Below are 248,939 nucleotides of genomic sequence, written 5' to 3'. Positions count from 1 at the left end.
AGATAGTGTCAGCCTCTGACGTCCCTGGAGAGGATTGGGGTGGCCCTTCGATGTGTGTTTAATAAGCAGCCTGCCCCTCAGGCTGCAGCTGTGAAGATGAGCTGATGCATGGCTTTCACAGAAAGACTGGGCACCACAGTCTCCTGTCTCTCACTAAGCCCAGGGGCTGGAGTTCGTTAAGAACTCTTTCTGTTGGTGACAGTCCTGGGGGAACTGTTTCAGCCCCACTGGCACCAGAGCCAGGCCTTCTAGAGGTGTCCTTGGGCAGCAGCTGCAAAAGTTGGGGCACCAGATGAAAGTCCTTTCCAGGAGATACATATGACCTGGAGCAAGGCGGAGGGGCCTACTGTCCTCTGTCTCTGGAGAGTGTTCAGTGGGCCCTAGATGTGTTATATTAGATGCCCGCCTCTCGGGCCCATGCTATGGGATAAACAGGTAAGCCTCTTTCACAGAGTTGGGTGCTTTTCAGTTGGCTGCCTCTTTGCCGGTCCCTGGCATGGCTGGCTTCATTCCTCTGAGAAGTGGTTCTGTTTGCTGTAATCTTGAGAGTCTCCTGGACATGAGCCTGCTAGCTTTCAAAGCCAAATGTTTGGGGTGCTCATCCCTTAGGTGCAGGCCTTAAGAGCTGGGGTGTCCAAGGTGGGGTTCAAACTCTTTCCTCCCCAAGGGGAAGTGGGCGTTTTGAGTTCTTGCGTGATTTTGAGTTGCTGTGCCGGTGGTGGGTTTTATGATGAGATTGTGTTCAGTCTCTTACCTGCTTCGATGTGGCTTTTCTCATTTGCCCAGTGCAGAGGAGTTGCTCAGCTAGTTTTTGGTCTTTCTTCAGAAGCAGTTGTTCCACCTATAGCTGTAAATGCAGTATGTCTGGGAGGAGGTGAGTTTAGGGTCTTTTTCTATATCACCCTTTTGAACCACAACCCACTATGATTTCATTCGATGAAAATGAAAGACAGAATTGTTTAGAAGTAGCTTTGACTTTACTCATTTTTTTATTTTTAAAAGTAAGGAAAGGATCAAAGCTGAAATTATTTTCAAAGAAAATAATGAAAAGTCAAGAAGACATAACAGAAAATTCCAGGTAATATCCAATCTTCACTTGGCTTATTTGTAAGACCAGCTTCACAAAGAAATTGTACAAATATATCAATTAAGTTAAAAATGCAAAATTGTACATCTCTCTTGGAAAAGGAATTTGGGTCCTTAGGTTCTCAAGAGTCCCCATGTGTTTTTGGTGAGGCATTGTGCAATTCAGAAGGATACGGTACCTTCTTTTGCTAAAAGTGGCACTACTTTCTAAAGTAGTATTTAGTAGTTAAGATCTGCTTTATCGTCTCTGCATGGTTTGCTAATACCAGTGTCTAGTTTTTAATCATTTGCAATGCATTCTTACTTTGAACAACTATCCTTTGGCAATGGCAATGTTTCCATTCAGTATGGAAACCCAGGAAGATGGCCAGTAAATCAAAGTTAGAGATATTTGAACTTGGATATGGTGCTCGAGAGTTATAATATGGTAGGAAGGGATAGGATATCCACTCCAGTATTCTTGGGCTTCCCTAGTGATGTAGGTGGTAAAGAATTTGCGTGCAATGTGGGAGACCTGGTTTCCATCCCTGGTTTGGGAAGATTCCCTGGAGGGAGGGCATGGCAACTCACTCCAGTATTCTTGCCTGGAGAATCCCCATGGACAGAGGAGCCAGGCGGGCTTCAGTCCGTGGGGTCGCAGAGTCAGACACAACTGAACGACTGAGCACACAGAGCAGAGGACTGTCCTAGGTCAGGCCTCCTCAGCCCTGGTCTGCATGATTACAACAGATTCCTGCCTGTGCATATTTGGCTGTTTCTGGACTTGATGAACTGTGTTTCATAACTTTTAAAGTAACTGAAAAATACAAGTAAATAATAGAACACATCACAACAGACACCAAAGCAAAGCAGTTACTGGTTGAGGGAAAAATGCCCAGGAAACAGGCCAATGGAGTGGTAAAATATAAAACTCTTGATACAAAGACATTTTAATGATTAAGATGTAGGTTTCCAGAAGCAATTACAAGAGAAAATTTCCCAAAGTTTAAAATAACATAAATGTCCATATTTTTGGTTACATTAAATAATGTAATAATAAAGAATAAAAATAACAGAAGTGTCCTGAAAATGAGGAAATGCATTTTCTTCTGACATTTCCCAATATCATCATCAATGTGAGACACTCAGAAGTTTCATCTATAAAGATGAACTATGATACTTGTTTTGTATCAACAACTATTATTTAAGCGCTGAGTAGGGTTTTAAAGGCACCCCCAAATTAAAGTCTTTATAGTCAAGTAGCAGTACAACTTATCAAATGCTTACCACAGGCCAGACTCACTTCCAAGTGTGTAACATGCATTGTGAATTTAATGGCCTGATTATTTAATCTCTATTTTTTTTCCAGGTAAAAAGGAGACGGAGTAAAATTAAATAACTTGCCCCAGTTTATCCAAATAAGGGACAGTCAGGATCTGAACTCAGATAACATCAGTGCCTAGGCCACCGCCACTTTCAACTTTTCTCTAAAATCACACACTGAGCAATGACAATGCTAACATCTATAATACAGATTACATTATTAAATTCCTTTACACAAGGCACCATGGGTAAGTCTGTTAACAATAAATGATGTAAAGATGTCCATAACTGTTTGTGTCCTTAAGAATCTTCACATCTAATGGGTATTATCATAAATAGCTTTGATACAAGATATAAGTATACGTATTTTTAAGCTTTTATGCATTTTTGAGATATATTTGACATTTAACATTTTGTGTGTACACTAATGAGTTTATATATATAGTCAAAATAAGTCTAGTTAACATCCATCACCACACAGTTAATTTTTTTTTCTTGTAATGAGAACTTTAAAAACTTACTCTTTGTAACTCCCAAATATGCTACACTGTTATTAACTATACTCACCATGGTGTACATTATATCCCCATGACTTATTTCATAGCTGGAATTTTTTATTATTGACTCTTTCCACTCATTTCATCCACCACCCACACACCACCTCTGGCAACCACCAATCTGCTCTCTGCATCTATGAGCTGAATTTTCTTGATTGTACATATAGGTGATACCCCATATTTGGCAGTCTCAGACTTACTTCATCTAGCGTAAAGTCCTCCTCAGGGTCCATCCATGCTGTTAAAAATGGCAAGATCTTGTTTGTTTTATGGCTGATGTTCATGCGTGTGTGTGTTGCATTTTCTTTATCATCTGTGCATAGACACTTAGGGTGTTTCCCTGTCTTGGCTATTGTAAATAGTGCTGCCATGAAAATGAGGGTGCATGTCTTTTTGAGTCAGTGTTTTCACTCTCTTTTGGATAAATACCCTGCAAGTAGAATTTCTGAATCATATGGTCATTCCACTTTTATGTCTTGGGGAACCTTCATCCTTTTTGCCATAGTGACAGCCCCAGTGTACATCCTGACCAACGGGGCACAAGGGTTCCTGGTTCAGCACATCCTTACAATGTTTGTTACTTCTTGTCTTTTAATAATAGTCATCCTAACAAGTGAAGTGATAGCTCACTGTGATTTTGATTTGTAATTCCCTGATACTTAATAATGCTGGGCAACTTACTGTGAGCCTATTGGCTATCCATGTCTTTTTTGGAAAAAAAAAAAAAAAGATATTCTCAGGCCATTTTAAAATCAGTTTTTTTTTTTTTTTTTTTTTGAGTTGTATATTTTGGATTTTAACTACTGGATTATATTTGCATTATAAGATATGATTTGCAGTTTTTTCTCCCATCCCACAGGGTTGCTGTTTCAGTTTGTTGATGGATTCCTTTGCTGTGCAGAAGCAGCTTCTTAGTTTGATATAGTCCCACTTTTTCTGTCAAATCTAAAAGATTATCACCAAGACCAGTGTAGAGGAGCTTATTACTGCCTCTGTCTTCTGGGAGTTTCATGGTTTCAGGTCTTAATCCATTCAGGCCCTTCCATTTTGGGTTTATTTTTGTGTGTGGTATAAGATAATGATCCAGTTCCATTCTCTTGCATACTGTCCAGTTCTCCCAAAATCATTTATTGAAGACACTCTTCTTTCCCTGTTGTATATACTTGGCTCTGTCTCATAAGTTGACCATATATGTCTGGGTTTATTTTTAGGCTCTCTATTCTTTTTCTCAGCTCTATGGGCATGTTTTTATGCCAATAGAACACTACTCTACTATAGTTTTCTAGTATAGTTCGTACAAAGCGGGACACATGCTCCATAATCTCTATCTTATGTATTTTTATTCTAAAAATATGATTCTGATAAACTCAGAAGGTGACAATGGGGGTGGTTAAAAGAATACTTAAGACATTTTCTGGAAATAAGGTAGCATTAAACAGATATGAAGTCAGAAGTCACAGGTTTGAAATGTTGATCTTGGTTGTTGATTAACCTGAGACTTTTTTGATCTCACAGTTGCTGCTGGCATTTAGTAAGAACTTGTGCATTTTAGTCAGCATTTTTTTGGCAGAAGTCTGAACCTGAATGAATGACATGAAGTGTTATTTTTTAAAAGGATACTGAAATAAATGAAAGGGACTTTAGCAGCCAGAAGAGCTTTAGGAAATTGAGAAATGAGAATTGGCACTATGACTGGCTTAGCTGAGCTGCTTCCCAGTGAGGGGGATGAGGGCTGATCAGACCTGAGCCTCTGGCCAGGGAGGTGAGAACTGTGATTGGCAGCCCTATGAGAACCATGCAGTTTCACGTAGGGCAGATGGAAGACAAGATGCCAGCTGATCTAAAAAAGAGACCACCAAAAAAAGTGCTAATAAATAAAAATAACATTAACAGACATAAAGGAACACTTCCCTTGTCCCAGGCATTGTTTTAAGCATTTGCAGGTAGTATAGTGCTTGAAGGAAAGCCCGGGCTATGCACAAAGCGCTGTTAGAATGTGTGGAAGGTGGCAGGGGGAGGGGACGTAGTGAAGTGGGCTCGTATGATGAAGAGCATGAATGGAAGGCTAAGTAGATTTCATTTTACTGACAAGTCAGAGCTAATGCACAGAAAGTAACACAGGCACAGTTCTAGATTAGGGTAAGTAAGCTGCATTGAAGAAAGGAGAAACTGGAAGTGGGGAATTTAATTACTAATCCATTTTAATTGGAAGTTAAACAAAGACCTGAATTCAGTAGATGGTAGTGGGAATGGGAAAGAGAAATAAAACAAAAACCACATGTAAGGCACTGGGAAGGAGACCTGTGTGCAAACAGTGGCTTATCAGAGATGGAGATGAGGGCTAAGAAGAGTTCCCAATGGCTGACAAATTCCCCACTGAGGGATTACGTGAATGGCGGTTCAGTGGCCAAGACAGGGTGAGAAGTGGTTGACGGGGAAGATGATGATGAATTTGGTTTGGGCGTGCGGAGTTGGAGCAGGAAATTCCAAATGTGGCACCACATCTTGTGAGAAAATTTAGGGCAGGGAAAACTCAAGCTTCGGGAATAGATGAAATTGCAAACACAAAAGTAAAGAAGAAATGAACTACAGACTGATAAATGCGAATACAAAAACGTGTATTAGCCAAGAGGTTTGTAAAATTTTAAAAATCCGAATTTATTAGATTTTTATTAGTAACACAATTACACAGAGTAAAGTTCAGGAATTCATCAATGGTGGTCACCAATATGTGCTTCTTTGTGGCTTTTTAAGCTGTTATTTCTCATGATTCAAATTGATTCACAGGACAGTTGAATTTCATACATAGCTTCATAAGATGAATACAACAGGTCTTCTATCCATAAAATTAATGAAAACATTTCTTTCATGAAAGGCACATAAAGAATCTAAACTAACACATTTATTTAAAGAATTCTGATAACTTTGAACTTCTTTACATTACAAAAAAGAAAAATCCCCCAAATGAAACAGATGTAAATGTAGTTTCTGGTTACATACACACACACAAACACACACACACTGCAACAAATAGACCTCAACAAAATGATAACACACAACTAAATTTAGAAACTACTTACCCACAAAGTTTATTGAAACACTACATAATGTTTTTAAGATGAGTAAAAAAAGAGAAATAAGGTATGGAATGCTGTTCACTTTGCTGAAAACAAGGTCATAGAGAGATACTGTGAATAATTAAAACAAAAGTGACTATCAAAATTTTAATATCTAGCAAAAATGTAATACTTACTTGAGAATACATACAATTGCTGACTTAATTAAATACGATTACTCATTTTCCTAAGTGTAATTGCCCATTTCATTCTCAGAGATAATAGCACAGTTTAAAGAAATAATACAAACTCAAGCAAGTGGAGGAAATTTGAATAATCTCAGGGAAAAAAGTAATTTTAATATAGTGTGATAATTAAATTTGAAACTAGTTACTTACATATGTGAATTTAAAGGCTGCATTTTATCGGTAGCAGAATCTTCGAGGTCTTTCCTGTTACCTTCCGAACAAAGAGCTGTCATTATGGTACGTACAAGGGATTTCCCAAAGGAAATACACAAATGAATGTCTCAAAATTCATTATGCTAACTTATTTTTTACCCACAAAAATGCTCTTGCACCCACCTAAACTTACTTATAAATAAAAATGTAGTTATTTGAAGTGTATAAAAATTAACTTGGCATCACCTTTAAGGCAATGCATGAATACCATCCAAATATTAAAATTCAAAGTGAAAACAAACCAACTGAATAAAAATTAAGTGTTTATAAGTCTATATGTATATCCTCAGAAACCTGCATTTTACAGTTTTTAAACCAAATCTAATGTAGAATCAGATTAGCATGCACCCTTAAAAGAAAAACTGAAATGCATACAGTGTTTAACTGATCCAAAGGCAGGTATAGTCATCTTCTTCAAGAACATTTCAATAAAACACATAAATTTAAAGAACAAATCATGTTATTAAAATAGTCTGTGCAATGTTTGTACAAATAACATTTATGATTACAAGTATACTACATATAATCAAGACAAGAGCTGCAATGTGTCCTAATATTAATCATTGTACTTAAAAATTTACAGGACAGAAACATAAATAAAGCTGTTTAGAACTGGCAAACATGACAATAGTCTGTCATTCAGTACAAAGTACTTAATATTTCTGTTATTTCCAAAGCCACCACGCTAAAATTATAAGTTGCCGCTTACTGAATGTCTAAAAGTAATGTGGAAAACTAAAGTCATAAATACATGTATACATACATTTGCATATTTACATGTATGTAGAAGTCATCCGTACACTAGAGCCCAGCTTTAACACTGCCCTTAGTTTCACACTGCAGGACCACCTCTCACACTTACGAAAGGTCCTTCCATTACTTTCAGTTAAAAAAAAAACAAATAGAACAGCTTTGGTCAGGTCCCAGATGCACTCGCCATATACTACATTCTGTGTTGCTGCAAGACTCTAGTCTAGAGAGATCCACATGTAAGTACTCATTTGGTTTGAAAATGCATTTTACCATTTGCCGCCAACACTCAGAAGAGACCACAGTCTTTTAGGTTATTTTTTATGATGACGTCTGTTACGGCATCAAAGACGAACTGCACGTTCTTGGTGTCCGTGGCGCACGTGAAGTGGGTGTATATTTCCTTTGTGTCCTTTCTCTTATTGAGGTCTTCAAACTGACACTGAATGTACGCAGCTGCCTCTTCATATGTGTTTGAGCCTGAGAAGGGAAATGGAAAGAAATGTAAGGTGAAGTTAAAAGGGGTATACTGCTAAGCAACATGGACCTTAAAATACAGAAATAGGTTTCATATGTATAAAATATGTAGATTCCATCATAATTGTCTTTATGCCATTTGAGAATAAGATAAACTTTAAGTGAAAAATACCCAATGTTAATCACCCTTTAATGACTGTAAGTTACCCTTAAAGAAAAAAAAAAAACATGGTATTCCATGTTCCCCATGATCTTTGTTCCTGCCTCAAACTCCAAGTGTCAGAGCCTCTTTTTGCTTTTACCCCTTACACTCTACATCCTAACATGGAAACAACTTACACAAATAACGGATGTGGCTTGCTATAACACTTCTAGCCTATAGTGGCTGATCAGGAAATGCTGACTGAGTACTGACTGGTATATTTTTATTCAAAGTGTTGTGTTAGTTCCTCAGTCTTGTCTGACTCCTTGCAACTTCATGGACTGTAGCCTGCCAGGCTCCTCTCTGTTCATGGAATTCTCCAGGCAAAAATACTGGAGTGGGTTGCCATTTCCTTCTCCAGGGGATTTTTCCCATCCCAGGGACTGAACCCAGGCCTCCCACATTGCAGGTGGATTCTTTACTGTCTGAGCCACAAAGGAAGCCATTTTTATTCAACTTCCTATATATATTCATTAACTAGCATTTATCTCTCAGTTTTTTATTCAAAAACTGTACAGTGCTCTACAATGTGGTATATGGCTATGAGGTTACAAAAAGTGAATGACAGAATGACTGCTACTTTCATCAGATGACTGAAGACTATCACCTCCACTGGCTTTGTTCATACTGATGCTTCCTAAGGCCCACATGACTTCACATTCCAGGCTGTCTGGCTCTAGGTCAGTGATCACACCACTGTGATTATCTGGGTCGTGACAATCTTTTTTGTATACTTCTTCTGTGTACTTTTGCCACCCTTCTTAGTATCTTCTGCTTCTGTTAGGTCCACACCACTTCTGTCCTTTATAGAAATGAGCGCACTGCGCTACAGAAACGGCTGTGCGGCGCTGGAGTGGCGAGAGGCCATGAGGAGATATCCCACGTCCAAGGTCAGAAAAACCCCAGTAAGATGGTAGGCGCTGGAGCGGCTGTGAGGAGATACCCCATATCCAAGGGCAAAGTAGAAGACCCAGCAACAAGTAGAGGGAGCAAATTTGTGTTTAGAATTAAATCCCATTCCCACCAGAGATGCTAAGAGGGCTCAAACTTTGTGGACACCAGGACCCAGGGACCCCACAGACTGAGACAGAACTGTGTTTGAGCATCTCCTGTGGAGGTACGGGTCAGCAGTGGACTGCCACAGGGACAGGGGCTCTGGGAACAGCAGACTTGGGTATGGCATAAGCCCTCTTGGAGGAGGTCACCATTAACCCCACCATAGAGCTGCCAGAACTTACACAGGACTGGGAAACAGACTCTTGGAGGGCACAAACAGAACCTTGTGCACCAGGACCCAGGAGAAAGGAGCAGTGACTCCACAAGAGAGTGTGGGCAGACCCAGAATTGCCTTTGAGTGTCCAGGAGTCTCCAGAGGAAGCATGGGTTGGTGGTGGCCTGCTGCAGGGTTGGGGGCACTGAGTGCAGCTGTGCATGCATGGGACCTTTTGAAGGGGGTCACCGTTAGCTTCATTATCTCCACCAAGTTCGGCCCCAGGTAAATAGCAGGGAGGGAACACAGCACCAGGCATCAATAGAAAATTGGATTAAAGATTTACTGAGCGTGGCCCCGCCCATCAGAACAAGACCCAGTTTCCCCCTCAGTCAGTCTCTCCCATCATGAAGTTTCCATAAGCCTCTTATCCTTCTCCATCAGAGGACAGACAGACTGAAAATCACAATCACAGAAAATTAACCACTCTAATCACATAGACCAGAGCCTTGTCTAACTCAGTGAAACTATGAGCCATGCCCTGTAGGGCCACCCAAGACGGACAAGTCATGGTGGAGAAATCTGACAGAATGTGGTCCACTGGAGAAGGGAATGGCAAACCACTTCAGTTTTCTTGCGTTGAGAACCTCATGAACAGTATGAAAAGGCAAAAAGATAGGACACTGAAAGATTAACTCCCCAGGTCAGTAGGTGCCCAGTATGCTACTGGAGATCAGGGAAGAAATAACTCCAGAAAGAATGAAGACAATGGAGCCAAAGCAAAAACCCAGTTGTGGGTTTGCCTGGTGATGTAAGCAAGATTAATGCTGTAAAGAGCAATACTGCATAGGAACGTGGAATGTCAGGTCCATGAATCAAGGCAAATTGGAAGTGGTCAAACAGGAGAGGGCAAGACTGAATGTCAACATTTTAGGAATAAGTGAACTAAAATGGACTGGAATGGGTGAATTTAACTCAGATGACCATTATATCTACTACTGTGGGCAAGAAACCCTTAGAAGAAATGGAGTAGCCATCATAGTTAACAGAAGAGTCCGAAATGCAGTACTTGGATGCAATCTCTAAAACGACAGAATGATCTCTGTTCGTTTCCAAGGCAAACCATTCAATATCACAGTAATCCAATATGCCCCAACCAGTAATGCTGAAGAAGTTGAACAGTTTTATGAAGATCTACAAGACCTTTTAGAGCTAACACCCAAAAAAGATGTCCTTTTCATTACAGGGGACTGGAATGCAAAAGTAGGAAGTCAAGAAACACCTGGAGTAACAGACAATTTGGGCCTTGGAGTACGGAATGAAGCAGGGCAAAGGCTAATAGAGTTCTGCCAAGAGAATGCATTGGTCTAGCAAACACCCTCTTCCAACACAAAAGAAGACTCTACCATAGACATCACCAGATGGGCAACACCGAAATTCGACTGATTATATTCTTTGCAGCCAAAGATGGAGAAGCTCTATACAGTCAGCAAAAACAAGACCAGGAGCTAACTGTGGTTCAGATCATGAACTCCTTATTGCCAAATTCAGACTAAAATTGAAGAAAGTAGGGAAAACCACTAGACCATTCAAGTATGACCTAAATCAAATCCCTTACAATTATACAGTGAAAGTGAGAGATAGATTTAAAGGACTAGATCTGATAGAGTGCCTGATGAACTATGGACGGAGGTTCGTGACATTGTACAGGAGACAGAGATCAAAACCACCCCCAAGAAAAAGAAATGCAAAAAAGCAAAATGGCTGTCTGAGGAGGCCTTACAAACAGCTGTGAAAAGAAGAGAACTGAAAAGCAAAGGAGAAAAGGAAAAATATACTCATTTGAATGCAGAGTTCCAAAGAACAGCAAGGAGAGATAAGAAAGCCCTCCTCAGTGATCAGTGCAAAGAAATAGAGGAAAACAATAGAATGGGAAAGACTAGAGATCTCTTCAAGAAAATTAGAGATACCAACGGACTATTTCATGCAAAGATGGGCTCAATAAAGGACATTTTGAATGTTAACCCCTAAGCAGATAAATAGTTTGCAAATATTTTCTCCCATTCCTTTGGCTACAGTTTTATTTTGTTGATGATATCCTTGACCATGCAGAAGCTTTTTAGTTTGATGTAGTCCCATTTGTCTATTTTTGCTTTTGGTGTCAAACCTAAAAATTTACAGTCAAGACGGATTTCCAGCTTAGTGCCTATGTTTTCTTCTAGGAGTTCTCTCATTTCTTACACTCAAATCTTTATTTGGGTTTATTTTTGTGTATGGTGGAGACAGCAGTCCAGTTTCATTTTAGCATGTGGCTGTCCAGTTTTCCTAACATTTATTAACGAGACTGCTCTTTCCCCATTGTGTATTCTTGAGTCCTCTGTCATAAATTACTTGATCATGTACGCATGGTTTACTTCTGGGCTCTCTATTCTGTTCCTCAGTTCTGTTTCTATGCCAACACCACACTCGTTTTGATTACTCTAGCTGTTGGAAACCAGGGAGCACGGTGCTTCCACCTTTGTTGTTCCTTTTAAAGACTGCTTTAGTTTTTGGACTCTCTTATGACTTAAAATTGTTAGGATTATTTATTCTTTCTGTGAAAACTGCAATTAGAATTTTGATATGGATTACACTCTTTTAGACAACTGTAGGTAGCATGGACCGTTCTAACAGTATTCTTCTAATCGGGTGTGGAATACCAGACCACCTGACCTGCCTCTTGAGAAATCTGTATGCAGGTCAGGAAGCAACAGTTAAAACTGCACATGGAACAACAGACTGGTTCCAAATAGGAAAAGGAGTACGTCAAGGCTGTATATTGTCACTCTGCTTATTTAACTTATACACAGAGTACATCATGAGAAACGCTGGGCTGGAAGAAGCACAAACTGGAATCAAGATTGCCGGGAGAAATATCAATAACCTCATATATGCAGATGACACCATCCTTATGGCAGAAAGTGAAGAAAAACTAAAGAGCCTCTTGATGAAAGTGAAAGAGGAGAGTGAAAAAGTGGGCTTAAAGCTCAACATTCAGAAAACAAAGATTATGGCATCTGGTCCCGTTACTTCATGGCAAAGAGATGGGAGAAACAGTGGAAACAGTGGCTGACTTTATTTTATTGGGCTCCAAAATCACTGCAGATAGTGACTGCAGCCATGAAATTAAAAGATGCTTACTCCTCGGAAGGAAAGTTATGACCAACCTAGACAGCATGGTAAACAGCAGAGACATTACTTTGTCAACAAAGGTCCATCTAGTCAAGGCTATGGTTTTTCCAGTAGTCATGTATGGATGTGAGAGTTGGATTGTAAAGAAAGCTCAGCACTGAAGTACTGATGCTTTTGAACTATGGTGTTGGATAAGACTCTTGAGAGTCCCTTGGACTGCAAGGAGATCCAACCAGTCCATCCTAAAGGAGATCAGTCCTAAGTGTTCATTGGAAAGAACAATGTGAAGAGCTGACTCATTGGAAAAGACCCTGATGCTGGGAGAGACTGAAGGCAGGAGGAGAAGGGGACGACAGAGGATGAGATGGTTGGATGGCATCACTGACTCAATGGAGGTGAGTCTGAGCAGACTCCAGGAGTTGGTGATGGACAGGGAGGCCTTGTGTGCTGTGGTCCATGGGGTCACGAAGAGTCGGACATGACTGAGTGACTGAACTGAATTTTCTTGTGACATATTTGCCTGGTTTAGGTAACAGGTAATGCTGGCCTGGTAAAACGAGTGATGGAAGAGTTAGAGAAGAATTACTGGCAGTGTTTCTCAGAGTGTTTTGCAGAATTCACCAGTAAGGCCATCTGGTTATGAACTTTTGTTGACTGGAAGGTTTTTGATTGAACTCTTTAGTAATCAGTCTATTCAGATTTTCTATTTCTTAATGATTCAAACTTGGTTGATTGTTTCTAGGAAATTTTCTCCAGGTTGTCAAAATAAGTTTACATTTTATCTCATCAATAGCAGAGAGCCATATACTCTACAAATTAAGTTTTAGTTTATTAAATCATAATAAGGTTGGTACACTGAAATATAAAGGAATAAATAATGTCCTGTTGACTCACAGAAGCTAATGCAACCTCTAAATTCAAAATATATTTTGAGAAAACAGCTTGCCCTGTGTGCATTCCTCAATCTGCTATATATATTCCAGGTAACTAGTTACATTACTTAATCCCCAGAACTACAAGATACATGAATGAACTAGTAAGTACTGCATTAAACCTGATTTTAAGTTTTGGCAAAGAATGACTGAGGGCAGGGGTGGTGGAAGATGACATTAGTTTCTAACATAATAGAACTGTCTTGACTAAAGGTTTATTACAGATGATATAGCCTGGCTCAAGACTGGAGAATGGGAGGCTGGTGATATAATTCAAAGGGAGATAAAGGTGATTTGAAAAGAAAAAAAATAGCGTGAGTTCAATTTGAGTCTCAGGTGCTAAAAAACACAGATATGCTCAGCAAGCAGTTGGAAATGCAAGCCTGAGTCTCTACAGAGAAATAAGAGTTGACAACAGAATGTATCATGCTGAGAATAAATATGCCTATGAAAGAATAGAATGCTGGAAGATTATAAGACTGCAGACAATTTGGTGAAATGCCACCATACAGATAAAAAGAAGAGAAGACAGGAGCAGAGAGAGGTAGGAGATAAACCAAGTGAGGAGTTTGCAGGCTACATTTCTTCTATAGCAAACAGTATAGAACAGGAATTAAGAATTGAAGGTGCATCAGAGAATCTGAATCAGGTGAATCAAGAATTCTATAATACTCTTTGCTAAAAGAATCTTAGATCAGTGATTATTACTAACTTTAAAAAATGTATACCTGGCCTGGCAAAAAAAAAAAAAAAAGAGAGCTAACAAGTATGCTCTTGGTGGCTCTAAAATCTCTGCAGGTATGTAATATTTGAGGAGTGATTTGGGTTCTCTGGGACTTTCCCTGGTGGCTAAGACAGTAAAGAATCTGCTTGTGATGCAGAAGACCTGGTTCAACCTCTGGGTCAGGAAGATCCCCTGGAGAACGGACTGGCTCTCCACTCCAGTATTCTCGTCTGGAGAATCCCATGGACAGAGAAGCCTGGTGGGCTATAGTCCATGGGATCACAAAAGAGACACAGCTGAGTGACTAACACTTACTTTTTTACTTGGGTCCTCTGACATTAACACAAAAGGGCTACTTTACAATGTTGTTGTTTAGTCCATAGTCCTGTCTGACTCCCCCAACCCCACGGACTGTATTCTGCCAGGCTCCTCTGTCCATGGGATTTCCCCGGTGAGAATACTGGAGTGGCTTGCCACTTTCTTCTCCAGGTGATCTTCCCAACCCAGGGATCAAACCCACATCTCCTGGATTTGCAGGCAGATTCTTTACTGCTGAGCCAGCAGGGAAGCCTTTATTTCACTTTAGAAAATGAATAGACCTTAAAGATAAAGTAAAGGCAAAACTGAATTGCCTTGATTCTAGATATCTTCAATCTTGGAATCAGAACTATTAATAATTCTATCCCCAATAAAGCACTAAAAATATCTGAGTAAGGTGACTTAGGATACTAAGACTTTCAAAAATTAAACTAAAAACAAGTTAATTCTGTGAAATTAGTTTGAACTGAAGTATAACTCTGTGGGCTTCCCTTGTGGCTTAGCTGGTAAAGAATCCACCTGCAAGGTGGGAATCCTGGGGTTTGATCCCTGGGTTGGGAAGATTCCCTGCAGAAGGGAAAGGCTACCCTGCCTCTTGAGAAATCCGTATGCAGGTCAGGAAGCAACAGTTAGAACTGGACATGGAACACCAGACTGGTTCCAAATAGGAAAAGGAGTACGTCAAGTCTGTATATTGTCACCCTGCTTATTTAACCTGTATGCAGAGTACATCATGAGAAAGGCTGGGCTGGAAGAAGCACAAGCTGGAATCAAGATTGCCGGGAGAAATATCAATAACTTCAGATATGCAGATGACACCACCCTTATGGCAGAAAGTGAAGAGGAACTAAAGAGCCTCTTGATGAAAGTGAAAGAGGAGAGTGAAAAAGTTGGCTTTAAAGCTCAACATTCAGAAAACTAAGATCATAGCATCTGGTCCCATCACTTCATGGGAAATAGATGGGGAAATAGTGGCTGACTTTATTTTTTGGGGCTTCAAAATCACTGCAGATGGTGACTGCAGCCATGAAATTAAAAGACGCTTACTCCTTGGAAGAAAAGTTATGACCAATCTAGACAGCATATTAAAAAGCAGGGACATTACTTTGGCAACAAAGGTCCATCTAGTCAAGGCTATGGTTTTTTCAGTGGTCATGTATGGATGTGAAAGTTGGACTCTAAAGAAAGCTGAGTGCTGAAGAATTGATGCTTTTGAACTGTGGTGTTGGAGAAGACTTTTGAGAGTCCCCTAAACTGCAAGAAGATCCAACCAGTCCATCCTAAAGGAAATCAGTCCTGAATATGCATGGGAAGGACTGTTGTTGAAGCTGAAGCTCCCATACTTTGGCCACCTGATGCAAAGAACTGACTCATTTGAAAAGACCCTAATGGTGGTTGGATGCCTTCACCGACTCAATGGACATGAGTTTAAGTAAAATCCGGGAGTTGGTGATGGATAGGGAGACTTGGCATGCTGCAGTCCATGGGTGCAAAGAGTCGGACACGACTGAGCAACTGAACTGAACTGAACTGATAACTCTGTGATTTACAAAAAGGGCTGTAGTAAAGAGCAGTAGGGTCACACTGATTGAAGAAGCCTCTGTTTTGCCTCCAGTGCGAATATAATGAAATGTATTCTGACTGCTGATGTTCTGGATGCAGCGGGTGCAGTGGACTTGGGTCTGGACTGGGACTCTCTTGCTTCATTCCTCCCAGTGCTCTCACCTGTGTTAGTGGGATATAAAAGCATCCATAGCACACGGTTGTTTTAACACTGCCCATGGAAAGGAAGTAAATATTTGTATAATTTACTCAATACAAAACTAAAATTTTGTTTATAAGAAAAAAGTTCTTAAAATAATTAGGATGGAGCGAGGGTTATTTTTACGTCATGTTCGACTCTTTGCGGAGGGGACCTGGGGGGCGAGGGTGGGATATCTGTGTTCCTTGTGCCCACTTCCAGTAGGAGCCAGGGAAGTGTTCCAAAGAACTAAAGCAGTGTTTTTGCCTAACTTTTGATTTCACAGATGGAGTACTGAGACAGGGAAATTAACTGCCTCATTCAAGATCAAAGAGCAAATTATGGGAAAGCCAGGACTGCAACTCAGCTTTCCTTTTCTCAAAGCAGACCGTTTTCCACAGCAGTAAAACTGAAGTAGCTTTAAGGTCTCATTACCAAAGCCTGGGTTTCTTGTGAACCCTTCCCCCATTCCCCTGAGCAGTTAGCTACCTAGGACTCCTTTCTAATCTTTCCCCCTTACAATTACTTACTGTTCGTTTTCCTCTGTGGTCACATGCTGCACTGGTGGTGTTTTATCTGCTTCCTTAGGAGTACCTCTGTCTTAGAGATTAGTCAGTGAACAGAGACACATCTTATTTATTGTACATCACACAATAGCTAAGATCTGTTCACTGCATGAACAAATCAGGATCTTACGTTTACAAAGACTTGGGGTCACCACAGAAAATTATCTAACAGCTTTCCCAAAAAATGAATGTTATTTTTAATCCTCCACACCTCAAGGAGCTAGCCCAAGCAAGCTGGGCTTGAATGCAGTTTGCTAAGTAATTTTGCTTTTACAGGTTAAGAACTACTAAGCCAAGAGATTCAAATCAACAACTGAAATCTTGGCTTAGGGGAACTTTCACTTAAAAATGTATGAGTTGACAGAGAAAGTAAAATACCTGCATATTCTGGATAGCATATAGTGAGAGGGCTCTTCTTGATTTTTTCTTCAAAGAGATCCTTCTTGTTCAGAAAAAGTATAATAGATGTATCTGTAAACCATTTGTTGTTACATATGCTGTCGAATAACTTCATGCTTTCATGCATTCGGTTCTGTAATAGAAAACACAGCCAGTGTGTCATAAGGGCAAAGATTCTGAGAAATATTACTTTTAAAAAATAATGAGTGTCTGGGAAAAAAGTGTGGCAGTACAATAGAGCTTAGCCAGCTGAAAAATACATAACCTATCAGAAAAATACACCTGCCATTTAAGAACAAGCACACGTGATGATTTTAGGCGAGATGAATATCTGCATCACTGATCACCCTTCTGCGTCCATCCAGCACTTGCTGAGTGCCCGTGGTGTGTCACTCTACTGCAGGAGCTTGTGATCTATAAATGCCAAGAGCAGACATCTCAGAGGAGACCTCATCATTACAGAGTGAACTGAAGTTTCCATTAAAAGGTAAGTAGAGGTTTTTAAAGATTAATAAACTGAAAAAGCTGAAATACAATTAGACCAATACCCTATATAATAGTGTATGAGGGAAGGAAACCTCCAATTCCTGTTTCCTGCTCTTCTGGTATTTGTGGTTTCAAAAAGGGCACTGATATATTATAGAGCGCCAGAAGGACAGAAATGAATGTTGTATGTTACACCTACTGAATGGTAACTGTATATACCTTATCCTAAAAAAAAAGAAACTGACATTTATAGCTCTATTTAAAAATATTTCCCCTAGATTAATGGTACAGTGAAACACATGTGACAATTATATGACAGCAGCGAAGTACAATATAGCTCAGGGATTACTAAGCTGGCAGAAGTAGGATATATAAGCCTTGGACTATAATGGAGCTAACTTTATTTTTATTCAGTATGTAGATACCAGATCTCAGAAATGCCTAGTTAAGCATCTAGGGTTCAACTCTTTGTCTTCTCCTTTTTATGAGGATCCATCATAAAAAGTATGCTTCTTTGCATACTAAGAGGGAAATGTACTAAATAGAAAAGTTAAGAGAAAGTGCCTGAACTTTCACATTAATCAGGCATTAGCAAGAATTTCTCAAGACTTTTTCTTAGAAAAATTCTTGGCAACAACTCCAACTCTTCCTATTCCATGTTCAATCTTTAAAAGAGGTTCTACTTGCCATTTCTTCATCTTCAGCTAGAACCAGGTCATAGTCACTCAGCGCCACACAGAAGATGATGGCAGTCACTCCTTCGAAGCAATGAATCCATTTCTTCCGCTCAGATCTCTGTCCTCCCACATCAAACATTCTGTAAGAGGAGAAATGAGTTTGACATCACCCTGAATGCTCAGACACACCAAGGAGTTCTATTAAAAAAAATCAACAAAAAAGCTCCAAATCGCATGGAGAATGTGGGATGGAAGGTAAGGAGAAAAGGACTTTAAGGGAGAAAAAGTCTGCTAGAAGGGACGGTGTCTCACAATAAAACACAAAAAACCCAAAATAGCTTAAAAAAAAATACCCAAATTCATTAACATATGAGACCACATTAGAACAAGAACATTAAAACACACAAATGAAGGGGCTGAACTATGTGTAAACCGAGAAGTCACAGGGAACATCTAGAGAATGCAGAGAGAATAGAATATATTCAATTCACCAGTCACAGAACATTAGAGGCAGAGAACACGGTCCCCTCGTCCAACTACAAAATGTTTCTCTCTGAAGCAATATAGCAGGACTTAAATGTAAAGGAGAAAGCATTAGAGGTAAGAAAAGTGTCATATTTAAACAGGGGCAAACAGCCTGCCTAAGTCAAAAAATAAAACCAAGGTACAGAAAAAAAGAGAGATGAGATAAATGGGTGGCCTACTGAATAGTGTGAATACTAGGAGTGAAAAAACTACGTTTTTCCATGATATGCAATAGGAGACCATTCTAAGTTGCTGCACAAGGTGGTAACACAAACAATAGAAAGATGATGATGCTTTCTGCTTTCTCCTCTAAGAGCATAAGTTAAGCAAAAGTTGAAATTCACATAGATTGTTATGCAATCTAGAAATAGCCGCTTACATAATGGAAACACTATGCAAACTGGTCCACTTTAAAAGACTCCATTTATCTAGATACTGCACTAATTAAAATAGTCCCTATTTAATTCTCAGGCAAAACGAATTTTCCCAGTAGAGTAGCATTGGCCTATAAACCAAATCCAAGTGCATCAGATTTGTACTCAATATAAAAGTAACAATAGTAGTTAGTTTTATCATCATTTAAGTGGTATTCTATTAGTCTACCTAGTAAATTGTTCATTAAGTTTAAGTATGCTATATAACAAAATGATTCTACTACACACTAAATTAAAATGGGTAAGATGCAAAAAGGACAGCTGGGAATGAAGATCAAACAAAATAAAAGAAATTAAAATGATTACCCATCTGCTAAACTGCCAACGAACACAATTTGAAGACTACGTTACCAAAAAAATAATATATTTTAGCTAACTTCTCTGATCATAGGTCATATATCACTCCATGTAAAATAACAACTGAACCCTCCCTCTCCCACATTTTCCCTCTGTTGATGGTTGGTTTATCTATCAATTTGGCTAGGCTATCATATGCAGTCACTTAATCAAGCACTAATTTGGGTGCTGCTGTGAAGGTATTTTATTGTTATCGTTAGTACCTATAATCAGTTGATTTTCACTAAAGGAGTTTATCCTTGATAATGTGGGCAGACATCATCTATTGAGTTGAAAGGCCTTAAAGGCAAAAGCTGAAGTTTCTCAGAAGAAAAAAATTCTGCGTCAATACTGCAAAATGAATATCTACCTGAGCCTGCTGTCCTGCACTGCAAACCAACACCCCTGTCAGGTAAGCCAGGTCCTTGACAGCAAGGAGAGGTAAGAAAGCCTTCCTCAGCCATCAATGTAAAGAAACAGAGGAAAACAACAGAATAGGAAAGACTAGAGATGTCTTCAAGAAAATTAGAGATACCAAGGGAACATTTCATGCAAAGATGGGCTCAATAAAGGACAGAAATGGTAGGGACCTAACAGAAGCAGAAGATACTAAGAAGAGGTGGCAAGAATACACAGAAGAACTGTACAAAAAAGATCTTCATGACCCAAATAATCACGATGGTGTGATCACTCACCTAGAGCCAGACATCCTGGAAGGTGAAGTCAAGTGGGCCTTAGGAAGCATCACTACAAACAAAGCTGGTGGAGGTGATGGAATTCCAGTTGAGCTATTTCTACCCTGAAAGATGACGCTGTGAAAGTGATGCACTCAATATGCCAGCAAATATGGAAAAGTCAGCAGTGGCCACAGGACTGGAGAAGGTCAGTTTTCATTCCAATCCCAAAGAAAGGCAATGCTGAGGAATGCTCAAACTACCGCACAATTGCACTCATCTCACATGCTAGTAAAGTAATGCTTAAATTGTCCAAGCCAGGCTTCAGCAATACATGAACCGTGAACTTCCAGATGTGCAAGCTGGTTTTAGAAAAGGCAGAGGAACCAGAGACCAAATTGCCAACATCCGCTGGATCATCGAAAAAGCAAGAGAGTTCCAGAAAAACATCCTTTCCAGCTTTACTGACTATGCTAAAGCCTTTGACTGTGTGGATCACAATAAACTGAGGAAAATTCTGAAAGAGATAGGCATACCAGACCACCTGACCTGCCTCTTGAGAAACCTGTATGCAGGTCAGGAAGCAACAGTTAGAACAACATGGAACAACAGACTGGTTCCAAATAGGAAAAGGAGTACGTCAAGGCTGTATATTGTCACCCTGCTTATTTAACTTATATGCAGAGTACATCATGAGAAATGCTGGGCTGGAGGCAGCACAAGCTGGAATCAAGATTGCCAGGAGAAATATCAATAACCTCAGACGTGCAGATGACACCACCCTTATGGCAGAAAGTGAAGAGGAACTAAAGAGCCTCTTGATGAAAGTGAAAAAGGAGAGTGAAAAAGTTGGCTTAAAGCTCAACATTCAGAAAACTAAGATCATGGCATTCGGTCCCATCACTTCATGGCAGATAGATGGGGAAACAGTGGCTGACTTTATTTTTCTGGGCTCCAGAATCACTGCAGATGGTGACTGCAGCCATGAAATTAAAAGACACTTACTCCTTGGAAGGAATGTTATGACTAACCTAGACGACATATTAAAAAGCAGCGACATTACTTTGTCAACAAAGGTCCGTCTAGTCAAGGCTATGGTTTTTCCAGTAGTCATGTATGGATGTGAGAGTTGGACTATAAACAAAGCTGAGTGCCGCTAAGAATTGATGCTTTTGAACTGTGGTGTTGGAGAAGACTCTTGAGAGTCCCTTGGACTGCAAGGAGATCCAAACAGTCCATCCTAAAGGAGACCAGTCCTGGGTGTTCATTGGAAGGACTGATGTTGAAGCTAAAGCTCCAATCCTTTGGCCACCTGATGGGAAGAGCTGACTCACTGGAAAAGACCCTCATGCTGGGAAAGATTGAGGGTGGGAGGAGAAGGGAACAACAGACGATGAGATGGTTGGTTTGCATGATCGACTTGATGGACATGGTTTCGGGTGGACTCTGGGAGTTGGTGATGGACAGGGAGGCCTGGCATGCTGCGGTTCATGGGGTTGCAAAGAGTTGAACAGTTGAGCAGAACTGAACTGAACAGGTTGTTTCCTCCAAGAACCCTAAGTGACACATGTTTAGTACCCAGATTTGGGTAATGCAGTAAATCAAATACTCCTGTGGATGTGGCTTTGGATGTGGGTAGTAGAGAAAGGTTGGAAGAATTTTGAATAATTTGATAGAAAAAGTCCAAAATACCTTGAAATACGGTTGGTTAGAAATACAGATATTAAAAATGATTTTGATGAAAATTAGATTCTTTTTTGGCCTTCAGGAAGAGGATAATCCTGCTAACAAACTAATTTCTAACTTCAAGTGCTATCAGAGAATAAATTTCTGTTGTTTTATGCCCCAAATTTGTGGTAATTTGTTACAGAAGCTTTAGGGAGCTAGCTAGTATATGCCATCTTGCTTTTCTCATCATAGCAGTCACCACCCCCACAATACTAAATATGTATTTCATTTCCTCTCGTACCCCAACCCTACAATGATGTAAAGACAAAGACTTTGTTTTGGCCTCCACTGGACAAACAAATGTACTGCATAAGTACTTCTTGAATGAAATAATGGACTGTGTCTACAGAGCATTTTAAAACACTTTTAAGCAGTAATAGACTAGTTTTTACCAATGCTATTTTTCACAGAACTAGAGCTAAAAAAACCTAAAATTTATATGGAAACACAAAAAGACCCCAAATAGCCAAAGTAATCTTGAGAAATAAAAATGAGGCTGGAGGAGTCAGACTCCCTGACTTCAGACGATACTACAAAGCTTCAGTAATCAAAATACCATGATAGCATGATACTGGGACAAGAACAGAAATACAGATCAAGGGACTAGGTCAGAAAGCCCAGCAATAAACACACACCTACAGTCAGTTAATCTAAGACAAGGGAGGCAAGAAAATACAATGGAGAAAGTGGTGCTGGGAAAACTGGACAGCTACATGTAAAAAGAGTGAAATTAGAGCATTCTCTAATATCATATACAAAATTAACCTCAAAATGGATCAATAATAGACTAATTTTACCATGTTAAAGATACAGACCTTCCAGTTATGTTCTGGGAATGTTAAATATAAAAGAGCTTTAAGTTGATAAGTAGTATGAATACAGAAACAATCTCTTCAATTTAACTTATGAATGAATGAGGGTCATTCATTATTGATCATAAGTGACTCTATGGACTATATAGCCTGTCAGGCTTCTCTGTCCATGGGATTCTCCAGGCAAGAATACTGAAGTGGGTAGACATTCCGTTCCTCGGAGGATCTTCCCAACCCAGGGATCAAACCTGGATTCCCTGCATTGCAGGTGGATTCTTTACCATCTGAGCCACCAGTGAAGCCTAGCATAAACAAAGAACCTTTAAGCCAGTGCTTCTCAAACGTTATGTGTGATGTTGATGGTGCTGATTTGCAGACTGGACTTTGAGAATCACTGGCCTAACTCGAGCAAAAATGACTAAGAACTAATACAATGAAGGATCAGACTGTACACAGAGCATTATTCATTGTTTCATATGTATATTAAAATTATCTTCAAATTCTGAATTTCTATTTAACCCAAAACAAAAAATGATTATAATATGTTCTCCTTCATATGAAGAGACTGTTGACTAGTATTAAACAGGGAGTGAAATTGAGCTTTCTTAGATTTCTTTCTTTAGAGGAGCAGGGGGAGGGAGGGAAGAGGGAAGGGAATGTACTGAAGATCCTGAACTGTGCTGACTTACTCTCAAGACTGTTACCTGCTGTCACTGTGACCAAGACTGGGGCAATGCTAATTGACTATACATGAATACTACCCCATAAATGACTTTCCACCCCAAAACCAACTGCACATTTACATTACTAAAGAAAAGGAACAGAAACATTACAATCATAAAGTATCCCTTCTATTGGAAAATTCGATTTTCAACAAAAATATAACAAAATACCAATAAGACTGTTGATTCTTTAAAGCAAAATAATCCTCATAGACACTGTCCATAAATGCCTGGTCACAGAGGTGATAGTATATATTCCTAAATTATAATGCTTTGTTGCCTCATTCTAAATTTGGTAATTCCCATACCACAAAACAAGTGAAACTAAAATTTTATATCAGCAGTTAAAAACCTGGACAATGAATTTATACCACACAACACACAAAATAATAAAACACACTCAGGAGTTTCCAGTAGAATTGTTCTAAGCACATTTTTGTCTTCATTTTTCTGAGACTCTCAAATATATAAAAAGCATACTTGGAACCATATGTTAGCAATGATAGTAATTTAACAATTCAAATCCAAAATAAGACAAAGTTTATTTGAGGTTCCTGACAGACCTATGTTTAAGTCAGCAAGTGAAAACAGTAACTGAAAACATCCTGTGAAACTTTACGTCACCCAAGAAGACTAAACAGAGCAAGGAAAGTGGACTTCCTGGAAGGATCATGATAACAGACAACCTACCTGATGCTGAAATGACCACTTCGGGAAATCTAGGCTGGCAGTGATGAGTATGGTCTGGAAGTAAATGTTTATAGTGCATCGATCCAAGAACGTGACTGAATTTGACACAGATTGCCTGAAGCACCAAACAACTCGTGTAATATTTACCTTTGCCATTTCCCATCATTTACAGAGCTGAGGCCTCTATGTTTTCCTTTCACAGATAATAACCCATTTTATGTATAAACCTCTGACACTGGGCAAGATTGGAACAATCTACTAAGAATCTTAAACACGTTTGCCTTTACCTAGCAAGGGCAAGTCCAGAATCCTTATTTGGTAACCTAAACCCCATGTACTTTTTCCTCAAATTTCATGGTTAGAATAAAGTGATGATCTGAACATACTTTAAGATTGCTACCAAATATGATCGTAAAGCAAGATTAAAAAAATTTTTTTTTTAAATCAGAATTTAAGGTGAACTAGGATTTAAAAAAAAAAAACGCAATAAACCTTACAAGTCAAGCACTGAATTTCCTTACATTTAAAATCATTTCATAATTTTTAAATAAATCCAGCAGTAGTAATCAAGTAAGGCAAATCAGATGATTTAAAATAATGCTATTTTAATATTCCTGAGTTTGGTTATGTAATATTCTACAGAATAGTAAGCAAACTAAAAGAAGGCAAATGATTTCAGTACATAAAAGATAATACCAGCAGGGAGAGGAGGAAAAAATTACAAGCAAATACAAAACAGTACCATATTATAGTACCAAAAGTTACATGCTCAGATAAACTCATTATGATCTGTATCTCTGTTTAAGAAAGCAAGGCAGTGTTTGTTTCTGAGAGGGAAGCTGCCATGAAAAACTGAAATTAAATTTTAATTTCTTGGAAAACTCAATTACATGAATCCCTGAATGTGGGATAATGTAGTGATGAATGCTAGTAACAGATGTATTATATTTAAAATACTTATGGAGAGACTCAGGGGTATAGGTGCATATCTAGCTGTGCTCCCCACAATGTGTAATACTGAGCTTCTTTGAGGTGAGCTGACAAATATTTGTTTTTAATCTCTGACTAGAAACCTCTTTTTAAGATAGTTTCAGAAATTCTGATTTGTTATCATACTGTTTCAGAGCACTGGAATTAACTGGAGCAAAATTCAGCAGTTTTTCTCACATTTTATTTTTCTTTTTTCAATAAGTAACAATTTTCAATGTTTAACTGAAGTTCCCTGAAATTGGTTCATTATAAAATGAGCAAACAAGACAAAATGAACTTCAGGATCCCTTTCATTCTATAGGCTACCAATCAATGCTTCTCTGTTCAGACCTCAATAAGTTATAGTACACTGTAAGTTAAATGAACATTTTTAATCATGAAATAGTAGAAACGTAAGTGTGCGTAAAAATCTTGGTGAAAAATTTTAAAAAGGTAGCTTTTAAAAACATTTCCATAAATCAGCATATATTCTATCAGTAAAACCTAGAAATAGATGGCAACACTTTTCCAAAATATACATTATTAGAGCAGTAGTTTCTATTTAAAAATAAAAACCAAAATCTATTTTTATTTAAGCCACTGTGAAAAATACAGGCAAAAGAAATCTGAATGGTTACTTTTTCTTAAATAAAAATATCCCCCTTTGGATCTGAAAAACATTTTTTGTAATTTCCAACTCTAAAAAATTATAAACTTTTTTATACCTTTTCCCTTAAACATTTTATTCTGTATTATATATCTGAATTCATATATTATCTGCCTTGAAGCTACTCACTTAAAATGAAGATCTTTGAAAGTAAAATGGGTCTCAACAATTCCTGTGGTTTTCACTCGAGTTCTGAGAACATCTTGTTGAGTTGGAATATAATTTGGTTGTGCAATTCTGTCCAAATCATTCAAATAGCTGAAAAATAAGCAATATGCTAATAGTTAACATTATCAATAAAGATCATCTAAATCAAAGAGCAAAACATTTTGATGCATGAAGTACTACAGATTACTGCAAGTTTTTACATTTCTGTGTAATGATGTAGTTTGACCAATTTAAATCTGAATCTTACACAACTCTCTGAAATGAAAATGTTTATACTTCTCCAGCCACAAAATTCCATAAGCACCCAAACTCACTGCAAGCCACGAATTTGTCTCTAAAAACTCTTTATTACATTTTTTTGATGTACCACTGTGTTTATTTTCTAGACATTTCTTTTTTGTTGAGGAGTTATTGTAGAAAGCCTTCCTTTTGGCTGGCCAAAGGCTGAATTCAGTATTGTTCCTTTTCAACTCGCCTTAAGTTATACACAGAAAATCACTACACATGCTCCTGTACTCTACATTTTACTGGCTCTATGAATCAACATTCGTATTTTATTTCTGGTTTCAGCCACTCATTCAACTCTCTCTGCCAATAATGCAAAATATGTTGTGTTATAAAAATGTAGTGGTATCATACTATGCAATTCTTTTGTGTCCAATTATGCAGTAGAATCAATACTGTTACATATAGTGCAGGTACAGAAGGATTAAGGTGAACCTGAGTGGTTAAGAGGAGGGCTTATTGGAGAGTGAGGTGAGGAGTGTAACAGAAATCTGAAAGGTGCATGGATGAAGCGAATGTTATTCACATCAGAAAAAGCATAGTAAGGAGGTAGGAACAGTCACATCTTGTATCTTAGAACATAAGTCCACTAGTAGGCTATGCATAAATTCTAAGGTCACCTGAATGTGGGGAGCATGACTGCAGTGTTTTCTAATACTAGAGCGACACAGTTCAAGATAATTTAGCAAATACATCGGGGTTCATTACAGAAGCACCAACTTTTGCAACTTTAATTGATGTGTCCTCTCAAAGTGTTCTTTAGCCATTTAGAATGGGGTCTTACCCACAAAGGGAGCTCAGTAAGTATATGATTTGTGGAGATGGAATTGGAAAGCCATTCGCTGAATTAGTAATCAAAATGTTATAGACAAGTATACGTATGTGATGTTGATACTAGAATACACAGAGATGATAGTTTATCTGTATTTTAAAATAATGTATTACTGCATTGTTGATAATCTCCTACTATTTTATGTTTTTAGTTCCACATATATTAAAGCTCAATTTACTATAATAAAATCTGACTTAAAACAGGCCATGACAAGAGTTTACTAACTGTCCCTTTGAAATAATGAGCTGTTCTTATTTAAGATGTGTTCTGATTACTCATATTAACATTTATAGCATAAAACTGCTATAGTTCTATTAGCCTGTAAAAATAATGCACATTTATATTTCGACAAGACAAAAAAGAAAAATGGGCACTGTGAAAAACTCCGGTTGTTTTAAAAGATCACAAATTTTTCATAGATTGATGGTTAGATGGTCTTACTGGGCAGCTTGGCAGCACCTTCTATCTCCAGTCAAGAATTCAGAAATCAAGATGCCTTGTAACTACCAAGGAGAATAATGAGTTTCATGACTTCCTTCATTCTTGAAAAGTGGCTCCATTTTTGCCATCTTAAGATCGGAACTATTAGTAATGAAATAACAGAGAGCCAAAGTGACTCCAAGTACTGTGCACAGGACAAGGGGTCTGGGCAAATATACTTGGTGGGAAGTGGGACGTCCATCCAGGAGGATACGGGGAAATGAACTTTAATCTACTGTCCCTGACAAGCACCCCTTAATTATTCAAATAGCTCCTCTTGCTGGGCTCAGCTCAGAGCAACTTACTCACCATAAGTAATTTCCGCTTTGATCTTTCTGCAGGTTCTGGTGGTGCCAAAGCAAGTATTGTGGACCAAGAGCTGTATTTTGCAATAAGACAAATTTTTTCTAATTTTTTCCTCTAGCTTCTGGAGTTTGGTTTATTAATATAAGGGCATATTGTGTGATGACCATGTATCAGGTAATGGAGATAGAATACTGGACAAAAACAGACCTTACTGAGTTTACAGTTTAGTGGCAGAGATTTAAAAAAGAAAATCAAATAGTCCTCAATGTTAAGTATAAATAATATTACCTCAAAATACATGTAAATCTGTAAGTGCTAGGGAAAAAAAAAAAACAACAAACTCTCAGATCATGAGTACACAACACGAAGACAAAGGCCTACCCACTGAGTCAAAGAATATTTCCTTGTAAAAAGTAAGGACACCAGATGGAAAGATGAAGCTACATGTCAATAAGATGTTATACCCTTGTAATAATACATATGGCTTATATACTTGTAAAACACTAAAAATACATGTTAAAAAATATAGCGTTATAAAAATTATGACAGGTTATACAATATCTTGTATTACTTCTTCATTCACACTAAATCATTAACGTAATGCCGAGTACACTGACGTGCAACACATGACAATTCTATAATTAGGTTCTCAGCAGCCACACCCATTTGTTTTTCACTGTGGCAAAGTATACGTGTTTACCTAGACCTTCTAATACTTGGCAGTTTCTATTTAATCCTCACTTGTATCCCTGAGAGCCAAGAGCTCTGTCAAGAAAACTAACTTTGGAAAATAAAATAAGCGTAAGGCACTTGTTTCTACTCAGAGTATCATCTCTGACATTGCTGAGTATGTGTGCCAAATAATGGAAATAAATTCTTGATATTTTTTTCCCTATGCAGATTACCAAACAGAAAACTCCCTGACTAGGTTTTATCAAAACTTACTTTATAGACTTTCTGAGGCCACCACCTAGAAAACTGGGACAAATTATTCTTCTAAAAACTGCAGTTCGATATCTATTAATATAAACAATGTCTAATGCAACACAGCATATATACTTGACAACTGTCAAGTTTACAGATCCTTTATTTTCATCAGTAAGAATATCTTGATGTTATCATCGTACACCCCTTCAAACAGGGTGCCTGTGACTCAAGATGCCTGTCACTGGACAAGTGACTTCTCAGGCACGTTAGTAAATGAGGAGCACTCACATTAGTTACCCTCCCCTTTGGCTGGTCCAAACTAGAGGTCCACCCAAGTTAACAGTAAGCTTTGGGAAATCCCAAATACTTTCTTGGAAGTATACTGGAAACAGTTCCATGCTGCATGATTAGAGTTGCATAAGCATGAGTCCCATGAGACAATTTTTGAACACAAAAGGAATATGAGCCTTGCTACCTGCAAACACACACACACACAGACAGAAAAAGTATTCAAATATTGTCATCCTGAATACCTTGAGTTGTACAAGAATGTGTCAGCCAATTCTGCATTAAAACTGACTTGGAAGTATATTTGACTTGCAAGTAACTATTCATGATCATGAAGTTATGATTACTTACTATGCTGCAGAATCATTAAGCTGGTACTCTCGGGATCTGTTGAAGCAGGCTTGTACACCACTGTCTTTCCACAGTCTCTTTATAACTCCAGCAAGTTCTGCAGTCATAAAACCTTCCTCTGCAGCGCCAGCAAGCACAAAGAGTTGGCGGGCATCATCCTGAACATTCAAAGGCCATTTTTATTTAAAAAGTAAAAAGACACTACAGATAAAATACATTGTTGATTACAAAAGGTACAATCTTGAGTTTCCTTTATGCTGTCTACTGGTGTCATAACTTGGATTTCCCTAAAATACCACTTTAAAAATTGGCTTAATCAAAAAAGCACAATCTTAAGTCATGTGTCCATGTTTGGTGATATTAGTAACAGCTATCAGGGCACCAGAAAGCTGAAACAATGACGAGACAGCTCATGAGGGAATATATTAACCAACTACCCACTGATAGTCAGCTGTGCATGGAAGATGATCACTTGTGACCAAACAGAAGATTGTATTCTTTGCCTCCCATCACCAAAATGTTTTCTAATCTAAAAAAACACATTGACACCATTAGAAGTTATTTTCAGAATTGAATTGTCAGCTCTGTGATATACTTTGTAGAGGCATAATAAACTCAAATAAGGAAGAAGTCAATGTGGAATAAAGCAAGAATAGTTCCACAGAATAGTCTGAGGTTTCAGAATACCTTAAAGTGTGTATCCATTAACATCAGTGGGTCCAGAAGTGGGAATAGGTGTTTGCTAATCCAAGCACAGGAAACAAACACAGCTCTGAAGTAGAAATAACTCAGGATGCATATAAAAGATAGCATGCAAAAGTTTTTAAAAGGAGGAATACTGCACATAAAATTAAATCCTGCTTAAGTGTTGAGCCTACAATGCATGTGTGCTAAGTCACTTCAGTCATGTCCAATTCTGCGACACCATGGACCGTAGCCCACGAGGTTCCTCTGTCCATGAGATTCTCCAGGCAAGAATACTGGAGTGGGTGGCCATGCCGTCCTCCAGGGGATCTTCCCAACCCAAGGATCAAACCCCCATCTCTTATCTGTTCTACATTGACAGGCGGGTTCTCTACCCCTAGTGCCACCTGGGAAGCCCAGCGTCTACAACAGTTACAGTTATTCTGATCTATAGGTAATAAAACCCACTAAGTCAGTATTGTCCAAGAGATTTAAGCCACTGACGGAATTCTAAATTTTCTAACAGCACATTTTAAAAAGTGTAACCAAAAAAAAGTAAAATTCATTTCCATAATATTTTCTATCACCTGTATATAAAATATATTTCAACATTTAACCAATATAAACTTAGATATTTACTCTTTGAAACTTGGTATTTCTTTTATACAGACAGCACATCCCAATTCGGATCAGGCACATTTCACGTACTCAATAGCCACATACAGGTAGTAGCAACAGCGCTCTACCACACAACTCTAGTCTTCGGGTAATAACATGGTTAATACAAAATAAGGGAGATGTGAGGATACCATCGTCACACAGATTCTTGGGCTGGGATTTGCAGCTCATGTTAACTGGGTAGACCGTTCCTAACTTTTCTCTAGGGGCATCTTTCCAGCCTGGTGTAGTAGCTCTTTACAAAGTGATGGCACATCTCAGGATACGGTGTACAGAAGGGAAGCATTTGGTGACACAGGCTAGCAGCGGGTACCAGCTGACAATATAAATTCATTCTACTGCCAATTTGTGAAACATTTTCTTTTCAGATGGAACCCATCATGAGAAATAATTAAGTCACTCAGCATGGGAACATATTATTCAAGCATATGTTTCCCTTTTTAGTAAATCACAAGAGAAATGCATGCAAGCAAGTAACACGTGTACAAGATCCTTAATAAACTCCAACAAAACATGATTTCAAGTTGTTCTTAGCACCATTTGCCTTATTCCAGTAAACAGTTACTCAGTTTTCCAAATAATGACTTACATATAAGAAATTCTAAACTTGGTCATTTTTACTTTTAACTAAGTATCATCAAACATACTTTTATTTTTAACTAAGTACCAAACATACTTTTCTCTATCCATTTTAGAAAAGTGCTTTTCACTTAAGTGAGATTTCATTATGATGTATTTGTTCAATTTCCATAAAATTTTTTTATAGAAAAGACTAATGCCCAATGGTATGGGTCATAAGATCACATTCTCTTCAAACTTAGCAGGCAAGAAGCCTGAAGAAAAGACTTGGGAAACTGTGGAAACTCTATTTATAAACTGTATTCTCTCTGTAGCATTCAAAAATGTCTCCTCTTCACAAAAGTGTTAAGAAGTCTCTTTTCCTTAATAAATACATTGGAATACTCCCACGTCATTAGCAGGATATTCAGATGTCTATAAATGAGCTTTAAGGAATAAATATAAGCTGGAAGGTACTTTTAAAATTATTCTACCTAACTTTAGGTTTTATATAAGAAGAATCTGATGCACAGAAAGATTGTGAAATTTATTTGGAGTTCCACAGGTAATTAGTCACCTCACCCAATCACACATATTAGTCAACAGTTACTAAGTAGCCACTGCCTAAGACACATTTGAAAATTGCAGAATGATGACAAGAGTCCTATCTTATCATCAACTGTAGTCTTTTCAAGATTCATGTAAAATGTTATTTAAGAACATTTAGGGCTTCCCTGTAGCTCAGATGGTAAAGAATCTGTCTGCAATGCAGGAGACCAGGTTCAAGCCCCAGGTAGGGAAGATCCCCTGGAGAAAGCCTTGGCAGCCCACTCCAGCATTCTTGCCTGGAGAATTCCATGGACAGAGGAGCCTGGTGGGCTACAGTCCACGGTGTTGCAAAGAGTCAGACACGACTAAGGTAGTGACACTACGATGACTAAGAACATTTAAGAAAGAAAAACTCAAGTGCACCAAAACAGTGTGATGCAGTGTAGAAAACTGACAGGTATTACTAAAGGGCTACAGGGAAGTGAAACAGCTGATAAGGACTCTTGTTTGTGACGTTAAGAAGAAATGTACTTATCAGGCAATTACTTCCAAGTATCAAGAAAAAAATCTGTGAATGTAGCCAAGTTAGTATGTTTTTAAATGACTAAGAACTAAATGAAAATAAGATGGTTTGAAGAATGGAAGTTCTAGTTCATACAAACTGGGTGTTTGGGGAACTCAGAAAAGACATAAGAAATGCTATCTGCTATCATGTCAAGAGACACATAATAGCCTCTTTTCCCACACTGACGATGAGTGAGCACCTATTACTCAGTGACAATATATACAGCTGTCTTCTGATTTCTGATATATTAAGGTTCATTAAAGGGAAGAAGGAGTAGACTTTGTGCTTAGACACAGAGCAGAAAAAGAATTCTTAGGGTAAAAGAGAGCAGATTTCAATTCAATAAAAACACTTTTTAACAACCAAAGCTGCCTAAAAAACAAAAAATGGAGGGAGAGTGAGAGACTTCAATTTTAAGCAAAGGCTACATGATTATTTATCGTGATCTAGCAGACAGAATTTATGAATCAGATGAAGAGTTTAAACAGAAATCATCAGAAAGTCCTTTACATTAATAGAGGCTAAATAATACGCTCAAGGAGTGTTAAAAAATTGTGACACCTTCAAATTTTTGGCTGCAGGGAAAGTATCAATATATTGATGTCATGATGGATATACACATGGAAATCCTTTGTTTCAATGGTTTTGAATAATTATTTTCATTAATAGTATTAGTTGACAATACTGAATACCATATACAATGAGAAATGCTCCTATATTTAATCTACCACATTTCTATAGCATACAATCACTCCTATAAATTTAAACGACTATACAGCTTTTATCAAAGTTAGTGTACTCAACAGGAAATACTGAGAACATTAGTGAAGTCACCTCTCCACGGCTCCTGGTGCTAATCCGAGACATTAAAGAATTGCTTTGATTAAAAAATAAACATAAAACTTCTTTTTTCTCTAAAAACAGAACTATAACTAAAGTAAAAATGACTGAGACAAGGAAATGGGGGTGTGCTAAAAATAAAATAATCTAATTTTAAATTGCAGATGGCAAAACTTGACTAAATTGCAGTAAGCGTGAGCTTCATTATGTCAAAAAAAGAAATTACAATATATTACACAAATATAACATGTGTTTATTAATCTTATAAATGTATGTGTTTTAAAATATCAAATCAATAAAAAATATTTAAGTGTTCTTTGTATGGACAATAGGACCTATTGTCAAAAGACAGTTAAATATGTAATGAATGATACATGAATTGAGTAAAGCAGAAACATACTGTGCTGGAGGGACATAATATATTTCAAATTAAGGTAAGTATCACTTTCCACATATATAAATCATTATTTCTCAGAATCAAAAACAATGTAACTTCATCTTAGTTCTCAAATATAAACCAGACTACTACTATAAATAATTCAAATACTGATCTGGGAAAATAACAAGTAGAAATAACTAGAAACATTTTGAAAAAGAATACTGGCGACAGAGGGCTGAAATTATCAGATATTAAAAGTCTACAATATGTAGAACATCTGGTATAAAGATCAATGGGGGTGGGGAGCCCCAAATCTGAACTTATATGGTAAAGGTGGAAAGATAAATCAGGAAAGAATGCAATTACTTAAAAAACACTTGTGAATACTTAGATAGCCATCTGAAGAGGAAAAAAAAAAATAGTGTAGATCCTTATTCCATGCATACAGCAAAGTTTCAGAGGGATTTGAGGATCTAGCATAGAAACAATGCTGAAATTCACTCCCTAAAAAAACTCTTAAAATATCATAAATATTCAGTAAATCTTTGGTTGAGAAGACTATCTAAATTTAAACATAATGGAATAAATAATAGGGGATTTTTTTTAATGAAAACCTAAGATGAAAGGCAGTAAGCCAAATGTGAGAGAAGTATGAATTAGTGCACAAAGAGTTACTATATATGTACATTTGTTGTTGTTTACTGGCTAAGTTGTGTCCATTCTTTTGTGACCCCATGGACTGTAGCCCACCAGGCCCCTCTGTTCATGGGATTTCCCAGGCAAGAATACTGGAGTAAGTTGCCATTTCCTTCTCCATGGAACCTTTCAGATCCAGGGTCTGAACCCACATCTTCTGCTTGGCAAGGGCAGAGTCTTTACCAATGAGCCACCTGGGAAGCCCATATACATACAAACAAGCAAAGAGATTAATTAAAACACCAAGACTCTAATCAATAAATGAATACAGGATAAAATAGGTGACAAATGTAGAGAAAAAGAGTCAATGAAGACATGGAAAAATGCATAGTTGTATTAAAAAACTGAAAATGTAAATTGGAGTAAGACTTAAATTAGCCAATATTTTTAAAATTTAAGACTGCAAGATTTTGGCTACTGAGACTGCTAAGAAACAGCACTACTGCTAGGAAAGTACATTGATACAGCCTTTCTCAGAAGCAATCTGGCAAATTTGGCAGACAGATATAATTTAACTAACTAATGAAATAAATTTAAAAATCAGAGGAAGAGGAAAGTGGCCATAGGGCAGGAGCCCACTCCAGTATTCTTGTTGCAAAACCCCAGGGACAGAGAAGCCTGGCGGGCTGCTGTCTACGGGGTTGCACAGAGTTGGACACGACTGAAGCGACTTAGCAGCAGCACCAGCAGCGCAGGAGCAAACTGAGGTTTGGGGGAGAAAGGGAGCTTAAGTCCATTCAAGGCAAGGTTTTCTGTTCCTTACAGCCCAGCTTACTCTAAGGAAGTACTTCTCAAGCTTTCTTGGATGAAAGATCAGCCCTGTGTTTTACCTTCTTTTGTTTCTAAACTTTTAATACTAATACTATTGGAAATTAATGAAATGACATAATACATTTTTATTAACTATGAGTTAACATATAAATTACTATGTCAATTGCTGCAAGTCTGTCTAATTACTTCCCCTACCTCTGTGCTCACCTGTGTACATGCTTGTGTGCAGTGCCTAAGACATGTTTACAGGCCCTGATTCAAGGCTTCCTTAACTGCACATTATTAAAAACAAAATAATCTAATTTATCAGTATTGTCACCCACAGATTAACTACACTTATTATGAGAGTTCTGAAAGTATATTAGGCACAAAATTTGATTGCTCTATGCCAGCCTTGAAAACAATTTTGCTTCCTCTCATTTTAAATAACTAATATGTAATCTGCTTTGCAAATTCACTAGCTGCCAAATATGAAGCAAACCACAGCAAATGAGTCACCATCTCTTAAAATTTAAAATACATTTTGTCATCAGTTCTCACTCACTCAGTTACCTGACATATTAAAATATAATTCCAGTTAAGATACTGATAGGCTTTTTCGTTTGTTTCGTTTCAATAGGGATGTGGGGAATTACAATGATTCCTGAGTTCATATGGAAGAGAAATGGATAGTAGCCTTGATATTTTGGTTAAAAAATAGTGGAATGGATGCACTCACCCTAGCAGATACCAATGTCCTATAAATCAAGAGAAACTAAATGTTACTCTGACAAAAATTATAATAGTAGCATAGTCATTACAAATGACAGTAGCAGCAATAAACACGTATTGAAATCTCTTACGAGCAAGGCATGTGGTAAAGTCTTGTCATTATTCCTTACAACCCTAAAAGGTAGATGTTATTATTATTTCCATCTTATGATGAAAATAAGTGACTGAGCCGGGGAAAAAAGAATACATCGGTAAGAAAAAGAACTGGAGTCTAAAAACACTCAGTATAATGCTAAGGGTAGCATTTTCAAGTCACTCAGGAATGGAGTACTTAAACATGGTTTGTAACGCAAGAGACGATCAAATTATAAAACATACTTAGATTCCACCTAGCAGGAGACACAAATAACGTTTCCAGGTAAACGGACATGTTATTCTAGAAAAAGATATGTTTTTAAAAATAATTTTAAGATGAAGAACATCTAAAGGTACAAAACTCAGAAGTCAGAATTGACTGAAGAAAACAAGGACTTCTAACGTAAGAAAAATACTGTTTTAAAACAATAAAAGAAATATCCTGGATAAAACTATTTGCAAAGCATAAAGAAGTAACATCCCTAATATTCTAAGAGACTCAATGTGAAAAAGGACAAGGTATTAAACAGAACTGAGTAAAGACTACTAAGATGAGTCCAAATACTAAGTTCAATACTAAGAAGAGATACAAAAAGAAAGATTCTCAACCTCAGTAAAAATCAAGAAAATAAAAGCTAGTAAAGAAAAAAAGAGTAATTTTTCACTAAGATATTAGCAAATTCGGGACAATCCCTGGTGGTCATTCCAGTGGCTAAGATTCCTTGGCTCCTAAAGCAGGGGGCTTGCGTTTGATCCCTAGTCAGGGAGCTAGATCCCACATGCTACAACTAACAACCCAGTAAAGCCAAATAAACTTACCAAAAGAGGTATTAAATAATTCAATGTTGACGTATCTAAGTTAATGAGACTGAGTTCACACTGATGCACAGTTGCTACAAGAGATTATTCAGTTTTTTTTCCCCCAAAACAGAAAAAACGATAGTACCTTCACACTTAAGTATCTGGTTATCCTTCAACTTAAGGCTGACTTCCAAGAATTGATACCTTAGAAAAAGAAATATATTCAGCCTTTCACTATACAGTTTCTTCTTTCTAGAATGCTTTTTTCCCTTCTTTAGGTCTAGAAAACTCGTAACACATGCTCCAATTATCAAGCTCAAAGTCCAAGCCGTCTTTAATTCGTCTGTGTATTCCTGAGTACAACTTCCAGAGCCTCATAGTATTTTAAAATTTGCATAGAGGCAAGGCTGCAAAGACACGGAGTAGACCAATCAAAACCAATGAGACAGCCTGAAGACATTTGTGTGCAAGAGTAACAATGGCTAACATTAGCAGAGGTAACAGTCAGAAGGAAGGAAGAAAATAAGTTACTAGGATACAGCTAGAGAGTCTAGAAAGAGTGGGTGAAACTAGCAACGATGAAACAAAACTGACCACTGCAGGCCTCCATGTAGATTCCAAAGCATCAGCTGTTAAGTTGCTAAGTCACCTCAGTCATGTCCGACTCTGTGCGACCCCATAGACGTCAGCTCACCAGGCTCCCCTGTCTCTGAGATTCTTCAGGCAAGAACACTGGAGTGGGTTGCCATTTCCTTCTCCAATGCATGAAAGTGAAAAGTGAAAGGGAAGTCGCTCAGTAGTGTCCGACTCCTAGCGACCCCATGAACTACAGCCCACCAGGCTCCTCTGTCCATGGGATTTGCCAGGCAAGAGTACTGGAGTGGGGTCCAATTACCTTCTCCACCAAAGCATCAGAAAACCAGTTAAAAAAAAAAAAAACAAAAAAAAAACCTTGTGTGAGGGAGCAGTTATTCCCAGTCAGTCCTGAAACAAAGTCTCTGAAAGTTGCTCAGTTCAGTTCAGTTGCTCAGTTGTGTCCGACTCTTCGAGACCCAATGAATCGCAGCACGCCAGGCCTCCCTGTCCATCACCAACTCCCGGAGTTCACTCAGACTCACGTCTGTCGAGTCAGTGATGCCATCCAGCCATCTCATCCTCTGTCGTCCCCTTCTCCTCCCGCCCCCAATCCCTTCCAGGATCAGAGTCTTTTCCAATGAGTCAACTCTTCACATGAGGTGGCCAAAGGACTGGAGTTTCAGCTTTAGCATCATTCCCTCCAAAGAAATCCCAGGGCTGATCTCCTTCAGAATGGACTGGTTGGATCTCCTTGCAGTCCAAGGGACTCTCAAGAGTCTTCTCCAACACCACAGTTCAAAAGCATCAATTCTTCGGCGCTCAGCCTTCTTCACAGTCCAACTCTCACATCCATACATGACCACAGGAAAAACCACAGCCTTGACTAGACGGACCTTTGCCATCCCATGGACTATATATATAGTCCATTGAATCGTCCAGGCCAGAATACTGGAGTGGGTAGCCCTTCCCGGATCTTCCCAACCCAGGGATCGAACCCAGGTCTCCCGCACTACAGGCCGATTTTTTTTATCAGCTGAGTCACCAGGGAAGCCCAATCAGTCCTGAAATTAAGCCCAAATCTGCCCCCAAAGGACAGAAAATGAAAATATTTCTTGAGAAAAATATGAAAATAAAAAGACCTCATAAAAAAGCAGCTTGCATTGACCCTTCATTACCTCACACAATGGAGGCTACAAAATCTTTCTCTTTAATAATCGCATGTAAGATCTGAATGCATAATACTGTACACGTGAATTGGAATTAATGTAAAGTACAATTTATTCAATTCCTTATCTTAGGGTAGCTCTCTTGGTTATGACTAAGAGCTCAAAAACATTTCCTGAATGAATAATGATAAATGAATAAGTTACAGCCTGAATGGATAGGAGATAAGGCAAAAATTGTCTGGATATGATCAGATGCTGTTTCAGAAAAGATAAGTTAGAAGAATGCTATGAATTATTATTAAAAATGATCTTGAAGTCTTTGAAAATATTCTTTATTTAAAAAGAAAAGTTTAGTAAATTAATATGCCTCACAGCTTATAAAGAAATTTTAGTGACTTATTATACAAAATAAACAAATTTTTACAGATTTCCCCAATATATGTTTTCTAATGCAGCTTTCATTCTTTTTTTTTCCTATTAAGTACAAATTGAGCCTGTATATAAAATTAAAAACCTGGCAGACCTAAGAAGACTAAAAGTTATGGTCTCTAAACAGAAAAGTCTTTATAGTATTATTAGGGAGATAACACACATATTGAACACATAAAAATAAAAAGGAACTATATAAAAGGGAGTAGTAGTAATAACAGTAGTAATAATATACATCTACTTTGTACCAAAATATTAAAAACTAATCTAGAGACTCACTTAAAGGTTTCTGGAAACATCAAGTTTTACCATGTTATTTTAAAAAAAGAATCAGTGAAGAATAAACCATACACAAATTAAAAAAAACTTGAAACAGATTAAGCAAGCAACCCAGGACCGGGGAGAAAAGAGGAAAACATAATATATGGGCCAGGCTGGGGCTGTTTCCAATCAAACTGCAAACAAGTTCCATACCGGGTCACATAAGGAAGCACAGGCCCACTGCCTTGTCACCACCGTGCGGCAATCTTCCCTATCACGTGACGTCCTGGGTTCCAGTTCCTTTACTGCTAAAACGAAGGGGTGGAACTAGCCTGTCTCCTAAGGTCCTTGTCCTTCTAGCTCTGAAATTCTGAAAGATGTTTTCTAATAGCAAGTATTTTCTGATTCCAAAGATAAGCAAACTTTATACTTGTTTTCATCATCTGAGACCAGACTGCTTTGTAGTCTGGGCATGAACACAAATATTTAGATCATTTCAGCATTCCAAATCATATAAACAAATTCTGAAGAATGCCAGTGTAGGCAGTTTACTGAACTCGGTAGTAACTACTCAAAACCATGATGGAGATTCAGAGGTAGTCAGTATACTATGTTATATAGAAAACACGGTAATGGTTACTGAGCGGTCCAAACCATCTGATGGATAAGGAAAGCATTCTGGCTCTAATGGGAAGATTATGCAAATCTGTGTATTCTTACTCTACTCACTTCTAAAGCTTCTGACCTACTTCACTCACTACTATTCTTCTGGTGCTGAGACAGTTGATAAATACAGTATGGTGTTATCATGTAAGGTTTTTTTTTAAATTTTTTTTTTTTTAAACTCTTCTGGTCTGCTCCAAGGACTTTAGTAACTTACCGCCCGGGCTGAGTCACCGAAGTCAATCTTCAATCTCCCCATGGCCCTAATGATAGCGATAATTGACTGGATGGTGTTACTGTAGACCACTGCTTTGTACTGCTTACATTCCTCTTCTGAATAACCAGCTTCATGGATAATTCTAAGGAGACAAGGGAAAAAAAGAATACTTACTTCCTTTGAGGGAATGGTACACTTAAACAACATCAAAAAAAAAATTATGTTTTAAATCTACTTACTTCATTTGCTTCACAATTGTACTTTTCCCAGATTCACCAGCACCTAAAAAATGTGAAATAAAATAATTAAGGGATTTCTAATTTTATCACATGTATATCCAACTCCCAAACACACACATTCTCTCTCACAGTTGAATTTTTTTTTAACATTTTTTTAAAATTGGAGTATAGTGCAAACTGGGAGAAGGCAATGGCAACCCACTCCAGTACTCATGCCTGGAAAATCCCATGGATGGAAGGGCCTGGTGGGCTGCAGTCCATGGGGTCACTAGGAGTCGGACACAACTGAGCGACTTCACTTTCACTTTTCACTTTCCTGCATTGGAGAAGGAAATGGCAACCCACTCCAGTGTTCTTGCCTGGAGAATCCCAAGGACGGGGGAGCCTGGTGGGCTGCCGTCTATGGGGTCGCACAGAGTTGGACACGACTGAAGCGATTTAGCAGCAGCAGCAGCATAGTGCAAACTACTGCACAATTGCACTCATCTCACATGCTAGTAAAGTAATGCTCAAAATCTCCAAGCCAGGCTTCAGCAATACGTGAACCATGAACTTCCAGATGTTCAAGCTGGTTTTAGAAAAGGCAGAGGAACCAGAGATCAAATTGCCAACATCCGCTGGATCATCGAAAAGGCAAGAAGTTCCAGAAAAACATCTATTTCTGCTTTATTGACTATGCCAAAGCCTTTGACTGTGTGGATCACAATAAACTGTGGACAATTCTGAAAGAGATGTGAATACCAGACCACCTGACCTGCCTCTTGAGAAACCTGTATGCAGGTCAGGAAGCAACAGTTAGAACTGAACATGGAACAACAGACTGGTTCCAAATAGGAAAAGGAGTCCATCAAGGCTGTATATTGTCACCCTGTTTATTTAACTTATATGCAGAGTACATCATGAGAAACGCTGGGCTGGAGGAAGCACAAGCTGGAATCAAGATTGCCGGGAAAAATATCAATAACCTCAAATACGCAGATGACACCACCCTTATGGCAGAAAGTGAAGAGGAACAAAAAAGCCTCTTGATAAAAGTGAAAGAGGAGAGTGAAAAAGTTGGCTTAAAGCTCAACATTCAGAAAACGAAGATCATGGCATCTGGTCCCATCACTTCATGGGAAATAGATGGGGAAACAGTGGAAAGTGTCAGATTTTGTTTTTTTGAGCTCCAAAATCACTGCAGATGGTGACTGCAGCCATGAAATTAAAAGATGCTTACTCCTTGGAAGGAAAGTTATGACCAACCTGCTGCTGCTGCTAAGTCACTTGAGTCGTGTTCGACTCTGTGCAACCCCATAGACGGCAGCCCCCCAGGCTCCCCCATCCCTGGGATTCTCCAGGCAAGAAAACTGGAGTGGGTTGCCATTTCCTTCTCCAATGCAGGAAAGTGAAAAGTGAAAGTGAAGTCACTCGGTCGTACCCGACCCTTAGTGACCCCATGGACTGCAGCTTTCCAGGCTCCTCTGTCCATGGGATTTTCCAGGCAAGAAATTGGGGTGCCATTGCCTTCTCTGATGACCAACCTAGATAGCATATTAAAAAGCAGAGATATTGCTTTGCCAACAAAAGTCCATCTTCTCAAGGCTATGGTTTTTCCGGTGGTCATGTATGGATGTGAGAGTTTGACTGTGAAGAAAGCTAAGTGCCGAAGAATTGATGCTTTTGAACTGTGGTGCTGGAGAAGACTCTTTCGAGTCCCTTGGACTGCAAGGAGATCCAACCAATCCATCCTAAAGGAGATCAGTCCTGGGTGTTCTTTGAAAGGAATGATGCTAAAGCTGAAACTCCAGTACTCTGGCCACCTCATGTGAAGAGCTGACTCACTGGAAAAGACCCTGATGCTTGGCCACCTCATGCGAAGAGTTGACTCATTGGAAAAGACCCTGATGCTGGGAGGGATTGAGGGCAGGAGGAGAAGGGGACGACAGAGGATGAGATGGCTGGATGGCATCACCGACTCGATGCACATGAGTCTGGGTGAACTCCGGGAGTTGGTGATGGACAGGGAGGCCTGGCGTGCTATGATTCACGGGGTCGCAGAGTTGGACATGACTGAACGACTGAAATGAACTGATCTGATAGTTCAATTTACCTTGCTGTATTACTTTCTGCTATACAGCAAAGTAAATCAGTTATACACACACATATATGAAAAATGTACTTTCCCATATAGGATCATTGCACAGTATTGAGTATAGTTTCCTGTGCTATATAGTAGGCCCTTATCAGTTATCAATTATATATATAGTAGTGTGTGTGTGTGTGTGTGTGTGTGTGTGTGTGTATATATATATATATATATATCTATATCAATCCCAGTCTACCCCCTTTTACCCTGGTAACCATTTTTTTTTAACATCTGTGACTAAATTTTATTTTATATCAAAATGATCTTTACTGGTTTCCAAAATACCAAAAATTTCTTAAAAATAAGTCCAAATATTTATTACATCATAATACTTAAAACTCAACTGAAAAAAAATGCTTTCATCATTGTTTTTATGTATTCCCTAAAGCACTTAAAAAAACTTCTTCTTCTATGACTTATACTGAAGCAGTATAAATTAATTTTACTCAAGATTTTGCCCCTCATTGGAAGACATTTAACTGTTTGGCCAATTATCATAATTTTAACCTTTGCCTCTTGTGAAACAGATAGCCAGCAGTACCAAGAAACCATGAAAATTATTTTTAAATATTACGTTAAAATAACAATGTCTCATGCATTATATATAGTCGACCACCATTATTAAACAAGCAACATAGGGCCAACACACTTTGCCAGCAGTGAGGATGCAAAGGTATGCAGAAGGAAGTATCTCCGCCCATGTTTTTCTATATTCCCTATCACCCGAGTCATAAACCCAGTCTCAAAACTATCCCTTTAAAAAAAAAACAACTCTCCCTGACCCTCTATACTCATGCATGATCTCACCATTTGAGTCTCTAGAATTATGCCATCACAACATGAAAATATTAATCACAAAATGGCCCTTTACAAAACTAGATCCCTCTACATACTGAGAACATGTGAGCATAGCACACAGAACAAGGAAGGTGTGAGAGCTTCATGCTGTCTTCAGCCAGAGCTACACGTCATGGAGCTGTCACTCCTGTTAGAGAGACGGGGCTCAGGATTTTCATTATCTGGGCCTCATATTCCCATTTTCCCAGGGCCATTCCTACAGTGCTTTATGCTCCAGTATCACTGAACTTACAGTTCCCAGAACGCCTACTGCTGATGACGCCACAAGTCTTCAAACATACTGTTTCTCCTGCCGAGTGTAATTTGCTCTGTTCCTCGTGCCACACCAGTGATGCTGTATCAACCATCAAACCCACCTCCTTCATCAGCCTTTCCCAACCCACTCCCACTGTGATCCCTGCTGCCTGTCCCTTTGCACATTTTCCACTTGAAAGCTCAGCAGCTAACCTGTGCTAGACACACCATCAACCAGAAATGCACGTGAATTTATTAAAGCTATCTGTGATGGATCTGGTAGATGGCAAACTTCTGGGCCTCATTCCCTTGCCCTTCCCCCTCAGCCACATGCACACAACCAGATCATCAGAGCATCTGAGAATAAGTCACAGTTAAATGGCCTATTTGGAAATATGGGGGAAAAAACTGCTTACATTTTACTTGTGATTTGATATTCAAGAAATTTCTCCAAGATAGCTGCATATTAAATAGAAAAGCAGGCGCTGAATAAACAATGAGGGCATTATTAGTTTACAGACAGCCTTTGAATCTTAGAGGGCATCTGCCAATACAAACAACTCCAAGATAAACAACCCATTATTTATTAATCAGCAACAGTATACTTGGCTCTGTGAAAAGCACAATTGTAGGCATCATGGCTCACACATTGGGCGAGGTCTGCCCAAGTCACACACCATCAACAGTTTTCAGCAGAGCTATCTCCACGGGACCTCTGAGCTTCCAGGGCCCTGCACGTGGACTCAGCAGCAGGCATGCTGTGGTGACACCCCCATTCTGTTAGTGAAACAACTCAGAGGCTCAGAGAAAGGCTTATATGACACAAGTCCATGAGGTCTGAGAACCACACAAGGTGAAAAAATCAGAAACAGTAAGAATAAGATGAAACAGTAAAGAACAGAAAAGTTACTAGCTAAACTATGTGTGTAGGGATGAAAATTTTAAAATCTTAATGAGAAAAAAGCAAGTTTGCCTAATGTTAGATATTATTTTTACATTCAAATTCACTTCCCATGTCATCAATTGTTGTATGAGCAATAGAGAATTTAGTCAATGGTTTGCGGTTCAAAAAAATCCTGAAACATGTTTAACATTTAAGAGTGAGCGGTGGCAGTGTTATTGGTTGAATGTTTAACTGATTGTTTTGCTAGATACAAGGTACCCTCTGTGGAACAGATATCCCAGAGGCAGAAACACTTGGGGGCGGGGGATCTTTCAAAATTTAAAGATTTGTGTAATTAGTTTTCAATTCTTAGTTCCACACAGACTCTTAATAGGAAACTTAGAAATGCTGCCTTGTTACAGTTCCAAAATTCTAAACACTGCTATTCTTTCCATACAGCATATAGGAGACTAGCTCTCTACAAATCTCAGCACAGGCTTGTTTGAGAGATGGACAAGAAGCAATTGTTTATATATTAAAAAAACAAACAAAACAAAAACAAACCTCAGAGCTCATGGAGGCAGGATAAAGGAGAAAAGGGTAAATTTTCCTAGCAGGACTCAGCTCGGCAGCTATCACTTTTCAATTCAATCCATAGGTGAGATTAAGAGTGAGAGAAGAAACAAGGAATATGTAGCACCAATCGTCAGGAGAGCTCCTAGTCACAGACCCCTGCAGTCACAAACTGACCCAGCCAAGGTGACTAGGTGGCCTCTGAAGTAACTCTCGACAAGCTGGTCGGTGTGAAATGAGAGACTTCAGGACAGTGGGCAAGAATGTGTGCAACGTGGCCACAGGAACCATAAGGCCACTGAAGGGGATCCCCCAGGCCCCTCTTTAAAGAGGAAGTGGCAGATGGAAAACTGCAAGTCTGAGAGCAAACACTGCGCCCAGCAGTTGCGTGAAGTGGAGCTCGGCATGTGATAACACACCACACAGATGATGGGAGAAAAAGGGCACGCCACCACAGTGACGCGGACAGGGACTCACCTGCGGGCTCGGCCACAAGTGCACGCCTGCTCATTAACAGCGCATCAAGTGCTGACAAGGAGAGGCAGGAGGAGGGGAAAGACTAAAATCATATAAAAGTCCATATAAAATCATATAAAAGTCCATATAAAATCATATAAAAGTCCATATAAAAATCATTCTAAGTCCATGAATAGAATTATGTAAGTTACAGCTATAAAAATGATAAGCAAATAGTGCCTACTCCCGATGTTTGTTAAGGGGCTGTCTAGGGAAACTCTGAATCTTAACTGTAGTGAAGTATAAAAGAAAAAAGACCTCCAACTTCAGAACACAAACTTGTCTTTTTCCCAATATTCTTTGTCCAGAACATCCCTGGTGCCTGAGTGGTAAAGAATTGCCTGTCCGTGAAAAGATGTGGGTTCTGTCCCTGGGTTGGGAAGATCCCCTGGAGAAGGAAATGGCAAGCCACTCCATATTTTTACCCAGGAAATCCCATGGACAGAGGATCCTGACAGGCTACAGTCCCTGGGATCGCAAAAGAAGCGGACACACTTAGCAGCTAACCAACAGTTCTTTGTCCGATTCTCTGCTTAGGCGCACATTTATACAAGTTACCAGTTTCAGGTACCCAACATCACAGGCTGTTCAGCATGAAAATAGTGATTTACCAAGGTCATCTTATGCTGAGCTCCTGACAAACTCAGTTCAGTTCAGTAGCTCAGTCATGTCCAACTCTTTGTGACCCCATGGACTTCAGCATGCCAGGCGTCCCTGTCCATCGCCAACTCCTGAAGCTTACTCAAACTCATGTCCACTGAGTCGGTGATGCCATCCAACCATCTTATCCTCTGTCGTCACCTTCTCCTCCCGCCTTCAATCCTTCCCAGCACCAGGGTCTTTTCAAATGAGTCAGTTATTGCATCACGTGGCCAAAGGACTGGAGTTTCAGCTTCAGAATCAGTCCTTCCAATGAATATTCAGGACTGATTTCCTTTAGGATGGACTGGTTGGATCTCCTCACAATCCAAGGGACTCCCAAGAGTCTTCCCCAATACCACAGTTCAAAAGCATCAATTCTTCGGCACTCAGCTTTCTTTATAGTCCAACTCTCACATCCATACATGACCACTGGAAAAACCATAGCTTTGACTAGATGGACCTATGTTGACAAAGTGATGTCTCTGCTTTTTAATATGCTATCTAGGTTGGTCATAACTTTTCTTCCAAGGAGCAAGCATCTTTTAATTTCATGGCAGCAGTCACCATCTGCAGTGATATGGAGCCCAAAAAATAAAGTCTGTCACTGTTTCCATTGTTTCCCCATTTATTTGTCATGAAGTGATGGGACCAGATACCATGACCTTAGTTTTCTGAATGTTGAGTTTTAAGTGAACTTTTTCACTCTCCTTTTTCAACTTTCATCAAGAGGCTCTTTAGTTCCTCTTCACTTTCTGCCATAAGGGTGGTGTCATCTGCATATCTGAGGTTATTGATATTTCTCCCAGCAATCTTGATTCCGGCTTGTGCTTCATCCAGCCCAGCGTTTCTCATGATGTACTCTGCATATAAGTTAAATAAGCAGGGTGACAATATACAGCCTTGACATATTCCTTTTCCTATTTGGAACCAGTCTGTTGTTCCATGTCCAGTTCTAACTGCTGGTTCCTGACCTGCATACATATTTCTCAAGAGGCAGGTCAGGTGGTCTGGTATTCCCATCTCTCTCAGAATTTTCCACAGTTTGTGGTCCACACAGTCAAAGGCTTTGGCATAGGCAAGAAAGTAGGAGTCCATGTTTTCCTGGAACTCTCTTGCTTTTTTGAATGATCCAACGGATGTTGGCAATTTGATCTCTGGTTCCTCTACCTTTTCTAAATCCAGCTTGAACATCTGGAAGTTCACAGTTCATGTACTGTTGACGCCTGGCTTGGAGAATTTTGAGCATTACTTTACTAGCGTGTGAAATGAGTGCAATTGGGCGGGTAGTTTGAGCATTCCTCAGCATTGCCTTTCTTTGGGATTGGAATGAAAACTGACCTTTTCCAGTCCTGTGGCCACTGCTGAGTTTTCCAAATTGCTGGCATATTGAGTGCAACACTCTCACAGCATCATCTTTTATGATTTGAAATAGCTCAACTGGAATTCCATCACCTCCACTAGCTTTGTTCATGGTGATGATGCTTCCTAAGGCCCACTTGACTTTGCATTCCAGAATGTCTAGCTCTAGGTGAGTGATCATACCATCGTGATTATCTGGGTAATGAAGATTTTTTTGGTATCGTTCTTTTGTGTATTTTTGCCACCTCTTAATATCTTCTGCTTCTGTTAGGTCCATACCATTTCTGTCCTTTATCAAGCCCATCTTTGCATGAAATGGTCCCTTGGCATCTCTAATTTTCTTGAAGGGATCTCTAGTCTTTCCCTTTCTATTGTTTTGCTCTATTTCTTTGCACTGATCACTGAGGAAGGCTTTCTTATCTCCCCTTACTATTCTTATCTTTCCTTTTCTCCTTTGCTTTTTGCTTCTCTTCTATTTACAGCTATTTTTAAGGCCTCCTCAGACAACCATTTTGCCTTTTTGCTTTTCTTTTTCTTGGGGATGGTCTTAATTCCTGCCTCCTGTACAATGTCACGAACCTCCATCCATAGTTCTTCAGGCACTCTGTCTATCAGATCTAATGCCCTGAATCTATTTGTCACTTCCACTGTATAATTGTAAGGCATTTGATTTAGGTCATACCTGAATGGGCTAGTGGTTTTCCCTACTTTCTTCAATTTTAGTCTGAATTTGGCAATAAGGAGTTCATGGCCTGTGCCACAGTCAGCTCCCAGTCTTGATTTGCTGACTGTATAGAGCTTCTCCATCTTTGGCTGCCACGAATGTAATCAATCTGATTTCAGTATTGACCATCTGGTGACGTCCATGTGTAGTCTTGTCTTGTGTTGTTGGAAGACAGTGTTTGCTATGACCTGTGTGTCTCTTGGTAAAACTCTATTAGCCTCTGCCCTGCTTCATTCCGTATTCCAAGGCCAAATCTGCCTGTTACTCCAGGTATTTCTTGACTTCCTACTTTTGCATTCCACTCCCCTATAATGAAAAGGACATCTTTTTGGGGTATTAGTTGTAGAAGGTCTTGTAGGTTTTCATTGAACTGTTCAACTTCAGCTTCTTCAGCATTACTGGTCAAGACATAGATTTGGATTATTGTGATACTGGTTTGCCTTGGAAATGAACAGAGATCATTCTGTTGTTTTTGAGATTGCATCCAAGTACTGCATTTTGGACTCTTTTGTTGACTATGATGACAATACTACTCCACTTAAAAAAATCCCAATTAAACCATTTTATACTGAATAAGATGAAATAATAATTTAACCTGTAATAAAACCAAATTTACAAATGCATTTAAAGTCACTTCTGTTTAATCATAAAGCTACTGTAAGATGAATAAGATCAAGGTCCTTATTTTTAAGATAGAAGCAAATAAAGAGGATGCAAGGGCAAATATGCAAATCTAGACAATATATTAAAAAGCAGACCTTACTTTGCCAACAAAGGTCCACACAGTTACAGCTACGGTTTTTCCAGTAGTCATGTACAGATGTCAGAGGTGGACCATAAAGAAGACTGAGCGCTGAAGAACTGATGCTTTCAAACTGTCGTGTTGGAGAAGACTCTTCAGAGTCCCTTGGACTGCAAGGAGATCAAACCAGTCAAACCTAAAGGAAATCAACCCAGTATATTCACTGGAAGGACTGATGCGGAAGCTAAAGCTCCAATACTTTGGCCACCTGATGTGAAGAACTGACTCACTGGAAAAGATCCTGATGCCTGGAAAGACTGAAGGAGAAGGGAGTGACAATGGATGAGATGGGTGGATGGCATCGTTGACTCAATGGACATGAGTTTGTGCAAACTCTGGGAGATCATGAAGGACAGGGAAGCCTGCCACACTTCAGTCCATAGGGTTGCAAAGAGTTGGACATGATTTAGCAACTGAACAACAGCAAAGGGTAAATATAAATTAAAGAGGCTTTAATTATCCCTGATGGGAGTAAAGAAAAATTTCTCTCCCTTCTTTTTAGGACATTTACTTAGAATAGTTTTACATGTAAGTAAAACTTTCCCCTCTCCTTGAAATGTATGTACAGTTGACCCTTGAACAACCTGGGTTTGAATTGAATGGGTTCACTTATACATGTTTTGTTTTGTTTTGTTTTTTCCAGTAAATTCACATAGTACTACACACAGACTGTCAGGTTGGTTGAATCTGTGGCAGGTCTTGGAACCAATCACCTGCAGATACCCAGGAACAACTGTATTCCCTTTGGAAAACTAAATAGACATTTTTGGTCAGCTTTATGAGGGAGAATGTTTTTCTCAAGGACCTGAGAATCATCTCTTTGAAAGGTAAACATCAGGGAGATAGCACCCCTAACTGCCCATTTCTGCAGGTGGGCAGAAGTCTAACTTGGTTGAATATCTTGCTCCAAGTTGCAAAACTACCTCATCACAAGATAAGCTTGTTTCTCTTCTGGACAAGTCTAATTAGCTAAATGATGATTATTTCAATTACCCAGTAAAGTTATGATGAACTGTGTATTATATAAGGTGTTGTAAAGCCTGTCATTTAGGAACTAGTTGTTTATCTTGAAAATATATACGTAATAGGTTGTATCAGCTTGTCTACGTAAGTGGGTGAGATACCTTTCTGTCTCTGCAGTCTCTTAATGGAATGCCTGTGAAGCAATCCATTCAATTAAAAAAAGAAAAGTTTTCTTTCTCCACTACTGTTGTGAAGATGATTTCTGGGTTGAGAGAAGACTTTGTTTTTAATTATAAGTCCCCAACATAGGTAATAATCTAGAAACCTTTCTTATTTAGCTGTAAGCTGGACTTACATTTATATGAATAAATACATTTTATGAGATTACCTGACATTCTGGGAAATAAAAATAGTGACTGTAAACATCAGAATCTATAGATTCCCCCCAAATGATCCTCTTCTCTAAATATTAATTCCCCATAAAATCACTACCCAAGCCATTCATGACTGAAATAGGGATCACACTGTAACACTGAGCAAGAATGATTACACATGCAAGGCTACCCTAGAAAGGGAGGACAAGAGAAAGGAGAATTGTGGGCAACACAGGAAACTTTTTCCTGGCAGCCTAGTCAGAGACACCACAAAGTAGCTAACTGAACTGAGGGATCAATGTTTCGGAGAGTCAAGTCTGCAGAGTCCAAGGTGAGGAAGGATAAAGGCCTGGTGCTGCAAGCAAGCTCCTGAGAGTTTACAAGTTTTCTGCAAAAATTAATTCAGCGTTTTGTTTTGTTTTTGTGTAACAAGAGTATTTTTAGAAATCCTGAGTCATTTGAATGCCTCTATATGGCTGAATTTCAGGATCTGTATTTGAGCTTGTGTTTATAGGTTCTAAGATACTCAAGCAAGTGCCAAACACTGTACCTTGCTTGAGAAGGTGTCTAAGCATGACTCTATCCGGTTTGGCTGTCAATCACTAGACCCCCTTATGCAAAGAAAGGACCACGTGTTTCCAGCAGGCTAATCACAGTTGTGTCTGAGGGTAAAACTCCCTATTCTTATAGATCTTTTACAAACCATCAAAAAAATCTTAGAAATATATGTAAATATATCCATGTATGATATACATCAGATCAGATCAGATCAGTCACTCAGTCGTGTCTGACTCTTTGCGACCCCATGAATCGCAGCACGCCAGGCCCCCGTCATCACCAACTCCCGGAGTTCACTGAGACTCATGTCCATCGAGTCAGTGATGCCATCCAGCCATCTCATCCTCTGTCGTCCCCTTCTCCTCCTGCCCCCAATCCCTCCCAGCATCAGAGCCTTTTCCAATGAGTCAACTCTTCGCATGAGGTGGCCAAAGTACTGGAGTTTCAGCTTTAGCATCATTCCTTCCAAAGAAATCCCAGGGCTGATCTCCTTCAGAATGGACTGGTTGGATCTCCTTGCAGTCCAAGGGACTCTCAAGAGTCTTCTCCAGCACCACAGTTCAAAAGCATCAATTCTTTGGTGCTCAGCCTTCTTCACAGTCCAACTCTCACATCCATACATGACCACTGGAAAAACCATAGCCTTAACTAGACGAACCTTTGTTGGCAAAGTAATGTCTCTGCTTTTCAATATGCTCTCTACGTTGGTCATAACTTTCCTTCCAAGGAGTAAGTGTCTTTTAATTTCATGGCTGAAATCACCAACTGCAGTGATTTTGGAGCCCAGAAAAATAAAGTCGGACACTGTTTCCACTGTTTCCCCATCTATTTCCCATGAAGTGATGGGACCGGATGCCATGATCTTCGTTTTCTGAATGTTGAGCTTTAAGCCAACTTTTTCACTCTCCTCTTTCACTTTCATCAAGAGGCTTTTTAGTTCCTCTTCACTTGCCGCCATAACGGTGCTGTCATCGGCATATCTGAGGTTATTGATATTTCTCCCAGCAATCTTGATTTCAGCTTGTGCTTCTTCCAGTCCAGCGTTTCTCATCATGTACTCTGCATATAAGTTAAATAAGCAGGGTGACAATATACAGCTTTGACGTACTCCTTTTCCTATTTGGAACCAGTCTGTTGTTCCATGTCCAATTCTAACTGTTGCTTCCTGACCTGACCTGACCACAATATATATATTATGATATACATAATATATACTAAAAGCTTAACAAAGAATCAGTTTGGATGCAGTGATTTTTTTTCCCCCTGCTCCAAGGAAGGAATGAGATCTAAGTGCCAGAGATCTTTCCTGGCCTTTTACGTTAAAGTTAAAGAAAGAAATCACAGGAAAGGAGAATTTGAAATCTGGTCCATAGAAGTCATTTCCGATGATCATATCATGGAAAACACTAGGAAAGAATGGGGTCAGAACAGAGGGAAGCAGCACTAAGAGAGAGCTAGGATGAGAAAAGCCTGAAGCATCCCTGAGCCTTTAGTCACATTTAGGGAATCACATTACAAATGACCATAGGAAGTGGGGCACTGCTGAGAGTTAAAGGGGGCAGAAGCACAAACCAGGATGACCTGGGAGAAGGAGAAAAGACACCACTCTAGTCAGAACTGAAGACAATTTCAACTCAATTTCCAAGCTATGAGTCAGTTATGAGTTTGTGTTCTGTCACAAGGACCTGAAAAGAGTTTTAGACTAACCCTGTGCCAAACAATATTACTTTAATTATCTTTAGCTAATGAGGGGAAAACAAAGGAGGTTAATGATGCATTTGCAGCAAGTAAAGGTCAAATGATAATTACTGGATCCTTTAAAAAAGAAAAGTTACAGAAGTTAAGAGAGAGCAAAGATTTGGGAAAATTAGTCATCATAGAGCCCATGTAGAAGAGGTATGCCTTAATCCAAGAGTCACACTGTAACTGCAATTTACTGTGACTAATGTATCACTATTTGTCTGACTAAATTCATATTTACCTTTTAAATGTTCATATACACTTCATAAAACTGTTTGACTTTATAGTTCATAGAAGACCTGTAAAGCATGAGAACTTTGTTCCCAATGACAATTACACACATTTGTGAAAATGATTTGGTACCACACAGAAGGGGAAGGCTTCCTTTATTAGGGAGTCAGAGATCGCATTTTCTAAAACTCAAGTCTAAGTGCTCTCAGGTTTTTGCTTAGCTGTTTACTAGTAAGGACCATTGAGTAATATAATACACAAACTTGCAACTCTTCCTATGTTGCCATGCAACTCTCCATGGGTCTCCCTCACATTTCTGAACGCACATGAGCCTCTGTCCTCAAACATTTTTTCAAGGATGTTTATGTAGAGAACAGTCTTTGAAGTCAGAGATAAGGCTGTCCTCTGGAACCAAGAGCACGTCTCTTTGCTGTCCAGTATAATAAAGATAACATATCCTCTGGGATAAATTCCCAGGAACTGCACATTATGAAAAAAAATACTAAGGATCCCTAATTTCAAGGCTCCTCTATTGCAACATAACTCAGACTGTGTAGCCATGGCTCTCTTCCTGTTGCCTTAGGGAATCAGGGCTTGGTAAATTGCCATAATGGCAACTGCAATTGCTGCAATATAGTCATTTTTGTCTCTGAACCAAGACTCTTATGTCTTCTGCCAGTAACCATGAAGCTGAGGTGGGAATTTTCTGGTGGTCCAGTGGTTAGGGCTGCCATGAGCCTGTATTCCATCCTTGGTCAGGGAACTAAGATCCTACAAGCATCAAGGTTGGCCAAAAAAAAAAAAAACAAAGAAAAACAAAACTGGGGTAAGCTAATTAGTGTGTTATAGGGTAAAGTCTCAGGTACTGAATCATTCTGGACATGCTCTTCTGCTTAATTTTTAGTTAATTCCCAAATTTCTGACAACTAAGGACACTTCTGACCATTATCTTTACACCTGTACTATTTATCTTTTTTTTCCTTTCCTCAAATGGCAGCTCAATCAGCTTTGTCCAATAAAGAGCGAGAACAGTGGTTCTAAAACTACAATCTAAAGACCAGCAGTATCAGCAACACTTAGGAAATATCCATTCTCTGCTTACAATAGCCGAGACATGGAAGCAACCTAAATGCCCACTGACAGGAACGTCCTGTGGTAGCCTGGGTGGGAGGGGAGTTTAGGAGAGAATGGATACTCCTGTTATGCACAGCTGAGTCCCTCTGCTGTCCACCTGAAACTATCACAACATTTTTAATCAGCTATGCTGCAATGTAAAATAAAAAGTTAAAAAAAAAGAAAGAAGTATGCATTTTCAGGTCCCACCCAGAACTTAGTGATTCAAACTCTGGGAGTGGGGCCCAGGAATCTATGTTTTAACAACCTCTCCAAGTGATTCTAATACAAGCTAGGGACTGAGAACCAGTTAGGTAGAAAGGTCACCTCTTTTTTCTTGTGATCAGTCATTATAGTGATTAAGTTGCTGATCAGTTATAAAAAGCTTATTATTTTTATGAAATATTTCTATTTCCCTCCTCCTCCTATAAGTGAAACAAGTAATATTCTTTTACTTTTCTGCAAATTCTGGATTGTTATATCTATGTCTGCATTTAATGTGATACAATATATTACTTTGGTTAAGTGAAGAAAATCCATTTTCACATAATAATGAAGTTAGAAAATGAAAGAGCATTTTAATAACATTTGCAGATAACTGGATAGTTTTCATTGATTCTATAGCAAAATTTGAAAAGGGTAGCTTAAAGTTTGATTATAATGTATTTCTCTGGACTTTTTATACTTTGGTAGCTTAAAGTCCATTGGTCTATCTTGTACTTGGAATGGATCTTCTATGTCTGATGTGGAAATTAGTTCACTAACTTACAGAGAACTGAATGTTGACATATTTTCAATATTTTTTAAAAAAGCATTTATGTTTATATTGCCTTTACTGTAATATTACACATAATTTCACCAGAAAAAGCTTTAGGTGAAATGGTATCAAGCTCCCAGTGGTAGGGACAAGGTTATAAAATTTCAATTTATTTATTTATTTATTTTTGTTTGAAAGCTCACATTTTATTATTGCCAACAAATACTGTTTGCTGTTTTCCTAGAAGTGAAAACTGACTAACTGCCAAATCCCAAGTCGGATTAACCATAATTTTTCTGTCTTTCAAGTAAAAATGGAATGGTATTCCAGGAAAACTGTATCTAGTTCAATTCACAATTCACCACACAACTGCTCTTTCTCAAGACACCACGTGCAACAGCAGTCTGGTCACACAGAATAGTAAAGAGGTATTTACTCAATGGTCAAGATTTAATAAAAATAATGTTTATGACTTCAACATTTTAAAATCACAAGTGCATAGTAGTGAAGAATACAATGACCGTTGGTACAACCCAGTGCTACTGACATGATTCAGCAGTTTGACCGATTATTACTTTGGTACCATCAGAGCAAATGACACAATAGAAAAGGCAAATAATATCTTAGTATTATGAAAATGGTCTCAGGGGCCTCCAGAGTCCACTGATCCCTCCTAAAACCACAGATTTAATGTCTTTCTCACCCGTTAGACTGTGAACTATGAGGGAAGAGAGCACTTGGTTTTTGTCGTCATGACATCCCTAATAACAGGAAAACATTTATTCACTGGCTGGATGACAGAAAGGGAGTGAGTAGAGAGAAGGGAAGAATACACAACATGAAGCAGCATAAGAGAATGTAACTGAATATTTATATGAACCATGGAAAGGGAGAACAGAATTCTGTTGGAAGACAAAATAAATGAATGGGAAGCCTGTGACTGACCATTAAAAACAGGTTCATAAAGGGAAAAAAAGCAGGTTCTCTTCTTCTATTACAATAAGAGTAGTGGCTGAGAGCACGGCAGCTAGAAGCTATCTTGCTCATCCTTACTTGCTGCTGGGTGTAGCCATATCCCCACATTTCTCATCAAATCACTATGTATCTAAAAGGAAAATGCAGGCTTTGATTCTATCATTTAGGTTCCTACGTATAAGCCAGAAAATAGGCTTCCCTGTGGTCTTGTTCCAACTGGGTGAATTAAGACAATGTCCAAGGACAGTAGGGCAGTAAGAAGGCAGGAATGTGGGTGATGAATCGTCATGCGAGGCAGAGCACCCCAGCACTACTTAACCTTAAATCCCATTATATGAGAGAACTAAACACCTATCTTCTTTAGGCCATTTTCAGGTTAGGTTTCTCTGATTCTGAAACAGCCTTCTATACTAATTCTTAAAAGCTGTCTGCTGCTGCTGCTGCTAAGTCACTTCAGTCGTGTCCAACTCTGTGCGACCCCATAGACGGCAGCCGACCAGGCTCCTCCATCCCTGGGACTCTCCAGGCAAGGACACAGGAGTGTGTTGCCATTTCCTTCCCCAATGTATGGAAGTGAAAACGAAGTGAAGTCACTCAGTTGTGTCCGACCTTTTGAGACCCCATGGACTGCAGCCTACCAGGCTGCTCCATCCATGGGATTTTCCAGGCAAGAATACTAGAGTAGGTTGCCACTGTCTTCTAAAAGCTGTCTAGGTGTAAATATATGAGCAAATAATGCCCACAAAAGTCCGTCTAGTCAAGGCTATGGTTTTTCCAGTGGTCATGTATGGATGTGAGAGTTGGACTGTGAAAAACTGATGCTTTTGAACTGTGGTGTTGAAGACTCTTGAGAGTCCCTTGGATTGCAAGGAGATCCAACCAGTCCATCCTGAAGGAGATCAGCCCTAGGGTTTCTTTGGAAGGAATGATGCTAAAGCTGAAACTCCAGTACTTTGGCCACCTCATGCGAAGAGTTGACTCACTGGAAAAGACTCTGATGCTGGGAGGGATCGGGGGCAGGAGGAGAAGGGGACGACAGAGGATGAGATGGTTGGATGGCATCACTGACTCGATGGAGGTGAGTCTGAGTGAACTCCGGGAGTTGATGGACAGGGAGGCCTGGAGTGCTGCGATTCATGGGGTCACAAAGAACCGGACATGACTGAGCGGCTGAACTGACTGATATATATTAATATATAGATAAATAAAAAAAACTAAAAAGTCCCCAAATCTATAAATGTTTTAAAAAATTACCATCAGTTCAGTCAGTCAGTTGGTCAGTCATGTCTGACTCTTTGCAACCCCATGAATCACAGCATGCCAGGCCTCCTGGTCCATCACCAACTCCCAGAGTTCACCCAAACTCATGTCCATCAAGTTGGTGATGCCATCCAGCCATCTCATCCTCTTTCGTCCCCTTCTCCTCCTGCCTCCAACCCCTCCCAGCATCAGAGTCTTTTCCAGTGAGTCAACTCTTCTCATGAGGTGGCCAAAGTACTGGAGTTTCAGCTTCAGCATCAGTCCCTCCAAAGAACATCCAGGACTGGTCTCCTTTAGGATGGACGAGCTCCTTGCAGTCCAAGGGACTCTCAAGAGTCTTCTCTAGCACCACAGTTCAAAAGCATCAATTCTTCGGCGCTCAGTTTTCTTCACAGTCCAACTCTCACATCCATACATGACCACAGGAAAAACCATAGCCTTGACTAGACGGACCTTTGTTGGCAAAGTAATGTCTCTGCTTTTGAATATGCTATCTAGGTTGGTCATAACTTTCCTTCCAAGGAGTAAGCGTCTTTTAATTTCATGGCTGCAGTCACCATCTGCAGTGATTTTGGAGCCCAGAAAAATAAAGTCTGACACTGTTTCCACTGTTTCCCCATCTATCTGTCATGAAGTGATGGGACCAGATGCCATGATCTTCGTTTTCTGAATGTTGAGCTTTAAGCCAACTTTTTCACTCTCCACTTTCATCAAGAGGCTTTTTAGTTCCTCTTCACTTTCTGCCATAAGGGTGGTGTCATCTGCATATCTGAGGTTATGATACTTCTCCCAGCAATCTTGATTCCAGCTTGTGCTTCTTCCAGCCCAGCGTTTCTCATGATGGACTCTGCATATAACTTCAATAAGCAGGGTGACAATATACAGACTTGACGTACTCCTTTTCCTATCTGGAACCAGTCTGTTGTTCCATGTCCAGTTCTAACCGTTGCTTCCTGATCTGCATATAGTTTCTCAAGAAGCAGGGCAGGTGGTCTGGTATTTCCATCTCTTTCAGAATTTTCCACAGTTTTTGTGATCCACAAAGTCAAAGGCTTTGGCATAGTCAATAAAGCAGAAATAGATGTTTTTCTGGAATTCTCTTGCTTTTTTGATGATCCAGCAGATGCTGGCAATTTGATCTCTTATTCTTCTGCCTTTTCTAAAACCAGCTTGAACATTTGGAAGTTCACAGTTCACATATTGCTGAAGCCTGGCTTGGAGGATTTTGAGCATTACTTTACTAGCGTGTGAGATGAGTGCAATTGTGCATTAGTTTGAGCAGTCTTTGGCATTGCTTTTCTTAAATTACCATAAATTAAGTCAAAAGGCAAACTATAGAATAGGGAAAACTATCAGTAGTTAATGAATATCAAATGTAGATTTATTTCTTTTCCCCCCAGACACACAGCAACATGACTCAGTCACACAAACACACACACAAAATTTTTTTAATTGAACTTTTTTTGACCACATTATTTGGCATACTGGATCTTAGTCCCCAGTCAAGGATTGAACCCATATCCCCTGCATTGAGAGCTTAGAGTCTTAATCAATGGAACACAAGGGAAGTCCGAACACATATTCTTTTTCAGAGTCTTTTCCATTATAGATTATTATGGATATTGAATATAGTTCCCTATGCTATACAATAAGTAGGTCCTTGCTGTTTATCTGTTATCTATACAGTAGTTTATATATGTTAACTCCAACTACTAATTTAGCTCCTTCTCTCCCTCTCCCCACACTATCCCCTCTTTGGTTAGTATTTGGTAACCATAAGTTTGTTTTCTATATCTGAGTCTATTACTACTTTGCTAATAGGTTCATATGTATTCTTTTAGATTTCACATATAAGTGATATCATATGATATCTGTATTCCTCTGACTTACTTTACTTAACATGATAATCTCTGGGCCCATCCATGTTGCTGCAAATGGCATCATTTCATTCTTTTTTATGACTGAGTTATAACACCATGTCTTTTGTTCACCTATCAATGGACATTTATGCTGCTTTCATTTTTTGGCTATTACCCGTAGTGTTACTATGAACACTGGGGTACATGTATCCTTTTGAGTTCTGTTTTCCATGGCGGTTATACCAATTTACATTCCTACCAACAGTGTAGGACAGCTCCTTTTTCTCCCCACCTTCTCAAGCCTCTACTGTTTGTAGGCTGATGCCCATTATGACTAGCGTGTAGCTTGTCCAGCACAACTTACTGAGAAGACTCTCTTTCCTCCACTGTGTTGACAAATTCTTGCCTAATTTATCATAGATTAACTGATCATAAATGCATGGGTTTATTTCTGGGCTTTCTATCCTATTCCACTGATGAATATATCTGTTTTTGTGCCAGCACCACACTGCTTTAATTACTGTAACTTTGTAGTACAACCTGATACAGAAAAACAGGACCTGTATACTTGCTGCTTACAAGCAATCCACTTCAGATCTAGAGACACATGCAAACTGAAATCAGGTGTAGAAAAAGGTATTCCACACACATGAAAATCAAAAGTCAGAATAGCAGTATTTAATATCAGACAAAACAGACTTTAAAATAAAAGACTGTCAAAAGAAACAAAGAAAGTTATAGTACATATACACGATGGAATATTACTCAGCTATTAAAAAGAATGCATGTGAATCAGTTCTAATGAGGTGAATGAAACTGGAGCCTATTATACAGAGTGAAGCAAGTCAGAAAGAAAAAAACACCAATACAGTATATTAACACATATATATGAAATTTAGAAAGATGGTAATGATGACCCTATATGCGAGACAACAAAAGAGACACAGATATAAAGAACAGACTTTTGGACCTATGGGAGAAGGCGAGGGTGGCATGATTTGAGAGAACAGCATTGAAACATGTATATTACCGTATGTGAAATAGCTTGCCAATCCAAGTTTGATGCATGAAACAGGGCACTCAAAGCTGGTGCGCTGTAAGAACCCAGAGGGATGGGATGGGGAGGGAGGTGGCAGGGTGGTTCAGGATGGGGGACACATGTACACCTGTGGCTGATTCATGTCAATGGATGGCAAAACTACCACAATATTGTAATTAGCCTCCATTAAAATAATTTTAAAAAAGAGACAAAGAAGGACACTACTTAATAATCAAAGGATCAACCAAAAGGCAGATATAACAATTGTGTGTTTGTGTGTGTATCTCCAATCCAACAAAGGAGAAACCTCAATATATAAAGTAAATGTTAATAGACATAAAATGAGAAATTAACAGTAATAAAATAATAGTAGGGGTCTTCAACACTCTCCACTTACATCAATGGACAGATACCCAGATAGAAAATCAATAAGGAAAAACACATACCTTAAATGACAAATTACATCAGATGGACTTAATTGATATTTATAGAGTATCTCATCCACATTCCTTTCACGTGCACATGGAACATTCTGCAGGACAGACCATATGCTGGGCCACAAAGCAAACCTTGGCAAATACTGGGTTGGCCAAAGAGTTCATCTGGGAAACATTTTACAAAAAAACCTGAACAAACTTTTTGGCCAACCCAATATAAGAATACTAGAATCATATGAAGTATCTTTTATGAGCCTAATACTATGAGGCTAAAAACCAAATACAAGAAAAAAAAAACTGCACAAGTACAAACATATGGAGATTAAACAATATGTTACTAAACAAGCAATGAACCACTGAAAAACTCAAAGAGAAAATCAAAAAATACCTACAGACATATGAAAATGAAATCACAATCATCCAAAACCTATAGGATGTAGGAAAAGCAGTTCTAAGAAATTTACACCATACAAGCTTGCCCTCAGACAACAAGAAAAATCTCAAATAAGCAACCTAACCTTACACCTAAAACTGCCAAGGAAAGAACTACAAACAAAAATCCAAAGTTAATAGGAGAGAAATCATAAAGATGAGAACAAAAATAAACGAAACAGAGACCACAAAAACAGTAGAAAAGGTCAATGAAGCTAACAGTTGGTCCTTTAAAAAAATTAACAAAATCAATAAACCTTTAGCTAGAATCATCAAGAAAAAAGAGAGAGGGCCCAAATGAAATAAGAAACGAAAAAGGAAAAGTTACAAATGACACACAGAAGAGACGACTTCCCTTCAGCAAAAACAGTAAAGAATCTGCCTGCAATGAAGGAGACCTGGGTTCAATCCCTGGGTCAGGAACATCTTCTGGAGACGGGAATGGAAACCCACTTCAGTGTTCTTGCCTGGAGAATCCCATGGACAGAGGAGCCTGGTGGGCTACAATCTGTGGGGTCACAGAGAGTTGTACACAACTTAGTGACTAATACCACCATGTGGGCAACTATATGCTAATAAAATAGACAACAGAAGCGGAAAAATTCTTAGAAAGGTTCAATTTCTCTGAAATTGAAAAATGAACCAGGAAGAAACAGAAAATATGAACAAGACAATTACCATAACTGAAATGGAATCGGTAATTTTAAAACTCCCAATAAACAAAAATCCAGGACCAGATGGCTTAACAGGTGAATTCTACCAAATATTTAGTGAAGAGTTAACAGCTATCCTTCTGAAACTATTCCAAAAATTGCAGATGAAGGAGCATTTCTGAACTCATTCTATGAGGCCACTATCACCGTGATAGTAAAACCAGACAAAGACATCAGAGAAAAAGAAACTGTATATTTTTAAAATTCATAATAGATTAACATTAAATGACAAGAAAAATACCAATATTCTAAAAACAAAGGACACAAACACAACTTACAGAGAAAAAACAAACATATGTAATAGTTTTAAACTCCAGATATATGTACATTCATAACAAACAAAGAAGGAAAAGGCAACCCACTTCAGTATTCTTGCCTGGAAAATTTCACTGATAGAGAAGCCTGGTGGGCTACAGTCCATGGGGTTGCAAAAAGTCAGACACAACTGAGCATGCACACCAAAAAAAAAGTACCTTGAAAGAAATATACTGAAAAGTGTTTGTATCTGAATAATGCAATTTTATCCCTCAAATATCTGTATAATTCCAAATTTTTTACACTGTAAGAATCAAAATGAATCAATTTATTTAGAAAAATTTGGTCATATCTCTATGATTAAAGCTGAATAACATCATCTTCTTTAATCTCCTTTGCTTCAACCCACGTTCCAATCTCATCACTCATGCACATAAATCTCACATTCTAATCACAGCAAATCACTTTTACTTCCAAAAGTTTCATGATCATGCCTGCTCCATTCCTCCCCCAGACTTTCTCCCAAGTGGAGCCCTTTATTAACATCGGCAATAAAAAGGACCACACCATATTTAGGCAGGGAGCAACTGGGGTTGAACTTTTCCAACCAAAACACAGCTGATTCCCAGGGAGTGTGAAACTGAACAGAGATATGCTCCATGGCCCAATATGGCAGGCGAGAAAACGATCAAGACCATGGCCCTACAAAGACCCAGGAGAGAGACTCTGAGGGCTGCACGAAGAGGCGTCTAGAGCAGGCAGGGTCTAAACAGGCTGAGTTATAGCACCAGAGACTTCAATTATGATGCCAGGAGCACCAAGGTGAAAACTATCACCTCCATGACCAGAGGAAGTAAAGCAGAGTATATTAAATCCAAGGGACCAGAACCCTGTCTGCACTTCAGTGAGTCCAAGGAAGTCACTCTTCCCTCCCAGCCCACTCACTGCCCCGCTACCAATTAGGGAGAACAGCAGGAAGGAAGGACGGCAAAGGATGAAACATTTTTATCTGAACACTACATAAATGATTGTTCAAATAACCATATTGGACTAAAGCTTAAGCAACATTGAACATTTTATCATTTTCTCTACTAATCAGCAGGAAGTAAGTTGATTTTAGATTAAAATAAACTACTGTGAATTTTGTTACTCAATTTATAGGCAATAATCTTTAAGCATATTTTTTAAAAGACATGGATATTATACTTTCCCCTATCAAACATCCCAAATTTTATACAGTATCTTCACAGCCTTCAGAGGAATCATAAATCTGACTAGGATGACATGTCTCATACCTGATGTGGACTGACTCCATCCTTTCACCACTTCAAACACTTCCCTTCAGTACATAATCCAACGCACACACTACCTTTTCTACTTTTATTGATTCAGATTAAATCAATTCCGTGGGGCACCAAGCGTTTGGCATGTACACATGTACCTTAAAGTTTTGATGAGGATTCTGGTTCAGGCAATGGAAGTGGTTTAAACAAGACAGAAAGAATTCCATCACTCTTTCACCCGGCAGTCCATATGTGAGTCATCCAGGCCCTGAACTGAGAGGCCCAAGCACCTTCTGCCTTACTGCTCTGCCACCTTCATGACAAGGCTTCCTACTCAGGTACAGGGATCTGTTCAGGAACTCACTGGTACACGAACTTGCAGTCACTGGGGGTGACAACAAGTAGAGGAAGTGGAGGGAATGTGCTTTCCCTCTAAGGGGACAACCCCAAAGCTGTAGCTTATTTTCCTTCATATCCCCACGAGCAGAATTTATCTTTCTAGTTTCATGCTAGTAAAGCTGGGAAATACAGTCACTATCTGTGTGGCAATGTGTCCTATCAAAGGATAGTGGCTAATGGAGAATAACCAGAAATCTTTGCTTATCCCATAGGCCTATTCTTTTCTTTCCCGTGCTGTTTATTTCATATTTGAATTAAAAAAAAATTTTTAATGAAACATTATGCCAGTCAATATATTAACATACAAAATAAAAGGGTCTGTGTTTTGTTTTTTATCTGCTTTGATTTCCTTTAAAAAATAAGTTGGGTGCCTTGGAAAAACGCAATAAAGCAAGCTGCTAAAAATGGCCACTGAATTAGATCAATGTGAGAAACTCTTCAACAGAGAGGAGGAAAAAAAAAATATAAGAGGATTCTTCACTCAGATTCCTTTGCAAGTATCTTTAGTTGGAAAAAAAAAGAAACTGGAAATAAGGGGTTGATTTTAACTATGCAAAAAAGACAACTATAAACTATATAATCAGTGAATCATACTCCCCCCAAAAAGGGATCAAAACTGTATACCAAAAGATTGCTAAACAGAACTATACTTATGTTTTCAACTAAAATAGAAATTCAAGTTATATTTACAAAAGTAATATTTTTTTTTACCCTTAAGATCGGTAAATTTTGATCCTGTCAGTACAGAGAACTTCTACAAAGGAAAATTTCCCCTGCGTGTCAACAAATTCAGAACTTAATTACCTTTATCTTCTAATTTTTATAATCCTCCCACAACCATTTTTCTAAAATGTTTAAAAGTGTATCAGTTCTTTAACACAAACTTCTGAGCATGACATTCCAAGGATACTAGAATTTCAACCCACAGGTATTCCAGCCTCACTTCCTTCATATACCTCCAAGCATTCTCTAGCCATGGAAGTCTTCAAAATAATCTATCTAATCTATTCAGCCAGAATTCCAGCATCTGTGTGTCAAGGATCACATTACACAACCAAGTCAAAGTTGAATAAATCAGAGGTCCTGACTCTATAAAAGTTGTATCTAGAATCAAAGGAGACAGTCAAGAAAATGAACAATTTCAGCATACTTTCTTTCATTCGAAAGTATGAAGTAGTTGCTGTCTGGCAGGTACAACTCTGGGTATTGAGAACAGAATGGTTGGGAATAACAGTTGTATGTCCTCATCTCATGAGGGGGAGGAACAGGCTGCAGGAAACACTTCAGATCGTGTGGGGAGGAAGGGCTACATAGAGGGCTGATTAATAAATACATGCAGATGGTTTACTTAAAATATAACTGCTACTAATGGATCTTAACAAGCTAATGTACCTAGTACGTCAGTGGAAGAACTAAATTAATAAGAGGAAGAAAACGATAGTAGAAACTTACAGACAGTTACTATAAAACAAAACATGTACAAGTATATAATTCCTAAGAAGTACAACCCTAATCTACTTTTCACTGGTCCAATAATGTCTAAAATATCCTTTCTAGCCACAGTTCTAGGAAGAACACGGATAAAACACAATTATGTCCAGAGAGGAGGTCTAGAGGACTCTAAACTACTTCATTTGAGGAATGGCTGAGGGATGGAGGAATGTTTAGAAAAAAGACTAGGAGAAAGCAGGGTGTATGGTAAACGGCTTGAGGCCCTACATAGGAAGGGAAGTTACACTGTGTGACACTCAGGAAGGCTGAATTGGGATCAATAACTGAAATGACACAGAAGCAAACCTCAGTAAAAGGAATAAGCTATTAACAAACTGATGCCAGAATCTGTCAATAAGATTGTTATTCTCCTCAGTTGTTTAGGCTATGGTTTAGTCACTAAGTTGTGTCTGACTCTTGCGACCCCATGGATTGTAGCCCTCCAGGCTCCTCTCTTCATGGGATTTTCCAGGCAAGAATACTAGAGTGGGTTGCCATTTCCTTCTCCAGGGGATCTTCCTGACCCAGAGATCCAACCTGCGTCTCCTGCATTGCAGGCAGATTCTTTATTGACTGAGCTATGACAGTTCATTTTAGCAGGAGTCATAGTTTTGTTAGACGTCATTTTACATCATTAAGATACGTTAAAAAGAAATGAGGCAACCTTCTGATTTTCCATGGTTAACAATACTGTACACTTAACATTTCGTTAAGACAGCAGATCTCATTTTAGGTACTCTTACCACAATAAAAGGGGTGGTGGAAGGAATGGGGCAGTACAGAACTCTAGACAACACTACTCAAAATCATCAAAACTACTTGTACTACCTTGGTTTATACAGTCATGTTAAACTGTAGGTTTCATACAAACAATAATAAAAAAAGACTCTGCTGAATTCATACATTCTGGCCATAGCCAGTTTCTGTACAGGGTCAAAGTCCTATAGGGATCAATGAAACACAAGCCTTTGCTTTTTTTCATCAGCTCTCTTCACCAAACCAAAGTGAATCTAAAACTGACCAGTGATGAAACAGCTTTAACTAAATTCCTATACTCCATGCAAACTGAAACACAGAGACTTAAATTTATAAGTAATAAACAAAAATTCTTCAGTAAATAGCCAATAATTTTATAGGGAAATAAGGGAAACAATCTATTAAAAATGAGGATAAATAATGCATCAAATCCCTCATGACTGGCAGGGACATGATAAAATAGGTTGGCAAGTATCAGTACACTAACCAGAAAAGAATTGTGGAGGCAAAGAGACCTCACATCCTGAGTTACTTAAAAATTTAGTCTGGTGATCTGTAAGAGAAGGAATTATTAGTACTAAGTCCTAATCTGAGAACCCTTTAATTTTTAGATGAATCGGTTGCTCTAGGACTATGGTACCAGAAACAGTAAACTTCTTAAATGCCAACTGGGCTTTCTTTTTCAAGTTGCCTTTACTATAAGCCATATTATATTTACTGTAAGATGTGCATGTGCTGATTTCAGTATGTTAAATGTGAAAAATGTGTGAAGTGAAAGTCGCTCGGTCATGTCCAACTCTTTGTGACCCCATGAACTATACAGTCCATGGAATTCTCCAGGCCAGAATACTGGAGTGGGTAGCCTTTCCCTTCTCCAGGGGATCTCCCCAACCCAGGGATCGAACCCAGGTCTCCCGCATTGCAGGCAGATTCTTTACCAGCTGAGCCACAAGGGAAGTCCAAAGATACTGGAGTGGGTCGCCTCTCCCTTCTCCGGCAATCTTCCAAAATATGTGTATCGGACAATTAATGAAATACATGTCTTGATTCATTCTCTCTAATGGAGTAAATGCCAGATTAGAGTTTCCATTAGGGGTTTAGTATATTTAAATTTTAAAAGTTAAATAGGAGTTAATAAACATGTAAAGATACTCAACATCAGTTAGTCATCTGGGAAATGCAAATCAAAACCATAAGATGATACTGCTTCACATATACCAGGAGGGCTAGAACCAAAAGGTCAGATAGTAACAAGTGTTGCTAAGTGTGTGAATAAACTGGAATCCTCAGAAGTTCAAAAAGTTAAATGGAAGTTACCATTTGATTCAATATTTCCACTCCTAAGTACTTAACCAAGAGAAATGAAACACGTCCATGCAAAAAGTTGTAATCAGTGGCCAAAGCTGCATTATTCATAATAGCCCCCAAATGGAAACAACCCAAGTATCCATCAACTACTGAAGAGATCAACAAAATGTGGCATACGAATACAATGGAATATTATTTGGCCATTTAAGCAATGAAGTACTGATAGATGCTACAAACATCATGTGAAGTGATAGAGGTCAACAAAAAGACCACACAGTGTTTGATTCTACTCATATTAAATGGCCAGAAATGTCAAATCTATAGAGACAGAAGTAGATTAGTGGTTGTTTAAGGCCAGGGATGGGGGCATGGGGTTTAGAGGAAATAGGAGGTAACTGGTCAAGGATACAGGGTTTTTTTGGAGGTTATGAAAATGTTCTAAAATTCATTACAGTAATGGCTGCACTACAATGTGAATATACTAAAAACACTGAATTGTACCCTTTAAGGGCAAATTGTATGGTTGGGGAATTATATCTCAACAAAGGTGTTTTAAAAGTTAGTGAAAATTTGATAGACTATAATTAAAAAGATAGTTTTAAGAATATTTTAGTAGCAACTTATGGCTACTCAGGGGAAAGCAAGGAAGGAGGTAAATTGGAAGACTGATTGACATACACACTACTATAAAATAGATAACTAATAAGGACCTACTGTATAGCACAGGGAACTCTACTCAATACTCTGTTATAGTCTATATGGGAAAGAATCTAAAAAACAGTGAATGTGTGTATATGTATGACTGACTGTGCTAGTTACTGCACAGCAGTAACTAACAATGCTGTAAATAAACTATAGTCCAATAAAGATTTTTTAAATAGATTATTTAAAAAGTAGATTATAAACATTCCATTTACCTCCTTCCTATGAAACTGTCTTGAACCTCGACTAATGCTTGCTTCTTTGCTCCCAGAACACCAAACTTTTTCTAAATGGCACCTCTGTTCTACCTCCTCTTCTGTCATGTAGACTTTCCGACTACACAATTTGCTGAAAGACTAATGATTTTACCTAAAGGAGAAGTCCAAAGATTTCATACCTAGCAGACTAGTGGTGTTTGTTATGAGAGAATGACGTATTTCTACGACTTTAGTCTTAATGTAGAACTAGCAAAATATTCCGAGGAAGAAAATTTAACCTTTAGGTCTCCAGATTTGGAAAAGTTAAAAGCTTTTAGGCCACTCAAACAGTCATTTTATTTTATTTTATTTTATTTTTTTTTAAGTTAGAGAAAGTCTTTCTATTTTTTTTTTTTTTTTTTTGTTTTTTTTTTTTTCCCTCTAATTTTATTTTATTTTTAAACTTTACATAATTGTATTAGTTTTGCCAAATATCAAAATGAATCCGCCAGAGGTATACATGTGTTCCCCATCCCGAACCCTCCTCCCTCCTCCCTCCCCATACCATCCCTCTGGGCCGTCCCAGTGCACCAGCCCCAAGCATCCAGCATCATGCATCGAATCTGGACTGGCAACTCGTTTCCTACATGATATTTTACATGTTTCATTGCCATTCTCCCAAATCTTCCCACCCTCTCCCTCTCCCACAGAGTCCATAAGACTGTTCTATACATCAGTGTCTCTTTTGCTGTCTCGTACACCGGGTTATTGTTACCATCTTTCTAAATTCCATATATATGCGTTAGTATACTGTATTTATGTTTTTCCTTCTGGCTTACTTCACTCTGTATAATAGGCTCCAGTTTCATCCACCTCATTAGAACTGATTCAAATGTATTCTTTTTAATGGCTGAGTAATACTCCATTATGTATATGTACCACAGCTTTCTTATCCATTCATCTGCTGATGGACATCTAGGTTGCTTCCATGTCTTGGCTATTATAAACAGTGCTGCGATGAACATTGGGGTACACGTGTCTCTTTCCCTTCTGGTTTTCTCAGTGTGTATGCCCAGCAGTGGGACTATAAAACTCCTAGAGGAGAACATAGGCAAAACACTCTCCGACATACATCACAGCAGGATCCTCTATGACCCACCTCCCAGAATAATGGAAATAAAAGCAAAAATAAACAAATGGGACCTAATTAACCTTAAAAGCTTCTGCACATCAAAGGAAACTATTAGCAAGGTGAAAAGACAGCCTTCAGAATGGGAGAAAATAATAGCAAATGAAGCAACCGACAAACAACTAATCTCAAAAATATACAAGCAACTCCTACAGCTCAACTCCAGAAAAATAAACGACCCAATCAAAAAATGGGCCAAAGAACTAAATAGACATTTCTCCAAAAAAGACATACAGATGGCTAACAAACACATGAAAAGATGCTCAACATCACTCATTATCAGAGAAATGCAAATCAAAACCACTATGAGGTACCATTTCACACCAGTCAGAATGGCTGCGATCCAAAAGTCTACAAATAATAAATGCTGGAGAGGGTGTGGAGAAAAGGGAACCCTCTTACACTGTTGGTGGGAATGCAAACTAGTACAGCCACTATGGAGAACAGTGTGGAGATTCCTTAAAAAACTGGAAATAGAACTGCCTTATGATCAAACAGTCATTTTAGAACTTCGTTAAGGAGAGCTCTTCAGAGAGCTCCTACAGGGGGAAGGGGATGGAAAAAGCCACTCCTAGTGCCAGATGTAGGGCAGGATGTGGAATCGTCCTAAAATTACCATTGTTAAGTCATGATTCTTGCTCCTCCTTTTAAATCCAGGAATACTTAAAAAGAGGAAAATCATAATTTTAAAAATTCTGACAGACAACAAAATAGTCAAAACTATAAGAATCAGGAAAAGGACTACAGAAAAAGGGTAATGAGAAAACTACTATTTAAAATACTTAAACTAGATAAGATGAAACCAATAAACTAATACAAAGTAAGCAACAATAAACAAAAAATAAAGCACAAGAACTGGCAACAAAGGAAATATACAAGCCCTATAAACATAAAGAGACAGCCAACCTCACTGATCACTAAAAAGAAAAGTAATGAAATATTTTTAGCTAAATCAATATGGTATAAGAAATGGTGTGCAAGTGAATACACTCTTATACTACTCCTGAAAGTAGAACAGTTACCACCTTTCAGAGGGCAACAGATAACACATTTCAAAAACCTTAATAAATACCCTAGTCCAAACCAGACAATCCTTTTTAGAGATCTGTCTTAAGCATATTTGTACATTTTTAAACAATATGAAGAGTATAGTCAACCTAAGCGTCCAGTAATAGGAAGTTGATTTAACAAATCATGATAGACATACAAAAGTATTTTTATAAAAGCATTAAAATGTGATAGCTTTATGTGAGTCAACATAGAAAAATGTTCAGGATATGTTATGTGGGAAAAAACAGGCTATAAGAGTGTATAAATAGATTAAATATGTGTGTTGGAATATATACATATACAATCAGTATCTAGAAGAATATACATGGAATTGTTATTAACCCTTGAGGCTAGGATTATGAAATGAAATGCTTTTTCATTTTATAATTTATATATTTTTCTAAATTACTTTCTAATAATCAAATATCACTTTATAATAAAAATGGAAAAATAGCATTTAAACCATATAAGTAATGTATTAAGCAGGCAAGTGCAAAAAGAGACTAAGGCATATCAGGAGTAAAAATAATAAAGATTGAAAAGAGGACAAAGCTAAATAATTTCAATAACTGAAGAAACAAAACATGCTCATATTTAAGAATAAAAATAACTGTATAACATAAATTGGAAAATAAAGATTGTTTTAAAAAATGCAAAAAAGTTTTATGTGAAAGAAGATAAAGATTGTATAATGGTAAGACAGCTAAGACTATAAACAACAATTTTGAAAGTAAAAAGTTGAAAATCTAGTAAATTAGAAATCCACACATAAAAGAATGAAGTTGGACCCTTACCTTGCACCATACCAAAAAAATTAACTCAAAATAGATAAAAGGTCTAAACATAAGTGATAAAACCATAAAGCTCTTAGAAGAAAACATAGGAGAAAACTTTATGATATTGAATTTGACAATGATTTCTTGGATATGACACCAAAAGTTCAAGTAACAAAAGAAGAAACAGCTAAATGGGACTTCATCAAACTTTAAAATTTGTGCATTAAAAGACACTAAAAAGAAAATGAAAAGGCAACTCACAGAATAGGAGAAAAAATATTTTCAAATTAAATATCTGATAAATGATGAACATCCAGAATACATACAGGACTCCTATGACTTAACAAGATATTTATCTTGTTATTAACCCAATTAAAAAATGGAAAAAGGAATTGAATAGACTTTTCTCCAAAGAAGATATACAAATGGCCAAAAAGCACATGAAAACACACTCAACCTCACTAATCTTTAGGAAAAGGCAAATCAAAACAGCTATAAGATACCACCCATTAGGAGACTACTTGTCATAAAACAAAAACAAAAACCTATAAATAACAAGTTTTGGGAAGGATGTGGGGAAATCAGAACCCTTGAACACAGTCGATGGTCATGTGAAATGGTGTACCCACTATGGAAAATCGTATGGTAGTTGAAACTTTAAAAACAGAATTTTTATTCTAAAAAATGAAAATTAAAAAACCATAATTACCATATGATCCAGCAATTTCCATTTCTGAGTATACACCCAAAAGAATTATAAGTAGCAACTCAAAGAGGTATTTATACAGCCATGTTCACAGCAGTATTATTTATAATAGTTCAAAGGTATCAACAGCTGAAATGTGTATTAATGAATGAATAAACTGTAGTATATACAAACAATGGAATATTATTCAGTCTTAAAAAGGGAGGAAATTTTGTGCGTGCAACGAAGTAGGTGGACCTTGAAGACATTATGCTAAGCCAGAAATAAGCCAGAAAGAGAATACAACTATTCCATGATTCCATTATACAAGGTATACAGAACAGTCAAAACTCATAGAGATGGAAAGCAGAACAATTATTGCTAAGGGCTAAGAATGTGGAGCTATTGTTTAATAAGCACAGAGTGTCAGCTTGGGATGATGTAAAAAAAGAAAAGGCTAAGAGCTGAAGAACTGACGCTTTTGAAATCTGGTGTTGGAGAAGACTCTTGAGAGTCCCTTGGACAGCAAGGAGATCCAACCAGTCCATCCTAAAGGAAATCAGTCCTGAATATTCACTGGAAGGACTAATGTTGAAGCTGAAACTCCAATACTTTGGCCACCTGATGCGAAGAGCTGACTCATTTGAAAAGACCCCGGTGCTGGGAAAGATTGAGGGCAGGAGGAGAGGGGATGACAAAGGATGAGATGGTTGGATGGCATCACTGATTCAATGGACATGAGTTTGGGTGGACTCCGGGAGTTGGTGATGGACAGGGAGGCCTGGCGTGCTGCAGTCCATGCTGTCGCAACGAGTTGGACATGACTGAGCAACTGAACTGAACTGATGATGTTCTAGGTATGGCTTTAGTATGCATGGGGTGGGGGGGCTTGTTTATAATAAATTTCACAGTAATTTAAAAATAAAATCTAGCAAGTTAGTGAAAAGGGGTTAAATATACGACTAAAGATTTCTATAAGACATTTCACATGCACAGGTTTATATAACTTTTTGACCTAAGGAAGTTCCCTGGGCTTCAAGGTGCTGGTAAAGTTCTACTGGAATCAGCACAGGGCAGTGATTCTCAAAAGGGATGGTACAGCCTCATGGGCAGGGTAAAGGACATTTATGAGAGCATTTTTGGTTGTTGGAGTGGTTGGGTGGTTTATTGCAATATACAAAACAATCTTATCAATGAGGCACTGGTCTTGTGTTCTGTAGAATTTTCAAATGATCCTTTGGACATCCCTATCATTCAAAAAAAAAAAAAAAAAAGTTCATGATCTGAGTCTAGAACCTAACCCCATTTCTCATATAAACACAAAGATCTTTTTGCACAGTTTTAGTATATGCTGGATTTTTCCAGGAATGCAACTGCTGCATAAATGGGGAAAATACGTTCTTATCATTTAGAAATTTTAGGAAAGCTGAGCTCCATTTCTGACAATCTTATTCTCAGTAGCACACATACTGTAGTCTGCATGTGTAGCAAACTACATAGATTCCATACATAGAACAAGCATCTGAGTTTTATAATGACCTATAGTTATGGCCGGAGAAGGCACTGGCACCCCACTCCAGTACTCTTGCCTGGAAAATCCCGTGGACAGAAGAGCCTGGTAGGCTGTGGTCCATGGGGTTGCAAAGAGTCAGACATGACTGAGCGACTTAGCAGTAGCAGTAGCAGGAAGGAGCCTGGTAGGCTTCAGTCCATTGGGTCGCTAGGACTCGGACACGACTGAGCAACTTCACTTTGACTTTTCACTTTCATGCATTGGAGAAGGAAATGGCAACCCACTCCAGTGTTCTTGCCTGGAGAATCCCAAGGATGGGGGAGCCTGGTGGGCCGCTGTCTATGGGGTTGCACAGAGTCGGACACGACTGAAGCGACTTAGCAGTACAGTTGTGGCTGAGTCATAAATGGAAAAATATAAATTACTTTATTTCTTATAATACATTGTAGTTAAATTGTTATAGTGTGAAAGTCACTCAGTCATGTTTGAGTCTTCAAGGCATCATGGACTATATAGTCCATGGAATTCTCCAGGCCAGAATACTGGAGTGGGTAGCCTTTCCCTTCTCCAGGGGATCTTCCCAATCAGGGATTGAACCCAGGTCTCCTGCACTGCAGGTGGATTCTTTACCAGCTGAATCACAAGGGAAGCCCAAAGTGTTATACTGATTGCTTTTTAATATGTCTATAATTATAGGTTATTTTTATCTACCAATCTTGTTTTGAAATATTACAGGGCACATTAAAAATTTTTCTTCTACAAAAGGGGGCAGTGGGCCTGATACGGATGAGAAGTGTTGATCTAGAACAAGTAAAATATGGACCACTTTTCCTTTCTTAGACACTTTCACTTCAGTTCAGAACACTAACCTCCACTCTGAAGTACAGAAAAGAAAAGCTAAGTCCACATGAGTCTTGCTGTCCATTATTGACATTGTAAATGTCTGTTTTCCACAGAACGCCAAGCACTGCAAGAAAGACCTTCTTATTTTGTTCCCTCCATCCAGGAGCAGTGCTCAAACGCGGGATGCCCATCAGTCAGGGATGTAGAATGATAACAGGTCATTCTTACATTAGCTGAAGGCTGGACAAGAGTTAGCCCCAAGTTTCTTTCTAACTTCAAAAAGTCTATGATACTATCAATAGTTCTAAGGTGAGTTTAAATTACCAAACCCCAGGAAACAGCAAGTCATTAACCCACTCATTCTCATGGTTGTTGTTTATAATGATGTTAACCAACCACCTCATCAAGCTCTCAGGACTAGCAGACATCTGGTCCTGTCTAAAAGGTCCATGAGACATTTTACCCACACCAAAACGTCCTTGATATTTGGCTCTGTCCAAAACTACTTGGCATGGGCCAAATATGCTCATGGATGTTTTAAACAGGACCAAATGTCCTAGAAAGGCTTTCACAGGCAACACAATGCCCCAGGTGATAGACCTCAATGATGACAACTGTACCAAATCACTTTTAAAAACCACAGGTATATACTTTACAGAGCACTATGTGTAGAAGAAGATCCATTTATATCCCCAACCACTGACATTAAAAATAGGGGGAGGAAAAATGAGACTGAAAATAATTATATAAATATATATATATATCATCATTCAAAACTCCCATATAGATTGAAAAGACTAAAACTAAATTATAATAGGTAAAGCAACAATATTAAAATGGGCACTCAATCAGAGTAATCGTAAAGACAACTCAGAGTACTAAATTAATATCAATATGCAAATATTCACAATAGAATTAACTGTGAGACTTCACTTCCTTCAACAGTGCTCTACAAGCAATCACTTAGAGTCAAGCAAATGCCAAATGTATTACTACTACTAACTTTATGATTATTTATAAGAGCAATGTATTGATCTTATTTTGCACACAGGAAAATGATCTAAATAGCACCCTTTTAAAAAATATTTTCATTCTTACCTGTTCAGTACCCAGCATAATGCCTAATGAAAAGAAGCAAACTGCATTTGTTTCTGTTAATGTATGAAAATAGCTACCTTTATAATTGTTACTATGTGATAAGCACTATACTAAGCATTTCACATTAATTTTTCCTCAGTCCTAATAAGCACTGCCATTACTAAGTCATAACTATATTATATTATAAATGCTAAAACTGAAGCTTAACCTGGATTACACTAACTGCCCAAGGTTACACTCCTTGCAAGTAGAGATCCAAAAGTCAAAGGTTCTATGTTTATCTACCTTCTCTGATATGATAAACCAAGACAGAATATTAAAAAGCAGGGACATCATTCTGCCGACAAAGGTCTATATGGTCAAAGCTATGGTTTTTCCAGTAGTCATGTGGAGGTGAGAGTTGGACCATAAAGAAGGCTGAGCACTAAAGAACTGATGCTTTCAAACTGGTTGGAAAAGACTCTTGAGGGTCCCTTGGACAGCAAGATCAAACCAGTCCATCCTAAAGGAAATCAACTCTGAATATTCACTGGAAGGACTGATGCTGAAGTTGAAGCTGCAATACTTGGGTCACCTGATGCAAAGAACTGACTCATTGGAAAAGACCCTGAGGCTGGAAAAGACTGAAGGTGGGAGGAGAAGGGGACGACAGAGGATGAGATGGTTAGATGGCATCACCGACTCAATGGACACTGAGCCTGAGCAAGCTCCAGGAGATGGTGAAGGACAGGGAAGCCTGGCATGCTGCAGTTCATGGGGTCACAAAGGCTCTGACATGACTGAGTGACTGAACAACAACCTTCTCTGCCTTTAATTCTCAATGAAGGACAAAGTAATGAAGGTCAAATAGGATGACACCTCCTGTAAAAAGGATGCACTAACTGTTATGGAAATACCTTACAGATTGAACTTTGTTATTTTGATTATATCTATAATTAACTTTATTTCCAAAACAGAGAAAATTAAGAACTGATGTTCCCAAACAGCATTTGTTCTTCTGAGATAGATAACACGACCAGCTTAAGAGTAATCTAGTTTCTAAGAAGTACTACAGTGAAAAACACCCCCAGTTATAAAATAGTTTAGCTAAAAGAACTACCTAGTAATGAAATATCTGAAATATCAAGTAAAAATAAATGCTAGAATATTCAGTTTCACAACAGACAGAAAACATCTTCAGCCAAAACTCTTAGGGTGAACTGAAAAGTAAAGACCATCATTAAAAACAATTAAGCATATCACCTGCCATTTAAATTACCAAAACATTATAGGAAGCATTTATATTTTACATAAACACATTGACTTTTATTTTTATACAGAAGAGCACACTAAACTGCCCAGTCACTTTTCCATCAGCAGCTTCATGAAGGAATGTTCACAGCATTTTAAATGACAGAAAGAGAAAGAACTGGAGTGACTCTAAGGCATCAGATCTGTAGATGTGAGGTGAGATTTGTGAAAAGACAGAATCACTGGACCAGAAAGGATTTGTAAAGGTCACCTAGTATCTCTGTTAGCCTTGGGGAGCACTACAAGGCTACACCATTACTGAGAGACGAAAATCTGTTATTTTTAGACATTAGAAGGGAGGGAAAATATCCTACTTCCTTTAAAAAGTCACCCAGAGATGAACAATATTTAGAGTCAAACCTCTATTTATACTCAATATAAATCCTTGAATAATCCTGCTTAAGTCCATTTCCTTTCGTATGGTCTTCGTGGAATGTGCAAAACAGCTGGCCATCACACTACATGTAAAGTCTTTAGCTTTCTCTTTTGGGGCGGGGCCGGGGTGGGGACACAAATATGCCATCTTTAGCTTTTTCTCATTAGACTTTATTTTCTAATCTGTTATAAATCCTTCTCTCTGATCTCTCTCCGTTCCTCTTAAAAGGCCAAGGGAGGAAGTAGGTGGTTTCTCATGCTCTAAAACGTCAACCCACTGTTATTAAGCCATCCTTCTTGCTTCTCCAATTGCTAGTGTCTTTGTAAAGTCATCAAATGAAAGTTGAGACATCGTGAAGGCTAGAGAAGAGAAATAGACAAAGAGGAGTGGAGAAATTAGGTAAGCCTAGAACAAACTGCGGACAACTTTGAAGACAACTTACAAAAAGTAAATTCTAAGCATTTAGAACAGAAATCCCTGGCATGAGGAAGTAGCTACAGGTTCACTAAAAAAGGTCAGTACTATTTTGATGAGATTATTAGACAGAGAAAAAGGCATGACTACACAAGCCCAAAAGTAGCTTAGTTTCAGAAAGGCTTTAACAGATATCCCAGAATATCCTTGTGCTCAATACAAGAAAACAATGCTAAGCTCTAGTTTAGGTGGGTGTGCATCTGGTACCTATTTAAATAATGGGATTAATGAATTACTATTTGTGAATAATTAGTTATAAAACTTATTCTTTAATCATGAAGTAGGAGGAAAAAAGTAGAAGGAATACCAGCATCTCTTAGTATCTCAAAATTCAGTAATAAAGGGCAAGGACAAATTGTCTTCACATATGTTAAAATGGATGTAGGAAACAGAACGCAGACTCAAAATTTCAATTTTTCAAATATATGTTACTGGTTTGAGCTAAGCAGTTACGTAATGAATTTCAGTGGGATATAATTAACATGCCAAGAGTAAAGAGCGGTTTGCTAAACACCGAACAGAGTGACGGAGAATCTACTCTCAACAGAGCATACTACTAGAGGACGTGCAGAGATCAAGCAGTGTCTAAGTCCTTGCTATTGTATAAACATATGTGGAGTCTGCAAACAGGTGTGGGCCCACCTACAGCAGGGCTACTGATGCTAAGGTGTCTGAGAATAATGCTTACAGAATAATTACAGAACTTATACAAAAGAGTGGGAGGTTTCAGGGAAGGGGCCATTCTCTCCTTTAATCATCTAAAACCCTTTCAGATGCTACATAAAAGAGAAGTGACACATATACTGCCAGAGGGAAGTATATACAGGGACCTCAGACAAGCATGGAACTTAGATGTGTCAGCCTCCCTTGGGTCATCTCAGCAAGTCAGCTCTGAGTCTCCCCACGAAACTGCAGTTAGTACTTGGACTAAAAAACAAACCCAGGTCAACACATTATTTTTAACCCCTTTCAATAAAGATTCTGTGGGGAGACTAGGGATAAAATTTGTATCACACAATGCATTCCAGAACCTAACAATATTGCCCCCACACACCCATTCTTCCTTCCCCTGTTTCTCCTCACTGGAAGTCACCCCGACCTCTTCCATTCTCCTCTCACATGCTTTCTCAAAACCCAGCCATCATGCACAGCCACATGTAATGTCTGTGGCTGAACGAGGACCATTTATTATTTCTCCCAGGCATCTTAAACATCTCCCCCCTAAACTCAAGGAACTGTTCAAAGCACCCCTTCAACCCAAGAAGGGTTTCTTTTCAAGAGGAGAGATTTGCTGTTGCTACTGACATGGGAGATCCAAGAGCAAATCCTCCTGGAAAACATGAAACTAATGAGAATTCTGCTGATTCTGCTTGGGTATCAAAAAAGCCAATTTCAGAAGAGGTAGCAGAGTTCTTTTCCTGTCTTTGGTATTAACCTTGGTATTCAGGTGTGTAGTCTCAATTTGAGATGCATGAGAAGAGTATCTGTCTCATCTATAAAATGTATATAATAATACAAACTTTCACAGTCAGCTGCTGTAGGATTTAATAAAATAACTCAAAAAACCAAGCAAACTACCTGGGATATTAGCAGACACTCGGTAACAATTAATGAAATAAGCTGATATTTACAGATCCCTTGGGACACTGTCTGGAAAATGCTAAGCAATATATAAGCATCTGCTAATAAATAAAACAACTAAGCATCTTTCCAGCGATTATCAATCGTGCTATACAATTCCATGATCCAGTAGGAATGTTGCAGGGATAATTTTAGCTTTTAGAAGAGAAGAATGGATTAAGGGACACAGAAAATCTTTCAACACAACTTCCTATCAGTCTATGATCCAATGGTTTCGATTGTGGGGCTCCCACTTTAGAAACAAACACAGGCTGCCTTAGCGAACAATAACATTACAGATGAACATGTACTTTAAATTTTAAGTTAATAAGAATCCAAGGAGTTTATATTACAGAGCCACTGCTGTTCTGTTGCTCAGTCATGTCTGATGCTTTGCGATCACATGGTCTGCAGCACACCAGGCTTTCCTGACCTTCGCCATCTCCCAGAATTTGCCCAAGTTCACACCCATTGAATTGATTATGCCATCCAACCATCTCATCCTCTGCCATCCCCTTCTCTTCTTGCCTTTAATCTTTTCCAGCATCAGGGATAATGTACTTTTAAAAACATACAACATTCAAAGAAATTCTTTCTTATTAACACAAACATAATTAAGGAGTGGAAAATTTCACTCGCACGCCCAGTGGTAAATAGTTGACATTCCCAAACTCTCATTCCCTAAATCAATGTCTTCTAGTATATTTCCCTTTAATCACCAAAGCTGTACTGAATTAACTTCTCAAATACTTCTTAAAACAACACACCATTGCTGAGTTAAGATCAAATTTCCTTCTCAATATAAAATCTCCAGCTAAGTAAACATGTGCCTTTGTAACATAGCCATAGTTTCTTCAATACTCATACATCTGACTAGTAAAACAATACCTAACAGAGTCATGAAAATCAAAGGAGATAATAATGTAACAGTACTTCATAAACTGCTAAGAATTATATATGACTGAATTTCTCACAAACTATCCTTGGAACACTAATATGAAGATATGCCAATAGGTGTTCTGTGAATACCAAGCTGTACAGTATAATAAGGTGCTTACCATCCCTACTTTAAGGATATACACAGTGAACATAAGCATATTAAAGACTAAGAAGTGTCCTACTTTTAACTTTAACTCAGTACTTCTTAGAGGTAATGAGAACTAAGAAACCATTCTACTTGATTTATGGAAATTCAGAAAACTGTTACAAAATAAACCATACAATATCAACTATGATGTTAGCTATCAAAATTTTTTTCCTGAAAAACAGTATTACTAAACGGAAGGAGATATGAACTTGAGCGAACTCCAGGAGATGGTGAGGGGCAGGGAAGCCTGGTGTGCTACAGTCCATGGGTGGCAAAGAGCTGGACATGACTTGGCGACTAAACAACAACAAAATGGAAGGAATATAAACAATATTAATTACTGCCTTCTTTAGAAAACACTCAAGTTGTTTTATCAAAATATCCTCTTTAACAGATTTTCACTGTTAAAATTATATTTTTGCTCTCAAGAATATAATATGCTATAACAATTCAAGGTAATATTCTTCTTTAACTGGTAAAATCACTCCAAATAATATATTGGCAAATAACTTGAAATTAAGTCTCTGATTTGCAAATGGATATCATAAGCACTATTTTTAAAACTTAATGAAAATCATCAAAGGCCACAACCAAAAGGGCTGGAAGCTATTGGATCTATTTCCAAACTCTGACTTGTATTAGGTTTATCCTGGATATCTACTTATTCCAGGATAGGAACATCAGAATACATCTTACTTATGTGGAAACCTCTAGCCTAAAATACAAAGTTGAGCATAACAGATCTTGTCTTAGAGAGTAACAGATTTTTTTAACATGGAGAAGCTCTTCAAAGGTCACCTGGTTGCTTCCTCCCATCTGTAAAAATAACCAGACTGTGGTCCAGGGAACTGCAGAAATACCAGGCTCTGAGAGCTGTTGCGTTTTAATCTAGACTCTGCTGACTGTCACATGCTTACATCATGTGCAAACAATTCCAATATTTCCCCTCACATTTTAAAGGAAAACTGTCTGCAGTGAGCTACCAATAAACAACATATAAGTCACTTCTGGGGTGACTGGTGGGATCATTTTAAAAAGAAGCAGTCATTTTCCAGAGAAGCTGTAGAGAACTGATTTGCAGTAGAGCTGCCTGTTAAGCACAGATCTATGAAGCAAAGTAACAGGAAAGATTCATTTATTTACTGATGGTTAATGAGTGATCCAACGAAGCCAGGAAGGTCAACATTACCTACCACATAATAAGCATTCAGCATGTGCACAGCCCCTGATATATATCTAAACTTCACAACAAACCCTGTAAGACAGATATTTTCTTATAAATTCACAGATGATGAGATGAAGGTTCCCAGAAATGTAGAAATGCATCATGGTCACCCCCACCAGTTAAAGTGTTGATGTTAAGATGGAAACTGAATTCTGCCTGCTTGAAAACTAGGATCTTTCAGCATAGAAAAGTGAAGTGGAAAAAATCGACCTGGAGACAACTATGGCTAAAGATTCTCTGCCACCCAAACGGGAAGCAAAGCGTAATTCAAAACGTGAAAACAGTTTGCTGAAAAAGAAGACAGTAAATAGAAACGTCTCAAGTGTCTGCTAAGAACCACCCACCTTGTGTATTTCTTGAACTTGAGCTGCGGTCACTTAGGATTTAAGGCTTTTCTAGACACTAGAAGACACTATATCGAAAGAAATTGGGGGCTGGGAGTGGTGAGGAGTCAGTCCACACACACTAGCTCAAGAACAAAGAGGGATGGAGCCTCAGAGCTATGGTTCTTAGCATGATGTCAGACGGCTATGCCTGGACAAGGGCGCTGCAATCAACAAGCAAGTCCAACCTAAACAGAACTGTTTCACAAAACTCTCCATGGGACTGTGAGAACACAAGGCTCCGGAACCTGTGCCAGCAGCTGGGGCCAAGGACAGTGCTCAAAACCTGGCATGGGAACCACCACAAGAGACCTGGAGAGACCACGAGACAGACACAGCAAGCTCAAGCTGGGGCACCAAGAGTCCCAGTGTGTCTGCATGGGCAATGAGACACGGCGAAAGCTAGGATACCTCTGATCTCAACAGCCTTAGAAGACATCACCACTGTGAGCTGTAGCCAGAGCACTGGAAAACAAGAGAGTTCATGAGGAAGCCAAAAAAAAAGACACGAGGGATTTGAGTCTCCTTCACAAATCTCACAGAGAAAGCAATGGCACCCCACTCCAGTACTCTTGCCTGGAAAATCCCATGGACGGAGGAGCCTGGTGGGCTGCAGTCCATGGGGTCACGAAGAGTTGGACATGACTGAGCGACTTCACTTTCACGCATTGGAGCAGGAAATGCCAACCCACTCCAGTGTTCTTGCCTGGAGAATCCCAGGGATGGGGGAGCCTGGTGGGCTGCCATCTATGGGGTCACACAGAGTCGGACACGACTGAAGCGACTTAGCAGCAGCAGCAGCAGCACAAATCTCAGGGTGGACTTGGAGAAATTTGAAAAGGATGGATATCCTGAGGCTGGCAAGAGTAGCTTGGAACCTCCTGAGAATACAGTGCTTTGCCCTTTGCACTGTGACTTTTTATCTGAAGGTCGCTTTTTGGGAAAGAAAAGTTCAATGAAATGTCTAGAAACACTGTTAAGTATTAGTATGCTTATTCAGCATGTGAACCTCATTAAAAGCTTTGCCATTTGAAAGAAATGATTTCATTTCTGTACTCAAAAGCCCTCCTTTTAAAAAAGTATACTTATACTTGGGGGCTTGTTTCACCTAAAAGGGTATCTTAAATCTCTCACCTCTAGATCCAGTCTTAAATCTCTTACCACTAAATCCAGGGAACAAGAGCCTTCTCTTGCCTTATTTTCTTTTACTTCTTCTAACATGCATCCAACAGGATGCATGGTAAGCCCACAGTAAGTGCTTAGTAATTACAGCATATTTAAGACAGGGGGAAAGTGTTCGGAAGAATTATGCAAAGAAGCATGGTGCCCTCCACAACTCAGGCCTGCTCCAACAGCGCTGATCTTAACGTCATCTGGAAGACAGGCAAACTTGCCTGCTCATCTGTACATTCACTTTCTAATAGTCTGCTCAGTGACACACTGGATTTCATTCTCTTAAACATCTAGCTGAATAGCTCTGTTATCATTCTTTCTGGAATGCCATTGCTACTTAAAATTTCAAAACCTCAATTATAATCACTGATCTTTAATAATAAAGACACCAGCCTACTCACTGACTTTGACACCTTAATGACTAAGAGTGCAAAGTCTTGAACACTAGACTACATAAAATATATTTAAGGAAGGTAAGCACATATGAGTTTTTGTTTAACCTTGACAAAATCATTTTGTTTCAGAACAAAAAAAACACTCCAAAAAATACATTCTGAAATCAATGAAGTCTAACTATTATAGATCTGGTATATACCAAAAGAACATCATTCTTATGCTGTATACATGTATTATCTGTTAGAAATATAGACTTAGAAATTATCTGAAATTCATAATACTAGCAAAGAAAATTTTATTTCCTTTTTTATGCAGGAGAAAGCAATTCAATTATGATTTTAATATTAAAAACACAAAACAATCCATGTATTTGTTTAATATCAACTCTCAGAATCATTTGTCCTTATTCAAGTTAATGAGATTCTACTAAAAACATTAAACTTTTCCTTGTACTAAGAAAAGCTCAATAAAACCAAAGTTGTATAATCCCACTGACTGAGTCAGTAATTTTAAAAAATCTCTACACTTAGTTAGAAATACAATATTTATAGACAATGCACTTAAAAATGAATTGAAATGCAGGCTAAGACAAAATAAAGAATAACCAGCATATTATTTAATTTTCCCCATAATATATAAGAGGTATTTCTTCTGTAGCAGTATATCTAATTAAAGATGAAACAATACTTTATCAAAATAATCTATTTTAAAAATATTATATCTATAACCTAATAAACAAGTCCAAGTTGTTCACATTTAGACTCCATGTATAATTTTGGAACACGGCCTAGAAAGCTATTCTGAAAGCCAAAGTTCTAGTTACAATAACTGAAATCTTTCTAAGTTCTTCCAACTTGCAGAAAACACCATTTTCAAGAGATATTTTACAGTTTTATCTTAAATATAAAATGTACCAACGATTTGCTTTACTATAACAAAGAAAATAACCTTAAAAATTATATAACTGAAATGTGTTGTCAACCATGAAAGTGCTGCACTCAATATGCCAGCAAATTGGAAAACTCAGCAGTGGCCACAGGACTGGAAAAGGTCAGTTTTCATTCCAATCCCAAAGAAAGGCAATGCCAAAGAATGCTCAAACTACCACACAATTGCATTCATCTCACACACTAGTAAAGTAATGCTTAAAATTCTCCAAGCCAGGCTTCAGCAATACATGAACTGTGAATTTCCAGATGTTCAAGCTGGTTTTAGAAAAGGCAGAAGAACCAGAGATCAAATTGCCAACATCCACTGGATCATCGAAAAAGCAAGTGAGTTCCAGAAAAACATCTACTTCTGCTTTATTGACTATGCCAAAGCCTTTGACTAAGTGGATCACAATAAACTGTGGAGAATTCTGAAAGAGATGGGAATACCAGACCACCTGACCTGCCTCTTGAGAAACCTGTATGCAGGTCAGGAAGCAACAGTAAAAACTGGACATGGAACAACAGACTGGTTCCAAACAGGAAAAGGAGTACGTCAAGGCTATATATTGTCACCCTGCTTATTTAACTTCTCTGCAGAGTACATCATGAGAAATGCTGGGCTGCAAGAAGCACAAGCTGGAATCAAGATTGCTGGGAAAAACATCAATAACCTCAGATATGCAGGTAACACCACCCTTATGGCAGAAAGTGAAGAGGAACTAAAAAGTCCCTTGATGAAAGTGCAAGAGGAGAGTGAAAAAGTTGGCTTAAAGCTCAACATTCAGAAAATGAAGATGGCATCTGGTCCCATCACTTCTTGGGAAATAGATGGGGAAACAGTGGAAACAGTGTCAGACTTTATTTTGGGGGGCTCCAAAACCACTGCAGATGGTGACTGCAGCCATGAAATTAAAAGACGCTTACTCCTTGGAAGGAAAGTTATATCCAATCTAGATAGCATATTAAAAAGCAGAAACATTACTTTGCCAACAAAGGCCCATCTAGTCAAGGCTATGGTTCTTCCTGTGGTCATGTACGGATGTGAGAATTGGACTATAAAGAAAGCTGAGTGCCAAAGAATTGATGCTTTTGAACTGTTGTGTTGGATAAGACTCTTGAGAGTCCCTTGGACTGCAAGGAGATCCAACCAGTCCATCCTAAAGGAGATCAGTCCTGGGTGTTCATTGGATAGACTGATTCTGAAGCTAAAACTCCAATCCTTTGGCCACCTGATGTGAAGAGCTGACTCATTGGAAAAGACCCTGATGCTGGGAAAGACTGAGGGCAGGAGAAGGGGATAACAGGGGATGAGATGGTTGGATGGCATCATCGACTCAATGGACATGAGTTTGGGTAAACTCCGGGAGTTGGTGATGAACAGGGAGGCCTGGTGTGCTGCGGTTCATGGGGTCATAAAGAGTCAGACACAACTGAGCGACTGAACTGAACTGAACTGAGTAAAGTATCTATAGCCATATTTCAGACAATTAAAATGACCCCTCAAAGCAGCTCACCAGAAACACTTCTTTATATATTTATAGTATTTTAGCATTCCTGAAGGAATAAGCACCCTATCTTATTAATAGGATAACTTTCTAATCTCTGACTTATTAATCTCACATTTTTCCTATGGCGAATCAGAGCAAAAACACCCCCAATATATTCCTTATTGACCTGTAGAAATGGAAATGTTTTAATTCCAATTTGATAATTAGACATACCAGTGTTCAAATATATTTACAAAGTTAGAAAAATATAAGCATTAATTATGTTTACCAATTTTAAGACATACATTTTATAACCAAACCCTTAAACCAAAAATGTAAAACTCTGTTATTATGCCTATGCCAAAGAAAAAAATAATTCAAAGTTAAAGAAAATATTTTGATTTTTCTTGAAGTGTATATTAGACCTGACAAGCTTGATTAATTTAATCTGTCCTCAGTTTCCATCATTATCAGTTTGTCATTGAGAGGGTTATTTTTACACTGTGGCATTATCTTTAAAATTTAGTATTTTAGTTACCTTGGCTAATGGGAAAGTCACTGATATAGAAAGCAGCTGTTCTAAAATCACATAGTCCATAATTTTTTCCTATGGTAAATATAGTGTAAAGTGAAGTCGCTCAATTGTGTCCGACTCTTTGTGACCCCATGGACTGTAGCCTACCAGGCTCCTCCATCCATGGGATTTTCCAGGCAAGAATACTGGAGAGGTTGCCATTTCCTTCTCCAAGGGATCTTCCCAACCCAGGAATCGAACCCAGGTGTCCCTCATTGTGGGTAGACGCTTTACCATCTGAGCCACACTGAGGGCCAAATATAGTGTCGTAAGTATAATTAACTCTTTCTTCAAAGATTCAGGATATTCAATTTTACTATTTTTTTAAACAATAAATTTCATGTCTCATTTGAAATACTTCAGCCCTAGATCTGGAGATGGAAGAGATGGTATTCAATTTATACTAACCTCAGATTTGATTCTGAGGTTGATTTCTCAAACCTAACATTGAACTATTTTAATGTACATGTATCATTCAGTATTCCCTTTAAAAAACATCTAGCTAAAACATCTCATTATGTATATCAGTTAATATTGGTATTTTAAATTATTGCTCTTTCAACAGAAGACACAACTGTTAATTTATTCAATCAATATTTAGGAAATGTCTATTCTTTACCAAACCCTTTCACCCTAATACACCCTTTAATTTCACAAATGCAAAAAAAAAACCTACATGAAACAACAGAAAAGTAGATTACTTCAGATTTAAGCTTAAGAAAGTACTGATCAGGCAGTATACCAAGAGAGTTAAGAACCTAGAATTTAATCAAGAGATGCATATAAAAGACCCAGCCTGGCCACTCAGCAGCTGTATATCCTTGGGCAAATTACATACAAGTCTAAGCCTCCATTTCCTACTTTGTAACATGACATTATCATCACCTTCCTTAGTTCTAGAAAACTGAAGGGAATAAGTCTGTGAAAAAGAAGAGAGGCAATGGAAGTACCTTTCATGTAAAAAAAAAAAAAAAAGTTCCTGTGAAAGATTTAATATTTAAATTTTAGATACTCTTAAACCTTCCAATGGGAGAAGGAAATGGCAACCCACTCCAGTATTCTTGCCAGGAAAAACCTGTGGACAGAGGAGCCTGGAGGACTGCTGTCCATAGGGTCGCACAGAGTTGGACATGACTGAAGCAACTTAGCATGCATGCATGCACTGAAGAAGGAAATGGCAACCCACTCCAGTATTCTTGCTTGGAAAATCCCAGGGACAGAGGAGCCTGGTAGGCTGCCGTCTATGGGGTCGCACAGAGTCAGACACGACTGAAGCAACTTAGCAGCAGCAGCAATGGAAATAGAATGAAGAAAATAAATATGAAACTAGAGAAATCAATTCAAAATGAATCACATTGACCGAATTTTTTTGCTTGTATCCTTTAATAGCTTAAGGACTGAATAGTGAACAGCTCCGAATTTGAAATTCTGGTGCCTCCCTGTATATGTTCAAATACCACCTCCAGCATTTACTCCTCCTATAATGTTTCCTTTTGATTTATGTTACCACTAAACTCCTTGAATTTTGATGCTTTTGAACTGTGGTGTTGGAGAAGACTATTGAGAGTCCCTTGGACTGCAAGGAGACCCAACCAGTCAATCCTAAAGCAAATCAGTCCTGAATATTCATTGGAACGAATGATGCTGAAGCTCCAATACTTTAGCCATCTGATGTGAAGAACTGAGTCACTGGAAAAGACCCTGATGCTGGGAAAGATTGAAGGCAGGAAGAGAAGTGGGCAACAGAGGATGAGATGGCCAGATGGCATCATCGACTCAACGGACATGAGTTTGGACAAGATCTGGGAGTTGGTGATGGACAGGGAAGTCTGGCATGCTGCAGTCCATGGGGCTGCAAAGAGTCGGACATGACTGAGCAACTGAATTGAAACTCCTTGAGAGTAACACCTATGTTTGATATGTGTTGGCATCTGCTATGGAAGTCAATTTAATATTTATTAGTGAATCTGCATTTACCTCCAAATATACCTTGTTTCCCCCATATACAAAATCAGGTTACTTGGTGGGTATAGTACTGAGCCTTATGATTCATGTTATCACAGATGATGCCTCAATGGGCATTTATTCCAATGATAGTGAGACCATAGGAGTGAGGGGTTTGAATAACTCAATTAGAGAAAGGGGGGAGAGAATTGGGGCATTTTGCCTAATAGTAAAAGGCAATGTATACCTGACTCATACCACAACCAGCACAGAATAAACGTTAGTGGGAATTGTATACGTAGTTTTGTTTGTAATTTTTTTGGCTTTGTAGCTGATTAGGAGTAAGAAATGTATGACTTTTTTAAACCTAATTACATGTTTGCACAACTGTATATAATTGTGATACTGCAATACATTTAAAACAGTATTAGAAATCTGTAAGAATTATTTTCTCTTTATTAAGGATCCAGATATTATTCAATTTGGACGAAGGCTGTTCCAAACTCTCTGTACTCATGAACATATATGGGCAGGACTGGAAATCGGGAAGGATGGAAGGGTGTTCCTAGAAAGAGGAACAGCATGAGGAAGGGTATCCATGGGGGAAGCATGTGCAGTGTGCAGAGAGAGACAAGGGATCATCACGGGAAACACAGAAAGGCAGGGCAGACGCCAAACCACAGAGGTTGTTGATTACAAAAGTAATAAACATGGTAATTTTCTGTAAGTAATCACAACTACTACATACTTCTGAGTAGTTACTGCTAAGATCAAGGCTGTCACTCAGAAGCATTAAGTTAGAATGAAGGGCAGAAAGTGTGTAGGTAGGAAGTCCTGGTAGGAAGAAATTACTACAGTTCAACCTAAGATGAAAACAAAAAAAAAGGATGATGAACAAGACAATGTAAATTATTAGCAAACAAGTCTTGGGAAGTAACAGATGTGAAACACACACACAAAAAGAGGGTGCCAAAACTGACAAGAATTAGCGAAGAGTAACAATACTTCAGTGTTCTTATGTAATATTTCAGTCAAACAGAAATATCTGGAAAATAAGAGAATCACACCTGTGTGGTGTATCCAGCACACTGCTTGAGACATAAAGCAGTAGCACCCTGGATAGCCCTCCCTCGTTCATCCCCTCTCTCTCTCCTCAGGAATCACCTGCACTTTGAATTTGATGTTTATCCTCTCCATGCATTTCTTTATACTTTTGCTATATACATTTGTACCTATAAACATATGGTATAGTTCTTAAGATTTTTTTTTAACTTTACTTGATTGTGCCATAGACTAGAAAGTTGCTCAGTCGTGTCCGACTCTTTGCGACTCCATGGACTATACAGTCCACAGAACCCTCCAGGCCAGGATACTAGAGTGGGTAGCCGTTCCATTCTCCAGGGGATCTTCCCAACCCAGGGATCGAACCCAGGTCTCCCTCCTTGCAGGTGGATTCTTTACCAGTTGAGCCACCAGGGAAGCCCTGATGTGCCATAGAGCATTTACATTTACAAAATGCATACGTAACTTAACATTGTCAGTGAAATTTATCATATATGCACTTTCTCTTTGAGTATTTCATTCATAGAGTTGTTTATAGTACTCCATTTTTAATATAAACTCTTATTTATTCCTGCTCATTTACTCCTGAATATGAATAATTCTAGTATTTCCAAATTTTGCTTTTACTACTAACAATATTGCAGGAAATATTTTTTTTGGTATAAGTGTTAACACTTTCTCTGGAGTCCATACCTAGGAGTAGGATTCCTTGGTCTGAGGGATATACATCTTTACTAGATATGGACAAAACATTACCCCAAATGGTTCTGCCCTGATGCTCCCACCAACAGTGTATGAAAGTTGTCCAGATCAGTATTTGGTGTTGTCTGATTCTAATAAGTGTGAAATGGCGTCTCGTTTTAATTTGCACTTCCACGAAACATATGCTACATTTCCCCCCCACTTTGTTTAGAGTGCATATGTCATCAATGTTAATACGAATGAATTAATCAATCTTGCCTACTACAATCTGCAATGTTTTTTCTTCTTGTATAAGAAAGTCTTCTCTACTTCTGTTAAAAGTTCTTAAGTTGTGTATCCTAAAGGCACATATAACTAAGTGAATACAAAAATATCAAGTCATAGTTACATGGTCTAACAATTTAAACGATTCTAAACCATAACGAAGGCTGAAAGCGCAAGTGGCTCAGTCGTGTCCAACTCTTTGAGAAACCATGGACTATACAGTCCATGGAATTCTCTAGGCGACAATACTGGAGTGGGTAGCCCTTCCCTTCCCCAGGGGATCTTCTCAACTCAGGGATCAAAGCCAGGTCTCCCAGACTGCAGGAGGATTCTTTACTAGCTGAGCCACAAGGTAAGAGCAAGTTCTGAGAGATGGTGCAGGAAAGGGAGGCCTGGCGTGCTGCAGTTCATGGGGGTCGCAAACAGTCGGACACGACTGAGCGACTGAACTGAACTGTATCAACCTCAAGACTGAACAGCTCAGAACATAGGAGACAATGAATAGGACTGATAGAAAAGCTTAACAGAAAGCAATTTTGTTGTCTGAAACACAACAAATAAATTATTTTCTTATACTGGATATATATAAAGGATTCAGAAGCAATGCCATATATTTTTTAAACAGTCTGACAGCCCTTCTCTTGGCTTTACTGAGAAGCAGGCTCAGTGACCCTGCACTCCTCTCACACCACAGCTGCCTGGACCAGAAAAGAGTGAGCACTGGATCAACAGGAGGCCCATTCTTCACCTTCCAAAGACCTGTGACTTCAGAGCTTGGGGTAAAAGCTGTGATAGGCAGATTAGATCTGTCTAGTTTTAGAAAACTAATTAAGAGTTTGACAGAATGTGGTCCACTGGAGAAGGGAATGGCAAACCACTTCAGTATTCTCGCCCTGAGAACCACATGAACAGTATGAAAAGGCAAATGACAGGATACTGAAAGAGAAATTCCCCAGGTCGGTAGGTGCCCAGTATGCTACTGGAGATCAGCAGAGAAATAACTCCAGAAAGAATGAAGGGATGGAGCTAAAGCAAAAACAATACCCAGTTGTGGATGTGACTGGTGATAGAAGCAAGGTCCGATGCTGTAAAGAGCAATATTGCATAGGAACCTGGAATGTTAGGTCCATGAATCAAGGCAAATTGGAAGTGGTCAAACAGATGGCAAGAGTGAACGTCGACATTCTAGGAATCAGTGAACTAAAATGGACTGGAATGGGTGAATTTAACTCAGATGACCATTATATCTACTACTGTGGGCAAGAATCCCTTAGAAGAAATGGAGTAGCCATCATGGTTAACAAAAGTCTGAAATTCAGTACTTGGATGCAATCTCAAAAACAACAGAATGATCTCAGTTCGTTTCCAACACAAACCATTCAATATCATAGTAATCCAAGCCTATGCCCCAACCAGGAATGCTGAAGAACCTGATATGAACGGTTCTATGAAGACCTACAAGACCTTTTAGAACTAACACCCAAAAAAGATGTCCTTTTCATTACAGGGGACTGGAATGCAAAAGTAGGAAGTCAAGAAACACCTGAAGTAACAGGCAATTTGGGCCTTGGGGCACATAATGAAGTGGGGCAAAGGCTAATATAGAGTTTTGCCAAGAGAATACACTGGTCATAGCAAACACCCTCTTCTAACAACACAAGAGAGGACTCTACACATGGACATCACCAGATGGTCAACACCTAAATCAGATTGATTATATTCTTTGCAGCCAAAGATGAAGAAGCTCTATACAGTCAGCAAAAACATGACCGGGAGATGACTGTGGCTCAGATCATGAATTCCTTATTGCCAACTTCAGACTTAAATTGAAGACAGTAGGGAAAACCACTAGATCATTCAGGTATGACCTAAATCAAATCCCTTATGATTATACAGTGGAAGTGAGAAATAGATTTAAGGGGCTAGATCTGATAGAGTGCCTGATGAGCTATGCACCGAGTTTCGAGATACTGTAGAGGAGACAGGGATCAAGACCATCCCCATGGAAAAGAAATGCAAAAAAGCAAAATGGCTGTCTGGGGAGGCCTTACAAATAGCTGTGAAAAGAAGAGAAGCAAAAAGCAAAGGAGAAAGGAAAATATATAAGCATCTGAATGCAGAGTTCCAAAGAATAGCAAGGAGAGATAAGAAGGCCTTCCTCAGTGATCAATGCAAAGAAATAGAGGAAAACAACAGAAAGGAAGACTAGAAATCTCTTCAAGAAAATCAGAGATACCAAGGGAACATTTCATGCAAAGATGAGCTCGATAAAGGACAGAAATGGTACGGACCTAACAGAAGTAGAAGATACTAAGAGGTGGCAAGAATACAAAGAAGAACTGTACAAAAAAGATCTTCATGACCCAGATAATCACAATGGTGTGATCACTCACCTAGAGCCAGACATCCTGGAAGGTGAAGTCAAGTGGGCCTTAGAAAGCATCACTATGAACAAAGTTAGTGGAGGTGATGGAATTCCAGGTGAGCTATTTCAAATCCTGAAAGATGATGTTGTGAAAGTGCTACTGCACTCAATATGCCAGCAAATTTGGAAAACTCAGCAGTGGCCACAGAACTGGAAAAGGTCAGTTTTCATTCCAATCCCAAAGAAAGGCAATGCCAAAGAATGCTCAAACTACCCCACAATTGCACTCATCTCACACGCTAGTAAAGTAATGCTCAAAATTCTCCAAGCCAGGCTTCAGCAATATGTGAAATGTGAAATTCCAGATGTTCAAGCTGGTTTTAGAAAAGGCAGAGGAACCAGAGATCAAATTGCCAACATCCGCTAGATCATCGAAAAAACAAGAGAGTTCCAGAAAAACATCTATTTCTGCTTTATTGACTATGCCAAAGCCTTTGACTGTGTGGATCACAATAAACTGTGGAGAATTCTGAAAGAGATGGGAATACCAGACCACCTGACCTGCCTCTTGAGAAACCTGTATGCAGGTCATGAAGCAACAGTTAGAAATGGACATGGAACAACAGACTGGTTCCAAATAGAAAAAGGAGTACATCAAAGCTGTATATTGTCACCCTGCTTATTTAACTTATATGCAGAGTACATCATGAGAAACGCTGGGCTGGAAGAAGCATAAGCTGGAATCAAGATTGCCGGGGAAAATATCAATAACCTCAGATATGCAGATGACACCACCCTTATGGCAGAAAGTGAAGAGGAACTAAAAAGCCTCTTGATGAAAGTGAAAGAGGAGAATGAAAAAGTTGGCTTAAAGCTCAACATTCAGAAAACTAAGATCATGGCATCTGGTCCCATCACTTCATGGCAAATAGATGAGGAAACAGTGGAAACAGTGGATGACTTTATTTTGGGGGGCTCCAAAATCACTGCAGATGGTGACTGCAGCCATGAAATTAAAAGACGCTTACTCCTTGGAAGGAAAGTTATGACCAACCTAGATAGCATATTAAAAAGCAGAGACATTACTTTGCCAACAAAGGTTTGTCTAGTCAAGGCTATGGTTTTTCCAGTGGTCATGTATGGATGTGAGAGCTGGACTGTGACGAACGCTAAGCCTGGAAAAATTGATGCTTTTGAACTGTGGTGCTGGAGAAGACTCTTGAGAGTCCCTTGGAATGCAAGGAGATCCAAACAGTCCATTCTAAAGATCAGGCCTGGGTGTTCTTTGGAAGGACTGATTCTGAAGCTGAAACTCCAATACTTTGGCCACCTCAAGCGAAGAGTTGACTCATCGGAAAAGATCCTGATGCTGGGAGGGATTGGGGGCAGGAGGAGATGGGGACGACAAAGGATGAGATGGCTGGATGGCATCACCGACTCGATGGACATGAGTCTGAGTGAACTCCGGGAGTTGGTGATGGACAGGGAGGCCTGGCTTGCTGCGATTCATGGGGTTGCAAAGAGTCAGACACGACTGAGCAACTGAACTGAACTGAACTGAATTAAGGGTTTGAGGCTGTGAGTGGTGCAAGGTGAACTTTAAGTTCATGGAATGTGGAAACCAGCGGCTGGATGGAAATCATGGAGGCAGTGCTGTACACAAGCCAGAACCAAAGGTCCCAGCCCTGATTCCTCACCTGCCAATTTAAAGAGTTTCAGCCTTGGGCTTCCTCTGAGCCTCTTGTAATAACGCCCTCTGTGTCAGAGCCAGCTTGAGGAGCATCTCTTCCTAGCCAATAAAGAGCCCCACCTAACAACAGAAATGTTCTTCACACACTTATCCTGTCAGATATTTACTGTATCTATCAGCACAGATGCCAGTTTACATTTAAGAGAATGAGATCTATCATTAAATATAAAATTAAGAGAAGTAGAGAGCTAGAAAGGAAGAAAAAACTTTGTGAATATGTTATGTCCAAGAAAGTTGAACAATGTGTCTTTTATAAAGTCTCTTTACTGATGCTGTAACAGCAGACTGCATTAAAGTATGAAACTACCATGGATCTATATCATATAATCCATTATTAATAGAAGAAATGCATTCAAAAGACTAATAACACAAAGGCTCTGGCTAAATGCTTCCTTAAGGCCACACATCAAGTTTTAGAAAATTATAGTAAACTGAAGCTTGAAATGACAACAAATGTAAATGATACTTATACATAATTAAAAACCAACTTCTCTTCAATCATACTATCTATATGGGAAACACGTGACAAACAATTACTTCCCTATATATGCACTTGAAATGTTCTAGCAAATAAGCTGATTATATTGATTGCAACCTTACCCACATAATATTTAATAGTTAGAAATATCAAAAAATCTAAACACCTAATCTTAACTTAGATTTTCTTAATTTAAGATGTCTTCCCGGGTGGCTCAGCCGGTAAAGAGTCTGCCTGCAATGCGGGAGACCTGTGTTCAAATCCTGGGTTGGGAAGATTCCCCTAGAGAAGAAAATGGCAATCCACTCCAGTATTCTTGCCTGGAGAATTCCACAGACAGAGGAGCCTGGTGGGCTACAGTCAATGGGGTCACAAAGAGTTGGACACAACTGAGTCATCACACACACACACAATCTTAACTTTCAGAATCCAGACAAAATCATTATGACAAATTATGTTTTAAGAATATAATTCTTAAATTAATAAAGTTCAACTCTCAACTTATTCCCCCATGTATAGGAACTCATTCTAGAAATTCTTCATGGCTATGTTTATTCAGAAAAAATAAGTTGCGTACCTGACAGACTCATTCTGATGTTTGAATTTTCTAACATTTTTGTTTTTTAAAATAACATTTGCCCACTAATGAACAAAAACATCCACACACACCCAAACGTAATTCAAACTCTACACAAGTCTATAAATCACACAAAGCTTAAGTCCTGCTGACTGACTGTCAAAAGCTAGCCACTATGAAGAGTCTGTTGGAGAAGGCAATGGCACCCCACTCCAGTACTCTTGCCTGGAAAATCCCATGGGCGGAGGAGCCTTGAAGGCTGCAGTCCATGGGGTCGCTAAGAGTCAGACATGACTGAATGACCTCACTTTCACTTTTCACTTTCATGCATTGGAGAAGGAAATGGCAACCCACTCCAGTGTTCTTGCCAGGAGAATCCCAGGGACGGCGGAGCCTGATGGGCTGCCATCTATGGGGTCGCACAGAGTCGGACATGACTGAAGCAACTTAGCAGCAGCAGCAGCAGCATGAAGAATCTGTTAAGAGTTTCATATTTTTCAGAATCATTCTTTATATACTGCTTACTTCTTAGATTAGAGCTTCAGTTACTTTGGATGTGACTGCAAGAACTACAATGGGCCATGTTTGTAGACTGACAACCTTCCTGGAAATTAGTTCTGAAATACCATGTGCACAGTATAAGTCACTGTGGAGCTCATTACATATTTTCTGCTCTGAAAGTTTTTGAACAGCTTTTGGCAAAAAGCAGTAAAATTCAACTTGACGTATAAAGTGCAATCATCCAGAGCAAAGTTAAAATGATCTCTACTACAAAGGGTAAGACAAATGTCAGAGTGGAAGAAACCCAGAATCCAGTTTTTAATACTTAAACTTATAACATGCCAAAAATAACCATATTGTTCTTATCTAATGGTAAAATGCTTAAAGAATGCTTTCTCTACTTTAATTAATACCAGCTTCCCAGAGATTTTTCCATTCCCAGATACCTAAATGCAGGCCATAGGGTTGGCATTCTATAAATATTCGTTGAATGAATTTACATATGTTTCATAAGAACCAGATGTCATAGCTAACTTAAAGTAAGCCCGGCCAGCTAATGATACTATAATGAAAACAGAAGTCATTGAACATTTATGCTATATTTAATCACATTTTGTAAGTGCAAGTCAGTAAACATTAATGTGACAGATAAGTTTTCTAAGACCAGAACTCCCTTCAAGGGCAGGGGAAATGTGTTATATGTGCACATAGATTAGGAAAGCTGAGGTTATAAAAGTGGCAATGGCTATAAACTTCCTCAGACTTTATAACCATCTTTTCTTTACTTCTAACAAAGGAATTTCATCATGAACTTTACCAGATGAAAATGTTCATAAAAAATTATAAGGTCACATGCAACCTGACCTGAACAATTATATCATCAAAAGAAGAAATCCACTTAAAAATTCTTGCTAAACACACAGAAGATTCATTATCACTAATTATAGTTTTTGATCACTTTCCAGGAAGTGCATGCTTCCATGCAAGATAGTATCAAGTAGTTTCTTTCAAAATGCACTACTAAAACAAGACTCCAGATTAACATTAAAAGTTGACAACAAAATGGTAAGTGGTAAGAATTATACAGAACTCCCTTAGTGGCTCATAGATAAAGAATTCACCTGCCAATGAAGGAGACACAAGAGACATGGGTTCAATCCCTGGGTCGGAAAGATTCCCTGAAGAAGGAAATGGCAACCCAGTCCAGTGTTCGTGCCTGGGAAATCCCATGGATAGAGAAGCCTAGTGGGCTACAGTCCATGGGGCTGCAAAAGAGTCAGACATGACTTAGCAATAAAACAACAACAAGCATTATACATGCATGTACATATATGTGAATGCATAAAACATAATGAGTGCTTACTCTGAACAAAGTACTCTTTTAAATACTTTATTGAGAAGGTTATGGGAGGCTTCAAGAATGTGGCAAAGACAGGATAAGTCTTGCAAAATGTGTACAAATGGATAAATGGGAACAATCCAGGAGGATCACCTACTCAAGGAATTTGCTTCTCCAAGTATGGCCTGGGCTGTGGATCAGCAGCCAAGGGATCCCCTCTGAGCTTGTGAGAAATGCAGAAACTCAGATACCATCCCAGACCTACTGAATGAGAACCTGCATTTTAAAAGATTACGACTTACCTTTTTGTGTTTAAGAAGAACTGCTTTAGGAAAATAAAGGTGAGCACACATGGAGCAGCAAGAACTCACAATTAGGACAGTAGCGGAAAAAAACCAGCTTCAGAGCAGGAAGGTAAAGGACAATAGAGAATGTAATGTGAGAAATCTTTTAAAATTTTTTTGTTTTTTTTTTCTCTTTCACATTTACATGAATAATGGGAAAGAGGCAGAAAAGGGTTCATCAGTGTCATCAAGACAGAAATGGGTGAAGACACATGGCGTACTTTCCAGGTATCACACGGCAGAGACTGCAACCCTGGCAGCCACAGGGCACTCAGTGGTCTGAGAGCAACCTCAAAAGGCACACGGGGACAAGGGAGGTACGGAGTCATCTCTAGGCTCATCTTTTTGAGCCCACGTTTCAGGCATGAATGGGATGTCAGAGAAGAGACTGCTAAAGAAAGAGGGGCCTATTTGGGATCCTGGGGGAAGAAAGTCGCCTAAGGCAGCAACACCTTCAGGAAGCCTGGTGATGTGACTCTGCAGAGAGAACACGCAAGTTCGTCTCCCTCCAGCACCTTGGCATCACCACAGCATCGATGCCACACAGAACCTTCCACAGGCTTGAGGTGACTAGACAAGGCAGAGCTCTCAGGGGGCTCACAGCTTGGCTACCACATTCTGGCTCTGCAAGAAAGGGCTGTCTGGAAAGGGGGAGACCAGGAGGCCCACAGCACCAGTAGAGACAGAGGACAGCCACGGCAGTGAGACAGATGGTCCTGGCTGTGATTAAAACGAGACACAATGGACCAGCACGGATATCCCCACTTCAGCAGTGGGTGCCAGTAGATGGGGAACCAGCTGTCTGCCAGGCTCACGGGCACAGTGGGAGTGAATGAGGATCCCCAGAAGACCCTCCCCACGGGGCTCACACACACAGGCGCACGTGAACACACACACACACACACCCCACACACACACACCCACACCTCTCAACCTAAGCAGAGATCTCGTAAGTGAAGGGTAGAGGGAAGCAAAAGAAAAAAAAGAGCACAGGAATGAAAGGAACCATAAACATTCAAATTCAAGGTTGCTGGATGGTAAAAAAAAAAAAAAAAGTAAGGCAGGAAAATACTTAGAAAATAAAGTCAATGGTGATTTTGACTAATTAGGTGAGAGAACAAATAAAAAGCGAAGGATTGGTGATGACAGGAAGTAAGAAGAAGGAAACAGGAAGAAGAAGAAAGTGGTTTAGTGAGTGGAGGAGCGATGATGCTTCCAGTTTTAGAACACCATGTTAGGTAAATGAGAAATAAACCTGTCCTCTGCCCTCAGTTCGCAAGACTGAGAGGAAAACTGCAGCAATACAGGGTGCCCAGGATTCACACAGGCCATGTATTGGTTAATATACACTCACACAAAAAAAACTGCAAGAGAGTACAATCTACTTACCATGAGATACAGTCAAGACACTATAAGTAGCTGCAAAGAGACTATGAAGTTAGTATTAATAAAAGTGATTTTTTAAGACAAAAAATACAGTAATAAACTATTTTTTTAAAGATTAAAAAGTTTCTAGAAATAAAATTGTCACCATTAGAAGTAAAAAATAACACTTATGTTACAAGGCACATTAATTTATTACTGAATTGAGAAAGTAAACTAGAAGATTATCTAAGTAGCACGCAACAAAGGATGAAAAAAAAAAAAACCCAAAAAACAGGAGAGAGGTTAAGAGATGTGGAAGTTAGAATGCGACGCCCAAACTAATTATAAAAGAAACTTCAGTGAACAAAGCAAAGTCACACGACATTATCTCTTTAAAAAAGATATTGGTGTGCATTCCATGAGCATTTGTATAGTTTTCAATAATTTGGTATCACTAGAAAAGTCCACAATTTTAAAACATAAAGCAGCTTAAATACTGAATTAAAAGTGGAAATGATGGGAATATAGCCTAGTATTTTGAGAAGTTTAATGATAAAATATGGAATGAAACATTATAAAGGAGTATATGATTTTATTACTTTTAATTTTTATCTGGATTTTATTACTTTTAATGCCAGGCATGACTAGAGAATATTTATGGAACAAGACACAGGAGACTTTAAGGAAGTGTGAAGATGACAGAATCAGAGAGGATGGGACCGTCCTGTATGCCAAGAGAGGATGAAGGAGTTGAAGCCCGTGCAGAGCACTGGCCTTGAGTTGGGGAGCACCATCTCATCATTTCCAGCAACTCCACTGACCAGCATCAGCACTTTGTACTGTCACAACACATCTCTGGCAGGTATGCCTTGATCTGGTTGTTAGGGACACTGATGTGCTCAGTTTGTAAAAACTCAAGGGATCAAATTTTTCATAGAAATCTGTTATTCTTCAAAAGATTAACTTCAACACTACTAATCAGAAGGCAGTTTTCTTCTCCCACTACATTATATTGATCTTGTATGGTTTACTTACAGGTTCTGCTTTAAATAAATAAAAGGCATGTGCCCAAACAAGAAAAAATATATTGTAGATTAGATAAGTACAGGATTTAAAAAAAAAATCTGGTAGAAACCTTAAATAGGTTAAATAGGCATGGTAAACAGAACAATTCCAGGTAATTCAAGGTTAAGTCTTAAGGGACTTCTTTGAAAAATTATTAAAATGCGTAAGTACTGTAACAAATTCAATGCTTCATTGTTTTTATGTCAAGGTTATGACCACTTTTCAAGAGATACTGCTTCTCTCTTAAAAGTAAATTCATTTTAATTCTGGAGTTTTATTAGGAATCTATTTGAGTTAGCAATACAGGAAGTTTCAGAAGTTCTAAAATTTGTGGGAAATAATCATAAATTTCTGTAATAAATGGGATATTCATTTGAATCAACTCAAATTATGTTTCATAATTTATATTAACAGCTACGTTTTATTTTTAAGAAAGATAAAAGGAAAGTTTGCAGGAAACTGCTGCATTTATTCTATGAATGGGTAATAAAATGGTGAGAAAATTACCTCTAAATCATTTGTAAAATTTTCTATTTACTCAAAACTCACTCTCTACAGAATTCTCACCCTAGCACAGGTATTTAGCTGGTCTATTCCCAGTGGGGAGTCTGTTAACAGAAATCCAAGTCCCAGAAGAAAGCTGAGGTGGCACTGGAAACTAGTAATTACAACTGATTTTATACTTCTTCAGCTATGTACACACCCTTTGCTAAGAAGAGTCAACAAAAAGATTTAATATTTGTGACCATAAATGGATCAAACTGCAAGGAGGCAGGGAGGGAGGGCTGATTCCACGGAGTCTCTGAAGTATTTCTAATAACAGTTTATATCAATACTTATTAAGATGTGTGTGCCATGAACAACTGGTCTAAGTACTGCACATACATTACCTGACTTTCTCTCCCAGCCCTATAGGATAGCAATACTTATCGTCTGGAATTTATAGAAAACTGAGACTTACAGAACTGGTTAACTTGCCCAAGGTCTTAAAGAAAACATTTTACTGCCCAAGTTCCGGGTCAACCACCTTTCCCAAGTGGAGAGTCTCCCTACAGAACAAGAACAACAACAACAAAGCCTTGGAGGAACAGAAGTCCTTGTACATGGAAAAAGGACTGTAAACCACAGATGGCAAAGTCTCTTCTAGATTGTAGGTTTAGGTTCAATACAAAGCTTACAGCTGACAGAATCCACAAGTCCCTCAGAAGTACATGAAGGCAATGGGCAGACTTGTAACCACTTGATTTCTGAGATGCATGCCGCATCCACCCTCATCTCACAAGATCAACAAGCAGTCCCCACCCCCGATGTCTCTTCTGCCACTTCTCCCCCATTTTCCATTGTGAGGCGTTACCTTTATATATACATCTTCTTTCCCTAAGTAGACTGTAAATTCTCCCAAGGATTTAGCAAACCTAAGGAAAAATACCAAAAATATGAACCACACTTAACAAATGCCACCAATAACAATTCTCACCAGACGAAGGTCAGCAAGGCATAAAGAACACACTGATGAACTTCTGAGCACCCCTGCTGGCTCCTGCAAGCCAGAGTTACCCAGAGTCGCATCATCCTGTAGGACAGATATGGTTGTGAGAGTATATTTAATGTCTTGTTGCATGACTGTATGCATTTTGAGAAAGCATTCAAATAGTATGTGAAGAATCCTGTTAAAAACAATGTGTTTACAACAAGGACCTACTGTGTAGCACAGGGAGCTCTGCTCATTGTTATGTGACAGCCTGGACCTGAGGGGACTTTGGGGAGAATGGATACATGTATATGTATGGCTGAGTCCCTGTGCTGCCCACCTAAAACTATCACAACACTGTAAATTGGTTATACTTCAATATAAAATACACAGTTAAAAAAATGTATTCAGAATATACAAATAAAAAATCACATTTCACTCCAACCACTTACCAAGAGTCAAAATATTCTTCTGATCATGTAACAAGAATTTGGTCCTCTGTTATTTTTTGGAACTCTGTTAGATATAACATAGTAGGTTCTATCTAGTTACTCTTAACTAGCAATGTATTCGGAGAAAGCAATGGCACCCCACTCCAGTACTCTTGCCTGGAAAATTCCATGGGCAGAGGAGCCTGGTGGGCTGCAGTCCATGGGGCCGCTAAGAGTTGGACACAACTGAACAAATTCACTTTCACTTTTCACTTTCATGCATTGGAGAAGGAAATGGCAACCCACTCCAGTGTTCTTGCCTGGAGAATCCCAGGAATGGGGGAGCCTGGTGGGCTGTCGTTTATGGGGTTGCACAGAGTCGGACACGACTGAAGTGACTTAGCAGCAGCAGCAAGGTATTGGAGAAGGCAATGGCAACCCACTCCAGTACTCTTGCCTGGAAAATCCCATGGACGGAGGAGCCTGCTAGGCTGCAGTCCACGGGGTCGCAGACAGTCAGGCACAACTGAGCAAATTCACTTTCACTTTTCACTTTCATGCATGGGAGAAGGAAACGGCAACCCACTCCAGTGTTCTTGCCTGGAGAATCCCAGGGACAGAGGAGCCCAGAGGGCTGCCATCTATGGGGTCGCACAGAGTCAGACACAACTGAAGCAACGCAGCAGCAGCAGCAAGGTATTAAACATAAATAGGCACACAATGGGCCAAAATTCACTAATTTACCCAAAGTACAAGGATAATATATTGACTTTTTCCCTTTAAAAGACTATTACTCAAAATGAATCATTTAACTAGTTACTCATTTAATTAATGCTTATGAAAAGACTAGTATGTGTCACCTCAGTAGGTGATAAGTCGTACAGGGTTCGGGCTCTGATGAAACCGCTCCGCATGTAGAGACGCAGCAAACACAAAAGCAAAAGGACAAGATGATTTCAAAGTGGTGTAACCTTGGAAGGGAGAGGAAAGAAGACTAATTTAGATTGAATGGTCCGGAAAAACTTCACTGAAGAGGCGGCAAACAAAGGAAAAGTCTTATTCATTCACACTACGCCTCAAGTGAAATACCGCAAGTTCAATATGAAGCACCAGAAATTGGTGGTTTCGCTGTTATCCTAACAGTTAAGTAACTTACAAGGGACCAAAGGATATAGTCCCAGGGACGGGGGAGCCTGGTGGCTGCCGTCTATGGGTCGCACAGAGTCGGACACGACTGAAGTGACTTCGCAGCAGCAAAGGATATAAAATTACCAACATTATGCATTCCCCAAGTTAAACACGAGACATCAGTGAGGGTATCTGGAAGTAGAGCATTGCTACAACAAATACTAAAAATGTGGAAATGGCTTTAGAATTAAGCAATGGGTAGAAGCTGAAAGAATTCTGAGAAGCAGGGAAAAAAAGCCAAGATTTGCCTGGACATGCTTTTTAAAATACAGATATTAATGGCTCCCCTGGTGAGACTCAGAAGAAAGTGAGGAAGATGGTAGAGAAAACTAAATACCATCACGAACAGACTGTCAATAAACAGGTGAACTTAACATGTGCTGCTGCTGAGGATTTGGATGGAAAGGAGGAACGTATTATTAGAAACTAGAGGAAAGGGAACCCTTGTTATTTCATGGCCAAGCATAAGTGAATTATGTCCTGCAGTTATGTGGAAAGCAGAACTTGTGAACTATAAACTTGGATATTTAGACAAGGAGATTGGCAAGCAAACTGTTGAAGGTGCAACCTGTTTTTCTCTTACTGGTTATAGGAAAATGGGAGAGGAAAAAAGTACCAAATGAAAGAATGCTGTCAGATCACCATCATACAGACAAGAAACAGGCTGATAAAAAGGTGCTGCCTTTCCTTGAAAAGAAAGGATGAAAATTGAAGGGCGGAGTCCAGAGGCCACAAAGTAAAGCATAGTCACCAAGAGTGTTCGTAGGCCTTGAAACCTAACGTAGTTTGCAAAGTGTATGGGACCGAATACGCAGGCCTTTTTCTTTCCACTTTATCCCTTTTTGAATGAGAATGACTATTACTGATATCCTGATATTTCTGAACTGTGGTGTTGGAGAAGACTCTTAAGAGGCCCTTGGACTGCAGAGAGATCAAACCAGTCAATCCTAAAGCAAATCAGTCCTGAATACTCACTGAAAGGACTGATGTTGAAGCTGAAGCTCCAATACTTTGGCCACCTGATAAGAAGAACTGACTTACTGGAAAAGACCCTGATGCTGGGAAAGACTGAGGGCAGGAGGAGAAGGGGACGACAGAGGATGAGATAGTTGGATGGCATCACCTACGCGATGCACATGAGTTTGAGAAAGCTCTGGGAGTTGGTGATGGACAGGGGAGCCTGCCGTGCTGAGGTTGATGGGATTGCAAATAGTCAGACACGACTGAGTGACTGAACTGAACTGATGCCTGTTTTATAAGCTGTGCATTCTTACTATATTCTGGGAGCAGATAATGTGTTTTATAGTTTCACAGATAAAAAGAAATTTGGTTCCAGTATAAATTATATGAAGATTCTCACCCATACCAGAAGTAGATTCTGAGATCTGGATGAGATTTCAGGTGTTCAGTTGATGCCATAAGGCGCTGAGACTTTAAGGAGATCAAACCAGTCTGATTTGATTTCCTAAGGAAACCAAACCTGAATATTCACTGGAAGGACTGATGCTGAAGCTGAAGCTCCAATACTTTGGTCACCTGATGCGAAGAGCCGACTCATTGGAAAAGACCTTCCTTCATGCTGGGAAAGATTGAGGGCAAGAGAAGAAGAGGGCAACAGAGGATAAGATGGTTGGATGGCATCACCACCTCAATGGACATGAGTTTGAGCAAACTCCGGGAGACACTGGAGGACACCAAAGCCTGGCGTGTTGCGGTTCACGAGGGTGTAGAGTTGGACACGACTTCGTAACTGAATAGCAACAACTGTTTTTGCACGTGGGACGGACATGAATCTTTGGGAGCCAGAGGGCAGATTACAGTAGACAGAATAACAGTCCCCAAAGATGCCCATGCCCCCAGTCCCTGGAATCTATTAGCATGTTATCCTGCAAAACAAGGAACTTTGCAGATGTGATTCAAGACTCAGCTTCAGATAAGTCTGTTATCCTGGATTATTGGGGTGGGCCCAAAGTGATCACAAAGGTCCTTACAGGTGAAGGAGGGAGACAAGAGAGTCACGCTACATGAGAAAGCCTCCACTAGCCACTGCTGGCTTTGAAGATGAAGACGAGGCCATAAGCCAAAGAAAGCAGGTAGTCTCTCTAGACAGAGGTTGGATTCTCTCCCACAACCTCCAAAAAAAAGCAGCCCTAACAACATCTTGACTTGAGTTTGGTATAAGGCTCTGACCTACAGAAATGTAAAGGTAACAAACTGTGCATTGTTTTAAGCCACTAATTTTGTGGTAATGAACGTTCATTTTAAAATTATTTTTGTCTCATTTCTGTTAGGATTTTTAGCCCCACTTCTGTTAAAGTTTTAAAGTAGCATTTAACAAATTATAACAGAATGCAGCCTAAGCATTACAAAATCAGGTGCTGTTGACTTCAGCTTATTCAACTCAAATGCCATCTGGGATCCAGTTTCACCAGTGTCACACTCTAGGATGTCAGACACTGGGTCACTACAAGCCAGAACATGTGACCAAAAAATACATGACTTAGAAATATGACAAATACATCAGGTCCTCCCATGTAAATTTGTGGTATACTGAATTTTCCAAGGCAGAGAGAAGTGCATAACAAAATACAAATTAAGATTGTGGTTGGACACTCAATTGTTGTCTTAAAAATCATAGCACTCTTTTCAAGGTTTAAATAACATCTTCCACCACATCCTATAATTTGGGTATCATATTTGAATACAGAGTTCCAAAGAATAGCAAGGAGAGATAAGAAGGCCTTCTTCAGTGATCAGTGCAAAGAAATAGAGAAAAATAATAGAATGGGAAATACTACAGAGATCTCTTCAAGAAAATGAGAGATACTAAGGGAACATTTCATGCAAACATGGGCTCAATAAAGGACAGAAATGGTATGGACCTAACAGAAGCAGAAGATATTAAGAAGAGGTGGCAAAAATACACAGAACTATACAAAAAAGATCTTCATGACCCAGATAACCATGATGGTGTGATCATTCACCTAGAGCCAGACATTCTGGAATGTGAAGACAAGTGGGCCTTAGGAAGCATCATTATGAACAAAGCTAGTGGAGGTGATGGAATTCCAGTTGAGCTATTTCAAATCCTGAAAGATGATGCTGTGAAAGTGCTGCACTCAATATGCCAGCAAATTTGGAAAACTCAGCAGTGGCCACAGAACTGGAAAAAGTCAGTTTTCATTCCAATTCCAAAGAAAGGCAATGCCAAAGAATGCTCAAACTACTACACAATTGCACTCATCTCACACACTAGCAAACTAATCCTCACAATTCTTCTAGATAGGCTTCAACAGTATGTGAACTGTGAATGTCCAGATGTTCAAGCTGGATTTAGAAAAGGTAGAGGAACAAGAGATCAAATTGCCAACATCTGCTGGTAGAGGAACAAGAGATCAAATTGCCAACATCTGCTGGATCATGGAAAAAGCAAGAGAGGTCCAGAAAAACATCTACTTCTGCTTTATTGACTACGCCAAAGCCTTTGACTGTGTGGATCACAACAAACTGTGAAAAATTCTTCTACAGATGGGAATACCAGACCTGCCTCCTGAGAAATCCGTATGCAGGTCAGGAAGCAACAGTTGGAACTGGACATAGAACAGACTGGTTCCAAATAGGGAGAGGAGTGTGTCAAGGCTGTATATTGTCACCCTGCTTATTCAACTTATATGCAGAGTACATCATGTGAAATGCCAGGGTAGATGAAGCACAAGCTGGAATCAAGATTGCTGGGAGAAATACCAATAACCTCAGATATGCAGATGATGCCACCCTTATGACAGAAAGCAAAGAGGAACTAAATGGCCTCATGATGAAAAGTGAAAGAGGAGAATGAAATAGTTGGCTTAAAACTGAACATTCAGAAAATTAAGATCATGGCATCTGTTCCCATCACTTCATGGTAAATAATTGGGGAAACAATGGAAACAGTGACAGACTTTATTTTGGGGGGCTCCAAAATCACTGCAGATGGTGACTGCAGCCATGAAATTAAAAGCAGCTTGCTCCTTGGAAGCAAAGCTATGACCAACCTGGACAGCATATTAAAAAGCAGAGACTTTACTTTGCCAACAAAGGTCTGTCCAGTCAAAGCTATGGTTTTTCCAGTAGTTATGTATGGATGTGAGAGTTGGACTGTGAAGAAAGCTGAGTGCCAAAGAATTGATGCTTTTGAACTGTGGTGTTGGAGAAGACCCTTGAGAGTTCCTTGGAGATCCAACCAGTCAATGCTAAAGGAAATCAGTCCTGAATATTCACTGGAAGGACTGCATGGAGATCCAACTGCATGGAGATCCAACCAGTCAATGCTAAAGGAAATCAGTCCTGAATATTCACTGGAAGGACTGATGCTGAAGCTCCAATACTTTGGCCACCTGATGCAAAGAACTGACTCTCTGAAAAGACCCTGATGCTGAGAAAGATTGAGGGCGGGAGGAGAAGGGGATGACAGAGGACCAGACGGTTGGATGGTTTTGCCAACTCAATGGACATGAGTTTGAGGAGGCTCCGGGAGTTGGTTATGGACAGGGAGGCCTGGCATGCTGCAGTCCATGGGGTCGCAGAGTCAGACACGACTGAGTGACTGAACTGAACTAATTTTCTATCACTGATAAATTAATTTCATGTTCTTTATAGCTAAGAGTCCAAAAATAAAGAGTAAAAAAATGAGATCTAGGTTTAATAAAAGAAAATTCTTTAAGGAATAATACTACACTATAACAACATAAAAGACCCTCCTCAGGTATCCATTGTCATTTTCTTGAATTTACCTAACGTGTCAAATAAACATAATGACTGTGAAAAGTTCTTATTAAAAAAAAATTATTAAACCAATCAACTTGCTTTTAGGTACCATGCACTTATTTGGTTGTCATTTACTTTTACTGTTTCCTTTCTGTTTACATTCCCATCAATACTAAAAATGGCAAAGTATAAGGTTTATATTCCAGGTGAATTCTAGTCCTACACAAGATATTAACATAATTAAGAACTAAATATGGACTTGACAAAATAAAAGGGTTGTCAGGACGACTTACAAAGATCCTGTTCCTGAAGTCTCACAATAGTTTGGGAAGCGGACAGGGCATAAAGCGAAATCATGCTGGAAGCCAGAGTGCAAATATGCTTCACCATATGCCAAGCATTCCTCTTTGGAGAAGAATGGTGCCCTGAGGAAAAGAGCGCAAGGACAGGGGGAAGCTAGGTCTACAAGAAAGCTTCTATTTTACAGGCAAAGGAGACGTCAAGAATGGTTTTCTGGAGTTAGCATGATACCTACTGTAGGCTAGAGGTGAATGAAGAGCAAAGGCAGGAAAGTCTACTGCAACTGGGCTGCCAGAGGCAGAGCAGAACCTGAACTATAAAAAATGAGAATGAAAAAGAGAAGATACAGAAACATCAGCACTTTCAAAACACACATCACCACCACCTGTGGCTTCTATTACAGTAACTGCTAATATAAAGCAGGTGAGGAAGAGAGAAACAACCTCTGTTGAAATACCAGATCCACTCACTCACTCAAGGAACTTTCTGACATCTGAGATCCTGAGCCAACTCTAAGGAAATAGCTAAAGCAATGCAAAATCAGAAGTCCTGCAATGCCATAATTTCTCAACTAGAGGAGTCACGGGAAAGTTTAAAGAAAGCAAAGCGATGAACAGTATAGTTTCTCAAATAGCTCGTGGGTGGCAGGAATGGAAAAATATTCACCAAGTAGAAGAAATGCAGTTCCTCACCTCATTTTAAGAAGCTAAAGGAGATAAAAGGTGTGGATTTGTATTTGTTTGTTTGTGGGGATGACTCTGGTGGAGGGAAGGATAATGGGTGGAGTGAGAATAACAGCTCAAAGTTTCAGAATCAAATAATTTTAAAACAATTTGTACAAATTTTATTGGCATATTTTCTACCCTCATATATCATTGAAAATTATCATAAAATATGTAATAAGTACCCATATGTACAATATAGTCTCACTGAAACAGGTTTAATGATGATGGTAAGTCATAACATCCTCAAAGATACAACAATAAGATTTTCCCTTGAGACAGTCACATATAATGGAAAGAAAACTTTCATTATTAAAATAAGTTTCTTTAGGATTACCACTCTAATACTAAAGCCTGAAAGCTAAATCTAAAAGGTCGAACCACTTAAACCCTGACCTAATTTTCTTTAGGTCAATTAGACTAGGTCCTCTGTTTTGTAAGGCCTAATTCACTGCTCCTAGTAAGGACAGTGAAATACCTCCGAGTTTAAAATACACACATTTGTTCCCAATAACATAGACATCCAGTACCAAAATCTTTTTACTGATGTGTCTTATACCTGAATCTCTCAACCACATGTCTAAAATATAATTCTTGCCTTAACAAAAAATGAAATATAATGGACTATTTACTACACCATCTTAAAGGTACCTTAGGTGCTTTATGCCTTAAAAAAAAAAAAATCATTTGATGAGAAAAAGAAATAGAAAGAAAGCCTGATGTAAATGGAATTGACATTGGTTATAGGTTACCTAGACACCATTTTACATTTCTAGATGATTCAGTTGCTGCGTTTTACATGGAATGATTTAATTGAGCTCTTTACACACTAAGAACTAAAAAAAAAAAAAAAATCCCCAAAAGAACCAAAGGTCAACACTTTACTGCTAAAGTCAAACTAGGAAAAAGAAATATTTTTTCAAACATTCCAAGAATAAGCCAACATTCTGTTTAAAGGAACTAGAATGTTGGAATTCTGGGCAAAAGGGTAGAGGGTAGGATGGGAGTAAGACAGACAAGGAGGAATGTTGGGCCAATAATATGATGCTGTGATGGGATTTCTACAGAGAAAGGGTGTGGGAACAGCACAAGACTAAAGCTAGAAAAGAGAGCTGAAAAAATTTAGCTACCTAAAGATTTTAAGTCATTCTGAAAGCTTTCTAATGTTATTGGTATGGAGAAACAAAACTCCTTAATTTCTTCTGAAAATCATAACTCTGCTACACCTCCCTCAGAGCTCTCACTACAGTTCATGGTAGAGATCCAAATTCAGGTTCTACCCTACAAATTCAGTATATATTTTTCAGTCTAGAAGAGCCACTCTCAGCTGAGATTAAACTTGCCCCTAGGGCATGTTTGGGAGATACCTGAGACATTAGTTGGAGGCCAAAGATTCTGCTAAGCTTCCTGTAAGGCACAACACAGCTTGCACAACAAAGAGATACTCCATCCAAAATGCCAATAGTGCTAAGTTTGAGAAATACTGATCTCTTCTGAATATAAGCAAACACCAACTCCTTGGGCCCTTATCCTTGTCCATTTCTAACAGACATCTATTTAAAGCATATTACCATACCAGAGGACTCATTTTTCAAGCCTTTAAACAAACATGGTGGATGGCTGACTCAAACTGAGCGTCACACAATACACTGAAATAATACATCAGAGCAGGAGTGCACAAACTGCTGGAAGAGAACTTTTCAATCCTTTTTCCATTTTTGTCTCAAGCACATTCCATTTGAAAGAGGAGCACCTATATGTTTCCATACCAAGGTATGTTCCTTCTGTGTTCAAGATACTAAAAATATATTGCCTTCCTAAAAAGACTATTTCTTTTTAATGTAAAAACTTAGGTAAACAGTATGAACTGAGAAAGATTTACTTTGGGTAGGGGGAGGTGTGGAAAAACCACCAGGTCTCTAAAATGCAAAGTTATTTCACAGTTTACTTGTAGAATGACTCGGATCATTATTACTTTTAGTCATGCCAAGTTTGCAGCTTCTAAGCCTACTAGTAATGGAGAAAAAACCCCACCATTTTTCCTGCAGTCATTAAACCAATGAAACAGAAGCTTACTGAAAATAGGCTTGTGCAATAGTATTTATTTTATTATAACTGTTACAAAAATAAAAGCAGTCGCTGCAGTGCAAATAAAGATTCTAAGAAATCTTTCACCTACTTCGCTACCTATAGGTAGGGTGGTGTGGTGTGTTTGCGGGGCGGGGCAAACAAAAGAAAATCCTAACTCACACATCAAAAATCTTAAACTGTGAATATTTTCCAAATGTATCCCTCAATCAAAATCCTGGATTACTGTTTTCACGTTCCCTTCCTTCAAACAACTGGAAAAGACCTCCGCAGAGCGTTTCACCACCAGAACAATACTAAGAACAAATAAAAGCCTTGCGTCGACCTGGCAAATCTCATTCATCAGAAGCCTTGGCAGCAGAGGAGAATCCTGTTGTCCCGTGTGACCCATTCACACCTTTCACATCGGTTTTACTGAAGCCAATGTTACCCAACTTTGGTGGTTCCCATGTCCCCACAGTATTAAAAAAATCCAGCATCCAGCATAGCCTACTTCCCCTGTAATCAGTGCTTCTTTAACCCTTACTGAGTCGCCATAAGAAGTTCACCAAAAAGACATAATTCAACCCTAAGGAGGCCCCACAAAAGGTGCACTGATTTCACAAAACGTGGCACTCTTGACATCCTCGAGGAAACCACAACCGCGATACGATGCCTTGTACGCAGGGTTTTAGCGCGGGGGGGGTGCTTTTCTTTATTTTTCGTGAATGCCCTTTCATTTTCATAAAGCTGAGCTAACTTAAAAGAAGGGGGCTTCCCTGCGAACCGCTCCTGGGCTCCTGGTGAAATTTCACACCAGGCACGCGAGTGAAGTCTTGCCGCGCCACCGGCGAGTTCTCCGCGGCCAAGGGAGCAAAGAGAAAGGGAGGAGAGGGGCCCCCGCCTCAGCTCTGCGCCGCACAAGCTCGCGCTCCGAAACCATCCTCGGACCCTACACGATGCGCCCTCCGCCGCTTTGGCACTTCCCCTCCGGGTTTCCCAACCCCAAAGAGCCCAGCACAGCCGCGCACGGCTCTGCCGCCCGACCCCCGGGTTCCAGGCCCACCAGGCTCCCAACCGGGCCCGGCCGCTCTTACCGAGCAGCAGCAGCTTGACCTCGCGCGCCGCCTTCTCGCCATCCTCGCGGAGGTTCCGGTCGATCATCTTACTCCGCTCCACCGCCGCCTTGTCCTCGGCGCTCAGCGTACAGCCCATTGTGCCAGGAGCGAAAGCTGGCTGCCGCTCCCTCGAAGTCCGGCGCGCTGCCTCGAAACACAGGTGAATTCTTTCTTTCTGGATGCAGGCGTTCGAATTCCTCCTGACGCCGGCCACGCCACCCCTACCTCCTTCCGAAACTGAGCGAGGGCAGCGCTCTCTGCCGAAGGGCGAGCAGCAGCGCGCAGCTCTTTTCTACAGTCAGGCTCTACTCCTCGCCTCCCTAGGCGCCCCCTAAGACCAGGTTCCTAGGCTCTGGGAACAGCTACCAGCGGCCTCCTACTGGTGGCCGCGCTGCAGCCTCTAAGAAGCCCAGCTCGGCGAGGCGTCCGCGCGCCGCCGCGTCCCCGCCCCGCCCGCCGCCCCGCGACCACTCCCAGAGCGCGCGCCCGCGCACGAGCCCTCGGACCTCGCCCCCTCGGATGAGCGCGCGCGCCCGCGCTGCCGCGGACCCCGGCGCCGCACAGCCCGCGAGGGCCGGCCACCCGCGCGCGCGCCCCTGGGAAGCGCCCCCGGAGCCCCAAACCTCTCGGAGAATTCCCCTACCTGGCTTCCTACTCGAGAGTGTGATAATTTCTTCCCGTTTACTCACACCCAGGGATGTGTGCGGACCTGCCCCTTGGGGTGCGGGTGGGAGAGCTGCCAAAGTTGGAAACCGAAAAAAAACCAGTCCTGGGCGTTTGAGCATGCCCAGCTCGGGCGGGCGCGCGAGGGTTTTCAAAATGCAAACCCGTGTCAGCTGGCCTTCATGGCGGTGGGAGATAGAGCGAGCTGGTTCGGGAATGGAGCCATGGAGAAAGCAGAACAGGTCAACTGCGGAACAGAAAAGTCCGGGGAGGACAAGAGGTCAACTTTCTTCCTTTTTTTTTTTTCCTTCTCTCCTCCCTCCTACCATCCATTTTCACGTTCCTTTCCACAAGCAGAAAACATTTTGAAGGATTTCCTCAAACCTGAGAAAATGTGAGACAAAGAATCAAAGAGTATATTTTTAAAATAAGAACCAACACACCCACACAAACCTGCTCCTCACCGTAACTGACCTCCTCTGGGACTACATAGAAGCTTCCAAGCCAAGTTCTGCACCAATATTCATGACCATGTTAGTAAATAAGAAGCCAGTGGGCATGTCATTCCTTATTGCAGGCTTTGGCTTCCTCACCCATAAAATGAGATGGAATTGATCCACACTATCCTCCATCCTTCCAGCTTTACCTGGTCTGGGGGAATCTGTGGGCATTGGAGGCATCTCACCATTGATGAATTCCATGTCATCAATGAGCATAGGTTTAAGATCTGGTCTCTGTCACTTGCACTACTACACTTTTCCTTACAGATATCACAGGAAATGTTGGTTGATTATAAGATTGGGTTGGTAGCAAAGAAAAACGTCTTCTTTGATGTGTTATATTAGGAAATTGCTCTAAACCAAAGAGCAACCATCTATAAGTCTTGTTTTCTAAAAATAAAAAGTTTGTTAAAAAAACTGGGCTTGAATTTTCCAAGAAGGTAAGGCTGAGCTGATGCTACAGGAAGGATAGCCTTAGAGTGGGTCTCCTAAGGAAGGCCTGGGGCCTGGGAGAGATTGCCAGTTTCCTCCTAATTGGACATGCCCTTTCCTGTTCTGCAGTAGTCAAACATGCCAGGCTCAAGAACTGCCATTTCAAGAACTGCCTCAACTTTTCCTATGGTCTTTTGTAAGATATCAGCAAAAAGGAGCAAGCTTTGAATTATAATGAATCATCTTTACCCTCTTTGTATTTCTTGGCAGTCTAAATGTTGATGTTCATCAGAAACTCTGGAATTAAAGTTGACAGAGTGAGTTTTCAACATAGTGTTTGCATATTTCCATTTTGTATTATCTGTGAGTCTTTCGATTGAAGCATCTTAGCACACATCAGTGTGTGCTAACAATAGGAATTTATTTCTCACAGCTCTGGAGGCTGGGAAGTCCAGGATCAAAGTACCAGCCAATTTAGTTTCCTGTTGAGGACTCTGCTTCTAGATTTCAGATGGCTACCTTCTTGCTGTGCTCTCACCTGTAGAGAGAAAGAGCTCTAATCTCTCTAACTCTTCTTATAAGGACATTAATCCCATCATGGGACCCCCTCACCCATAACCTGCCAAAGACCCCGCCTCCAAATTCTGTCATACTGGAGTGAGGGCTTCAACATGTGAATGGCAGGGGCAGGGACACAAACTTTCACTTCATAACAGGGTATGTTTTGTTTAAGAGGAATAACCAGTTAAAAGAGTTAAGTGCAAAGTATATGATGGAAATAAAGGATTTTACTTAACAAAACAAATGGGCTTCCCTGGTAGCTCAGAGGGTAAAGTGTCTGACTGCAATGCGGGAGACCCGGGTTCAATCCCTGGGGCGGGAATATCCCCTGGAGGAAGAAATGGCAGCCCACTCCAGTACTCTTGCCTGGAGAATTCTATGGACAGAGGAGCTTGGTGGGCTACAGTCCATGGGGTGGCAAAGAGTTGGACACGACTGAGCTACTTCACTTCATTTCACCTAACAAATCGTGTTACCAGCAAGAGGATTTTGTTAGTAGTCCAGATATAAGGTGATAAAAATCATTCAAATTAATAATTTACATAATTATGACATTGAAAAACATGATTCAACAACCTCATCAAGCAGGTGGGACAGATAGTATCAACTCATTTATTTTATAGAGAGTGAAACTGAAATACAGAGGTTAAAGCAATCTACTTCAGAGTACTGTTTTACCTTCTGGCCATCATGTTTTAAACAACTATACTAAGATATAATTCACACTGCATTTATTTTATCTGCTAAAAGTATATAATTCAATGGCTCTAGTATTCTTGCAGAGTTGTGTGGCCATCACAACAATCAATTCTAATAGAACATTTTCATAACCCCCAAAAGAAACCCCATGCCCTAAAGCCATTATTCCCCCAATCTTTCCACTGTTCTTCCTACCCCCAGTCCTAGGCAACCAATAATCTACTTTCTGTCCCTATAGATTACCCATTCAGGACATTTTATATAAAAGGAATCATATACATGGTCTTTTGTCACTGCCTTCTTTCACTTAGTATAAAATTTTCAAGGATCATCCATGTTGTAGCATGTTTCATACTTCATACTTTTTTTTACTGCTGAATAACAACTTATGATCACATGTTAAGAGAATTAGAGACAATGTTAAAAGACGAAATGGGATACATTCAGCTGAGAGCACCTAGGTCTTAAAGTAACTCCAAACTGTGTCATAAGGAATAATCAAAGAAACTGGGGATATTTAATGCAGCAATGAGAAGATACAAAATGGCATGATAGTTTTTTATGAATGACTGAAGAAATGTCATAAACCAGAGGCAACAGACATTTTCTGTCTGGATTCAAGGTGGTAGATTTAAGAACTATTGGAAGAAAGCCAATAAATTGTACCTTGAAGTGGAAAAAAAAAAAAAAGTGGATAATTTCCCCCAAAGGAAATAAGGAACCTCAGAAATTCATTTATATTCAACTAAGATGTAAAAGCGACTTCACTTTCACTTTTCACTTTCCTGCATTGGAGAAGGAAATGGCAACCCACTCCAATATTCTTGCCTGGAGAATCCCAGGGACGGGGGAGCCAGGTGGGCTGCCGTCTATGGGGTCGCACAGAGTCAGACACGACTGAAGCGACTTAGCAGCAGCAGCAGCAAAATGTAAAAATCTAGACTGGGTGATCTAGAAGATCTAGAGAGTGATGCTTTCGAAATCCCTTACAGCCTTGTGATTCCATATCACTCAGAAGTTGAATTAGTGTGAGAACTGATATTAAAATTTAGAAACTCCTCTGGCCTCCAACTTCCTTTCTTACTCATCCTGCCATCAATACACAAGCAAAGGTGGGAAAGGAGAGTTTGTGTGAGACATGTTGGCTTAGTGTGTGGATGGATTAGTGTGAGGATATGGAGGAACCAAAGAAGGAGAGAGTCAGGACAATCTGATGTGTATACACACACACACACACTCACACACACGGCACCAGGGTAAGAGGAGACAAAAAGAGACAATAGAAAAGGCAGTGTGTATCTTTGTCTAACTAAGTTGGAAGCAGATGTGACATGTGGACACATTTCCATTGTTTACATTGAGAGTTCTGCTAAGAAGAGTCTGGTTTGGGGACAGGTTATACACACAGAATAGAGGGGTTAGCATGGCATCCATACCTGTCTATAGTTAGAGATAGAAAAACCCCAAAACAAAACCATTTTTATTAGAGATGTGAGAATCTGGGCAAATATTGAAATATGAGAGCTCATGGAATAATTACTGAAAGACTCTAAAAGACAAGCAGCACCCTTTGGTTTGCAACTTACAGCACCGTGGGGCAGAGAAAATGATAACGTAAGGCCATCGTCTCTGCGTAGAACATACTGCTGCTCAGGCACCAGCGCGCTGATGAACTGAAAGCTTACAGAGACAGCACTTGGGTATGGATGTTCACATGCTGCCAACGGGCACTGCGCTACTGGCAACACTCAGGCTCCCCCGCTTAGCTTCACAGACAGTGGCCATGACAGAAAGGAACGGGAAAAGAAGAGGGAAAACATGAGAGAAAAGAGGCAGTGACTTCAACCAACAGACTGATTTGTGAGCACATGTGAACATGATGCCAATTAGGACACTTAATTTCTTACTGAAGAGGGTACATCTTGAGTCATTGTCCATGAGGCCAAGGGCATTGAGGAATATAACAGTACATAAGTAAAGGTGGAAGATGTTTAAGAAAAAAAAAGAGAGAGGTAATAGAGTATTTCAAATGCATCGAAAATACTCCCAGGGACAAGAATAAAGAAAAGAGAATTGGAAATAGTATTATGGTAGAAGACACTCTAAGCAGGTAATCAAATAACCTTGGAGCAATTCAAAGCTCTATTATCAACTAGGTATCTGTCTTTGAAAGTCCCTTAACTAATATGCTTTAAAATATCCCTACCTATAAAAGTGAGTATGTTGAATCTGATCATCAGCAAGATCCCAATAATCCTGGGTTCCTATGAGCCTGTCATTCCAACAGGAGATGGTTGGCAAATGAACTAAAGCACTTTGATGTACTGCAGTGAGTAAGCCATACCATGTAAAATCAAGAAGGAGGAAAATACTGAGAATGCAGAGATTAATGAGGACATTTTCCAGAATGTTTAACCACGAAGAATGGTAGACACATGGGATAGTAGACGGAGAGGTAGGTTTGGGATATGCTATTGTTTCCTTTAAGCCATGACTCTTCTTCCCAAATATTAGGCAGGGATAGAAAAGGAAATTGTTACCACCGCAAGGAAGGAACGTGGCTGTCCCACTTTCTGATCTCTACCTCTGATTTTTCCATCTTATGCTCTCTGAAATGTCATCACCATCAATTCTTCAATCCACCCACCTTCCATCCATTGCCCATATGCTTTATCCCTGTCCCTTATGTCTTGTCGTGTGATCATTTCTCTCCTTAAGCAACTTATGCAACTTGTACCAGGATAATCATTGCTTTGCAGATACCTCCCAGAAAACCACACCATTGAATTCAACAGAAAAACCTCAAATTTCGTTAAATCAACTCCTAGCTTATCTGTGTCTGTACCTGCACAGCAGATTGACTGGAGGAAAACAGAGTGATCAGCAATTCTGCCTTTCCATTTACTCAGGCCACAAAGCTGGCACCATCTTTGATTCCTCCCTTCCTCTCAGCCCCCTGAGGAAATCCTGTATACTCTGCCTTCATACACTTTTGGCCAAATATCACCATCCATTGATATATCCCAGTTTGAGAGATCGATACAATTTCACAATAGCCTGCTTTCTTGTCCCTCTGTCTCTGCCCCTTATCCCCGCCTATTTTCTACCCAGCAAACAGTCATCCTTTCAGAATGATCATTCTTTACATGGAACTAGCCATCCATTCACTTTCCACCTTACTTAGAGAAAACTCCCACCTCAAGTTCTTATGACGACAAAGATTTGCTGGTTTATCAGGCTCACTTTTTTACACTCAATATTACTTCCTACCATTCTCCTTGCCTTCAGTGATTCAGCCTCACTAACATGCAGGCTACTCTTTGAACTTGCCAAACACACTTGTCATGGGACTTTTGTACTTCTGTTCACCCTGCCTGGAACACTCTTCCTCTAGATATCTGCTTGGCTCATACATCAGTCCAGTCTCAGTTAAGTGGCATCTTAAAAGGGAGATATATTGCTTACCCACCCACCTGTCACTCTTCATTCCTTGACTATGCACTGCCATTTCTTTATAACTTATCACATCACACGCATATTTTTGTGACTTGTTTACTCCCTGCCTTCTCTCACTAGCACATAAATTCAAAAGAGCAGAGAATTTATCTCTTTAGTTTACTGTTTTATCTCCAATCACTAGCACATAAATGCCCATAGTAAACAAATAAAGAGGAAGAGCTGGATTTAGAGTATAAATCTAACCTTCTGAACCACTGATTCTTTCACTCAACTATTAAAGACCTGTCATGAACCAGATAATGCTCTTAGCACTGGGAGTGAAGTGGTAAACAAGATTTACTATGTTGGGTTAGGGGCAGTGGTAGAAGAGAGATGTTAAATAAGTAGGTAAGCGGAGCAATTAAACATGATACAATTAAAAATAGTTGTAAGTGCTCTGAAGATAAAGAAACAAAGTGTTTTACAAGAGAATACACCAGTTCAGGTCTTCTGAGAAGCAAACTCCAAAACAGGGTTAGGCACAAGAGATTTATTGGGGGAAATGCCTGTGAAGGATAAAGGTGAGATGGGAACAGGAAGAGATGGGGTGAACTTTCAAAAGGGATGCAACTCTGACACCTGGGGAAGGAGAGAGAATTGTGTAGGAAGAGTCTCAGACTATGGTGTGACTCTGAGAAAGTCTTAACCAGGCCTATGGGGCTCCCTTTCCCTACTCCCCAGTAAATACTGCTCATTAGACAAATCCTGCCTTGGGCAGAAACAGCCAGGTCTAGGACCCCCACCTTGCTCTGTCATGGACTTTGGGCAGCCTCAGATGGGAATACTGCAGTGGACCTAAAGATGGGGCAGTTGGAGGTGGCCAGCCAACTACACTCCCCTAAAGTGGGATCCGAGTGTAATGCTCTCACGGCCATAATAGGGAGTTACTCTGACTATTGTAACTAGCAACCAGAAAGTAATTGTTCCTCCAACCAAGGGTTCAGGGGGAATTACTTTCAACTGAGGGTTCAGGGATATCAATCTGAGGAGGTGACCCTTTTGAACAGAGAACTGGAGGCGAAGAGGGAACCCGATTTGGGGGAAGAGGATTCCAGTCTCATTGTAAAGTGCCAGTACTAAGTCCCCAGGATAGAACTGAGGTTGGCCTAATCAAGGAACCCAAAGACTGGTTTGACTGAACCATAAGAGTGAAGGCGGGGGGCGGGGGTGAGAGAGATGGGGGCTGAGAGGGAGATGGGGTCAGATCCTGCAGAGTGGGGCAGACCATGCTTAGGTGGTCAGAATTTACTCTAACTTTATTCTAAATTGGAATTTGTGAGCCTCTGCTAAACTGGATATATCAGCAGATGTGTCTTGATGATTAAATAACATCAAGGATAACACAGTTCCTGGCACATCATATGCTCCTAATTATTGTACTTTTTCTTTCTGCTTTGTCAGACCCAAGAGTTTAAGTATTTCACTCTTATATGAAACAAAAGATTAGGTGGAGAGAACAATTGAGGATGCTGAGGGCCAAGATGAGGGTTTGAGTAAGATCTAGAGAGAAGAAATTACAGAATAGTAAAATTCATGATATAGTGTCTATTTGTATTTTGGTGGACAATGCTAAATGATTTGGTTTTTGTGCTTCCTATTTGCCTTGTCTTCTCCTGCTTCTTAAATTGCATGCTTCTGTTCGTGAGAATAAGCCTAAGAATGAGGTCATGTCTTTTTTTGTTTTTTCCCCTCACATTTATTTGTTTGACCTGACCAAAATTTCAACATGCTATTCTAAAAAAGGATCGAGCAAACCTTGGGCCAAGCTTGAAGCATAAGCGAGCTTCTTCTTAAAGAAAGCCACCTGGCTTTATTAAAGTCTACGTGTTTATTTACTACATTACATTAAAAAAACAGTTGTATTGATACCTCCCCTGCAGCATTTGCTTCCTGCTTGCTCAGCTGTTTTTCTTCCCGGTAGCTCTCTCTTTAAACTGTGAAACCCGCATGTGTGTGTCTTATTCAGCTCAGCAGGAACTGCAACAGAAGGGTTGATCAGGACTGGAATTAGGAGCCAGGCCAAGGGGATTCAGGGAAGCACTGAGTGCTTTTCTGTCCCAATTACTGGTAACAGCAATATTATTTCAAATCATGGTAATAAAGAGGTTAGCAAACATTTGTTGAATATACCAACATGTTATTAGGCTATATATGGATTAGGGGCTAAAAAGGACAAAATATGATTTATATTAACATATTAAGAAATGAGTTCTTTGTAAGAGTTCAGGGTCACTGAATGGGGGAGGGGGCGGGAAAAAAAACATGTATGAAGAACTTTAAGGCATGAAATTTTCAAGGTTTTCCATACATACAACCACAGTAAAACAGAGTCAATTAGTTAGTGCTAAAGATCAGACTTTGTCTCCTGTCTGAATAGTGACTGGTATAAAATATATGTATTGGCAGAAAATCTCTGGTCACTGTTTCCTGCGCCTGGCCTATCCTTACCCCCTTTATTCCCAGCTCACTGTTGCTATAACCCTAACATCCAGGAAGAAAAATTCAATCACTCAGGAACACAGCATGAGGGCTGGTACACTGGTTTCCTCCTAGGGACTCATGCTCCCCTTGCATGACCTGTTTCTAATCTTCGTGGGGTGGGCAGATGCAGTCCTGGCCTCAGCAAAGCTTTTCTCTGTCCTTTGATGCACTCTGGGTGGGTACGTGGGCTCAAGGTCTGCCTGGGGTACACCGTTTTGCCCAAGCAAGCTAAGTGTGTTGGCCCACAAATATTTAATATCTGTTGACGGAGAAGTGCTGCTTAGTTCTCAGGCTTCCATCACAAGTTCACCCTCATCCTTTAACCAAAGCTCTCCTTGGGTCACCCAGGGCTACACAGCTGCTTGCAGAGTGGCGCTTTGATTCACAAAATGCTTGTGTTCTTTTCCTAAACAGCTCCTTCTGGACACCTGGCTGAGGAAGAGTGTTTATGTTGGTGGAACACCTTCAAAGCATTTCTTAGTCCTTGAAAGTAAAATTCAAAACTTCTTTTTCAGGGCTTTCCTGGTGGTCCAGTGGTTAAGATTCTGCCTTGCAATAAACGCAGGGGACACCGCTTGGATCCCTGGTCTGGGAGGATCTCACATGCTGCAGAGCAGCTAAGTCCGTGCACCACAACTATGAAGCCTGTGCTCTAGAGCCCATGAGCTGCAACTGCAGCCAGAGAAGCCACCACAATGAGAAGCCTGCACATAGCAACAGAGTAGCTCCCACGACTGCAACTAGAAAAAGCCTGCATGAAGCAACAAAGACCACTACAACCAAAAGCTTCTGCACAACAGAGGAAACTATAAGCAAGGTGAAATGACAGCCTTCAGAATGGGAGAAAATAATAGCAAACGAAGCAATGGACAAAGAATTAATCTCAAAAATATACAAGCAACTCCTGCAGCTCAATTCCAGAAAAATAAAAGACCCAATCAAAAAATGGGCCAAAGAACTAAATAGACAATTCTCCAAAGAAGACATACAGATGGCTAACAAACACATGAAAAGATGCTCAACATCACTCATTATCAGAGAAATGCAAATCAAAACCACAATGAGGTACCATCTCACGCCAGTCAGAATGGCTGCAATCCAAAAGTCTACAAGCAATAAATGCTGGAGAGGGTGTGGAGAAAAGGGAGCCCTCTTACACTGTTGGTGGGAATGCAAACTAATACAGCCACTATGGAGAACAGTGTGGAGATTCCTTAAAAAACTGAAAATAGAACTGCCATATGACCCGGCAATCCCACTGCTGGGCATACACACTGAGGAAACCAGAATTGAAAGAGACACATGTACCCCAATGTTCATTGCAGCACTGTTTATAATAGCCAGGACATGGAAGCAACCTAGATGTCCATCAGCAGATGAATGGATAAGAAAGCTGTGGTACATATACACAATGGAGTATTACTCAGCCATTAAAAAGAATACATTTGAATCAGTTCTAATGAGGTGGATGAAACTGGAGCCTGTTATACAGAGTGAAGTAAGCCAGAAAGAAAAACACCAGTACAGTATACTAACGCATATATATGGAATTTAGAAAGAAGGTAACGGTAACCCTGTATGCGAGACAGCAAAAGAGACACAGATGTATTGAACATCTTTTGGACTCTGTGGGAGAGGGCAAGGGCACGATGATATGTGAGAATGGCATTGAAACATGTATAATATCACATGTGAAATGAATCGCCAGTCCAGGTTTGATGCATGACAGGGTGCTCGGGGCTGGTGCATTGGGATGACCCAGAGGGATGGGATGGGGAGGGAAGTGGAAGGGGGGTTCAGGATGGGGAACACATGTACACTCATGGTGGATTCAAGTCAATGTATAGCAAAACCAATACAATATTGTAAAGTAAAATAAATTAATTAAATTAATTTAAAAAAGTAAAAAAATATAATAAATCTTAAAAAAAATTTTTTTTCAGAAGTTCATCAGATTATTAAGAATCCTTTTACTTAACATAAAGTAGCTGACAGGAAATTTTGGAGAGCATAGGAAAACACCGAGAAGGACAATGTAGCAATGGAAGCAGTGACTGCAGCGGTTAGTGCTCATTTTGAGAGCGATTTTATTATCACATTATTTATTACACACAACTAGAAATGTGATGTGGTTGGGATATAATCTACATATAAAAATCAGCATTTTAAAGTGTACCATTCAATAGTTTTTAATTTATAAAATTGTACACCCATTACCACTAATTTCAATACACTTTTATGATGCCAAAAAAAAGAGTCCTCACACCCGTTAGTAGTCATTCCCAATTCCCTACCCACCCCAGCCCTTGTTGTTGTTATTTAGTTGTTAAGTTGTGTCTGACTCTTTTGCCACTCCATGGACTCTAGTCCACCAGGCTCCTCTGTCCATGGGATTTTCCAGGTAAGAATACTGGAGGGTGTTGCCAGGGATCAAACCCTTATCTCCTGTGTCTCCTCCATTGGAAAGTGGATTCTTTACCACTGAGCCACCAGGGAAACCCCAGCTCTTGGCAACTACTAATCTAATTTCTGACTCTGTATTTGCCTATTTTAGACATTTCATAAAAATGGAATCATAAACATATGATCCTTTGTGGCTGGTTTTTTTATTTAGTATAATGTTTTTAAGTTTCACCCATGGTATAGCCTGTATTAATCTTCATTTCCTTTTTTGTTGATAATATTATTCCATTGTATGGGTATGTCATGTTTCCATTCATCAGTTTTCATCATTTATCATGTTTCCATTCATCAGTTGGTAGACATTTGGGTTGTTTCCACTTTGGGGTTATTGTGAATATTGTTGCTATGAATATTTGTTCATAAGTATTTGTTTGAATACATGTTTTCATCTATCTTCAGCATTCCACTTCACCTAGGAGTGGAATTGCTGGGTCATATGATAACTCTGGACTTCCCTGGTGGCTCAGACAGTAAAGAATCTGTCTGCAATGCAGGAGACCAGGGTCTGATCCCTGGGTCAGGAAGATCCCTGGAGAAGGGAATGGCTACCCACTCCAGTATTCTTGCCTAGAGAATTCCATGGATAGAGGAGCCTGATGGGCTACAGTCCATGGGGTTGCAAAGAGTCAGATATGACTGAGCAGCTAACACTTCATATGATAATTCTATGTTTAACTTGTTGAGCACCTGCCAAGCTGTTTTCCAGAGGGCTTGTACCATTATATTCCTGCCAGCAGTGTGTGACGGTTGATGTGGTTAGTTTTGAAATTTTAACTATCCAGTTCTGCTGCTGACACCAAATCAGGCTTTGTGTGACACTGCAATTTCAAAGAGAACTTAAAAAAAAGGGGGGGGGGGGTAGAAATTGAGAACATTGTGAACTGCATGGTCTTCCATTACTATTTAGTCTTTTCCTTTCATAATTTTAAGATTCACTTTGTCAAAATATTCTTACTTATAGGCAAAGGGCCATCCTATCACCTACTGTAGTGCTGGTCACAGATTAGGAATTCAACCAGTATATATAAACGAGTAGACAAATGAATAAGAGGTAATCTTGGTGATTTCATTAAAAGCATTAAAAAACATGAAAAGCAGTGTCTTCTTGATTCTTGCCACTAAGGTATACTCACCCCTGTTCTGTTGGTGTCATAACAGTTAAGTTCAGTGCAGTAATATGAGCCTAGGAGTGAAGAAACATACAGGCTTCAATCCTGTCTTAAGACTAATTTGCTATAAGACACTGGATAAATGATTTTTAGCTTCCTCATCAGTTACAGAAATGATATGTTTTAATTACTCAACAAGTTGTTTGGCAGGTCACAGGAAATAACACACTTATAACCTTGACTCAGCTGCTGCCTCCCTGCTCTGGAGATCCGAGGCAGTGTGTGCTCTGCCTCTGCTTCTGCATACATTTCTTCTGTTTCTTACTGATTCCATCCAGACATATTTAATTTACACCACCCCCCCGACACACACACACATACACACACTCTTACATCATTTACATAATGTCTATAGAACAGACATAGAAACCAAATTACACAGAGTCAATTAAAAACCACATTAGGTTATTTTTTTTTTCTTAAAGGACTTTTTTGGGTTAGATGGAGGCTGAAGCTTATCCTACCACACAGGAGATTTTTACAAGTTCTTTACTCCATGCAGCTTTGATGCACAGCATGTCTTGGTCTCTTGGCCTCCCTGTGCTCAGACACTTCAGTAGTTTCCAACTCTTTGCGACCCTGTAGCCCGCTAGGCTGCTCTGTCCATGGGATTCTCCCGGCAAGAATACTGGAGTGGGATGCCATGCTCTCCTCCAGGGCATCTTCCCGACTCAGGGATCGAACCCACGTCTCCTGTGTCTTCTTGTCTCCTGCATTGCAGGCGGATTCTTTACCCACTGAGCCACCTGGAAAGCCCTTAACAACGCCTAGATACCACTTATTATCTATTTAAGTCAAATGAGATTGCAATAAAATTCCAATGTGGGACACAGGACACAAAACCCTTCCTGAAATAAGATGATTGAAAAAATGTAACTGTACTGCTCTTAACTAATAGTCTTATGTTTTTATTTATGGAGTAAGTAGCATAACGGATTCAAATTTTAAAAGACTTTTTCTAGCAATGCTAAATATGGTATTATAATTTATTCCCATATAATACCATAAAAGTCTATAATTTTCTCTATATTAGGTTTTAATCTTTTGTTGTCTAGGAACCTGTCAGTGGCCTAAGAACTCTGGAATTTGTAATTCATACAATACTGAATCACTGAACATATATATGGGTTGAGTGGACTCAAAGCTCTTGGAAAACAAGACAGTCCTACTCCATTTATCTTCTCTAATGTGAAGTGTATTAGAAGTTCTCTGGAGACAATGTTGTTACTGATTCTGGACACCTGGAGCAGATCTAACAAGTTGGAACACAAAGGATAAAGACCTCCTTGAACTGGTCTGAGAACCATTCCATTCCACATCCTTCCCTGGGCAAACCCCTGAGGCTGCCCTAGGTGGGTAAATTCTGATGTGTTATCAGAAAAGAGATAACACACACTTTCTCCAGAGGGCTGGTTCAGTATACCTGTCCATGCAGGCTCTTTGTCTTCTTACGTGCTCATAGCATCTTCTAGAGTGAGGCAAAAATAACATATGTAGGCCACAGCTTTTAGCCTCTTAAATCCATGAACTTGTATTCTATTTTTAAAAATAGAAGGGGCTTTCCTGGGGGTTCTCCAGTTAAAGACTCCAAACTTCCAATGCAGGGGGCCCAGGTTCAATCCTTGGTCAGGGAACTGGATCCCACATGCCACAACTAAAGATTTGGCATGCAACTAAAAAGACCCCACATGCTACAACTAAGACCCAGTGTAGCCAAAATAAATTTTTAAAAAAACTAGAAAAATAATTATCATTACTCAAAAAAATAAATAAAAAGACAGTGCTTCATTTATCTAAAATTATTTTTAAAGTGTTCTCGGAGACATGAAATCATCATATAACATATTTTCCGAGAAAATTAGAACCATCTTAAATAGAATTTTAAAACATAATTTATTATTGATATCAATCTTCACAATATGTTATTTACTTTCTGCCTTAATAAACAGAAGGTATGAAACTTAAACTCTCTTTTATTATTCTTAGGAGCATCTTCTATTAGAACAATATGTGGAGGAGTTGGGTAAGGTCATTTGGACCAAATGTCTTCAGACAGCCCTGATGCCCCAGCTTCTAGTCGCTTCTGTCTTGTCTTTGTTCCTGTTCTCATTGTCATGAAAACACTTCTTGTCACTACTTGTGTTCCTCCTGGAACCCCTTGTGACTGATTCTCAATCCATTCTTTCACCCTTAGGTATAATAATCCACTATTACTTTTGCTTTCTGTTATTTTCATTACTTCAATGATTTTTCTAAAAATTTCTCCTTGCCTTCTTTAACTGCTTTAGAATTTAGCATTGAAGGTATTTGGTCTTTATAACCATGTCTCATATATAAACATTGCTTAAATTATGCCCCTAGCATTGGAGAAGGAAATGGCAGCCCACTCCAGTGTTCTTGCCTGGAAAATCCCAGGGATGGGGGAGCCTGGTGGGCTGCTGTCTCTGGGGTCGCACAGAGTCGGACACGACTGAAGTGACTTAGCAGCAGCAGCATTGTATATAAGAGTGAAAATTTAGAAATCATCTAAATGTTTAGTAATAAAAAAATATATCTAATATTCCACATAGTGAAATACTAAGCACTCAGTCAAATAAACAAAATATAGATCTATATTCACTGACTTCAGAGGATGTTTGTACAATATCACTAATTCAAGGAAGTAGTTTTTAGAAGGATATGTTTTATAAAACCCTACATATGTCTATATGTGTATATATATATATATATATATAGATGTATGTGTATAAAGTAATATTAAATAGAAGTATAACATAAGCCATGAATGTAATTTAAATTTTTGCCAATTTAAAAAATAAAAATATCCAAAAAATAAAAATAGATTATATTAAAAAAATTCTACTTAATCCATTAGATCCTAAATATTAATATTTTTTCCTCCATCTTTATTTATTTTTTAAATTTTATTTTATTTTTAAACTTTACAATATTGTATTAGTTTTGCCAAATATCGAAATGAATCCGTCACAGGTATACCTGTGTTCCCCATCCTGAACCCTCCTCCCTCCTCCCTCCCCATACCCTCCCTCTGGGTCGTCCCAGTGCACCAGCCCCAAGCATCCAGCATCGTGCATTGAACCTGGACTGGCGACTCGTTTCATACATGATATTATACATGTTTCAATGGCATAATCCATAAGAGTTATTACTAAATTTTTTTGCATGTTTTTATGTTGGCTTTAAAAATACAGCATATATTTTACATTTACAGCACATCTCAATTCAGACACTGTATTTTCAATTAAGCAAAACACAGTCACACCAAACAATAAAGTGGTTTTTGAGAAAAATATTTTATACTGTCTCAATTTTAAGCTGAAGCTCTAATACTTTGGCTACCTGATGTGAAGAACCAACCCACTGGAAAAGACCCTCATGCCAGGAAAGATTGAGGGCAGGAGGAGAAGGGGCGACAGAGGATGAAATGGTTGGATGATATCACCGATTCAATGGATTTGAGTCTGAGAAAATTCCAGGAGATACTGAAGGGCAGGGAAGCCTGGCATGCTGCAGTTCATGGGGTTGCAAAGATTCAGACATGACTGAGCAACTAAACAACAACACAAATAAATAAGTAAACTAAAAATTCAGTTCCTCGTTTGCACTAACCATGTTTCAAGTGCTCAATGACCGTATGTAGATATCCTGGGAAAATACAGAAGTTATGTAATAAAATATTAGTTGAGGTTTTTACATGTTGATGGGATAGCAGGTATACTTAGATTATTTTTCCTTATATATTTTTCTAAGATTTCTGCAATTATATATACATTTCTTTCTAAGTTTTCAAAAGAGAAAAAATGTGTCTCTCTAAACTTAGTACACTATTTGTTTTGTTTTTATTCTCTCAGCTGTGCTGTTGCTCCAGATATTCTTGGATTACTTATATTTTTTGAATTTTCTAGACAATTGAGCATATTGACCATTGAGTTTGGCTTAGATTGTCATGTCATCCAATTTCATGCTCTGACCTTTTTAATATAACAAACATACTTTATAAATAATCTATTCATTTAATTCTACATTTATTCAACAGTTAGCTATCAATCGCTATACAGGGCAAACACTGACCTAGGCTTAAAAAAAAAAAATGAAATTCATTCAGAGTGTTAGTGTCCCTGTTCTCCAGGAGCACCCATTCAAATGAATATTCAAATGGATAAAGAGTGAAGAAGAAACCAAATCAGGACACTTGTCTGGTGGTCCAGTGGTTAAGGAAGATTTCACATTCCTAACGCAAGGTATATGGGTTTGATCCTTGGTTGGGAGAACTAAGATCCCACATGCCAAAAAAAGAGGAAGGAAACCAAATTGGATGTTTTCAGGTGGTGATAGACAGGTGTAGGGCTAAATAAGCAGAGTGAGAAGATAAAGAGTGGTAGGCAGAGGCTACCGTAAATGGTTTGGGGGAGGAGAGGACTCTGCAAAACAGACAATATTTGAGTTGAAATATGAAGGATGAGAATAAGCCAATGGAAGGCTAGGAGTGGAAGGAAGGTCTTTTCCTTCCATAGAAAGGCAATGTGGATACTGGAAGAGCAGCTGACTGAAGAATAGGCTGTTAACTGAGAAGTAATACAGGGGATCTGTATTTGCAGAGGTAAATAGGAGCTTGATCGTATTTGGAAAGATGCTATGGGGAACAATTGGAGAATAAACCAGGCACGAATAATGGAGTGGTTTGCCATTTCCTTTTCCAGGGATCAAACCCACATCTCCTGTGTCTCCTGAGTTGACAGGCAGATTCTTCACCACTAGTACCACCTGGGAAGCAAACAGAGCTCAGAGGTAAAGAATCTGCCTGTCCATGCGGGATACGCAGGTTCAATCCTGGGTCGGGAAGATCCCCTGGAGAAGGAAATGGCAACCCACTCCAGTATTCGTGCCTGGAAAACCCCATGGACAGGGGAGCGTGGTGGGCTATAGTCTCTAAGAGTTGGACACAACTTACAGACTGAACAACAACAAAACAGAGAAGAGCAGGGATTGTAAGAAGTTTCTGTGATATTTTAGGCAACACAATGAAGATGATTTAGGACTGGTGAAGTTCAGAAAGACAACTGACATCTTTTAGATAAATTCAAGACATATTTTACAATTAATTAGACCAACAGGACTTGGTGATCAATTGGATTTATGGATGATGGTATGGAACAGAAAGGAATCAAGTATGATTTTTAGTTTTAAGTTTTTTTTTTTTTCTTGACTTGAATAACTGGCAGAGTCATTGCATAAAGTAGGAGTGTAAAATGATATAGCCTCTGTGGAAAACAAAGTGGCAGTTACTCAAAAAATTAAAAAATGGAACTACTATGAATAGAGGAAGAAATAGGTTAGGGGAGAGAATCATCAGCTACCTTTTGAACATTTCCTACCACTTAGGTGTCTAGGAGATGTCAGATAGGCAGGTGAATACATGAGTCTAGACTTCATGAGCCAGGATTCAGACCTAGAGGACATATTTGACGTGGAGAAATAGACCTGCAATGTGGGAAAGCAGGAATACTATCTAAAGCTATGAGGGAAAAAAAAAAAAAAAAGACAACCTGACACAAAGATGTAGATAATAAAGAGTAAGAGGCACACCAGGACGGCATTTAGTAAGATCTACATCAGAAACAGACCTTGAGGAGATAGTGACGTATGAGGAAAAACTGAAACTCTTAGGTCAAGGAGTCCAGGAGGGAAGGCTTCCATAATAACAGTGTTCCTGTCATGTTGAACATACTGCCAAGGGGCCACGTAGGTTAAATATAGAGAAATTTCTGTTGGAATTGGCAACTCTGAGGTAGCTGGTGACCTTCAAAAGAAGAGTCAGTGGAAGGGAGAATAAAGTCATATATGTGTTGTCTGATGGATGAATTGGAGAAATGAAGTTGGAGAGAGTACATAAAGCCACTAACTAAATATCATTTTCTGGAAAGAGGAGTAGAAAAATAGGACAGTAACTGGAGGAAATGATGAGGTTAGGGAAGGGATTTAAAAATGGAAATAGCAGGGAATTCCCTGGCATTCCAGTGGTTAGGGCTCCATGCTTTCACTGCTGAGGGCATGGATCCAATCCCTGGTCAGGGAACTAAGATCTTGCAAACCTCATGATACAGCCTTTTTATCTTTAAGGAACTAGTAGAGAATATCTGTATGCTAATGGAATTACACCAGTACAGAGGAAGAGACTAATGACAGATGAACAGATTGAGGAGGTAGTAGGGAGGAGGCATGGCTGAGGAACTGAAGTCCTTGATAAGCCAAGAGGGGAAGGAGGCCGGTGCCTGCAAGAACAGACTTGATTGGACACTCCGTTCCTACTCCAAGTAGGAGTGCAGAGAAAATGAATAGATTATCTGCTGGGAATATGAGGGAGCCCCCCTGCAGTAACTTTTTTCAGTGAGCAATAAGGTAGAGTGTACCTCAGCTGAGAGTTAAAGACTGTGGGAGAGAAAAGGCAAGTATCACGTGAATGGATGATATGAGCAACAGTGAACTAACTGGGGGCGAACAGGGAACTAACTGGGGAGTGACATTCTCACTAGGAGAAGGAGGGGATGTTTCACAACAGATGCACAACATCTGTTGTACTTTGATGTCATAATGAATGGGTTACTTTTCAAGACCTGAGGATAAGAGTATCAAGTAATATGACTCACATATTTTTAAAGGTTTAGGAAAATAAAGTCCTATGATCAGTCCTGGGTGTTCACTGGAAGGACTGATGTTGAAGCTGAAATTCCAATACTTTGGCCACCTGATGTGAAGAGATGACTCATTTGAAAGACCCTGATGCTGGGAAAGATTGAGGGTGGGAGGAGAACGGGACGACAGCGGATGAGATGGCTGGATGGCATCACCAACACAATGGACATGGGTTTGGGTGGACTCTGGGAGTTGGTGATGGACAGGGAGGCCTGGCGTGCTGAGGTTCATGGGGTCACAAAGAGTCAGACACAACTAAGTGACTGAACTGAACTGAATGTAAACTTTAGAATTTGCTTTCTAATTATTTGTTAGAATCTAATTGATTCTGTTTTCATTTCATTTGCCTAGTTTCTGTTTCATTTTTAGTGATCTGGGAAGCACTTGATTATCTACATTTGCTGACACCCGGCCAGACTAAATGTCTTCAATAGAGTGATGTTTAAATAGAGTTCCTGAGATGGAATGTCTTAAAACTACCATTTACTGTAGTATTAATGGAAGATTCTACATCATATTTTATAATGTTGAAGGGTTCTACATCATATTTTCCACAGGATTTTCTAAAATACATACATTTGCATGAGCATGGAAATTTCTTTTAAAATATTCAAATAAGTGAATAAGATAAACTATAAAATAATCTGAGATCCTGAAGGACAGAAACCACAAAAACATAGACTTTGATAACCATAACAAGATTACAAAAATAAAAAATCTAATGCATACTAAAGCAACAGCTGGTGTCTTAATAAATCAGATGAAGAAAATTAACCAGATTAAAATTTAAAAGTCTTTTTCACCCTCTAAAATGCCAAACTGTTCCATATTTTTATGTTTATATTTATCTTTTTTAATGCTATACCTGTACATTATCAACTAGTACAGTAAAAGGGCTGTGATTTCAGTATATGATTGTGTGTCCACTTGTATATAACAAAACTATTTTTTTCAAGAGTAATCAAATAAAGCAATAGAGAATGCAAATATATTAATTTTTAATTTCCTTAGTGCACTGAATTTCAATAGATTTATTTTTAGTTGAATTATGCATTATGTTTACTGGGTAAATGAAAATATGTAATCACTTTCCCTTTTTTATTCCCTTTATTACTTTATTCCCTTTATTACTGCACTCTTAATTGATTTGACTAGGTCTCACACAAAATTAATATATAACAGTATTATTTTTCTTGTGTTAGTAGTCTGTCATACCAACATAAACACAGAAAATGTATTATTTATTCTAATACTGTTTCAAAACACATAAAATACGTTCAAAGGCTTCAAATGAACAAAACTCAGTACATTTGTTAGGACACATGACTTTGACATGGTCACTTAGCAATAATTGTCCCTTCAATGTATCAAAACCTCATCTCTGAGGCGTCAGCCAACCATCAAGACCCACTATCTCTTGATCCTCCTCCTTGGAAACAGTTTCCTATCAAACTGTATCTGTCTTTTCTAATACCATGAAGGCCAGCACCAACTATTAACAGGTGACTTTCACTAACCAACTAACTATACTAACCAGATCCACTAATCAAAATATAAAATCTAGATATGTCTATTTCACTTCTAATTAATTTTAATTAAATATAATTAAACTCTATCCACATTTCTGACAACTAGCATCTGCTCAGTTCAGACTATCATGTCAGGCCTATACTACTAAAATGTAGGTTTGACCATTTATTTTAAATTTCAGTTTTGGAAAATTTAAACTCAATTTGGAGAATGAAAGAATCAAATTAAATTACACAGTTTTAAAATGAAAGGACAACTCACTGAATGGAGGAAAATATTTGCAAATGAAGCAAGTAACAAAGGATTGATCTCCAAGATATATAAACAGCTCATACAGCTCTATGTCAAAAAACCAAATAATCCAACCAAAAAATGGGCAGAAGATAAGACATTTCTTCAAAGAAGACATGCAGATGGGCAAAAAGCACATGAAAAGATGCTTAACATCCCTAATTATCAGATAAATGCAAATCAAAACTATAATGAGGTGCTCACACTGGACAGAATGGCCATCGTCAAAAAGAGTACAAACAATAAGTGCTGGAGAGGCTGTGAAGAAAAGAGAACCCTCCTACACTGTTGGGGGAAATGTAAATTGGTAAAGTCACTATGGAAAACAGTATGGATGTCCCCTAAAACACTAAGAATATAGCTACCGTATAATCCAACAATCTCACCTCTAGGCATTTATCCAGAGAAAACCATAATCCAAAAAATACATGCACTCCAGTGTTTATAGCAGCACTATTTACAACAGCCAGGATATGGAAGCAACCTAAATGTCCATTGACAGAGGAATGGACAAAGGAGATGTGGTACCTATATACGATGGAATATTACTCAGCCATTAAAAAGAATGAAATAATGCCTTGGCAGCAACATGGATGGACCTAGAGATGATCATACTAAGTGAAGTAAGTCAGAGAAAGACAAATATCATGTGATATCACTCATGTGTGGAATCTAATTTTTAAAAATGATACAAATGAACTTATTTACAAAACAGAAGCAGACTCACAGATATAAAAAACAAATTTATGGTTACCAAATGGGAAACGTGGCAGGGAGGAATAAATCAGGAGTTTGGGATTAACATACAATGTACTACTATATATAAAAAAAATATATAGTATATATTTAGTACAGTATATGTATAATATAGTATGTAGTATATAGCCAACAAGGACATACTGTAGAGTACAGGACTCTCTACTTAGTACACTATATGGGAAAAAATTTGAAAGAGAATTAATATATAAGTGTGTGTGTGTGTGTGTGTGCATGTGTATTTATAAAATTGAATCACTTTGCTTTACACCTAAAACTAATGCAGCATTGTAAATCAATTATACTTCAATAAAATTTTTTTAAAAAGGAATTTAATTAAGGATATAAAAATTACATAGTTTTTTAAAATGTTTATCTCTTTATTCCCACAATTATTTGTTATAATGCTGAAACTACACAAAGATTTCTAAAGTAAATGTAATTGTTAAAGCAAAAATTTCAATAATTATGTACATTGATTATATAAACATTAAAAATTATAAGCACAAAAATTAATCTTGCCACATATTCATGTTCTTTAATCAGTTTGTTATATAATGTCACTAGTATTTTTAAGAATATATTTTTTTCAGCAGATTTTCTTAAAAAATGTCTTAACTATTTTGTTTTTATACAGTTACCTACAATATTCTTCAAGTTTGTATTCTATGTTTACTAAACTTGAGATTGTTGATAATTTATAGTAATATTTCTTTGTGGACCATTGTGTTTTTAATTAAACATGTAATCTCTTACAGACATTAAGATGCCTGGTAAGATCTGAACGAATTTTGCTAACTGGAGGATATTGTCAGTTCTTCTTTTTTACTTTTGCCATTCAGATATGCAAGTATTTGACCTAAATATTTTGACAGGTTTTCTTTTTGTTTCCATTCAGAAAATCTTTATTTAATGTACGTTTTATAAAAAAAAAACTTGTCAGTTACTTCTGTTATTGTTTTGATGTTTCAACATAGCATAGGTCTTTTTTTCAATTTTTCTAAAAATTTATAAATTTATTAAGAATAAGGCCTCTGTCAAAAGGTTCATCTCAAATTGAGATATTCCAAAGTGCAATTTTACTCTTCAAAAATTGTGTTCTCTGTTTGAGTTTTCAACCTTAATTTATTCAGTTTCTCCTTTGCTTTTAAACAAATATATTTTAATGTCTTCTGGATTTTAGCTTTGTTTTAAATACTTTTTCTTCCCTAAATGGAAGTTTTTTATTGTTTTGTTTGCAGAACATTTTGGTTAAATATTTCAACTTTAATTTTGAATAAAATGCAACCCAAACTCAGACACTTTTAGTTTTTTTAAAGAAGTTTAATTCCACTGTAGGCCTTCTAGGTTGTTTTACAAATTATGTCTCCCAAGTCTCAGATGTTTTTAAAAATCAAATTGATGATGAGCAGCAAAGAGAAAAACCACATACGTCAATGCTGAAGTGCCTTTATGTTTATTTAACATTAGCTTTATTCGCCCAAATTTTGTAGTTTAATTACTCTGTGAACATACTAAAAAGCATAAATTTTGACATCTACATCCTCTGTTTTGACTATGGAGCACTGTACTTTATGTGATGCAGTCAATTATGCATGACCACAGCCAATTCCAAATTTATTTGTTTAAGTGTTTATTGCTTTCAAAAGGGTTTGGAGGGACTTCCCTGGTGGTCTGGTGGTTAAGACTCCATGCTCCCAAAGTAGGGAACATGGGTTCAATCCTTGAGGGGAACTAAGATTCTGCATGCCACAAGGCAATGTTTAAAAACAAAAAAAAAAGGGATTGTAGATTGAAAGATGGGCCCAAAGCTTTTCATCCATACGCTTGTCATCCTGAGCAGAATCTACTTCCCCAGCCCTTGGCTTATTTTGGCCAGTGGCGTATGGATAGATTTGATAGTGTGCTAGTTCTGACCTTAGGCTTTAAGAAGTCTGCAGCATTTCTGCTTGCTCTCCAGAGCCTTTCCCATAACCTGTTCTGAGAAGAACAGGTCCTTGTTTATTCCACTGGGACCACAGGAAGGATGAGAGAGATATATAATAAAGTAGCAACCTAACATAGCCCAAGTCATTGACGCAAAGCTGACCATGTATAACATTTAAATTCAGTCACTTCTTACCTCTCCCTGAGTCCTCACTCCTATCATCCTAGCTTGAGCCACCATCATCTCACTCTTGATTACTGCATTCATCTATTACCTGGCCTTCTTACTGCCAACTAATCATATATTCACACAAATAAGTAATTTTTTAAGCCACTGAATTTGGGGATGATTTATTAAGTAGCATTAATGTGACAATAACTAATTGATAAAATAGGTTTCTTAAATTAGCCACATTGTTTCTACCACAAAGCTTGCCCAATCAAAATTTGCATTCATCTTATCGGTGTAAAAATAACTGTATCTTACATGGTGAACCTTTCAATTGAATTTACAACTTTTATGTAATGTTGTAAATGTCAGATGTATCACCTCCAAAATTTTACTTTGCTTCCTTGAGCTGGTAGAAAAAAACCTGAAGCATTATTGGAATTAATTCAAATGAAATCTTATTTAAAGCATCTAAAGACACATATAAAACTGACATCAGAGATACTGGTTCACTTTCCATATGTGCCCAAGAAAAATTGGGATTGAAAATAAATACAGCTATCTAGAAAGACGTTCATTTGATCTAAATGAAAACTCAGGCTTCTCTGAACAAAGTGTATCAACTGCATGTACTACTTGTTGTCTTAGACAATGTTTCTTCAGAGAATGTGTTTTCTCGCTTAGTATTAGCTTTACTCTGGCTCCTGTGGTGAATGGTATCCATTGATAAGCTTTCTGTGCAAGTTCACATTATATCCACTTGTTTAAAAAGTAGATGTTTAATACTAAAGTTTTCATTAAATGGGCTTTTCATTATTTTGAGTTCACTGAGGCCCAGAACATGAAAATGTTAGTCACTCAGTCTGACTCTGCAACTGAACGGACTGTAGCCCACCAGGCTTCTGTGTCCATGGAATTCTCCAGACAAGAATATTGGAGTTGGTAACCATTTCCTTTTCCAGGGATCTTCCCAACCCAGGGATCGAACCCAGGTCTCCTGCATTGCAGGCAAATGCTTTACCATCTTAGCCACCAGGGAAGCCCCAGGAAAAGGTTGGTGGTTATCAAAGGTTATTTTAAAAGATACAACCGTGTTCCCGACAGATGATGACAGACCTGGGAATACAAAGAGTAGATCTAACAACTCAGCACGCTAAGTCGCTTCAGTTGTGTCCGACTCTTTGTGACCCTATGGACTGTAGCCAACCAGGTTCCTCTGTTCATGGGATTCTCCAGGCAAGAATACTGGAGTGGGTTGCCATGCCCTCCTCCAGTGGATCTTCCCGACCCAGGGATCAAACCCACATTTCTTATGTCTTATGTCTCCTGCACTGGCAGGCAGGTTCTTTACCACTACTGCCACCTGTGAAGCCCATATAAATACTAATTCTTTAATAAAAATAAAAAATCATGGACAAATGTTCAGTTTCAGTTCCGTTCAATCACTTAGTTGTGTACAACTCTTTGTGACCCCATGGATGGCAGCACGCCAGGCCTCCCTGTCTTATCACCAACTCCAGGAGTTTACTCAAACTCATGTCTATCAAGTCGGTGACGCCATCCAACCATCTCATCCTCTGTTGTCCCCTTCTCCTCCTGCCCTCAATTTTTCCCAGCATCAGGATCTTTTCCAATGAGTCAGTTCTTCACATCAGGTGGACAAAACATTGGAGTTTCAGCTTCAGAATCAGTCCTTCCAAAGAATATTCAGGACTGATTTCCTTTAGCATTGACTGGTTGGATCTCCCTGCAGTCCCAGGGATTCTCAAGAGTCTTCTTCAACACCACAGTTCAAAAGCATCAATTCTTCGGCGCTCAGCTTTCTTTATAGTCCGACTCTAACAGCCATACATGACTACTGGAAAAACCATAGCTTTGACTAGATGGACCTTTGTTGGCAAAGTAATGTCTCTGCTTTTTAATATGCTGTCTAGGTTGGTCATAGCTTTGCTTCCAAGGAGCAAGCGTCTTTTGATTTCATGGCTGCAGTCACCATCTGCAGTGATTTTGGAGCCCCCCCAAAATACAGTCTGCCACTGTTTCCATTGTTTCCCCATCTATTTGCCATGAAGTGATGGGACCAGATGCCATGATCTTAGTTTTCTGAATGTTGAGTTTTAAGCCAACTTTTTCACTCTCCTCTTTCACTTTCATCAAGAGGCTCTTTAGTTCTTCTTCACTTTCTGCTATAAGGGTGGTGTCATCTGCATATCTGAGGTTATTGATATTTTTCCCGGCAATCTTGATTCCAGCTTGTGCTTCATCCAGCCTGGCATTTCGCATGATATACTCTGCATATAAGTTAAATAAGTAGGGTGACAAGATGTTAAACAGGTGTAAATGAGACCTGTTCCTGCTAAACTGGGACACAGATAAACATAAGCACACACACAGTAGAACAATAGGCTCCTAACTGGATTGGCTTCCCTCAATCCATTCTTTCTGCCATCTAAGCATTTTTCCAAAAGAAAGAAAAAGAAAAGGAAGAATATGTAGAGCAAACAGTAATAAAATGTCTCTTGTACTAATCAGATGAAGATTGACCCTGAACCCAGTAAATCACATATCCATTCTGTGGCTTTAATATGGTGGAGGAGTCTGGTGTGCTGCAGTCCATGGGATTGCAAAGTTAGACAGGACTTAGTGACTGAACAACAATGGTAAAAACCTATGTATCAGTTCTTCAGGCTTGATGGCAATAGCATTTATAATCACCCATCAAATGTCTTTGACTCACAGTAACTGTCTGATTATAATATTGCTTCCCACACATAGTTGTACCAGAAAGAGAAAGTGCTGATCAGCAAACATGAGTTTCCTTTCCTCTTGATAACGTAATTCATATCTTTAAATAATAAATTGCCTTTCTGGTTTTATAAATAATCAAACAAAAACATTAAATGTATCTTCCTTTTGGATACTGCCCTATATCTTTTCCTGGTACAACAGATTTTTGAAAGAACAGTCTTTGTCTCCAATTCAACAATGATTCATTTACTCAATAAATGTTTGTAGAGGACTCCATGTGAAGGGAGAAAACCTTCCAGCATACACATTCAATGAATTGCCAAAATAAGACCAACTCATGTGCACTTTCCCTATTGTAGCTTCTTTAGATTTGGAAATCTTTTCAAGTCATGCAAAGAAAGTGAATAGAATACTCAATCACTTGAATATTTAAGGATTTTTATATTTAGTTCAGGGGCATATTGAGTATCATTGAAGTTATGATTTAAAATAATGAGGAAATTAACCAGAAAAATACGTCACTAATAATTACTTGATATACTTTTTTATTTTAAAAAAGTTTCCAAGTTAGAGTACTATGCAAATAAAATCTCTTATTTCTACTCAATTCTGAATTATGCCCATTCATTCAAAATGACTCACTCAAATGATCCACTTATAATTTACAGATTCTAAAGAAAACCCAAGATGTGAAAAAGTAAAGTTGAATATAATTTGAGCTAAAGTTCTTTGGAATGAATTTTCTTTCCACACCAGCTGGGACCTTTAAACCTTCTATCATACTAGGTTTTTACTCCCTCAAGCATTTCTGCTCAAAATCTAATGTGCATGCAGAACATACGAGAGTCTTATTAAACTAAAATTCTACTTCAGCAGGTCAGGGGTAGAGCCTGAGATTCTACAATTCTGACAAGCTTCCAGATGTGGATACCACATTTGAATAATATGGCCCTAAAAGACAGACCTAGATACAAATAACTCAGAGTGTTTTATAAAGACAGTTCTTATAAATAAGAACATATGCAAATTGCAATAAATAATCTTAGTAATACTGATGTGTCCTGAGGGTCTAAGCATTAGGCCCAGCAATATCCAGAGATGCAGAACCATGGAAATCAGACTTTTGTTTTAAAGACTGAGACTTTACCCAAATTACTGCAAATCAGTATGTTAATCATTCTACGTATTATCAGATATTTAGGTATGTACAATTTACGTTAATATTTAGTTATGTACTGATTTAGGCTAATCAGTAAAACTGACAATTTCATAGCTTATCTCGATTTCTTAACTGAAAATGCAAAACTCAGTTTGCACACCATGCTTGTGGAAACTTTTTAAAATATAAAAAGTAATCAAGAATTTGAGAACAATAGCATGATTCATATCCTATGTATCTGCTGTTATTCTATTACAAACTATTTCACATATTTTTATTAATATCTGTTACTTTTCCCCTAGTTGAATTATTCTATATTTACGATAAAATTTCTATTGTATAACATACATTTTTTAAAATAAGTTTCATCCTTTCATAGGAAAATAAAAGTATGAAAGTGTCAAATATAAAATTTCATGAATGTAATGCTTTATCAATTAATTATATGTTGAATGAAGATCTTTCCAACCACAAAGTGTTTCTTCTACCTCTCAATAAACCTCGAAATGGGTTGTTATATTAAGAAAAGAAGCATTAAACAAACTCAGTTATTCTATTTCTGTGGTACTAAGAACCCTCATTTTCTGATTTTTGAGTTAAAGCAGTCTCATTTACATGAGTACGATAAATGTTTTTAAGTGTGGCTAGGATCATTTCCATATTTTTTCTCTTTCCTTAGTCTTCTTGAACCTGACAATGTCCTACCATTTGCAAAACTAAAATCCATTCTGAAGGAAAATCTTTGGTATAAAAGGAAAAAACCAAGAAGACAGGCACCACATTCAAAGCTGCTCTGCTCTTTCATCATTAACCCAGCATGCAGGAAGAAAAGCATCACAAAGTCGTTCACAGTAAAGGCAGTGTTGAATAATTTGTTAGAAATAGAGATCATTTTCATACAAGTTAGGATTTGCTCATATCAAATGCTGTGTGATTTCACTTGGAAATGGATTCAGCTACAAGTAACCATGTGCCCAAGCTGAACACAGAAAGTACACCTGCACTATTACTCTCCTTTTCGGTCTAGATTACTTTCATAAACAGAAATGATAAGAGCAAAGAGCAAAGGCATGACTACGAACAGCAATACTAAAATACAATTTTTCCTTGAGCTGTGTGCTTCACAAAAATCTCTATACAACTTTTTTCAAACAAGAGTCTTTTTTCTGGGTGCCTCTTGGCATTCTAGCAAACATTTGTGTCATGTTTAATTATGAATGTGCTCATTTAATTGAGAAGATTGAATAAATTATATGCTTAGCTGATGAAAGTGCTTTCTTTTCTAAATAAGCAGACTGACATAAAGTACTTCAGTCAGTCACTTATCTATATTTGACTGATTTTGAAATTTGTGTCAGGAACTTACAGTTTATCTATAGGAACTACAAATTTAATGAACAGTTTTATTCTTTTTTTTCCTGAAATAGGCAGTGTTACCAGATGAAGTCAAGTAAAATTTCCATGCAGCTTTTCCTTACACCCTGTGAAGAGAGCACTTAGGCAAATAAAGTAAAAGTATGTCTCATAAAACCACATCCTCCTTCCAGAGGAAGCACTATTTTTTTTTTTTTTTTTCTTAAATCGAAACAGGATACTTAGAGCCTTCAGATAAAATAGCAGAACCTACCAGTCTCTTAGCATCTGAAACCACAGTCTATACCTGTCATTTATTGTTTTGTAAATGAGCTAAATACACAAGGTTGACGGGCTGTGTGAAATTATAATTTCTGTTAATGGCCTAAGAAGCCCTGTGTTTAGGACACTTGATGTTACTCAGTGATCCTCCTTCTCTGTTGTTTTAAAGAGAGTTCTCAAAACACTTGTGTAGTCATTCTTTTCTTTTTACTATTTTGACTTTGAAATAAAAGAATAATTTCAGCTTATTCAATTTAGTTTCTTTCTATAAATATATTCAGTGTATGATTTTGCTTTCTAACTTCACAGAAAATCAAGAGTTATTATTTCCTGTCCCCTCCACACTTAACTCCCTGAAATCACATTAGTCATTTTTCTACGTTCAAAGCTAGTGCTAATATATGCCATCGTTTAGATATTAGTGTCCCCTTCATTCAAGAAAACATCATAACTAATTATCTTCTCTCCCACCTCTCATTATCTCTGTTTCTCTCTCCTCCCTCCCCAACCTTTCCCTCCTTATTCCTATCTCACCTCCATCTTTCCTTCTCTCTTGTATTTCAACTTCAGTTCCACCTGGTTTTCCTTTCAAACTCTTTCCCCTCTAAATATAAACACTTGGAATCTCTTATTCTAAAATTAACATTCTGTAACTGCCCCTCTTTTTCCTTCCTTGCAAACCAGACTTCTCCATAAAAAAGAGCATTCCCTACTCTGTTTCTTCACCTCTGGTTCAATCACAGTCTTATTGGAATTTAGTCTCTGCTTGAGAACCCCTCAAGGCACCAAAAATGTCAGTAACTTCCCCGTGCTGGAGTCTGTGGCATCTGATAGAATCAACTCTTCTCTTCCTTAACACATACCTTTCTTGGCTTGCATTTTTTGTTTATACATTTCCCTCTATCTCTCATTAGTCTTGAACTAAAATATATTTAAATAAAACTATGCATAGAGCTGAAAAAATTCTTAGGTATAAAAGAAAAAAAAAAAAAAGTCAATCTCATTGTATAGAAAAAGGCATCTAATTGCCCAGACCGTAAAATTATATATAAAAAGCAGTCATCACCTCCCCTTCTAATTAGCTAAATGTATAAAAGTATAATTTTACCTGCAGTTATCAGCATGGGAAAAACTGTTTTATTCTAGGCACTTACCACTGGGTGCTTGAATTGACCTGACCAGGAGAAACCACCAAGAAGGAAAAGACAACACTAATTCTTTCAACATTGTATGATTACAGGGAAGAGGTTTAGATTTTTAACTGTCTGCATTTTGTATTTCTTGAAAAGGAAGCTTAGAATGAACTAGTCTGAGACAAGTTTTGCAAAAGTAACTTAATCTTTCTGTTTTTGCTAAAATATAAATCCATCTTAATGGGGAAAGATGTATTAGTTTCCTAGGGCTGCTGTAACAAAGTACTGGGTGACTTAAAACAACAGAAATTTATTCTCTCGTGATTCTGAAGGCTAGTGGTTCAAAATCAAGGGGTCAGCAAGGCATACTTCCTCTGAAGACTCCAGGGTAGAATCCTTTCTTATCTCCTCCAGCTTCTTATCTCTGCCAGCAATCCTTGGTGGCCTCTGGCTTGTACATGTATCACTCTAACATCTGCCTCTGTCTTCAGGTCCCTTCTCCCCTGAGTGAGCCTCTGTGGCCAAATTTTTTTCTTTCACATATAGACATCAGATATATTGGATTTAGAACACATCCTACACAGTATGACCTCATCTTAGGCTGATTACATCTGCAAAGATCTATTTCCAAATAAGGCCACATTCACCGGTTCAACATTTGTTTTGGAGAGACACTATTCAACTCAGTACAAATAGAAAACCAAAAATCAGTATTCTGGAAAATTAAAAAGAGATGTCTTTCTTTAACCAAATTATTTATCACATGTTATTTTTCTTTCTTTTCAAACCTTACTAAAACAGTAGTAAAGGAATGAATAAAGCAATAAAAAAAAAACCATACCATACCAGAAAAAAAACCACTGAAAATAGAGATAACATATGGGATAATATTTTTCAATGTGAAAATATTCTAATATTGTCTAATAGATATATGAATAGGATGCTATGAAAAAAAAACAATTGGAGGACAAAAATGATAGAAATAAATAGCATTATAAAAATAATTGAAAGATAAATCCAAGGACCAAAAGTAAAACAAAACACAGAGGGGGGAAAACAGGAAGTATAGAAATAAAATTAGTAGATAAGTCTATGAGGATTCAGAGTCCACTTACTAAGGCATTTTGGAGCAATGTCTTCAAAAGTTTTAACAAAAGTGATATTTAGTGAATAATTTTATATTCAAGACAAGCTCATGTTTAAGAATGAGAGTAAAGGGTGGTCCAGTGTGGCTAGTACTCTGCACTCTCACTGCCAAGGGCCTGGGTTTAAGCCCTGCTTGGAGCACTAAGATCCTGCAAGCCATATGGTACGACAGAAATAAAAAACAAAGAGAGAAAGAGTAAAATGAGGACATTTTTAGGTATGTGAGGATATATCTATGTACATACACACACATATACACACACTGTTCAGTCACTCATTAATGGAAGCTACTACTAGAGTATATCTTTGAACAAAGATGAATGCAAATTAAGAAAAGAGACAGATATAGTATACAGTACACAGTGGATCAGCTCTCAAGAAATGACAGAATTTTTGAGGATGACAATGAAGGGAAGCACCAGTAGCAGTACAGCCAGCCTGGAGGGCAACCCATCCACACTGGATGAAGAGAAAGGGCAGTTACTATCAGGGGTTCTTGGTTCAAAGGAGAAGTCAGAACAGCATAAATTATTATGGAAAAGAGGAATATTCAGATGAATTGCAAATGGCAACAAAATTAGTTTTTCATAGAGAGGAGGAAGTCAATTAAACCACTATCAGACAGAATTATTTCTTTCTTAGTTATCTACCACCTATAACGTTACAAATTAGCTCAAAGAAAAGTAACAGGGCTAGAATATGATAACCGAGAAGGGTACACCTACCCCACTCCAGTACTCTTGCCTGGAAAATCCCATGGGCGGAGGAGCCTGGTAGGCTGCAGTCCATGGGGTCGCTAAGAGTCGGACACGACTAAGCGACTTCACTTTCACTTTTCACTTTCATGCATTGGAGAAGGAAATGGCAACCCACTCCAGTGTTCTTGCCTGGAGAATCCCAGGGACGGGGGAGCCTGGTGGGCTGCCGTCTCTGGGGTCGCACAGAGTCGGACACGACTGTAGTGACTTAGCAGTAGCAGCAGTAGAAGACTGTGGAAACTCACAAAAATATTATACAATGTATACAAAATAAAATATGAAACAATATATAAGGTAACTGTGAGGCAAGTGTTCTTTGTAGAGGAAGAAACTGAGCTTACAAATTCTTTATATAATTTATATTCCCATAGTCAGCAACAGCACAATTAGAACTATAAATTATATTTGTATGTGTGTGTTTTCAAGAATCACCCTTGATACAGATAATCATGTTTTTTTCTTTTTTTAATTTTAAAAAAATAATGAAGGGACTTCCCTGGTGGTCCAGCAGTTAAGAATACACCTTGCAATGCAGGGGATGCAGGGTTTGATCCCTGGTCAAGGTATTAAGATCCCATATGCTGCAACTAAGACCCACCATAACCAAATAAATAAATGATAAGTAAATAAATATATTTTTAAATGAAGATAATTATATCAGTTTCTGCAGTGGCATCTTTAATTTTCAAAGCTGATAATGCCAGTTTACCACCTGGGACCCAGTCAAATTAAAATACTTTTACTTTTGAGGGTCTTTACCCACAGTGAGTAGTGATACAATCTTTTTCTAGCTGCTTCTGTGAAGAGAAGGCAACTTCAGGATGGCTGGAGAAGGGGCATTTACCTCTGTCAGTCCATGAAGTGGCTGTGAAATGACACAAATATTCCACCTCCTCCCTGGAGAGGCAGGAACATGCAGGGACTTTCTCCAGGGACAGAAAGGTTAGTGGGCATTATTTTTGGAGTCTTCCCTTTAGCCTGGTAGCACCAGTGGGCATTCTCTGCACACCACCCACCCCACACAGCTGCCGAGAACCCGCTCTTTAAAGGGCTCAACCACAAACTGACTTGACCTGAGATCCATCAAAAAGCAAGAGCTTGAAAAACACCCAGACAGTATGTGAGGGAAATCCAGTTACTAATCCTAATGTGGCTGACAGAGGAGAGGGAGAATACTGAAATGACTTTCTCCAGGGATGAAAAAGCTGATGGGTACCATTTGTGCACTCTCATTCTAACTTGCTGTTGACAGAGCTGGTGGGAGCCATTTTTGGTGCCTCCCTCTAGCTTGCTAGCATGGTAGATGTGCCCCAGGTCTCACCCACCCCACAAAGCAGCTCTGCCACGACCAAAGTTCTGGCAAGTGCACTGAGCCTTGCCTTCCCCACACACTAGCACAGCTGCAGCTGGGCAAGCTCCCTGCATCCAGCCCACTCTGCATCAGCAGCTGCACCACATGGATACCAGGTGTATGGCCTGTATGCTTAACTTCCCTGTGCCACAGCCATGCCACATTTGCACAGGGGGACTGCATCACACCCCAACTCCCTGTGCAGGAACTGAGGTTCCACCATCGCCAACGGGGACCTGCAGTCCACACAAGGGATGACCTTTAAGCACCTGACTCTAGGGGGTGAGAAGGACAGCACTCTAGACCCCATGGTTCATCGTCTACACTCCTACCCTTCAAGACCACTTCTTCAAGACTGCAAAAGGCCGATGTTTTATCTAATACATATAGACAAATTCACAGAGTCAGACAAAATGAGGAGATGGAGGAATATGACAAATCCCAGAAAAGAGGCCTTGATGATATGGAAAAACAACCCATCTGATAAAGAGTTCAAAGTAATGCCATAAAGATGCTCAGCAATCATAGGAGAAGAACAGATGAATGAGAACTTCAACAAAGAGATGGAAAATATAATTAGGTACCAAGCAAAGAACATAACGGAACTGAAAAATGCACTATAGAGGGTTCAACAGCAGAAAGGATGAAGTGGGAAGACAAATCAGCAAACTGGAAGACAAACAAATAGACCTCACCTAGTCAGATAGAAGAAGACAAATACCGTATGATTTCACTTATATGTGGAATCAAACAAAACAAAGGAACAGATCATAAACAACAAACTCATAGATACAGAGAACAGGTTAGTAGTTACCAGAGGGGAAGGGGGTTGAAGGTGAGCAAAATGGATAAAGGCTGACTCTGTGGTGATGGATGGTAACCAGACTTGTAGTGTGGATCACTCTGTAGTGTATACAGATGTTGATCTGTAAAGCTATACCTGAAACTGACACACACACGCAAGTATGGCAGCCCTCTGTGTGTGTATGTTTCTCCTGTGTATACAGTATAGCTTTATTCACATTCCCCCACTCCTTTTTAAAACTTTGTCTTTATAAATTCTGTCTCCTCCACTGCATTTTACCCCACTGATTTTGATATCCTTTAGGCCTAGGCCTATACCTTTTCCTAGGAGACCACAGAACTGCCCTTATACCTCCCATATTCATACTGTGTACTACAGGGGCTAGTGGGAAAACTAGATGTTTAAAGTTAAGATATCCTCTAAAACTATAGCAACTCTTAAATAAACAAAAAGCATAGAGGATGTTCTAAAAGGATGTTAAAGGTCCTTTAAGAGATGGGGAAGCAGGGTGTGTACAGTCAAATCGGTTCTCCGGTTTGCATGTTTAGTCAGTCCTTCCACAGAGCTGTGTGTAGACCATAGTCCTCCAGGCTCCTCTGTCCATGGGATTCTCCAGGCAAGAATATTGGAGTGGGTTGCCGTGCCCTTCTCCAGGGGATCTTCCTGATCCAGGGACTGAAGCCGCGTCTCTTATGTCTCCTACACTGGCAGGTGGGTTCGTTACTACTAATGCTACCTGGGAAGGCCTCCACACAGCTATTATACCTAATATATGTCAAAGTCATAATTTTATCAGGTTACTCAGAGATTATTAGGATCTTGGGAAATTATTTCATATGAATACCCAGAGATGAATAAAATAAAAGTTTTAATAGGCACTTTCTAGACATATAATCTGCTTCCATCCAGGTCATGGCTTAGGAAGGAAGGCACCCACCCAAATGGTGAAAAACATTCCAATCAATGGAGTAAATCAACAAAAAATAACACAGCCAAATCTCCCTCACATTCTAGTCTACTAAGAAATAAAGCTGATCAACATTCATTTTAAGAGTTCTTGTCAGGAATTATAACATTATTCAGAAAAATGCATATATTTGAATAGGCTTGAAATAGATCATCACTTTGCCAAGATTATTATTTGCATGTAATAAAGAGTCATGGTAGGGAAAGAATTCATCAATCTATTATATCCTAAGTCACTTATTTACTCCTTTTAGTAAAGGAAACTGCCTAGATAGTATAAAGGTATGACAGAGTCAACTCACTGTTTCTCTTTTCAGACTCCATGAAATCAGTATCTTTGTACTATTACCAACATTACTTTGAATATTCAAAAATTAAACTAGTTGTCTAATAATCAGATGATAGCTTAATAGTCATCATCAGTTTTGAAAAACATTTTAATCACTTTGAGAGACATGATACATATCCTAGACTGGACTACAGAGTTATTTGGAAAATATAAAAACTCATCCACTTGTAACTTTCTACTAGACTTCCATAGACATCAAAACACCATGTTTTATGCCATAGCAAAAGGGTAGCAACTCTACCTGACACTAAGGGATTGCAGTAGCCATTTTATTTAGTTTTATTTTGGGGACCAAATAGAGTCAGCCCTTATAATTTAGCATATTTATAATAAAAGAGTCTTCCATGTTTGACTATCCATGAGTTGGTTACTTCTGAAGTTAATTTCAATCGCTTTAGTTTTGATGTGGGCCTATTTATATTCAATTTTAGGTCAATACCAATTAACAGATTAAGGAGAATTGCTTTGAAGATAATTTTCTTACATTAACTTATATGTGATCCCATTTTTTAATTTTCTAAAAGCAATCATGTAGGAAAAGAAAATATTTTGGAACCAAGCCATATACCACAGTTTAAAAATGCTTATGCAGCTATCTTACTACATATATCCAAATTATGTAAGTTTTCAGTTCATAAACCCTTTGATTATTGATCAATGATGATTCAACTCTAACAGTCAAGATTTATATTGATAATGGTAATTGTTTCACTTTATCACTTCTTTCAAATACTGCATTATTTATTTTGGTGTGAGATTAAGCAATCCAAGACAAAGAATACACTCATTTTAGAACTATGAGATGCCAATATCCCAATTCAATGTATGACTTTAAAAAGAGAAATAAATTGGAGATCAGTTACATCATTTAATGAGTTTTTCACAAAACAGTGGCATGTAGTGCCTTCACAAATGCTCCTCACAGCTGTTTCTAACCTGGTTTTGCTCTTAGTTTACATCTGGCTCTAGCTGCCTAGAGCTGGTTCAATTGCCATTGAGGTTTACTGATATTACCTGCTTTACAGATTCAAACTTTGGCAATATTAAATTAATCTTTTATTTTCCAGTTGAGTGCTTGCCTAATGTTTACAGTGCTATTTTTCTTACTAAAGAAGTTATTCTAATGTAGAACCTTATATGTAAATGGTGGTAATGATTTACTGCTACTGAAATAGATAAATTATTTTTGAAACATCTAAAAGCCCCAAATTAGAACAAAGACCTACAAAAAGTGATTCACCTTTGGAAGTTATAACTTAGGCGTTTTTATTTGTATAGGAGGAAAGAGTAATGTAAGCTATTTTATTACCACTTTACATTAATTATATAACAAATATTTTTTTTTACATATTATTGCCTAGCAGTCTGTAAACCTGACCACAGCATGTCTATGTTTTGAACTTTCTTGAATTTCAATATCAGAAGAAAGATGCTGATATTATCTTTTATTTATTATGACCAAGTAAAGTATACACCAGGGCTTTTCTGGTGGCTCAGATGGTAAAGAATCTGCCCAAAATGCTGGAGACCCAGCTTCGATTCCTGGGTTGAGAAGATCCCCTGGAGAAGGGAATGGCAGTCCACTCCACTGTTCTAGCCTGGAGAATTCCACGGACAGAGGAGCCTGGCAGGCTACAGTCATGGGGTCACAAAGAGTCGGACACTACTGAGCAACTAACACACATAACGTACACAAAGTCTGTTTAGAAAAGACAAATAAAATACTATCTTCTTTACATAAATAAATTGGTGAGTAACAATAGAATATTTTTCTCTGTCAAAGTCACACACACACACACACAGACACATGCTTTCAAATACAGTGGTTTTATTTCTGTTTGAGAACATCTGTTCATACATATGACCATTACATGTGGAACTCAGATTTCACTGCCACTGTGCTCTAATGATAAAAATGATTTTAAATTATCCTGACTGGAAATAACTTCAGCCATGTTGGATGTCAATTTAAGCAAATCCATATTTGCACCTAGTTTCACGTTTACTTAAAAAAACCCAAAAAAACAGAGACCTTTTAATAGTCTTTTTCATGATCTGAAGGCTAGTTACACTTGGTATAAATTCACTGAGCTCCATACTTATGATTTGTATATGAAGATATGTATATGTGTAACATGTATTATTGTTGTTGTTCAGCCACCCAATCTTTGCCACCCCAAGGAATGCAGCACGCCAGGCCTCCCTGTCCATCACCATCTCCCAGAATTTGCCCAAGTTCAGGTTCACTGCATCCGTGATGCCATCCAGCCATCTCATCTTCTGATGCCCTCTTCTCCTTCTGTCCTCTATCTTCCCCAGCATCAGGGACTTTTCCAATGAGTTGTCCGCATCAGTCAGTCAGTCAGTCAGTTCAGTTGTTGTGTCTGACTCTTTGTGACCCCATGGACTGCAGCACGCCAGGCCTCCCTGTCCATCACCAACTCTCGGAGTCTATTCAAACTCATGTCCATTGAGTCGGTGATGCCATCCAACCATCTCATCCTCTGTCATCCCCTTCTCCTCCCACCTTCAATCTTTCCCAGCATCAGGGTCTTTTCCAATGAGTCAGTTCTTCGTATCAGGTGGCCGAAGTATTGGAGTTTCAGCTACAGCATCAGTCCTTTCAATGAATATTCAGGACTGATTTCCTTTAGGATGGACTGGTTTGGATCTCCTTGCAGTCCAAGGGACTCTCAAGAGTCTTCTCCAGCACCACAGTTCAAAAGCATCAATTCTTCGGTGCTCAACTTTTGTTATAGTCCAACTCTCACATACATACATACAAAAATACTAGAGCTTCAGCTTCAGCATCAGTCCTTCCAGTGAATATTCAGAGTTGATCTCCCTTAAGATTGACTGGTTTGATCTCCTTGCTGTCCAAGGGACATTCAGGAGTCTTCTCCAGAACCACAGTTCGAAGGCATCAATTCTTTGGCATTTTGCCTTCTCTATGGTCCAGCTCTTAAAACCGTATATGACCACTGGGAAGACCACAGCCTTGACTATACAGACCTTCATTGGCAGAGTAATGTCTCTGCTTTTCAACACTCTCTAGTTTCTTTTAATGTAAAATTTATACATTAATACATTTATACATGAATAAAATTTACATTAAAAAACCCGGGGGAGGTGAAAATTGATCATTTTTTTTTAAGAAAGTTCTTGACTGTGTAAGCACTATTTGAAACTTGCAGGCCTAAAGGAGGTCTATGTTTTTAATTGAAAGAATTATTACATGAGACTTCCCTGGTGGTCCAGTAATTAAGACACCATGCTTTCACTGCAGAGGACATGGGTCTGATCCCTGATCAGGGAGCTACGATTCCACATGATGTGTGACATGACAAGAGGGAAAAAAGAAGGAAAAAAAAATTGGGGTTGGTGTCCGTGAATTTAAAGTGATACAGGTAAGTATGACTATATGTTTTTCTCTAGTTATGGTCAGCGATGGAGTTACATGCAGTTGATTTTAACTAAGGGTATCAATAAGATCATGGCAGCCAGTCCCATCACTTCATGGCAAATAGATGGGAAAAAGTAGACACAGTGACAGATTTCATTTTCTTAGCTTCCAAAATCATTGTGAATGGTGACTGCAGCCATGAAATTAAAAGATGCTTGCTCCTTGAAAGGAAAGCTTTGACAAACCTAGACAGTGTATTAAAAAGCAAAGACATCACTTTGCCAACAAAGGCCTGTACAGTCAAACCTATGGTTTTTCCAGTAGTCCTGTATACATGTGACAGCAGCACCATAAAGAAGGCTGAGCACTGAAGAACTGATGCTTTCAAGTTGTGGTGCTAGAGAAAACTCTTGAGGGTCCCTTGGACAGCAAGGAAATCAAGCCAGTCAATCTTAAAGGAAATCAACCATGAGTATTCATTGGAAGGACCAATTCTGAAGCTGAAGCTCCAATACTTTGGCCACTTGATGCAAAGAAGCTGACTCGTTGGAAAAGACCTTGATTCTGGGAAAGATTGAAGGCAGCAGAAGAAGTGGGTGACAGAATATGAGATGGTTGGATAGCATCACCGACTCAATAAACAGGAGTTTGAGCCAACTCTGGGAGATAGCAAAGGACAAGGAAGCCTGGAGTGCTGCAGTCCATGAGGTCGCAAAGAGTCAGACACAAACAACAACCTGTTGTTTAGCAACTAAACAGCAACATGTACTAGTCATGCAAACAAAACAAGTGGGAAAGGGATACAGAATGAATATAGTCAAGGCAGGAATTATAGTGGCCAAACATAACATTTAAGCTAGGTTGGTGGTGGTTTAGTTACTAAGTTGTGTCCGACTCTTTGCAACCGCATGGACTGTAGCCTGCCAGGCTCCTCTGTTCATGGGATTCTCCAGGCAAGAATACTGGTGTGGGTTGCCATGCCCTTCTCCAGGGGATCTTCCCAACCCAGGGATCAGACTCATGTCTCTTATATCTTTTGCGTTGGCAGGCAGGTTCTTTACCACTAGTGCCACCGTAGAATTCCCACTGTGTACTATTTAGCTGCTGCTGCTGCTAAGTCACTTCAGTCATGTCCGACTCTGTGCGACCCCACAGATGAAAGCCCACTAGGCTCCTCTGTCCCTGGGATTCTCCAGGCAAGAATACTGGAGTGGGTTGCCATTTCCTTCTACAATTCATGAAAGTGAAAAGTGAAAGTGAAGTCGCTCAGTCGTTTCCGACTCTTCGAGACCCCATGGACTGCAGCCTACCAGGCTCCTCTGTCCATGGGATTTTCCAGGCAAGAGGGGAGTGGGATGCCATTGCCTTCTCCGACTATTTAGCTACTGTATGCTATTTAAAACTGCTATAATTAGAGTGTCATCATTTTAAAATGCCGATATATTAATAGATGTAGGCACTGATCATCAATGGCTGACAATATCAGAAAGAGACAATACAATTTTATGTATCATGTGGAGCAGCACATCATACCACCTATGAGATATTACTGCCAAAACATGGAAACTGAGTCTGAACAAACCTTAGATCTAAGTATTTATTTACAGTTGATAAAGGAACATGTTAAGTGTTACCATGATAATGTAATCAGCAAAATCCAAGACACGAGAAATACTATAGACCCATTCACCTAGTTTTAATTTGCCTCTTTTCCTTCAAAAAATAAATTGCAAGAGAATAAAAAGAAATGGAGAGGAATCTGCTGATTAAAAGAGACTTACTGATTATTTGCTGTGTATGGATCTTATTTAGATGTTGATGTGAACAATTTGGAGAGAGGGAAGGAAGGTGAAGAAGAGGAGAGGAGGGCGGGATCAGAACAGGCAGTGAGGGAGAATATCAAGGATATTTGAACATCACTTGGATATTTGACATTTGATGATATGAAAGGATTACTTCAAATTTTTTGAGGTGTGATAATCCTATTGTGTTTATGCTTTAAAAAGGAAAAGGGTCCTGTCTTTTAAAGATAGACTGGGGAATGAGTGAGGGTATAGATGAAATAAGACTGACCATGAGCTGATAATTACTGAAGGTGGGTCGCGAGTATGTGGTTCATTACATCAATCGTGCTAAAAATAACAAACAACCCTAAATGTTTAACAACGTGGCTTTGATAAAATAATGTATAGTATTTCCATGAGATGAAATAATACTCACCCACTAAAATATTCTATTATATATTATGTAGAATGCTTAAGAATATTCAGATATTAAGAATGCTCACAAATGAATAAATGTAAAAAGTTTACAAAGTAGCATGGAGACAATTATCTCATTCAAATGTATAAAATGGAAATAAGGTCCCCTCCTCCCAAATTAGGAGTAATTATCGCTGACAAAAAAGAAAAAAAAAAGCTTGATTTTAAAGGGAAATATAGGGTTGGGTACATTTTATATTTTTAGATAAGAGAATCTGGAATATTATTTTAGTTGTAACTTTTATCAAAGATGTACTATTTATCAGACATTGTGCCAACACTTCACAAACAATGAGATAACTGTCTTTGTTATTGAGAGAGGCCACGGAAAGTACAGAAAGTTTAAGACACTTGCCTAAATTAACTAGAAAAAGTTAGAACTGGATTCAAACCCAGGCATTTTGACTCAGAACCTTTATGTTAAGCCTTTAACTATTGAGGAAGTCAGGAGAGGCAGAGTCTGAAAGTTCTAGGGGAAGAAAATAAAATGGAAAAAGTGAAAACCCTGAGTGTGTGGAGAGGGAGGAGCCTGACCCAGGGCAGAAGAAAGTCATTTCTGCAGTCAAAGGAAGGAAGTGCAACACAGTGGCAGATCAGAAGTTTGTTGAGTGGGGATTCCTATCTAATTAGAAAAAAAAAATTTTTTTAAGCACAAAAATGTTTAATGTAAATATATATATATTCAAATAGTTTACATTCTTCTCAGTTTTATTTATCTTATAGATAACCTGTCTCATTCATAGAAAACATTATATTTCTATATATTAAATACTGATGAATATGACAGGAATTCTGCATTTTCTATTCTGTTCAATTGATCCATCTGTTTATATATAATATCACACACTCTATTTACTAGTTATGGTAGCTTTATTCTGCAGTTTGATACTTATCCATAAAACAAATATTATATTATTGTTCAGTCACTCAATCGGGTCCAAGCATGCCACCCCATGACACCAGGCTTCCCTGTCCTTCATCATCTCCTGAAATTTGCTCAAACTCATTTCCATTGAGTCGGTGATGCCATCCAACCATCTCAGCCTCTGTTGTCCCCTTCTCCTCCTGCCTTCAGTCTTTCCCAGCATCAGGGTCTTTTCTATCAGGTGGTCAGCTCTTCACATCAGGTGGTCAAAGTATTGGAGCTTTAGATTCAGCATCAGTCCTTCCAGTGAATATTCAGGGTTGATTTCCTTTAGGACAGACTGGTTTATCTCCTTGCTGTCTAAGGGACACTCAAGAGTCTGCTCCAGCACCACAGTTGGAAGGCATCAACTATTTGGCACTCCGCCTTTTTTATTGTCAGCTGTCACATCCATACTTGACTACTGGAAAAATCATAGCTTTGGCCATATGGACCTTTGTAGGCAAAGTATCGTTTCTGCTTTTTAATACCCCATCTAGGTTTGTCATTGCTTTTCTTCCAAGGAGCAAGGTCTTTTAATTTCAGAGCCTCTTACAAGGGTACTAACCCCCTTCAGAAGGGCTCCACTCTCATGACCTAATCAACTCCAAAGGTCCCAGCTCCAAATACTCTCATATTGAGGATTAGATTTCAAGGTACAAATTTTGGGGATGACACAAACATTCAGTTTGTAATAAATGGTATATATTATGAAAGAAGGAAATACATGAAGAACGGGAAGTAAAGAAGCAAGATCAGGAAAGGAAAGAGAGTCTGGGAGAGGAATCAATTTCTCTGGTCAACATTACAAAGAGAACATTATTGATAAATTGTGTCTCCTTTAAAAGAAAAAAAAAAGTTGACCTACTCACGGCCTCATCCTTCCTGTGATGCAAAGCAAGTGTTCTTCAGGCAAAAGTTCACAGGGGAAGTAATAATCTAATTAAAGAGTCTATTCTCAGAATGTTTACATTCCTATTTGTTAAACATAGTTGGTTTTCAGAAAGCAGCTAGTTAGATAAACATTCAAACTCAGAATGTTTATTCATGCCAGATATTTAAAGCTACACCCATTATAAGTGTTTCCTGGTGATTTTTAAGACCAATATTTTTCTCCACCTGCTCTCTCCTCTCTGCCTGCAAGATCAAATATCTCCTTGGTAAAGTTTTCCTCTTATTCCCTCAGACAGGTTTAGTACTCTGTCTTCAGTGCTTTCATATGACACTGCATACACACACTTAGAAATAGATTGGCTGTGACGAGAATGATGCTTAAGTTGCTTAAGCCATAGGGAGGATACTACCACATGTCCACGTGTTAAATGTTTCTGTGAAACTGGCAAACATAAGATTTAGTTGCATAAGTCATATTTCTCTCCTCTTTACTTTCTACTTTGTACTTTTCCAGTGTCTATGGTCTGGGGGAAGTTGCAGGCATTTCTAGAATCTGGCTAAGAGGATACAGTGAAAGGATTAGTGGCCTGTATTTACATGTTTCATAGTCACTTCCAAGTGCAGCTGTGCTGTTGTTCACTACCAGTTTCGTATAGAAGTGGCTTCCAGCTACCTCTTATGCAGATTCACCCAGCCTTGTAAAACACCCCAGAAAAGCAGATCAGAAGTTGTATGGTGATATGTAGGTGCCTTTGGGTCAAGTCTATGCATGTGGAAGAAGAAGGATTGATGCAGGGTCTACCTTAGTGGCAAAGAGTCTCCTTGGTTGACACCCTCCTTAGGACAGCCTGCGCCCAGTGACTGAAGCCCAGGAGGTAGGGGGCCTCTGCGGGGCTCTTTAAAGGGCGACATAATAAAGCAGAGGCAATCAGGCTTGCTTTGCAATTCTACTTGTTCTTTGGCCCCATTCTACTTCCTTTCTTTCCCTTTTGGTTATTAATCTCTAACAAACATCTAATACCCCAATCTTTGCCTCAGCATTGGCTTCTGTCAACTTGTGGCATTCATCTTGGTTTGAAAAACTGTCAAAAGATTATTTCCAGAAAATGGTAAAATCATGACCCTGATACAGATGTAAAAGTGATTTTATATTAAAGGACCTGTTTTACTTATGATATGAGGCAGAGGCTACAACTGATTTCTGATTCAAAGTAGAAGTCAAGACAGTACAAAACAATGAGGGAAAAGGTATGTCGATAAATTGCAAATGGAGACAAAACCAGCTTTTCCACATGGTGGAGGGAATCAATTAAAATCACTCCTAGAGAAGATGGCACATATACTTGTCAGCTACACAATTTATAAAGAATTGAAAAATATCTCAAAGATAATGAACAGAGGTGGAATCTAACAGCCTGGGGGAATATCCTGTAGAAGACACATAGTTTGCCTCTGAAGCACACCTTTTTAGAGTACATGTCTTATTTGCAAAAGTGCTTTCTGTGGACTTTCCTGGTGGCAGAGTGGATATGAATCTGCCTGCCAATGCAGGGGACATGAGTTCGATTCCTGGTCTGAGAAGATTCAACATGTTGTGGAGCAACTAAGTCCGTGAACACAACTACTGCACCTGTGCTCTAGAGTTTGCAAGCTGCAGCTACTGAAACCCGTGCTCCTGGAGCCCATGCTCTGCAACAAGAGAAGCCGCTTGATGCAAATAGAGAAGCCCACGCACAACAACGAAGACCCAGCACAGCCAAAAATAAGTAAATAAATAAAAACTTTTTTATAGAAGTGCTTTCTCTCTCACCTCCCTTTTGCTTTCAAAAGAAATGTTTAGTCAGCAAATTCTGTTGGGCTTTTAGCACACACATAGAGAGCTAAAAATGCTTCTTACAAACTTTCAAACAGTTACGGATTAAATAAGAAAAATTTAATAACCTTAAATGACTGTAAATGAGTCCCTATAATTGAATATCAAACACGATCAATATTTGGTCTAATATTTATGAATAAATAAACACAAGCTTTTTACCAACAGAAATATTAATATAAACCTAAGCAGGCTCATTTGAACAAATAAATACAAAACTATTATGATCAAACTTAGTGTCTTCTATATATACATACTGAATTACATATTGACTGAAACAGAAAATATGGAATATAGATTCACAATCTATAATAATATTGTCAGTATGTGGGCAACCTAGGAAGGAGGTTTAGAAATATAAAAAATTACGTCTGCCTAGACATCTCTTCAGGCCCCATTTCATTTGTTTCTTGCAATATTATTACAAATTCACAAATGAAGTCAGGTTCTGATAAGTTTCCATTTTCAAGTTTAATTTTTAAAGTATAAATTTTTTCATAATTAAAGCATTTAGAGAAAAATTTAAAGACTTCTGGAAATGTGTGGACTTGAATAGTAAATTTTATAAGGTGGTAAATAGTTCATTTGGATATTTCATTAATATTTTGTAATGTTAATGCTTACATTTTCTAATTTGAATGTTTTAAGTGTAACAATAGATTGTAAATGATTGATGTGAGTAATTTTAAATGATGTGTTTGATATTTTAAGAGTGCTATTTATTCCTCACAATCCAGTGATATGTATGGGTGGTTATTTGTACAATTCTTTCACATTGAATGAAAGAATAGAGTTCTTTGTATTAAAGTAGATATTTGGAATCTTGTTCTAAAGATACAAAATTGCTCTCGGAAAACACTAAGAGAAAACAGGCTGTATTGTTCTTTCTCAAAGAGCATAAAAGGCAATCAAACAAGTAAGTAGAATGTGGTAATTACTGAGAATGTTGATGGCACCCTTAAGATTAAGCCACAGAAGAGATATGCTTTTTGGGGGATGACTTTTTTGAAAAATCTATTAAGTGGGGATGGGAGGAGGCTGGCAAACTTCTACAATCCATTTGGGTAATCTACCAAATTATATTTCTTGATTTGGCTTATATACCCTGAAAGGCACAACTGATTACTGGAGAGATGACAAATAGGTATGAGAAAAAAAAAAGAGAGAGAGAGACAGATAAAATGAAGATAATAAAGATGCTATTTCCAGAAGATCTCAGACATGTCAAGACTTGAAGAAGCAGAAACCTGTGCATTCCATTTAGTTTACAAGATAGCCTCCAACAATGAAGATGAATTAAAGACTCCAGAAATAAATGTCTTGGATATTAATTCCCTCACAGTTATCTTTCTCTCAGAAACTCCTTGGAGATCAGAGTACAAGACCTGATCTTTATATTCATGTTTTTTTTTAACTTCAAAATGAATTTCTCACTGCTGCTCCTCAGACACTGACAACTAAATCCACAATGGAAATACTCAAAATGCTAGATGTTGAAACACAAGACACAAAGCAAAAAACTTTATTCTAGATTAATATGTATTTGTTAAATCAGTAACTTTCATGGCTAAACAATCTCATTAGGAGTTGTCATTGTAGTTTCAGAGTGAGGGATAACATGCTGGTATGTGACGCATCCTTGCACTGACCTCAGATGACGCATTTTTGTTGACTGACTCTATTACTGATGAAACATCAAGAAGGCTCTTAACTGGGTTGTGAAATATTGTTGACTATTTTAAATTGCTCTGATTCTTTTTGCTTTTGCAACCCTCCTATTTGACAGCACCAAGTGCTATAGTGTGAATGCTTGTGTCCAGCCCCAAATTTTTATGTTGAAATCTTAACCCCCAAGGTGATGGTATCTGGAGATATTTTGGGGAGATTATTAAGTCATAAGGGTGGAATCCTCATGAAGGGGACTATGCTCTTTCTTATAAAAGAGTCCCTAGAGAGTTTACTGCCCACTTCCCCAGGTGAAGATACAAGAGAAGTCAGCAGTCTGCAACCCAGAAGAAGGCCCCCATCAGAACCCCATCATGCTGGCACCTTGATCTTGGACTTCCAACCTTCAGAAATGTAAGAAATAAATATCTATTATTTATAAGCCACCCAGTGTCCATTTTTATTTTGTTTTATTATAGCAGCCAGAAATAAATAAGGCTGCAAAGTATTTCCAATTTGCTTTTAAGTACAGAAATAGCTACAATATAACTTCAGTCTTCAAAACCGTGGAATAATGAATTTTAGTAATTATCTCATACTTAGAGTGGAAAGCCTCCTGAAAGTCCTTTCCTTTTTTTAATTGTTTTATTGAAATATAGTTGATTTACAATGCTAATTTCTGCTGTATAGCAAAGTGATTCATTTAAACATTATGTATATACATATATATATACACACACACACATATATATACACACTTTTTAAAATATTCTTTTCCATTATTCTTTATTGTAGCATACTGAACACAGTTCTCTGTGCTACACAGTAGGACCTTGTTGTTTATCCATTGTGTATATAAAAACTTACATCTGGCAAACCCCAACCTCCCACTCCACCCCTTTCTCCCTTTGGCAATCACAAGTCTGTTCTCAATGTCCCTCTGTGAGTATGTTTCTGTTTCATAGATAGGTTTATTTGTGTCATATTTTAGATTCCACATATAAGTGATATCATATGGTGTTTGTCTTTCTGGACAAGTCTCTCCCTTTAAACCTAAAATTACATGTATTATCTTAAATCACCAAGTTCATAATATGTACTAATTATGATGATTAACATGGCCCATGACTTAAGAATAAGTATATATTATGAGGAATAAGAACTTTTTTGGCTTACACATATGCATGTTTATCATAAGCACAATGAACTGTCCTATTTCAAGCAATGTAATCATAAAGCAACTTTATCACTGGAACTCCCACCACCCCTTTTAATCTACTCAGTGCAACTATGCCCTTCCTTGCACGTGCCTGTGAACTTATACTGATCTGTGACTTGATTTCAGTTTGCTTTTGGTAATTGAAATCCCTATGGGCATTTTTCCATTTCAGTTCCAAAATTAAACAAACTTGATTTTAAATTGAGATTTCTTCTCTCCCTCTAGCTGATTTCTTGTCATCTTACTGCCATCTCTGCTGTAAATAAAACTGCTTCACTCATTTAAGATTTTTTCTTTTTTTTTAAGCATCTCTTCTGTACTGGTCACTGTGCTAGGCAAACCAGACATGAATGGTTCCTTCTTTCAAGGACCTTACAGTCTGGTCAGGGGAGAATGGTAATAAAGATTTAAATAGACAAGCATAAGTGAATAACTGTCACAAAATATACAAATGAAAGAAGCACATAAAAGCTGTGATTGACTTCTCTGCAGGGACAGCCAAAATTTGATGGTGGTCTCTGTAGACATTCCTATTCTGTCTTTCTGAAAAGAAGCACCTTTGTTTGCTCCCCATAATACAAATAAAACTGGACTCTGAAATTTAACCAAGTTTTATAGAAGACTTAGTAATAGCCTGAGTACATCAGCTGGAATCAACACTCTTTAGCAATACTAGTGAGTCTTAGAACTCAAGGGACAAAAGCTACATGCAGAGTCCCTACACAGAGTGAGGGTCAGTTCCCACCCACATGAAGCTGCTGGCATTTCTACATGGTACAAACTTAGGCCCAAATGCCCTTTGGACTAGAGTCCAGGGCATAGGATGCCCTGGGGTGAGTAGCAGTAGGTCTGTTCTCTTCCTTCCAGGTATGTACTCCCACCATTGTGAACTGATCAAGACACATAAAACAACATGCATTACACATCCAAAACTGAGGTTATCAAGTCTTTAACGACACTAATCTTACAACTTAAGATAGCATATTAAAAAGCAACCAACAAAGGTTCAACAAAGGTTGGACTTTTTACCAAAAAAGGTCCATCTAGTCAAAGCTATGGTTTTTCCAGTAGTCATGTATGGATGTGAGAGTTGGACTATAAAGAAAGCTGAGTGCTGAAGAATTGATGGTTTTGAACTGTGGTGTTGGAGAAGACTCTTGAGAGTCCTTTGGACTGCAAGGAGATCCAACCAGTCCATTCTAAAGGAATTCAGTCCTGAATGTTCATTGGAAGGACTGATGCTGAAGCTGAAACTCCAATGTCTGGCCACTTGATATGAAGAACTGACTCATTTGAAAGACCCTGATACTGGGAGAGATTGAAGGTGGGAGGAGAAGAGGATGACAGAGGATCAGATGGTTGAATGGCATCACTGACTCAATGGACGTGAGTTTGAGTGAACTCCGGGAGCTGGTGATGGACAGGGAGGCCTGGCGTGCTGCAGTCCATGCGGTCGCAAAGAGTCAGACTGAGCAACTGAACTGAACTGAAAGATATTTAAGCATCAGGACTTTCCTGGCAGACCAGTGGTTAAGACTCTGCGCTTCTACTGCTGGGGGTATGGGTTTGATCCCTGGTCAGGGAACTAAGGTCCTGAATGCTGAGCACCGAAAAAAAAAAAAGAAGAAGAAGAAGATATTTAAGTATCTATGGTGAAGGGCAAAAACTGCTTATAAAATTCTCAAACTACAATTTTCCTAGTCCAGATCCATCAGGTACCTGACTAAACATGTTAGATTCTACACATAACTGAGCTACCTAAGGCCTGAACTCTTAAATTTTATTTCTGGGTTCTCACATCTAATCAGTGTCCACCTGCAATATTTTATAAAAGCCAGAGTGAAGAAACAAAAACATTTTAATCAGATAAAATTCAAACCCTTAACAGCTTCATGACAAATGTTGATTATTTAACCAATCCAGGGGTCAACTTCATCATCTATACATTATTAATATAATGCATGCTCAATAAGTTGTGAGACTGTTTAGCATATTAAGTAAGAGTTAGTATTATTATTAGTTGTTTTAAAAGAATTTTATGAATCCAATTATAAGTGGCTTCATAAGTAGTGGGCTCCAATAAGGTAACAGAGAATTAAACTGGGGAAATCACCTAGGAACTGGTAAAATGATTTACTCATATTGAAGAAACTGTAAGTAGGAAACCCCATAGGCATGATGTCAGGTCCTAACTGTGATTCTGCTTAGGTTTGTAGGAAATGGCACTAAGGCTGATGTTATACACAGACAGTCTCTTCTGTTATGGAGTCTTAGCTACTTTTTGTTATTGTATAGTAATATGCTCATCCTCTTACATTAATTGGGTTTCCCTGATAGCTCAGTTGGTAAAGAATCTGCCTGCAATGCAGGAGATTCCAGTTTGATTCCTGGGTCAGGAAGATCCACTGGAGAAGGGACAGGCTACCCACTCTAGTATTCTTGGGCTTCCCTGTGGCTCAGCTGGTAAAGAATCCGCCTGCAATGTGGGAGACCTGGGTTTGATCCCTGAGTTGGGAAGATCTCCTAAAAAGGGAATGGCTACCCACTCAAGTATTTTGGCCTAGAGAATTCCATGGACGTCCATGGAGTCCCAAAGAGTCTGACATGACTGAGCACCTTTCACTTCACTTCCATTAGTAGACCAAAGACATGTTGGCGTGTCTTTTAAAAGGTGGCAGAAGTTTTATGGAGGAAGTTTTATGGAGGCAGTTTCACTTGCACACAAGTCTCAGATCTCAGGTCTGTCATAATTCTTCAAAGTTTCAGATTTGTAGGGGGTCAATTTTAGTGGATATAGAAAATTTCATGGATATAATTATTAATGTATAAATGATGGATTTTTAAAATATACATGTTGACAAGGAGAAGATTTCTTTATGTCAATCATATTATAGCTCCTTCCTCTTCCCTACCTTGTTTCCTCTGAGAAGCGGTCCACAGGCATCTAGGATGAAAATGCGTGACTGGGCGAGGGCTGCACAGCAATGGTAACGTGTTTAGTGCCACTGAGTTGTATAGTCAAAAATGACTGAAGTGGTAAATTGTTATTCTGTGCTGTGCTTAGTCGCTCAGTTGTGTCCAACTCTTTGTGACCCCAGGGACTGTAGCCCGCCAGGCTCCTCTCTCTATGGGGTTCTCCAGCCAAGAATACTGGAGTGGATTGCCATGCCCTCTTTTAGAAATCATTAAGCATATTTTACCACAATTAAAAAGAAATTATAGACTACTGAGTACAGAAGTAATAGATTCTTATAGGAATATAATTGTGCTAAATAATGAAGCCCTTATTTATTTTTTTAATTTTTAGAATACTGAATTCATTTACGAGCTAAGGAAATGATAAAGTACCATCATCTCCCTCCCTTCTGTTTGTCTGCAACCAGTTCTCATCAGATACCCCTACCCTTTCTACAAGTCCAACCTCACGAGAGATTATCCCCTTTCTTGCTTTCTTTTTTCTTTTTTTTCTCTTTCTTTTTACACTTATTCCGAGTCTTTAAACTGCTGCACTCCTCAGGCTGAAACGGATGAATGAGACTTTAGACGAGGGGTTCCTCTGAAGCTCTGTGAAATTCCTGATTGGTATGTCGAAACAATCAAAACAGATTTAAATGTCAAGAGCTTTGCTCATCAACAGCTATGGGCAGCATGGTAAGTTTACACTTTTGAATGTAAAGAAAAGTGTATGCTTTAGTGGAAAACGATGGATTGTCCAGATCCTAGAGGGTAGCTTTTTGGGTTATTTCATTTTGATTCTATGGAAGCTATTTTGCAACTGTGTAAATATTAGCTGACAATGATGCAAAATAATTCTTGTTTTGCATGCACATTCTTTCCTCTCTGGTAGACGTTCAGCTGAACTTTCTCTTTTCCCTTTCGTAGAAAACTAGTTTTACATTTTTCTGCATATTCACTTCAGCATTCCTGATGTATAAATGTGTCTAAGCTTTGGATTCTCATCAAAATGAGTTGTAACATCTGCCTGGTTCTATCATCGGCTATGAATAAAATAACATCCTTCATAGAGGTATTAAGGTATTAATGTATCATACAGGTATTAATGTATCATACAGTTTTACACCTGTATGACAATCATGATTTTAGTTTTCTTGAAAATTACTTGTTAATAAAGACAAATAGACATTTATTTGTTTTCCTTAAACATAAGGGAAATAAACAATTTATTTTTTAAGTTTGTCATTTATCCAGTCCTATTAGAGGATTCACATCAGGAAGTTAATTCTATAATAAAGATTGTATTATTTTTTGAATCCTATATGTATAATAATGCACAGTTGTCTTAATTTATTTTGCTTCTAGAGCTCATTTGTTGCTAAAACTCCACAATATTGTGCAAAATGAACCACAGAAAGAATTTTATTCTCTTTCTATAGAAAATAAGAATTCAACAGAAAATAAGCTACCTGGACAAAAAAAGTGTGCAGATTTTGACAGCAGGTGGTTGACTAAAATTCAAACTATTTTCAATAAAATCTGATTAATATATGTTAATTCTAAATAAAATATGATGGTCTTTTTTTCATCTAAGCATTTACAGAAGGTACAAGTATTGTGAGCCCAGGTGTGCAGAGAGTAAGAGAACTTGGAAAGACATTTCAAAAATCACTGAATTTCAAAAAGCATGCATTAGTTTCTACAGTGTCTTTAATAAATACTCTCAGGATGGATTAAACATTTCTTTAAAAATGTAAAAAGAAAAGAATCAAGTTACTACTAAATATGTTAAGAAGAAAAACATCTGCAATATATATTTTTGCAGAAACAATTCAGAAATCTGTTTACGTGAGTATCTCAGAACATATTCAGAACCTGTTCAAGGCTTCTAAATATTTATAGCAAGTGTATACTTTTTACCATGCTACACCAATCAAGATAGCTGGAGACATTGAGAACAGTAGATATTGAAGATAACCTACAGTAAGATTGATCATATAGCTGTACTAAAGGGAAAACCCTCGCCAGGATCTTTCTCCCAGTTTCTCTAAGATAGGTGTGTTAGGGTTGTCCAAAGAAACAAAACCAGGAGGACCTATTTGTAGATTTAGATATACATAAGCAAACATATACATATATCCTATGTGTATCTATCTATGCATATAGAGATTTGTTATAAGGAATTGGTTTACATGATTATAGAGACTGACAAGTTCCAAGATCTACAGTTAGCAAGCTGGAGACCCAGAAAAGAAAGCTGCAGGACAGAGACTTAGGGAGAGTTAATGTTTCAGGTTGAGTCTGAAGGTGGGAAAAGACTGCTGTTCCAGCTTAAGGGCCCTGACGGCTCAGATGTTGTTCTATTCAGGCTCTCAGACGACTAACTGAGACACACCCACATTAAGGAGGGCAAGGTCCTTTACTCACTCCTACCAATTCAAATGTTAATCTCGTCAGAAACACCCTCAGGATGTCTGATCAACTGTCTGAAAATCCAGTGGCCCAGTCAGTTTTACACAAAAAATTAAACATCACAGTAGGTGAGTAAAACTCAGAGCCTAAGAGACTCATGTTAATATATCTTCTAAAAAAAAAAAATATATATATATATATATCTTCTATAACCATATGCTCCCCAATTCTGCCTCTCTATGTAAAAAGAGTCTAGAATATTGATTTGCATACATAGTTTTCTCACCCAGAGTTGACCTCTGAATATTCTAACATGCTTTGATGATCTGGGCTTCCCTCATAACTCAGTTGGTAAAGAATCTGCCTGAAATGCAGGAGACCCCGGTTTGATTCCTGGGACACGAAGATCCGCTGGAGAAGGGATAGGCCACTCCAGTATACTTGGGCTTCTGTTATGGCTCAATAGGTAAAGAATCCACCTGCAATGCAGAGACCTAGATTTGATCCCAGGGTTGGGAAGATACCCTGGAGAAGGGAGTGGCTACGGCAGCTGCGGGGGCACAGGAGGGCTGAGAGGAGCTACTTCACATTCAAGCTCAGGAGCGGCAGCCATGAGGAGATACCCTTCATCCAACGTAAGGAGCAGCGGCTGCACTTTGCTGAAGCAGCCATGAAGAGATATCCCACGTCCAAGGTAAGAGAAACCCAAGTAAGACGGCAGATGTTGAGAGAGGGCATCAGAGAGCAGACACACTGAAACCATAATCACAGAAAATTAGTCAATCTGATCACATGGACCACCAAGTGAAGTAAAGTTGCTCGGTCATGTCCGACTCTGCGACCCCATGGACTGTAGCCTACCACTCTCCTCCATCCATGGGATTTTTCCAGACAAGAGTACTAGAGTGGATTGCCATTTCCTTCTCCAGAGGACCTTCCCGACCCAGGGATTGAACCTGGGTCTCCTGGATTGTAGGCAGACGCTTTACCGTCCGAGCCATAAGGGACCACAGCCTTGTCCAACTCAATGAAACTAAGCCATGCCGTGTGGGGCCATCCAAGACGGGCGGCTCATGGTGGAGAGGTCTGACAGAATGTGGTCCACTGGAGAAGCGAACGGCAAACCACTTCAGTATTCTTCCCTTGAGAACCCCATGAACAGTCTGAAAAGGCAAAATGACAGGATACTGAAAGAGGAACTCCTCAGGTCGGTAGGTGCCCAACATGCTACTGGAGATCAGTGGAGAAATAACTCCAGAAAGAATGAAGGGATGGAGCCAAAGCAAAAACAATACCCACTTGGGATGTAACTGGTGATAAAAACAAGGTGCGATGCTGTAAAGAGCAATATTGCATCACTTCAGTTCAGTCGCTAAGTCGTGTCCGACTCTTTGCGACCCCATGAATCACAGCATGCCAGGCCTCCCTGGCCATCACCAACTCCTGGAGTTCACTCAAACTCATGTCCATCAAGTCAGTGATGCCATCCAGCCATCTCATCCTGTCGTCCCCTTTTCCTCCTGCCCCCAATCCCTCCCAGCACCAGAGTCTTTTCCGATGAGTCAGCACTTAGCATGAGGTGGCCAAATTACTGGAGTTTCAGCTTTAGCGTCATTCCTTCAAAAGAACACCCAGGGCTGATCTCCTTTAGAATGGACTAGTTGGATCTCCTTGCAGTCCAAGGGATTCTCAAGAGTCTTCTCCAACACCACAGTTCAAAAGCATCAAATCTTTGGAGCTCAGCTTTCTTCACAGTCCAACTTTCACATCCATACATGACCACTGGAAAAACCATAGCCTTGACTAGATGGACCTTTGTTGGCAAAGTAACGGCAAAGTAATTTTGCCAACATTTTGGCAAAGTAATGGCAAAGTAATTTTGCTAACACTTTGCCAACATTTTGGCAACTTTTTGGCAAAGTAATGGCAAAATATGCTATCTAGGTTGGTCGTAACTTTTCTTCCAAGGAGTAAGTGTCTTTTAATTTCATGGCACAGGAACCTTGAATGTTAGGTCCATGAATCAAGGCAAATTGGAAGTGGTCAAACAGGAGATGGCAAGAGGGAACGTCGACATTCTAGGAATCAGCGAACTAAAATGGACTGGAATGGGGAATTTAACTCAGATGACAATTATACCTACTACTGTGGAATGGAGTAGCCATCATGGTCAACAAAAGAGTCCAAAATTCAGTACTTGGATGCAATCTCAAAAACAATAGAATGATCTCTGTTCATTTCCAAGGCAATCCATTCAATATCACAGTAATCCAAGCCTATGCCCCAACCAGGAATGCTGAAGAAGCTGAAGTTGAATGGTTCTATGAAGACCTACAAGACCTTTTAGAACTAACACCCCAAAAAGATGTCCTTTTCATTATAGGGTACTGGAATGCAAAAGTAGGAAGTCAAGAAACACCTGGGGTAACAGGCAAATTTGGCCTTGGAATATGGAATGAAGCAGGGCAAAGGCTAATAGAGTTTTGCCAAGAGAACACACTGGTCATGGCAAACACCCTCTTCCAACAACACAAGAATAGACTATACATGGACATCACCAGATGGTCAACACCGAAATCAGACTGATTATATTCTTTGCAGCCAAAGATGAAGAAGTTCTATACAGTCAGCAAAAAAAAAAAAAAGACCAGGAGCTGACTGTGGATCAAATCATGAACTCCTTATTGCCAAGTTCAGACTTAAATTGAAGAAAGTAGGGAAAACCACTAGACCATTCAGGTATGACCTAAATCAAATCCCTTATGATTATACAGTGGAAGTGAGAAATAGATTTAAGGGACTAGATCTGATAGACAGAGTGCCTGATGAACTACGGATGGAGGTTCGTGACATTGTACAGGAGACAGGGATCACGACCATCCCCATGGAAAAGAAATGCAAAAAAGCAAAATGGCTGTCTGGGAGGCCTTACAAATAGCTGTGAAAAGAAGAGAAGTGAAAAGCAAAGGAGAAAAGGAAAGATATAAGCATCTGAATACAGAGTTCCAAAGAATAGCAAGGAGAGATAAGAAAGCCTTTCTCACGGACCAATGCAAAGAAATAGAGGAAAACAACAGAATGGAAAAGACTAGAGATCTCTTCAATAAAATTAGAGATACCAAGGGAACATTTCATGCAAAGATGGGCACGATAAAGGACAGAAATGGTATGGACCTAAAAGAAGCAGAAGATATTAAGAAGAGGTGGCAAGAATACAAAGAGGAATTGTACAAAAAAGATCTTCACAACCAAGATAATCATGATGGTGTGATCACTCACCCAGAGCCAGACATCCTGTAATGTGAAGTCAGGTGGGCCTTAGGAAGCATCACTACGAACAAAGCTAGTGGAGGTGACAGAATTCCAGTTGAGCCATTCCAAATCCTAAAAGATGATGCTGTGAAAGCGCTGCACTCAAAATGCCAGCAAATTTGGAAAACTCAGCAGTGGCCACAGGACTGGAAAAGGTCAGTTTTCATTCCAAGCCCAAAGAAAGGCAATGCCAAAGAATGCTCAAACTACCGCACAATTGTACTCATCTCACACGCTAGTAAAGTAACGCTCAAAATTTTCCAAGCCAGGCTTCAGCAATACGTGAACGGTGAACTTCCTGATGTTCAAGCTGGTTTTAGAAAAGGCAGAGGAACCATAGATCAAATTGCCAACATCCGCTGGATCATGGAAAAAGCAAGAGAGTTCCAGAAAAACATCTATTTCTGCTTTACTGACTATGTGAAAGCCTTTGACTGTGTGGATCACAATAAACTGTGGAAAATTCTGAAAGAGATGGGAATATCAGACCACCTGACCTGCCTCTTGAGAAATCTGTATGCAGGTCAGGAAGCAACAGTTAGAAATGGACACAGAACAAGACACTGGTTCCAAAGAGGAAAAGGAGGACGTCAAGGCTGGATATTGTCTCCCTGCTTATTCAACTTCTATGCAGAGTACATCATGAGAAACACTGGGCCGGAAGAAGCACAAGCTGGAATCAAGATTGCCGAGAGAAATATCAATAACCTCAGATATGCAGATGACACCACCCTTATGGCAGAAAGTGAAGAGGAACTCAAAAGCCTCTTGATGAAAGTGAAAGAGGAGAGTGAAAAAGTTGGCTTAAAGCTCAACATTCAGAAAACTAAGATCATGGCGTCTGGTCCCCTCACTTCATGGGAAATAGATGGGGAAACAGTGGAAACAGTATCAGAGTTTATTTTTTTAGGCTCCCAAATCACTGCAGATGGTAATTGCAGCCATGAAATTAAAAGACACTTACTCCTTAGAAGGAAATTTATGACCAATCTTTATAGCATATTCAAAAGCAGAGACATTACTTTGCCAACAAAGGTCCGTCTAGTCAAGGCTATGGTTTTTCCTGTGGCCATGTATGGATGTGAGAGTTGGACTTGAAGAAAGCTGAGCACCGAAGAATTGATGCTTTTGAACTGTGGTGTTGGAGAAGACTCTTGAGAGTCCCTTGGACTGCAAGGAGATCCAACCAGTCCATCCTAAAGGAGATCAGTCCTGGGTGTTCATTGGAAGGACTTATGCTAAAGCTGAAACTCCAATACTTTGGTCACCTCACGGGAAGAGTTGACTCACTGGAAAAGACTGTGATGCTGGGAGGGATTGGGGACAGGAGGAGAAGGGGACGGCCGACTCAATGGACATGAGTTTGAGTAAACTCCGGGAATTGATGATGGACAGGGAGGCCTGGCGTGCTGCGATTCATGGGATCGCAAAGAGTCGGACACGACTGAGCGACTGAACTGAACTGACCCACTCAAATATTCTGGCCTGGAGCATTCCATGGACTGTATAGTCCACAGGGTTGCAAAGAATCAGACATGACTGAGCGACTTTCACTTCGATGATCTGAGCTTGGAAGTCAGGTTGGACCAGTTGGTTGTGTATTTACATTTGATTTAGAATGTAGATGGTAATATTTGCCTTCCAGTTAGTCCAGAGTCTCCAGAATCTCTTATTTCAATCATTCTAGAAAATGCTGATAAATAATATAGTGCTGAAGCTTAAAAATAACATAAAAAGACTAAAAAATATGTATTTCTCATATAAATAAAGAATTGGGCCAAAAATATGATATATTGATATAAAAAAAGAATAGAATCAAAACATATTTTATATAATGTTATAGGTAGCATTCCAGGAACTTTTCATAAATTCATTTCTTGATTCTCATAACAACTCTATTTAGTAGGCTTTGTCATCCCTAGTTCATAGAGAAATAAGGTTATGAGAAATATAGTTGAAATCGGTACTCTGGGCTGTTTGATTCCAAAAACACCACATTCTTCCCACTTCATCACATAGCCTTTTGCTTCTCTTTTACTTCTCTTTCCTTTGTCAAAACATCAAATATGGAAGTCATGTAAAAGCTGAATATTAGTGTGTTTATTTTTTTTCTATTTCAAAATCATGCAAAGTATTCTTTAATTGGGAAAATATAACATATGAATGGATATCACCTTTAGAGTAAGTGTGTACGTATGTATATTCTAAACTTGGTAAGCTTGGGTGTTGTAAATAGAAATTGGCTACCGTTAGATAACTGGTGAAATTGAGATTCTTGACTTAAAAATTGAGGAGCAGAACTTGTATCCATGGTGATCCCACAAATGTGCCAACACCTGGCAAAGCTCATTCGGAAACATCTTGTCAGCTTCCTTTAGAGACACATATAAAAAAGAGGAACAGGATAATGAAAAATCCATTGGGAAGAAACGCATGAGTAATAGAAAATTAAGAAAATACAAGTAAACACATTTGCTCCCCATGTGCAGGTCATTGTGGAAGCAAAGATGAACAAAATATGATCTTTGTCTTAATGTCTCTATAGGGAGAGATAAGGATATACAGAAATCACAATACACATTTTTTTTCCTGTGTTTTTTTTTTTTTAATTTTTTTTTAATTCACAATACACATTAAAAGTGGTGAGTTTTGTCAATTAAAACACGAAGTGACAAGGTGCATTGAGGGGAAGAATTTGGATTAGGGCTTGAATGAATGGCAGTATTTCTGAGGAGCATTGATAGTTAAGGGCACTGAGAAATAAGGTGTTTAACTGCCGTGAGGTGGAGGTCAGTCAGTCAGGAATGTCATATGATATGGCTGCTCCCAGACCACCACCCCATCCTCTGACTGGCATGGTTTAGAGCTTGAAGTAATTTAGTCTGTATGCGCCATTGACCTTCATATAGATAATTCAAAGGGATATATTTCAGTCATTATTCCATCTGATATGTTAGATGAAATTGGGACTGTTAATCACTTCCTGCATCTAGAAAGGCTTCCTTCCTTTGGCTGCTTTTACTCCTTGGCATCTGAAAATTGTTATCTGTAGAGCTGCCCTTAAATTATATGCCCATCACATGTCTTCCCTGAGCTCCCAATGTAACCACTAATAGCTTCAACAGGCAAATGAAAATAATCATACCTGAAAGAGAAGTGTCCCTCCCTCCTCCATTGTAAGCCTGGGATCATTTTGGTGTTCTTTTTCAAAGCAAACTACATGATCATCCAACTATTCGCCAAGTTAGAAATTCAGGAGTCATCTTCAATACCTGTCTCTTCTGAACACCACCAGATCCGATGCATCCAGACTCAGGGTGACATTTTTTCCAAGTCTCTCTCAAATTCTTACCCTCTCTCTCCCTCCTTCACTATTCCTTAGGCACACTGGCTTGTCTTGCTGTTTAGAACCTACACTGCCTCTTTCTGCCTTGAAGATTTTGCATGTACAGTATGTAACATTTGGCATTTCTATCCTACCCACCCCACACTTACAAACCACTTATCTTCAGACCAAGTCTCAGATACAACTTTGTTGACAATGATGCTGATAATTCTCACAGATTACATCTTTTTTCTCCAGTAGATCTCATAACTCCCATAGTTTTCCTTTGTATTAATTATTAAATTGTACTATACAGGTCAAAGGGACAAACTTATCTATCTGATTTGAACTGCTATATTTTGTTTTTCAAATTTTTATTAAAATAATTCCAAGTATATTTGGTTTATATTACTAATAGAGACCTACTGAACTTTCCCTTAGAAAATGTCTCCAAGCCATCTTCAAATAGTGATTTATGTGGAAAATCTTACCATGCTAAATATTAGAAGTTACAGAATATGATAGACTTAATTCTGGCATTTGTTTCTATTTACTATATATATGTATGTATATATATATATATATATATATATATATAAACACCCAAAAAAGATGTCCTTTTCATTATAGGGGACTGGAATGCAAAAGTAGGAAGTCAAGAAACACCTGGAGTAACAGGCAAATTTGGCCTTGGAATACGGAATGAAGCAGGGCAAAGACTAATAGAGTTTTGCCAAGAAAATGCACTGGTCATAACAAACACCCTCTTCCAACAACACAAGAGAAGACTCTATACATGGACATCACCAGATGGTCAATACCGAAATCAGATTGATTATATTCTTTGCAGCCAAAGATGGAGAAGCTCTATACAGTCAGCAAAAACAAGACCAGGAGCTGACTGTGGCTCAGAAAATGAACTCCTTATTGACACATTCAGACTTAAATCGAAGAAAGTAGGGAAAACCACTAGACCATTCAGGTATGACCTAAATCAAATCCCTTATGATTATACAGTGGAAGTGAGAAATAGATTTAAGGGACTAGATCTGATAGACAGAGTGCCTGATGAACTACGGATGGAGGTTCGTGACATTGTACAGGAGACAGGGATCACGACCATCCCCATGGAAAAGAAATGCAAAAAAGCAAAATGGCTGTCTGGGAGGCCTTACAAATAGCTGTGAAAAGAAGAGAAGCAAAAAGCAAAGGAGAAAAGGAAAGATATAAGCATCTGAATACAGAGTTCCAAAGACTAGCAAGGAGAGATAAGAAAGCCTTTCTCACCAACCAATGCAAAGAAATAGAGGAAAACAACCCAATGGAAAAGACTAGAGATCTCTTCAAGAAAATTAGAGATACCAAGGGAACATTTCATGCAAAGATGGGCTCAATAAAGGACAGAAATGGTATGGACCTAAAAGAAGCAGAAGATATTAAGAAGAGATGGCAAGAATACACAGAAGAACTGTGAAAAAAGATCTTCATGACCCAGATAATCACAATGGTGTGATCACTGACCTAGAGCCAGACATCCTGGAATGTGAAGTCAGGTGGGCCTTAGGAAGCATCACTACGAACAAAGCTAGTGGAGGTGACAGAATTCCAGTTGAGCTATTCCAAATCCTGAAAGATGATGCTGTGAAAGTGCTGCACTCAATATGCCAGCAAATTTGGAAAACTCAGCAGTGGCCACAGGACTGGAAAAGGTCAGTTTTCATTCCAAGCCCAAAGAAAGGCAATGCCAAAGAATGTTCAAACTACCAAACAATTGCACTCATCTCACACACTAGTAAAGTAATCCTCAAAATTCTCCAAGCCAAGCTTCAGCAATATGTGAACCGTGATCTTCCAGATGTTCAAGCTGGTTTTAGAAAAGGCAGAGGAACCAGAGATCAAATTGCCAACATCTGCTGGATCATAGAAAAAGCAAGAGTTCCAGAAAAACATCTATTTCTGGTTTATTGACTATGTGAAAGCCTTTGACTGTGTGGATCACAATAAACTGTGGAGAATTCTGAAAGAGATGGGAATACCAGACCACCTGACCTGCCTCTTGAGAAACCTGTATGCAGGTCAGGAAGCAACAGTTAGAACTGGACATGGAACAACAGACTGGTTCCAAATAGGAAAAGGAGGACGTCAAGGCTGTATATTGTCACTCTGCTTATTTAACTTTTATGCAGAGTACATCATGAGAAACGCTGGGCTGGAAGAAACACAAGCTGGAATCAAGATTGCTGGGAGAAATATCAATAACCTCAGATATGCAGATGACACCACCCTTATGGAAGCAAGTGAAGAGGAACTAAAAAGCCTCTTGATTAAAGTGAAAGTGCAGAGTGCAAAAGTTGGCTTAAAGCTCAACATTCAGAAAACGAAGATCATGGCATCTGGTCCCACCACTTCATGGGAAATAGATGGGGAAACAGTGCAAACAGTGTCAGACTTTATTTTTCTGGGCTCCAAAATCACTGCAGATGGTAATTGCAGCCATGAAATTAAAAGACGCTTACTCCTTGGAAGGAAAGTTATGACCAACCTAGACAGCATATTCAAAAGCAGAGACATTACTTTGCCAACAAAGGTCTGTCTAGTCAAGGCTATGGTTTTTCCTGTGGTCATGTATGGATGTGAGAGTTGGACTGTGAAGAAGGCTGAGCACCGAAGAATTGATGCTTTTGAACTGTGGTGTTGGAGAAGACTCTTGGGAGTCCCTTGGACTGCAAGGAGATCCAACCAGTCCATCCTGAAGGAGATCAGCCCTGGGATTTCTTTGGAAGGAATGATGCTAAAGCTGAAACTCCAGTACTTTGGCCACCTCATGCGAAGAGTTGACTCATTGGAAAAGACTCTGATGCTGGGAGGGATTGGGGGCAAGAGGAGAAGGGGACGACAGAGGATGAGATGGCTGGATGGCATCACTGACTCGATGGACACGAGTCTGAGTGAACTCCGGGAGTTGGTGATGGACAGGGAGGCCTGGCGTGCTGCGATTCATGGAGTCGCGAAGAGTTGGACATGACTGAGCGACTGATCTGATCTGATAGAATATTTTATAATTCTATGGCAAGTGTATCACTGAGATATTTTTCCAAGCCCAAGAGAAAAAGAGACAGAAAGGAAGAGAGATTGAGAGAGAGACAGAATGAATGGAGTGGAGGGAAGAAGAGAGAAGAAGAATAAACAGCTGGACTCAAATGGAAAACAACTGTTTTCCACATGTAGTTTAACAAATAAATATTTCATAAGGTCTTAAAATGTGCCCTGATTTTATTAAGCACAATATAAGGCCCATTTCATTACTTGGTCCTTAAAATTAATTTCTTTACATATAAATCTAGCAAAAATCAGGAGGCCATATGACATATGTATGTCATGAACAGGTGGATTAGTTGTTTTCTGATTGTGAATAAATAATTTTTTGCCTACAGAGATCTATGTTAGAAGATATGTCCTTGACTACATCAGTGTTCCACACTGACCTCCGGATTGGGCAGCTAGAGGTATGTCAGACAGGTCACTGACTCTGGAACAGAGTATCTGGTAAATAGTAAAGCCTGTCTTCCAGTAGACTTGTGGAAGTCGTGAAATCCCCACATGTGACCTGCTTTATGATGTTCAAATTCAATCCTGGTTCAGATTATAGGAGATACTGCAATGCCAGTAGCTTTTCACTGTGCTCCAAGATCCCCTTGCTCTGTCTGGTTCTGGTCTAGTATTTACAAGGGCATTCAACCAATGTCTTTATAAAGCAAAATGAAAGGGGTTTGACTCTCCCAATATGAAGGAGAATTTATCCCATGCTTCTTTAACTGCATTATGGGATGCTCAAATTAAGCATTCGTAACCTTTTTTAAAGCACCTGTTTATTAGAAATGCTCTGGTCAAGTTGGAAATAAGGGGCTTTCATCTTCCTTTCCTCCACCTTCTTGTTCTGGAGATAAGACACACCTAACCCAGCAGTCTTGCAGACCTTCTGATGCAGGAATGCGCGCGTCGGTGCAGGTGGCCATTTGAGAGAAACGTGGGCGGCCTGCTTCACTAGCTGTGAACGAGGACAACTGTACGAGGCAAACGCTGAAATCACATCCCAGACTAATTTTAGGCTTTACTAAACTCATGAAAGAAACAGTGGCAATGTTCTTTGCTTCTCATTATATCGAATGCTTTCCTTTAACAAGGATGGCAAAGGATCACCTTTCCCTTTGTATGGACCTGGAAGATTCAAAAGGGATCCTGGCCTGTCTGACAGGTTACAGATTACAGATTCTAACAAAAAGCCAGCCCAGACCTCTTGATGCCAGTTCAGAAAAAGCAAAAGCAATTGTGAGACACTGAAAAAGATACTGCCGTTCACAATATGAGATTTTTATGAGGAATTAGAGCAAATATCTCAGTCTGAAACAAAATTAGTCTGAGAGATCATTACTGATATACTATATAGGACATGAAAACCAGAATCAGTTCAGTTCAGTTGCTCAGTCATGTCAGACTCTTTGCGACCCCATGAACTCCCGCACGCCAGGCCTCCCTGTCCATCACCAACACCCAGAGTTTACCCAAACTCATGTCCATTGAGTTGGTGATGCCATCTAACTATCTCATCCTCTGTCTTCCCCTTCTCCTCCTGCCTTCAATCTTTTCCAACATCAGGGTCTTAGCCAGAGTTATTTTCTAAAGCACAGTGGAAACAGTTGATACCATATTGGATGCAAAGCAGAAGATAGCAGTAAGAAATTTTCAAAGAGCTTATGAAAAAGAATAAAGAGGTGAAAATAATAGAAGAAAAATGATGACACAGATCTAGAGAATGAGATATGCATATATTAGAAGGTACAGCAATGACCCTGGTGGCTCAGTGGTAAAGAATTTGCCTGCCTATTCAGGTGACACAAGAGACATGGTTTCAATCTTTGGGTCAGGAAATTCCCCTGGAGAAAGGAATGGCTACCCAGTCCAGTAGTCTTGCTGGGAAAATGCATGGACAGAGGAGCGTGGAGGCCTACAGTCCATGGGATCACAAAGAGCTGGACACAGCTTAGCGGCTAAACAACAACAGCAATGAAGGACAGAGTGGACAGAGTGGCAGTTTCCATTTAACACAAAAGAAAATGACTGCTCTGAGTTGAAAAACCATTTTAGTATTTAGTTTTATGTGGTTTGTAACATTAACAAAACCCCAGAACTTAACATACTTTGTGAAGTTTTAGAATTTCAAAGGTGAATTTACAGTCCCACAGGATCCACACTGGGTGGCTGTCTACAAGCAAATAAATCAATAAAACTAGCAATCACTCTACAGCAACAAGTACTAACAAGTTGGTGGAACAGTATTGTCACCATTTTGAGATGTTATTTTGATGCTAGAAGTATATAACTACATGGATAGCTTTCTGTTCTTTATTTTTGCTTACTTTTGCCTTTTTGATCTGTTAACATACACTACTATGTTCAAATTCTTAGACTTTTAAGAATTCTTTCATGTATTTCTGTGTGTCCAATAGTCCGTTTTTGTTTTTTTTTTCATAGCAGATATATTCAGGTATATTTTCCATACAATAAAATTCAGCTATTTTAAGTGTCCATTTTGTTAGTTTTGGTGAATTAGTGCCTTTTGCTGACACTGGATGGTCCTCTCACTTAATGTTGATGTTCTGTATTCCAGCGGAGTCATGGTAGGCAGAGTTTAAAGTGAACGTTAGGGGTTTTCAGTTGTCTCACTTCTGGTTCTCCGTCCTCAGCAAAATAACAAGAGTAACTGTACCATTTGCAGGAGTGCAGCCACTGAGGATGGGCCAGCATGCTGTAGTGGGGTGAATAACACCAATAACAACCATAATGTATACATAATCAGGAAAGTAATTGTGTGTGTGTGTGATAAAGAAAGAGAGAGAGAGAGAACCAGAGAGGGATTTTACCAATCATCTTACTGAAATTTGTCTCTCATGAGTTAAGAATGTGTTTTGGAACTTTACATATAATATTCTTAGATTAATTATAACTTGTATCAGTGATCTTAGCAGCTACTCTGTCATGATTTTAAAAAAAGGGGATCACAAGCTTGTGATTTTGCTACAATTTGAACAAATTAAACTGTCTAAGGAATTCCCTAGGAGTCTAGCAGTTGGGACTCCTTGTTTCCACTCCAGGGGGCACAGGTTCCATCCCTTGTTGGGAAATTAAGATCCTGCAAGTTGCTGGGTGCAGCCAAAAAATAAAAAAATGTCTAAGCTCAAAACACTTTGATTGTAACCTTGTGAGACCTTAAGCAGAGGACTCAGTTAAGACAAGCCTGGACACTTGTGCAGTAATAAATGTATGCTGCTGTAAGCTATGAAGTTTGTGGTAGTTTATTACTAAGCAATAGATAACTAATACAGTGGACATCATATTTTGTTCCTGCGTTTAGTGAAGATGTTGCTTTTTTGTTTGTGTGTGCATGCTCAGTCGTGTTCAACTTTTTGCAACCTCATGGATGGCAGCCCGCCAGACTCCTCTGTCCATGAAATTTTCCAGGCAGGGATACTGGCGTGGGTTGCCATTTCCTACTCCAGGGGATCTTCCTGACCCAGGGACTGAACCCATGTCTCCTGCATCTCCTGCACTGGGAGGTGGATTCTTAACCACTGAGCCACCTGGGAAGTCCCAGAAAAGTCCCCGTCGTTCTCCTATTAGTAATAGATTTAGACTGACGTTATGTCAAACAATGTGTAACACAGAAAGGATGTATTTTCAAAAATTGAAATAAAAAAGAAAATGAAAAATCAAAAGCAAATTGGAACAAACCCCCAAGATATAATGTTAATGAAAGAAAGACAGATGTTTAGGATAGAGCTGGACTCTTCTATCACTTCCATTATTCCTGTTTTGTTTTTGAATTAACTCAGAGGGTTCTGAGAGCCTTTACCAATATGGAGTCTATAATTTCACTGAAACTATATTTTGCAGATTTTTTGGGGGGGTTTGTTTTCAGGTGGGAAGTGGAAATATATTGACTTATTACAGATACACGCTTACAGGACATGCTGACATCTTTTAGATGCTACCTCCATTGTTTACTGTAAAAGATCATGAAACTATTTCTCCTTTAGAATTTCAGGTCATGGGCCTCTTTTTGCTGAAGCTTTGGACCTCAGAGTTCTACCCCATATGCATTATTATTTTCAAAAATTTTGAGTAGAGTGTAAATGGACATTACTTATTTTTTCACCTGCTATTTGCTTAAAACATCTCTAATTTATTAAAAGAAAAAACCCAGAAAACAGTATATTTATGCTGCCTCATGAGATAGTGCATTTTCTCTAAGTGAAAATGTTTAATATGAGTGTGGATAATGAATGATCAGTAATATTTTAAATCAGTTTCAGCATAAAGAATTAGCTTAATCTAGGTGATAAGGAAAGTCCCTTTCAATTTGAGAATTTTGTTATATCATATGTTAAAAAATAATTTTAAATTTAAGTTTAGCTCAAATAGATGGCTTAAGGCAATGTTTTTTAACTTTTTGTGTTATTTAAAAAAATTTATCGTGAAGATTGGTTTTCTTTGAGAATATTAACTACAGATAGGGTCACCCTAATAACGGAAAAAAATTTTAAATGTTGCAAATTAGAACCCAGTCAACAGCTTTATTTTTATTGCAGTAACAATGAACAAGATTAGGCCTGTCTTGGTATTTGACATCACAAATGCTACTCTGACACCTAGTGGTTGGTTCTGATATTTTCCTAAAAGAAATCTTAAAAATTTTTTAAGTCTTTGTAAAATAATATATGAAATATGTACTATTTAAAGTATAAGATAGCTACTTTATTCATATTTAGGATAAAATGATTCTGGTAATGATTCAATTTATATTTTTTGTGTTGTATCTTGGTAAGAACATAGTATCTAAAATGTTTTTGTTGAACAACATCAAACTGGTACAATTTAAAATTCTTAGCTCACATGTTCCTTTACAAGATGCCTCTTGCAAACTATTCTTATTTGAAAGATTAAAACAGAAACTCTCATATTATTAAAAAAATAACTTTTAGAGAGTGATAAAATCATTTCCTATAATGACATAAAAATGAACAAGTGTTAATTTGATTTAACCTAATGATGAAACTGGTGAGATGTAACAACTAGTTCAAGGGAAAAGCAGAAAAATGACACATTTATAGATAAATGACTGTGCAAATGGACTGTGTAAAAGTAGCTTCTTCTATAAAAGTAGCTTCTTCTATAGTGGAGTAAGGAAGTCAGTAGATCTTTCAGACAGAATTTGCATGACTACAGATAATAACCATCTTGCATTGCTATCAGCTATCTGCATTTTACAGAGTAGAGAATAGCCTTCATAGAACCAGATCAGATAATCATTATATAAGAGAGCTATAGATATTTTGTCTGCCATTAAAAACATTTTTTTTTCCTGCACATTAAACAAGTTCTGTCTCTGCTTTGTGTATTTCCCTATATATAAGACTATTGCAATATGTATTGTTTAAATATAGGTTCATGATTTGAAACTAGAGTAAGTAACGAGGCACAAATAATAAGTACTGCCAGGCCTCCATATCTACGGGTTCTGCATCTGCATCTATACATGAAACCAACCTGGGCCTACTTCAAACCAACTTAAAATCTCTGGAGGTGGAATCTGGACCCTGATGCTTTAAAAAAATCACCCAGATGATTTTAAGGTGCATCCAGTATTGAGAACCATTCCTTTGACAGTTATCAGATAGCTTAGTTATGATCCTTACGGACTCTAGTCCCATCTCATTAGAAAAATCACTCTTAGTATGAGATGTGGGATGTGGCTTGATGTTTTAGATATTCAAATTATGAGAATCCATACTCCTTAAGGAAACTCCTGACTATCGTTTAATTTGTCATGCACCATGCCTATAGTTAATAAAACACTTTGATCCTGTTGCATGAAAACAAATTTAGTCCTCTTTGAGAACATTTCGATCTGAGATTAACAAACTGATGTTTATTCCTTCACATGAATCTCATGAACTTGATTATTACAAAGACGACTTGGGGAGTGGAGCCCAGAAGGCCTTACTTCCCAGGTGGTGACATCCTACGTGACCTCGTACCTCTGTGTACTGCTTTCTACACTACCATGTTGTGGTTTATTATGGTTAAGAAACAAAACGCTTGCAAAGTAAAATCAAGTACTTTTAACCAGTGCTTCATAAACAGTTAAGTGCTACTATTTTCACCCTTCTATTTCCATAAACAGCACCTTTTATGGAGGGCTTCTCCCTAATTCAAATGTTTTCATTGCAGTGTTATCAATTCTCCAGGACACAGTCTGTGTTTCTGCTCCCAGACTAGGCTCTCCCAGGCAATATCCCTCAGTTTAAGCCTTTCCCATTTGCTTCTCTAACTTGGCTTCCAAATTTTTTATTTGATTTCTCAAATGTACAGAGCAGTGAACCAACTGTGCATATCGATCTGTTAATTGATAAACAGACATAGAAGAGTATTACATACCATGCCTTTGCCCCTTCAAAATAAAGTACATTGTAAAGTTTTGCTTTTAAGCTCGAATCATCTGTCCTTTTGAGTTTTCCTTTATTACCTATTTCTCTAAGCTTCCAAGGCTGATTAAAATCACTTTTTAAAAAAATGTGGTAAAATAGCATGACATCTACCAGAATCTTGTGATTCCTCATAAAGAAAAAAATGTATTTGTAGTTGTACTCATGGGCTTCCCTGGTGGCTCAGTGGTAAAGAATCCACCTGCCAATGCAGGAGACACAGGTCTGACTCCTGGGTCAGGAAGATCCCTTGGAGGAGGAAATGGCAAACCACTTCAGTATTCTTAACTAGGAAATCTCATGGACAGAGGAGCCTGCTGGGCTACAGTCCATGGGGTCGCAGAGTCAGTCAGACATGACTGAACAGCAACAACAACTTGTATTCACATCTGTGTGTGGGTATTCTTTTTTAACCACACAAAGGGATTACATTTATTATGAGTTTTTGATACTGTTTTTCTAATTCTAAAATTTTTTTATATAGCTTGATAATATAAGATAGTTGAATCCATCTTTTTATGAGTGTTTTTTCCCCCCAACAGGATAAGTAAACCTGGGATTACAAATGTGCAGCAAATGAGCCACAATGTATAAATTTTAGTGGAAATTATTGTAGCCATGCTATTTAGGAAATTCAATAAGAATTAATTGATTTAAATACTTATGTTAAGCAGATTATGGTCAATTCCATTATTTTGTTTTTCTAGTGTTATCATACTATTTTGTAGATGTCTCTTAAAGCTTCATCCTGACTTAACAAGCTGTTTAGCTTTTAGCTAACCTCTCCAGGCTTAATTTTATTTGAAAAAGGACCTATGAATTTCCTTCCATTTATATGTATCTAATTCTTCAAATGTTATTATACAAATATCAAAGAATATTTGGTTAAAATATATAAGATACAAAGAATAATGTTATGATGCAAAACTGCATCTACCATACAGTTTGTAAAAATGTTTTACCATGTTCTTTAAAGTCTCCATGTGTCCCTAAATGTTCCCTTCCCTTCCTCTTTCTGCTCAGAGGAAATATTACTGTGCATTTAGAGATTATCACTCCCTTGTTTGTCCCCATAGTTTGGCCACACATGTTTGTATGATCAAACATACGTTTAACATGCTTTAAATGTTATGTAGATGCATTTATACTGTATGTTTTCCCCTTAGTAATGGGTAATTTCCTTATTTTAACCCAAGGGAAGCAGGCTTATATTCATTTTGCTAATCAATCTTGGGTACCCTGTTAGACTTCCTAAATCAGGCCATGTTTTGCTTCACTCCTTAGGTGAGTAGAAACTGGAGCCTGATTCACTTTTACTTGGTTGGTATTCTAAAATCATCTATTGCTTTCTGCTTTAACTTCAATTTTGCCCTTGGCTAACCCTTATTTTCTTGTTAATTCCTCAAAGCACTTAACAATGTGTTTTCAATAGTTTATCCATATGTTTAGTAGTCGTTTGGATCAAAGACTATGTTAGGCAATTGACACAAAGTTAAATAATCATGGATCCTGATTTCTAGAAGGCTGAATCCAGACTATGAAAAGATAGTCATGTAAACAATCAAAATATTTAATGACCTTCCATCTTCAGACACAGGCTTAAAGCAAGCAAAAATAATAAGAATTAGAACATAAATTAATGAGATAGAGAACAGGAAAACGATAGAGAAAAACAAGAAAATCTACAATAACCAAAGTTGATTCTTCAAACAAAATAAAACTTATAAACCTTTAGCTGGAGTGACCAAAAATCGGGGGACAAGACTCAATGATTAGAATCAGGAATGAAAAAGGAGCTCAACCACTTTGGAAAACAGTTTGGCAGTTCATCAAAAGGTTCAACTTAGAGTTCACATGAATTCTAATCCTAGGTGTATATACTCAACTGAAATATGGAAAAGCAAAATGTGTCATAGCCATACAATGGAAGAATTTATTAAGCAATAAAGAAATGAAGTCCTGGTATGCAACAGCATGGATGAACCTTGAAGTCATTATGTCCAGTGATAGAATCCAGCCACAAAAGGTCACATTTTAAAAATTCCATTTCTATGAAATGTCCAGAATAGGCAAACTTATGGAGACTGAAAGTAGATTAGTAGTTATCTAGCAAATGGCATCGCACTCCGGTATTCTTGCCTAGAGAATCCCAGGGATGGGGGAGCCTGGTGGGCTGCTGTCTATGGGGTTGCAGTCGGACATGACTGAAGCAACTTAGCAGCAGCAGCAGCACTAGTTGGGGAGCTGTGGAAATAATGGGGTGACTGCAAAAAAAATCTGAGGTTTCCTTTTGGTGTGACCAAAATGTTTTAAAATTGTGGTGATGGTTGAACACTGTGAATATAGTAAACATCTTTGAATAGTAAACTCTAAATGGGTGAATTGAATGGGATGTGAAATCTATCTCAATAAAGTTACTACTGAATCACCAAAGCTCGATTTCAAATTAAACATGTTTGTGGATACTTAACATCTGATCTCAGCGGACAAGGCAACTTGATCCACAGCTATCAGGTTAAATAACACATTTTTAATAGAGACAAGGGAATGCCAAGTGAATTTAGATGCTTTAGGGAATAATATCAGAGAGACCTTATTCCAAAATTCCACTGTGCTCTTCTTTCAAAGTGTTTCAAAAAGAAACACTTTTTTTCAAAGAAGAAAACTTCTCCAAAATTCCACAGTGTGTTTGTCCACTGTGTAGTTCTGGTAACTCAGATAAACTTACTTCATATATTTGAAATTTAATTTTCTAATTTGTGAAATAAAAAATAATTTTTGCAAACATTTAATAAGTCAAATCATAGACCTTTTTTAGCCTAGTGTCAGGGAGGTAACTTATTACTGTAGTTATTAATTTTCTTGCTATATTTATCAAACTATTATAGACCCTATTATAGTTATAGTGACTATAGGGGTAAAAAAAAAATTTTGGATGTATTTTCATTCACATTCCCTCACACAAAATACAACTTTTTGGGAATTTACATCTCAAGTCCAACTTGATCACAGAGAAAACGCTAACAGAGCAATTCTGAACACAAAAGAAGAGGAAAGGTGTATGTAAATATTTACTTTCTATTCATTGCCCATCCTTATGCATACATTTTTCTTTTTGAACCTTGCTCTCAAACAGAATCAGAGAACATTTAGGGCAGCCAACTGCGTTTCCAACCTAGCAACCACCCTGGGAAGCTCTTGCTTGCTCTTTGACTATCGCTTTGCTGCTGCTGTGATGTGCCGCTTTCCCTGGAAGCACTTCAGAACCTTTGCCTGGCGGGTTAGGCAGCAGTGAAGCAGAGAAAACAGGTGGCCTTAATGGGTAGCTTAATGGTGTGTTAAGTGTTCATTTCTGCTAAACTGAACACAGGCTTTGGTGTGAGTGTCTAGTTTTATTGGGTCACTGTCAACCAACATGCATAGAGTGCTAATTTTGAGGAAATTTGGGTTCGAGTGGAGCACAGCATGAAGAAGCCAACTACAGGGATGGTATAAGGTGACCATAGGCAGCAGGGATAGGATGTGTATATCCTCCGCCCGCAGGTATGTTTTTAAATTATAAGCATGTATCAGGTATTCTGCTGTGAAATCATTATTTCCTCCCACTGGATTAAGATTTCCTAGAAATACTGGATATTTGGCTTCCATGGTGGCTCAGCTGGTAGAGAATCTGCCTGCAATGTGGAAGACCTGGGTTCGATCCCTGGGTTGGAAAGATCCCCGGGAGAAGGGAACAGCTACCCACTCCAGTATTCTGGCCTGGAGAATTCCATGCACTGTATAGTCCGTGGGGTCACCAAGGAGTCGGACAGGACTCAGCAACTTTCACTTTTCAAAAATACTGTCTATCTTATTTTGCTTTGCTAGGCTTCTCTGAAGGAAAAAATATCCAATAATTATAAAAATTTTAAAATAGAAGTGCTCCTCTTTTAATAGAAAAGGAGCACTAGCATATTTATTATTTTATGAAATGCTTTTAAATATGTGATTTTCAAAACAAAATTAAAAATATAAAGAGTTTTAAGTATATGAAGTATATTTCATACACTTAAACAATGGTAAGTCCATTGCTTACTATATGTGCATAATACTTTTTGAAAGATGAAGAAACAAGCCATGATTTCATTACCTGCTGCTAAGTCACTTCAGTCGTGTCCGACTCTGTGCGACCCCAGAGACGGCAGCCCACCAAGCTCCCCCGTCCCTGGGATTCTCCAGGCAAGAACACTGGAGTGGGTTGCCATTTCCTTCTCCAATGCAGGAAAGTGAAAAGTGAAAGTGAAGTCGCTCAGTCGTGTCTGACTCTTCGTGAACCCACGGACTGCAGCCCACCAGGCTCCTCCATCCATGGGATTTTCCAGGCAAGAGTACTGGAGTGGGGTGCCATTGCCTTCTCCAATATTTCATACACTTAAACAATGGTAAGTCCATTGCTTACTAGATGGGCATAATACTTTTTGAAAGATGAAGAAACAAGCCATGATTTCATTACCTAAGCACCCCCATCTTTGAAAATAGACTGCTGATATGTTAGTGAAATCATAACTTTAGGATTTATTTGTGATGTTTGAGTAATAAGAAAAAACAAAACATTAAAAATACGGACTTGTTAAAAAATATTAACAGTGACCTTGGTGTGATTACCATATTATGATTGACAAAGTACTATTAGATAAAGGGGAATGACACATGGGAAAAAATACATGCTGTATTTTCATTCATATTCTCACAAGCGCAAATACTGAAAGTCAGTGCTGTTCCCCATGATTATCAAGTGAAAATTATAAATAAAATAATCATGATTATATATATATGATACACTTTTTTCCACTTGAAAGGCTCTAATTACCCACTGAAATCTTAGTATAGATTTTATACTAATTATAATAGTAGTGGAGTGATGGGAATTTTTATAACAATAGCATGAAGATGCTAAGTATACTACGAAAGAAAAGTTTATAAATTCTACCTCCAAGATTTTAAAAAACATAAAAGTATAATGGTAAATATTCTGTTCAATTATCTGATCAGAATAACGGTATTTTATACAGACACCTTTATGAGTAGTCACTCCCTCTTCCTCAGAGGGAGGTGGGATTCTTCTTTCTTTCCTTGAAAGGCTCCAGGGTTTGTGAAAGTTCTCAGAAAGGTACCAAGATCCTGGAAAAAAAATCCAAGGATTTATTAAAGTTCCCAGAAGGATCTGGGCACCAGAACTGGGCTAGGATTGTTACATTGGAAACATTACTACACAACAGAAGGCAGCTCTTGGGGGACTCACAAAGTTTTGAAGTAAATCCACAGCTTAAACCGCTGGACAACTTGGGAAAATAAGATGAGAAATTTGGACTGTTTTGACCATCAAAATCAAAATCTAAGTAAGTACAAGTCAGACTATTAAAAGCCATCAAGGTATCTGCTACTATTAAAATGAAGAAATCTTTCTGTGAAAGGAATAACAGGTGTGTTGCTAATGGGCGATTTGCAGCCAAAGCTGCAAAAGTGGTAGGCATGAGTCAGATGCTTAAAAGCTCTTAGCACACTGGTTACCCAAACTTAAGGCTCCCAAGCTAAGACAAATCATGGAAGAGGCAAGGTTAACACTAGGTCACCTCACAACTTGAATAAAATTTTCATGCAGTAAGGCACATTGTTCAGCTCAGTTCAGTCACTCAGTCATGTCTGACTCTTTGTGACCCTGTGGACAGCAGCATGTCAAGCTTCTCTGTCCATCAACAACTCCTGGAGCTTGCTGAAGCTCATATCCTTCAAGTCGGTGATACCATCCAACCATCTCATCCTCTGTCATCACCTTCTCCTCCTGCCTTCAATCTTTTCTAGCATTAGGGTCTTTTCCAGTGAGTCAGTTTTTCCCATCAGGTGGCCAAAGCACAGGAGTTTCAGCTTCAGCATCAGTCTTTCCAATGAATATTCAGGACTGATTTCCTTGAGGGTTGACTGGTTGGATCTCCTTGCTGTCCAAGGGACTCTCAAGAGTTTTCTCCAACATCACAGTTCAAAAGCATCAATTCTTCAGTGCTCAGTTTTCTTTATGGTCCAACCATCAAATCCATGACTGCTGGAAAAACCACAGCTTTGACTAGACGGACCTTTGTAAACAAAGTAATGTCTCTGCTTTTTAGCATGCTGTCTAGGTTAGTCATAGCTTTTCTTCCAAGGAGCAAGCATCTTTTAATTTCATGGCTGCAGTCACCATCTGCAGCGATTTTGGAGACCAAGAAAATAAAGTCCATCACTGTTTCCACTGTTTCCTCATCTGTTTGCCATGAAGTGATGGGACTAGATGCCATGATCTTTGTTGTTTGAATGCTGAGTTTTAAACCAGCTTTTTCACTGTCCTCTTTCACGTTCATCAAGAGGCTCTTTAGTTCCTCTTCACTTTCTGCCTTTAATGGTGGTGTCATCTGCATATCTGAGGTTATTGATATTTCTCCCTGCAATCTTGATTCCAGCTTGTGCTTCATCCCGTCTGGCATTTCACATGGTATAGTCTGCATATAAGTTAAATAAGCAGGGTGGCAATATACAGCCTTGACGTACTCCTTTCCCAGTTTGGAACCAGTCTGTTGTTCCATGTCTGGTTCTAACTGTTACTTCTTGACCTGCATACAGATTTCTCAGGAGGCAGGTAAGGGGGTCTGGTATCCCCATCTCTTGAAAAATTTTCCAGTTTGTTGTGATCCACAGAGTCAAGGGCTTTGGCATAGTCAATAAAACAGAAGTAGATGTTTTAGAGAAATGCAAATCAAAACCACAATGATGTACCATCTCACACCAGTCAGAATGGCTGCGATCCAAAAGTCTACAAGCAATAAATGCTGGAGAGGGTGTAGAGAAAAGGGAACCTTTTTACACTGTTGGTAGGAATACAAACTAGTACAGCCACTATGGAGAACAGTGTGAAGATTCCTTAGAAAACTGGAAATAGAACTGCCATACGACCCAGCAATCCCACTGCTGGGCATACACACCGAGGAAACCAGAATTGAAAGAGACACGTGTACCCCAATGTTCACTGCAGCACTGTTTATAATAGCCAAGACAAGGAAGCAACCTAGATGTCCATCAGCAGATGAGTGGATAAGAAAGCTGTGGTACATATACACAATGGAATATTACTCAGCGATTAAAACAAATACATTTGAATCAGTTCTAATGAGGAGGATGAAACTGGAGCCTATTATACAGAGTGAAGTAAGTCAGGAAGAAAAACATCAATACAAAATACTAACACATATATATGGAATTTAGAAAGATGGTAATGATGACCCTATTTGTGAGACAGAAAAAGAGACACAGATGTATAGAACAGTCTTTTGGACTTTGTGGGAGAAGGCAAGGGTGGGCTGATTTGAGACAATAGCATTGAAACATGTATATTATCATATGTGAAACAGATCTTCAGTCCAGGTTCGATGAATGAGACAGGGGGCTCAGGGCTGGTACACTGGGATGATCCTGAGGGATAGGATGGGGAGGGAAGTGGGAGGGGGGTTCAAGATGGGGAACAAATGTAAACCCATGGCTGATTCATGTCAATGTATGGCAAAAACCACTACAGTGTTGTAAAGTAATTAGCCTCCAATTAAAATAAATAAATTAAAAAAAAAAAGAAGTAGATGTTTTTCTGGAACTCTCTTGCTTTTTCGATGATCTAATAAATGTTGGCAACTTGATCTCTGGTTTCTCTGCCTTTTCTAAATCCAGCTTGAACATCTGGAAGGTCTTGGTTCACATACTGTTGGAGCCTTGCTAGGAGAATTTTGAGCATTAGTTTGCTAGCATGTGAGATGAGTGCAATTGTGCAGTAGGTCGAACATTCTTTGGCACTACCTTTCTTTGGGAGTGGAATAAAAACTGACCTTTTCAGTTTTGTGGCAACTACTGAGTTTTTCAAATTTGCTGTCATATTTAGTGCAGCACTTTCACGGCAACATCTTTTAGGATGTGAAATAACTCAGCTGGGATTCCATCACACCACAAAACCGCCAACTCAGAGACTCATCTCTCATAGGTATTAATATGGCTCAGAGACCTAACACTTAGCCAAGGAAATAGGGTTCTTAAGTTTCAAAGAATTGAGCATGCCGCCTTCTGGCACACGCCCTTATTTTATATCTAGGAACTGTGGTAACAGAAGCTATAGATATCCACAGAAATGGTAAAATCTTATAAAGAAAAGCTAAACTTATAATGGCTATTATGGAGAATGTTCCATTTAGACAAAATTGTTCATTTAAGAAATGCACTTGAAAGTAGGGGTTTCAAATAAACAAGCAAATTAATTGACATTCAAAAGCCACTGAAAAGCTGAAAAATTCCAAAATAGCTTCATTGACAGATTCACTGCAAAAGGCTTAAGGAAAACTAGACACAGAGGTATCTAAAACAAAAGACTAAGACTGATGTGACTCCTATTACTTGCCTCTATCCTCCTTCTAATCTTCTGTCTGAATTGCCTTTCCACCTCAAAGAGACCAAAAGATAACAAAGAAAAGTCCACCAAGTTAGTGGCTTGACAAATGCAACAGCTCCAAGACCAGAAATCTAAAACACCAGGGACTCCCCCGCTGCACCCTCCTGGGGTCTGCCATCTAAATCCTGGCCCAGAAACCAGTGCCTCGTTTGCATTCAACGGAGACACCGGAAAAAAAAAAGTTCTGAAAAGATTTTGTCAATTCTTTCATACCAACACAAATGCTTCCATATATATCTACCCTCAAAAAAGGGCTCTCATATGGGCCTCTCCCAGTATTCATGGGACTCTGAGGGATTTCCCCATGAGCTGCTACCAGATATTCTTTTAAATAGCCAAGGGGAAATAAAAATTAAAAGTAACAGAAAATCTCACCAAATCCTGGTAGATACCAGGGCTACACTCTTTACTTTACATCCCACTAGCTTTGGAAGCCCACAGATGAGATCCTGAGAAAACTGGGAGAAGTCAGTGAAGGGTGAGAATTCTTACCAGAGTCAGCCCTGATGGAACTCTGCAGGGTTGGTGGACAATGGAGGTGATAAGGTTAGTTAGTATCTTGGAACCCATACAATGGAGGCTGGCCCAGTGGTCCAGTCTACATCACGACACTAAACCCAAGTCAGCCTGCACTTAAGGGAAATGCCTGTCAGTGAATCCTAACATACACCAATCACAGTAGTCCCACTCAGCTAAGCTAGCTCACAGTACCCTAGAAAACAGGATATGCTAGCCTCATAAGGAAACCCCCCACCTCCTGGCCAGTCATGCCCTATTCTGCATTTCCTCTTCCAACACCTATAAAACTGGCTCTTGCCCAAAATCCCCAGGGGAGAGTGCTCCACTGCTTGTGAGACACTACTCCCCCAGTTCATGGATTGCTTTCCCTTAGAAGAAGTGAGGCAGAAACTGCTAGACAGTATAAGACTTTGAAGAACTCAATTCCTTGTTTTAATTTCAATTTTTCTCTTCTCAAATAAACATCTCACTCTTTGTTCCAATTTCCTGGCATTCAGAGGAATGCCGCCCTGGTCTGGAGGACCATAAAACATTCAGACCCAGGACAAAACAATCATTAACTGCTGTTCAGTTTACCAAGGAAAAAAACTCCAAGAAGACCATTAGCTCTTAAAACATACATTTGGTCCCTAAATCATAGTCTGGAGTCTTAAAAAAGTGTCAAGAGATGGCGTTGCAATGTCTGAAGAAACTGAGAAACTAGGGGATCCAAGAAAGTCATAAAATTGAAACTGGACTTTCCAACATTTAAACTAATTGGTCAAAAATGACATATATTAAAGTCATAAGCCAAACAAAAATGTACAGATCAATATGTTAGGTAGTTAGAATAAGAAAAAAAGAGTCCAAAATAGCAGTGACTAAAAGACAAAGAAAGGAAAAAGCCCATGAAAATAGAACAAAGGAAGGTCTGAGGACCAGAGTGAGAACCTCAGGTGAAACAAAGAGCCCTCCTGGCTAATCCAATTTAATAGGGCAGGCGCAGGGAGAGGAGAAAAAACATATACAAAGAGACAAAATTGAGCTGCTCTCTTCTCTTTGCTTCTTTTGGGTCAGCCCACCCTCACGCCTCAAGGATGTATTTTCCTTTGCTTGCCAAATAAAACTGAGCTGTAACCAACTGTAACATGGGTCTGCCATTTAATCTGAACTATAACCGAGCTGTAACACTGGTCCATACGTCGCTTCAAATTTTTGCTGCAGTGAGACAGAACCAGGGAAATCACACACTCCCCCAACAAATACTAAAGATATAAAACTGCTGTAATCCCCGCCTTTCGGGGGCTCTTCATCTCCTCTCAGTGACAAGCTTAGGACTTTCTGTCTCTATCTTATAAAATAAACTTTGCCTGTGTGAGTGTTTGTGAGTTTTCAAATTCATACTTTGGCTCCATGAACAGAACTCGGGTTTCACACACATTTCAAAAGGACATCAAACTTGTTACTAAATTGTTTTAGTTTTGTCATTTGATGGGAGGTAAAATTTCACCTTGCCCCTTCCTCTGGGGTTCCCATTAATCATTAACCCTTCCTATCCCAAGGAAAGCTATTGTCATCCTGTGTGTCTCATTTGTGTCCTGAGTACTTGGCTTGCCTTTCTGTCTGCTTAGGGCATGCAGGTTTTTGGTTCTTGCATATGCAAGCAGCTCAGCTGCAAGTGTGAGGGGCCCAAAAATATGGCTAGACAGAAATGTAGGTTTAATGACATTTGCAGCCAGCATCCTATCGACTGCTGCCAGTTCTTTAGGGATCTAAGTCTGTCTTTCTTTTGGCTATCTTTGGGAGTAGATCTGGATATTGGGAGGATAGTTTCTTCTGCATCCTCTCTGGGAGTGCCTGTTTCATCCATGGGGCCATTCAATGCTGCCAAGAATATTTACTATTTGTACCAGCTGAAATCTGAAAGGATATTTGAAAGAATTTTTTTAAAAACTTAAATAGCTCTATAGTCAGGAGTTAGTAAAATTGGAAGTTGGTACTCTAGAGACTGATAGAAACATTTTTAAGGTCTTCTTCCCTAGGCTAAATGAAACTATGTAACCAGAGGGAAAGAAAACCTTTTCTAAGACAAATGGCTCTAAACTTGGAACATAGGAATATTTTTTTTCTATCTTAATGAAGATGCCCCTGATATAAAGAAGCAAATTGTAGATAACATAGTTAGATGGAAGGATCAGTGCCTTGGAATCATTCAGGTTGCAATCCTATTCTTTGAGAAATTAGAAACAGCTGTTCTTCTCTGTTATAGAACCAGAGGTGTGGCTCCAGAAGCAATTAAAAATCCACCTTATTATTTTTAACAACCTTCAGTCAGTTCAATCACTCAGTCATGTCCGACTCTTTGTGACCCCATGGACTGCAGCACGCCAGGCTTCCCTGTCCATCACCAACACCTGGAACTTACTCAAACTCATGTCCATTGTGTTGGTGATGCCATCCAACCATCTCATCTTCTGTTGTCCCCTTCGCCTCTGGCCTTCAATCTTTCCCAGCGTCAGGGTCTTTTCCAATGAGTTAGTTCTTCACATCTGGCGGCCAAAGTATTGGAGCTTCTGCTTCAGCTTCAGTCCTTCCAATGAATATTCAGGACTGATTTCCTTGAGGATTGACTGGTTGGATCTTTTTGCAGTCCAAGGGACTCTTAAGAGTCTTCTCCAATACCACAGTTCAAAAGCATCAATTCTTAGGTGCTCAGCTTTCTTTATAGTCCAACTCTCACATCCATACATGACTACTGGAAAAACCATTGCCTTGATTAGATGGGCTTTTGTTGGCAAAGTAATGTCTCTGCTTTTTAATATGCTGTCTAGGTTGGTAATAGCTTTTCTTCCAAGGAGCAAGCATCTTTTAATTTCATGGCTGCAGCCACCATCTGCAGTGATTTTGGAGCCCCAAAAATAAAGTTTGTCACTGTTTTCACTGTTTCCCCATCTATTTGCCATGAAGTAATGGGACCAGATGCCATGATCTTAGTTTTCTGAATGACGAATTTTAAGCCAACTTTTTCACTCTCCTCTTTCACTTTCATCAAGAGGTTCTTTAGTTCTTATTTGCTTTCTGCCATAAGGGTGGTGTCATCTGCATATCAAGTTATTGATATTTCTCCCAGCAATCTTGATTCCAGCTTGTGCTTCCTCCAGGCCAGCATTTCTCACCATGTACTCTGCATATAAGTTAAATAAGCAGGGTGACAATATACAGCCTTGACACACTCCTTTCCTGATTTGGAACCCATCTATTATTTCATGTCCAGTTCTAACTGTTGCTTCTTGACCTGCATACACATTTCTCAGGAGGCAGGTCAGGTGGTCTGGTATTCCTATATCTTTAAGAATTTTCCACAGTTGTTGTGATACCAACCCTAAACTTCCCCTATTCGTTACAAAGGCTTGTAGGTATTATATAAATTCTGGCCTTAGGAAACAAAAGTTCTTCTTGGACAACCAGCATTCTTTCTCTGTGTTTTTGAGATGCAAATATTCTATCTGGTCTTCTATAGAAATGAGGGATATCTCTTTGAAATGCAAACTTCAGGAAGGTCATTCTTATCAGAAGGGGGAAGAAGGGGAAACACAATTTGGAAACTAGCCAGGGACTTCCCTGGTGGCCCAGTGGTTAAGAATCTGCCTGCCAATGCAGAGGACATGGGTTCAGTCCCTGCCTGGTCCAGAAAGATCCCACATGCTTCAGAGCAACTAAGCCCATGCTACTGCTACTGCTACTGCTAAGTCACTTCAGTCGTGTCTGACTCTGTGCGACCCCAGAGACGGCAGCCCACCAGGCTCCCCCGTCCCTGGGATTCTCCAGGCAAGAACACTGGAGTGGGTTGCCATTTCCTTCTCCAATGCATGGAAGTGAAAAGTGAAAAGTGAAAGTGAAGTCGCTCAGTCGTGTCCGACTCTTAGCCACCCCATGGACTGCAGCCTAGCAGGCTCCTCCGCCCATGGGTTTTTCCAGGCAAGAGTACTGGAGTGGGGTGCCATTGCCTTCTCCGAATGCACCACAACTATTGAGCTGGAGTGCTGCAACTACTGAAGCCCTCAAGCCTAGAGCCTGGCTCTGTAACAAGAGAAGCCCCTGCCTGCTGCAACTAGAGAAAGCCTGTGTGCAGCAAGACCAGGGCAACCTAAAATAAAGAATAAATAAATAAAATAATTAATTGAAAAAAGAAACCAGGGAATGAAAAACCTAAGTCTTCTCTACCAAAATTAGTAAAAAGTTTCAAGTCATCTGAGCAGGTAACCTTAACTTATTCCATCTACTAGAAATGCAACTTGGATTCAACTTTTTAAAAATAAATTAGTGAGTCTTGCATTGTCATCTCATGGCTATAATTTTAAGCTGAAAGCTATAAGATCTTTTTTGAGTGTGTTCCTCTGTATGTTTATGAAACTGAACTGGACCCCATCAGGCCCTCCTGGGCATAAATGCCTTTCTGCCCTCCACTTCCACTTGTTTGTAGGAAAGGAGCTTCATTCAGCATCCTTGACCTTCCCTGATTTCCAAAGAACAGATTCAAGCTCTTTGCTGGGAAAGACTGAAGGCAGGAGGAGAAGGGGAAAACAGAGGATGAGATGGTTGGATGGCATCACCAACTCAATGGACATGAGTTTTAGCAAGCTCCAGGAGATGGTAAAAGACAGAGAAGCCTGGTGTGCTGCAGTCCATGGGGTTGCAAAGAGGGGGACACAAGTTAGCAACTGAACACCACCAACAACAAATGAGGGAAATGGAGGGAATATAGAAATAAAGGAGGATCAGTCAAGAAAAAAAAAGCACAACCTTGAGGCAGGGTCCTGGTTCCTCTTCAAGGAATATACATAACAATATCTTTGAACTATTCTGTAGGAACTAAAGCCTCTACCCACGTGGACGATGGTAACTTCAGGCTGAGCACAAGATGTCTGGAACACCACTCTCTTACTTACCGCCAACCTGTCAGAAAAAAGTCACAATATCCTGCAGCCCTCACCTCAAATTTTTCCTATAAAAACTTTTCTCTCAAAACCATCAGGGAATTTTGGGTATTTGAACATGATCCACCCATTCTCCTTGTTTGGCTCTGCAAAAAATCATTCTCTTCTCCAAAATCCTTTGTTTTGGTTTGTTTGGCCTCACTGTGCATTAAGCATTCAGACATGTGCTAACAAAAAGAGCTAAATTTGTTCACACCTATGTAACTTTTTGTATTTTTAAAACTCTTCTATTTTTTTCTACAGTTAAATAGATAATTAAGTATTATCTCATAATGACCTATGATCCTATTGATCAAATACACCTTTTGACATTTTGACTACTTCCCCAAATCAAATTCTAAACAGTCTTTTTGACTTCAAAGTCACTTTGAGATTTCCCAGAGGAACCCTGGAAAATATCAAAGGATTTGTCTCTTACCCTACTAAACTAATTTGGTTTATTCGATATGTTAAATTACATAGGAAGCACTGTCAAGTAAAAAGTGATGTTTAATCTTCTTAAATCATATTTGTATAGGTATATGTTATTAATATGTTTTCCAAAAATATATAACATTTCTAAAATTGTTATTTCCTAGTATAATGTTTTCAGTCATAATTCTAGTCATCTTAAAATGTGTGTTACAGAAACAAGCAAATTCCTTTGTTAATTCCATTGCAACAAACTCTTAATTGATCTTTAACAATGGAAATTTTCAAGTCTTTTGTCATTCACAGACTATTAATGTATCCTGATCCTTTTGCAAAAGCGAGATTTATGGAAAGGACCTACCAAGTATTCTTGACCACTGACACTGCTGCCAGTTTACAAGGTATCAAGCCTTCGGTGCATATTTCACAACTGAAGAAGGCTCTGCTTGCTATCTGATTCTGTGCAAATGCTGAAGATCTGAAAATCAAACTGACTAAGAAGAGAAGTAGCCCACATCTAGGTAGACTGCTTCTTCCCAAGACATCAGATCAAGAGGATCAAGAATGCTTCTTTCTATTCCTCCTTCCCTTTCTGACCATCTTTTTCTTAATTCTTATACTGTGACAGTCTTTATAATTCTTTGTCCACCGCCTTCTTCCTTGCTCTGGTCTTCCTTGGTGACTCAGTTGGTAAAGTCTGCCTGCAAAGTGGGAGACCTGGGTTCAGTCCCTGAGCCCGGAAGATCCCGAGGAGAAGGAAATGGCAACCCTCTCCAGTGCTCTTGCCTGGAAGATCCCATGGACAGAGGAGCCTGGGGGGCTGCAGTCCATCGGGTCGCAAAGAGATAGACATGACTGAGTGACTAACAGTTTCACTTTCCTTGCCCTGGGCTGAAAGGATAATGCTGTTGTTCAGGTATCTCTAGCTATGCAAAGGAGAGCAATCTAACCTCCAATTGACACACTACTATGTTGGTGACCCTATAGTTCTTTCTGCCAGTGACAAACCATTCCCCAATTTCTAATGCCTCAGTTTCTCTGGAACACGCTCTGTGGATAAACAATTATGGAGAAATAGAGATATGGTTACACAAAACACATAAACAGGCCAACTGGCTTAAAGAAATAGCCCCTGTTTGGGATCACTGCTTGGCTTACTTGATTCTAGCTGGCTTGGGTCATAGGGACTCTGGCTCAGGAATGGTCTCTAAACCACAGACATGGTTTTACTGCTAATAATTATTATTGTCTCCCTAATATATTACATTCTCTCAAAAGTTTTAAATGCATGAAGGCAGCCATTGATCAGCCTACAGACGGTTTCCATCTGACTGGAATGAAAAAATAGAACAGAAAAGTGTAATCAGCTCTAAGAATAGGAGCGTGACATCATCTCTTGTGGATGACACACCAAGACCCAAAGAAGCAAAGGTAATCAAGGGTCGCAGTAAGACCAGTATTTCTGATCAATTGTCTTGAATGGTCAAGAGAATGATCATAGAAAGGAAACCTGAAATAACTTTATATGAGCAATATGAAGCCAACTCTGCCGAGGGTACCACATCAACAGAACCAAAACTGAGATAATTTTTGTGTTCCTGTAAGCACTCAGAGCAGAAATACAGTATATTCAGTCAACCCAGATGCCACCCTAGCTCACTTCAGACAAAGTTGACTATGTGGCCTCAGCAAAGCAGATTATTTTCTATTTGTCTCTTCCTTGTTCTATATTCTCCTTCCTATAAAGGCTTCTTGCCTTGTGCCCCATTTTTTGGTTCTCAAAAAGGAAACTGTCTATTTTATGAAGTGTTAAGATTTGTTTGTATCAACTAAACTATCTTCTTTAATCATTCTTTTAACCAAAGGTAACTTATTAAATCATATATGAATAAAAATAATATACATATAACAAGTCATTATAAATCTGTCTCAGAACTCCTCATTTTGAGCACCACTGCTCAAGGTGTTCACAAAAGCTGAGGTGTAGTCAGCGAGTCTTTAATTGAAATGAACACATGCTGGCATTTCATATTAGCACACAATCTGTCAAAATTTGCACTTCTGGCCCAACAAATATTTTCCACAAGATTTTAGTAAGCAATTTCTGTTAGTCTGTACCTCAGAATGCAGTGGTTTGGGGACAGTTATTCTGATATCATTGTGTTTGATGAAGCAACCATTTACACATGACTTGGGGTGTATTCTAGTATTTTCAGAGTAATTCAATTATTAATAGCATTATGAAGCTTTTCACTGCACAGGCACGACTTGTGTCTTAATGAAAATAAAAGAGAATCCTCTTCGTGGTACACTGTACAATTACCTTATTGTTGAATAATGTCAAGGAATGATACCTTAATGATTTGCAAGAATGAAAGTTTAAAATTCCAAACCATAATTTAAATCCATTGATTGAATTTAAGGAAAATTCCATGAGGGATCCAACATAATACTCATAAGCATGACACACTTTAATATTTATGGGTAAAAGTTATGAATAGAATATATACTCACATTGTATAGAGCAAGGTATGAATTATGTACCATTTAAAATATTTATGAACATCACAGAGGTATCTCCAGAAAAATGTCAAATCCTAGGAATTAATTTATTGTCAGAGTAATCAAGGTTAAACTGCCTTAGGAGGGAAACAAAACCTTTTCCTTTCAGCCTAGATAACAATCCGAGCTTTAAGTCTGTGCAGTGTGTGTGTGTGTGTGTGTGCGAGTGTGTGCGTGTGTGTGCTCATTGCTTGTGAGTAGGGGATATGTTTTAGTAGCAAAATATAATAGTAAAACTGTTCTTCTACCCATTAACAATAGGACATGAACACTTGCCTGGAACCTTTCTATTGTGGAAAACTACCAAATCTCAAATCTGGGGGAGTACACTGTTTTCCTTACCAATAGTTTTTTTGTAGACTGATGTTTCTGGTAGTGTTGACACAGCACAACCATTACAAAAGATTGGCCCAACTAACCACTACATTTTTTTCAATTTTGATCTAACCTCTGTTACCACGGAAGGAAAATGGCAACTCTCCTTCTTCTCCGTAACTGTAAATAAATTAGGTTTTAAGAAATTCCAGCTGGGACTTATTTGACTTTCTATGTCCTGTAGAGAGCTTGGCTTAAAATATTATCCATGGACTTCCCTGGCGTTTCAGTGGTTAAGGCTGTGCTCCCAGTGAGGGAAGTGGGTTGGATCCCTGTTTGGAGAAAGAAGATCTTGTATGCCACCTAGTACAGCCAAAAAAAAGGAAATGTAACCCAGTTTGTACTGCCACTAAAAGTCTCTGGATAAAATAAATGAATGAAAGTCCTTGGAATTTTTCTAAATCAGGGAGAATCTACTACATATTCAGAAGTAATGTTTTATTACTTAAGTATAATATCTAGTGAATCATTATTTAAATATCACTCCCATGTTTACCTGAAAATTCCTTTGTTTAGTATTCCAACTCTGAGGCATTTTATTTATTATCAAAATAATACATGTTTATTCATAAAGCATACTGCATTTACAATGGAAGAATTCTTACCTTGACATCTATAAGCACGTACAAATTGGTGTTTAGAGGTTTAATAGTAAGTCAACCCTAGTGATTTTAAAACATATAGTGACAATGCTGTAGTATTATGCATTTTGAGTAGGAGACAATTATGCAGCTAAAAATTTAAAATTACTCAATTGTAGCCACTAGATGGCAGTATAAGTCTTTGGATGCTCTCAATATGAAATACAACATGAACAATTTAAACATTTTATGTTTCATAACAGCTTTCACTAAATCACCCCAAAAGGAAAAATCAGAGGCAAAAGTCACTGTTACAGTATAAAGTATTTCTGAGTTTTGTCCCACTCTGATTTTGGCATTTTTCTTTGCGAAATTAAACAAATAATTATCTAGTAAATTTTAGCTACAGTTAATAACTTGGGCTTCCCTGGTGGCTCAGACAGTAAAGAATCAGTCCTGCAGTACAAGAGACCCAGGTTTGATCCCTGGAGCAGGAAGATCCCCTGGAGAAGGAAGTGGCTACCCACTCCAGTTTTCTTGCCTGGAAAATCCCATGGTCAGAGGAACCTGATGGGTTACATACAGTCCATGGGATCCTAAAAAGTTGGACATGATTGAGCAACTAACACTTTATTTTATTGTACTTATTCATTAAATATAAAAACAGCAGAATGTATTCATTACTATTATATTCAACAATGATGTCTGAAAAATTATTAAGGATTATTATTCTTTAATATACACTGTACTTTCAGTGCTGTCATTAAGTTACATCAATGAAAAAAAGTTGCTCTTTTAAAAAATGTATGAGCATACTAGCTGCAAGTAAAGTGTTACCTTATACTTATATGGTAATCAAATGTAAAGGTTTAGACATTTGATTCAATGATGGACAGAGCTCACATTCTCCAAATCCCATACAAATGATAAAAGAAACAAAAATGAGAAGTATCTATAGCACTGTTGGAAAATATGAGATGTTGCTAGTGTGACAGAGCTAACTGATGAATTGTTGAAAACTATAAAGTAGATGGAATTCAATGGAAATAAAAATTTCTAAAGTATATACAGTTGTCCCTTGATATTCATGGGGGATTGGTACCAAGACGCCCTGCAGATAACAATGTTTGTGGATGCTCAAGTCCTTTATATAAATCGGTGTGTACTGGCATACAATTTATACACACCCTCCCATACATGTGAAATGATCTCTGGTGCTTAGTCAGTCAGTCGTGTCCGACTCTGAGACCCCATGGACTGCAGCCTGCCAGGCTCCTCTGTCCATGGGGATTCTCCAGGCAAGAATACTGGAGTGGGTTGCCAGGCCCTCCTCCAAGTGATCTTCCCAACCCAGGGATCAAACCCAGGTTCCCCACATTGCAGGCAGATTCTTTACCGTCTGAGCCACCAGGGAAGCCTGGTGAAGTCTTTGGCACATGAATGAATTCTACCTGCCAGTCCTCTCCAGGATATCTTCCTGTATGCTATAAGCCTGGGAGAGCTGACTGGTTGTTACAGGGATTATTCTTTTGACAGACTTCACATCCTTTAACAATTTGGCTTATAGCTTTTATGAATCCTTTTCCCTTAAAAGACTCTTAGCAAGTTGGTAACCATTTTCAATTCGCAAATGGAAAGTTTGATGTAGAGTTTTAAGAATTTTCCATTGGGTGCTAGAGGACAATACAAGTTTTTCATCTTCTGTTTAAAGCCATCCAGAGGTGAGTACACTATCTCCATGAGAAAGAGACTGCTGAAGTTCCTTAGGTTTAATACTGGGGTTTTAAGTCAGTGGGGATTTTATCCCAGAGGAGGGGAGCCTGAGTATTAAAAGTCTGGGTGGCTGCCTTTTTCGCTAGTCAGTTGGCTCGCCTATTTCCCTCTGCTATGTCAGAATCATCCCTCTGATGGCCCTGGCAGTGTATTACTGCTACTTCTTTGGGTAGTTTAATTGTCTTTGGGTAGTTTAATTATATCTAAGAGGCACATAATATCTTGGTAGTATTTTAATGGGACTGCCATCTGAGGTTTTAAAGTTTCTTTCCTTCCAGATAGCAGCGTGAGCCTAAAGGACTAAGTACACATATTTAGAGTCAGTATAGATAGATGTTCAGTCTCTTATCAGTCCCCAGCTCTTGGCCCCAGTTAAAGCAATCAAGATGATCTAGAGAAATGATCTCTAGATTACTTAAAATACCTAATATGATGTAAATAGCTGTAAATACAATGTAAACACTATTTAAATAGTTGCCAGCATGAGGAAAATACAAGCTTGGGAATTTTCTGTTTTTTTTTTTTCTTTTAATATTTTTGATCTGAGGTTGGTTGAATCCTCTCATGTGGACCCATGGATATAGGGGGCTAATGTTATGTGTGCTGAGGAATCAAACTCAGGCCAAGAACATGGGCACCAGGGAAGTGAATAGTTTCTTTGCCCCAACATCATGGAAAAAGCCGAGTCTGGGAGCATGAAAGGGGAGTCTAACAAGTAAGGGGATTTAGAGACTGTGGAACCATGAGGATACACAGCCACATGCAAGAAGAATAGCTGGCTGTGGGGCTTAGTTACAGATTAAAGCTGGCCCCCCAATTTTCTCTATATTAAATAAATGATGCACCTTGGAAGATCCTACTTTGGGTACTGAAGTTGGAAGAAGACTCTGGCTATATATAAAGTATTTCAGGACCACTACAAAGTATTTATGAAATGAAATTACTTCTGTGACAAGAAGGGAGAGTTCCAGAGTTTAACATAGGCACTTATTTTGTAGTTGTAACAACTGTGTTCTGGGTCAACAAATATTGTAGTTCACACTTCTGTGAGTGACAATGCTAAGAGAACTTTGGTTTCCTTAAAAGGGCAATGTGGCGAAGCAAAGACACTAAGTCTCTTACAGAGTATTCTTCATTAGAAGTGCCAAGTTTCAAAATATCTTCATTTCTTGAACTATACAATTCAACTTTTCCTTTTTAAAAACTTAACAACTTAACTATTCATTACCATCATATTTAAAATAAGAAATAACTTTTACTCAACGGATTTGTCAAAAAACTTAATTATTACCAGGAGATTACTAAATTTTATTATTAGCTAACAGTTTTGAAAACGTGTCTGTGTGTGTGTGTGCACGTACCTGCTAGTAACTTTAGTCACATCTCTTTGAGATCCTATGGACTGTAGTCTGTCAGGCTCCTCTGGCCATGGGATTTTCCAGGCAAGAATACTGAGTGAGTTGCCATTTCCTTCTCCAGGTGACCTCCATCCAGGGACTGAACTCGTGTATCCTGCGTTGGCAGGTGAGTTACCACTAGCGCCAACTGGGAAGCTCCTTTTGAAAGCTTATTTTGTGTCAAATACCATGCTAAAAAAACTCTTTTAGATTTATTTTTAAATTATATAAATTAATGACACAGGTAGTATACTATCATCATAAGAGACATGTAGTAAAATCAAGTAAATTCTTACTGAGTTATAATCCAGTTATGTCAGTTTCCCAATCTATGCCCATACAATTTGTGGTAGACAGAGTAATAGTCTTTCAAACCCTGCCAAAGAGGTCTATGCCCTGATTCCCAGAACCTGTGAATATGTTACATTCCATGGCAAAGAGGAGTGAGGGTTGCAGATTGAATTAAGGTTACTAACCAGCTGACTTTACAACAGGAAGATGATCCCAGATTACCAAAGTAGGACCAATAGAAGCACAAGAGTTACTAAAAGGGAAAGAGGGAGGCAGCAGAGAAGCAGAGAGGTGGCAGCCTAAGGACTTAGCCCACTATTGCTGGCTTTGAGGACAGAGCAAGAAGCTACAAACCATGGAATGTGGGTGCCCTTTAGAACCTGGAAAAGGCACAGAAACAGATTCCTCCCTAGACCCTCCAGGCAGGACACAGTCCCGCCGACATCTTGATTTTAGTCCGTGAAGGACATTTTGGATTAGTTAACTACAGCTCTGTAAGACGATAAATTTGTGTTGTTTCAAGCTATTAAGTTTGTGGTAATTTGTTCCAGTAGCAATAAAAAAACTAATCCACTATTATACTCTCATTTTCTCCCCCTCTCTCACCAAAACAAATTACTGAGTCCACTAACACACATCAGAGGTGCTTTGCACCATAATTACTGCATCTGGGAAATTTTCCTGGGATGACTTTACCTACATAAAACCCTGAACCTTCCAAATGAGTTGTGCTTCATGAACAAGCCCAGCTAATAACAAGTATCTGTGAGAAAATAAGGATTATGCTCTCTAAGCACTGCTCATTGGTAAGAACTCTTGTTCTTCCATTACTGGGATAAAGTACGACTTATGAGTACATTAACATTCATCCTTCCAAAGGTCTGCCCACATCATATGTTCACAAAGTACACAGCACCACGTTCCTCGGCTGCTCGACTCTTTCAGATTGATGACCAAGAGCAATAACTAGGCACCCCTGAGAATCATCAAAATTATGTCTACTGAAATCACTGAGCATGCCTGTTGCCTCTTTGAATTGGAGGACCAAGTTGGCTTGTTCAGTTCAGTCACTTATTTGTGTCCAACTCTTTGTGACCCCATGGACTGCAGCATGCCAGGCCTCCCTGCCCATCACCAACTCCTGGAATTTACTCAAACTCATGTCCATTGAGTCAGTGATGCCATCCAGCCATCTCATCCACTGTCATCCCCTTCTCCTCCTGGCCTCAATCTTTCCCAGCAACAGGGTCTTTTCAAATGAGGCAGTTCTTTGCATCAGGTGGCCAACGTATTAGAGTTTCAGCGTCAGCATCAGTCCTCCCAATGAATATTCATGACTGATTTCCTTGAGGATTCACTGGTTGGATCCCCTTGCAGCCCAAGGGACTCTCAAGAGTCTTCTCCAACACCACAGTTCAAAAGCATCAATTCTTCAGTGCTCAGCTTTCTTCATAGTCCAACTCTCATATCTATACATGACTACTGGAAAAAACATAGCTTTGACTACATGGATCTTTGTGGACAAAGTAATATCTCTGCTTTTTAATATGTTGTCTAGGTTGGTCTTAACTTTCCTTTCAAGGAGTAAGCATCTTTTAATTTCATGGCTGCAGTCACATCTGCAGTGATTTTGGAGCCTCCAAAACAGTCGGCCTGGCATGCTGCGATTCATGGGGTCGCAAAGAGTCAGACACGACTGAGTAACTGAACTGAACTGAACTGAAAAACAGTCTGTCACTGTTTACATTGTTTCCCCAACTATTTGCCATGAAGTGATGGGACTGGATGCCATGATCTTAGTTTTCTGAATGTTGAGGTTTTTGTTTTTTTCAAACCAACTTTTCACTCTCCTCTTTCACATTCATCAGGAGGCCCTTTAATTCTTCTTTACTTTCTGCCATAAGGGTGGTGTTATTTGCATATCTGAGGTTATTTTTCCCAGCAATCTTGATTCCAGCTTATGATTCATCCAGCCCAGCATTTCACATGATATAATCTTCATATAAGTTAAATAAGCAGGGTGACAATATACAGCTTTGATGTACTCCTTTCCCAATTTGGAACCAGTCTGTTGTTCCATGTCCAGTTCTAACTGTCGCTTCTTGATCTGCATACAGATTTCCCAGGAGGCAGGCCAGGTGGTTTGGTATTCCCATCTCTAAGAATTTTCCACAGTTTGTTGTGATCTACACAGTCAAAAGCTTTGGCAAAAATCAATGAAGCAGAAATAGATGTTTTTTCTGGAATTCTCTTGTTTTTTTGATGATCCAGCAATGTTGGCAATTTGATCTCTGGTTCCTCTGCCTTTTCTAAATCCAGCTTGAACATCTGGAAGTTCACGGTTCACGTATTGTTGAAGTCTGGCTTGGAAAATTTTGAGCATTACTTTACTAGCGTGTGAGATGAGTGCAATTGTATGGTAGTTTGAGCATTCTTTGGTATTGTCTTTCTTTGGGATTGGAATGAAAACTGACCTTTTCCAGTCCTGTGGCCACTACTGAGTTTTCCAAATTGGCTGGCATACTGAGTGCAGCACTTTCACAGCATCATCTTTTAGGATTTGAAATAGCTCAACTGGCATTCCATCACCTCCACTAGCTTTGTTCATAGTGATACTTCCTAAGGCCCACTTGACTTTGCATTCTAGGATGTCTGGCTCTAGGTGAGTGTTCACACTATCGTGATTATCTGGGTCATGAAGATCTTTTTTGTACAGTTCTTCTGTGTATTCTTGCCATGTCTTCTTAATATCTTCTGCTTTTGTTAGGTCCATACCATTTCTGTCCTTTATTGTGCCCATCTTTGCATGAAATGTTCCCTTGGTATCTCTAATTTTCTTGAAGAGATCTCTAGTCTTTCCAATTTTATTGGTTCCTTCTATTTATTTGCAATGATCACTGTATTATTCATTTTGAGAAATGAAATTGGAAAACAACTAACAATATGGAAGAAACTGTAGTTAGGAAACTAGGAGATGCAAATCCTGGTTCTGATTCAGTCATGAGTAGTTCTGTCACCATCACTAGCGATGTAATCTCCTTAAGTGAAAGACAGCACACTGCAGAAGAGCAGCTGTTCTAAAATTTTTAGTCACAAGCCTCTTTCTCCTTGTGAAAGAGAAATCCCAGGCAAAGGAAACAGATAGAGGTTGACATTTTCTGGCTGAAGGAAGGAGGTACTGGCTGTCCTGCTGTCCACTCACTCTGCATCCCCTTGTGCCTGCCTCCCAGGCCCCTGAGCAAATGTGGAACACAATAGGAAAAAATCACTGCATTCTCAGCGCTCTCAAATGTCTCCCATGGAACAGCGCTCATAACACACGTGGTGAAAGGGAAGGACGCACAAGTTGCGCTCTCTGTTACAATGCATACTAAGAGCAAGAAGTTAGGTCCTTAAATATCAACTAAATGAAGCAAAACAACTTATTTAGAAGGTATTTCTTTCAGTATCAATGCAGAGAAAACTCTAGAAGAAACTGAATGTCAAAGGTAACTTCAAAATTGAAAATATAAATATAAAATGCAGAAATGAAATAAGATGCATGAAAAATTCAGTCAAGCGCACATAAACAGTGATTAAGTTGAAAAAGCAACACACCTTTACATTCCTCTCAGCATCCGTATGCTACTGCTACTAGCAACCACGCTTATTCCTCACACTAACCCTCCACTCTACCCACATAAAATCGGTATTGTTCCTTAAGGGTAGGACTTTTTAGTGCAGATTCTGACCCTACATTTGAAAAGATGCAAATTCACTGAATTGGAAAATGTCACCTTAAGGCTTGAGATTTTAATATAGAGAACAAATGTTTCCTAAATTATTAGCACTATAAACATCATTTTTGGGTCATTTCCTCTTATTAAAATAAGAAAACAACAGTAAGAGGAATCTTGTACAGTTCTAAAGAAGTATAGTTTAGAAGGTTTTGTGTGTGTGCTAAGTAGCTTCAGTCCTGTCCGACTCTTTGTGATCCCATGGACTGTAGCCCACCAGCCTCTTCTGTCCATGGGATTCTCCTGGCAAGAATACTGGATTGGGGTGCATGCCCTCCTCCAGGGGTTCTTCCCCATCCAGGGATTGAACCTGCACCCCTTATGTCTCCTGCACTAGCAGGCGGGTTCTTTACCACTGGTGCCACCTGGGAAGCCCTTAGAAGGCTTCAGAACCATAGAAAAGTAGGTAATTTTAAAAACATTATTTTAAAAAGGCAAATATACTTATATCTCTATATTTTATCCTAGGTAGCAATCCCTATGTCTGTGAATTTATTCTAAAATTCTAGGTTTAAAATGCACATATATAATACAGGTATGACTTAGTTCTCCTTTTGTATTTAAAGTGTATATATAATGTTACTTAAAACAAAGTATGATAGTGTTTGAACATCTCTATCTGTAAGAAATTTAGCAATTATGATCTCTAGGCACTGCTCAATGTTAAGAACTCCATTCTTCTGAATATTGGGCTAAAGGATAACCCAACTGTGGAAAATTCTGAAAGAGATGGGAATACCAGACCACCTGACCTGCCTCTTGAGAAATTCGTATGCAGGTCAGGAAGCAACAGTTAGAACTGGACATGGAACAACAGACTGGTTCCAAATAGGAAAAGGAGTACGTCAAGGCTGTATATTGCCACCCTGTTTATTTAACTTATATGCAGAGTACATCATGAGAAATGCTGGGCTGGAAGAAGCACAAGCTGGAATCAAGATTGCTGGGAGAAATATCAATAACCTCAGATATGCAGATGACACCACCCTGATGGCAGAAAGTGAAGAGGAACTAAAGAGCCTCTTGATGAGGATGAAAGAGGAGAGTGAAAAAGTTGGCTTAAAACTCAACATTCAGAAAACGAAGATCATGGCATCTGGTCCCATCACTTCATGGGAAATAGATGGGGAAACAGTGGAAACAGTGTCAGACTTTATTTTTCTGGGCTCCAAAATCACTGCAGATGTTGATTGCAGCCATGAAATTAAAAGACGCTTACTCCTTGGAAGGAAAGTTATGACCAACCTAGATAGCATATTCAAAAGCAGAGATATTACTTTGCCAACAAAGGTCCATCTAGTTAAGGCTATGGTTTTTCCAGTGGTCATGTATGGATGTGAGAGTTGGACTGTGAAGAAGGCTGAGTGCTGACGAATTGATGCTTTTGAACTGTGGTATTGGAGAAGACTCTTGAGAGTCCCTTGGACTGCAAGGAGGTCCAACCAGTCCATTCTGAAGGAGATCAGCCCTGGGATTTTTTTGGAAGGAATGATGCTAAAGCTGAAACTCCAGTACTTTGGCCACTTCATGCTAAGAGTTGACTCATTGGAAAAGACTCTGATGCTGGGAGGGATTGGGGACAGGAGGAGAAGGGGATGACAGAGGATGAGATGGCTGGATGGCATCACTGACTCGATGGACGTGAGTCTGAGTGAACTCCGGGAGTTGGTGATGGACAGGCAGGCCTGGTGTGCTGCGATTCATGGGGTCACAAAGAGTCGAACATGACTGAGCAACTGAACTGAACTGAAAATATATTAGCTTTAAGATTTGCACATCCATGGAATAAGTGCATATGTTTGGAGCATAGAACCCATTGCACTAAGTTCTGGTGAAACAATTAGCTTTACTCTTGCTAGACATCAACATGAATAGATTAAGTAGCTGGTTAAGTGTTTTGAAACTGAAATGGATTTTCAAGAAAGAGGTACAAGAATTCTAAAAGGAGATGGGCAACAGGATTTGAAAGAGTATATCAAGACTTAGGGTTCTCTTGCAGCTCAGCTGGTAAAGAATCTGCCTGCAATGCAGGAGATTCTGGTTCGATTCCTGGGAAGGAAAGATCCTCTGGAGAAGGGATAGGCTACCTACTCCAGTATTCTGGCTGGAGAATCCCCATGGACAGAGGAGCCTGGCAGGCTACAACCCATGGAGTCTGGTGTACTACTGAGTGATTAAGAATATACACAGCACATCAAGACTTAGGGTTACCTAATAAAATGTGTCAGATATGTATATGCCAGATGGAATCTTTCTAATCTTAAAATAAAACCTCCTCAATCTATGATGATTCCCCAATCAATGATGATAACCCAAGTTGGGTGTGTAGATTTTAAAGCTGTGATTTTTCTTTTTCTCAGCCCAAAATACTGTAAGCAAGACCCTTGAGCACTCAGAAGTTGTCTAAACTACATTAAGGATCTCATATCTTTAACAAATACAAAAAAGACAGGTCAATATTTCAAGGCATGTAATATATATTTGAGCCTAGAATAACATGTAAGAAAAAACTGTGCACTCTGGACTCCATTTTGAATCAAGTTTGCATTATATTAGAGATTCTAAGACAACTATCATCATTAAAAGAATTTAGTAAGTAGCTATATATATCTTTGACTATATATAAAAAAGTTGCATGAATAATGTAAGTGATAAAAATTTGCCATCCTGGAAGAACTGACAACTTAAGATTCAGTGGTTTAGTTCCATGAACAGTACCTGAAGAGATTGATGAAGACTAATTATGTTATGGTTCCTACATATTTCCCATTAGAATAAAAGAGTCATGATTTCTGAATAGAAATTGTACTTTATGTGATTATTTAGTTGAATCTCAATGGGAAAGGAATACTAAAATATCTTAGACCTGGAGTCCTGGGTCTATTTTATATGAACCTCAAGCTAGTAGCAGCAATTTAAACTATTTTTTCTGTGTACAACACATTATCAAAACCATCCTGCTGTGAGAACAATGAAAAGATGTAAATGGAGAGAGATTTTACTTTGCTTTCTATTCATATATCTGCATCTTAAACGCCTGCCAGAGCCTTTGACTATGAAGGCAACTAAAGCAAGACACACAGGTCAGTAACTTGACCTACTTTCTCCATCTTGCTGCTTAATAGTGCATGGCAAAGCTTAAGGAAGTGAATCTCAGTACTTTTAAAAATTTGAAAATGATAGAAATAGGCAAAGAAGATGGACTGTAGCCTCAGAAGTCATTAGAAAACAAACAAATGAGGAACAACTATTTAAGGAGAAGATTTTGAGTGATGGAAATTTATACCTAGTTTTCTCAGAAAATAATTTATTCCATTATGTCTACTTAAATGGAGCAAAGATAAATTCTAATTACTGGTTGTTTTCTTTCTTAGTTATAAACTTTTAGTATGAAAACCTAATTCTTTCATTCATTTAACATAATTTGTTGAAAGAACTGTAGAACACTGGCTAAATATTAATTTATCACATGGTCTTAGTCCTGGAGAATTTTTTCTATGCAGTTACCATAATCAAAATTGTGGTCCATATGATGAATGCTGATATAAGTATAATAACGGAAGCTGGGAACACTAACCAATGTTAAAATTTGAGTTCAAGTTATAAAGATGACTTGCAATTTTCCAAGCATTTTAAGGTATGCAAACTGATGAATAACAAATTCAATGCAACAATGATTGAAAGCACAGGGCTTTGCAAGATAATTTCAGAAGAAGCTGGATCTATATGGGGCAGAAAGATTACTGAGTTGTGTATTAATTAACAATAGCCGTTACAGTGTGTGTGTGTGTGTATGTGTGTGTGTCTGTCTGTGTCTGTGTGTGTGATTCACTTGTAGTCCAAAATGTTACTGCAGGTTGTGGTGGTAAGGGTCTCTGGTAAAGGTTATCTTTTGGGGATCTGGCTATTTTGAAGATCATTTAGGTAGATGATAGGATATGATATCATAGGATATGATAAAGTAGGATAAGACTTGTAGGAGGGAAGCTAGGTCAGACACTCATCTGACCTATGACCAGCATCATAGGAAAACAGAGGTAAAATAAAGAAAATACTTCTGAGATAGAATAAACCAGATTTGGTTACAGACTGAATACTGAACTGAAATATAGAGAAGGGTAGAAAATGACTGAACATTTTACTGAGATAATGTACCAATGGTGACACTATTATAGAGAGTCAGGAACATGTCAGTTGAAGCAGGATTACACATGAAAAAAGAAAAAGGAGAGCAGTTTGGAAATGGTAAGTTGTTAGCGTCGGCAGGATGTCTGAGTGGAGATGTCCAGTGGGAGAATGAAGCCACAGATCTGAATCTTAGACAAACACATGAGGTGTGCTTTTTGGGGGAAGAGCTTTCAACAGTCTATAGCAATGAGACTAGAAGCAAACACCCAAAGAGATGTCATGGAGTGAAATGAGAAGAATCCTGCAGATCTGAGTCCTCCTAAGTCTATGAAAAATTAAAAAACAGTACTTTCCCTGTTGGCAATCAAAATACTATCTTTCTCATTCAATTGTTGTAGGGACTAAATTAGTCACATGATGAATTTAAAATACTAGTTTTGGTGTCTGACAAATGGAAAGAATTTAATAAATGGTATGTGTAACTACTATATGAATGATAAGAAGAACGGCAATCACCAGTTGACTCTGAGTGCCTTTGACCGTGTGGGAAGGTCTCCACTGTCCTTGACATCTACCTCTGGTTTTTACTAATTTTGCTCCTTTCTACAAGCAATGCTTTTCCCCACACACTACACATAATTGTTCTGTAGTGATTTCTCTTAAGCTAAAGCAACTGCCCCTCGCACTGATTGCAAATTCTAGCAATTATTCTTCACAGTGCTGTGCCTATTGCCTGGGATTGTAATGGCCTCTCAGAGAATTCTAATGATAATATTCTTTATCAAGTGATTGCTTTGTCCATGGTTGCCACATTAAAAAACACAAAATTAAAGTGAAAATAAAAGCCAAAAATCTATGACAAATGTAGCAATACTTTTTGTGATAGAAAGAACAATGTATCTAAAAGAGCTTTCATGCTGTTGTATAATGTACCTTTGCCTTAAATTAGATATTCCTCTCGGTGTTCAGTTAATGTGGAAACAACAAATAACCATTTTACCTCCTTTCTTGAATTTTGCTATTGCACTGACCACTACTGATACATTTTTTTGTTCTACCCAAGCTTCTGTCTGTTAAAAAAGAAATAAGCCATTTTATCATGAGATAATACATTAATAAAAAACAAGCTGGTTTTAAAGTTGTTCAAATTTTTCTTTTTTCATTTAAATGAATCACCGATGAATTCATTTCAGACAGTGATGCTGATTTTGCCCATCTACTCTGTAAGTCTTTGCTGGGTGTAAAGAATATGCCCCCAGGAATTTGACAGCATGGAAACAGAAGGCCTCTTCACTCTAAAATTATGTAAAGAGCCTAATCTGAGATACATAAAATCTTGAAACTAACTTAAAAACACAGATTGACTGTATGAGCACAGCAAAACAAGACCCAAACTAGAGACTGATTGGGTCATTCAGAAGAATGGATGCAGGCAGAGTGCCAGTCAGATAAGTTTATTTCTCCAGGAGACAGAGATCCTGACAAAGACTGACTCTATCTCAGGGACAGATATTATGTAAAGTGTGAAGACTGCTATCTCTGGGTATGGCCTGATGCCATTAAACATACTATATACTTTTCTTGTTCTGATGGCATGATCATTCAGCCACCTTCTGGTAATAATTTGGCTTCTTGTGAATTTGGCTTCTTGTGAGAAGGAACATTCTGACCAGAGGAGGCACATCTTCATCATCTATCCTCTTGGCAGATATACTTCTCAATATAAGTTAATAAATGAGGCAATTTAGTTATAGTTCATTTTATATGAGTGAGGTTGTGTGAATCTGTTCAAATCATCCTTTACATGATGACAAAAACCAAACTTCTGAGGCTGCAAAATAGCATCTCAAATCAAAGACCAAGGAACGTACGGTTCTATGAAGTTTCTTAGGAGAAAGTCAACAAAGAAACTACCCCTCTAGTCATCCCTACAACCAAGGCCATTGAAGCATCAAAGCTGATCAATGGAATAAAGTATAAAGGGATATTCAGTATAAAGGAATACTGACAATTTGCAAGCACAGGTTTAATTTCAGCATTATAATAGCCAACACTTAGGGAATCTGAGGAAAATTAGACTGTATATCTCAAGCAGTTAGTAGAATTTTCAGTTTTACAGGCCTGAACACTTCTCTAAGCACAAATATTTATTACTTCCCCAGCCAGAACATGGGCTTCCCTGGTGGATCAGACAGTAATGAAGTGAAAGTGAAAATGAAAATCACTCAGTCATGTCAGACTCTTTGTGAACCCATGGACTACATAGTCCATGGAATTCTCCAGGCCAGAATACTGGAGTGGGTAGCCTTTCCCTTCTCCAGGGGATCTTCCCAACTTAGGGATCAAACCCAGGTCTTCCGCTTTACAGGCCGATTCTTTACCAGTTGAGCCACAAGGGAAATCTGCCTGCTATACAGGACACCTAGGTTTAACACCTGGGTCGGTAAGATCCACAGAGAAGGGAACAGCTACCCACTCCAGTGTTCTTGCCTAGAAAATTCCACAGACAGAGGCATCTGGCGGGCTTCAGTCCATGGGATCGCATAGAGTCCGACAGGACTGAGAGACTCACACTTTCCCTTTCAGCCAGAAGCCTGTGCCCAGTGCTTAGTTCTCTCCCTTCCCTACTTTGACCTGTACTGAAACATGATTCTAATGTCTCCGGAAACAGCTCTATTACTTGGTCTAAAAATCATTTTTTAAAAATACTCACCAAATATAAATTATTTTAGATATAACTGATTACTATCTCATTCACTTAAAAAAAACCCTCTTAAATTGCAGTATTTAAAAGCTTATTTTAAGAGAGTGAAAATACACAGATTTTAACATAGCTCATTTATTCTTTTCTCTACCATCCACTGAAAAATGATAGCACAATGGTTGAGTAAAGACTCAGAAAAAAAAAAGACAGGAAATTTCATAAAACTGTTTTGATCCATAATTATTATTTTTCACCTTAACAGAATGCATTATATATAATTAAAAACTAGTTGAAGTACATTAATTTTAAATAAAACTGTGATAGGAATAAAATTAAGTTATTCTGATCATGTGTAAAGATGGAAAAATAAACATAATGGGTCTGATCTCTTAGTCTCCCAGTACTAATTATGTTTAGAAAAATTGTATGTACCTCTGATTACTGCTACTCAAGAGTCCATTTCATGCAGTAAACAGCATTCGAATAATCTAACACATACAATTATATTTTTAATTTGTAGTTTTCAACAATTACCAGAATGGGAAAGCCAAACCTATTTGGTATTTTTTGCAAGTGGTAAGTATTAATGTTTAATGCTTATAATATCTTTGAATGGCCACAAGAATATACACAAAGGAATCTGAAAATCAGATACATCTTTCAGAATCATTGCATTTGTAATCTTTCATTTTAAGATCAGGTGGAGCATTACGTTGTATATTGTGAGGTTAAAAAATTTAATGATTCACTTAGTTCTTTTTCTCAAGATAATTCTTGGATTTTAAAATGACTACTTTGCCATCATCGTGTATTGATTTTGAAGAAGAATATTAATTTTGCATGAAAGTACTAAGGGGGAAAACTGACATATATTTAAAAAATGGATACCAGATAATAAAAACAGAAGGAAATACAGTTATCTCTCAAACATTCTTACTTGTGACAGGTGGAAATGTGCCTGTTGTTAAGGTTTGGTACTAAGTTGTTTTCAGTATATATACATATATATATTATATATATATATACATATTTGGTATCACTTATACAGTATATATATATGTATATATATATATAGTATCACTTATACAGCAATTCTTTCCTCAATTAAAAATTATGAAATGAGATTTTAGCCTACTGATCTTTTTTACTTCAAAAATCATATATTGTCTCACTTTTATAGAAATAATTTATAAAAATTAAAAATCAACTATTGTAATTATTGTTCTTTTCTTTTCAGGAATAAATCCTAAATACACAAAAGTGCAGTAAAACTTGCTGTGAGCTGTTTTTATATTCCCATTGCATTCTTCAATCAAAACATGAAGCAGTGCTGTGTGCATCTCAGAACCTCAATATTATTCTTGTGGGTGGTTTTGTTGCTTCCAAAATAAACTTTTATTTTGGTCACCAAATAAGCAATTGCTTGAATTCAATGACTAGTAAGTATGCATAGGGACAAACTAGGTTGTGTTGAATGTGGGTATATAAAGTCATTTCTGTTTCAAAATGTATCTTTACAAATAATATCAATAGCTATATTTTGTTAAGTATTTATTTTGACAGCCAGATACTGCATTAACAGTTTTATAGGTGTGTTTTCTCATTTAATTCTAATAAAAGTTTTATAACAGAGCTCTTATCCCACCCCACTCCACCCCCACAGCATGGTGGGAAAACCGGATGTCTAGAGATTAAAGTGTTTCCCCTAAAGTCACAGCCCTAAGGAGTGAATTTAACTCATCCTCATGTTTGTGTACCTCCCAGCATGCGCTCTTAACAATGACTGCATTTGTTCAGATCTGTTAACAATGTCTCCACACACTATATATTTGTTGCATCTATGCATAAGCACAGGTAGGGTGTACTGAAAGAAAGATTTGTGTAAGTTTCAGAATCATTCCCATTATTTTGTATGAGCACCTCATATATTAGTGATAGATACAAACTGAATTTCTAATTTCTTTCCATTCTTAGGGATGTTTTCAAAGAGCTCAGGGAATTATTACAATATCAAGATACATGCAACATGGAGCAAAAATTTAGGTATTTGATGACTGAGAAATAACTAAAATCTCCCCAGAATATTATCTCTTTTCTTATAGGCAACAATTTACAATGTAGCAAAATTATGAAAAAAGTGCTCATAATGTTTAAAGTAAAGAGGCTTCTAAAGAAACAAGGCATGTGTATTTAGAATGATATCTCTTCTAAAACATACTTAAAATTGTCCTGCCTGTATTACTCTTTTTTGGGAAAAAGAAAAATAGAAACTATAGAGGATCACAGGGAAGGCAGAACAATGGGTGGGCGAGGGAAGCTTATGGGTGAGCAAGAGGGACACAGAAAAATATATTCTCCATTCAAACGCTCTGCTTGCATTAAACCTTTGCACCTCAAACAGAATCTATCACTGAGTCTAGGAGGGGGATTCTCAGCACATTCATTGTTCCCTGCTCTCTAAATTGTGACAATGATCAAAATGCCTGTGTACAATTGACAAATGGAAAAAGAATTCTGTCACAGAGCTTCTAAATGGCTATTAGAAATATGTGTGAGTTGTATTGTCAGACTGGCTTAGATTCTAAGTCCTGGTGGGTGAGGGAGTGATGTTTTTCCTGACAGAATATACTGCAACACTTAATAAAAATTGTAGCAGAAACATACTGGAGGCAAATGAACCCCTCAATCCCAGATTACGAACTCCGCACAAAGCCCTGTACCTTTCATGCAATTCCATTACCAGTGTTGGTATGAGTTTCAAGGGGAGCCTGCACTGAAAATCTATTTTCTGTGATACACATTCTGGTATAAAATGTTCACATGAAGCGAATAAGATTATTCACAGTAGACTTCTTAGCGGCTAATAAAATTAATCATTCTCTTCAGTGATATTAATCAGTAGTTGTTCCAATATGCTTGAACAAACAGAGCACCTGACTGTAGATTAACTGCACTGAAGATGGCTTGGAATATTAGTGTATCACTTAACCATATGGTAAATTAGACTTCTCCCTGGTAATTCACCGGAAGGAAGTCAAAATAATTAGAAATCACTCTCAATAACTGCTGTTGCACACAACAGCTCAGCCACTGAAATGAAATGGTTCTCAGAAATTTCTGTTTTGCAGGTGGGTTCCAATGACAGGCTACAAACTGGCTGCTGGTGTGAAACATCATCACGTAAAATGGGCTTGCAGAATGAATGTGAAACTGTGAGGTTGTTTGCCATCTGCTTTCTCTATTGATTTGACTTTGGAAGGTTTTCTTTTTTGTTCAAGAAGAAAACCAGATCATGTCCTGATCATGAGGGTTGCCAAAAATGGTATATACATTTCCTTATAAGAGGCATCCATTGGAGGGTGATAGAAATCAAACGTCAGTTTATACTTTCCAAGGATGTGCTTTTGTTATATCGAGAATTTTAAAACAATTTTAAATAGTTAATAGCATAAATATGAAGATACAATGGATCAGTGTTTCTCAATTTTTAAAATATGCTTAGGAATCACTTGGGGACCTTGTTAAAATGCAGATTATGATTCAGCAAGTCTGGTGTGGGGAGCTCGAGAGCCTACATTTCTAACAACTTTCCATGTGCGGCCAAAGCTGCTGGTCTGTGGATCACAATTCAAGAAATAAGGCTGTAGATGCTCCATTCTCTACTAAACAAATAGCAGTGGTCACCAAAATGTGACATTTGCAATGTTTTCTTCTCTAGAAGCAGTAGATAGATGTTTTTCTATTTATTGACTTCCTGGTCTTTAAACTTTGTTAAGAATCAAGGATTACCATACCCAACTCAAGCCCTATATGTCACTAACCCCAAATGGCAGAGAAGTCTTAAAGTACTATTTATTAATGCATTTACTCCATAGAAAAATTGTCATCTGGACTAGGTGAGATACAGGAAGTAGACATACATGGTTTCTGAACTGACGAATCTTATATATAGTCCAGGGGAAAAGACAGATTAAATCTATAGAAATATGTATTTATTCTGAAAGAGGTTGCAGAATACTAAGGATGGCAGAGGACCTAACTGGGTAAGGATTCCCTGAGAAACTGACATTTAGTTAAGCTCTGAGATACATGGAGGTGTTATTCAGGATAGTGGGAGAAAGTGTTGAGTAACCGGGAAATACATCCACCATCTTTTCAGTCATGCATGAGACAACTGAGAAAGTAAGTGGTGCAGAGATGAGACTGGAATGGTGAGGAGAAATCCTGTTCTGGAGATGTTATATGGCAGTCAAAGATTTTAGAGTGAAGCTAAGCATAAAGGAAAAATGTTTTTAAGTATAAGCATTGTAAGATACACATTTTGAAGCACTCTTTCTTATTGCAATGTACTGGATTAATTAGGACAATAATGGATATGAAAATTAGGCTACCGAAGTGCCCCAGGCCAAAGATAATGGAATTCAGAAAAGGTGGTGGTAAAGGAGATGGGGATGTGCTGTGCTGTGCTTCGTTGCTCAAGTCGTGTCCAACTCTTTGCGACCCCATGAACTGTATGTAACCTGCCAGGCTCCTCTGTCCATGGGGATTCTCCAGGCAAAAATACTGGAGTGGGTTGCCATGTCCTCCTCCAGGGGATCTTCCCAACCCAGGGACTGAACCCAGGTCTCCCGCATTGCAGGAGGATTCTTTACCATCTGAGCCATCAGGGAAGCCCAAAATGGGGATGGAGAGACAATTATTTGTATATCTGGGAGGTGTTTTGACTGATTCAGTGTAGGAAGAGAAAGAGAACTCCGTGATGTCTCCTGGGCAGAAGCAATTTTGGTAGATGGTGGTACCATTTCCTGTGATGGGAACACTAAAGGAGAAACAAGTTTTGTGGGTAACATATTAAGATAATTTTTGGCAATTTTTTGTTATAGAAGTCTATTAAAGCCCCACTGGAGCTTTCCAGTGCGAAAGAAATAAGTGCTTTGTTGAAATAAAAACTGCCTGTTTAATGTTTTTCTGTTACTTAGTCAATAATAACTTTATACAAATAATGAACTGATCTTTTTATAAGAAGGAAACTGAGAACAAAAGACATAGACTTGAAAAATTACACAGATTATCACAATGGTGTGATCACTGACCTAGAGCCAGACATCCTGGAATGTGAAGTCAAGTGGGCCTTAGGAAGCATCACTACGAACAAAGCCAGTGGAGGTGATGGAATTTCAGCTGAGCTATTTCAAATCCTAAAAGATGATGCTGTGAAAGTGCTGCACTCAGTATGCCAGCCAATTTGGAAAACTCAGCAGTGGCCACAGGGCTGGAAAAGGTCAGTTTTCATTCCAATTTCAAAGAAAGGCAATGCCAAAGAATGTTCAAACTACCACACAATTGCACTCATCTCACACACTAGTAAAGTAATGCTCAAAATTCTCCAAGCCAGGCTTCAGTAATACATGAACCATGAACTTCCAGATGTTCAAGCTGGATTTAGAAAAGGCAGAGAAACCAGAGATCAAATTGCCAACATCCACTGGATCATCGAAAAAGCAAGAGAGTTCCAGAAAAACATCTATTTCTGCTTTATTGATTTTGCCAAAGCCTTTGACTGTGTGGATCACAATAAATTGTGGAAAATTCTGAAAGAGATGGGAACACCAGACCACCTGACCTGCCTATTGAGAAATCTGTATGCAGGTCAGGAAACAACAGTTAGAACTGGACATGGAACAACAGACTGGTTCCAAATAGGAAAAGGAGTATGTCAAGGCTGTATATTGCCACCCTGTTTATTTAACTTCTATGCAGAGTACATCATGAGAAACGCTGGACTGGAAGAAGCACAAGCTGGCATCAAGATTGCCGGGAGAAATATCAATAATCTCAGATATGCAGATGATACCACCCTGATGGCAGAAAGTGAAGAGGAACTCAAAAGCCTCTTGATGAAAGTGAAAGAGGAGAGTGAAAAAGTGTGCTTAAAGCTCAACATTCAGAAAACAAAGATCATGGCATCTGGTCCCATCACTTCATGGGAAATAGCTGGGGAAACAGCGGAAACAGTGTCAGACTTTATTTTTTGGGGCTCCAAAATCACTGCAGATGGTGACTGCAGCCATGAAATTAAAAGACGCTTACTCCTTGGAAGGAAAGTTATGACCAACCTAGATAGCATATTAAAAAGCAGAGACATTACTTTGCCAACAAAGGTCTGTCTAGTCAAGGCTATGGTTTTTCCAGTGGTCATGTATGGATGTGAGAGTTGGACTGTGAAGAAGGCTGAGCGCCAAAGAATTGATGCTTTTGAACTGTGGTGTTGGAGAAGACTCTTGAGAGTCCCTTGGACTGAGAGGAGGTTCAAACAGTCCATCCTAAAGGAGATCAGTCCTAGACGTTCATTGGAAGGAATGATGCTGAAGCTGAAAATGCAATACTTTGGCCACCTCATGCAAAGAGTTGACTCATTGGAAAAGACCCTGATGCTGGGAGGGATTGGGGGCAGGAGGAGAAGGGGACGACAGAGGATGAGACGGCTGGATGGCATCATTGACTCGATGGATATGAGTTTGAGTGAACTCCAGGAGTTGGTGATGGACAGGGAGGCCTGGCATGCTGTGATTCATGGTGTCGCAAAGAGTCGGACATGGCTGAGTGACTGAACTGAACTGAACTGGTGATAAAATTGGTCATAAAATTTTAGATATCTCAGTTTAATACCTATTCCCCTATTTTACTTGTGAGTTTGATTTCTTAAGAAACAATCATGGTAAAATATGGCAATATCTCAGAGAGCTGTCCAAACCCTCACCACATGGGTTATCACTGATCTACTATGTATTTGATATTAAAGTCACCTTTATTATTCAGAAATTTGGAGCTTTAACTTTTTTAAACTGGAAACTATAGTCATAAGGATCTTTAGTAAGCTACCTTATATACTATAAATCTGTGCTGATATTATAGCTATAAAGTGTATGTATGCTGAGTAAGCATACACTGATAATAACTAATCATACCACACTGGCTGAAAGAAGGGTATCCAAATAAACTATTCATACCTAATATGGACTTTATCATCAGCTATGTTGATATTACTATGATATCAGCTATGATACAGTAATGGAGAAGGCAATGGCACCCCACTCCAGTACTCTTGCCTGGAAAATCCCATGGATGGAGGAGCCTAGTAGGCTGCAATCCATGGAGTCACTAAGAGTTGGACATGACTGAGCGACTTCACTTTCACTTTCATGCATTGGAGAAGGAAATGGCAACCCATTCCAGCGTTCTTGCCTGGAGAATCTCAGGGACAGGGGAGCCTGGTGGGCTGCCATCTGTGGGGTCGCACAGAGTTGGATACAACTGAAGTGACTTAGCAGCATGATACAGTAAATATTTAAACTCCATTGTCTTGCTTCAACTGAGGAAGCTTTATTGCCTCAGCATTTCTCAAGCTGCATGCTGCTGCTGCTGCTGCTAAGTCGCTTCAGTCATGTCCAACTCTGTGTGACCCCATAGATGGCCGCCCACCAGGCTCCTCTGTCCCTGGGATTCCCCAGGCAAGAATACTGGAGTGGGCTGCCATTTCCTTCTCCAATGCATGCATGCATGCTAAGTCGCTTCAGTCCTGTCCGACTCTGTGCAACCCCATGGACAGCAGCCCACAGGCTCCTCTGTCCATGGAATTCTCTAGGCAAGAGTACTTGAGTGGGTTGCCATTTCCTTCTCCACAAGATGCATGAATCACATGTAATGTTAATATGTGCTAATAAACATCCTCAGTGGCACTTCACCCAGTTGTGGCTCCCCAGAAATAATTGTCACATTGATGGTAGTTTTTCAAAGCAGGGTGTGAGTTTTGTACTGACACATATAGCTCATATATTAGATATATAGTGAAAGTGAAAGTGTTAGTTGCTCATCAGTGTCTGACTCTGTGATCCTGTAGACTGTAGCCTACCATGCTCCTCTGTCCCAGGAATTCTTCAGGCAAGAATACTGGAGTGGGTTGCCATACCCTCTTCCAGGGGATCTCCCTGACCCAGTGATCAAACCCAGATCACCTGCATTGTGAGCAGATTCTTTATCGTCTGAGCCAGAGGTAAATAATCCTCCTGCAATGCATGAGACCTGGGTTCCATCCGTGGAGAATTCCATGGCAGGTCACAGTCCATGGGGTCGCAAAGAGTCTGACACACGGAGTGACTAACACACAATATGAAGTACTACATCGTCACAGGAAGTTGAAAAAAACGTACAGGACAGGTTATAAGGTTTACAACAGTGGTGCAGGAAGACACAGAACTCATTTCCTCCCAAAGACATGCTGAATCTACACCTACATATAGAGCAATTCCTCCTGAAGATGAACTGAGGGCTAACTGAAGAACTTACGCACAACAAATGAGAGAGGCACCCCAAAGAGACATATAGAAGAGACAGAGACAAGGTATCAATGGAAACCTCACCCTATTGCCTATAACTGCAGGGAGGGATCGGAGAAGGCAAAGGCACCCCACTCCAGTACTTCTGCCTGGAAAATCCCATGAACGGAGGAGCCTGATGGGCTGCAGTCCATGGGGTCGCTGAGGGTCAGACAGGACTGAGCGACTTCACTTTCACTTTTCACTTTCATGCATTGGAGAAGGAAACGGCAACCCACTCCAGTGTTCTTGCCTGGAGAATCCCAGGGATGGGGGAGCCTGGTGGGCTGTTGTCTATGGGGTCACAAAGTCGGACACAACTTAAATGACTTAGCAGTAGCAGCAGGGAGGGATATTCCTGAGGGGCCCACACACAGAGTTGTTTCAGAAAATTATCAAACTCTAAGTGAAAAGACCAAGAGAAGAAGAAAGGAAGAGAGAAAAACTATAAAAACCCAGTAAAACAAAACAACCCAAGTAGTTTGACAAAGGAGGCAAGAATATACAATGGATTAAAGACAATCTCTTTAACAAGTGGTGCTGGGAAATCTGGTCAACCACTTGTAAAAGAATGAAACTAGAGCACTTTCTAACACCATACACAAAAACAAACTCAAAATGGATTAAAGATCTAAACATAAGACCAGAAACTATAAAACTCCTAGAGGAGAACATAGGCAAAACACTCTCTGACATACATCACAGCAGGATCCTCTATGACCCACCTCCCAGAATATTGGAAATAAAAGCAAAAATAAACAAATGGGACCTAATTAACCTTAAAAGCTTCTGCACATCAAAGGAAACTATTAGCAAGGTGAAAAGACAGCCTTCAGAATGGGAGAAAATAATAGCAAATGAAGCAACTGACAAACAACTAATCTCAAAAATATACAAGCAACTCCTACAGCTCAACTCCAGAAAAATAAACGACCCAATCAAAAAATGGGCCAAAGAACTAAATAGACATTTCTCCAAAGAAGACATACAGATGGCTAACAAACACATGAAAAGATGCTCAACATCACTCATTATCAGAGAAATGCAAATCAAGACCACTATGAGGTACCATTTCACACCAGTCAGAATGGCTGCGATCCAAAAGTCTACAAGTAATAAATGCTGGAGAGGGTGTGGAGAAAAGGGAACCCTCTTACACTGTTGGTGGGAATGCAAACTAGTACAGCCACTATGGAGAACAGTGTGGAGATTCCTTAAAAAACTGGAAATAGAACTGCCTTATGATCCAGCAATCCCACTGCAGGGCATACACACTGAGGAAACCAGAAGGGAAAGAGACACATGTACCCCAATGTTCATCGCAGCACTGTTTATAATAGCCAGGACATGGAAGCAACCTAGATGTCCATCAGCAGATGAATGGATAAGAAAGCTGTGGTACATATACACAATGGAATATTACTCAGCCATTAAAAAGAATACATTTGAATCAGTTCTAATGAGGTGGATGAAACTGGAGCCTATTATACAGAGTGAAGTAAGCCAGAAGGAAAAACATAAATACAGTATACTAACGCATATATATGGAATTTAGAAAGATGGTAACAATAACCCAGTGTACGAGACAGCAAAAGAGACACTGATGTATAGAACAGTCTTATGGACTCTGTGGGAGAGGGAGAGGGTGGGAAGATTTGGGAGAATGACATTGAAACATGTAAAATATCATGTAAGAAACGAGTTGCCAGTCCAGGTTCGATACATGATACTGGATGCTTGGGGCTAGTACACTGGGACGACCCAGAGGGATGGTATGGGGAGGGAGGAGGGAGGAGGGTTCAGGATGGGGAACACATGTATACCTGTGGCGGATTCATTTTGATATTTGGCAAAACTAATACAATTATGTAAAGTTTAAAAATAAAATAAAATTAAAATTAAGAATTAAAAAAAAAAGAAAATAAGAAAAAAAAATTTAAACCACGAATCCTGCCTCTCATAAGCATAAGATATAGCTCGATAGTCTTTATCCAACTCCAGTTCTCTTATAAAGTAATGGAATCACTGCTTATAAAGTAAGGGAATAAATAATAAATATGAAGTGCTAAAAAAAAAAAAAAACCCAGTAAAACAAAACAACCCAAGTAGTTTGAAGGGCATCTAGACTACACATGAAGGAAACCATTTACTAACTTTAGCGCATCTGCCAAAGGAGCACGGAACCGCTAGAACTATCCCTGGGGTTGGAAGTCAGACTTCTCAAAAAAAAAGTGATAGCACAAATAAATAAAATAAGAAATGAAACAAGAAAAGTTACAAATCATACTATAGAAATACAAGGAAGGAATCATAAAAGATTACTTAAAAAAATTATATGCCCGTAAACTGGACAATCTAGAAGAGACAGATAAATTCACAGAAACACAGATCTTCCAAGGCTGAATCAAGAACAAATAGAAAATATGAACAGAGGGATTTATTACTAATAAAACTGAATCAGTAATAAAAAAAACTCCCAACAAACCAAAGTCCAGAACTAGACAACTTTATATATGAATACCAGCAAACATTTAAAGAAGAGTTAACACTATTCATTTCAAAGTATTTCAAAAAAATTGAAGGGTGAAGGAATGATTCCACATTTTTTGAGGAAATCATCACCCTAATACCAAAACCAGACAAAGTATAAGAAAGAAAGAAAAGTACAGCCCAGTATCCCTGATGAACATAGATGTAAAAATCCTCAATAAAATATTATCAATCTGAATTTGATAATACATTAAAAGGATCATACAGTGTGATCAAGTGGGATTTATTTCAGGATGCAAGGATGCTTCAGTGTTCACAAATCAATCATTGGTAGATACTACATTAAGAAAACAAAGGATCAAAAGTATATGATTATCTCAATAGATGTAGAAAGAGCATTTGACAAAATTCAACAAACATTTATGATAAAAACTCTCAACAAAGTGGGTAAGGAGTGAACATACTTCATAATAAAGTCCAGATATGACAGGTCCAAAAGCTAATATCATACTTAATGGTGAAAAGCTGAAAAGTTTTCCTCTAAGATTTAGAACAAGATAAGCATGCCATTCCTGCTAATTTTATTCAACATAGTATTGGAAGTCCTGCCCAAAGAACTTAGGCAAGAAAAAAAAAAAGGCATCTAACTTGAAAAAGAAGAAGAAAAACTAGTTATTTTTGAAGGTGACATGATACTATATTTAGAAAACTTAAAGACTTCACACACAAGCACACAAAATCTATTAGAACTAATAAATTCACTAAAGATGTAGGATACAAAATTAGTATACAGAAATATTTTGTATTCATATACACTGATAATGAACTATCAGAAAGAGAATAAGAAATTAAGAAAACAACCCCATTTACTATTGCATCATAAATAAAAAAATTCCTAAAATAAATTTAACCAAAGAGGTATAAGACCTGCACTTGGAAAACTATAAGACACTGATGAAAGAAATTAAAGATGACACAAGTAAATGGGAAGCTACACCAGGCTCATGGATTGGAAGCAATACTATTGTTAAACACCTGTATTACCCAAAGTAGTCAAGGTAATCTCTGTCAAAATACAGATGGCATTTTCACAGAACTAGAACAAAAATCCTAAATTATGTATGAAACCACCAAAAAAAAAAAAAAAAAACCCTCAAATAATCAAAGTAGTCTTGAGGAAAAAGAACAAAGCTGGAGGCATCATGTTTTCTGATTTAAAAATATACTACAAAACCATAGTAATCACAACAGTATGGTACTGGCACAAAACAGACACATGGATTGAAGGAATAAAATAGAGATCCTAGAAATAAATCATCTTATAGATAAATTAATCTAGGACAATGGAGGCAGGAATATACAATGAGGAAAAAGTCTCTTCAATAAGTGGTATTGGGGAAACTGGGCTATATGCAAAAAGAAAGAAACAATATCACTTTATTATTGACACAATATATACAAATATAAATTTTAAATGGATTAAAGACATATATAGACTTGAAATGATAAATGTCTAGAAGAAAATATAGGCCATATGCTCTTTGACACAAGTCAGAGCAGTAGTTTTTGAATCTCTATCTTTAGGCAAGGATAAACAAAAGCAAAAATAAACAAATGGAACTGTAAAATTAAAAAGCTTTTGCATAGTGAAGTAAACAACAAAATGAAAAGGCAACTTAGTGAATAGGATAAAATATTTGCAAATGATATATTCAATAAGTGGTTAATATTCAAAATATATAGAGAAGTCATAAACTTAATAAAAACAATCATACTAAAAAATGGGCAGAAGACCATAACAGACATTTTTTCAAAGATGACAGACATAAGGCTAACAGGCCCAGGAAGAGATGCTTGACATCACTAATCACCAGGGAAATATAAACAAAAACCACTATGAGGTATGATGCCAGACTTATTCAGTTGAGTTCAGTTCAGTCGCTCAGTCATGTCCAACTCTTTGCAACACCATGAACCACAGCATACCAGGCCTCCCTATCCATCACCAACTCCCAGAGTTCACCCAAACTCATGTCTATTGAGTCAGTGACGTCATCCAACCATCGCATCCTCTGTCGTCCCCTTTTCCTCCTGCCCTCAATCTTTCCAAGCATCAGGGTCTTTTCAAATGAGTCAGCTCTTTGCATCAGGTGGCCAAAGTACTGGACTTTCAGCTTCAACATCAGTCCTTCCAATGAACACCCAGGATTGATCTCCTTTAGGATGGACTGGTTGGATCTCCTTGCAGTCCAAAGGACTCTCAAGAGTCTTTTCCAACACCACGGTTCAAAAGCATCAATTCTTTGGCGTCAGCTTTCTTCACAGTCCAACTCTCACATCCATACATGATTACTGGACAAAACATAACTTTGACTACATGGACCTTTGCTGGCAAAGTAATGTCTCTGCTTTTTAATATGCTGTCCAGGTTGGTCATAACTTTCCTTCCAAGGAGCAAGCGTCATTTAATTTCATGGCTGCAATCACCATCTGCAGTGATTCTGAAGCCCCCAAATTAGTCAGCCACTGTTCCCACAGTTTCCCCATCTATTTCCCATGAAGTGATGGGACCAGATGCCATGATCTTAGTTTTCTGAATGTTGAGCTTTAAGCACACTTTTTCATTCTCCTTTTTCACTTTCATCAAGAGGCTTTTTAGTTCTTCTTCACTTTCTGCCATAAGGGTGGTGTCATCTGCATATCTGAGGTGATTGATATTTCTCCTGGCAATCTTGATTCCAGCTTGTGCTTCCTACAGCCCAGCACTTCTCATGATGTACTCTACATATAAGTTAAATAAACAGGGTGACAATATACAGCTTTGACATACTCCTTTTCCTATTTGGAACCAGTCTGTTGTTTCATGTCCAGTTCCAACTGTTGCTTCCTGACCTGCATACAGGTTTCTCAAGAGGCAGGTCAGGTGGTCTGGTATTCCCATCTCTTTCACAATTTTCCACAGTTTATTGTGATCCACACAGTCAAAGGCTTTGGCATAGTGGATTAGGCAGAAACAGATGTTTTTCTGGAACTTTCTTGATTTTTTGATGATCCAGTGGATGTTGGCAATTTGATCTCTGGTTCCTCTGCCTTTTCTAAAATCAGCTTGAACATCTGGAACTTCACGGTTCATGTATTGCTGAAGTCTGGTTTGGAGATTTTTGAGCATTACTTTACTAGTGTGTGAGATGAGTGCAATTGTGTGGTAGTTTGAGCATTCTTTGGCATTGCCTTTCTTTGGAATTGGAATGAAAACTGACCTTTTCCAGTCCTGTGGCCACTGCTGAGTTTTCCAAATTTGCTGGCATATTGAGTGCAGTGCTTTCACAGCATCATCTTTTAGGATTTGAAATAGCTCCACTGGAATTCCATCACATCCACTAGCTTTGTTGGTAATGATGCTTCCTAAGGCCCACTTGACTTCACATTCCAGGATGTCTGGCTCTAGGTCAGTGATCACACCATCGTGATTATCTGGGTCGTGAAGATCTTTTCTGTACAGTTCTTCTGTGTATTCTTGCCACCTCTTCTTAATATCTTCTGCTTCTGTTAGGTCCTTACCATTTCTGTCCTTTATCGATCCCATCTTTGCAGGAAATGTTCCCTTGGTATCTTTAATCTTCTTGAAGAGATCTCTAGGCTTTCCCATTCTATTGTTTTCCTCTATTTCTTTGCATTGATCGCCGAGGAAGGCTTTCTTATCTCTCCTTGCTATTCTTTGGAACTCTGTATTCAAATGGATATATCTTTCCTTTTCTCCTTTGCTTTTTGCTTCTCTTCTTTTCACAGCTATTTGTAAGGCCTCTTCAGACAGCCATTTTGCTTTTTTGCATTTCTTTTTCTTGTGGATGGTCTTGATTCCTGTCTCCTGTACAATGTCATGAACATCCATCCATAGTTCATCAGGCACTCTGTCTATCAGATCTAGGCCCTTAAATCTATTTCTCACTTCCACTATATAGTCATAAGGGATTTGATTTAGGTCATACCTGAATGGTCTAGTGGCTTTCTCCACTTTCTTCAATTTCAGTCTGAATTTGGCAATAAAGAGTTCATGATCTGAGCCACAGTCAGCTCCTGGTCTTATTTTTGCTGACTGTATAGAGCTTCTCCATTTTTGGCTGAAAAGAATATAATCAATCTGATTTGGTGTTGACCATCTGGTGATGTCCATGTGTAGAGTCTTCTCTTGTGTTGTTAGAAGAGGGTGTTTGCTATGACCAGTGGGTTCTCTTGGCAGAACTCTGTTAGTCTTTGCCCTGCTTCATTCTGTACTCCAAGGCCAAATTTGCCTGTTACTCCAGGTGTTTCTTGACTTCCTACTTTTGCATTCCAGACCCATATAATGAAAAGGACATCTTTTTTGGGTGTTAGTTCTAGAAGGTCTTGTAGGTGTAGCTATTATCAAAGAGATAAAAAAAAAGTGTTGGGAAGGGTGTGGAGAAAAGGGAACACCTGTACACCATTGGTGGGAATGTAAATTCTTACAACCATTCTGGAAAAGAGTATAGGGTTCCTCAAAAAATTATAAATAACAGCATCACATTAACTGGAAATTCTAATATTTGGAATTTATCCATAGAAAATGAACACATTAATTTGAAAAGATACACGTACTCCAATCATTGAGGTACTAATTACAATAGCCAAAATATGAAATTAACATGTGTCCATTAACAGATGAATGGATAAGGAAGACGTAATATACATATATGTATATTATATATATATATATCTCTTAACACTGACTCGATGGATATGAGTTTGAGGAAGCTCCAGGAGTTGGTGATGGACAGGGAAGCACGGCGTGCTGCAGTCCATGGGGTCACAAAGAGTCGGACATGACTGAGCGACTGAACTGATCTTATCTAATATATACACAAAGACACACACACACACTAGACTGTTACTCAGCATTAAAAAACAAGAGAGAGAGAAAGAAGTCTTGCCATGTACGATAACATGGCAGCTCCCAGAGGGTTTTATGCTAAGTGAAGTAGGTTGGTGACAGACAAATACCGTATGATTTCACCTACATGTGGAGTCTGAAAATCAAAACAAATGAACAAAAATAACGAAACAGAAACAAACTCATGCAAACAGAGAACAAACTGGTAGTTGCTGGAGGGGAGGTGGATGAGGGGATAAGTGAACTAGGTGAGGAAGATGAAACTTCCAGTTATAAAATAAATGTCACTGGGATATCATGTACAACATAGGGATCACAGTTAATAATATTTTTAAAACTTTTTATGGTGACAGATGGTAACTAGGCTTATTGTGGTGCTCTCATAACATGTAAAAATATTGAATCACTGTTACCACCACCACGACCTAGATACAGAACTTTCTTTCAATCACCACAAGTCTCTCTGTAGAGACTATAATCTCTGACTGCCTCCATCTCTATAATTTTGTTATTTCAAGGTTATTATGTAATATGTGACTGTCTTTTTTCATGCAGTGTAACTTGTCAACCATTTTTGCATTTTTCAGTATATTCCTCCTTTTTATTGCTACGTTGCACTGTAAGATGTGGGAACACCACCATTTGCTTACTCATTGACCATTTGAGGGACATTTGGATTGTCTCCAATTTTGGACAGTGCCGAATAAAGCTGCTATGAACCTTTCTGTGCAGCTTTCTTATTTTAAAAAATTTTTTATTGGAGCTGTACAGCTTTCATGTGAACATAACTTTCTATCCTTGTGGGATACATACCCAAGAATTCAATGACTGTGTGGCATATGGTAAGTGGATGTTCAGTATGAAACTGCAAAACTCTTTCCAGAGTGGGCATACCATTTTGTCTTCTATGCTAGCAGTGATCACCTATATTCTTAGAAACCTCACTAGCATTTGGTGTTGAATGTGATTTTAAGGCTGTAAATTTTTTTGTGGCCAGGTACTGTCTCATATCACCTTTAAAAATGTTAATATAATAGCAATATTGATTTTTAAAAGGCTATTGGATATTTGCTATAAACAGGACATTGAATAGGACAAACACATGACTTTCCTCCAGGCAGGGACCCCAGGTTTACTGGCATGCAGCAACTGCAAACTCAAATGTCAGAGGCCAGACAGACAACATGAATGGTAGAACTGTCAGGGACCAGAGCCTATGTGAACACTGTGGGGACTGTGACCCAGCAGAGAGCACAAGCCTGGCTAAAGGGAGATTGTCCCCTGGCAGCCCTTCTGTCCGTGTTGCTAGACATTCTGATTTTTCTAAAAAAAAATTAAAGGACAGTTTTTCAATGGATACTCTCCTGATGTGTAAGTCAAAGTTTGAAAGAATCCAGCCTCCATAAAAGTCCCAAGGACCAACTTTGGCTTAAAGACAAATTACTTGAGAATTATCACTTAGAGAAGGGAGTAACCCACTAAAAAAGAAAATAAATGTTTAGCACTTCTAGACATCAGGAAGTTATTTTAGATTGAAGAAATAAAGTCTTTATAGAGTAGAATTGTACTTCTCAAACCTCAAGCTGCTTGTGAATCATCTGAGGATCGATCCTATTAACTGGCTTAGGAAGAGGGGATCAGGGATGTGGGCTGGGATCCTGCCTCACCTGGTGATGCTGCTGGTGCAGGGACCACTCTAAGTAGCGAGTACACGAGTAACCTTTGAGCTGGACGCTGCTGGTTGGGTTATGTTTGTAGATACAGAAATGGATCCTGGTAGAGAATGGTGCCACCAGTCATAAAGGTAGGAAAATTTGGACAAATGTGACATTGCAAAATCTTCAGTTCATGTTGTAAATAGTTTACACAAAAAAGAGCAGGAGGTAAACTTAGCAAGGTAAATGTTGATATGGGACTGTGCTACATACTACTTTCCAGATTTCAGCACCCTGTGAAACACATGTAGTTAGACCACTATCAGTAACAAATGTCCATGATTTCTGTGATCCCTCCTTTTGATTATAAATGAGTCTCTCAGTTATAATCATCTAGTCCCACCCAGCCACATGCCTTTCAGTTTAAGTCTTCTGCCCAAAATTTAAAGGCATGTGTGCTGCCTCAGGGCTCACTGATCTCTGTATTGAAGTTTCTGTCTGTTTTATCTCTCAGATGAACTACTTGCAAACCTAGCTGTGTTGGCTTCATGATAAGAAGGGATACTTGCCTTTTTGTCTCTTACTGGAAAAGATTTTCACCTGAACTCCAAATTCTCTTAAAGAATTCTGAAAACTGATATTCGCTCTTCTGGTCGTCAATGTATTTCTGTCTATAAGTGCTCCATCCCAATGGGGTGCACTATCTTCTTTGCTCCTGTCACTTTGTCTCTCTTTGACTAAGAAATTTGAAAAAGCAGAAACAAAATGAAACATAAAACACTTCTCTCTCTTTGGTCCAAAAACTGTCAAAGGCTATATGTTTATTAAATTAGGCAAACACTTGTTTTCAGGTGTCTACTTGGTTCACACACAATCAAAACAAGAACTTCTATTCTCAGAAATAAAAGGATAAGCAAACAAATGAATGGGTAAATGGATGCACTTGTATTTTAACAGGAAGATGATGAAGGGATATAAAGGAGATGAAAAACAAAAGTGAGAAGGACAGATCGAAGGGGCCTTGGGAAAGGGAGGAATAATTGACAAGGAGGGGCAGAGAATGGAGACGGGTCTAAGAAGATTTTCAGGCTAGAAATCACCTTAGAAAGATCTGAAAAGCTAAACCAGTGAAAAGTTAGGTATCCCTGCTATACCTACAAGCCCTGTCCATTTGTGGTGCCTGATATCAGGTATCAGAATTATTTTTTCATTCTTTCTTTGTCTTACATTTTAATAGATCCTTATCAATTGTTCTGGGTTATTATATGGTTCTATTGTATGAGATGGTATAGAAATACTACAATATAACTTTTAAGGAAATTATCAAATAATATATTACAGAAATCCTTCTAAATAAATATCTTCTTGCTTTTCTACAGGTGGCCTGGGACACCTGCCATGACTATGTGGATGTGGCTATAGTCCATCCGCTACAGCAAGTGTAGACGACCAGGGAACCTCACAGCTGTCTTGAAATTCATCAGCACGTCTGCATTCAGGCCACGTTCCCTACGAGCTGCTTTCAGCCAGTGACCGAGTACGGCAGACATAGTTTTGTTTTGTTTTTTCCTAGTTGACATGGGCCCCTTTGAGGGCTGACCTTGACCTGAAAACGCTGATGACCTTGTTGAACGTTTCTTAGACTGTATGGCAGTCTAGGATGCTTCCATCCAGTCATCTCTCCCTCTCTCCATACTGGGTTCAGACTTGCTTTGCAGCCTGATGGCTCTTACAGCCTTATCAGGCTCCCTCCCAATTTTCCTTCCTATATGCATTTCCCTAACAAAATCCTTGCCTTCTGCATTGCAGAAGACCCTGGCTAAGCAAAGCCTACTCCATATTTTGTGAAACATTCCCTTATTGATAGACATTCAGCTTATCTTCCAATTTTTTTGTTAACACAAAAAACATAGTAATAAATATCATCCACTTGTATCTTCATATCCTGGTGATTTTTTTCTTCTATTGAGTAAGTTCTGAGAATGGAACTTTTTAAAGTATATACATATTTGAAATTTAAGCAACTGCAGTACAACTAATATAATGAATACAAACAAATAAAAATATAACTTAGAAAAAACCTTGGTTTTAATGAAGTACTTTTCTCATATAAGAAGAGACAAGGTAGCAAAACTACAGACTAATGAAATTAATCTCTTAATATGGTGTCTATAATCTACATTATGGCTTAACAATAAAACCTCTGTAGTCTGTAAAATATCAATTAATAACTGATGTGTCTGTTAATTATCTTGAATATGAATTACTGCTTGCCTTCTGATTGCAAGCACTTAAAGGGAAAATCAAGAAGAGATGTAACATGGAAATAAGTATAATGTTTATTTTATTCAGTAAGTTTCATAAGTTATTAATGTTCAAATGTGACATCCAGATGTTTGTGTCATCTTTAGCCATATTTTACTCATTTTTCTGTTTTAAAATTTTCAAGAATTAGTAAAACTTGACAGTTGTTTCAAGTTTAAAATCCACTGGATTACATGGTTCTTTAAAAATTATATAATATAAAAATTCACTATGTTACATCTATCTTATCAGTAAGCATTATCTGGAAACTTTCATTAATAATTGATCATATACATGAATTAGACAAATAGAAAGCATGGTTATCTGGAACAAATATAATTTTCTATGATGTCTGTTGAAACAATACTGGTTAGCTACATTCTTTGATTAAAAATGAATGCTAGCTTCACTGCCGAACACCATTTGTATTTAAATGGAATTCACATTTAAATTCCATTTGTTTTGTACATTTCCGAAGTAATTATTCTATATTTTATCAAAAAAGAATATCATGCCATCTTTTTTTTCTCTAACAGGCAAAGATAGTGTAATACAAGATCAGGATGTCATTTGATAACACTTAAAAACAACTACATGCATGTGTATGTATGGCTGAGTCCCTTTGCTGTCCATCTGAAACTATCACACCATAAGCTATATCACAATATAAAATAAAAAGTTTAAAAAACATAGTATTTAGGAGTTCCAGAAATAAAGAACAGGATTCATTTTAATACAATATTTTGAGGAATGTTTTTAAGGGAATGTTGTAAAGAAATGTGATCATAAAATTTTATTTTCTATAAAATTATAGAAACCCTAAAATAACATGTTAAAAAACCTTTTAAAGTAATATATACTGCTTTGCAGTCAGAGATAAAGATTATTTTTAAAAAACCACTACAGACCAATGGTCTTTTAGACTAGCATTTCTGTAAGTACTTCATGCTGCTGCTGCTGCTGCTAAGTCACTTCAGTCGTGTCCGACTCTGTGCGACCCCATAGACAGCAGCCCACCAGGCTCCCCTGTCCCTGGGATTCTCCAGGCAAGAATACTGGAGTGGGTTGCCATTTCCTTCTCCAATGCATGAAGGTGAAAAGTGACAGTGAAGTCTCTCAGTCGTGTCTGACTCTGAGCGACCCCATGGACTGCAGCCTACAGGGCTCCTCCATCCATGGGATTTTCCAGGCAAGAGTACTGGAGTGGGGTGCCATCGCCTTCTCCGTAAGTACTTCATATATCCTGCTAAAACACTAAAACACCATTTAATATATACACTCACACTACATCAAGTCAAAATTAAAATCTAATATATAATTTTACAGAGGAAGAAGAAAAAGATTTTAAATGTTCTTTTAAAGCTTGCTAATCTGGTGAGTTAATTAAGGGCACTTTAAGACAGGAACTTTTACTTTTTTTTCTTGCTGACATGTTTAAAAACTGAGATGTACTTCACACTTACATTAAAAAATGTTTGAGAGGAATAATTCACACCTACACCATCTTATGTGTAACCAGATATGAAATTAACCACTTGCTATTTGAACTTTTTCTGGTTACAATGGACAATAGAAATAAGAGGGAAAAATGAATATCCAATAGATTTGACACTGAAAGATTATTTCTATTTAAGCAAAACGACTCAAAGCAGAGAGCAGGAAATCATTAACATCTTTTCATTTTACTTTGAACAGCATGTATCCTTCCATCTTAAGTATTTTATTGGAAGTTCAAAATAATTATTTTAAGAGATACCATCTAGGACTTCCCAGGTGGTTCAATGGTCAATAATCTGCTGCCAATATAGGGGACACAGGTTTGATCCCTGGTCTGAGAAGATTCCACATGCTGTGGGGCAACGAAACCTATGTGCCACAACTACTGAGCCTGTGCTCTATAGTCCCCAAGCCACAGCTACTGAAACCTGCTCGCCCAGAGCCCTTGCTCTGCAACAAGAGAAGTCATTACAATGAGAAGCCTGCAGACTGCAACCAGAGAAAGCCCACACACAGCAACAAAGATCCAGCACAGCCAAAATAAAAATAACAAATAAGTAAATAGATATCATCGAGACAGATTATCTTAGGTCCATGAAATGTACTTAGATCTTTCATTCATTTTTTCTTTCATTTTAAAGGAAAACTGGCAAACATAGCTACACACTATTTCAGAAATGGTTAGTCAAGAGCTTTCCCACCCCAAATAAACTTAGTAAATAATATATAAAATCATAGTGCATATATAACATATATATATATATGCTAGACAAATATAGAAATATCTATATGCTAGATACAGAAATACACACACACACCACTCACTGTGCCAGCTGTCTTCTCTGTGCAAGTCCATACCTACTCTTCAGCCTTATTTGTTCTGCTCTGTTGGGGCTGAATGAATAAGCTGCATCAACGGGTTGCCTTGTCCTCTGGCTTCTGGTTAGTTTCAGCTGATGGCTTTTGAGGATTTCCAGTGGGCCCCATCCTTTCAGCCACAATCTAGTGGGAGAAAATTCACAGTACCTAGTAGACAAAATAAAGGTGAAAAAATATGCGTTGGGACAATACTTCGTAGTAATTGTTCACAATGCTTAAATTAGTCTCTTTCTAATAACTGTGATATTGATCTACCTAGGCATTTTATTTCACTATTACATGTTCTCAGATGCTTCTCATGCCCTCCAGAACTAGATTCCTATTATTACTAGCCAAGAAGCTGTCAGATCAATGCCAATGTATGCTGTTGTTCTTTAGCCAGTAAGGCACTTATATCTTTTTATATCTTGGGAAAATTCAAGAGTTTTTAATTTCCCTATATATTCCAAAGAAGATATCCTCTTAATAGGGTCTTACTGCTTCATAAAATCTCACTAATCCCAAGGATAAATAATTTTTTATCACACTTTAATATGATTTCTGATAGATGTTAAGTTTTTAAGGCACATTAAGATTCCAACTCTTTTAAAAAGCAGGAGCAGTTATTTGAATATGTTAAACACAATTGGAATGGCCAACTTTAATAAAAGCAATTAACAAATTAACAATTTCAATATTCAAACCCCCAAAAACATTTGTATAAACTATGTAACTGTGAGAAACATTTTCACATATGCAAGAGCAGAAACCAAGATTTAGTACAATTTATCCTCACTTTTCACTTTCATGCATTGGAGAAGGAAATGGCAACCCACTCCAGAATTCTTGCCTGGAGAATCCCAGGGACTGGGGAGCCTGGTGGGCTGCCGTCTATGGGGTCGCACAGAGTCGGACACGACTGAAGCGACTTAGCAGCAGCAGCAGCAGCCTCAGTAATCCAGGGTGTGGAAAGGGCAGGTAACTCAGCATAAGCAACCATGAAAGTGCATGTGACAAATGATCAGGTTTGCAGTGACATATACAGTGTATAATATACCCAAGTCAAATGTGAAATACGTAGTGGCAGTGGCAGGAAATGAAGTGGTGATGAGGAGTTATTTTTTTTAAAGCCCTTGTTATATTCTGCCTCTGGGCGTTCTGCCATACTACTCTCATTTATTCCAGAGGGCTAGTCACTGCATGGGAGTGCAAAATGTGTGCTTGTAAAACATACACCTTATCAAAAAATACACCTCCTCACTGAATAAACTGATCAAACAACACCATAATCTTTCATAATTTTTTCTACTATAAAGTTTTCTTGGCAGTTTAAAATTATTTTAGGTGTAAGTTTTCTAGATATTCTACACTTAGTTTAGTTTTTCCAGCTGTATTGAGGTATAGCTGACAAATGAAACTACAGTTTCATTAAAGATATTTAAAGGATACAATTTCAGGATTTAATATACATACATACATACTGTGGAAAGACCCCCCTCGAAGGAGTTAACAAGTCTGTCACCTTCTTTGTGTGTATGTATGTGAGAATGTGTAAGTTCTACTCTCTTAGCAAATTTTAATCACACAATAATGCAGTGTTGCTACCAACCACAGTCACCATGCTACATATTAGGTCCTCAGACTTTACTCATAACTCAAAGTTTGTACATTTTTTTTTTACCAAGCTCTCTCTATTTCCCCCATCCCTAACCCCTGTCAACCATTTCTCTACTCTGTTTCAGAGTTCAACATTATTTTTTAAAAAAGATTCCACATATAGGTGACATCATTTTCTTTCCATCTGGCTTATTTTATGTACTGTAATGCCCTCCAGGTTCATCCCGTTGTCGCAAATGACAGGGCTTCTTCCTTTTGCCAGACTGAATAATATTCTATTGTTGGTAATATATATACATATACATATATGTATATGTATATATATATATATATATATATATATATATATCATGGCTTCCCTGGTAGCCCAGGGTATATACACACCATATGTTCTTGATCCACCCATCTGTTGATGGACATTAGGTTGTTTCTGTACCTTGGTTACCATGAACAATGTTGTGATGAACATTGCAGTATAGATTAGACACACCTCATTTGATCCAGAAAACAAATTCAATGGCTGTTTAGATTACTGTCAACCATTAACCTCAAAGTCACTTATACAGTGAAGTGACTACGGAAGAGACTTATTCTAAAATAAGCCTAAAACAATAAAAATAATCATTGAAAAGTATGTATATATTCTTATATTTCTCTCTCTCTCTTTTTTTTTTTTTGGTTTCACATTATTCTAAAAGCAAAGATTTTAACTGTGGTCTGTGTTCAGTGTTTTGAAATTAAGGCATCTCTCAACCAGCAGTAAATATCAGTGGTAACTTTCCCAATGCTGGAAATATTTACTCTTTCCATATGATACCTGTGTAAGGGAGTGTCCTTCTCCCTCTCTGTTGCAGTAATGCCTATTCATTTTGTAAGGCTCAGTTTCAGTGTATTATCCTCTAGGGAAATTGCCTGGACCAATTAGGTGGGATTAGGTGGTTCTATTTGTGATCCTTAATGTCCTATACATTTAAAGATTAGTTGTGACCTCATATTTCCACCTACCATGTAATTTAATGATTTTTTACATGCTTATTTTCTCACTAGGGGGCTTCCCTGGTGGCTCAGATGATAAAGAATCTGTCTGCAACACAGGAGAACTGGGCTCAATCCCTGAGTCAGGAATATTCCCTGGAGAAGGGAATGGCTACCCACTCCAGTATTCTTGCCTGGAGAAGTCCATGGACAGAGGAGCCTGGGGGGCTGCAGTCCACCGTGTCACAAAGAGTTGGACATGAGCAACTAACACTTACTTTCTCACTAGAATGTGAACTCATTAAAAAAGGACAGAATTGAATTTTATTTTTCTTCATATTTCCAGTATTTAGCATGATGTCAGTTACTTAGTAAGTAATCAATAAATATTTATTTCATAAGTGAATGAGAAAAAATGAATGAATTTCACTTTTCCATATCAAGACAAAGCCTTAAACAGTTGCCCAGTTGAGCCTAAAATCTCAGGAGAATAACTGACACTGAAGGTTGACAGAGAACAATTCTAGCCTCATTCCAATGGTTAAATCTTTCTGGAAACCATCAGTTCTGGAAGTAGTCCTCAGGAGTTGCTGGTCCTGAGTACAACCTATTTTGACTCTCTTTTAACAATTTTTTATTATCTTACTTTTTAAATACAGTTTTTTGGTTTATTTTAAAAGATACCTTGTTAACAAAACAATCCTTGATTAATTAATGATTACTAACTCTTATCTGATGTGAGAAACTGTGACCACGACACTAGGGAAATGGCACAATTAAGTGCCTGATTTCAGGTATTACTCCATTAAATCGTGCCCCACCTATGAAGTATAATGGATTCATGGCTTCTCTAACCCAAAGGACGTTCTGAGCAAAGTATTACAGAATATAATAGTTTACCACTTGAACTTCTTTTTCATGTCTTAAGTACGGCTGGGCATAAGTGAAATAATGTAGCTAGCATCATATCTCCAGCTTTGCCTTTTCTTTCCGACTTACTTTCAACTTTCTTACCCCCTGCACTTGTTTTTGACGATACCCTGGTCATATTCGGGGATCCCCTGCTAAGCTGTCCTCCTCCAGCCTTGGCCATGAGGTAGCCCTGAGAGTGCCCATTCATAGTCCACCATCACTGAGACTCAGTGTGCTTCACCCGCTATGATCGGAGTCCATCACCGCCAGGCTTTCTGACTTTGTTAGGAGAATGTTAACAGAACTATTCTGAGAAGTGAGTTTCTTTTTTGGAGGAAGATTAAGAAAACATTCAAGGATTTATACTGTTGAGGCTGTTTTCCAATTCTGTGGAAACCTATGTCATCATAATTGCTTTGAAAAGCAACAAGCCCTGTCAAGTCTAATTCCCCTCTGCTCAGGGCCTTCGCCCCCGCACCTGAACGTGGCTGAAGAAACACCCTCATGCAAAGCGGTCTCACTTAGATCTTCCACTGAAATCTTTAAGTTGGCTCTCATTGCTGCCTGCAGCGCATTCTCTATTGCCTCAATTCATGCACTCTCCCACATTCCTCTTTCCTACCTTCTCACCTCTCTTCATTGTTTAAACATCGCTTTCTCAATTGATTAGTCTTTTATTTCATTTAGAAATGTGAAGCAACCAGGAGAGAAATCCCTTAAGCTCTTATAACAACACTTATTCCCATACCATCATTTGCAACAATATCCTCCTTTTCTTCCTATTATTCAACTGCATCATCCCTTCTTCCCTTCTACTCATTCATTCACATCAGAATGCAAATATGTTATTATTCCTCCCATTAAAAACCAAACAGAGGGAATTCCTTCATGGTCTAGTGGCTAAGACTCATTATGCTCCCAGTGTGGGGAGCCCAGGTTTGATCCCTGGTCAGGGAACTAGATACCAAATGTGACAATTAAAGATCCCACATGCCACAACTAAGACCTGGCACAGCCAGAGAAATAAAAAAGCAAATAAATATTTTTTAAAAAACCCAAAAAGATTAAAAAAACCCTTTCTATCTCCCCATCCTCCTCCTATCAGCTACCACTCCATTCCTCTGCTCTGTTTTTTCAGAGGTTAGCTCATTAAAAGGGTTATCTACATGTGCTGGAGTAGGAAGTGGCAACCCCCTCTAGTATTCTTGCCTGGAAAATTCCACGGACAGAGGAGCCTGGCGGGCTACAGTCCAAGGAGTCACAAAGCGTTGGACATGACTGAGCGATTGAGCATATATGCTAACTGCACTTTCTTTCTATTTATTCTGTATTAAAATTCACCCTAATTGCACTTTCAAATTCAACCTTCCTTGAAACTTCTCCATATTACTAAATCCAATGGTTATTTTTAGCCTTCATTTTATTTATCAGCAGAAGTTGACCAATCATTCACTCCCTCCTCGTTGAAATACACTTAAAATGTACCTTCCAAGAAAACATGTCCTGGTTTCTGTCCTTCCTCACTGGCTGTCTTTTTAAAGTGTTACTTTCTGGCTCCTTCTCATATCTATGAACATCTGGATGTTTGATGATCTTATCCAGGTTTATGGCTTTGAATAGCATTTAAATTTGATGAGTACCAAATTTATATCTTCAACTATAGCACTTTCCCCAGAGTTATAGATTCCTACATCTAATTTTTGACTGGACATTCTTACTTGGATATCTACCATCTTAAATTTAGCATGTCCCAAACTGAACTCCTCATTTTCTCCAACCATGATTCTTCCAAAATCTTTGCCATTTCAGTTAACGGGAACTTTAATTTCTTAGACCAAAAACCTTGTAGTCATACTTAATTTTTCTGGTTTTTCTACCACATATTCAAGTAGTAAACCCTCTTGGTTTACCTTCAAAACATATCCACAGTCTGACCACTTTACTGCCTAGCATCTTGGTTCAAATAAAATGGTTTCTCACCTAGATTAGTGAAATAACCTTCTAACTGGCCTTCCAGCTACCACCTTTATCCAATATTTGTCTCAATGCAGCGACCAGAGTGATACTCTTAAAGCAGTGTCAGATTATTTCTCTCTTCTGCTCACAACTCCAGGCTTCACATAAAAGCAAAATCCTTATGATATTTTAAGAGGCCTGTGTGATCTTTCTCCCTAATGTTCTGTCTTTGTCTCATACTTTTCTCCTACTGCTCACTTTGTTGCAACTATTCTAGATTTCTAGGCTGTGCTCAAATACGCCTGTTACATACCTATCTCAGAGAATCTGCATGTGTTAATTTCTATTTCTAGGAATGCTGTTCCTCCATATATTCAAGGCTCACTCTTCTCACTCTCTTAAAATCTTCACTCAAGATTTTAAGGATCATTTTAGTGAGGATTCCTGATCATCCTTTTAAAAATCACAATGCTCGGGACTTCCTTGGTCCAATGGCTAAGACTCCCCGCTTTGAATGCAGGGGCCTAGGTTTGATCCCTTATTGGGGAACTTGATTCCACGTGCCACCACTAAAGGTCCCACATGCTGCAGCTAAGATCGAAGACCCCACGCACCACAACTAAGACCTGATGTGGCCAGATAAGTAAATAAAATAAAAACAAAACACACAATGCTCTCTTCTTGCTGGTAATCCTTTTACCCTGCTTTATTTTTATTTGCTTATTTTATTGTATCTTTCCATGCACTAAAAAGTAATCATCACAACAGTATGCTTTATCTTTTCTGATCTGTTGTTTGCTGTGCTATACCAAGAATCTAGAAAATTGTCTAACATATACTGTTTATTAGTATTTGTTGAATGAATAAATGCATAGAAGTTAATGAATAAAAAATTTACACTCATGTAGCTTTTAGTCACATTTTTGACAAGTTACATTCTTTATATATATTTTAAGCTTTTCAGTTACTTTAGGCTTTATTTCTCAAAATATACAAATCAGCTGACTTACTTTTACTATTCACTATACTTTCAGTAAGATCACTCTGTCTGTGTTTCCTAAGAATGTTAGATCATGATGCCCTATTATTTAATGAGATGTCACAAACTATATCATTAACTAGTCCTTCTCTCAACTCTCACATTAAGTGAGACAACATCAGAAAAGCAGGAATAAAATTATTTCCTTGACAAAGCTCAGTAGATTATGGAATCACTTTTAATAAAATACTGGGAAAGTTTACACATAGTAAAGGGGTAAAAGTTTTATATCCTACAAGTAACATTAAAGTAAACGCATTTGGGAAGAATTATTTCAGGCATTTTCAATGGACACTTTTATGAGGTGCTGTTGATCAACGTTTCTAAAGTATCACATTGAGCAGTTTCATTTCTTATCACATTTCTTCTTTTAAAAGTAGTAAATAGCTATGATAATTCTTATTTCATCAGCCTGTCACATGTAACAAGGGATAATCCATCTTGCTTTCATTATTGAATATGGGAACTGAATACTAAAAGACTAGCTGTAACAACTCTGTCAAAGTCTTCCTCCTACCAGGGCAGTAATTTGTCTATGAGTAACAGCTGGATGTAAAAGAAACACATAATATAACATCAGCTTCAACAAAGAACCTGCTTTTTTTTTTTTTTTTAATGTAACTATAGTGTTTCCCAAAATGTGTTTTGCGTTCCCATGATTTCAAGTAAAATGACTTTAGGTAACGCATGGACACATACTATTAATTAGCATCTTTATTGTAATGTCTGTAAGAAAATGTTAAGTAAAAACAGTACTCAGGAAATACAAAGAAGGTGTTAACTTATATGAATGAAGTTTGGAAAATCTTTGTTATTTGGGTGTTTGATTAGGTCACCAATTAATACCTAAATATTATTTGGTAACAGAATGCTGGGGCTTCCCAGATGGTACTAGTGGTAAAGAATCCGCCTGCCAATGAAGGAGACATAATAATGTGGATTCAATCCCTAAGTCAGGAAGAGCCCCTGGAGGAGGGCATGGCAACCCACTCCAGTATTCTTGCCTAGAAAATCCATGGACAGAGCAGCGAGGCGGGCTACAGTCCATGAGGTTGCAGAGTCGGACACAACTGAAACGACTTAGCACATAGCACAGAATGTTGAAATAATTTTTTTTAAAAAAGGGACTTCCACCTGATATCCACTCTCCAAAGAGAACACTTATGAAAATATTTGGCTCCTCATTAACAATTAAATAGGCAATAATGAGCAAGATAAGCATTAGACAGTGGTGCAATTTAAGACATACCATGTTGTCTCAATCTTACTGTTCCAACCCATTATTTGGCTCCTGCTAAATAAAACTTGGATATTTCTAACAGAATATCCGAGTTTTCTAAGTAACACTTAAAAAGATGGAAGTAGTTGTCATTTTTCTCTCCTTAAAGGTTAAATATGTACTCTGAACATACTCTTAACATTTTTTTGTGTGTGTGTGTATACACATACACAAAAACAGAAAAAAAATCTATTTCTCAAAACTCAGCGTCTGTATATATGAAGTCTAGTCACACCCGCACGTTAGAACAAAACAAAAACATCCTTCTTCTGCTTTCCAACTCTATTAAATGGCATCAAATATTTTTCCCTTAATCTTTCTTATGTAAACTCTAACCTAGATAGCATATTCAAAAGCAGAGACATTACTTTGCCAACAAAGGTCCGTCTAGTCAAGGCTATGGTTTTTCCTGTGGTCATGTATGGATGTGAGAGTTGGACTGTGAAGAAGGCTGAGTGCCGAAGAATTGATGCTTTTGAACTGTGGTGTTGGAGAAGACTCTTGAGAGTCCCTTGGACTGCAAGGAGATCCAACCACTCCATTCTGAAGGAGAATCAGCCCTGGGATTTCTTTGGAAGGAATGATGCTAAAGCTGAAACTCCAGTAATTTGGCCATCTCATGTGAAGAGTTGACTCATTGGAAAAGACTCTGATGCTGGGAGGGATTGGGGGCAGGAGGAGAAGGGGACAACAGAGGATGAGATGGCTGGATGGCATCACTGACTCAATGGATGTGAGTCTGAGTGAACTCTGGGAGCTGGTGATGGACAGGGAGGCCTGGCGTGCTGCGATTCATGGGATCGCAAGGAGTCGGACACGACTGAGCAACTGAACTGAACTGACTGAAGTAGAGTTTAATAATCATATTCCTTGTTCGGATATTTTGTAACCATATTCTATAAATTCTGAGATTAGTACATCTTTGTTTTATTTACGTTCACACTTAAATTGCACTGTTTCTTCTATCCTATGCTTAAAATGTTTAACATGATGGAATAGGAAGAAAACAGGGATTACTAGCTTAGGTTTAGTACTTGCTCCTCACCTTCTACTAATATGTAATTTGTAACAAATTACATTATCTCTCAGAAAATTATTTTTCTCATGTGTAAATTAAGAAAAAATACTTTCTCCTCAGTTTGTTGAAATATGTGAAATGATATCAAAGAATTTCATAAGATGAATTTCATAAGCCATACAAATGTTATTTTATGAATAAATGTATTCTGGTAAATTTTTAAAAATGTATTTAATTTAGTTCAGATAGAATTGTATGCTTTTCTTTCTTCCATTTTAAAAGTGTTTATATACACTTGTTTGTAAAATGTTTTTTTCCTTAAAATGTCTAGTCAAATATGTGTACTAATTATAAAGACTTGCTGGCCCTTTATTTCTGGTTGAAAACATTCAAAGCCTTTCCAAAGAACAATGCTTCTCTAGTTTTATCTGTGTTGGATTAATAGTTATGAGGATGAATTAGATTAGCTAATTTTATAGGCCTAAGATCAATCTTTATGATTTTGGACTGCTTAATTACATTAAGAAACTTTATTTACTTTTATTTGCATGTAAATATATGAGATTCTAGAGTCAGTGACGTTTAGGGCATACATCTGTCACACTCCTCAACTGTGATCCTTAAGACACAACTTTGTGAGTACTTTAAAACTATTAGAAGAACATATAGAAGGAGACCTTTAAGATCTTAGAGTTAGCAGAGATTTAACAAAAATAAAGATGAAAAATCACAAAAGTCTAGGTCTGATTAAATTAGAAAAAATATTGCTGTTGTTTAGTCACTAAGTCGTGTCCAACTCTTTTGTGACCCAGTGAACTGTAATCTTCCAGGTTCCTTCAAGGGATTTCCCAGGCAAGAATACTGGAGTGGGATGCCATTTCCTTCTCCAGAGGATCTTGCAGACCCCAGGATTGAACCCACGTCTCCTGCATTGCAGGCAGATTCTTACTACTGAACCACCAAGGAAGCCCAGAAATAGTATGCTGAAAGTTAAGCAATGTCCTAGGAAAAGTATTCATGGAATACACAGCAAAGAGATATTATGAAACTATATTAAGAAAATCTACAAGTCAGTATTTAAAATATACTTCTAAATATTAGCAAATGATTTGAACAGAAAATTAATCAAAAAATAAACACAAAAAAGTTCAGTGATTTATGAAGTGTTGCCCAATCTGAGAAAAAAAAAAACATGATGAAATAAAATTCTCCATCCATCAGATTCCTAAAAATTAAAATTTCAGATTAAAAAGGTTGGGTAAGAATATTTAAATGTGAATTTTTGGAAAGGGACTCTGAGATATTAATTAGTACAGGTAATTTGGAAAGAAATTTAGCAGTAAACTATTAAAATAGTGTGTAATTTATGATCCAACCATTCTCTTTTAGGTATATACTTTATCTATATAAAGAAAAAAAATGCAACTACTAGAAAATTCACTCAAGAACTGTTCATAAATCAAAGAACTTCAAAATAATCTTCATTTACTCTGGAAAATAAAAGGATATACAAGCTATTATATAATAATAAATGGAAAATGCACACAATGTTCTATCTTTTACATGTATGCATCTTAAGAATTTTGATTGGAAAACGTGATTGTAAAATTATTTATGTATTTTTAAAAATGCATAAACTCACAAAATGCTATATTGAAAGGGCAAGTATAGTATTGGAAGGACAAATCAAATATAGGATAGTGAGTGTCTACGGGCTGAGGAAAGAATCGGGAAAATGGATAAATGAGACATTAAATAATAAGTCTGAGTTAGATGATTACATGTCACTAACATAGAATTATGATTATTCATATCAATCCAACTTTAAGATTCCATGTGCAGAAAAGAAAAAAAGATAAATTTAATTCAATGGGATTATATGGACACTCAATTTTAATTTGTTTCATTACTTTTCTTATAAAGTTTAGTCAAATTCAACTCTAACTTTATTTTTTAGTTTCTTAAAAGTTACTGTTTTCTCCCTCCTAACAGAATATCCCAGTTTTACTGAGCCTGTAAAATAAAATATGTGCAAAATACAGTAAATTCAGAAATCAGATTGCCCATAAGAAAATATTATTTTTAATATCTGAATGATAAATATGTGAAGATGAATAGCATTGACTCCCTGAAATTAATAAATAAATCTGAAATTTATTTCCTACCTTAATCAAAGTTCTTTGTGCTTAGAGAAAATTTCCCTCAAGCTGCCTCAGAAGGTAAAGATTGAGTATCTGTCTCTGAGAAGAGGATGGGAGTCAGGCAAACATTTTTTGTCCATGGATCAGTGTGAGGACTTTCCCATTGCACTGAAGATCTTTTTGATTTGATAATTATAGCTTGCCAACTTCTACACACCTAAGCTTTCAAAGCCAGGACCTTCCGTCCTGGGTGAGTCTGTGCAGTGCTAAGGGATGGCTGTTTGTAAGCAAATTGGGTCAGTGGTGGGGAGCAAATATTTCCTTACATACCTTCTGAGTTACTATTCAATTATTTTTCCTTCTAGGATCTATAAAGAACCTCTTGATCTATGCCAGAAACTGCATAGAGATAATTTCCCACAGAGTACAAGCAGATACTTAAACACTATTATAAGAGATAGGGAAGAAAATGTCAATGCCTTAGTAATGATCTTATTGCGCATTTCATACTTTCAGACTCTCATACAAAATGAATTATGTCCCAACAATTTCACAAAAGTAGAATTACAGAATTTTATCTATTAGATAATTTTAGTCAAGTCTTTATATTAAAGTGGCCAAGGTAATTGTTGAAGATTACATAGCATATCTCTAACATTTCTGATCCAAAGTTTTGTCTTACTGATTTTTTTGTCTGATGTGATTTTTGTCTTACAACTACAAAAAGTAGAAGTATAGGGCTTCCCAGGTGGCACAGTGGAGAAAGTATCTGCCTCCCAACACAGGCGATGGAAGAGATGCAGGTTTGATCCCTGAGTTGGGAAGATCTGCTGAAGAAGGAAACGGCAACCCACTCCAGTATTCTTGCCTGGAAAATTCATGGACAAAAGAGTCTGGCAGGCTGCAGTCTACGGGGTCGCAAAGGGTCAGACATGACTGAGCACAGCAACAACAAAGGTGGCTCAATGGTAAGGAATCCGCCTGCCAGTGAAGGAGATGCAAGAGATGGGGCTTGATTCCTGGGTCAGGAAGACGCCCTGGAGTAAGTATGGCAACCTACTCCTTTTTTTTTTCCTGGAAAATTCCATGGACACAGGAGCCTGGTAGGCTGCAGTCCATGGGGTTCCAAAGAGTTGGATATGCAGAGGAACCAGAGATCAAATTGCCAACATCCGCTGGATCATAGAAAAAGCAAGAGAGTTCCAAAAAAACATTTATTTCTGCTTTATTAACTATGCCAAAGCCTTTGACTGTGTGGATCACAATAAACTGTGGAAAATTCTAAAAGAGATGGGAATATCAGAACACCTTACCTGCCTCTTGAGAAATCTGTATGCAGATCAGGAAGCAACAGTTAGAACTGGACATGGAACAACAGACTGGTTCCAAATAGGAAAAGGAGTATGTCAAGGCTGTATATTGTCACCCTGTTTATTCAACTTATATGCAGAGTACATCATGAGAAACGCTGGACTGGAAGAAACACAAGCTGGAATCAAGACTGCCGGGAGAAATATCAGTAACCTCAGATATGCAGATGACACCACCCTTATGGCAGAAAGTGAAGAGGAACTCAAAAGCCTCTTGATGAAAATGAAAGTGGAGAGTGAAAAAGTTGGCTTAAAGCTCAACATTCAGAAAACGAAGATCATGGCATCCGGTCCCACCACTTCATGGGAAATAGATGGGGAAACAGTGGAAACAGTGTCAGACTTTATTTTTTGGGGCTCCAAAATCACTACAGATGGTGACTGCAGCCATGAAATTAAAAGACGCTTACTCCTTGGAAGGAAAGTTATGACCAACCTAGATAGCATATTCAAAAGCAGAGACAGTACTTTGCCAACAAAGGTTCATCTAGTCAAGGCTATGGTTTTTGCAGTGGTCAGGTATGGATGTGAGAGTTGGACTGTGAAGAAGGCTGAGCGCCAAAGAATTGATGCTTTTGAACTGTGGTGTTGGAGAAGACTCTTGAGAGTCCCTTGGACTGCAAGGAGATCCAACCCGTCCATTCTGAAGGAGATCAGCCCTGGGATTTCTTTGGAAGGAATGATGCCAAAGCTGAAACTCCAGTACTTTGGCCACCTCATGCGAAGAGTTGACTCATTGGAAAAGACTCTGATGCTGGGAGGGATTGGGGGCAGGAGGAGAAGGGGACGACAGAGGATGAGCTGGCTGTATGGCATCACTGACTCGACGGACGTGAGTCTGAGTGAACTCCGGGAGTTGGTGATGGACAGGGAGGCCTGGCGTGCTGCGATTCATGGGGTCGCAAAGAGTTGGACACGACTGAGAGACTGATCTGATCTGATCTGATCTGAGCAACTGAGCACACACAGAGATAAACACAATACCTACCCCACCCCAACACACACACAAAGACTCATGGATCGGGTCCTGTTCACACTACCAAATATTTTCATTAGCTCAGGATGAACTATTTATATTATCATCTCCGATATACAGACAGTTTAAGACAGGACATAAAAAATTTAAATA

The 248,939-nt window shown here is 38.6% G+C and overlaps 1 protein-coding gene across 2 annotated transcripts; it reads right to left on the bottom strand.

Annotated features, from left to right (window-relative positions):
- Window positions 1-5,578: 5,578 nt before the first annotated feature.
- Window positions 5,579-235,516, bottom strand: GNAI1 (G protein subunit alpha i1). Of its 2 annotated transcripts, XM_027539787.1 has the most exons (9): window positions 112,402-112,686; window positions 111,738-111,906; window positions 40,228-40,270; window positions 39,989-40,130; window positions 29,310-29,467; window positions 25,802-25,930; window positions 18,126-18,255; window positions 16,932-17,085; window positions 5,579-7,692 (listed from the first exon to the last, which is right to left on the bottom strand). In XM_027539787.1, the coding sequence occupies exons 2-9, from the start codon at window positions 111,853-111,855 to the stop codon at window positions 7,502-7,504; spliced, it is 1,065 nt and encodes a 354-aa protein (XP_027395588.1). In that variant the 5' UTR covers window positions 111,856-111,906; window positions 112,402-112,686; the 3' UTR covers window positions 5,579-7,501. The 2 variants fall into 2 exon arrangements, with proteins under 2 accessions (XP_027395588.1, XP_027395589.1); XM_027539788.1 differs by lacking the exons at window positions 111,738-111,906; window positions 112,402-112,686 and adding an exon at window positions 235,471-235,516.
- Window positions 235,517-248,939: the final 13,423 nt, after the last annotated feature.

Source organism: Bos indicus x Bos taurus, chromosome 4, assembly GCF_003369695.1.
Source record: "Bos indicus x Bos taurus breed Angus x Brahman F1 hybrid chromosome 4, Bos_hybrid_MaternalHap_v2.0, whole genome shotgun sequence".
NCBI lineage: Eukaryota > Metazoa > Chordata > Mammalia > Artiodactyla > Bovidae > Bos > Bos indicus x Bos taurus.
This window is presented reverse-complemented; position numbering and strand designations above follow the sequence as displayed.

What these genes read in the sequence shown, in the direction of transcription:
- GNAI1 (XM_027539787.1), bottom strand. Translation starts at nt 111,855, where the DNA reads ATGGGCTGTACGCTGAGCGCCGAGGACAAGGCGGCGGTGGAGCGGAGT. An exon ending in CTTAATGATTCTGCAGCATA is followed by an intron (nt 25,931 to 29,309) that starts GTAAGTAATCAT and finishes CTTATTTTTCAG; the next exon opens with CTATTTGAATGATTTGGACA. An exon ending in TTCAAAGATCTTCATTTTAA is followed by an intron (nt 18,256 to 25,801) that starts GTGAGTAGCTTC and finishes CTCCTCTTACAG; the next exon opens with AATGTTTGATGTGGGAGGAC.